Genomic DNA, 288,358 nt, shown 5'->3' with positions numbered 1-288,358 from the left:
TTAGAGACTAGGAGAGCAGAAAATGTCCTGTCTGGGGGGCTAGTACCTATGGGGGGAGAAAGGAGGATACAAGAGGGTGAATATGGTGCAAATACTGTGTACGCTTGTATGTAAGTGGAAAAATGAGACCTGTTGAAACTATTCCAGGAATGGGGGAGGGGGAATAAAAAGAGAATGATGCAGGGGATGAATTAACTATGATATATTTGATATATTGCAAGAACTTTTAGAAATGTCACAATGTACCCCCCAGCACAACAATAGATACTGGATCTGTTGGCACCTTGACCTTGAACATACCAGTCTCTAGAACTGTGAAAAATATTTGTTATTTAAGCCACTCAGTCTATGATATTCTGTCATGGCCACCTGAATTGACTAAGATAGTCAGTGTTCGTGCACCAGAACACTTAGAAAATATGCCCCAGACTCCACAATTGGAATCTCACTTCCCACTATTCTTTGCTAGTGTATGAAAATGTATTTGATTTTTCTATACGCTAACATTGTGTCTGTGTCCTTACATAATTCACTTACTATTTGTAGCATTTTTTGTAGATTCATTATAGTTTGTGCTATGATTTATGCAAATAAAGGTAGTTTTACCTCTTTCTTCTCAATCTGGATGTCTAAATTTCTTTTTCTGTACTACCTTAGCTAGAACCTCTAGTTCAATACTGAGCAAAAGTGACAAGGGCAGATATTTATCATATTCATGATCTCAGGAGATAAGTCTTCCACCATGTTTGATGTTAGTTGTAGGTATTTTTGTAGATATTCTTTATTAGCTGAAGGAAGTTCTGGTATATTCCTAGTCTCCTGAGAATTTTTGTAATATCTAAGTACAAAATTTTATCAAATTTATTGTCTATAGCTATCCTTGTTTTCTGTTATGTTGCAAAATTATAGTTATTTTTGAGTATTAATCTAACCTTGCATTCCTGGGACAAACCACATTAGTCTTGATGTGCTATGATTTTTAAACATATTTGGTTGAAGGTTCAGTCATCTGGTATTCCCTGGGGTATGGTAGATTTACCCAGTTGCACCTCAAAGTATGATATTGTTTGATTTTCTAGTTCCTCTGATGACCAGAAACTCTTGTTGGCAGCAGGCTTTTCTGAGTCTGTGCTATTTTGATTATATGGCCCATAGTATAGGCAATCTATTGACTTTAATGTAAATGGCACACATTATTGACAGTTGATCAGAGTCTCAAGTTGGATTTCACACCAAAAGAAACCAAGGATGCAACATATTTCTTGCTATGAACAATGATGCCCAGAGAAAAAGGGTAAGAGTCATGTCTGGTTGAAGATAATATAATTAGTCCATTATCTACCTTCTTTGCATACTGATATTTGTATATAATGTTTCAGGGCTAGAACATCTTATAAATTAAACAACAAAAGTTCTTTCCTTATATCTTCCTTTATTACCAATCCTTTATAATTCCATAGCTTCATGCCAATAGTCTGATATTTATTTTTCCATACTTTTGTTTATTCTTAAACAAACCTATCTAGCCATTTATATCCCTCTATCTATCCATTCATCCATTCACACATATTTTCAATCATCCTTTGAAACCAGAAAAGTGTTATAAATTATTTAGTTATTTTTTTTAATTTAAAAATATGTTTTGATCAGCTTTACAAAGGAACTCATAATTTGTTGTTTTACCTTTAGACTTTTTAATATATCTACAGTCTGCCAACAATTTGCTTGAATACCTCAAAATTTGTTTAGCCTCATGTTTTTACTTGTATCAATAGTTTGCTCCCATGTGGGCATGTTGGTGCATGTATGTAATCCCAGCACTCAAGAGGCATAGGAAGGAGGATTGCAAATTTGAGGCCAGCCTGCACTAGGTAGGTAAGACCCTGTCTCAAAAATCAAGGACATATCTGGCATTTGCAAGGTCTAGGGTTAATCCCCAACACTACAAAAAGAAAGCAAAAAAAGTTTGCTTCTTTTTATTGTTGAGTGATGTTTCTGTGTATGGATGTACAACAATTTATTTATCCACTAGCAATTGATTGACATTTGGATTCTCTGCATGTTTTAGCTAATATAAATAAAATTTCTATGGACATGTAGAGGTTCATTTTCTTTTTTGTGGACACGTATGTGTTTCTCTTAGGTAGTCACCTTGGAATATAATTTCTTGATGATATAGTAAGTGTATATCAACCTTATGATAAATTATTAAGTATTTTTCTAAAGTAGATTGATTTTTTTACATTAGCATGCATGAAAACTCCTGTTGCTCCGTATTTTCAACAGTACTTAGTACTGTCAACCTCCTTTAAATTTTACCACTTCAGTTGGTGTGCAATATTACATTATTGTGACTTTATTTGGAAATTCCCTGAACACTCACTTTATAAGCAGACATTGTGATATGTTTTTTGGAAGTTTATCTCGAAGAACTATTAGCACCCTTTGGGTTTTTTTTTTTCTCATATTTCTTCTCTTATTTTCTTTCTTCCCCCTGCCCTTTCTGCCCTTCTCTTTCCTCCTTCCTCCTTTTTTTCCCAGGGGCTTTTATTTGCTTCTTTGTCCCTATTGATGTGAATCATTTTGATTTTCTACTTGATGCTTCTCAAATGAAGCATTTTATGCAAACAAGGCATAAAATGATGTGGGCAAATGAAGCATTTCAAGGAAGGTGTTTTCCTTCTTCCATTAGCACCAATGGCTTGCCAGGTAAATTTCCTGCCACCTTTCCTGTGATTCACTGTCCCCATGAGATCCATTTTCTTTTCTAGCTTTTGATGGGAGTCTATTACATTACCCATCTTTCATATGTCCTAGGCATCAAATGCCTTCTCCAGTATCTTTATGACCATTAAAACAGAAGGTCTTTATTACTTAGTGTTAAATGATGATTTAGAATATTAAAAGCAAAAATCATCTCTAATACTTGTGTACTTCCACAGTTCTATTATCAATCTCTTTTGAAGCCTTTCTTTGATAAAAGAACCCGGCCTTATGGCACATTAATTATTAATTTAAAAACATTTTAAAATGCTTTTAAACAAAGTAATCATTCAGACTAATTGATCTACCATATTGCCATAAATACAAATCTATTTACTTGTTAAAATATTTTATCTCATAATTTAAAATATTTCTTTAATATATAGTTTGTGCCCATTAAATGCCAGTCTTTTGTCAATTCATTTCAACTATTTTGTTGCTACAGATAATGAAATCTTTTCTTTATTACATATATTTTATATATAGTAAAACTGTTGTTATTTTTGTGAACTAGTAATTATCTTGATGTTCTATGTAATGAACTATATAATCTCAAAATATTTTTAGTTTTCATTCATCCTTTCAAATATTTACACATCTCATTTTTTTCACCTGATCATATTGGATAGAACTCTGACAATATTATGGAGTGGCAGCTTTAATGAGAACTCCTGGAATCAGTTATCATCAGATATGATGCTGCTACTCCTGCCATCTATTTTTGCTTTAAAAGTTTATGGTAGAATGTTGAAATTTTATTTTTGGCTTTAATTAAAAGACTCACAATATTCATTCCTCCTTTGACCTACTAGGAATGTTGTATCTCTGTGTTTTACACTTATTGAACATTTTATGATTGAAAGGTAATTTTGGCATGGGCTATTCCATTAGTGTTCTAATTTTATATTCTCTAAATATTTTCTTCAGCATTTATAATAGTATATATTGCATTGATGTATCATTACCCTTTCTTCTATTATTACTATATTAGTGTTTTTCTTTGGTTTATTGAGTCAGGGTTTCTCAATGTAGTGGAGGCTGGCTGGGACCTTGCTATGTCCTCTGTGGTAACTTCAAATTCATGATCCCCCTGTCTATGCCTTTTGTAGATATTTTGGCTATAATAATTAAAGAATGTTTCTCCTATCGCTACCAAATTTTATTAGCACACAATTCAGTTGTGGAATTAGCCATTACTCAAAGGGTTAAAAATTTTAAATGTGAAATTTTCTGAATGAGAAATCATGGCGAGGGGTAGAGGAGTGGGCAAGCAGAAAATTTTAATAACATTCTCAGTTTCTTCTATAGTTGATTCTCTATTTATGTTTTGTATTCATTTGCTTGTCAAAAATACAAGTAAATGTACTCATATGTAAAATGAATCTTTGAGGATAGCCAATTTTTCTCAAACAGATTTCCAGTAAGAAATTTCTAGAAAAAGTAATTCAACGCTCTCTTTTTAGAAAGCAAATGCGTATCACACTTCTAGTGGAGAATTGCAAAGTAAAGTGAGTTTATACATAACAAGTTAATCTTCATGGTATTAACGTGAATATTTCAAAAGGGTTGATGCATTACTTTTCTAGAGCTTCTATAATAAATTATCACAAATTTAGGTGCTTAAAACAACAGCAATTTATTTTCTCACAGTTCTGGAGTCCAGACATCCAAAATCAACTAAAAAATGGCAAAAACTGTGCTCTCTTTCTCTAGGCTCTAGTAGACAGTCCTTTCCTTTCAGCTTTTTATAATGAGATTTGTGTTGTAATTAGAGCTCATCTAAACATGAAATCATTTCAAAATACCCAACTAAATTATATCTGCAAATACCTTTTTCCCTAACTAAAGTGGCAGTCACAGTTTCCAAGTGTTAGGACATGGGTGCAGGTTTTAGGGACTACTGTTAAACATACTGTAAGTGATAAAATTCAGTTCCCCTAAACTGTCATTTTCATGCTTGTCATTTATTATGATAAGAAAAACAATCAAGCTTTATAGTACTTACAGGCACTAGGTTAATGATCACATACTAAACACATGGTAATAAATTATTTGTTAAAAACAGAACATGAAGCTCTTGCTCTTATAAAGCAATGTAGACATGTACTCAATCTTACAATGCCAAGATAAAGGTATAGAAACAGAATTTAAGAAAAGTGCTTCCTCTATCTTATTCATGTACAGACTCACATTTTCTCTGCAGTTTTTTTTTGTTTTGTTTTGTTTTTTTTTGTGCTGGGGATCAAATCCAGGACCTCACATGTGCCAGGGAAGCACTCTACCACTGCTTGTTTTCTGTGTATTTGTGATTATCTCCCTATCTTTATTATGATTTCTCTTGTAAGGTATTTGTATTCTCATCTTTCTCTTCTCTTTCTCTCTTAGCCAATGATTTACTGAATTCATTATTTTTCACAAGCAACCAATTACTTAAATAACAAGGTTATTATTGTTAGTTTTTTCCTTTTTATTCTATCTTTTGCTTAATTAGTTTTACTTGGTTTATACAGAGTTTATTTGGTTTTGAGTTTTAATAGCTACATGTGACTAGTGGCTGCTATCTTGTGACTAAAACTTAGGTGAAAGCAACACTGTTGTGGTACTGTGAAGGACTAGAGATAGTGAGAGCATGATAGACTACAGTGTTAGAAGGCAGGAATGTAGCTGTTTTTCTTGAGGGGTGTTAGTGACTAGAAGGTGTTTTGAAGGACTGTCTCAGGTTTTGTGATGTTTTATTTCTTGATCTGTGTTCCATTACATGAATATATTCATTATAAAAATTATAGTATAAGTACTTTTCAAAACATATATTTTAAAAATATATATTATGACTAAGTGAATTTTAAGGTATTTCACAGTGGTTCTATATTAGCAATGCATTACATTGTTTTATACTTGGTATTTGGCAAAACACATACTTATTTCTGATATAAACAAAAGTATAACAAAATAATAGTGGTTGGTGAATCTTTTCTTCACATGTTCCTCATTCAAAAGTCAGCTTTTACTAATGGTAAATATGGAAGACATTCCCATTCAGCAAATAAATCAAATTTACCCACCTGTAATATTGAGTGCTAGTAAGCTTAATGCCTTAGGTATTGTAATTACATAAAATAAAATGTATAAAAATTAGTACTGTAATAAAAGAGGTTAAAAAAACTCTGTTATAAATCAGTACCTGAAAAAAATTCAAGAATATTAAAGGAAAACCACTGCAAATTATAATCTAGTTTAATAAACTGGCAACATATAGTACTAACATTCAAAAATTAGAAACTTCATATGGTGAAAATTAGAAGATATAAGGGAAGGAAAGATTCTATTTAAATGGAAAAACATAAAATAAATAGTTTAAGAGGATACAAGATGGCAACTAGGGTGCAAAAGCAAAAAGTGTGAGCTCTGGAAATCAAAAATCTTGCTGAGATGCTACAGCCACACTTGGCAGAAATAAAGCACAAAAATGCATCAAACCTTCAATACCTTGAACCCCCAGGCCATACAAAACTTCTCCACACCATGTTACACTGAGAAAACAGGAGGGCTCCCGTGTCACCAGACACCGACTCCAAACCTGCTTGGGAGACTTATGGCAGACCAACAGGTAAGCACCAAGTATCATGTGGTATTACCCCAGTCACCCCTGGGATAAACCAGCATAGCCCCCTGGACAGATTGACCCCGCCCTGCAAAAAAAAATAAATAACTGAATAAACATGGAACTGAAAACTAACACACAGCAGAGGGGGCGGGATGCTGTAAGTGCACCAGAGAAAGGGGGAGAGCAAGGATCTGATCTCTGCACAAACTTTTAGTAAAAAAGGCTGAAAAGGCAGAAGGGCTGACAGTGGGTGGGTGATAAGCCTCTGCATGAAATAGGGCAGGTAGTGGTCCACAAAGCTCATCTCCTGAGCCAGTGAGCAACATCTAAAGTCAAATGACACTGCAAAATTGAAAAACAATCAGCAAAACATCACAACATGCTGGCAGCAAGGGGGCCAGCTGATGGAACACTGACCTTGTCCCAGAGAAAGGGGGCCAGGCAAAGAAACAAGCCCCCAGTAAACTAACATAGTGAAAACCCAACTCCAAAGCAGGATAGATATGGGCTACAGAGCTGCTCTCCAGAACCTGAGGTCAGCATACAAACTTAAACTGCCACACCTCACTGAGGGAGGAGCTGACTAAGCAGCTGCCACTGAAAGAAGAAAAACTGGTAAAACTCCCCAACCACTTGGCAAGACTAAGACAGAGCTTCTGCTTAAATACCAATACCAGGACTGGATGCAGAAGGAGTAGCATCAAAACTCCTAAGACTGTAATTCTATTTTTCCTGAACTGGAAGTGTTTTTGTTAGTTTGTTTGTTTGTTTTGGTTCTTGTTTGCTTGTTTCTTCATCTCCCTCCATTGAATACTTTGGTTTTTGTTTTGTTTTGTTAGTTTTACTATTGTAAGTTAGTTAATACTAGTTAAATTACACCTAGACCACAGACAGAAATAGCATGCATACACACAGCTGAAAATCCAATACACACACAAAACAAAATTTAACCAAGGGGAAAAAAAACAGGTGACTGAAACCAACAATAGCCTATCAAGAACATAGTTGCACAGTACCAAGTGCAGTGATAGGAAGATGAAAAAGGGATGGAAAACATTTTCCCCCCAAAATAATTTAATACAGGATTCAGAGGGAAATGAAGAAAATGGATACCCAGTTCCAAACTCCAACAAAACAAAGATAAATGATGCCAAGTTAAACCCAACAATGCCCACAAGAACAACCTCAAAGAAGAAATCCAGCAAGTAATCACTGAGAATGTCATGGAGATGTTACTAGACATGGTCAACCAAAACATACAAGAGGCACTCAAGAAATTCCAAGACACCAAAAATAAAGACTATGGGAAGACACAGAAACAAATAAATGAACTCATAGGAGCCCTAAATAAACACCAAAGTGAAACAGAGAACACTATAAATAGAGAAATGAATGAATTAAAGACAAAAATATACAATATTAAAGAGGAAGTGACCCATGATATGGAAAACCTCAGAAAAAAGAATGAAACAGAAATACAAAACAAAATGGAAGGCCACTCCAGCAGACTAGAACAAGAAGAAGACAGAATCTCAGAACTTGAAGATAAAATGGAAATTACAGGAAAAACTGAAGAGTTATTAGTCAAACAACTAAGACCTTTGAAAGGAATATGCAAGAACTCACCAACTCCATCAAAACAACAAACCTGAGACTCATGGGCACTGAAGAAGGATAAGAGGTACAAGAAAAAGGGATTCATAATATATTCAACAAAATAATAACAGAAAATTTCCCAATCTAGAGAAAGCTATTCCCATTCAAGTACAGGAAGCCTCCAGGACACTGAACAGACTTGACCAAAATAGACCTACCCTATGACATATTATCATTAAAACAATAACCACAGAGAATAGAGAAAAATATTGAAGGCTGTAAGAGAGAAAAAACAAACAACATACAAAGGTGAAGCCATCAAAATCACAGCAGAGTTCTCAACAGAAACCTTAAAAGCAAGAAGAGCATGGAGTGAGGTATTCCAGGCACTGAATGAAAATAACTTCAACCCTGGGATACTCTACCCAGCAAAACTATCATTCAAAATAGATGGAGCAATAAAAGTCTTCCATGATAAGCAGAAACTAAAACAATATGTGACCACCAAGCCACCACTACAAAAGATTCTTCAAGGAATTCTGCACACAGTAAGTGAAACCCACCATAACCATGAAAGGGCAGGCAGTACCAAACAACAGGAAAAGAAAAAGCAAGAAAGTAGATAGTAACATCGATTTAGGTACACACAATTCAACACTTAAGCAACAAAAACAGCTAAATGACAGGAATCACCAAATACCTATCAATACTAACATGCTTAATGTTAACAGACTTAACTCCTGCATCAAAAGACACTATTTGGTAAACTAGATTAAAAAGGAAAATCCAAAAATCTGTTGTGTACAGGAGACCCATCTCATTGACAGAAACAAACGCTGGCTTAGGGTGAAAGGCTGGAAGATGATTTACCAAGCCAAAGGCCCCCGAAAACAGGCAGGAGTAGCAATACTTATATCAGACAAAGTAGACTTCAAACTTACATTGATCAAACAAGATAAAGTAGGACACTTTATACTAATAAAAGGTGAAATACCCCAAAAGAAAATAACAATTATCAACCCATATGTACCCAATGTCAGTGCACATAATTTCATCAAACATACAATGAAGGACCTGAAAGCATATATAGACTCCAACACAGTGGTAGCGGGAGACTTTAATAACCCCCTATCACCAATGGATAGGTCATCCAAACAAACAATCAGTAAAGAAATTCTAGAACTAAATCACACCATGATCAAATTGACCTAGCTGATGTCTACAGAATATTTCATCCGACATTCTTCTCAGCAGCTTATGGAAACTTTCTCTAAAATTGCTCATACCTTAGGGCACAAAGCAAGCCTCAGCAAATATAAGAGAGTAGAAATAATCTCATGCATTCTATCTGATCACAATGTATTAAAAGTAGAACTCAACAACAAAAACAACAGTAGAAAACATGCAAACAGTTGGAAGCTGAACAAAACATTGCTCAATGATCAGTGGGTCACTGATGAAGTAAAAGAGGAAATTAAAAGGTTCCTGGAAGTTAATGAAAATGAAAACACGACCTATCGGAACCTATGGGACACAGCAAAGGCAGTCCTGAGAGGAAAGTTTATAGTCATGAGTGCATAAGAGGATAGAAAGTTCTCAAATCAATGATCTAATGTTACATCTCAAACTCCTAAAAATACAAGAACAAGCAAATCCCACAACAAGCAGAAGAAGAGAAATAATAAAAACAAGGGCCAAAATTAATGAAATAGAAACCACCACCACAACAAAAAACACAGAAAGAATCAACGAAACAAAAAGCTGTTTCTTTGAAAAAATAAAGAAGAATGACAGACCCCTGGAAAACCTGACTAAAATGAGGAGAGAAAAAAACCCAAATCAGTAAAACCAGAAATGCAAAAGGGGAGATAACAACAAACACTATGGAAATCCAGGGAATCATCAGAGACAACTTTGAGAGCCTATATTACAAAAAATTTGAAAGCCATAAAGAAAAGGACAAATTTGTAGATACTTATGATCATTCAAAATTGAACCACGAGGATATTAATCACCTGAATAGATCTATAACACAACATGAAATTGAAGCAGCAATAGTCTCCCAAAAAAGAAAATCCAGGACCTGATGGATTCTCTGCTGAATTCTATCAGACCTTTAATGAAGAGTTAATACCAACATTCCTTAAACTTTTCCATGAAATAGAAAGGGAAGGAACACTGCCTAACTCATTTCATGAAGCCAGTATTACACTTATCAGAAAACCAGACAAAAATACCACCAAAAAGGAGAACAATTGGCTAATCTCCTTAATGAACACTGATGCAAAAATCCTCAATAAAATAATGGCAAACCGAATCCAACAACACATCAGAAAGATCATTCACTACGACCAAGTCGGCTTCATCCCAGGGATGCAGGGATGGTTCAACATATGCAAACCTATAAATGTAATACAGCACATTAATAGAAGCAAAGACAAAAACCACTTGATCATCTCAATAGAAGCAGAAAAATCCTTTGATAAGATCCAACACTACTTCATGGTAAAAGTTTAGGAAAACTAGGAATAGAAGAAATGCACCTCAACATTGTAAGGCTGTATATGACAAACCTGCAGCCAACACCATACTTAATGAAGAAAATCTGAAACCATTTCCACTAAAATCAGGAACAAGACAAGGGTGCACACTCTCCCCACTCCTATTCAACATAGTTCTGGAATTCCTAGCCAGAGCAATTAGGCAAGAAGAAGAAATAAAAGGAATACAAATAGGTAAAGAAACTGTCAAAATATCCCTATTTGCAGATCATATATCTGAAAGACCCAAAAAAATCTACCCCAAAACTCCTGGACACCATAAACAGCTATAGCAAGGTAGCAGGATACAAAATCAATTTACAAAAATCATTAGCTTTTCTATACACCAACGATTCCATTTACAATACCCTCAAAAAAAATCAAATACCTAGGTATAAACTTAACAAAGGATGTGAATGACCTCTACAAGGAGAACTAAAAGCCCCTGAAGAAAGAGATCAAGGAAAACTATAGAAGGTGGAAAGATCTCTCATGCTCATGGATTGGTAGAACCAATATAGTAAAAATGGCTATACTGTGAAAAGCAATCTACATGCTTAATGAGATTCCCATCAAAATCCCAATGACATTCATCACAGAGATTGAAAAATATACCCTAAAGTTTGTTTGGAATCACAAGAGACCTTGAATAGCCAAGGAAATACTGAGCAAAAAGAGAAATGCTGGAAGTATCACAATACCCGACTTCAAACTGTATTACAAAGCAATAGCAAAAAAAGAACATGGTACTGGCACAAGAACAGACATGAAGACCAGTGGAACAGAATAGAGGACCTGGATATGAATCTATACAGCTATGCCCCGCTTATTTTTGACAAAGACACCAAAAACATATGTTGGAGAAAAGACAGCTTCTTCAACAAATGTTGCTGGGAAAAGTGGTTATCTGGCTGTAAAAAAATGAAACTAGATCCATGTCTATCACCCTGTACTAGTATCAACTCAAAATGGATCATGACCTTAATTTCAGACCTGAAACTCTGAAGTTAGTACAGAAAAGAGAAGGGAATGCTCTGGAAATAGTAGGTATAGGCAAGGACTTCTTCAATAGAACCCCAGCAGCTCAGCAACTAACAGAAGGGATGGACAAATGCGACTACATAAATTAAAAAGTTTCTTCACAACAAAAGAAATGGTCTCTAAATTGAAGAGACCACCCACAGAGTGGGAGAAAATATTTACCAGCTACACATCAGACAAAGGACTCATAACCAGAATATATAGGGAACTCAAAAAACTAAACTCTCCTCAAATAGATGAACCAATAAAGAAGTGGGCAACTGAACTAAACAGTTTCTCAAAAGAAGAAATTCAAATGGCCACAAAACACATGAAAAAATGCTCACTATCTCTAGCCATAAAGGAAATGCAAATCAAAACCACGCTAAGATTCCACCTCACCCCTGTTAGAATAGCCATCATCAAAAACACCACCAACAAGAGGTGTTGGTGAGGACATGGGGAGAAAGGAACCCTTGTACACTGATGGTGGGAATGCAAGCTAGTGCAACCTCTCTGGAAAACCATATGGAGGCTTCTTAACAATCTAAACATAGATCTGCCATATGATCCAGAAATCCCAGTCCTTGGGATATACCCAAAGGAATGTGACTCAGGTTACTCCAGAGGCACCTTCACACCCATGTTTATTGCAGTGCTATTCACAATAGCCAAGTTGTGGAAACAGCCAAGATGCCCCACTACTGATGAATGGATTAAGAAAATGTGGTATTCATACACAATGGAATTTTACTCAGCCATGAGGAAGAATGAAATCTTATTATTCTCAAGTAAATGGATGGAACTGGAGAACATCATTCTGCACAAAGTTAGCCAGGTTCAGAAGACCAAAAATCGTATTTTCTCCCTCATATGCAGACTTTACATCTAGGGAAATGCAGCAATGTTTTTGGACTTGGGTCACACTCTTGGGTCATCATATACGGGAGGAATGGGGATAGGTAGGAAACCCAAAACTTGGAAGTGTTTGATGTGCCCACTGCAGAGGAGCTAAAAGAGTAACCTGAAAATGACAGACGTCAATTTGGGAAGGTGACCAGGAAGTACTGAAGAGGTCAGGTAGAGATGAATCAATTTGGGTTGTAATACACTTGTGCAATGAAGCAATGCTAGGAATCTCTCTGTATAGCTATCCTTATCTCAACTAGCAAAAATGCTTTGTCTTTCTTATTTTGTTTATGTCTTCTCTTCAACAAAATTGTAGAAAAGGACAGAACAGATTCTGCCTAGAAGTGAAGGATGTGGGGGGGAATGGGAAGGAGTAGGGGCAGGGGGAGAAATGACCCAAACAATGTATGCACATATAAATATATGAATAAAGAAAAAAAAGAAATTGTGTTTGCAGGAAACTATATGAAAGAACACTGGAAGTCAGATGACTCAGTAATTTGGGCGTGGATCCCGGTCTTTCTCTGGAAGACCTTATTTGAAACAAAAGAAAAACTTCGAGTGCCAAAAATCACCTAAAGAGCAGCAGTGCCTCTCCTGCTAAAAGTACTTGCCTAATAGCTAATAAAAGCAAAATAAATTTACTTTAATATAATGTGACAAAATTATAAATTTCCAATATATGTTCTTATGTTAATTTTAGTTTTCTTATCCTTAAGGAAGTGGTAGAAAGCTTTAGGTACAGCAAACAGAACTAACTTGCTGCTTTTGTATGTTGTGTAATCCTTATTTCTTCATGTTATTGTCTGTTGATTCACTTCTTTGCCTCACAGTCCTTACATTGGGCTACTTAATACTTAGACACTAATTTTTACGTCAGAATATAGTCTTATGACTATTTCAGTCTCTGAGTGAATGGTAATGTTCACTTAAAATTATTAAGAATATTTCTATAAAGATTTGCCATCTCTAATATTTTGGGGAAAGCCTACTGCTAATAGAATAACACATTGCTAAGTTGCGTCTCAACTGATGTGCCAGGACATAAAGTATGAGAATTCTACAGTAAGATACTTGAGGAAAGTTGTTTAAGAAACCTAGAGAGACAGTTTGTACCTCTTATAATCTATCACTCACTTTTAGAGGACAAAAAGACTGTAGAGTGAATAAAAGAAAAGATTTGGGAAAGTTGTTTTGGGGCTTTGGGTTCTCAGACTTAGAAAATGAAGACATAGGACGCCCAATTATATTTGAATTTCAGGGCATGGTACAAAAAAGAAATATATTGCTCTTTTTCTGTTCCTAGCACACACAGGGCCCCTGTAACTCTTGGTCTTTCTGCAATGATGGAAATGTCCCATTACTCATAATGAGCACATTTAGATAACACTTGAGTTTGTGAAAATGAGGTAAGGTAGGTTGGGGCCCCTACATGGTCACCAGAAAAGCAATTGGATCTTCTTGAAGGTAAGAAGGAAAGGTAGAGATCATGATCTAAAAAGTCTCTTGAACTGACAAGCTCCTTAGTGGGTGAACACATCAGGACACTTGGAGGGTGGCACACCAGGGTGTACAAAAGCTCTGTGAACTGTCCTCCCCACACCCAATCCATACCTATACCTCGCAATATGCATCTCTTTAACCTGCCAGTTGCTGAGTTGTATCTTTTATAAGGAACTGTGTAATTGTAAGTAAACTACTTTGTTTGAATTCTGTGAATCTTTCTACCAAATTATCAAACCTAAGAGTGGGACATGGGAATCCCCAATTTATAGTCTGTCAGAAGAACAGGAAAACCAGGATTTGTAGTTGGCATCTAAAGCAGCAGTTTATGATCCTGAGTCCTTGTGTTGTGTGCCCTTTGCTAACTTTGAGTAGAGTAAGAACTGAATGTGGAGCACCCAGCTGATGTCTAGCCAGTTGAACAATTGGTGTGAGAGAAAACACCCCACAGATAAATAATGAATAAACTTTCTTATAATTGTGTACCTAATACTTACATGAGACATACTAACACTTTAAAAATTGGCATAATTCGTTGTTTACCTGAATTCAAATGTAATTGAATATTCTGTAGTGTATTTGGCAGTTCTGCTCCTTCTCCTCCTGAAAGGAAGAGGGGTGCTACCTACTTTTTTCAGGCTTAAAAGAGCAGCTTCCTTAGGCCCAAACTAAGAGCTTGTTAGAATGGCTGGCACAAGGGACTGAACTGACATGCCTGAGAAATCTACAGGGCCAAAGAAGCCACAAGTTGGTTTGGGCAATGTTGAGGCCAGATATGAGTGCCCCAAAATGTTGTGCTCTGGTATGCCAATTATTTAAATCAAATGTGGATGAGAATCAGCAGATGTTGGGTGTGGCTTTTCATTGAGGCTCTTATGAATCTAAAAGCCCTATCAACTCAGGAGGAACACAGTTGCCTTCAGTGTTTTTTTGAGATTTCTCTAACCAAAGAAGATTAAAATGGCATCACAAGAGACGAGATTAAAAATTAAATATCATACCAAGACCACAGAAGAACTTTCTTCTATGGCCATATTCAGTTCTTCAAACCCATTCATCTCTCCTCAAAATCACTTCCTACTTCCTCTTTTCTTTGAGTTTCATATTTTGTCTGACTCTCACACACATGCATATTTCAAAATTTGTATGTCTCTAGTCCATTAAATTGTCTATTGTTAGTTTATTTAAACAGGCTCAATTATTGGCCATTAGAGGGAAAGTTTGAACTTTCCTACAGTAGAAAAGATACCACTGTTTTGAATTCAGATTCCATTCTCAGAATTTATCAAAGTAAAAGCTGGAGTCTAGAACCTGATAGAAGCCAAATTGGAACAAAACTAAGATCAGGGATGGTTTGATCTCTATTCAAGATCACTTGGGAAGTCAACGAGACTCCAATAAGTGATTCTTAAACAGAAGTGTCACCTGTAAGTATGGGTTAAGGAGAAGCAAGACCAGAGTAAGACAATATTGCTGACGGAGTTCCTGAAAGTCTTATTCAGAAAAGTAGCAAAGATGCCTCCAAGAAATCAAGATATTTTGAAGCACTTATCTTACTCAAAAAGTGTGAAGGTCAGATGTAATATATTAGTGAAAAAAGAAAGTATGTTTCTTTTTCTTTTCCTCCTTTGCTCCTGGTGCTTCAAATGTAAGAGTAAGACCTGAGGACTAAGATAACTGAAAAAGAAGTTTATACCCATTTTTTTCCTGTTTAATGGGGATACAGTGCAGGCTTATGGGGGAGTCTTACTTTTTAATGAAGACTGAGGTATTAGTACATGGAAATTATAATTTTATTATATAATTATATAGTACAAATGATATATGCTATTATATAACATATTAGTATGAATATATTATACAATTATTAGTACATTAGACTGATTTTTTAAATTGCTGTATTGCATCTGAAATATTTCAGTTATGAAAGAGTGATTAGCAAAGGTGCCAGACTTTCCAAAGTTTTCCAGTTGTGGGCATCAGTCTTTTATTTTTTTTTTTTTTCATTTTTCTTTTATTATTCATATGTGCATACAAGGCTTGGTTTATTTCTCCCCCCTGCCCCCACCCCCTCCCTTACCACCCACTCCACCCCCTCCCGCTCCCCCCCCTCAATACCCAGCAGAAACTATTTTGCCCTTATCTCTAATTTTGTTGTAGAGAGAGTATAAGCAATAATAGGAAGGAACAAGGGGTTTTGCTGGTTGAGATAAGGATAGCTATACAGGGCATTGACTCACATTGATTTCCTGTGCGTGGGTGTTACCTTCTAGGTTAATTCTTTTTAATCTAACCTTTTCTCTAGTTCCTGGTCTCCTTTTCCTATTGGCCTCAGTTGCTTTAAGGTATCTGCTTTAGTTTCTCTGCATTAAGGGCAACAAATGCTAGCTAGTTTTTTAGGTGTCTTACCTATCCTCACCCCTCCCTTGTGTGCTCTCGCTTTTATCATGTGCTCATAGTCCAATCCCCTTGTTGTGTTTGCCCTTGATCTAATGTCCACATATGAGGGAGAACATACGATTTTTGGTCTTTTGAGCCAGGCTAACCTCACTCAGAATGATGTTCTCCAATTCCATCCATTTACCAGCGAATGATAACATTTCGTTCTTCTTCATGGCTGCATAAAATTCCATTGTGTATAGATACCACATTTTCTTAATCCATTCGTCAGTGGTATAAAATGTCTAAGGATTGTGGGAGTCAACAGTAAAGTGTATTGACAACACAGTATGAATTGTGTTTGCTCAAAGTACTAGTGCTAATGTTAACTGCTCTCAGTCTCCAGATTTCTTGACTCTGCAGCTTTGTTCTCTCATTAGAATGCTTTCTGTTTTCCTTTCTGTGATGCTCCTAGACCATGTAATGGACTAGAATTTATTCAGCTTCTTTTTTGGTAGAAGGAATAGAATAATTTCCTGATTTGTGTGCCACCTCCAAACTGTTCTTTTCCCCCACCTATTTTTCAATGCTTAAAAGAAAATATATTTTTCTTCTTGTAATCAATAGAATTTTAGCTTAGCCCAATCTATTCCAAGTGTTATTTAAAAACTCTCTGGAAGAAATGTTAGTTCCTTAGAAGTACTGTTACTTCTTTTGCAAAGAAGTTTAACTATTAATTAAAATATAAAAGCTGCTTTAATATTGAAGTATTTTTACAGTCCTTTCATGTGTTAATAGACTTGGAGAATCAAATTTCCATAGGAAAGATTTGGAATGCAGCATTTTCTTACCACTTTGGACCACAGAAACCTTTGTTTTTGGAGCACTAACTCCAGAACATTCCAGAACTAATATTCCAAAGAAAATATTTTTTTGAAAATCCTGGTATAGTATTTCAAATCTGCTAATGAACTTACAGCTTCTTATTACTGTAAGTGATGGAAACTTCAAATAATGGCCAGTTTTCTCAAAGTGTGGTCTTTCTACCATCTTGTCAGAATTATCTCAGCACATTTGTTGAAAGTGCAAGTTACTGGGCTCTGGGCCTAGATCCAATAGAATTACTGCAAACTCAAATGGGAGGTGAGACTTGAAGTCAGAACCATTGTCCAGTGTTGGAGTCTTACATTCTCCAAAGTCCAGGAACTTTGGTGAGGAATTTTATCTCTGGCTACCCTTTAAATTTCAGTGCTGAAATTATTCTTAAAAGTTTACTATTTCTTTAGCAATCTCTATTTTCTGTTTTAAGCAGCAAGCTGAAGGAAGAATTAGAAAGCTATTTAGACTCTTTCCACTAGGAGAGGAAATACAACAATAATAAAAAAACTGATTAATTTTTCCCACTCAGTGGGTGCTAACTTTCCACTCTGCACTTAAAGAAACATTCCTTCCTCCTAAGTGATATTTCCAGGGGTGTTTGCTGGTTATGTGTTACTTGAAATTAAATATAGTGATTCCTTCCAGTCACTCCTTAAAAATTTACAATAATTATAACCCAATTCTTTAAGCTTTAATTGTAAAAAGCATTTCTAAAGAAATATTTATAAAAATCTTACTTGATCATGCTTTTTGAAGTTCTTTTTTTAAAATTTTTTATTCATTTATTAACAAGTGCATACATTGTTTGGGCCATTTCTCCCCCCTGCCCCCTTCCCTTCCCCCTACCCCCCCTCACTTCCAGGCAGAACCTGTTCTGCCCTTATCTCTAGTTTGGTTGAAGAGAAGACATAAGCAGTAATAAGAAAGACATAGTGTTTTTGCTAGTTGAGATAAGGATAGCTATACAGAGAGATTCCTAACATTGCTTCCATGCACAAATATGTTACAACCCAAGGTGATTCATCTCTACTTGACCTTTTCACTAGTTCCCCTTCCCATATTGACCTCTGTTGCTTTAAGATTTCTGTATTAGTTCCTCTGCAGTGGGGACATCAAACACTTTCCCGTTTTGGGTTTCCTGCCTATCCCCATACTTCCTGTATGTGCTGTCCTCTTAGCATGTGACCCAAGTCCAGAGACATTATTGTATTTGCCCTAGATCTAAAGTTCACATATGAGGGAGAACAACGTTGCTTAGAATGATGTTCTCCAGTTCCATCCATTTACCAGCAAATGATAACATTTTGTTCTTCTTCATGGCTGCATAATATTCCATTGTGTATAGATACCACATTTTCTTAATCCATTCGTCTGTAGTGGAGCATCTTGGCTGTTTCCATACTTGGCTATTTGAATAGTGCTGCAATAAACATGGGTGTTCAGGTGCCTCTGGAGTAACCTGTGTTACATTCCTTTGGGTATATCCCTAGGAGTGAGATTGCTGGATCATATGGCAGATCTATGTTTAGATTTTTAAGAAGCCTCCACATTTTTTTCCAGAATGGTTGAAATTCTAAATTGACTTTTTTAATCATCACTGGATTTAGAGAGAGAATGTGAATAGCTTTATTTCTTAATCTAAAGTAAATATTTTGGTTTCTATAACCTTTCCAAGTAAAATTAAGTAAGATGGAGTATTTTCTCTTTTAGTATTTTTTTTCTTGTGAAGCCTCTCAATTTTAACTTTCTGCTGAATATAGAAAATGAGATCTGTATTGCTAACTATACAATTAGAAAATGAGATATGTACTGTTAACTATGAAATGCTAATGTATAAGCAATAAGCATGTTTCTACTTGCATGTCTTCTGAACGAATCTCTGTTCTTATGTTTTATTCTTACTTTAGATATAGGCATTCAAGACAACAACTCTGCAGTTTCTAGAAAGGAGGTTTTTAGTATCTAAAAAGGATAGAAAGGTATCTGAGGAGGATAGTCGTATCTTATGTAGCTCTAAGCTTTGAAATAATGAGTTGATGAAAGAGAAGGAAAAATAAAAAGAAGTTAAGAAAGAAAGTGCCATCTTTCCAGAAGGAACCTGATCATGGTTTGTAATTCAGTGATTCTCAAGTTTGAATGTACATCAGCATCACCTGCCAAGGTTGTTAACACAGTGTGCAGGGCTCATCCTCAGGGTTGCTGATTCAGCAGGGCCAGGTGGGCCTGGGTACTGCCATTTTAATAAGTTCCCAGAAGATGCTAATGGGGCTGCTTCAGAAACAGCATGGTTTCTGAACCATGGGGCTCAGCAGCGAATGGGGCTGCTTCAGAAACAGCATGGTACACTTCCATATGCACAGATACTTTGTATCTCCTCTAATTTACCTGAAGGAAGAAAAGGACATCACTAATGATACAAGATAAAATTCAGGTAAGCCAGCAAGCAACATCATGGAAAATTTGGCAGTCACAAACATGGTTTCTTAGAAGTGTTGTCTGTGTGGCAGAGTAGCTGGTCCCAGCTGCTGGGAATGAGGTTTTCATCATAAACAGGATGCTACAACATCCTAGTTAAAAGATTAGTGAGAAAATTAGCAAAGGTTATTTAAAAGTTGCTCTACAATAGGACTTAAAATAAATTAGGAACATGTTCTCTAATATTAAATAACTATATTGTTAAAGAATGAGACAAATACATGTTTAAAACATATGGAATGTTGAATGAAAATACTTACCCAAAATTTAATCCAGATTTTATAGGGAAATCTCAGGATTAGATTTTTGGAGATGTATCCCAGAAATTTTACGAGTTACAAGTCTAAGCCCCAAATGACTAGGTAACAACAAACATCAACAAATTATCATTAGAAACTTTATTACAAAATAATGAATGTTTCTTCTAAAATCCTTCCAAAACATAATGTAAAATGATAAGCTCCTTCCATCCCCTTCAATCCAAATCCTGTGCTTTTTTCCAGATGTTAACTATTTTAGTAATTTTGTGTAAAAATGTACTTCTTCACCTCTCTAGTGTACATATAAAGGTTTTTTTTTAAAGAGATATGTACTGTCCTTATTACTCTTTCTTTCACTTAATAGTCTGTGTATAACTTTCTGCCTTATTCCTTTGTATCTATGTACATAATTAGTTGCTTGGAATGCACCAAATACATGAATATATTTTTCCAGTGTTCTACACCGTGAACAATCTGCAGTAAAAATATCTATGCATTTATCTTTGAGCACATATTCAGCAGTTTTAATGATAGGATTCCTGGTGAGCGGACAATGGGTATGTATGCGCCTGTTCTTCAAAAACCAGTGCCAAAGTGGCTGTGCAAGTCAACACATGTTGAGCTCAAATGCAGCTTTGAGAAAGTCTAACTGAAAACAATGGATTCTCTCTTGTGGAGTGCCAAGCCTATGAACATGACCAGAAAACAAATGAAGAGAGGTTTATTACTCGCAGCAAGTAAGGAGAGCACTTGAGTTAATTGCAAAGCATTGCTCTCCTTGAACAAAGAAAGCAAGTGGATTTTATTGGGGAATATATACATATCATATAGGAAAGCACATGTAGGGGTGGGTACATTCCTGAGCATGCTCCATTTAAAGTACATGTCCCTGAGCATGCTCTGTTTGAAGATCATAAAGTACATGCTACTAAAGGAAGATTGTAGACACCAAAGCTTTGCAGAAAATAATATAATGAACAAGTTTACTCTAGGTCACCTAAAAGAATGAGTCAGTGACTTTGGCTGGTGCTTTGTAAGATTCTCTAAAGAGTTATTAACTGAAACAAGGAAAAACAACATTGATTATATGTTTAGAGTCTTTTAAAGGGGCAGCAGCATTGTCCCCTATAAGTGTAAGTATGGAGTTTTCCCCTAAAAGTGCCAACCTCAGTTAGTGCTAGGAGCAGGATCTACTCAGTTGACTTCTTCAGCTTATGGTTAACTTAACATCCTTCTCTTTTCATCTTGTATGTAGCTCTAAGCTGTACATTCCATCCTATACTTGAATTATTAGTCTTTTAATTTTTAAAGAATTTATTTGATGTACTAATTAGTAGATTGGACACATCCTAAGAAAAGAATATCTGAGAAAAGAACCTCAAGAAATGTTACCCAATAAATTTGTACCCCTCAGTATCCTTTCATTTCCCCATACACATCCATGACCAATTATAATTATTGCCATCATTTTAGGTCTAGGCTCCACAAATTCGTCTTGAAATTTAAAAAATCATCTAGGACTTCCAAACTAAAAAAGAGTTAAATCCTGAATGTTAATGTATAATGAAAGAGCCCACAGGATAATTTAAATACATCATTAACTGGCTAATATGACAAGAAATTCCAATCAACCTTTATCAGTTGCATTTCTCTTCAATGCCCCTTCAACCCACTTTTCTTTAAACTACTTTGAGATGTAGAACTACTTTGCAAGTTCTCTTGAGGAATGTAAATGGCTTGAATTTTTCAGTCATCCCCTGACAGTTTTCATTCACTATTTAACAGGCAATTATCTGCCCATCCAGAGTTACAAATAACTCTAAAGGAGAATGGAGTGTCCTTTGAGTTCAGTGAAGAGGTTCAAATCCATATGCCAACCACAATTTTAGTTCTGTACTCTCTTTTCTCCTTCAAGACTCTTCAGCAACTTTCCTGATCTTCCAAATTCAACAAATCTATTAATAACATTTCCCAAGAATTGTTAAATCATAAATTTATTGTTTGAAATATGTACTAGAGATTTCAAATCTCTAAGTCACCACTCAATAAAATTATGTATTCTATTCCTATAACCATGGAATAAGTTTCTTACGCTCTGAAGTATAACATATGAAAAGAATAAATTAATTTTTTGAAATTTAATTAAATTAACTAAATATTTGTTATGCATTCTTACTTTTCTAGGTACTATTTAGAATCTAGCAGCTTACAAAGGTAAATAAGATGGGGGCTTTAAATGAACTGAATAAAGAGAGAAGATTAAAATGCTTATAGTAATGATGGAGATGGTACCATTGTTATGATGAAAGTCTAAAAGGTTTCTGCAATGTAGCCAGGAGAATAGAAGAAGGGCGTATTGGCAAGAACTGCAGAATAACTTTTTCATGAGCCATTTAGCTGTGGTTACCTACCACTAAATCTGCACATTTGGTTTCCCTTATTGAAAGTTTTTCTGATATTGAAATAAGAATGAAAGAAGAAAAACATATCAAGTAACTACTAAGTTAATCTATATTTTTATATATAATTATATAGACACATATTCTCTTGAATCTTTAAAACAATTCTATATAGTAAATATTATTTCTCTCAACATGTCCATTTTGTTTCATGCCCATTGCTTCATTTTTCCTTACTGATTAATTTAAGAAGTAGTATTGATTATAACTTTGATATTATGTACCTAGATTCTGTTCTATACCTGTAAGCATATGGTAGAGTACAGGCTGAAAACCTGGAGAAACACTAGTGGAGAACAGAGGAATAAAGGAGATTCAAGAGAAATTTTAAAAATCCATGTCAGAAATTATATGAAAGATTATTGACTCACTTTTAGTCTCTGTGTTTGTGTTCTGTGTATCACCTCACCTCCCACTTGTACACACCCTAAACAGGACCTATTTTACCTTCCTACCCTTCATTTTCTTAAGTGTATATTAATTGTTCAAAGAGAAAGAGAGAGTAACAGAGGGGGTTAATCTGATGGAAGCACAATATATGCATTGGTGAAATACCACAGTGGAAGCCCCCTTTCTTTGACATTTTATTCCAAAATCTGAATGTGGTTACTGGGTATAAGGATACTCCTACTCCTGAGCCCAGAGACTATAGGGTCATCCTTATGTGAACAAGAAAATAAAATTTGTTGAAATTTAATGTAATTTCTAAAAATTTTCTCCAAACCTACATTAAAATAATATAGATCCCTCACTTTAAAAATTTCCCATTAATTCTTTAATTCAGTTGGCGATATTCTGTTAACCAGGTTCCTCATGTTTCATCAACTTACTTTTGCTAACCAAGTGCTTTAATTTCTCAGCACCATTTTAACCTTTTTTTTCTCCATGGAAACTCAAATATACTTTTTCTTGATATTTGGGATATTCAGAATAAGTTTAATTGAATTTGTCATCACTCTTCACTGTGCCCAATGAAATAAATTGCCTTCAGTTCTCTTTTACTTTTAAAATTTGGGGTAATTTTCTTTTATTTTTCAAAATCTGTCTGAACTGTAATAATATTAATCATGGAAACAAACAGCTTTTAAAAAACATAATGCCAGCTTTTTACTATTTTTCAAAAAAAACCAATTTTACCAGCCTTATAAATGATCTTGAAGAAAATATTTTCTTAAGTCAAGAAATGCTTTCTGAAATTTGGCAATGGTCTCAATTTTATTTCAGTGTATTTTTCTTCAAGAAAAAGGAATTAAAAAGCCATATATATATTATGAAAGAGTTTTATATAAAAGTATTTCTGTCAATCTATCAAGCCATTCTTTTATCTGCGATAATGCAAAATGTTTGAAATTTTGTTTAACCAGTATTAAGAGGAAAGGAAATGAGTATGTCAAAAAGTTATCTATGCCTTCATGTTAATTTTAGCACTATTGAAAATAGCCAAGATATGGAATCAACCAGTGTCTATTGTTGAATGAATGGATAAAAAAATGAGCTATATGTATGAATATATATGAATATTATTTGGTCACAAAAAGAATGGAATCCTATCAGATGTGGCAACACAGATAGATTTGGAGAATGTTATGATAAGTGAAATAAATGCGGCATAGGGAGACAAATGTCATATGTCCTCTCTTTCATGTGGAATTTAAAAGTTTATCTCATAGAGGGTAGGAGCAGAATAGTAGTTACCAGAGACAGACATGGATGGTATGTAGATGGATAGAAAGAGAATGGTTAGTGAGTAAAGGAAGCAGTTGAATAGGAGGAATAACTTCTTATATTCTATAGCAGAGTAACTATAGTTACTGTGTCAACTACAGTTGACAACATTTAATTATATATTTCAAAATAGTTGTAGAGAGGATTTAGAATGCTCTCAACACAAAGAAATGATAAATGTTTGAGGTGATAGGCACCAATTACCCTCATATAATTACTACACCTTGTTTTCATATTTTGAAATATTATACAGTACTCATAAATACATGCAATCATGTGTCAACTTAAAAAAATTAAATCTCTAGTTAGCAGGTGCTCCTAGGACTTGTTGAGCACATACCATACCAATGAGCTACACCCTCAGCCCTCCCTATATTCTTTAAAATGATTAGCATTTCCTTTACCAAAAAGTGACTTTTTATTCAAAAAGAATTAAATGTATCTATCATATATCTACACACACCTCCATTGGTTTTGTCATAACAAATTACCTATTTAAACCTTTTGCCATTTCCTCTATTGAATGTTTTCTACTATTATCTCTATGTAGAAGATCCTTTTATGCTTACTATAAAAACTCATTTTCAATCATATGTGTTGTCAATATTCTTAGCAGTCTAATTTTTAATGCTATCTGTTGTTACACATACTAGCAATTAAAATTAAATTTATATCATTTATATCATTCTTTAGCATTAAATATTTATTAAAGTTAAACATTATAATGGATGATGTTTATTTCCTTTATGGCTTCTATAATTTCCATCTTGTTTAATTTAAAGTTATAAAAACATTCTCCTGCATGTTCTGATACTATTTTTCATATTCATATTACCAACTGTAACAAATATATTTCTGAGTAAGACAGAAGATTAACTAGCTCTGTTTTCATTCAGGTAAGTAACTGTAATGTGCCTCAGTATTTTTTTAAAATAAAATCCCATTAACATAAAATGGCAACTTTTATCATTTTACCTAACTTTAGGCTTCCTGATTTGTTCTCCTGACCTGTATACCTATCCCACTGTTGTGAGTGTGGCTTCATGGTAAATTTTATCAGATAGAAGGCAAACTCTTCTTCAATATTCTTTTTAATTGATGTTGTTCTAAAAGCATTATCATCTAAACTTTAAAAGACTTTTGTCTAGTTACTCAAATGAAAAAGCATGAAGTGTCACAGTGTTATTACATTAAGGCTATTTAATAAGATTTTATTTTTAATATCTAATAATCTTCTTCCTAGGCACTTTATCTTCTCATTAAGTGTACTTTTAGGTAATTAAAAACAGCAATTGATTTTTTCATATTCAGTTTCCAACTGAGTGCTGGTAATAGAGAAAAACTTGAGTTTTTATATTTATGATACATTAGTGAAATTATGTTTTAAAATTTTTTATGTCAGCTCACATTCATGCACGTTTAAAATATAAGGCCTATTTATTGTCCTTCAGACTGTTAAAAGTTTTAAATAATGTTAACATTCAGTTTTATCCAGTGTTTAAGAAAATAGGCACTAAACTATACAGTATTATGAATTACTGAAGAACTTTTGAGTTTTAGCTATTACCACTCTTCAGGCTTTAGTTATAAAAATTTTAATTAGAAAATGTTATTTCATTTTTTATACCAAATGTCAAGGCAGTTCAATAAAGCAAGAAAAAATAAGTGTCATACAAATTGGGGAAAAATTATAGGTGCCATCATTTATAGGTGGGATGTTTGTTTACACAAAATCCTAAGGAATTTACAAAACAATAATAAAACTAATAAATTTATTTAGCACATGATATATAGGATATATAAGATATAACCTAGCAAGTTAGAATTAAAAATTAAAATTCAAAGCTTTTTCATTTGCATCAGAATACATCAGCTCCTAAACAATGAATCTAATGAGTGTGTGCAAGACCGCTGTACAGAAATTCCATGTGGATGTCACCAAACCTAACATTCTACTAATGAAAACGAGTAAACTGAAATGAAAGTGGAAATGCAAAAGAACTAGAATACCCAGAAGAAACTTGAAAAAAGAACAACAAAGTTGAAAGTTCTTTACTTACTAGCTGACCTGAAGACTTACTATGAACCTTAGATAATCAATGAAGTATTGCACTGTGGTATTGTTTCAATAAATTATAGAACTTAGAAAGAAGTCTTGATTTCTGAGTACATATACACTGCCAATTGATTTTTTACAAAGGTGCCAAGAGAATTCAGTGACAGAGGGAATTCTTTTCAATAAATGGGTCTTGGACAACAAGGTACTTATATTTTAAAAATGAAGCTAAGGGTTGGGTGTATGGCTCAAGTGATAGAGCACCTGCTTAGCAATCACAAGGGTCTGAGTTCAAACTCTACCACTGCTCCCCCCAGATAAATAAATAAACAGAATGAAGACCAACCTTTATCTCATATGATATATAAAATTAACTTGTGTGGGGAGCTGACAAGGTATATCAAATAAGCTGTGGCTTTGAGTTTGGCATAGCCCCAAACCACAGAAGGGAGCAAGCATAGTTATGGCCAATAAATTGCACACTTAAGTTGGCAAATCCTCAGCTGCAGAAGTGGGCAAGATGCAGTGCAGTTGTTTTTTCCTAAGATGTTTACATTCAGAGAGAAGCTATTACAGGTTCCTCCTGTGAATTACAATGTCATGCCCTGCCCCAGAGAACTGCCTCTCCACCTCATATTGCCACTGTATATAATAAACTCACTGTAGGTGGAGGGGGTTGGTGTGTGTCCATCCGAGTGCCCAGCCCACCTTGCCCCAGTTTTATGCATGCTTGGTCTTCTGTTTGTTGTCTTTTCCAGCATCTCCCATCACCCCCAGTTAAGGTTTCTAGGACAAGCTTGTGTGGGACATGAGAAACTTGCAGTGAATCATAGAAGTAAATATAAAGATACTACTGTAAGTCTTGAAGGAGTAAACCCAGGAAGTTATCTTCATGATCTTGTCAAAGGTATTTTAAAAGAAAAACCAAAGTCCAAAAATTTGAACATTACCAAAATTATAAATTGTTTTGCAAGTCGTTTTAGGATAAATGAATAGTAAACCATAATCTGGGAAAAAGTAATTACAATCGTACCTAGTCTGGCAAATGACTTATATCTACAATACACACACACACCACATATATACACACAAATATACACACAGACAGTAATGCCTGAGAAGATTACATTAAAAGAGGCATGATAGAACTTTCTAGAGTGATACAAATAAGTGTTCTGTACCTTAATTTGGATAGTAGTTATATGGGTGTAAAAATTGTCAGACTGTAAAAACTACAACTTAAGGACTGTACATGGTAAATCTGTATATTTATTGTATATAAATTGCACTTCAAAACAAAGTAAGAGTACAAAAAGATATTTTTGCTCTGTGAATATATAAATGTGAAGTCAGTTTCTTCTGCTGCTGTTGTGGTGTCTAACAGAGCGCTTAGGCCTGTGAGATAGAAATCAGGGCTGTGTACCATCTTAGAGTTGTCTCCAACACTCAAAGCTTCCTGGTGAGTCATTTTATTTGACTGAACTTTATTCTTTTCTGATAGTTAGTCAACCCTATAGGTTAGCAAATCTTACAGGTTGGATTGAATTTAGACACTTTTAAAAATTGTTACGGCAGGAATTATCATCTTCATAATTATATGGTTATAAATATTTTGTTGAACAAACTTTAATGAATAGTTGAAGTTAATTTGGAAATGCCACTGGTTTTACAGTACTCTGCCCACAGGTCTCAAGAAACTTTTTACCCAACCCGTTGAATAAGGGATTTAAAAAGGAGAATCAGGAAGATTCCAAGCAAATCTGTTCCTGGGTAGGAGTGGTGTTGGGGAAGTGGACTTCAAAACAACTCTATCTACTTTTAGTGAACGTTTCAATGAGCAAGTAAATGGCTATATCCCATTTAATTCATTTGTATGCTTCTCGATTTTTCAGGCACAGCAAATACATTATGGAGGGGGGAAAAGTTTGTGGTCATTAGCCACAAAACTAGATTTACTTTCTTTTCTTAAAAGAGATGGAACATTCTATAAACCACAATTCAATAAATAGAATTTCAATGTGAAGTTGTTTGTCATTTCATTTCAGGAATCCTGTAGATTGTCATCTGGAGGAACATTCAGAGCAGTAAAAGTGGCTCCTCCTGATTTAGAAATATAGAGCCCATAAAATTTATGTCCTTTAACCAGTGTTTCATCATATTGGCATTCCACACAGAAGCAGGGTCCTGCTGAGTGCTGACTTAACGTAACTCTGGAGCTGGATTAGAACATACATTTAGATTCAGCACAGCACAGCAACTTATATGTAGTTTGCCCAAGTAAAACATCATGGACAATCAGTTCAGAAATGAACTGAGTAAATCTCTTCAATTGAGACTGAAACCCAGATCCCAAAGTATCCCTATTATGAATATCTTGTATGTAGCAAATTGGATCAGAGTTTCTAAGACAGCTGACTAATTCAAGATATTGTTTTAAGGATGAATTTTCAGTTTGTAAGGACTGACAAATATGCATAATCAATAAAACTTTTTAGAGCACTTTGATGTAAATATTCTTATAATTCCTTATCTCTTCAGATGCTGGTGGTAAACACAATGTCTTCTGTAGCATGCATCCAACAAAATCTGTCTGGACCTTATGTCTGGCACTTTCTTGGCAGTGGTAGGTATTGTAACTCACATTTAATAGGCTCTGGAACTATTAACACTACAAAATAAGAGTGATTTTCACTCTTATAGTTTTTGCAAAATCATTTTTTATAAGTGAGTACCTGACACAGGAAAATATGCATAGTGTTCTTTTTACTGTTGAATGAATAAGCAAATGAAGCAATTAATACATATTATAGAAATTAGTATCTAATTGGGAACTACATTTTATGATTTTCTAATAATTTTTATGCATTAATTTATCCCAATGAGAATTTTAATCTCCTATGGGACATTTACTTTTTCTGAACATATCTATAATATTTTTTTGAATAACACAATGGTATGCCCATACTAGGTGTTTAGGAAATGCTAGATGACCAATTACTCATTGTCTTCAGCATCAAAACATCTTTGAACACAGTTTTATGGCTTCCTTCAGTTAAGCTGCACCACTAAACATTTATTTTGTCCTGCACTTATACTGTGTCATTGCAAGTTTTAAATATTCCTTTATCTCTGATCCTTCTTATTCCTTTTTAGGTTATAGTTCTGTATTTGGGTACTTCTTTTTTTGTAGTGCTGGGATGTAACCCAGGGCATCATGCATGCTGAGCAAGTGCTCTACCACTGAGCTACACCACCAACTCAGTCCCACATTTTAATGTGTTTATTTGATTTATTCCTGAGCCTTATCTCTGGATTCTTCTCTCCCTCAGACTATTCTCTCCCTCACTCACTTTGCAGAACAAAGAGATAAATTTTATTTCAGTACTGAGAGCTTTTCATCACACACTAAAAGTGTGTCAGGTGCTGTGAAGAAGACACGGGCTTCCATACCCAAAGGTTTTTCAGTCTTGTGGGAGATAAACATAATCTCCATACAGGAATTTTAGTTTTCTCTATTTTCATTTTTTAGAGCACCTTTTACACTAAGCTACCTACTGAGCTCTACAAAGAAATTTAAGCAGCATATACAAGCTACTCTCAGAGCATGGGCTAACTACCTTAGCCTAGAGCAAGGATATTACTCTGTGGCAGGCAGGAAGGTGGGCACAATAGGTGAGTTCAGTGATTCTGCAAGAGTAAGTCTACTGGAGTCTGTTTTTTATAGCTACAGGAGATGCTCAGATTGACCTAACATGCAGAGTTGAGAAGTGAGTAAGGGTGTTAAGATTCATAGGTCACAGGAAAGAACTGAAAAGGTTGCAAAAATGAGAAGAATCAGAGCAGATATTAGAAGTGCAACTGTGGTGGCAGAATGATAACAGCAGCCAGGCAGAATCATGGACCAAAAGATCATGGAAATGGCCAGGTTGATGTGGCAATTGTCAGGAAAATTTAAAGTACAGAGATTATGGCTCTTGCTGCCTTTCCATGATGTGAGTGGAAACACAGGTGCAGAGAGGGTTGTGGATAAGGTGAACACAGACCATAACAAGATTGAAAACTATCTTTAAGAGAACTTCATAACTCCAAAGAGGGTCTTCCCATTGTATAACATTTGTACTTTTATGTATCCATTTATGCTTAGAAAGCATGTGGAATAAATTATGTACATTTTATTTTATGGTGGGTTTATACATTTTCAATAGATCCTTTTGTGTTGCTTCTTATTTTTTAATATTTTTATTTTAATTGACATAGTGATTGCACATATTTTTATGGCATACAGTATGATATTTCTATACATTTATACAACGTGTAATGATCAGATCAAGCTAATTGAGCTATTGTGTCAAACATTTATCAACTCTTTATGTAGTGAACATTCAAAATCTTGTATCATTTCTAAAGAATTATGTTCCTGCTCCCACACCCACAGCCTGATATGGTTGCAGAAAGAGAAACAGTAAAGACAGTAGAGCTCAGAGGCCACCAGCAAGTGTTAGAATCTGCCTTCCCAGATGCCGAATAGCTTGTTTTTACCATACTATAGTTCCTTAAATATAAAATGGGACCAATAATACTCTCTCATGGAGTTGTCATCAAAATAAAATGGGCTTATATATGTAAATCACAGAGAAGAGTGGTATACTGAAAGTGTTGAGTAGATGTTCACTATTTTTATTATATTTTTTGGAGAGGATGGACAGGGCTAACAAGTATAACCAGATTTTGGTACCCAGAGAAACAGACAAGACAGGCTATTTCCCTTCAAGAGAGTGGTGGTCATGAGACTTATTTCTTACAAGTGTGTGGGTATGTAACCTATAAGATAAGAGAGTGAGGCCAAACCAACTAGTTAGCTAGGTGAAAAGACTACCGCAAATTAGAGAGAAAATTCCAATATAGCAGATGCATTTAAAAGAAAGTTTCATTGTCGAAGTTAATTTTAACCAGCTACAGCAAAATTTTTAAGAAATCATATTTGAATCATATATTCAAATATATAGAGAGATTAATATAGGTATAGATTTAGCTCAGATGGGAATTTTAACCTGCATTATTTTTGTCACATAGAGACTTAAAGAATTTAATGACTCTTGCTTAATTTAAATATTTTTTTAGCTTAAATAGAAAAGACCAACAAAGGAAGTTCTATTCAAATTTCTTAGATTCTATAATGAAGCAATTTTGACAGGCTGGAGATGTAGCTTAATGGTAGAGCACTTGGCTAGTATGTGTTAAACTCTGATTTTGAGGTTTAGTATGTATTAAACTCTGATTTTGATGCCCAGCACTGAAAAAAACAAGAAACAAAAAAGAAAAAATAAAAAGCTTATATGATGGAACAAACGTGAAACCAAACTTATGGGAGGTATTATAGCAACCAAATTGATTTCTTGAGTTGAATTCAAAAGGGAAGAATGTTGAATGAAAGGAATATTAACCAAAACCAAGACATTTCTCAGCTATGGAAAGTTAAAGTAGTCCTTTTAATGGATGTGAATACAGCATAATTTATGCAACTCTGAGCACTGGCATAAAGGGAGGAAGAGTGAAGTAGATTTGGCACAAAACTACTTTTGACACATGTCATGTATTATTTACCAGACAATTCCACCACATGCATTAATATGACAGGCATAGTCCCTTGATGAACTGAAACCAACTGGTGAGTACATATAGGGAAATTTGGTTCGATGTTTCCAGGTGTATGTGGACAGCGGGTGCCAGTAGAAAGTTCAAGTAGCTGCCTCTCAAGGAGAGAAAGATGTCTGGATGGAGCTGAGAAAAGGAGGAGATGGAAGGGCAGAAGTTGAACTCAAGGTTCTCAAGAACATGAATCTGAAAATTGTTAGGGTATAGGATCGTTCTCACAAGCTCGGACAATGGCTATTTCTTAACAAAATTGAATCACTATCCTGACTTTTCTTATTCTGTCTTTACAATAAAGGTATGTCTTACCTGTCTATGTTTACCTAAGAAAAATTCAGGGATGGTAAAGTGAGAGAATGGAAATATTTTGAGGCTTTAGGAGAAAGAATTATATTAAGTCTAATGCTTTTTTTTGTATTCTAAGAAGGAGCCATTCTCCTTACACATCATGCTCTGGTGTACAAGCTTCATTTGGTCCCATCAACCTCATGGCTTTTCATGAGGACAAGTCAGTTCTTAGTTCACACTACGTGATACCTCTGAAAGTGGCCTCCCTGTCCCAGTCTAAAAAATTGATTTGCTTTTCTGTTTTTTTCCACAGCTTCATGTCTCTTCTGGGACAGTTTACTATACAAACACAATATGAAACAGCCTACAGTTTTTGCAGTGACAGAGCTAAAGCTTTTTCTGTTATCATTCGTGTAGCCCAGGGGAAATATCAGAATGGGGATTGATCCTGGCAAAGAGACAGTCCACAGAGATGCTGGATTTAATAAATTCCTCCTATAAAAAACTCATATTTAAGTTCCACCAGGTCTCAAAGCTCATTCCAGCAAGGCTATCTAATCTCTTGCCCTCTCAGTTACAAATTAAATTTCTCTGTGTCGCTATTTCTTTGAAGTCTATTTCAAATGAGATAGAAGATGATGGTCTTCTATCAGTCCATTGCCACATTATAGAAAGCCAAGTTCCTTAGGCTAATCACTATGATATGTGTGCCAGAGAAAATGATGGCTTGGTAATAAATATTGCTTAGACTTGGTGATGTCACTTTTTGAAGATCGTGGAAGTCCTATCATTCATAGCTATTCTTCCCAGACTGCTTAACAGAATTCATTTTACTCATGAGGTTCAGGAAAAGATATACAAGTATACATTATCTCTTTTTCAAATGATTACATTAGGTAGTTGGTTCTAATATCATTGCCTGATGGTTCTGAAAATAATCTGCTATAAATTACACACACACATATAGACAGTACACACATAAAAAAGATAACAATATGCATTAAATATATGAATATAGTGTTTTGGTATATATTAGACAATATACATTACATAAATACATACAAATATTTATATGTACATACATATTTAAGATTATTCTCATGATAGGCCAAGTACAAATACATACCTGTGATCCCAGCTACTAGTGAGGTGGAGATTGGGAATATTATGGTTTGAAGCTAGCCTGGGTGCAAAGTTAGTGAGACTCCATAGCAATAAAAAAGCTGAGCATGGTGGTGTGTGCCTGTTATCCCAGCTATACAGGAGGCATAAGTAGGAAGATTATGGAATAAGTCAGCCTGGACAAAAAAAAAAAGTCCAGCAATAACTAAAGCAAAAATGGCAGGGGGTGTGAGTTAAGTGGTAGACCACCTGCCTAGCAAGTATGAGACCCTGAGTTCAAACCTTAGTATCATAAAAAATATATTACTATCATGACAAATTATGCCTTGACAAACTCAGCATTTATTTTCATAACTTTGGAAAGGCTAGTTTGAACTAGATGAACTTAGTTCTTTAAATTCTATGACAAATTAACTTCATGCCAAAAGATTGTTATAAAACAATTATGTAAATTCTCAAACAGATAACTTTGGAGTATACCAAACATCACTGGTGGATAATGATTTTTAACAGAGGAGCAGAATCCAGTATTATTTGTGAAGCCAAACATGGGAGAGTGCAGATAATTGGTACTCAACAAAAAAAAGTATGTGGCCAAATTATTAAATGACTTAGTAGAGTTCTCAGTCATCATAACTTTAGCTTATATTAATAGCATAATCACTGAAGCACTTCAAACACCTACCCATACCAATATTGATCAATGCAAACAGTGATTTTCTTATCCACTGTGTTAATATTGTGCTACATAGGGCAGCAGCCCCAGTTGCCTCAAATAAATGACATTTGATTTATTAACAATACACCAAGGCTGTAGGCCTTGTACAAATTCATAATTCACACACATTCAGCATTTTAAACTCTACCCAGGGTTTCCTTTTAAAAGTCACATTGATTTTGTTTTAAAACTCTAAAGAATAAACAGAACCATGCTGAGAGGTTGTTTTTATTAATAATATTTCATTCTTTACCAGTGGCTAAGATAGTAATGATGACAAAGTTCCTGCTGAGTCTATGCTCACAGTATGAATAAAGGCCTTCCTAAGAATTTTGTTTTAAAAGTAATCCATTGAGTTGCAGGGTAAACCAAACACTACTTGAATTTCTTTATAATATGGAAATAAATAGATGTTCTCAAAAAGGATCAGCTGCTTAACCCCACTTGCTAACTTAGGACATCCATCCAACTGATCAGTCTGACACTTTCAGTGAGTATTTAATACAATATCTTGAATTAAATTTTATTATTAACTGTGAAGCAGCAGTATTGAGAGGCAGAGATGTCAAGAACACAGTGTCTTCTACTTCAATCCACTAGATTGTGCTTGTAAAAATGGGAATGTGAACAACATGCTACCAGTGTTATCAGTCAGTTTATTCTGTTCTCACTTTAGGAATATTCAAAAAAAAGAAAAAAAGTAAGCCTTTGATAGGATGAAGAAACTGGTGTCAGCATTGTCTAACTATGTCTTTGTTTAGACTGAATTTCTTCATCTATGAAATACAGATGACCTGTAAAGATTGGTTTTAGCTCAATTGTTCCTTCCCTCTGAGTTACCAATGAGGCAGCATAACAATGGACTAGCTCCTCAGAAGGAAATCCCAGGGAAGTGAAAAATGAGAACAAGGAAAGTAGTAGATTCACATTGTGGACTGTAAGGAAAGCTTGCCATGGGTAGTTTACCTAAAATCAGTTGCTCAGAAAAATATTCTCAACGTCTTTCTGGTTAGCCAATTGGAACCCCACATACCATAGAGACTAACTGGGGCAGTAGCTCTTCTTCGGACTGAGAGATTTATAAATATTCCAAACATCAGTAGTGATTGGCTACTGTTAGCCTTACTGGTAGTGGTATATGTGGGGAAGATGGTTGCATACTCCAGATTAGCACTTTGGACTATCCTTATTGTACCATCTACAAAGAGTAGTAATGGAGAAGCTTTTATTTTATTTACCATCTACGTGTCCAACGGTCTTGTATCCAGGCGTGTCTACTAGGATATTTTGATGATATTTTAATCAATCATGTCCTGAATCAAACTCCTTTTCTTCTTCTTCATACTTTCTTCTCTCTCTGCATTTGAGTCACAATCAAGGACACCACCATCCAGTCAGTTGCACAAGACTGAATCCAAAGAATCACCCTTGACAATTTCCATTTCTGCAGATACCACTATCCCACACTTGGACTCGTTATCCCAATATTGTCCTAGCATTTTGTCTTTTTGGAGTGAGCTTTTAAATATCAGGACTTCTCTGCTAAAAGTCTTGCACAGAGTTATTATTTTTAGGACAAGAAGGACATTCTGTAACCTGGTCCAGATGGTCTTGCATCTTTGGCCACAGCCAATCTCTTCAGATTCTTCTTGCATCCCTTTCACCCACTCCCAATTTCAGGGGTAAAACCTGGTTGCTTTCCTACTACAATTATTTACCTTTGTTTTTGCTTACTTACTTTTCACTAATTTCTTCATGTTGCAACTCTAATGCCATCTTCTTAGAGAAGCCTCTCTTGAGCCCCACAGTTGGACTTAATGTGTCTGCTCTGTTTTCTCCTGACTTCTGATAGATTTTCTTTGTAACACCTTACAGTTAATAGTGTGTGGCTAATCCGGTCAATGGCTCCTTCCTCAGGAAAATCTAAAGTCAAGTTCTGGGCTTTTGCTTGTTCATTGCCACAGCATCTAGCACAATGACTGCACTGATTCTCAGTAAATAATAAATACCTTTTGAGTGAATTTAAAGATTTTTAGGTAAATCAGTTGATGCATTTGATCTTTAGAGTAAAAATGTTTATTCTATAGATAATTCTGAATTTTAGAAAAAGGATCAGCTATTAAACATTGTTGTCTTTCAGGAAAGATGGATTTCCTTTTGACTTCAAAAAATGAGACTGTAATAAGAATAATCAAGTCAATAGCTCAATTTGGATATAGCCAAAGTGATTTCATAACCCTAATTTTTCTTTGAAAGGATAAAATATAAAATTATTAACTTTGCTCATAAGCATACCTCTGAAGTCCTTTACAAAGGAATAGAGATCTAGAAACCATGATGTGCTGGGTAGGGGCTAAAAGAACAGGGCAAGAGGATTAGTGAACAATATGCATTAGTCTTCAAACATTTATAATACTCTGAGTAATAGAAGAGGCAGTAGTTCTGTTTTGGCAAAATGCAAAACTAGGATGAATGGGTAGAAATTATACAAATATAGATTTTAAGTGAATCAACAAAGAACTTTTAAACTTCAGGTGATGTATGCCTGACAATGAAATGGGCTGTTTCCTGAGGTAGGAAATGTTGCCAAATCAGAGATGCTTTTGAAAGGATTTCTACAGCCGTCCTTAGGCTGCCTGTCTTAATATCCCTCTCTGCCATGGCTTTTTAGAAGGGAATACACATCAAGAGCTCTGTTTGATGACCAAAAGACTTTCCTGCTATAAATAAAAATTTAGTTGAAGATCTCTCTTTAATTAATTAAGTTTGGTTTCTGTATTATTTGAATCCCGAATTGGTAATCTTGAATGATTTTAAAAACTGAAGAATATATAAGTTACAAAAATTTAAATAAAATCCTTTTTCCAGTTTGGTTTAGCAAATATTTGTATATAGTGAAATGCATGACATTTTAGAAAACTAGCTAGTTTATGATTAATTGCTAATATTTCAGACAGGCACTGTACTTCCTTCCTATCTAGTTACTTTGCCAATATTTGATTATGCCAAGAGAACTTATAGACAGGTTAGTTTGCTGTTTTTAATGAGCTAGATATACTTCTTAATGGAATTGCTAAATTGTAGCTTGGAGTCTTATTATTGTAAGATTCTATCTCCTTTTCATTGGTTTTTCTTCATCACAGAGTAGAAGCTTGAATTGACTTCAGATAGAATAGTGAATAATAATTTTTAGTTTTGTAGGAATTATCTTACATCATTGACTTAGTTTAAGTTTTATCAGATATTCAGTCTGTGAGGAAAGAAAAGAATCTTTTATTTTCTATTTTTATTACCAAGTCCAAATTATCCAAATGTTTTAAATTATACTTATGGCCCTTATCAACAATGCCTTATTAACTTTTTGATTTATAGAACTTACTTTTAATCTCAATGTTAATAATAGCTATCACATTTTAAAATTTCTCTGTCATGTAAGAGTTTTCTAAGTTCTTAACTATGTGCTTAGTAGGAAATTCAGTCTTATTTGAGTTTTCTATATCCCATTCCACTTTAATGGGATGAAAAACATGTTCATACAGTCTACCATGAGACCAAAGGAGGAATTCTTCTGTAGCATACTTGGCTTTGCAAAGAATTCCTTAACTCAGGAGACTCACAATGTCATTGGGATAATTAAATATTTATGGTGTTTTCCAGTGCCCCTAAATCGGGAAACACCCTTTACCACTTGCTACCCAAAGCTGCCATTACCAAAGTGGATCCCCCATGACCTAATGTCTACATTGCTTGCAGCAGATCTGGGGATGCCCCCATGGAAGTTCCAGTCCTTTGATCACATATTCATTCAAGGAGGGCTTAGTTTTAGGGTCTTTGTGTTCACTGACAGCCTTTTATAAGCATCCTGAAGAACCAAGGGAATTTTGTAGTTGTAGATCAGGCCCTATTTTTCCATGTATGGCTGGGGGAAACTATTTTAAAATAATTTGCCTTGTCACAGTTTCTATGTGTATTTTAAAAATTCACCCTGAAACATTTTCATACAGAAGTCCCCTTATATTATCAGGGGAACACATCTCAATGCCTGAAAGTGAGGTTAGTGCAAGTCCTGTATATACAATGTTCCATTCTTACTGTAGATTTTGGCAACCTCAATATATGAGGTTTTCCTTTCTTTATTAAGCCAAGAGCTTTTATGTTTCCATTGAAATAAAAGCATTTCACAATTTCTTTGGCATGTTCAAAATGCCACATTATTACTGCTTTGCTCTTGGGTCATTATTCAGTAAAATAAGGGTATTGAATATAGTCCTGCAATACAGCAACAGCCCATCTGATACGTAAGGTTATTATTGAGTGATTAATAGGCTGGTCGTGTATACAGGGTGAATATACTAAAAAAAGGAATACTTCAGCTATTTGTTGTGGAGTGGGAATGGAGTGGGATGCTATAAAATTCCATCATGCTCATAACAATACACAACTTAAAACTTATGAATTGTTTATTTACGAAATTTTTCATTTAGTATTTTTGGGCCTCGAGTGACCTCAGGTAATGGTGAAAAGCAAAACTTCAGATCAGGAATGATTACTTATATGTTTATATCTCCTTTATTCATTCATGTATGCAAATTAGCTATTATGTCTTGCATAGCTCTGTGCTTTACCTTATGCTCTTACTAGATTCTTCTAAGTTTCTTAAAACTAAGGGCTGTATCTAATACATCAGTCTCTCTTCTCTCCCCCAGAGCCAGGGCACTGTTTCGTATTTTGTAGACTTAATAAGCACTAACTGAAATAATTATCTGGCCACTAGTACCCAAATCTCCTGTCTTTTAAGCCACAGTATTGAATGGAGAACTAGACTCAGTGAGACTTGGACCTATGTAAAATGCAAGGGATGACTCCCTCCTCTAGTGTGGTACCCCTATGAATGTGTGTTTATGTATTCATTAGAATACAAAAACATTATATTTTTTAAAAGTAAGTTTTATTTCTAGGCTTTCCATATACATTCTATCTTCTATGTAACTGACCTCAATTGAGATATCAAGTGCTAAATATATATATATATATGTTACATTAGAAGGACTTAGACCAAAGGTTATAGTGTCCAAGGTAAGTGTGCAGCTATTGTCTTAGATTGGTATAGAGGAGCTGAGAACTGGTTCTATTCCCTGTCTATCTCCAAATTCAAGTGTAAGAACTTGTCTCTCTAATAACCAATAAAAGGTCACTGGCTTTACTTGTTCTCTCCATGTGCTCAGTGCTTTCATAGGATGTTGTGCATGTGTTGTAGGACCAAAAAGCTGCGATACCTTTCCATCCCTGCATTAGGAACATGGCTGACATTCTTATAACAAAAGACCATTTAATAAAAGAAACACATAACAAGTTTATTCAATAAAATTTTATGCTACATGCACTTTGAAGTGATAGAGGAATACATTTTATATCTTGTAAAACATAATCTCTTATATTTGTGTAGATTGTTAAATAATTTATTTGATTCTTATGATTCCTAAATTAAGTAAGAATTCCTATTTCATAAAAGAGGAACCACAATTGATTGATTTGGTAATACAAGGTTTGGTGTGAAAAAGAACTAAACCAAACTCTAAATTTTCTAACCCATAAATTCAGTGTTTCTTCATGACAGCAGACTGTGAGATGGGCATCTTCACTACATATATTCATGTGCTATGAGTATAAGAGTTTACACAATTATATTTAGTTGAATTTAAGGTCTTCAAAAACTCATATTTAATAAGACAGGGTAATACATGGGAGTTACTTTAAGAAGTACTTCATTTTACTTTTCAAGTAAAATTTTGGCACATTCACTTGCCAGGACATGAAAATATATATAAGTATAAATTATAGATGTTAATAACTGATGTAAGAAAATCTCTATTTTAGTGCTTCAGAAAGCAGAGATTACCAACTCTGGTTATGTAGCATCAACTTTCTATAAGCTCTTTGACTAAATTTCAGACTTTTAATATATACTACATCCTTAAAAATGCCCTGCTCTAATAAATGGTATAGTTTCATTGATGAAACATGAGTGAATGGGTACTGCTAAATGAAGATTCTTTGTCTAATTTTTCTTGTTAAGAAATGTTTCTTTTATTTTTGTGACCTGTATATGTTTTAATTTATACATATTAACAGTTTTTAAGATCAGGCTTTGTTTGGCTTATAGCCCATAAACGGAAGCACAGTTTTATTTATGTAATTTACTGTTCTCCACTCTATATTGTTGTTGCACATGCTAAAGTTTTGGCTTTGGAAATAAAATATTATGTACTCAAGTAATTAACTACCTTCTGTAATTTTCCTTCAATGCAGAGAAAAATTGTGCAATTTTTATTGAGTAAGTTATATAGAAATAAAGAGAAATGATACTTTCTTTCAAGTGTGCATAAGGTATGATGTGATTAATAGCATCATAACCATAATGTAATTTGCTCTGAAGTATTGGACAGGATATGAACTCTTAAACGATGACCCAAGTGAACTGTATGTTAGAGGTTTATATCCTCATTTCTGCCTGTGATAAAGATTCAATTGTGAGGCTCATGTAGTTTGCTTTATGGTCACAGACGGTGGACAATTAAAGTGGAATCCATTTATTTTGCATGAATACTGATTTCTATCTAAATAAATGAATGACTACATTTCTGATAGATGAATCCATGTGTTCACTAAGTAAATTCAATCTCCGTGGATCAGGCAGTTAAAAAGCCTCTGTTGTATTAAAAAAAATCTTTTGTGTTAGGATTTGTTTTTATTTTAATCTTTCAGAGGTAGAGATGAAATTGAATTTGTGTTTTCTATTCTGTTCGATATATTACAGGGCCAAATATAGGACTATGTACTCTGGAGCTTATGTGATTTTCTTCCTGGTGCTTCTGAGCAAATAGCAAGTATGCTTTGCAGTATCATAGCTTCCCTACAACCCAACTAATGAACTGAGAGAATGTTTTCAGGATTAGCATGCCTTTTGAAGAAAAGTTTCTGAGTTTTAGTAATGTGGTACAGAGAGATTATGAAGTTAGTGAACTCTCTTATGTATCTAGCTGTTTGCTTTTATATGGTAGAAGGGTATTCAAGAAACTAAAGGTCGTGAACCTGGATTTAATGTATTGTACTGGAAAAAGCAGTGAGATATCAGCAATATGGAAACCTGAAACTATCCTTGGTTTTCTTACTAGGGTTAGAATATTAATTCTTAAGATCAATTCTTTATCTAAAATGTAATATTTTCCTCTGACATTTTCTAACTCAAAGAACAGTTTTGGGAATAAAATTAGCTTATAAATATTAATGTTTTAAAAAGATTATAAAATATACTTAAGACAGTATAAAAACTTGAAAAACTTGGATCATTGAGAAAACAATGACTGATTTCATGACTGAAATCATTAATCTACTTTCAACTATTTAATGGGTTTTTTTTTAATTGTTGTGCTGAGTGGGACACATTTTTAGCATTTATAAAATTTCTTACAGTGTATCAAATATATCATACTTGAATTCACCCCCCTCCACCACTCTACTTTATCTAATCATCCCCTATTCCTGAAATGGTTTCAACAGGTATCATTTTTGCATTTACATACATTTGTGCACAATTTTTGTACTGTGCTCAACCTCCTACCCACTTTCCCCACCACCTACCCTCTTCCTACTGGTACCAACTACCCCACACAGAACCTGTTCTGCCCTCCTATTCTCTGATTTTGTAGGACAAAAAAAGAAAAAAAATAACACTTTTGCTTGTTTGAGATAAAGGTAGTTACACAGTGAGTTTCCTTATGATATTTCCATGTATGTGAGTATTATAACCCTAATTGGTTTATTTCCTTTATTTTTCTTCATTCTCCCTTAGTTCCTTTTTTAATGGTGGTTTCAGCAGATTTAAGAATTCTATATTCAAATGGGCACTTGTGGTAGCTTACACTTGTAATCCTAGCTACTCAGGAGGCAGAGATCAGGAGGATCGTGGTTCAAAACCAGTTTGGACAAACAGTTTGTGAAACTCTATCTCAAAAATACCTAACACAAAAAGGGTTGGTGGAGTGGCTCAAGGTGTAGGCCCCAAGTTTAAGCCCTGGTACCACAAAAAAAATTCTATATTCATTCTTGTATAGAGAGTATATCAACCATATTCATCTTGTCAGTTTCCTTCTTTTACCCTACTCCTCTCATATGTGGTCTCCCTTTAGTGTAACCAATTTTTCATACTACTGCTGTATTTGTATTAGGTCTATATTCTACATATGAGAAACAACATGTGGCTTTTGGTCTTCTGACCCTGACTAACTTCACTTAAGATGATGTTCTCCAGTTCCATCCATTTCCCTGCAAATGACAAAATTTCATTCTTCTTTGTGACTGGGTAAAATTTTATTGTATATAAATACCACATTTTCTTAATTCATCAGTAGTGGGCCTTCTAGGCTGTTTGCATAGCTTAGCTATTGTGAACAGTGTTACAATAAACATGTGGATGCAGGTGCCTATGTTGTAACCTCACTCACATTCTTTTGGCATATCCCTAGGTCAACTACTTCATGTGAGTGTCTTGCTAGGGTGATTGAAACAGGTACTAGGTATAGCCACTCCCCTCCAAGAAAGTACACTATACTTGAAGAGATTGGACCCAAATACATGCAAAGTTTAAGAAAACAAAAGTTAAAAGTTTAAAACATGGAAAAATTACATGACATCATGAAACAGTACAAGAAAAATATCAGATAGACGAGGAAATAGACTGTTTCAGAAAAAGGATGAAGACATGGATACTATAGCAGTCTACCATGAATAAGGAAAAAGCAGGGGTGATGGAACTGGAATTTGAATTAAGGGCTTCAAATTTGCAAATAGGTACCCTACTGCTTGAGCCACACCTCCAGCACAGAAATGGATTTTTTTCCATGAAGAAAGATGGAACTGAAGTGAATAAAAAGGTAGAAACACTAACATGAGGGATAAGAAAACAAAATACAGGATTTATTTTGGTCATGATGAATCAAGCAGTTTGCCTAGAGAAAATATTTCAAGGATAAGAGAGTGAATTTATCCTTCATCAGGAGTAGCTTTCTCTGTGCCCCCCATTCTCCTTTTCCTTATGTCTTTCTGTAACGAGAGTCAGATATTTAAAATCCTGATGGATTCCCTCCATGCCCTCTGGATCAATGGTCCCATCAGTACCTGCCTCTCAGCCTTTGTCTAAGAGACTTGCTGACTGCTTGTTTACCTGCTTAGAAGAAACCTCCACTCCAAAGGAGTGCAGGATATGGATGAGAGTAAAACATACAGTTCACTAATATTCAAATGAAGTTTGTAGCAATTGAGAGTGGAAAGAGAACAGCAACCATAAGAATGTAGGAATCAGAGTCAACTATCTTCCCAGCTGTAATGATCTGAAATGCTGCAAATTCTCCAAATATCCCCATCTCCTGTTTATGTTACTTGGAGTAAATAAAGTTTGAAGTAGAAGGCACTTTAGGGAAAAAAATCTACTTCATTCATTTATTTATATATTCTTCCATTAATTTGTTCATTTTACATTTTTTAAATGCCTAATGATTTTCAAGCACTTTTTAGACTTGTTTTTTCAGACGTTTACACCAATGGGGTGGTAGGCACATGTAAGTATACTATATAAAACAAGGAACAAAAATGTTTTAAGCAAATGATGGTGCTATATTATTATGTGATGCCCAAGAAGATGGATGTAATATTTTTTGAGTTGAAACTAGGGAAGCATTTTTTAAGAAATAATTCCTGAGCTGAAGCTTAAAAAAAGTAAAAGTCAACAGTAAATATAAGGGGATGGAGTGAGGCTAGGGAACATTTTACAGGAAGAACACAACATGTATGAAGTTATGGCAATAGCATAAGTTTATGCATTTTTCAGAATAGAAAACCAAGGTCCAGATGTGATGACTTGTCGAGATTTTAGCCATGTTGGTGATATAACCAAGAGTGGGAACATGTATTCCTCACTCTAGCTGAGCACATACACCACACACGTCTTAGTGGTAAGAGGCTCTTTTCTATCATAGCACCTGAAAAAACCAAATATATAGTACTGAAATGGTTAAGTACCTAGTTTTCAGATAGAAAATGTCCCACATGGATAAAATACAGGACAAGAGTGTGGGAAAGATCAGAAGGAAAATATCTTTATTTTGTTTGAAAGAAAAGGATTATGATAAAGAAGTGTTAATATTGAATATTTTTCTTTAAAATTGTGGCCACTTGGGCAGTTTTTAAGGTTTTAAGTCCTTCTGGGTCATTATTCTCCATAAAATAATGACATGTATGATTTAATGACACTCCATATACACATATTATATATACACATATTTGGATAAATGCAAGAACTAATTCCTCATAGCATTTATCAGCATCTGATATATCTCTTAAGATTTACCTTTTAGCATAGAATGTAAAATGCTTGACTTCTTCAGGGAAGAGGAGTATCATGAAGGTTTTAAGTATGTGCACCTGACAATGGTATAGGTTTTAAGTAAATACTTCAAACAACTGGACCAATAAATTAAGAGTCTGATGCTTCTCAGATTATTAAAAGATTATTTGTTCCTGACATGGAAGGAAGAAAACTTGGATGGATAATTACTTCTACTGGGGAACAGAGCACAGTCTAACAGACCAGGAATATGCATTTCCCTCCTTCAGTTCAATAGTCAGAGAGCTTCCTTATTCTAACTTAGAACCTAAATATTGTGAGATACAGTTTTTCAAAGACTGGCAATTTGATTTCAAATACCAAAGCCAGTTGACTGAAAGTTCTTATCTTTAAAAAAAGGTACCATTTATTGTACAACTCTTATATAAGAGGAGTGGTTCTAATCGCTCTACATTTATTAAAGATAGTTTTCAAAATGAATTGAGTGGTAATATTTGGGTTCTAGTTCTCTTCAACTTCTGTGTACAGGGAAGGACTACAGCTTACAGTGAAGCATGGTCATGGTACTTTCTCTGGGCAACAAACTGTGAGCAGAAACAACTCAATAGAACTGAGGGGAAACTGATTTGCGAAGCTGGAGAATGGGATAGAATTGAATGTGCTTCCAGCATCACAGCTGGGGGAGTTTGGAATAACTCATCTTGACCTATGATGTTGTCTTAACCAAAGCACATCCTTCAGAGGAACTCACTGGCTGTGAGTTTGGAAAAGGGAATGGTGAAATTAGCCTTAGATGTTTTTTTGAAAAGAACACTTGGTCGTTCTAAAGTGGAATACTATTCCTTCTAGATAGATACTTGCTTTTTGAAATATATTTGCTTCAGTGTTTGGTTTAGCTTCAAGTCCCATTACCAAAAAACAATAATAAAAATAATTCTATGAAATTTCCAATTATTCAAGAGCCAGGCAACACAATGGCTCTTCTGCCTAGGCATTCATAAGTGATATAATGTAGAAGGAATTTTGCAGTTGGCTTTACGATGAGAAAAGTGGTTTGGTGTTTGTAACAAGTGCAGTTAACAGTGGTAGTGAGTGATGGCTGTGCTTAGGCAGACTGCTGATGCAGGAATACGAAACTGGAGAGATATCAAGACTCTGATTTAGGACTCTGAGATGGGGGGGCAGTGAGATTGATAGCCCAGAAAGGAATCTTTTGGTAGAGGGCCATGGCCCGCATCACAGCTTTTGGGATTGATAGCATACGGTGCTATCAATCTCAGCACTGTAAATGGGACTACTATTCTCTATGAAAAATGGGCTATATTAAATACTCTGACATTGACTAGATTGAGAACTGCAGAGTGACTAAGGAAGAATACATGTTTGCAGAGATAATGCTGTACTGTTTTGCTTTATAGTTTGTTGAAGGAGAAGAAAACCAATACCAGTCTACATGGATCTTAAAGAAGCAATCATGTTGATTATATTGTTATTTACAAATTGAAATTGAAATTGATGAGAACATAACATAGCAGTGATTGAGACTGAGTAGGCTTGGAAAGTATGCAATAGTAAAATTAAAATCAGTTATTGGTAATTCAATAAGATGGAAACAAATGGCTATACTGCTAAAGAATAAAAATTAAGTTCTAATTTGTGAAAGAAAATACCAAGAATAATGGGTATAAGTTAAAATCTAATGTGGTTACAAATTTTAAAACATGTCATTTATATATCCAGGGACTATTCTAGTGCCTACTATGATCTGTAATGGACCATATTTTGGTGCACAAAAACAAATATTCATCTACTGAAGTGAATAACTTCATTAAAAATGAAGTTTTTATAACTTTCTCATATTTTTCATTACCTTCAAATTTATATTTCTTGAATCATAAGATAGTAAATCTGAAAAGACTGTTTCATGTGATCAAATAATATAATTTTTAATGCATTAAACCATGTGTTTTGCAGAAAAATGGGTAGACTGGAAATCATGATGTTAAGTGAAATAATCAGACTCAGACAGACAAATCTCACATTTTCTGTCATGTATGGAATCTTTAGGGAAAAAAATGCCACCAAAGTAGAAGGACTATGAAGAAATAGGAAGGGGACCAGCAGAAGGGAGAAAGGGGGAACAAATATTTATTGAGATGGAGTCTGGCTATCTTTTTGCCCAGGCTCATCTGAAGTGTGACCCTCCTGATGTGTACCACCCAAACATTTGGGATTACAGGCACCACAGCACTTGGCTCTTATTTTAGAAGTGTATAAACGTGAGGCTGATTTGATAACCAAACACCCACTGAAAAAAATTGTAAGCTTTAGCACACAAGAGAGGTGTGAGGATAGGTAAGACACCTAAAAAATTAGTTAGCATTTGTTGCCCTTAACGCAGAGAAACTAAAGCAGATACCTTAAAAGCAACTGAGGCCAATAGGAAAAGGGGACCAGGAACTAGAGGAAAGGTTAGATCAAAAAGAATTAACCTAGAAGGTAACACACACGCACAGGAAATTAATGTGAGTCAACTCCCTGTATAGCTATCCTTATCTCAACCAGCAAAAACTCTTGTTCCTTCCTATTATGGCTTATACTCTCTCTACAACAAAATTAGAAATAAGGGCAAAATAGTTTCTGCTGGTTATTGAGGGGGGAGGGGGGAGAGGGAGGGGGCGGAGTGGGTGGTAAGGGAGGGGCAAGCCTTGTATGCATATATGAATAATAATAAAAAAATATATATAGCAGAGATGTGGATGTGGTTCCTCTTTTCCCTTAAACTTGTATTTTTAATTCACTTCTCTTACATAATTTTTTTCTAAATGAATGTTTTTATTATTGGGTCTATTATATTTCTCGGAAATTAAAAGAATTTAAAGTTATTACCACTTAAGAAAACTTCCTAAGTTTCTTGGGTTTAAGTATCTAATATTCTAGTTTTTTTGTTTTTTTTTTTTTTCTGTAGCTGCGGATTGAACTCAGGCCTTTGTGCATGCTAAGCAATTCTCTGCCACTGAACTACATCCAAGCCAATGTTTAAAATTCTGGGTTGAAAACCACTACAATTGTAACAGGTAAACAGATGATCAAAATATCAAGTACATTTATAAATTAATTAACATAAAAATGCAAACTTTTTATTAGAGCATCTCAATGAAATAGGTAGGATTATTGTTAGTTAATGTACACATCAATAAAATTTAATTATTGTTAGAGGTAAATAAAATCATATATCAATTTCATTCTTATTTTTATCTTAAAAAAGGTAAATGCTAATCAAACATTTATTAGTATTAATTAAATAAGTATAGAATAATTGAAGATTTTATTGATATCTATGAGTTATTTGGTCATTCCGAGTTACATACCAAAATTCATACATATAGAATCAATAATTTTTAATGATATATCAGATCTTCGGTTCTTCAATTTTGTTGAAAGCAAATAACCAAAAGCTATGTACTATCTGTTTTGAAAAGGAATTTGTTATCCATTCATTAGATGTATTAAATTCATCAAAATCTGGGAATTATATCAGTGAAGAAGTTCTATGAGCATTTAATAAGTGACTATTAATTACATTTGTTAGTTTTCAATATAGATATGATTTATTTATAGAACAAAATTAGGCATAATTGAGACAAATCAACCTCATAGATTTTTATTCATTTTAAAAATATTTTTGAGTTATATTTGTTTTTTTTCCATTATTGTTGTGCTAGGTGTGGGTACATTGTGGCATTTATAAAATTTCTTACAGTACATCAAATATATCATACTTGAATTCACCCTCTCCACCACTTTCCTTTATTCTCTCTTCCCCCGATTCCTGGAATAGTTTCAACGGGTATTACTTTTGCACTTACATACATACGTACACATTTTTTTGCACCGTATTCACTCTTCTACCCCCTTTTCCTGCCATTTTCCATTGGTTTTGAAGTCCTAAGTTTTGTGAAAAATTTTGATTTTCATTCTTAGGATCTTAAAATGTGCTAATGAATTATAAAAGGAGAATGCTTATGTATTATTAAAAAAATAAGTAATTTTATTTAATAGCTAATTGAAAGTGAATGTGTAATTCATATATTCTATGTAAACAATAAGGCAACATAGCTGGTATATTGAAGTAAAACAATATACCAACATCTGAGTAATCCCAATTAAATGAAGCTATGTTTTTAAAGCTTAAAATATGTCCCAAGCTGCAATTGGAAAACACTTGTTCTTTACTTATATAGAATATCCTCTATTTTAATGAATATAATTAATTTGCTTCTTATAAAGTACAAGCCAAAAGAAAAAGATATTAGGCTACCAGTAAGTGCACACTTATAAATGATGCATTAATGGTAATTATTGCATACATTGTTTAGCATGGAATTCACAATATGACCATATTTATTTAATACAAACCAAATAAATGCCTTATAGAGATAAACATATGAGGAGAAAAGTAGAATGAGTAAGAGAAAAAAGTTGATCTATTCCCATTTTAACACATAAGTATGAGTTTGTAATGTCCAATTATTGTTTGGAGAAAACTAAAATATTTCTCCTATAGGTCTGACTATCCAGGAAATTACCAGTCATTGGCTTTGTTCCTTTAACTCAAAGATGTTGACTTAGCATAGGTGAACAAAGTTGTCACCTTTTCTGTTTGAAATAATGGCAAATTTAGTATCAAAATGATACATGGTTAGAAATGTTCACCAACATGTTTCTCGTTGTTAAGAATACTGAAAATGGAAAGAGGACATTTTTCTAATTACATAGCAGACCAGTATTTTATGCTAATTGCTGATCTTGAACATTCCAAATCTATAGATGGGTGGATAGATGATAAATGATGATGATGAAGATAGATAAATAGATAGATAGATATCTAAATGATAGATAAGTAGATAGATATACAGACAAATGATAGGTGAGTCTTTTAGTCTAGCTTAGATAGAGCAAGTGTGGTTGCCCTTAGTATCTTTTCCTCAGAGATTTGTGTTTTGTTTTCAAGAGATCCTTCTTCAAGCTGATGCATTATTTGATAATAGTTAGGTGAAGGAAAAGGTGAGATTGTTAAAAGACAAGTTTTATCATACCCAACACCTAATATCCCTCAAGCTCCAGTGTTCAATCTGAATTCACAATATATCAATGTGGGCTAATGTTTCCACTGTCTTCTTTGCCTCTGAATGAAATATTTAAAACAAGGAAGAGAAGGAGATGAGAAACCTAGTTCTTTCTGATCTGTGGTTCTGTATAGAAGGTTTGGCCGACAATAGTATTTTGTACTGAAACTTGGGTGACTTCAGAGGTTTTTTACCATCAGGGCTATGACTAGGACTAAGATCTCTGCTTTTTGTTTCAAAATGAGAAAAGACAAATTGTGAATGGAGATGGAAAGAAAATTTGCATAATACCTTAACAGCAGACAGACCAACCTTAGGAACCAAAGCCTATGGAAGTTGAAGATCAGACATTGATTTCCTTGAACTATCTAAACCCAAATTATTCTTGGGGAGTTTTCATACCAAAATGCACTACTTTTCTAGATGTGGAGGTTGAGGATAGAAAAGCTAGATGATTCATGCAAATTTCTTAATTATTACTTGTACAGTAAAAAGTACATTCAAGAATAAAACATTTTAAGTAGGAGGTCTTAAGATTTACACATTACACATTTTTTCATATATGAGAGATTCAAATTAATGAGAAATCAAGATGAGACCCACAGATTAATTTTGGAAAAACACATGACTGGTGATTACCATGCCTAATTTTGTATTATAAAAGTAAGGCAATATTTGTGACTTTTTATGTAGTCTGAAATGAGTATGTATATATAACCAATTATTTTATAAGAAACCCCTAAAGTGTTGTCCACATTTTTTTTATTATTCAAGAATTTTATATTGACATTGTCTGAAATAAGGGCACTAGAAATAAGAAATTTGCAAAATTTCCCCAGGGAGATTTCTATAGCATAGACTATAGATTTATCTAAATAGTATAATAATTCTTATAAGGAAGTACATATAGACTTGGGTTCTCAAAATATAGAGCTATTGAATTAATTGAGTTGATAGTGCAAAGAGAATTTGAATTAATATACCTGAAAATTATTTGAAATGTTTTCTCTTGAAGTCAGTGAGCTCCACCCATGAAAAGCACATTAAATATTTAGGTATAACTTGTCTTAATGGCAGATCTGAAAACACATGAAGAGAAACAGTTATGCATACAATATTATGTGCTTCCCAAAACAAACAAGTTGTTATCAAGAAAATGGGTTTAAATTGAGGTTGTCACAAGAAAATTCAATTTCACCCATGTAAATCAGCGATAATGAACACTAGAATAAATACCTAAATAAAAGCAAATGTGAAAAGAAAGTTACTCCAGCAATAATCAATACAATTTGAGAATTGTTATGTTTTGGAAAGTCTGCAGTCTTTACTTGATTTGTAATGGAATTTAAGAATATTAAAAATCTTAAGCAGGAAACTGTATATTCCAGAAGAAGGGTGTCATTGTTTTTCATTCTATATTTTGACATTTGACAATCTATACTGACTGTAGTTTGCTCGAATAATAAAATTGCATTGAAGATATTTCAATAATCAAACTACAGGTATACATTTTGGAAAGATGAATGTAAAAGGATTAATTTTTCTTAATAGAAAACATTTAATTGCAGCTCAAATTACCATTATGTGCTTTGAGTATGTGTGTGCAAGTATGTGTGTGTGCAAGTGTGTGTGTATTGGGGAAGAGATGAAAAATGTGATGAATTAAAATTCAAACTGATATGTTGAACAGTAAGATTATAAAGTAAAAACTTTCAGTAACTGAGAGAGTAAAGTAACTTTTAGAATGTATCCAGAGAGCATTTTTGTTTTTAACACAGATCTAAGTAAGGATGGATAGTTTTAAATCCATCCAGCCCAATAACACCTCCAAGAAGATTATACTGACCTAAGGTTATTCATCATTTCATCACCTCCCAGAACTCCATAATTCTGATCATCTATATAGAAATATCTAGGTGAATACAGAATAGCCAAGATCTAAATTTATGCACACTCTCCACATTTAGGAAAGAGGAGAATATGGAGTTACTTGACTTTTAGAAAACTTTTGACTCTGTTCACCAGTTGCTTTTAAAAATTAAATAATTACCAGATTTGTTTAAAAACAAAGTCATCATGCGTCCCTAAGGACTGAGTTTCTACCTATGAAACGGTGAATAATAACAAAAGGTCTAGATATAAGAAGTTTAAACTGAAAAGTTCTCTAAAGATTGTTCTCAGAGAACATTTTCAGATATGATCTGGAAGATGGAGTGCACAGTGACATCTCCAAATTTTCTGATGATATCAGCTCTTCTCCATAGTGAAATGCCAGGGTGACATGAATCAATTGCAGGAACATCTTGAGAGACTGTGGGAGGAAGCCAAAAATTAGTAACTGAGCTTCAATTTCAGAAAAAAGTGTAAGGCACTGTGTTAGATTTGGGGAAAATAAACTGTTTTATTCATTGGATGAGTCACTCATTTTTTATGCAAATATTTGGTGAGTACCTACTTGTATGCAGCACCATGGGACCAGGCTCTGAGACAGTCACATGAACAGAGCATGGTTTTGGCCTACTGGATAATGGTGGGGACACAGCCACTTTATCTACAATGTCATAATGAGTGCTATTTTCAAGAACAATAGTGGGTTCTAAGGACACAGAAAATTGAGCCTGAAGGAATCAAGGAAGGGTTTTCCAAGTGCACGGTATTTAAGCTACATCTTTTTTTTTTTTTCTTTTACTTCTTCAGTAATATGTAAAAGGTGTACAATAGGGAAATATTGCGACATTTACATGTGTTTAAGCTACTTCTTAAAGCCAGGAAGGGGAAGTGGTAGTTTCCCATAAGGAGAGAAAGGCAGAAAAACAATGCTGGTTTAATCAACTCAGACTTATTTTTTTTAATCCTTTCCTTGTTTTCTAAATAAAATGTTACCAGGAAATCTAACTTACAAATCAGATTAAAGCAGACCTATTTTGCCTGGGTTTTCAGCCACAACCTTCACTTCTGCTGTCCTTCTGGACACTGCCACAGACCATGGGACACTTGGAACACACTGAAAAAAAACAGATGTGAACTCCCTCTAATTTTACAAATGAGGAAAAATGAAGCCATATAGTTTCATGCTAGTCCTAGGTCTCAAAACAGCTAAAAAATATTTTGCATTTTGATTTATAGCTTGGTAAGCAAAAGTTTAGAGAATTAATTAGAGAATGTTTGCCCTCACAAATTTAGCTGTATTTATCACAGTAACTCAAGGGGTAAACAAAACTGTGTGATATTATCAAACAGCATATTAGAAGTAAGTCTTCTCCACCCAGATCTCCTTTTAACCACGATGTTCCTGTAGTGGGATATTGCATGCATTTGGAGTTTCCACCACTTAACCAAAGTATAATGCAGCTGGAAAATATTGAAGAAAGAGCCTGTAAAACAGTCGAGGGGATCTGAATGGTCTTCTCAGGCCCAAGGTTAGTCCAGCTGGGACATGTAGAGTGAGGACTACTTAAAGCTGGAGGTCAGGTAGTGGCAACAAAGACTCCCAAGATGGAAAGTTCCCTTGTGGTGAGCAGGGGAGATAACTGAGTCAAGTGACAAAGCTGTAACTGTCTTCAAAAGGAAAACCATGGAACCCATTCAATAGTTCAGTAAAATCAGAGATAAACTGGAGGATCCATTTGTGGAAAATGGAAATCAAATGCCAACCATTGAATCCAACCTGAGAATGAAAAGGAAGATGTAAGAACACAAAATTAAATCAGGGATGGATTGAACATGCTAGTCAAGGTCTCTGGGGTGAAACCAGAAGAAATGCAATTATTCAAACACGGAAGTGCAAGCCACCACTGTGTCTCTGTGTGTTGGGGTACGGATCAACCTTTTGAAATGCTGATTTGAAGCCTCATGTTTTTGTTTTTGAAGTATCTTACTGCCCCTGAGCATGGTGGTACACATCTGAAATTCCAGATACTCAAGGGGTGGGGATGGAAGAAGGATCATGGGCCAAGGTGAAAGCAAGGTACTCTAACTGAAAACTAACTAAACTAAGGCAAGAAAGGGATGGGGCATGGTTCGTGTGGTCGATTGCCTGGCTGGCAAGCACGAGGACTAGAGTTCAAAACTCCAATACTATGAAAAAAAACTGACTTCTTCTGTTGTGTGAACTGAAGACTTCCTTGGTTCAACGTGAGGGTTTTTGTTGTTGTTGTTATTGTTTATTTGTTTGTTTTTATTGGTACTGGTGGTTGAACTCAGGGCTTTGCACTTGCCAATTAGGCACTCTATCATTTGAGCCATACCCCAGCTCAAGATACTAGTTGTAAAGTCAGAGAGAGAATTAAAAGTTCTCAACCTATTGGGTCTTAAGCAAGTTATGTAGCCATTCAGTGTCTTAGTGGGAATTATATTACACGTTTGCCATAATAGTAATGGGTATTAAGTATGAAATGTATGTAACACAGCATACTCCCTGAGAAGTAGTGAGTGATCAATAAATCATAGCTGTGAAAATGTCAGTGACAATGATGAACATGAAATTGGCAGACTTTACTATCTATATAAAATAGTAGCAATGACAAACAATAATAAAATAATAAAATGTGATGAAAGAAATAAAGTTATATTTATGAAATTCTAGAAAAACAGAAGCACAGAGTACCTTGTAAAGAGGAAAATTTTGGTAAAATAAACATAATACTCAATGAGTAAAAAACTGATAGTATTCAGCTAAATTTAAATTGTTTTTTATTCTAGGAAGTAATCAATATATTTACTGATATCAAATTATAATTAGACATGAGTTAAATGGTTGAAAAGTAGACCTTAAAAATGGAAAGGGAGAGAGGGATTTGGCCTGAATAGTGTATACATATGTAAGTAAATGTAAAAATGATAAAATAGAAAAATAATAAAAGACTATTAGAGGAGATGAATCAGTTGGGGTTATAATATATATGCATGGAAATATCCCAAGGAAACTCCCTGTGTAGCTATCATTATCTCAAACTATCAAAAATGTCAGGTTTTACTTTTTATCTTTTATCTTTTGTCTTCTACAAGATCAGAAGACAGGTTCTGCCAGTGGGTGGAAGGAGATGGCACCAGAGGGAGCAGGGAGGTGGCGGGGAAGGTGGTATGAAGATGAATATGGTACAAATAATGTGTACACATGTGTGAAAATGCAAAAATGATACCTGTTGAAACTGTTCCAGGAATCGGGGGAGGGGGGATGAAGGACAGCAGTGGAGGGGGTGAATTCAAGATATGATATATTTGATACATTGTAAAAACCTTTGTAAATACCACAGTGTACCCCACCCAGTACAACAATAAAGGAAAAAAACAGAAGTTTAGCAATCAATCAATCATTATAAAATAAAAATATCATACTGTCAAAAACAACACTGAGTTAAATCAATCAGGTCTCTTGCCCACAAGTCTTCTTGGTAGCTTTAAAATAGGAATCAAATCTCTCCAAGGTGATAACTATAATTTATATGATTTCCCAAATACCATTGTTTATGGAACACTTTTTTCTTCTTAAGAAATCTCACCAAGGTTAGTACATTATGACTAATGGGGCAATGGTCTGATGAATCTTATCTGAGAGATAAGTGGATTACCTCAAGAACCTAGGTCCATCCACACTTGGTGCTGTTATTCTTTCTACCAAATATTACTATTTCCTCTGCCTTTATGGATGTACCTCCATAGAGAGTAGTCATTTTCATCCACAAAACACTATTTACTACCTTTATTAGACATGGTCTGGCTAATGGTGGTAATTATTGGGTCCTAATAGCACAAAATCAATTTGTTAAGTTAAAAAAAAAAAGAGCTTTTCACCTGATTTTATTGTTTTCATGTGTACCAAGCTCATGTTTCTTTTCCAACGCCCTCAGAGGCTCTGACTCAAGTGCTATGTTAATTTTAAAATGTAAAGGAATGAAACATCTGTTATTATGACAAACCCTCAGGACTTTCATTTTTTAATGAGAAGGGTGAGAAATAGATTTAGAAGTAAGGTAAGATAAAGAAGATCCAGGTGACATTCATTTAACACAATCTCTAGATGCTGGGAAAAATATTTCTGATATAAGTCTAGCTCACAGAAATACCATGTCTCTCTCTCTCTCTCTCTGCCTATTATAAGGTAACCTGAGGCTCATGTGTGACTTGCCTTGATTCTCCAATGTTTCATTGCCTGAACCAATTGAGTCTTAACATCTGAAGTTAGATCTCTATACCAAGTGGAAGATGGATATGTTAAGATGGGGAATTAAGTTATTTTTTAAATTTAAGTTCTAGATCACTGTTGTAGTGTTCCCTCACAGAACAGGCTGGAACACAGTAAAACACAAACTACGGGTGTGAATGGGAGAAAGAGAAGACTTGAGTGTACACCATGTTAATCCAAGAAGTGATTTTATGTGTAGAAATTCATATGTAGGCAAGTAAGAATGCTGAAATTGGCAGTTACCCCAAACAGGCTCTAGGAATGGAGCAAAATTTCAAGAGAAAAGACAACTGGTGGGAAAACAGGAGAGAATGAGTAGTTTCAAGATGATGCCTATAGTTTGGAAAATGCCTATGAGACTCAAATCATTCAGGCATGGTGGTTTCTGATATGTATGAAAAAGCAACCAATGAAGACTGTTTCCCAGCTGAGAAAATGATCACTGTTTATGTTGTCAACACTAAAATACTCTATAGAAGTTTTCATGCAACCTGAGTAGATAATCCTGTGAGGAGAGCATAAGATGCAAACTAGTTTTGAAAGGAGTCTGTTTTGAATGAACATTTATTTATAAGTTATACTAAAAACACTTCATATCCTGAATCCAATCTTAATAACAAGCTTGCAGGGTAGCCTTTTTATCCTCATGTCATTGATGAGGAGACAATGGCTTATAGAGCTTAAAGTACTTGCCTAGGCTATTATCTATCAAGTAGTTGTAAAATGCACACATATCTCTGTCTGTCCCTCTAGTACCTGAATCCTTTCTGTGATACAAATGGAGAATCACTGCTCATCTTCTCTCTCCCTGTGATGATTTTAAACCCAATTAATTAACCTGGTTAATTAAACCACTTAACCTGGTTTCATAATCCTTTTCTGCAAATTATATGAAGTCACTCTATTTGATCAGTGAACAATTCTGAAGTAAAAATGGTTTTTCCACCTCTGTTCTACACCATTCTGCTTCCCTCTGTTATTTGAGCAACCAGGCATGGACAGAGTAGCTAGGAATATAGAACCAGAATCAAGAGTCCAATTAACCAAAGAGGCATCCAACTTAATAATAATAACGGCAAAATATTTGAATCCAGGGAATTTGAATAAAGCTGAAAGGGACTAGAAGTTCCCTCAGTTCTGGCAGAAAACACCCACAGATTAGGGAGTCAAAAAGTAATAGAAAAAAAATGAGCTGAGATTTTAAGATGAGACTGTTTTATCTCAGACTTTGTTTATACTAATTCTTGAGTGTGGGAGACATTAGGAATCAAATATTTTATTGCAGCCTTAGGACAAATGTCAAATAGCTGAGATCTCCAAGGCTGGGTTTGTAATGTGTTTAGTTCACCTGTAGGTATCTATAAGCACAGTGACCTGGCAACTCATTCATTGGAAACAACTAGTTTTCTTGGTTGTTTTCTAATTGAATTAAGTCAAGTAGTTGAAATAAACATCTCAAGTCAAATAATTTACACAGTCCATATTGTTATAATCTGTTTTTGCTCACAACACCCATGCTCACTAGTTCTCCAACTCTCTGGGCATCAACTGGCTATAAAGATTCAATTCCATCTGGAATTTCCTCCTGGAGTAATACAGGCCCTACAGAAGTCTGTTCCCTAGTTCAGATGTTGATCACAGATTTGGACCACAGGAACTTCTGACTAATGAGCTACAAGTTAGAGGCTATGAGGACTGCTTCTTTGGATTCTATAATTTGGTAGAATGGCTCACAGAACTTATGAAAACAGTTTGAGTACTATTACTAGTATATTTTAAAGGAGTAACTCAGGAATGGCAAGATGGAAGAGATAATATGTCAGTGATGTATAGGGCTTCCATGACCCCTCTGAGTCCACCACTCTCCTACTAACTCATTGTATTCTGTAGCCTAAAGCTTTCTAAATCTAGTTGTTTAGGTTTCATGAAGGTTGCAATTACATAGGCTGGATTAAATAATTAACCATTGGTGATTAAATCAGTCTCTTCCTCTTACTCCTTCTTGGAGATTGTGGGATATGGTTGAGAATTTCAACCATCTAACCACATGGCTGTCCCTCTGGCAAACAGCTCCCATCCCAAAGCTATCCTGGGGCCCATCAAGAGTCAGCTCACTAGCATAAACTCAGGTATGGTTGGGAGAAACTTATGGTAAACAACAAAAGATGATCCTTCTATTTCTATTACACAGAAAGTGATAAGTAAGAGTTTTAGGAGTTCTGTGTCAGGACCTACAAAGCATAAATATATACTTGCTATTATACCATAATTTCACAGTAGGAAAAGAAACCAGTAAATAACTATTTGGAAACAGAAGAAAAAGTTATTATTTTTAAAGAATCACTTTCCAATCAAATGTAACAGGATACGTCTATGTCAGTTTTTCTGGAGTTATTTTGAAAAATCTACAAAATATCACATATGTTGATCTAAATATCAGACCTTGCAACAAATTCTATTAAATAGACATGATCATTGTCCTGTGAGAGTATATATCTTGTTAAAGGCAAAAGACATGTAAGTAAATGGATATATTATATACATTTATATCTATGTATAGATTATATATATATTTATCATATATATTTTGTAATCGGCAGTGATAAAATTATATATCGATGGGAAGTATTACAGGAGGAAATCTATTTAATTCTCCCTTGGAGGTAGCTGAGATGGCTTAACACAGGGGCTGATGATAAGCATAGGACTCAGTGAGGCAAATAAGATAAGAGTTGTGGGAAGTGAGGATGACAAGGGCAGTTCAGTCAGAAGAAGCAGAACTTGCAAAGGTGCAGAGGAGATAAAAAACCACAATGAAAGTTCAGATAGTGAAAGGAAGGCTTACAAAAGGCGTTAGTCGCATGAAGGAGTCCCACCCAGTGGTGAGAACACGTTAGAGCTTTAGGCATGTGTGCATTGGGCAGATCACTGTGGAAGCTGAGTGAGAGAACATTTGAGCGTGGTGAGATGGGATCCAGTAATCGGGGCATGGACTAAGGTGGCGGCAGAGGGAGTAGAGAGGAAAACTCCTGAGACGCCGCGTATCAACAGAACTTAGCTGTTGTGTGGAAAGAGGGAGCAGGGAAGCAGCATGCGTGCAGAGATGCCCCAGAAAAATCAAGGGCATCAAGGAAGAGAATAATACAGGTCAGAAAGCTATAAATTGGAACACGGGTAATTAATATGTATGTAAGTGAAAACATATCAGTTACATACTTTAATTGGGGAAGAGAACAAACCTCTGTAAAGAAATTGTAATACGTGAAAATACACAAAGATAGAAAAATCACTATCTCATTCCTTAGAGATACCTAAGTACATCATTCTTACCATTTCAAATCATATTTAAAATTTTGTGTCCCACCTCTTCACCTAGTACTATATTTGTGAAAGCATTCCCGATATTAAAACTTCTTTAATATAGTATCTAATGAATATATCACACTTACCTGTATTCTGTGACAGGTAGTTCAGTATGACTGCACTGTAAATACAAGAAAGTGTTCCAAATGTCTGTACATATGATTTTTGAAATTTTCTGGTTATAACCCTGCATGGTGTTGCATACCTGTATGCCTGGCACTCTTGAGGTGGAAACAGGGAGCTTGCAAGTTCGTGGCCAGCCTGGGCTACACAGTGAGATCCTATCTCAAAAACAAAAAAAACAAATAAATAAAAATTTAAAAAAATTGTTTGCTTAAGTGTGAAATAGTTAATTTATATCCAATTTAATTGAGTAAGCATTATTCTGGTGTGTCTGGCTTGCTGGCTACAGATCTTGAGACTTGTCAGCCTCCATAAGCATGTAAGCTAGTTCCATCTAATATTAATTCTTCACACACACACACACAATGAGTTCTGTTCATTTGGAGAATGCTGTTTCAGATCTACTTCATGGATACCAAAAGGATACAAATTTATATGCTGTTTGGTGTTTCTGAATTCTACCCATTCCTAGTTCTAACACTACATTTTATGCATGCATTGCTTACCCATTGTAATACTTGTTAGCAATTATTTTTAAAAACATTTTCTCTAAATTTAATTGCTTATTTCCTTGCAGGCTGCATATGTAAGGAATTTACGTGTCTAGAATTAAATAATTGAAAATGTAATCTTGGACATTGTCCTTCTAGTGGGTTTAAAGGGATATATTATATCAAGCACATTTTCTCTAACCCCACATACATAATATGAGTCAAACCTTTTAGAAATTTTGACATAAATTATCATTTGTGAAATTTACTTTATTCATTGATAACATTCTACAAAAGACTACTGTCTTCACACCTGAGAAAAAGGATTTGATTAACTAATTTAAATTTAAGATGACATGGTGAAAGTATCACCAGTTTCTCTTCTTGATCTGCATAATCAAGTAAGCTCAATTACTTTTTCTGAAATTATGTCATTGTTGGGCCACCTAGTATCTTGAGAAACAAGGTTATTCTTCTTATATTGTTCTTAGATGATTTCCATATTTTTACATCACTAAGTTAAGCAAAAGAGAATCCATTTAAATCAACTTTTTTTCATATCATAATGGTCAAAAGGATGCTTCTCCGAAAGAGCATTTCACTGAATGAAATTCACTTTTATGTATTTTTTCTACTCTATCTGATAAAAGAAGATTTTATATGTATTCTCTCCATTAATCATCTTGGGTTGATTGGGATTTGTCTTCTTTTTAAAATGTTCTAGAAGAGTAGATTTTACAACCTTCTCTTGTTTGTAACTTTTATGTGAAGTACTCATACTTCCAAAACTCTCAAAATGTCTCTAAAAGTAGCAGAATGAACTTAGGCATTAAGACTGTTTTCTAAGTATAAGTTGTGTACATCTAGTATGTGAGCAGGTACATTACCAGTCTCCAGTTGAATAAAGAATATACTTAAGAATATGTTATAAGAGTATATTGAAGATATATAAGAATATTCTATAAATATTTACAAATGAAATTAATTTAGCTGATAAAGGAAGCTCCTCACTGTGATTACTGTCATCACGATCTGTAAGGCCTGAAGGCTATACTCTCTTGTCCGTAAATGCTGGGGAATCCATTGCCCTTTATAAGTAACTCTGCTCAATAGCATTGAGGAATCTTAATCCATTGGCTTGTACATCTTTCTATGCATTGTGACATTCTCACTTGTCACAATGTTCTTTCCTGTTTAACAGCTTTTGAGCATTGTTAATGTTTTTCTTTTGTAATACTTTCTTTGTACAGTTTCCCATCAGATCATAAAATTCAAGTATCTATTTTTAACCTTTAAAACTATCTGATGTTTTTTATTTTGGCTAACTTTGTTGGTGACCTGTTTTTTCTCTATATACAGATTCTTTTTTGAAACCCAACAGCCTGCAGTTTTGCTGCCTGAAGCCAAAGAATGAGGTGTGAGGTGCTGTATGTGTCATTCTCAGAGGGAGTAAGGGCCGTGGAGAAAAGCTAAAGTAGCTGGAGAACATCATCACATACAAGTACAGAAGGCTGCTCAACTGGGAGGACAGAGGAGAGCTAAGAATCACTCACAGTGGTTACAGATCACTTAGCAGACTCAGAAAGATAAATGATACAGGAAGAAATTAAGAAAGCAGATTAAAATAATTCTCCTATAAAGTTTGAAGAGAAGTGCTTAAAGACAGGTTTACTTTTAGTGTTCAGTAGCAGTTTATTGTTTTCTTTTTGCTGGGTTTTGATGTTTTGAGAGTGAGTCTACCTCATAATTTCCCACAACACCTCATTATAAAGAAATAATCTAGCCCAACATTAATTTAATTTCTCCTCTTTTCCAGTTTGTTTGTTTGTAAGATTTTTTTTCCTTCCCAAGAAAAGATCAATCTGCACATCTGCCCTAGAGCTTTCAACTTTCCTAGAACCATTCCTCAAAAGAAGAACAGAAAACTGAGAGAAAGTAAGCTCCATTTTAGGACATGTTCTCAAGTTCCTAGACTTTGGGTCAATTCAGCTTCCTAAATTCAATCATATGATGAGATTTTCATTAAAGTATTATCAAAATAACAAACCTGGCTTCTAATCCTGAGTCAAGGGCCGAAGCTAGAGGAGGGTATGAGTAACTTATTAATGGATTTACATTCTCCAATAAATCATGATCATTTAATAATAATGACAAAAAGCCCTACCCTAGCAAGCCAGGATCCCATATTTGTATAACCATGTGAAAATTGGAGATGATGGCCCTACCCATAGGTCTGATATATATCTGGTACGAGCAGTCATTAAGCTGTGTTCTCAGGAACCAAGCAAAGAGTATGATGAACACTGAAAGCATACACACATAGAAGGATTTTGCAAATAGCACTTTCCCCATTAAGATGTATCATACTGAATGCACAGAGGAGAATTCTGGCCCTAATTTAGTGCAGGTTTGTATTTGGCACATGTTACCTGTAGAGTGTTTGGATAAATTACTGATGTCAGTTGTATTTCTCTTGGAGACGAGGGAAATAGGTTATTGGCACAATAAAACATCCAGAGGCATTTAAAATGTCAGTCTAATCGCAAGAACCAGTAAGGCTTTTAATTACCTTCTGTGCAATTTTTTTAATTGCTCCAATGGCTGTAGTACTTGGTAAGTTCCTGACAGAGCAGCTGCAACAAACTTAATTTAAACTTTTTTTTTTCTGAAGCTGTCTGAAAACAGGAATCTGAGATGTAGGACAAATGTTGGAGGCTCCTGTGTTCCAAGCATTGTGTAAGAATTTTTGTTGTTTGGTCACTATAAGGATCCTACCTCTATGGTTCAACCACTTGCAGAATTTTTATCTGCTGATGAGATTCTTTGGAGCAGGTGTATTTTTGTCATTTCTCCCTCTTAAAATATTCTGAATCAGTCACCCTGCAATGCCAAACTATCATCAACTAGATTTCTTGTGTTCTTTTACTGCTTGCTTAAATCCAAACTTGAATAGGAGGATGAATAGTTGCTTTGTTGAGATGTGTCGGACCTTGACATGAGTGAGGCTTTCATCCCCCTTTACTCTACCTTCCACTTTGACCCAGCTGTTCTTTTGTTATTTGCAAACTGTGTCTATCTCTTAAGGCTCTAATTCTCTTCTCCAAGAATCGTTCTTTTATTGAGGGAACATGTAGTATGGTATGAGGAGGAGCACATAGGCTATACAACCCAAGACTTCTAGGATCAAATCTCAATTTGTCATATTCTACCTCAGCTTGCCTTTGCAAAGCAAGAATAATGTCTCCCCAACAAGAGCTGTTATGAGGGTTCAATAAAGTAATGCATGAAAAAATGTCAGGCAGAGGGTTTAGTAAGCTAGTTTTAGGAATTACCTGTTCACACTTCCTGCACTGTTTTCCTCATCAGGATCTGTGTAATCATATCTGCGCTGCTAACTATGTCCTGCATATGGGAAGTCATGCCTCAGTTAGACCAGAGGTCACAAAGGCTAGGTCTAAAGTTCTTAGCAATTTTATTTTCTAATAGATTGAACAATATTCAGGGACTTTAAGCCTATTAGAAGGTAGATTGCAAATTAGGGTTATTTGAGACTAAGTTTTTCTAAAGGGTTTTTGTGCCTTATGAAAATAAAAAGTAATTAGAGTCATAGAATGTTCAAGCTAGACTTTCCTAATTTTTTGTGATCTTATACTTGCCAAGTCCATAAAGTCAACTTTTTGAGTACTGGAGCCATAGTTGTATTGAATAGAGGAATACGAAAAATGTTTGAGTTCACTATCCCAGTGGAAGTCATCTTCGCCTCCTATTTCCTCTTCTGAGACTGAGTTCTGGGTTACAGGACCATCATGTGACTAGCACTTTAAGCAGCGATGTGGTTCCTTGCTTTTCCTGTGTGGTTTTCACAGGCTTGTAACAGGCATCTAGGTTACACAGAGAAGGGGGCATAGCTCTTTCAGGGTCTGAAAAGGATTATCTAAAAGGAATGCTTACATAAACAAGGCAGAAAGTGATCATGAATTAGATATTCCTAATAAAAGACTTTCAGTGTCTAGAACAGTAACTTGTATAACTTGTATTGCTTCACATTGGAGTTTCTCTTTTGCATTTTCATTTCCATGTGCTTGCTCCAAATCTACCTGTATCCCAGTCTGCTTAAAATGGAAGGGAACTCTACAAGTCCCTTGGACCCTGCTTCTGCACAGCTGCTCCTTCTACTGTCCTAGGGATAGCTGCATTTTTTTGGATTCATCAAGTATTTAACAAATCTCATTTTAATTATGTCTTATTAATAAATATATGAAAGACACAATGCACATAAAATCTCTTGATTCTTATAATAATTATTACAACAATCCAAGTGCTGAAAAGCACCCTGAATCAAACTTTAAAAGTGGCTAATTTGGGATTTTAATTCAGGTATGTATGATCCAAAAGCTCCAAATATTTTTACTATACATGATTTCCTTTTCTTCTCTTTAGGAAAAAAAAGTTTCAAGTGAAAACTTTAATTTTTAAAAGCCTAGGTAGGAGAAAGAGAGCTTCTTAAAAAGTGATTTTTAAGATAAGTGCTAATCTCAGAATTTCATGGAAAAATCTGAAAATCTCTCTTTAAAATACACTAGTTCCAAAAACTATACCACCACATCTGAGGAATAGGTATTAAAAAAAAGAACATTATTCATGGAAGAGTTGCCTGTCTCCTAAGAGCAAAAAAGGTTGAGAACTGCTGACCTTGGCATCTCCTTTTCCAACAATTCTTTTCTAATCTCCAGCATATGACTGTGTGTGTTTGTGTGTGTGTGTGTGTGTGCGTGTGTTTGTGTGTGTGTGTTTGTGTGTGCCTAATGCAATAAATGCAGTGCCTTGAAAATGATGAACCTTATTATGGTTATCTTGATTTATTATCTACATGCATGTCCTTCTCTCCCCATGACACACATACTCATCACACATGTAGAACCCATGCAAGAAAATATGCCCCTTACTATTTTAATGAGGCTCAAACAAGAAGGTACACCCAAACTGAGAAAATTTGCAGAGGGATTATTTACAAAAATGTGGTTAAGAAAGCAGTATAGTGCACTTCCATAGGCAAAGGAACAGTAACAGTCCCAAGTCATAAGGAACAAGGAAAGTGAGAGCTTACTGCAATCTAGAAAGAGGCAATATGAAAATTTACTCATCAACAGTTATGATTTTAACAGAAAGAATGCAGCTAACCTGTGATGTCTTGGAAGGTATGGGGGCATGTGCATACCCTTATCTCATTTCTTCCTGTCCCCTGATTTCTCCCCCTTATATCCCATTGACTAACCCAATAGGAATCCACTGCAGCAGGAGACAAGTGTCAGCTTCCAGGGGTACTGGGAAGGCAAAAGGTGAATCTTGGAGTGGAGGGACAGAATACATCTAGCTAGGTATATTTGAGAGTTGTCAGAAGGGTCTTATTAAAAAATAGGGAAACAATAAAAATCACCCCAATGCAAATTCTAAATTACCTCTGAATCCTTATACCATGCCTTCATTCATAATAATAAGTGTTAATAGGTAGGTATTATTATTCCTATTTACAGGCAAGAAAACTGTCTTGTCTAGGTTTTAGAAACTTGTCTAAGACCACACATAACAAGCAGTAGAGCTTGTATTTGAAGTTCAGCCTAAGTGACTTCAAAGGTAGAGTCTTTCTCGTCACTACATTTAGTGAAGATGAAATGAACAATCAATCTAAGAAATGGCTTGTGAAAAATCCAGGATTTGTGTGTAGAGCTAGTAATGAGAGAAGACAACAGAATCCAAGCCAGAATTGAGCTGTATCATTTAGTTTAAATCAAAAGTGTTTAACAGTTTCATCCTTCAATGTGTTAATGCAGCAGATGTTGTCAGTGGCCTATCCATATCCTTAAATTATAGCATTTCAAGGTTCTCTGAATGATTTCCAATGTCCAGTACCTACATCTGAAAGTGCAGAAGGCCAGGCTGTCCATGTGCATGGCAAACTCCAACTACCAGGGAATAAACAATCCTGAGAGGATCCCTCCTCAATGGCTGTTGGAAGTTAACACTTATGCAGGACAATTCTGAAGCTTGTTCTTTTGTACTTTACCTCATGGTATCAAGATCTAGTTTTCCATTATTGCTGATGGGCTTAGTAATATACCTCTTTTTTTGCTGCCTTCTTTTCCCTCTATCATTTTCCTACTTCCCTGGTGGTATCTCCTGCACTTCTTCTTGCACTTGAATTTTTTGAGGACCACCCAAACTAGAATAATTTTTTAATTAGATAATGCAAGTGACACCCTATTTTTTGTTTCATAGTTTAATGCATCTATTGTTAATTATATAATTGTTGTACTGGGGGTGCACTGTGACATTTACAAAAGTTCTTACAATATATCATAGTTGAATTCACCCTTTCCATCATTCTCCTTTATTCCCTCTTCCCCATTTCTGGAACAGTTTTAACAGGTCTCATTTTTTCATTTTCACACATGAGTACATAATATTTCTACTACATTTTAGCCTCTTTCCTTATATCCTCTCCCCTCCTACTGGTATCAATCCCAAGAAAGGATCTGTTGGACAATACTATTTTCTGTTTTTGGAAAAAAGGCATTTTTGTTTGTTTAAGATAGCTCTATAGAGAGTTTCTTTGTGAGGTTTCCATGTATATGTGTATTCTAACTCAAATTGGTTCATGCCCTCTATTTTTCATCTTTCTACCTTAGTCTTCTTCTTATGATGATTCAATCAGGTTTTAAAATCCTATACTCATTCTTGTATAGAAAGTACATCAACTATATTCACCATTTTACTTTTTAAACTTTTTTGGTGTTACTGGGTTTGAACTCAGGGCCTCGTGCTTGCTAGACAGGTACTCTTACCACTTGAACCACTCTGCCAGCCCATACTCACCTTCTTATTTATTTCTTTTATCCTCCTTCTCCAGTTAGTAACCCCCCTTAGCATGACCTGTTTTTCATATTGGTTATATTTGTATTGTGTCTATCTTCCACATATGAAAGAAAACATATGGCCTTTGTCTTTCTGAGTCTGGCTTACTTCACTTAATAAGATTTTCTCCAATTGCCTCCATTTACCTTGAAATAACATGGTTTCATTCTTCTTATGGCTGAATAAAACTCCATTATATATATATATATGTATATATAATATCACATTTATATATAATATCATATATATACATATATATATATGTATATACATATCACATTTTCTTAATCTATTCATTAGTTGTAGGGCATCTGAGTTGTTTCCATAGCTTGGTTATTGTGAATAGTGTGCAAGTGCCTTTATTGTATCTTGACTTACATTCCTTAAGGTATATTCCTAGGAGTAAAATTGTTGAATCATATGGCAGTTCTATTTTTTGATTTTTAAAGAGCCTCCATTCTGTTTTCCATAGTGGTTGTACTAGCACACATTCCCACCAGCAGTGTATGAAGGTTCATTTGTCCCTCATCCTCACCAACATTTGTTGTTTGTGTTCTTAATGCCATTCTAACAGGACTGAGGTGGAATCTTAGTGTGGTTTTGATTTTCATTTCCATTATGGCCATGGATGTTGAACATTTTTTTATGTGTAAAATTATCAACTCAAAGTGGATTAAAGACCTTAATATAAGACCTGAAACTTTGAAGCTACTGTAACAAAAAGCAGGGAATACACTGGAGTTAATAGGTATAGGCAAGGACCTCCTCAGTAGAGCTCAAATGACTCAGCAACTAAGATAAATGATTGACAAAGGAGACTACCTGAAACAAAAAAACTTCTGCACAACAAAAGAAATGGTCACCAGAATGAAAAGACAGCTCTCAGAATGGGAGAAAATCTTTGCCAGCTACACATCTGACAAGAGATTAATAACCAGAATATACAAGGAGCTCAAAAAACTAAAGTCCCAAAGAAATCAATGACCTAGTGAAGAAATGGGCAAATGAATTAAATGGAACATTTTCAAAGGTAGAACAATTTTTATGAAAAATTTCTTTGCCAGCTTTCCTAAAAAAAGAAGATCCACAGGAAAGGTTTCAAAACTCAAATCACTTCCTGTCTGGGTCAGAAAAGGGAGACCACTGTGGGTAGGAAGAACAATGTTGATAACTCCTGGCATGCTATAGCATCATGGCTTCCAAAACTGTCCTCTGTGGAACTGGAGTGCAATAGAGGGAGAAGGAATAGCACTAGCGTATGCACCATCTCAAGTGGTGAAGAAAAATGACTGCAATCACAATGAAAAGGACCTTGGATTTGCTTGGTGTCATTAATACAGTGAAAGCTGAGAGTAACTGGCTCAAGTCAGTCAACTACCAGTTCAGAAGCTTGATGTAAAGGCAGAATATATCTGTGGTTGCACTTAAAAGACCTTTTGTCATGCAGTTGTAGAGTAGAAACTCCTACTGTTTGTAAAATCATTAATAGCAAGAAATAAAATTTATATATTGTGGCAATATTATGTACTCATTATGAAAATGGAAAAATGAGACCTGTTGAAACTATTCCAGGAATAGGGGAGGGGGGATAAAGAAGAATGATAGAGAGGGTGAATTCAGCTATGATACATTTTAAGATCTTTTGTAAATACCACAGTGTATCCCCAGTCCAACAATAAAAGAAATAAATGGGAAAAATAAGAAAATAACATAATGAAAAATAAGAACAAAAAAGAAAGGAGAATAATGGAGGCAGCGAATTAAACTATAGTATACTGCAAGAACTTTTGTAAATGTCACAATGTACCCTCAGTATAAGAATAATAATAATAAAATTAAATTAATGATCACTAAGGGAAGGGAAACATGCAAAACACATTGGAAGACAATTATGATAACCATGCTTTCCCTAAAATATTTGATTGACTTTGACTTCAGCAAGACCTCTTCCTGTGTACAAATTATGTAATGAGGAAAAGATGAAATTGGCAAAGTTGTAAAGAACATGTACCTTGCCTGAAAGTTTCTAGAGCAAAGTTTCAGTTTCTTTACTTTTATAAGACATTGAACTATTCCGAGCAGCCAGCCCTGCTTTCTAGAGTAGAGCATAGGAACAAAGTATGCTCTTCTGCCACTTGAGAGAAATAATTACTCTGATAACTGAGATAGGCAATCAATTAAGTAAATAAGATACTGTAGACAAATAGCCATCTGCAAATGAAATGTAGGGTTGATGACAAAGATGATAAATAAATGTGAAATTTAACCTGTAATTATAATCTAAACAAATCTTCTAAATATAGGTCAGAAGTTCCAAGTACTTTGATGGAACTGGGGGCTCAGAAGATCTGATTTGTTCCTTGGGAAAAAATGCTGGAGTGAGAAGGGAACTTCAGACACTTCTTTCTGAGCCTAGAGTAATTCTTCTTGTAGGTGTTTCCTAGGTATGTTGGTGCTTTGTGTAGGATTGATCTTATGTTTCTGTCCATGGAAAATTCGTGATTATAAACTGAAGTGAGGAAAATGCCAGGGACGAAAGTATTGCTGCTCTGATGGAATTATTAGTAATACTCCTTTCCATTTCATAAACATCTGACATTGTTGATAATTTATATGATTACCTTGATTATTTACTATTCTTAGAACTGTTCACTAACTTAGAAAATGGATGTTCTACTCCTGATCTTTTGTGTAGTGGGAAGCAGGCAGGATGTAGAGACAAAGGATCTGAGTTTGAGAGATATCCAGGTCCTTGAGTTTCTCTGTTCTTATCCTACTAATTGTGTCAACTATCTTTCTTCACCTACAAGATTAACATGACAATGTTTTCTTCCTGGTGGTATTATGCATATACATAGAACCTTATCAGTACTATGCATTACTACTATTAACCCTTTGTGCCAAAATTCAGAACAAGTCACATGTGGCCCAAGGTTTATGGTAAGACCCAGTCTAATTTCATGATTATGGTGACCAGGAGAAAATGCCTCAGATTTCCAACAGAAGGAAGTGGTGATTAAACAAGGACCTTCGCTACTCTGTGAAACCCATGTCTAAGTTTGTACAGAGGCCAGGCTTCCTGTGGGATGCTCCCAGACAATAATTCAACACAGGATACACTAGAGCAGGCCTGTGCTAAGAAGATATGTGACTTTTCTGAAAGCTGTCCTTCACTTGAGGAATTTGATGGTCTTGCTAAACTTTCCTTAGAACTTCACTATATCATGCTTTCATCAGATCTTCCTTCTTTCCTCTCCCTCCTTCACACAGGGTCAAACTTGTATTATAGCTGACAGCTCTTCTAGCATCTCAGCTCCCTCCCTTTCTCTCACAGGTATTTGCCTTAATAAATTTCTTGCATATCTAATCATATTTGAGCATCTGTTTCTCAGTGGATCTAAACTTATACAGGATAAAATAGAGGAAAGTTGCAGGGGTACCATTCCTCAGATAGGTGGCACTGATATTGTTGTGGTATTAAAATAATCTTCCTTGTTTTTATTCACAATGTTCATTGAATACTGTTGTTTGGTAACCGTATCCCTGGTACTCAGCAAAGCTATTTTTATTTTAAATGTGAGGAAATGTTGTCCCAAAGGCCTTTTATTGCTTCTGTATTGAATTTTGTGACAGGTAGATGGATCAGTACTCCTGTCAGTGTCACCAGAAAGAGTCTTGCCTCCAGGAAATGATTTTCCTCTTCTTTTCATTCAATTTGACTTTTTCCCACTCTTTAACATCTAACTTAGGTGTTCTCTAAAAAGTTTTCTCTGACAATTTCAGAAACACTCTTTTTTCACCTCTGCCATCAGCCTCAGTACATTAAAGTGTTTAGAGATGGCTCTGTTAGATTGATTTGTCTTGGCTTTTTGAAAAAACATCTTGATGGAAAGATTATAGGACACAGATATTTTCAGAAATTTTATTTACAAATAAAAAAAAATTTTCAAGTTCTTAGCAAGCATTTGCTACTAGGCCAATTACAAATTACTCTTAGCTCTTCATTAACTATATCCAGCAGGACTATTTTTGGAGCCTTTTTTTTTTTTTTTTGGCTTTGAGTTTCTGGTATAATAGACCAAAGATGCTCCAATCTTTTAGAAATATTCAGTAGCACTTCAAATCCTCATGTTCACTGAGGAGTCTCATTGCTCTTTAGAAGTTTATGCATAAAAAGTTTTTTTTTTTTGAGAAACCTAAGGAGGAAATTTATGGAACTTTGTAAACTAGAAGTTGGGGAAAGGAACCAAATCTAGACTAAGGCCTAAGAACTTTGGTCTAAAAGAAAGACGATGATATGAGTTTCATGATTTTTCTCTGTGACCATCTGTTCAAACCTAGCCTGATTTTGTCTTTCCAAAGTACTAAGACTTAGAGTGTAAGGACCCTTTCTAATAAGTGCTTAATTAGCTATTGAATAGACCTAAGATGGATAAAGGACAGGCACTCCATAGATAGTTTGCATCGATGTTTCTGAGGGTCTGTATTCACTCAGACTGGCTGCCACAAAGCTGTGTAGTAGATATAGCTGTTTTTCAGTTAAGCCTCTCTGTTCGTAGGACTTAGCAGTGACCTGTCCACTGAAGCCACTCCATAAAGGGCATCAGCCCAGGTGAAGAGGACCATACCTGCCGATCTCCTTTGTCTTCTATTATACATCTCATATCTAGGTTCCAATTCTCCTAATGAGATGGCATGTGTTAATCACCTATAGCCACTTGTCATGTATCCCATTTTAATTTATATTTAACCAGGGACTTCCAAAGCCAGAGGCATTTTGGAATTAGGTGGTTCTTTCAAGGTCAAATCATCAGTTAGTGCCGGTATGTGGAAGCCACATTTTCTGACACATGGCATGTTGCTTTCTCTATTAGGGAACGTTATTTTTTATCTGCCATGTGTTTTGAATTATTCTAAATCTGCCCTGTATTTCCACTTAGCATATATTATTTCTTCTGTATGTATTCTCCAAGGTTTCATTGTTGTTTTATTTGCAGGACTCAAGTGGACTGACTAAAGCACAATGAGATAGGACTCTCTTTTCCTGAGGCCAATATGTCCCTCCCTTCTTTTTAGGTAGAGCACACTTGCATCTCTGCACTTAGATGCTGGCTCTTCTGCCCCTGACAGCTCCAGGATTTTTGGATCTTGACTCAAAGGCCATGGAGCTTAAAGTAGTTTGAGATGAGATGCATAATTCAGGTGCTTTTTCACCTAGGCACAGCCTGAGTATACCGGGGGCATTTAGGTTTGGTGGCAAGGAAATCCAGGAGTAAATTTTCAAGCAATGTAGCTTAATTTGTGATTAAGGTTATTGGTAATATCTAACCTTTAGTAAATGCCAGCTGCATAATGATGGTTGGCCTGCTTTCTACAGACACTGCACTGCAGTAAGTTCAGCCAGGCCATAAGAGTCTATTTAATAGAACTCTAATGGGAAATGACCAGGATCTGACTACAGAAGATTAAAAGTGACAATGCTAATTGACTGCAGAGGTATCTACATGAAGAGGGGCCAGAAACATCATTTAAGTCTAAATGAAATTGGACTGATTTGATATTTAAAAAAAGTATTACCTTTCTGCTGTGTTTGGCAGGGTGAATTAATTGTTTCATGTTTCTTGGGGAAGAGTCTTTGTGGAACAATGAGCTATAATTGTAGGGAAAAGATCTTTTTTCAATTCGATTGGAAAAAAGAATTGCAGTCAGAGGTTTCATCGACACTGCAAACCACAGTGCATCAATGCTTGTTGAACATACGGGTGTGGAAATTTAAAAAGGTCCCAGAACAATGAAGAATACACCATTCTTCATTCCCACTGAAGACAGATCACCAAACAAATCCAGATACTGCTGGAGAATGTGGGTTTAATTTTTAACTTAAAAGTCTTTTTTTTTTTAATTAGGAAGGGTACTATGATGCAGCATGAGATCATTGTCAATTTTTATCATATGACCATAGACTTCCAGCATCCAGAGCCATGAATGAAATAAATTTCTTTCTTTTATAACTCACCTAGTCTTTGGTATTCTATTAAAAAGCAGAAAACAAACTGACACAAAGAAAATTTTAAAGTCAATGTCACCTCTCCTTCTGGACTATTTAAGTACCACTCAAATTTCCTGTAGTTCTCATAGAGTTAACAGACGTGTATAGCTTTCTCATCCATCAAGTCTCCCATGCTTAAAACATGTCAGGGATTTTCACTCTCATCTCTCCCCTCTCCAAATACTTCCTACCTGTACTTCAGATATCAGTTTAAGTGAATTTACTTTTCAGGGACATTTCCAGGACATACAGGCCAGGTGAATGTGCACTGGTATCTCTGTGGTCAAGGCCTCAAAACTAGAACTAAAAGTGCTGGACGAGATTCTGGATTAGCCATTTGCTGTAATTTTCAGCAGTCCTCTCACAAGTTCTTAAGCTATTGAGTGGAAATGATAAGAATTGCAATTACTTTGTAGGGTTGTCATAAGACAAAAATATATTGGATTTTTATTGTTGCTATAGACTTATAAGCTCTGAATGCTTTCTTTCATTGCTCTGTTCATATTAGCACTTTTAGTGCTAGTTAGTATATATTAGCACATGTATTGGTGTGATTATTTAATAAATATCTGTCTCTACCTCTACAATATATTTCTCAGAATGTGAAAGGTCTTACTTTTGGGTCCACAGGGCCTAGGACATTGCTAGCTAATATCAGAAACTGATTAAATGTTTGACTGAATAAATGAACAAATAGAATTTCTGTTGGTGGCCACTAACAACTTCTTACACTGAGTAATAACAGTCATTTCTATCCTTAACTTTCCACTCAGTGCTTTTCATCTCCTGCACCTTTTCTAAGGTAACTAGCTGTTAGATTCTTCAAACCACTTCTTAGGAGTGACTCTGGACATGATCAAAACTAACACTCATTGACTTAGGTGTCCCAAATATATAAATACTATCTTATTCATTCACAGAATTCATTTTTCATATTATTCATTTTGTTGTATGCCTAAGAGTAGTAATTCCCAACACTGGCTGTCATGAGGTAAAGTGTTCTATGAAATTTGCTACTGATAATGGTAGAAAGACTAAAATTTCCAAAAGATAAGCTATTTTTATTAAGGAAACGTTTATAAGTAATGAAATGCATACTCTTAAGTATACAATTTTATGGAGATCATACAAATGCACACCTACCTGATCACCATGCCAATCAATAGAATAGTTCCACCTCCCCAGAAAGTCACTTCTTACCTCCATCCAGTCAATTTACAACTCCCATAGGCGGTCCGTTCTGATTTTTATCACATGTATTGGTTTGTCTGTTCTTGAATTTTGTTTTAAAAAGTACAGTGATCTTTTGTATGGCTTCTATTCTTCAACGTAATTTTGAGATTTATACATATGAGTTGTTCAGGATACTGTGCTTTATGCTTTAATGAATTTTTTTTGGTGATACTGTGATTTGAACTCAAGGCTTCTTGCTTGCTAGTGGGCATTCTAGTGCTTGAGCTATGCCTCCACAATGAACATTCCTATATGCTTGTTTATGGACATATGTTTTCATTTTTCGTAGGTAAATACTGAGGAGTGAAATTGCTGGGTAATATGGCAAGTGTATGCTTAACTTCATTAACGAAACTGCCAAACATTTTTCCAATGCAGTTGTACTACTTTAAAATCTCAATAATATTTGAAAATATCATCTATTCTCCATCCTTGCCAGTAATTAGTATGGTCAATAATTAATATTAGACTTTCTTATCAGTATAAAATAACTCATTGTGTATATTTTTTAAAAAAATTATGCTTTTTAGGTGACTGATAATAAGAATCATTTTATGTCCTTCTTAGCCATGCTTATATCTTCTTTCATGAGATGTCTTTTTATCTTTTACCAATTTTTGTTGGTTTAGTTAATTGATTTATATCCAGATACAAAGATCTTTGTCAGATATATGTAAAGTGAACATTTTATTTCAATTAATATCTGAACTTTCATTTTTGTAGTGGTGTCTTTTGATTTTAGAAGTTTTTAATTTAGATGAAAATAAATTAACTTTTATTGATATTATTTTATGATTAATGTACTTTGTATTACAAGTAATCTTTTTCTCCCCTATTATTCTTTAAGATTCTTTTTAGGAACCCTTATCCACCTTTGGTAGGAATACAAATTAGTGCAACCAGTATGAAAAGCAGCACAAGGTTCCTCAAAAAACTAACAATAGACATACTGTACTACCCAGAGAAACCAGTCCTGGGCATATACTAGAAGGAATGTAAGCCAGGATATGATAGAGCCACTTGCACACCCATGTTCATTGCAGCACTATTTACAACAGCCAAGCTTTGGAAACAGCCCAGGTACCTCACAACTGATGAATGGATTAAGAAAATATGGCATGTATGCACAATGGAGTATTATAAAGAATAAAGAAGAATGAAATGTTGTTTACAGGTAAATGGATAGATCTAGAAATCATCATGCTAAGTGAAGTAAGCCAGGTTCAGAAAGACAAAGGTTTCATGTTATTCCTCATATGAGGAAGCTAGACCTGTAAGATACATGAGAGAGAGAGAGAAAGGGAGAGAGAGAGAGAGAGAGAGAGAGAATGATGGTATTAGTAGGCCTGTACAGGGAAGTAGGAGAGAAAAAGAGAAAGATGCAGTGAGTAATATTGAAACACAATGCATCTATGTATGAATATAGTATAATGTACTGTACTATAATCTGTTGAATTATAGGGGAACAGGACAAGAGAAAAAGAGTAATGAAGGGGATTAATCTGATTAAATTATAATATATGTATGTGTGAAATACCAAGGCAAACAATCAACATATACCCGACTTAAAAAACTAAGGGTCAGGAAGGTAAAACAGGTCCTGTCCTGGGTTGGGTACCAGTGGGAGGTGGAAGGGTATATTGAAAGGGTAAAGGAGGGTGAATATTGTGAATGTACTTTGTATACCTGTATGAAAATAGAACAATGGAACCTGTTGAAATTGTTCTAAAAAAGAGGGGGGAGAAGGGATGAGGGAGAATGATGGAGAGTGTGAATCTAATTATGATATCTCATAAGCACATATGTAAATGTCACAGTTTATCTCCCCATACAAGCATTAAATGCTAACAAAAAGATATTTTTGTATGATTTTTTCTAAATTTCTGAAAGTTTCAAGTTTTATACTCTAACTTTGCTCTTTTTAAACATTGCTTTGATTATTATAGAACCTTTGCGTTTTCACGTAAATTTTATAATTTTCTGGTCAACTTACATGAAAATCTTCTGGGGGCTTCTGATTGAGTTACTGCATTAAATTCAGGGCTGATTTGAGAAAAACAAGATATTTTTACAATATTGAGTTTTCTAATTCATAACCATAGTATTTCTCTGTTTTAATAATCTTTAATTTCTCTAAGAAATAAGTTGAAATTGTTAGTTTAGAGATATTGTTTTTTATTAAATTTATATTAAATATTTAGTGGTTTTGATGCTAACAAATGGAATAGATTTGTATATTCCCCAATTGTTTGCTAATATTAAAATATGATTTTTATGTACATATATAAAATATTAAAAATAAATGATTTTTATGTATTAACTTTGCATACTACTATAATGCTAAATTCACATATTATACTAGTATATGTTCTGCAGATGCTCAAGTATCTTTGTGTACTGTCTTATCACTAGTGAATAAACACAGCTTGTCTCCCATCATCCATTTAATTATACCACTTACTTCTTATAATCTTGACTTATTGCACTGGCTAGGATTGCCAATAAAATGTAAAATACAAGTGGAGAGTGTGAACATCCTTGCCTTGTTCACAGTCTTAGCAGGAAAGCATTAAATATAAAAAATAAGTACTATCTTCACGATAGGCTTTTTTATAATTGTCTTTCATCAGACTGAGAAAATTATATTCCTAATTTAACAAGAGTTTTATAATGGTTGATTATTGCATTTTGTCAAATGGTTTTTATTACATTTATTTAGGTATTTTTTCTCTTCAGTGTTTTGTTAATCCTGTGAATTACATTTATTCACTTTTGAATGTTTAAATTTAATATTCCTAAGAAAAACATTACTTGTCCATAATGTATTGTGAATTGCTATATTTAACTTCTTGATCAATTTTATTAAGAATTTTGAATCTGCATTCATTTTTTAATTTTTTTTTTTTTTTAGGCAGCACTGGGGTTTGAACTCAGGGGCTTGCATTTGCTAGGCAGGCACTCTACCACTTGCGCCACTCTGCCAGCCCTGAATCTGCGTTCATGGTAACTATTGTTATGTATTTTCCTTTTAATCTTAGTGTTAAGTTTTAGCAACAGAGTTAGGCTGGTTTCACAAAATACACTGGGAAGTATTCTCTTATCTATATTCTGATATATTTTGTATGAGATTGATCCAGTGAAACTATTTGGGCTGAATTTTCCTTGTGAGAAGTTTATAATTTAAAATAGATTCCTATTTTATTAGATCTTTCTTAGTAAGTTGTGTGTGTTGAATTTATTTGGAAAATTTTGTTGATGATATCTCTGTGATAGCGCTAGACTCTGTTGTGATAGCTTCTTTTCCAATTTTCATGCTGGAAATTTTGGTAGTTAGTAAAAATGGTTGAAAATAATTTTTTGTTAACCATTCTTACTAATTATTTGGTAAGTTAGTAATCATAACATATGGTTACTCTCTTACCAAACTTCAAAAAGAAACTTTTCATTTATTTTTTATGTTTTTGTTTTTTATTTCATTGTTTTCTGCTTCTATATTTTTTCTTTTCATATATTTAGTTTTAATTTACAAAACTGTTATGAGCTTATTAAGGTTAAAAGTTAAATAATTGATTTTAAACTATTTTTGTCTTTTAACGTAGGCATGTAAAGCTGCACATTTTCCTTTAAACACTGTTTTTATCCACCCACGACATATTAAATATTTTTTCTTTTTATTTGGTAGTACTGGGGGTTGACCTTAGGGTCTCATGCTTGCTTGGCAGACGCTGAACTCTTCAGCCCTTTCTGATTGTATTCTGTTTGAAATAGGATCTCACATTTATGTCTGGAAGGCCTGAATTCAGATCTTCCTTTTTTCACTTCCTGTGTGGCTGAGATGACTAATGCATGCCACCACATCCAGCTTTTATTGGTTGAAATGGGTTTTCATGAACATTTTACCCAGGTTAGCCTCTAACTGCAATCCTCCTGATCTCTGCCTCCTGAGAAGTAGGACAGGGCTTGAGCTACCATGCCTTGCCATTTTCTTAACAGTCAGTTGAAATTCTTCATTTCTTTGACCAATGAATTAGAAGTTTATTGTTTAATTTCCAAATACCTGAGATTTTTCCATATTGTATTATTGACTTTTATTTTAATTCTGTTGTGGTCAGAGAATACATTTTTTATAATTTCAGCTCTTTAAAACGACAGGAGGGTGGAACAAGTTCTGCCTGGGGGAGGGTTGGCACCAGTTGTGGGCAGGAGGTGGAGGGAAAGGAGGAAGGAGGATGAATATGATGTAAGAAATGTGTATGTAAATGCAGAAATGATATCTGCTGAAACTATTCCAGGAATCAGGGGAAGGATGAAAGAGAGCAGTAGAGGGGGTGAATTATTCAAGTATGATATATTTGATACATTGTAAGAACCTTTGTAAATGCTACAGTGTACCCTCACTCAGCACAACAATAAACAATAAATAATTGCATTCAGATTTAAAAAAAAATAGGAAGATTTTTGAGTTCCAGAAATCCAACACAGTTCTAAACAGCATAATGCTTTGAATAACCAGAGACATACCTTTGAGAGTGTGGCCTACAGCTAACTAATCTGTTGTGGATGTATGAAGAGGAGATTGGGTGTTATTCCTCATACAGAGGCAGAGTGTGGCTGCGATGTTGTTCTTTCCTAGAACACATTCTAAGCTACCTGCAGGAATGTTAAAGACAGGCTAACCAGTTTTCACAGTTCAATATTTCCTCTCTCATAGGAGACCAATATACTAGGTACTCTCAAAGTCTGAGTCTTAAGACTAGTCTTATATGCAATTTGTTCTTACAGTCTTCATCAAGCAACAGTACAATCATCCCCTGCTCCTAACTTTTCTCAGTTTCACAGAACATCACTCTTGTCTATTCTTGGGTCCATTGGCTAATGGTTGATACTAGTGTCATTTTCTTATTTCATGGAAGAGTATGTTCATGGTTATTTGGGATAATTTGTTCATACAACCTATATTACCATAAGGTGGGTATTTCCCAGTCACCCATCCAAATGGAGAGAGAGCAGTGAACACAAAGTCCGGGTCCTTGTTCATTTGGAACTTATGGTCTAGAAGAATCAAGCTAATCCAGAAACTGTGTTACTATGAATTTGCATCAAATTAAAAAGCTGACTAGAAGTACTTAGGAGAGAAATTTCTTCACAGGGACTCTGCAGCAGGTTTGTAATATATTTTGTTACATCTTTCAAGTATGTTTCACTGGGGACTAATATTAGAGGTAAATATTTCATAGTATATGAGAAGGGTGGTTTTATTCTAATTGACCACTGTTCTAACACATTCAGGAGAACTTCATGTTTTGAAACACCCTGAAGCAAGTTGCATACAATTTACAAAGTACACACTTTTACGTACTGTGGGCCCATCAGCCACCTCCTCCAGCCACATTTAGCTTGAATTAAGTTATATGGAACACAGAAAAAAAAGAAAAGTTTCTCATACTTGTTTTATAGTTATCCTGTTAGTCAAAGTTCATCTCTGTATAAAAAACACTATTTACCTAATGTGTGCCCATTAACACCAAAGTGTCATTGTGTTATCCTAAGACAAATGACAATTTTTCCTAATATTTTTAGAAGTTAAATATTAGTGAAATGTGAAAATAATGTTTCTTAAAGACCCAAAATATGTAGTTGTTTTAATAGTAAATTTATATAATCACATTTTAACAAATTGTTTTGTGAAAACAATGTCATACATTTGCATTGAGAATTTATTTTTATGCTGTTTTACATACAGTATATTGCAAAACCAATGTCGAAAGGACTATTCAACTGTTGTGTTTCTGTTCCATTTCTAATACCCCCAATAAATATGTCAGTTTTTAGAAGTTCCTCTTTATCTTCCAACTGTTGATAATGTCTGTGTATTACTTTGACAATAACATTAGTTTTCTAAAGGAAAACATACTTGAGATTATTCAGTAAATGATCTTGCTTTTATAATAAAAAGACTAGAATTATGAAGTCATGTGGATGTTTTATTTTATTATAGAGCATAACTTTAAAATAGTTTTTAGTAAAGCTTGTCTGTGTTTTGATTGTTTTCTGAAGTTCTAACCTCAGAGCATATATATTTATGTATGCACGTGTATATTATATACATATATAGATGGTATTATTATATATGAAGATGTTATGATTATAGGACCATTTTTGTTTCTATCTAAGTGAACAATAAAGTTGCATTTCTGAAGAAAATATTACAGTTTTAGTAATAAGAATGTCAAAAGATTTTTTAACACGTAGGACAGATGTCAGTGTTACTCATGCTAGGATTGACATTCTTACTGTAACATTTTTAGAAATCCATCTCAAACTACATATTAGATGTTCAGTTTCAATAACAAAAATAATAGTTTCTCTTTTTTATTTACATAGTATAAAACTGAGGTTGGATTATAGAAATTAGTAATAAGCCAAATCTTACAGCATGTTACAGTGATTAATGGGTCATCTTAATTTTCACACCTTACCACATAGAACTTATTTTTTTTAATGTTTTAAAATATCTCTTGCCCAGCCTAAGAAAAGCAACTGAATAGTCGTACCTATAATGGTGATGATATAATAATAAAACAGGCTTACAAAAGCTGAACCCAAACCTGGAAACACTTGGTAATGGTGAGTCATCAGTAGAACTCACTCAAGGATGAAAGCATTCTGCAACCCCAAAGATCCCTGTGTGTTTTTATATTTCCCCTCCCTCCAACAACTAGACCAAAAGGTAACAAATTAAACTTCTTTTAAGCATAGATTTTGGTAAGATACCTTAATGGTTTTCCAGTTTTCCTGGATCCTTCTTTTTTAGTTCTGTGTGTTCATATACAGCCTTGACATGTTAGTTGTTGCAATTCACACAAGGAACATTCTTGAGAGGATTGTCCTATTACTCTTAGGAACCACTTTCCTAGAAGAATCTCAGAGTTTATATAGCACATGGGAAGGTCTATAGATAATGTATTATAGAAGCCAGGTGTATAAGTCTGATCTCTTGCCTGGAGGAAGAAATATATCCACTATAGTCTAATTTCAGCCTCCCTGTAATATCATGCTGAGGATAGGGTACACCTGAATTTGTACTTGATTAGTTTCTTCTTCTTCCCATTCTTAGTTCCTACATTCTCCCATTCCCTCACCTGATTTTCCTGGCATCACTATCCTAATGAATCATTTGTAAACAAATCTTTATTTAAACATCTGCTTCTGATGAACTTGGCTTAAGGTAATAGTGATATATTCAGATCTAGTCTTACATTGATTCCCATCCAGGGATCCTGAAAAGAACTTATTAACATCATGTAGGATGCTAATTGTAAAATTCACAACAAAATTATAATTATGGTAAGAGGTAAAAATCTTTAGTTCTGATTGTTTTCAGTGACAGAATGGTCTGAGAACCACTTTCAGAACTAAGAGGTAAGTAGAAGAGAAGACTAGGTAATGACAGGTTAATAAAAAAGAGAAAAAATTCAGGACCATGATTCCATACACACTTATTGGACACCAACAATATACTAGGCTTTATTCCAAGCATAAGAAATATGGTTTTTGCCCATGGAGCTTGTATTTTAATTGGAAGAGAAATGACAAAATGACCACACAAATTTTATATATATATATATACTTGAGGTAGATGGCTTAGTCAGTTTGAACTGCCATAAAAAATGTCACAGGCTGGGTATTATAAACAATAGAATTTTATTTCTCACACATCTGGAAGCCAGGAAGTCTAAAATTCAGCATCTAATGAGGGCCTGTTTGCTGGTTCATGGATGGCATCTTCTTGCTGTGGTGCTGCTTTCTTGCGTAGAAGAGGCTTGTTAGTTTTCTTGAGTCTGTCATCAGGGCACTAATTCTACACATGAGGTCTCCATCCTCATGAGCTAATCACCTCCTGAAAGTCCCTACTTCCTTACTGTCACTTGGAATTTTAAGATTTCTTCATGTGAATTTTAGGATGACCCAAACATTCAGAGGATAGCAATTACCCAAACAATTATCTACATTTCCATGAAGTCCCTCTTGAATAAAATGTTAATTCTTTCACAAGAAAAATTATGGCTTCTGCATACAAAATTTTTGCTTTTGAATTCTTGATAACTATCCAGCCAGGCCTGGACCACAATCCTCCTATTTTACATTTCCTACCATGGGATGACAGACATGCACCACCCCCCCTAGCTTTTATCCATTGAGGTGGGGTCTCACAGGCTTGTTTGTCCCAGGCTGGCTTTAAGCCACGATCCTTCTGATTTTGGCTTCCCCAGTAACTAGGGTTTTATGTGTGAGCAACTGGTGCCCAGCTCTAAATTATTTCTTGAAATTCCATAATTTTGAGTTACACATTGTTTTCAGTGTCTTTTCTTTCATGATATTTCATTAAATTCTGATGTTCTAATCATTACAACACATGAAATTTTGAAGTTCTTGCTTTGAAACAATTTATGGATTTCCTCTAAAAAGGGTTAACATAACATGAATTGTGTGTGTGTGTGTGTGTGTGCGTATGCGTGTGTGTTGTGTGTGTGTGTGTGTGTGTGTGTGTGTGTGTGTGTGTGTTTCAGGGTGGATAATAGGAAGTCTAGAAAAGAGCTTAGAAAAATAAAGGTGGAGAACCTAAAGCACCGTTCTCTCTTTCTTAATTTTCCTGAGTGTTGACTAACTTCCCTGCTATTCAGTTGTATGCCAGCCAATTAACTCCTGGAGTTAGCTGTATGTAAGCCAATTAACTAACTTACAGACAGTTCTGGTTTTAATCTTCTATTATGAAGAATATCCAATCAAATTAGGTCTGAAGCACATCAAAGTACACTTAAAAATGTTTTCCATAATTTTGGTGGAAAGATACCTTTCTCCATTAAAATCATATTTACTTTTTGCAAATTGTCAATATGGTATGTGCCCCATTTATAATTCAAGATGCTTAGATTATCCATCATTTCTACCAGATATAAAAATTGCTGCAGTTTTGTTTTAACTTTTCATCAACTTACTATTTTGACATGTAAAGAAGAGTCATTTTGTAAAATTCTCAACTTTTACAAAGGTAAGAAACAGTGAAATAATAGCAACATTTGTCTTCTGTCAGGAAATATTGACATGGTGTAAATATAGCAAAATTGGTTGTATACTGAAGTATTTGTCACAGATAAATCAGATTTTAGATTCTTAAAGCAATCTAAATTGTTCTTTTTGTATTAATGCTTCTAAAAAACATCAAGATATTTAAGCATGGAAGAGATTTTGTGAAGTTGGCATAAAATTTGGGTAAAAACCTTGAAATTCCCTGAACACTCACTCTCCATATTTGATGTTGACTTAAAGACATTTTCAAAGTATAATATAGCAGATTTCGTATTTCACTAATGTCTGGATTGTGGACTTCTTGGGCAAACAAAGTCCTTTGCAAATGGCAAAGAAATGTCTGTTTACTCTCTTTGCAAGATTCTACCCAGAGAATTGAGGAAAGAAAGGACGTACTGTGTGAATGAAAAAACATGAATTTATGTATCAAGTTCATGTAATGGAGAAGAGCTGAGAATGATTAAAGCATTCACAGCAGAATCTTTTAGCAGTGGACGTGAACGATGGTCTAGTAGTCAACATTTTCTGAACTTGGAAGTCTATCTCACTTCTTGTTTCTTATCTATGCCCATCAGTCACTTTCCAGAATCCAACACCTACTGCCATCTGTCTAATCAGACTGGTAAAACAATAGGGTGTGGAAATGCAGGCAAGGATGCCTTTTATATATGTTACGAGAGCTGTATTTGGATGCTATTAAGGAGGGAAAATGAGTCATAAGCAAAATGTGACTTAGTTTATTTGGTTTTAATATGTGAAATTGAGAATTAGCAATCCTTAAACTCACTTTCAAATAGATTTAAAAAAATTACAATTTACCTCATATTTATTAAACACCTACAATATTCAAGGAAAGCTCCAGGGAAAGCAACCAAACACAAATAACAAGTAGAAAGTAATCAGTCTGCCTTGCAGGCTCACTGGCCGAGGTAATCTTGTGGATGTGTGACCCTGGAATGGTTATTGTCCTAAGACAAGGCTGGTAAAGAAAGTAAGGATCAGTGGAAAAGACCCTGAGTAGCATATAAGCAACAGCCTTTGTGCTACAGGTAAGGAGAATTTGTCACAGGTTTCTAAAAAGAAAATGAGCTGATTAGGGTGATTCATCTTGATTCAAGGTTTATAAGAATATTTTCAAGAAGGGCAAAAAGGCTTGCAGTCTTCTTTGGTCATATTAACCAGGCATCCTCCCAGCATTACTGTTATACTGATCCCTGCTGCAAAAAAAGAAAAAGAAAGAAAGAAAAAGGCAGCAAAAGAGGACGAAGGAAAAGTGCAGAGGCATAAGAATACTAGAGAAGCAGGAAAAAAGAGTAAACATATTTTGAGTAAGAAAAGGAAGCAAACAAAAAACTAAGATTTTAGTACAGAATTAGGTAAAGAAAGTTAATCTGCTGCTCCTTTAGGCTGTGAGCACCTGAGGACTCACCCCCTATTTCCTAAAGTGGATGTTAAACTGGTGGGGTGAAGTCTAAATGCACCTAAAATCTTCATTCATTTTGTTTTATTTAACTTTCTGCTTTTAACTTGTCTATTTAAAATTTTTTCATTTGCTTACTTTATACATTTTAACATATTTTAAATTGAGTGCCTTTAGGAAGCAATGCCATTCTTCAAGTCACCACTCTCTATTTTCTTATATTCACATTTATGTACCTGCCTAGTTTCGGTAAGAATTTGAGCTTACGGTTGTGAATAGAAGTCCCATCATCAGAAACTTTATCACAGAAACTAAATATAAGGTATTTGCATTTACGGATACATTTAAACACAAGTTTAGAAATTTGGGGAGATAGATTGTATACTTCCATCCTCCAGTGTTTACAAAGAGAACAATGAAATCCTTGTAAGAAATGTCTCAGATGCTTTCAAAGTGCCTGTCACGCTTTATCAGAAGCCATTAAAAGAGCATCTGTCACAAATATTTAGCCTCCCTGATGTTTTGCACAGTCCTTTGTACCACATGGGGCAAAAATTGCTTGGTTTTCTCAAGTTTGGTCTTTTTTTTTTTCTTTTCTTGCTTCAGAGGATTTATTTTTCTCTTTTTTTTTTGAAAAAAAAAGATGGCAGGAGCCAATTAAGTAGTATCAAGTAGTATAGAACAGAATCTTATTCTAATTGTTGGTATGGTTGTTTATCTGCAAAAATAACTGTTATTGAAGAATATAGCTAACCATTGTCAACTATATTGATCTTCCACTTATCTTCATCTAGATCTATGCCAAAAATTTTACATTTATTTTCTTCTAAATTATGGGCACATAACACCCCTACCACTTTTACCATCAGTAATGTATATATTTGCTTGTTAGTTTGAGGTAGAAGAAAAAAGCAAGCCATAACAATGTTTCTTTATTTGACACTTGAGTAGGTTATTGAAACATCTAAGCTCTAAAAATGTTATTAAATTGTACACTTAAATGGGTGAATTTTAATGTATGAATATAAACTTTATTAAAAATACTTTTAAAAATATAAGATCTAAAATCATTAGATAAATGTGACAAGCAACATATGCTTTATAACTGCTTTCTATTCAAATCCTCCCAAAACAAAGATAATGACAAGAAAAAGGTAGAAATCCATAAGAGCAAAGTGGCTAGGAGTAGAGAAAACAATTTGTTAAAAAGAAGTGCCAGTAACATATAGACTGAGAGAAGAGAAATATGTAACTCCTACATGACTGCAGATGTAGACACAAACAAGTAGTCTGCACAAACAAATTGTCTCAGAAAATGACAACTGAAGGTCTTGGAAATTCATCATGGTCTCCAGAAAGGCTGGCTGGAGTACATGCTGAAAACTGGGTAATCAAGGGTCAGGCCAAGCCCTCTTTGAAGGCCCAGCTTGACTTTGGAGATTGGTTAAAAGTAGTTTTCCCAAAGCCTCGCTGTTGGCACAAACTTGTAATTCCAAAATTCAGGAGGCTGAGGCAGGAAGGTTCCAAGTTCAAGGCCAAACTGGACTACATAGCAAGATCCTCAAACAAAACAAACAAAACAAAACAAAGTTTCCCATTGGTACTAACAATTAGTACAGAGATAAGCCCAAAACAAGTTAAAAGGGAGTGCCCCAGTTGCTAGTGGCTCTGTACTTCCCTCACAAATGTTCATTAGAACTATGGTACAACCATTTGTGAATAAGAAATCCCCAGGTCCAAAGATCACAGAGCCATTAATACCTTTTATTAATACCTTTTATAGCAATATTAAAAATAAGAGGCCCCATTATTCATCAAATATATGCCTAGGACCCTATGAAAAAATATTTGTCATGTAACTGTTCCATTCTTTCTATAAATACCTACAGAGGACCTTGTCATGGCCCACCTCAGACAATTAGAACTTGAGAATGCTAGCCCCACACCAAATAGCCTAAGATCAACCTCCTCCACCTTCCCAGGAAAATAGAGGGTGACTCTGCATGAATTAAACTAACAAGGCTCTAGATTTTGGAACACTTGAGACAGTAAAGAACAGAAGGTACACTTAGACTTAAAACAGATATGCTGAGCAAAAAATGTGCACACAGAATGGAAAGATCTGAGACTCTTCATAGCAAACAGCCAGGCATATGCACCAAAGGCAGAGACTAAAAGATTCTTCTCTGCATTCAGATATCAACTCCCTATATTGAAGTCCACCCATCCATAAGCACACAGAGGGTATATTTAATGTGTATGCCTTCATTCTTCTAGGGTCACTGGATATTTAGGAAAGTCTCTAGAATCAAAAGTAGAACTCAAAGCTAATAAATGCTGAGGAGATTTAGAAGAAAGAGACAATGAAGAGAAAAGAGAATTGTACATTATATATATAGATAGATATAAATATATTATATCTATCTATATATATAGATGGATAGATCAAATAAAACCATACGAAAATGGCTTTTTTGTAGAATAAATGGCAATAGCATCATAAGGTCAATGATGATCTCAAATGCTAGTAAAGAAGTTCCAGAGGCTGGAGGTATAGCTCAGTGGTTGAGTATTTGACTAGCATACACAAGCCCTGGGTTTGATTCCTAGCACTACAAAAAAAGCATAGGTTTTATTTTTTGTGGGGGGGCGTATTATCAAAGAACCAATAGAAAATAGTTTTATGAAAATGAAACATACAACTCTTGATTAAATGGAGGTTCACAAAAATGAATCTAGCAAAGTACATCATTGCAAAATTTCAGAATATGAGGAATAAGGAAAAGATACAAAGAATATTCTAGATAGAAAAGAATCAGTCATATACTACACAAAATATAAAATTTAGTGTGATTATGGTCATTACATTTACAGAAAGCAATAGACAATGCTCTCTCTCTTACAATGCTGACTAATATCATTTTCAACCAGCAATTCTTTCCCAGGAAAGTAGACTAAAATGAAGAATTGTAGATATGTAGATAAAAAAATTTGTTCTCCTCCCCATCCACTTGTGGTATGTGCATGTCTCACCAAAGTACATGCAAAAGTAGAAAGCTGCCTGGACAGCTCCAAGAGAAGCGCTCTCAGTAATGAAATAGAAATGATTATCAGTGCATTTTACCCACTGCAAAATGATACTGAGAGGCTGGTGGATGGTGAGAAGTAATTATAGGTCTATATAAGAACAAACAAATGGAAAAAGTGAGGCAACTATTAAAAAGTTATATGAGAAAGTAAAATTAATCCTTCCTACTATTTATACTATGTAAGTTAGAAAGAGAAAACAATGAATAAGGATAATTGTGTAAGAGAGCTAAATCTTTAGCTACCAAGTAAGAATTCAAAAGGTAATACGTAATGAATGCTAATAATAGCCTAATTTTTAATAGCTAAATGTCCCTCAAAAATAATTGAAGAGTATTGAGATATCCTTACAATAGAATAATACTTGGCCATAAAAAAGAATGAACTATTGATTTCTGCTCCACATGGATGAATTTCAAAATGATTATGCTGAATGAAAAAACCATATTTAACAAAAGTACACACTGTGTATTTCCATTTATATAAATCTTTAGAAAGCTCAATTTAATCTGTACTGACAGAGGGTAGAACAATTGTTGCCTGGGCTGGGAATAAGGGAGGTAAGAACAGATAGATAGATCTCAGAGAGGCATGAGAAAACCTTTAGGGATAAAGAGGATGTCCATTACCTTGAGTTACAATGATTGTTTCATATGTGTGCAAATAATATACATTATATTTTAGTCAAAATTCATCAAATCATAAACTTTAAAATGTATCATTTATTATATCTTATAAAACTGCAAAATAAAAAGAATACAAGTTGAAAAACAAGAAATTTCAATTTAAAGAATAAATTTTAACAGCAAGATGTAAATAGCAGAAAACACATCTGAAGAGTGAAAAAATAGCAGCCTCTGGGGAGCAGAATTCAGGAGGAGGCCAGTACTCTATGAAAGCTTAAGAGTACAGTTTGCTTTTTCAAATTATATGCATGTATTACTTTCAGAAAACTTAATAAATTTTAGATCCATTCTAAAATTATGTGTACATACACACTTATGGATGCTGTTTTTTAATGAAATTACATATATAAGAACGTGTATATAAAAGGCTGACTTCTGAGTCCTTCTTTTGTGACCCAAAAAACAATTAGGAATGGATACAAGGGGCTAATTTTAGTCAACTGTAAATAGAAGTTTATGAGGAAAAAACCTTCATTTACTTTTTGAGATTATTATATCTGTTGATAATCCTTTGTCACTCACTTAATATGCAATGACTAAGAATGGCAGATTCTAAGGAAGAGTGCTTTGGGAAACTGATACTACCTTAAGAAATATTTTTCCAAGTCTCAAACCAGCTAGTGTAAGTTTTGAAAAGCTTTTGTACTTGAATTTTCCAAAAGGTAGTCTCTGTAGGTTTGGGGTTTTCCTTCAGTGAAAGATACTTGTCCTATCTTTTTAACAGGACAGTGGTTGGATCACAGGTGATGTCACCTCCATGAGTCTCCTGTCACCCTGTCAATCCCACTCCGAGCCACAAGTTTTCTTGGATTGTTATATTTATGAATTTAAACATTGTAAGAAAACATCAATAATAAAATTGTTTATAAATAATGAAAGTTGCAATCTATGATTAATTTTATTTTGGCTTGATAATTATGACACAATTTAGTGATAAATATTCAGAATAATATACTTTATAGTAATCTAAAATTACTTTTACAACTTGGTTGTAATCCTAACCATTACAGCATTGTCTGTGACTCTGATTTTGATAATAAAATCTACCAGTAACCTACTAGATGTTTCTCTCTATTGGATAAGACCTTTTCATGTAGGAACACTCATAAAGATGATTTATGATAACAACAAAAATCAGCCACAGGGACTCGATGACTTCACAGGAACAGAATGTGTTTTCAGAGTCACCAGAACAGGTTGGAAAACATGGCCTATCTTACAAGTACTTTCTAACCAGTTCATGGGTTATTTTGTTTCCCAACCAAACAAAACCTGTGCGGCACCTTATTTCATTACTCACAACCCTTTTCCAAAGCACACTGGACTTTTCTTAGGCTTGAATGGACCTATACCTGTTTAAGAAAAATTTGAGCTATACACCTGGAGAGAGCCATTATAAAAATGATTAAATCTACATGTGTATCCTCATCTGACTTAAAAATCCATCTGCATTTTTTCTGTCAGCATTTATCCAAAAAGAAACTTTTCACCTTCTCCTCCTTATCCCCCCATCTCATAAACAGACAAAGCCAAGCACAAAAGATGAAAATAAACATGCTTTGAAAGACTATTAAACTATATTACATATTTCTATTACACTTAATGTTGGTTCATTCTCAACAAAAATCTGTTGAATACACATAGAGGGAAGTAGTTTCTAGAACATAAATACAATTATTACTGATACTAAAATTAGTGATATAGGAGATGTGATATAGAAGAGAAAAAAAAAATCCTGATACCTAAATTCGCACCTGTCTTTTAGTTGGAGGTGGTTGGAAGGAGTACAAATTCCAGAAGATGAAATCAAATACTTGGAGATGAATGAAAAGATTATAACCTTTTCAGATGACTAGCTAGAACATCAATTATAATATGTCAGTCTACATTAGCACTGTAAGAAAGCAGAAATTCTAAGTACTTACTAGCAAAGCAGAAAATAAATAACCATGCACTGTGTTTTAACACTTGCAAACAAGAGCCAGAAGAACTAAAGAAAAACCATCACTCACTAATTTCAACTTACAGTCATTTTCTGATTAGATTTATAGGTAGCGAACAAGTCATCAGGAATACTGAATCAAAGCTACTGTATGCTTTTTATGTATGGTTGAATATAGAAAATATCCTCTGACTTCATTGATTTTGAACAATAGGGCTTATGGTATCTTTAAAGACTTTGTGACACTGCAATAAAAGTCAGTGAAGCCACAGGGAGGACAGTGACCACTGGTGTATTTACAGTCACGTAGTAAGAACACAATTCCCATTCAAAAATCTTACAAACAAGGAAAATCATAGGTAACCATTTCAGGAACACTATGTCTGAAAAACATTGATTATGCTGTGACATGAAAAATATGAACTTTGAGGTCAAAGGATTTGTTTTAAGGAGAATCACTGATAGGCTACTTGCCTAGAAACATGCGGTCTGGGGTGGACGTAGGGAAGGGCCACCTCAGCTAAAACCTGGGCATCAAAATATGACTGTCCTATACCTTCTCAGAGTTATTATGTAGAGCCGAAACAAGACCAAACTTAAAACTTTGTAAGGTGTTATGTAAACAATGCCTTTTCTTTCATGGGTAAAACTGAAAATAGCCTGCAATTATAGAATCATCTTGAAAACTGAAGTTAAAAAGGTATAATAAGATCCTATAAGTCAAACTTGCATTGGTTACTATAGAAATGTAAATTTTGTTTACTATCATTGAATGCTTTTTTAATAATAACGTTCTGAATAAAACCCAATGTAATTAGATTTCAAGAACGGTTGTCTACAGATTCAGTGCTTTAGGTTAAGCTATCTTAAGATTTCAAATTCAGTCTTCCATTTGTAAGTGATAAATTTTAATGGTAGTAAAACTAACTTTTTACTGAACAGAGAAAGACAAAGGTCAAATAAGAACTACATCCTAGACATGTGATTAGCCTTTTTTCTTTTTTAAGGCAAAATCAGTATTTCTACATGGTTTTTAAGAAGTACATCCATCATGTTGACAATTGTTAAGAAAACAAGAACAACTCTGGAGAGGATGTGGGATAAAAAGAACCTTCATACATTGCTGGTGGGAATGTAAACTAAAACAACACTTGGAAATCTGTATGGAAGTGCCTCAAAAAATTAAATATAAACACAGCTTATGACCCCTCCATACTACTCTTGTGCATATATCCAAAGGAGTATAAATCAATATATAAGAAAGATTGCCGCATACCCATATTTATTATAGCTCTCCTCACAATAACCAAACTGTGGATATAGCCAAGGTGTTAAAAAACTGAAGAATGGATAAAGAACATATATCCCCTACAATATTACTGAGCCATAAGGAAAAATGAAATTATGCCACATGCAGGAAAATGGTCGGAACTGCAGATCATGAAGTGTGAAGAGGATTGAAATATGCTACATACACACATGATGACAGCATAATGAAACCCACTGAGCACTGTTTGCTAAGTGGGGAGAACAAAGATGGGAAATGGAATGGTGAACTTGTTCAAGGCACACTGCATACATGTATGGAATTACCACAATGAAATCCCTCGGTATTATTAATGTATGCTAATTCAAAAAGAAAAGAAAAGAAAAAAAGAATTGCATCATAAACTGACAGATAAACCACAGTTCTTTCTATCTGTAGGTGTGTGCTTTAAAGTAATCACAACTACACATGCCAATTGGGACTTTAAAAATAATAAATCAATAGCAATTCAATGACTTCATTTGATGCTTACACAACCCAATAAGGCAAGTCTTACCTCAGTGATGACTGTACCTGGCTACGGCATAGATTCAAAAAGAGGCTAAACCCTTTGATGGGAAGGTCTGGAGGTCTGTGCTCACTGCAAGGGATGGCTTAGAGTATAATAATGCTCAAACTGCACTGTACATAAAACCCGACTGTGGATTGAAGAACCCACATGCCAATCTCTCATTCTATGCATAGACTAATAATAAACCATTTGAACACATTGTATCAGATGATTTCATTCTGCCTTACAGACCCACAGTGTTGTATCCTGCCTTATTTTGGGAATGGGTTAGGTTTAGAAACTGCATTTTCTACTGGACATGTATAATAAGGCTATACATATGGTAAATAAAAAAGTTGATTTTCATTGATAATGTTGGTTTCACTGACTAAGTTTGGGTTTCAGATTCTTCTGTGGGAAAATGACTTAATAACATGTGCCCTTACTAGCTCTTAAATGTGTATGTGAAGGTAGGAATATTCTACAAATATTAGATCGTCTTAATAAATTCACTATTACACAACCCAGATTCCTGACTCTAATCAGGCCTTTTCCTTTGAATGATGTTTCCAAGCACTAGGAAATGACTTAATATCATTTCTAAGCACTATAGGCCCTAACCAACACATATTTTTTACAGTAGTCATGCAAATGCCATATCATTCCCAGGCATAGCTCTGGGTATGTTTTATGTTCAATAGCACATCATGTCAGATATAAAAGAATTGTACCTCTCCCAGATCTTTACTGGGATGTCAGGGTGGGAAGGGCTCTTAAGTCGGGAAGAAACAAGTAAAACAGTGTAATCCTTCATCGCAGTTTTCTACAGAACCATTGATACCAGCACACCCACAGGATAACTCAGAGAATCATTGTTTTATGTGCTTAATATATGAGTGTAGAATGTAAAGGGCTTAAAAGCTGCTTTTGCTGGGGAGCACTAGACTCCTTAATGGGGCCCCAAAACTATCTAAAACCAAGAAACAGATTATTCTGTCACCTCTTTCCATAGAAACAGAAGGAATACGGACAGTGGAGAAAGCATAAAGGCCTGCTTGCATGCCTGGGTAGTTTACTTCTGTGTTAATTCAACTGACATTCTTTCCTTCTTGGTCTACATACTGGAAAGCCTAAAGTTAATGCCCTTCACCAATTCAGCCAGGTAATCTTCTGCGCCTTATCTCTCTGAGCACCAGAGAAAAAAACCTGTCAGCCAAGACATATAGCTTCAGAGATATGGCAACAAGGTACCTGAAGAACAAAGGCTAACACTTATTGTGGGACATGCATTTTTGTCATCTACTTGAACTGAGGCCCTGAATTCCCCTTTGAAAAGTGGACATTTTCTCTCAGAAGTGGAACAACAGAGCTTTGAGAGGTTGACTTTCCCTGTCCTCCTTTTTGTATGACAAATAATAAACCTTATTTACTTTCCTCAAAACCCTGCTCTCATTATTTGTAAATTGTGAGTTGGCATTGAGGCCAGGGGACTGGCGTTTCAGTAACATGAGTATATAAACAGTAAGAACTGGTTGTCTCCTAATGGTGCCCCACCATGACTGCCATTGGTTATTTAGATGATCTTCAAATTCATTTTGGTCTGTCATTCTAGGATTCTTTGTCAGGTCCTGAGAATATCATCAGCATATCTTGCAAACCCTTGGGACAGTTGGAATAGTACAACACATTAAAGAAAGAGATGGGTTTTCAAGTCATGACATTATGCTCTAAGGGCAAAACTGCATAAGGATAACAAAATCTTTCCTGGACATTCAGAGAGAAGGAAAGAGAGAGGGAGACAGAGAGCGACAGAGAGAGAGAGAGACCAGGACTTGTAACTACAAATATATTTTCATTGATGAAGAATACTATATTAGATTCTTATACTGATCAACAGTATTTTTAGACTCTAATCAAAGACTACATGATCTACTCTTTTCATTGGACAGTAATCCTTGACGTCTCTATGTTTTTCCTCTATGCATGTGGACTCATATTATTTTAATATTTTTATAGCAATAATGAAGTAGGGTTTCATAAACTAGCCAATTATTTTGCTATTACTCTAAGAGCTCATTGGGCTTTGCAATTAAGTTTTTAAAGATTTGAATGTGAATATAAACTTGTCTCTTTTTTCAGATAAATAGATAGATTGATCGACAGAGAGATAGATAGATAGTAAGAACAAGAAAGACTTTTTTAAAAAATTTAGGGGACTGAAGTCTATATAATCAAATGTATCTAAACTACTTAAGTTCCTAAAAGTTTTAGTAGTTATAAGCATAATTCTCTACCATTACATGTGAAATCATCAATTGAAGACTTATGTCAGTAATTAATCAAGTCAATGGTAAATACGTTTCCATTTGACCACTTGGGGTTTACATATATAGCATAGAGAACATTTTCAATAAAATAGGTGTAAAGGAATTGGGAAAACTCATGCATTATAGGAGGAGATATGTATTTCTTCTGTTACCTTTTGTTGATATTATTTTCATCAACAAAAGTCTTCATCTGGTTGCAAAAGATACAAAGAAAACTCTTTTTCATAGTAAAACAACCTTGATGCTGTTCTCCTGGCTTTGAACTATAATGTATGTCATCAGTAATGTAAGTTGTTATAATTTACTTCTGACATTAAGATGTTGCTTTAGGGCATATTGTTGCAAATGTATCCTATTCGCTCTCTTGCCTTCTAAATGCCCTTCATGTTTCAGTAAAACAATCCAATCAAAACTAAAGACCAAAAACACTGTAAAACAAATCAAGCATACAAACAGTTCCTAAGCATTCCTGTTACATTTTAGCCCTTTAGCCAGAGGCTTTTAAATTTCTTAAGCTGTATATAGTAGTTTAACTTAGCAAACTGGTCACAGAAAATGTCATCAAGGATATTGTTTTCAGTCAGGTTCTGAAAGACAGGTAAAAAAAACTGGAGGATTCTGGAATTATTTAGAACACAGGAAGCCATGCCAGGTAAAACTTTCTAAGATCTTGTCTAAGGTGAATTGACTATGTTCCTATCCCTATGTCAGCTTCAACAAAACCCTTGTGAATATGAATGACCTCACATTGGAACCAGCAACCAAATATCCCACTGTATTTTCTCCACTGAGATGTTCCCAAAAAGATAGAGAAGGATCACTTTTGAAGGGTTCATTTATTTGTAGCAGTTTGTCACAGAGTTAATTCAAAGCTGTTAAGAAGACATGGAATAAGGATTTTTATCAGTGATGTTAATAGTGCCAAACTAAATTTCTGTAGCAGAATATTAATTCACAGTAGAAGATCACTGCCAGATGTTCATTGCAAAAAGCACCAGGCTACCAATGGAATTCCTGTTACACTTTCAGGATCCAAGGAGGATTTTTATATTATTAAAAAGAATAATTTGATATTATTCTCCAATACCCTACTTTCTGCAAGTTGCCCATAGGTTGTTGAGAATAATGGTGAATGAGTTATATGTACCCACAAGGAGAGAGACATGAAGCAAATGTGATAAACTATAACCAATTGGGGAAGAAAGGGGAAGGAGATTAGGGACTTCTTTGTGCAGATTCTATTAGTTTAAAATTGCTTCAAAATAAATTGCAAAAAGAATAGTGAATGGGAAATGATTAAGAATAGAAAAAGAAGACAATAAATATTGACAATAACTTTTCCATGCATTGGGTGGCTAAGAAATTGGACTAGTAGAGATATTTGGTGTCAGAGAAGGATTTTTAAGTGATAGTTGATAGAACTTGGTTGTATGTTGATACAAGTGATTGAGGTGGCCACACAGAGAGTAATCTCAGAAGCAGAATCCTTGAAAATCATCAAAGGCATGATGCCCACATGACAAGTAGATGGATGATCTTTGAGAGAAGCAAGGGCTGTTGAAAACAGAAAGCAATAAAAAGATTCAGATTCTACTAGGTATTACTAAATGTGAAATACTTAAAAGCAGAAATGTCAGTAGTCTTGGTGATTAGGAATTCTTTTAAAAGATAATGCAAACATGAATTATAATTAAATTTTAAAATAGACTTATCTATCTGTGTTGAAGACTTTTATTATAAAGTATGTTAAAATATAAAAATTTACAGATAACTTCCAAACATCTGAAAGAATTTCTGATACTTGGAGAATTCTTGCCCTATACAAGTCATAATTAAGAAAAATAGTATGACTGGACCCTCTGTGCTTTCTGTCAATGAGATAAGTTATAGATTTTACCAGTAAAAGTGAGTTGCATCTCAGGACATAATGCAAAAACAATCTACAGAATGAAGCAAGCCTGTCCCAATTCTGAGGAAATTTGTGATTCAGCCTAGTGAAGTCACCCAAAGACTTGCTGATTTATGTTGCTGTCTCCCCTTTAGATTTTTCAGAAAGGCAAAAACCAATTCAATTTGAAGCAGAAAAACACTTTGGTTTGCTGGGAATGTGTGTGACTACTAGAAAAAAATCAGTTAGGGAATTATACTTAAATGTTTCTTGTCCCAAATACTTCAGGCTTTATTGACATTGGTCATTAAGTCATTATGTTTTTCAAAAACATCTTACAAAGTTAGCATTAAAAAAAAAAAACCTGACACCCTAAGAATTAGTATTTTCATTTAATCATCAAAGCATGGACTTTAACATAAATTCACAAAATTATCCTTCTAAAGAACTGATGAATTTGCCAATATTCCTCCTTTACTTTATTTACAAGGTATTTTATTCTTATGTTTTAGTTTCAGAACATATAATTCTTATCAGTTTAAAAAATATTCTGTTTCTAGACTCTTTGTGAGCAAAAAGAAATTGTTTTTCTTTACTTGAAGTATATATGCAATGTTATGTCCACTAGTCTTATGAATCACTCAGTGGCCATACCAGTGGGCCCTGGCTTAAATCCCATATCCACCACTTGGCTATAGTCTTGACCTTGGAAATGTACTTATTGTCTTTAGTCTTAATTTTCCCAAATGCAAAATGCAGGAGAGGTTGCAGACTGTGATGCATTTAATGGGTGTGTTCATTCTATAACACAACTTTCCCCTGGGGTTCCACTAAGTATTTTAGTCCTTCTCCTGGGATTTCACTATGTAATTAGCTTAAGTCACATGTATTAAGGCTATGGAGGCTTAATACTAAGACAGAAAAAAATACACTCTTTAGAAAAGCAGGGATTCTTTGAAATTATCCAGCCATCCAATATTTGTCTCTAGGGTTTTTCTAGTTAACATAATAATATTTAACTAGTATTATATTAAAATAAATAGTTGAGGGCTGATCTTAAGACATAATTCTAAGTGAGAAGTTCCTCCTTGTGGCACTCACACCATTGGGATGTTGTATAGATCAAATGAGAGTGGAAACCTATAGTAGCTAAAGAAGTTTCTGACACAGAGTGTTGTTAGTAAATATTATCATTATTTTTGACTGTTACCACTCATCACCAAATACCATGCTATTTTATGAAACTCAAGTAATATACACCACTTGGTGAACAGAACTTAGACACAGAAAAGGTAGACAATATTATACCTTCAATAATATTCTGAAAGGACACAAGGACTCAAAGTCAGGAAATGTTACTGGGCAACACCAGAACCCAGATCTTCTGATTTTCTTCCTAGCCTTCTCTAATATGCTATTTAGTATAGTTACTCTGTCTTTTTCCTATACTGCTTCCACACAGTCCTCAAGATACCTCTCATCACCTCATCTCAAGTGGATCAGAATATAAAATATCACTCATCTCATATTTCACTCATTTCCTTCTTCTTCCACCCTAGTTTGTCCTGTCACTAAGAGAGATGTTTGCAAGTGTTCTATCCTTATCATTGCTTTCTCCAAAGAAGTTAAAATTCTTCATTTTTGTTGCTCTTACCCGTTGTTAAACCAAGTTCCATTTTTGCTTTACTAAGATTTTCTAATTTAATGGGGAAATATCTTTACTTTTAGCCCACTAACTCGATTACTACTTCCATGTATTTCAAGAGAAATCATAGAAACTTTGTGTTTTGTGAAAGCCTGTGCTGCACCCAGGGTTAAAGAATTCTATGACTTTATCCAGTATGGACAGAGGCACTTGTTGGGATTAAGAATCACCATGTGGGTTTCCATTATTATGACATCTGCATTAGTCACCAGAAGATCTCCGGGACTCTCAACCCACAGAAATGACTGCTTCTTCAGAAAACCAGTCTACATACAATGATCATCAATGAGAAGCAGTATGATCTCCATTAGGAGCCATGCTAATGATGGACCGTTGAAGCAAAATGAGACCTGGATCGTTCGCCACTTACAATCACTTGCCCAGATTTTTAAAACTATAAGAAACAAAACCCAAGAACCATCAAAATGACCTGGGAAGTTACAGGAGTCTATCACAAAGAAATTAAAGTAGATTTGTAAAACTGCTGTTGAAACAATACTATCATAGTAGTGTTAAATTATTAGATGAATAGAATGAGAGGGTTAAAAATGTCATTATTTATTCTCCACCAGTCTTGTACTTCTGCTGCCTTTTTCCCAATTCCTTCCATGTGATGCTAAATAGCAATTTGAGATAGTACCTCTTCAGCTTTTCTTCAAGTACCTCGGTTATTCTGAACTTGGAAGCTATTTGAAAAATTCTGGTAGAATTTTCTGACTGGCTAAAGAAGTGATGCCTTTAATCTGTAGAAGGGACTAAAAGAAGGAAGAACACAGTATACATTGTGGCAAGAGTGTCCATTGAACCATGGATGATTTATGATTCCAAGAGAAAGGTGTCAAAATGGGTGGTTTTTCTCTCTAGCCTGTCTTGGGATCTTTGTTTGATGCAATATTGTGGAAACTAAAATTACAAGGTATCTTTGTGAAACAGGAAGAGGTCAGTTATATACTCAGTTATCTTTTCAGGCTACAAAGAAAATCTTTTCGTTTAGACTGTCTATAAATGACCAGCAATTATCAAGGCCAAATTAACTTGCAACTTACATGCACATGGAGACTGAGTAGTTTCTTTCTAGATTTTCCTGATTATAAAAGTCTGAAGAGACCACCAGCAGGATTTTCCCCATATTTTTGAAGGTCCTACTTTGCTGATTTCTAGTACTGTGCTTAGTTTGACTTATTTTAACCCCTTGGTTAACAACTTGCTAGTTCCTCAGCCATCCATATGTATTTATTTATCACATTTTGTGAATTATTGTGTTGAAATTATTTGCTAGGGAGTATGGAAAGTTTATGGATTATTATAGCTTGAATCTGAAATGTCACCAAAGGCTCATATGATTGTCAGCTGATGAGGGATTTTTAAAGAAATAATAGGACCATGAGATCTCTGACTTCTCCAATGAATTAATCCATTGATACAGTCATAATTGATGGCATTGATCAGAGGTGGTAGAGACTTAAAAATAGATCCTAGGTGGCATGGTTTTCAAAGGTATCTTGTCTCTGACCCTTTCCTGTGTGCTTCTCCTCTGCTTCCTGACTGCCATGAAGTGAGCAACTTTGTTCCACTGTATGGTCTTGCCTCCATTCTGTTCTGCCTTCCTACCGCCCACAGCGATATAGCAAGTTGACCATGGGCTGAAACTTCTGAAACTATAAGCCAAAATGTGTCTTTTCCTCCTTTTAAGTTGTTCTATAAGACATTTGTCACATTGGAAAAACTTCTGAGTAACACAGGGAATTAGCAGTGAACCTAATCCTGCATTTAACAAACTAACAGTATAGTGACAAAAGCAGACAAGTGTCATATGAAAGGTGGTGATCAGAGTGTTGGGAGAATTAGGGCACAAAAGAAAGTTCAACTCCACCTCAGGGATCAGGAAGCCTTCTCAGAAGAGATGTTGCATGAACCAAAATTTAAAATCTTAGTAGGTATTTTAAGTAACATTGACGAGCACAAGTATGTCTAAAGTGTCTACAAGATTGTTATTTCATATTTGTTCCTTTCCTATCCATCTTTACAGCCATGCTCATTAAATGAATTACCATATTTTTTTTATTTGTACTGGGAGATGGTAAGCAAAGCTTATCTACTCATGATTTATTAGGAGATTCCTTAAACTGAAATGTGAGTCAAAGAGGGAAAATGGGCTTCAGCTCAGATGCCAGAATTTTAATGCCTTGATTTTAGGTCATTGGCTTCAAGTCGGTAATTTTCTATTTCCATTTGTTACAGTAGTTATGGTTGAAATGAATAAACAGGCTTAAATGGGACACTCAAGGGATTTGGCAGTATGTAGCATCAACCTACAGTTATCTGTTCCTATCCCTTCCCTTCTAGAAAAGTCCTGGGCACCTACTCAAGTAGGTAGCATAACAAAGACAATATTTTCTGATGAGCTGAGCCCAATGTCTTAACTTATCCCCAGGCACATAGGACAATGCTAGTCCTGAGTTTAGCCTCCGAACAGGGATGAAGCAGGACTGTTCAAAGTGACGTGAAATCTGCTTGAGAATAATTAGAGATTCTACCAGGAATGCTGACGCCCTAGAACAAATGTGCTCTAACCTTTTCTGCAAGAGTAGGACAGAATTTGGAAATCACCACCATGATTTCTGTGCCACTGTGGCACCATGATTAGGTTATATTATATGAGAAAAGAGATTTTTGGGTATATAATTAAAGTCACTAACCAGTTGACTTGGAATTAATAAAAAGGAAGGTTATATAGGTAGGATTAATCTAATTGACTGAGCCATTTAAATTTGGGTCTTAATGTCAGTGGCAAGATAAAGCAGAGAGATTCAAGGTATGAAAGGCATCTGACATAACTGAGATTCTCCAGATGGAAGAGTGCAGCAGGTGATGAGAATGGCTCCTGGTGAACAGGGTGCAAAGGAAATGGGACTTTAATGTTTCAACCACAAGAAACTCTTTCCTTAGATGTGTTATTTTAAAGATTAACCAATCAAATACTAAAAATATGGTAAATGATTTGAGTTTTACCATAAGCATTAAGATTGCCCTTGCCATTGGACTACACTGCCTAGAGTCAATTCTTTATCTTCAGAGTGAGAGACATTTGATACTGTCTAAATTTGATAAATTGATTAATAAAGGTATAAGCATTTTGTCTGAAAAAATAACAAGAAAAACTAAGAACAGATTTTCAACACTGTACCATGATTATGTAAGATGTTACTAATGGCAAAGCTCAGTGAAGGCTATGAGAACTTGCTGTACTATTTCACACTTTTCTATAAATTTGTTCCCATTATTTTATTTTTGAATTAGCACACATTAATATACAAGAGGAATTTCATTGTGATAATTCTACACATGTGCACAGTGTACTTTGAACAAGTTTGTCTTCACCATTACATTCCCATTCTGCCTCTCCCTCCTTCCCTTTTCAAGCAGTATTTGGTGGAAATCATTATGTTGTCTTTATATATATATATATATAGGGATATCTATAGCTATAGCTATATCTATATCTATCTATCTATATCTATATCTGTATCTAATCTATATCTATCTATCTATCTATCTATGAGATAAAGAGCATATTTTTCATGTCCCAGTGTCCCCCAGTGTATTTTCCTTTTGGTAGTACATGGGTTTGAACTGGTTACTGTTTTCATTTAGAGAGTCTTTCCCAAATTAAAGTGAGTAAGAGGCAGGCATGTTCTCAGGAGCCTAGTCAGAGAAGCCAGGGACAAGAACAGTGCTCCAAGCCAGCATGCACTCTGGCAAGCAGAGAAAACATATAAGTGAATTCTTTTAACTCTGGAAAAAGAATTATAAGATCAGTCAAAAAACTAGTAGGAAAATGTCAAGTCAGGGATTCATACAACTCTCCTATATTAGTTTTCCATGTGATTTCAATAAACTAACACAAATCTAGTGGATTAAAAAAAGACAGATTTATCATTTTACAGTTCTGTCAGTACTCTTACACAGGTTTCAGTAAAAATCACGTGTGGACATCACCACATTCATTTTGCTTCTGGAGGCTCTAGGGAAGAATCACTTCCTCATTGTTGCACATCTAGAGGCTGCTAATGTTCCTTTGCTCATGACCCTTTCCATCTTCAGTGTCAACAACATCACTTGAATCCTTCTCATGTTGCCATCTCTGTGTTTCCCTTCCACTGTCACCATTCTCTCTCTTGCTGTCTTTCTCTCTCTCTCTTTCTCTCTCTCTCTCTTCCCCCACACTCCATGTGTGTGTAGTGTGTGTGTGTGTGTGTGTGTGTGTGTGTGCGCGCGCGCACGCGTATGTGTGTGTCTCTTTCCAGGAACAGCCTTTACTCTTATGTATTTATATGATTAGCTCAGGTCCTCTTGAATAATTCAGGACACTTTCCCCATCTGAAGGTCCATAACCTTTATCACATTGGTAACATCCCTTTTAACACATAAAGTAATATTCACAGATTCCAGAAATTTGGAGTAGACATCTTCAGAGGCAATTATGCAACCTGTTGTAGCTTTCAAGATCCATAGGTTTCCAGGCTCCCACCCTCTGGGCTTTTTCCAGAAACTTAAGCACAAATTTACTGGGTTCCTGTTTCTGGACTGATATAGATAATTTTAGGGCCTGGGAAGAGATCCCTGTTGGTATCCTCCTTCAAAGCCTGTAAATAAGTGTGTCAAGCTGGGTGGGTAAACTAACACAGAACAAGCATGGTGATTAAAATGATCATTTGAAAGGTTATTCCTCTTTTTATCATTTTAAATATATAATATTTAGAAAAATCAGCAGCTACCTTTATATACAGTGGCTTTTTATATCCAATTCCCAAAGCAACCTGGTAATTATGAAGATGAAAACTGCACAATGAAATTTAATTTCATGAGGATAATAACAGGGAAAAAATTTTATTTCTTTTCAAGGAGGACTGGAAATTACTCCCTCCCATCCTCCTTTGCAGCTCCTAGGCTCCGCTCCTATAATGGATTTTTATCTGCTTTATAAGTAATTTCCTTAATATTTCAATGGTCACAGATAGGCAGGATTGCACGTCTTTCCAGGAAACACATATTTCATCAGTGCTGTCATGGTCCAGAGTCCTAGGGCTGTAGACTGATGTTTCTACCCTTTCTTGCTATCAGACACATAGCACAGAAATAAATGTGTTTGTCTATCAGAAACTTTAATGAAATTGAAAACATAGTAACATTTTTCAATGTCAATGAGCTCATTTTCTTGTTTAGAGGTTAATGTTGGTTATTCCTGAGGATTCCATCTTCTAATTGTGAGTCATGACTCCTACCCCCTCCCCCTAGGTCCCAGTGCTCAATTCCTGAGAATGGCTTGAATTATATGGGATGGTTTTCAATTCCAGATAGGACTAGATATTTTTATTTGCCTAAACTGATGGCATGAGATAAAAGTGGAAGAATAAAGGAAGAACTCTAGCTTTATCACACAGTCTGTAATAAGATTTTGAATGCTTGCATTGTACAGACACTGTGTGGAGAGCTGAGCATCCTCTATTGCTGCTGATACTATAATCATTTTCATTTTACTGATGAGGACACAAGCTCAATGGAGCAAACACCTTACCTAAAGTTTGACACTTAGTTTGTTAGGCAGAGCTAGGGTTGCATCCACATCTGACTTCAGACCTCTGTCTGCTTCTGCCACCTCTCATACTACTGCCCATCTCTAGCCTACTCCCGGGCTGCACAAAAAAGGAGGAGGGAAAGGTGTCCTATCTTACATTTCCTTTCCATCTGTGTTTGTTTCTATATCAGAGTTAAATGTTAGAGCTTCACAGTTCGACAGTACTTTTACTAGGTTAAGACAAGTTTCTATTCCCAGAGTAGCAAGGATTTCCTTAAAAAAAAACCATTAAACACTGTCAGGCCCCTTTGCCACTCATTAGCTTTCCTTTCTTCCTTCCTCCTGGTATAAACATTTGTTTTATTAGTGTTTTCTTAATATCTTTTGAACACCTCTTCTCTTTGGCGAACATTCCCTACATTAAAGGTCCTGGCTGCTAGAGATGGATGTTGAATTTATTCCCTTCTTTCTTCCCAAATTGTCTGAGTGCAGTCAAGGAATCTATCTAGATCACCCATCGTGTTCACCCAGGAAAAAGTTTTTAAGTTAGAAAATAAGGTAGAAGTTTACTTTTCTCTTACGGGAAAGTGAAGTGCTACTATCTTGGGCTGGTACAATGGCTCTGCTCTAAGAAGTATACAAGGACACAGATTCCTTCTAACAAATTGTTTCTCAACCCTAGGGAGTGACTCACCTTCACTATCCAAAATTTGCCAAATAATACTTCTATCTCCCACTAGCCAAAACTTGTCAGATTGGCACATTTTGCTTCAAGAGAGGCTGGGAAATGTAGTTTTTATTCTGAGCAGCTGACCATGTGACCAAGTATTCTAATACAGATGGAAGAGGCGCTGTATGTTGGGTACAAGCAGCAGTCTTTCCTACAGAGAGGAGCAAGAGGATGGCATAAATAATCATTGCACCCATCTTATGGCAGTTGGTGCTTCAGTGGAGTTCTAATCATATGACTCTTCACAGACATTTCACATTAAATCCTGAACTTGAACGTACAAGCTAAGACATTTTGATGACCTTAGCTGCAGGTGCCACATATTGACAGCAGTGGTATTTTTACTATTAATTTCCATGTATTGTCGGTAGCTGTGTTTCTCTGAACCTCCTGATAATACTGTCAGCTACTTAAGTTTCCTAAATAAATTCCATTCCTATCAAAACTATCTGCAGTGGTTTTGCAGGTAAGAACCATTCTGTTACCAGTTTCCTTGGGAAACTTATTACAAACTTTTCTACTTTACTCAAATTCAGCTAGCCAATGGCCTTCTCTGCTACATTTTTAGTTAAAAGTTAATAAATGACAGTTCATTAAATCTTCCTTTCCATCATCTCAGGATTTATTAGCTTTGGCAGCTTGTCTCTCCCTTTTCTTTTGTTCCTGAGGATAGCATGTTGCTGATCTTTAGCAGAGACAAGTTGTCTAACCCTGAAGTCAAGTTGAAGCCTTCCATTTCCTCTGCAATGTTATTCTAGAAGTAACCCAACACACAGCCCTTATTTCTTAATTCTCATCCTCTCCCCTGGATCTTTCCTTTCAGCACCCAACTGACCTACATTCTTCTCCTAATCCTCCTTCTTTCAACACAGTTATTTCCTTAAGCTGCCATTCCATTTTTTTCTCAACTTTCTTGTCCATTTCTTCACTATTCGCTGACTTCTATAATTCTTCTATAGGTCTTTAAACTTACCAATTTGTAGAAACTACCTTCCCAAAAGTCAGTCACAAATTCCTACTAGCTAAGTCTGCTTTCTTACTCTGTTTCCTCAAATTGTTTGCCACATAGGCATTGCTGGTTTCTTTCTTATAAGTACAGCTTCTCCTGGATTGGTAAAAAGGCATTACCTCAGGTCTCTCATTTTCTATCTAACAGCTATTTGACCACCTCTTTTAGTTCTTTTTACATAACCTTTAAATCTTTGTCATCAACCTTGTGCCACATTTGTGCTTCCAATGACATCACTCTTCACTGATTTGCCTACAACCTTTGCCAAGTGTCCTCCTTTTCTTTAGCCCAGATATGTAGTCAGTCATCAAGTTCTAAACTTCCACCTGATGTATATTATCCAACCCTCCTTAAAATCCCTCAATGGCTTCTTTTTGTTCTCAAATTAATGTCCAAACTCCATAAAATGAACTATGGTCTGGCCCATTTACCTCTCTCATATTGTCTAAGGAAAAAAAATTACTCCCTGTACAACTTGTCATCTTTCCTCTTGCCCTTGAGAATCTGAAACATTCCATTCACTCTATCTGGAATGATGTATTTTCTACTCTTGAGTAATTTCTGTTCTTCCTTTAGGTTCTCAACTTAGTTGTTATCTTCTCTGAAAAATTTTCTTGACTTTCTCTCCGTATATTTTGGCCTGATAGTTCATATTATAACACTTAACACTATGTATTAGAATTGCCTATCATTCCGATGTATTTCCAACCAGCCAGGAACCTCTGAGGGAATTGGTTGTATTATCTTCATTTACCATTACATTCACAGAACCCAGTAAATATCTGTTAAATAATGAATCTATTGCCTCTTTCTAGCTCATAAATGTAGGAGTTACCCTACATGATTCAACCTATGACATCATAGGAGTTTTATCTCTTTGTTATATTTTTACATTTAGTGTGCAGAATGCTGTCAGCATCCCGAAATACACTTTTAACTGGTTTATCCCCCTTAAAATATTTACATTTTTTCTGTGTACACCATTCAGTCCCTGTCATACAACATTCCTTATAGTCCACCAAATGGCCATGACTTCTTGTCTCTGAGTTTTTGAGCATGTTGCAGTATTGCCTCTGCCTACTGTAATTAATTCCTACTCATACTTCATCTGTTATGAAACTTCCTTGAGTTGTTGAAAGACTAGTTGTAGTATGACTTCTAAATTATCCTGTAATTGGTGCTTATAAATATCAGAAGCAGATTGCACTGTACTGCAATTACCTTGTCAAGTTACCCTATGTCTCTTTCCTTTATATCTTTCTTCAGCATGCTGCAGTGTTGAATACATCACAGTTATTGGCACATTATAAATGTTTAATAAATATCATTTGACTGAATTTTTACTTTTTTAACTAATTGACTAAGTAAATTTTTATACATGAAGACTTTCATGTTTTTTACAAATTCAGAAGCTATGTCAGTTAGCTTTTGCCATATGTGCATAACAAGCCACACCTCAAAATGCAGTATCTTAAACATCAAGATCTCATTTCTCATTCATGAGTTTTTGGTCTGGCTGCAGCTTAGTTTGGCTTTTCTGGGCTTTAGGCACTGTGCCCTAAGATTCGGATTAGGATCAGATATGCTACAAATAATTTTCATATTCTTTTGAATCAGTTACCACCTGGCTATTTTCTTTTCATAACAAATGCCAGGTATCTCAAAGGCAGACCAAATATACCAATATATTAAAGGCCTCTACTTCTGTTATATTTACTTATGTTCCAAGCCCAGCATCAACAAAGGAAGGAAGTTTTCTCTGCCTCCAGAGAGCAATCACAAATATTCTACTAAGGAACATTGAGCTTTTAAAATATATATTGAGCTTTTTGCTCAAATATACAACAGTAAATAGATAAAATTAAATGTCCCTGATATAGTAGTATTAGTGTTCTTGGCATTGTTTCTGGTTCTCAATTTCCAGCTTACTCACAGGGGAGTTCTTGGCAACCTAATGAAGTGATATGAACAAATACTCTCTCAGAGACAAAACAAAGCTTTAAAAATATCAAACATGTTGCCTGGGTCTTCAAATAATTTTATTATGAGCTGATGTAATATTATGTATCTGGAAAATTATTTATAAGTACATATTTGATCTGCCTAATCATAATATAAAAAAAGGTTAAATTGTAAAAGGTAGAATTAGAAAATATCTTACGTGAGCATGAAGCCATAAACCTAAATCCATCTCTTTTCACAGTCTCATCTTTGCACATGATCACCATCTTTATGTAGCCGAATCTGTTTCTGCCCTTTTTCCATGATGAGAGGAGTGGAGATAGTGATGGTTTCTAGTGGTCTGAAAAATAAGAAATATTTTCATCACACCTGCCTTTCTAGGTAACTTTTGATACAAAATGCATCTGAGTAGTATGGGTGGAATCCATTTGACATAAGTCAATGATATTGGGATATCAATTCTGCCAGGGTTTCATTGGAATTTAAAAGAGCTGATTGTTTTTTAGTGATTAGAGTCAAACAAATTAAAACCACAATGAGATGTCAAGTACTATCAGGTATGGAGTAACTGAAGTTTGCACAAATTGCTGGTGTGAATTTGGTACACCACTTCATAAATTTAGTCCAATCACTTGCTAAAAGGAATTGCCAGGACTAGCTGAAAATAAACATGCACATACTCTATGAGCCAGCAATTAATAGTCCAGGTTATAGAGCCAATAAAAATAAGTCCTTATGAGTACCAGAAAGCATGTACATGAATGTTTATAGCAACATAATTCATACTATCCCTGAGCTTGATTACATAGCAATCAAGAGAAGAATAAATAAAAATGGATTGCCCCACTACAAAGAAAAAAGAACACAAACTAATGTAGCACACAATCATATTAATATATTTCACAAATAAATCTGGGATGAAAAGGAGAAACACAAAAAAAATTTATGCTACATGGTTTTGTGGGCATAATGTTTGAAAACAGACCAAACTCTTATAACAAGTAGTAGTTAAGAGGTGCATGAAGAGATCTTCTGAGGTGCTCATTTATCCATTTCTGTGTAACACAGATGCATTCATTTTGCTCAAGTTCACCAACAGTGTATTGTGATTTGTCCATTTTTTTCTGGATAATTATTTATGTAAGAATAAAGATTTATTTTGAAAAAGGAAGGAAACTCAAACAATCCAAACACATGTACTATACTAAGTAGTTTCATAGTTTATATACATTTTCATTTTCACAACTAATTAGTTACCAAACCAGATATTGTTATTTCCATGGAGTAGAAGATGATCTGAGGATCAGAAGTTTTCTGACAATGCCAAGATTAAAGAAAACCTCATCTCACTCTCATAAAATTTTTCCAATACAGGTATAACGGTCCTTTCACTCAGTTTTCCTTCTAACATCTACATTTGGGAAAGGGTTTGATAAACCTGTAAGACATGACTAAATTGTATATAGAAAGCCCATAGTTGAGATTTTCCAAGATGGTAAATAACCAAAGGACACTAGGACCCCGAGCTCCAAGATTTCAGAAAAATACTTCAGACTCATGGTAGTAAGGATCAGGTAACTCAGCTTTTTCACCAACTAAGATAACACCAATACACAGGGTGCACATCACATAAATTACAATGAATGACCTTTAAATTAGCTTTTTATATCACATAAAACCCACAGAAGCCCAGGCACTGTGGACGGGCAGCAGCAGTGGCTAGCCCACATGCTGGAAAGCTGTTTTTCCTTTTTATTTGGCACTTTTTTTTTGGCTTATTTTCTTCTTGCTTATAAAAACACAACACAGAGAACTGCATGATGAGTTCAAGGATGTCCTGGATCTGCCTTAACTCCTTATCTTCCTCTTCTCCTCTCCCTTACCCCTCACTGTCACTACCTTCTTCACACTGATCACTTACTGAATAGTTTATTATACCCCATATAATACATAGCTTACACATACCCCATCCTTCCTCACCCTCTGCAATTCCTGACAATAGCACCCTTTCCCACAATGACTAAACTACTCTTTTACACACACATTAAGGACTTATTACCCTGTAGCCACTGCAACTCCTATCTCTTCTCTCCCTCACCCCATCCACCCTAACTGTCCTTGCCCCATCTTCTAACACCATATTTTTAATTACCAAAGTATCCATCTCTAGCAAACAACTCTTATCTCCCAAATACCCACTGTTTATAGATAACATTGCCAAAGGGGTGTTTTAAATATTGTGCAAATAACTGGTTTAGCATTGAATCTGTGAATTTGTGATTGTTAATACCTCCAGGTCAGGGAACAGAAATGTACAATCTAGCTAACAATAAGCTGGTCAAAACATAGAAATTGAGTCAAGGAAAAGATAACAGGTGATTAAAACCCCCAACTAAGTATTCAACAACACATGAGCAAAGCACAAAATAGAAACATGAAGAGAAAAAGAGGCAGGATATGACTTCCCAAAAGACTAATAAGAACATAATAGAGAAATTGGTGGAAAATAAAGGGGAATAATTCCCAGTTGCTGATATCAGAAGAATGACAATAAGAATGTTCAATAAGCTTAAAGAAGAACTTAAAGAAGATATACAAAAACACCTCAATGAATTCCAAGAAAACATGGATAAAATACTCAAGAAGACACAGAAACAACTAAATGAACTCAAAAAGGATTTTGATAAACTCTGAAACAAAACTAAGGAGATTATTTTAAAAAAGAGATAAATAAGACAGCACAACATATGAAAGAGGAGTTTAACAAAGATATGGAAAGTCTCAGAAAAGCAAGCAAACAGAAATCTTGGAAATAAAAGTTTCCTTAAGTCAAATTAAAAAATACAGTTGAAAGCCACTCATGCAGACTGGAACAAGTGGAAGACAGAATTTCAGGGCTGGAAGACAGAATAGATATTTTTTTAAAAAACAAAGAGTGCTTAGACAAAAGACTCAAGAGCTGCAAAAGGAATATGTATGAACTCTGTGACTCTATCAAAAGACAAAATCTGAGAAGAGGTGCAAGCCAAAGGGATATGTAATAAATTCAACAAATAATAGCAAAATATTTCTCAAATCTTGAGAAAGAGATGCCCATCCAGGTACAAGAAGCCTCCAAGACACCAAACAGATAAGACCAAAGCAGAATCTCTCCACAGAATATAATAGGTAAAACAAATAGCACAGAGAGCAAGGAAACAATATTGAAGGCTATAAGAGAGAAAAATAAAGTAATATATAAAGGTAACTCATCAAAAAAACCCAGCAGATTTCTCAACAGACAACTTAAAAGCAAGAAGTATAAGAGTGAGATTTTTTAAGGACTGAAAGAAAACAATTTCAAATGATATCTGTTAAAACTCTTCCAGGAATGGGAGGAGGAAGGGATGAGGAGAATGTTGAAGGGGATGATTTCAAGTATGATATATAATACACATTGTAAGAACTTTTGTAAATGTCACAATGTAACCTCACCCAGCACAACAATTACAACAACAGAAATATCAAAGAGGTAAAAAAAAAATTAGAAGTAAATAATTTCAATCTAGGATGCTCTTCACAGCAAAGCTGTCATTCAACAATGAAGAAGGAATAAAAATCTTCCATGATGAAGAGAAATTAAAACAATACATGATCACTAAACCACCACTATAGAAGATTCTAAAAGTAATCCTACACACAGAAGATGAAAACAAATATAGTCATGAAAGGATGTTCATTATTAAACCTCAAGAGAAGAGCAGACAAGTAAATGGAGAGTAGCATAGAATTAACTACACATACACAAACCCTTATACAATAAAAAAAAGTAAAAGCCAGCAATCACCACATACCTCTCAATATTGACAGTGAGTGTTAATGGCCTCAACTCCCCCATCAAAAGATACAGATTGGCAAACTAGATTCAAAAAGAAGACCAGATAATCTATTGTTGACAAGAAACCTTCTTACAGACAGAAACAAACATTGGCTTAGGGTGAAAGGGTGGGAGAGGATTTATTAAGCTAATACCCCTGAAAACAGGCAGGAGTACCAATACTTATATTAAATAAAGTAGACATCAAACCTAAATTAGTCAGAAGAGAAAGAAAAAGTGACTTCATACTCATAAAAGGAGCAATACATCAAAAAGAAATAACAATTATTAACTTATATTTGCCTAATGTTGGTGCTCCCAACTTCATTAAACATACACTATTGGATTTAAAAAAATATATACCCCAACACAGTAGTGGTAGAAACATCAATGCTCCTCTATTTCCAATAGATAGGTCATCCAGACAAAAAATTGGAACTCTGAAATTGAATGATACCATAGATCAAATGGACCTGACAGACATCTACAGAGTATTACATCCTTCAACAGCACAATATACATTCTTCTCAGCAATGCCTGAAACTCTCTCCAAGATAGATCACATTTTAGGTCGCAAAACAAGTCTTCACAAATATAAGAATACTGAAATGAACCCCTGCACATCATCTGACCACAACACAATAAAACAAAAAATCAAAAACAAAAGAAACAGCAGAAAATATGCAAACAACTGGAGACTGAACAACACATTTTGCTCCATGATCAGTGGGTCCTGGAAGAAATGAGGGAGAAAATAAGAAAGTTCCTAGAATTTAATGAGAATGAAACCACAACTTATCAGAACCTACAGCACACAGAAAAGGCAGTCCTAAGAGGAAAGTTGATAACCATGAATGCATATATTAAAAATGGAGGAACATCTCAAATAAACTACCTCATGCTGCATGTCAAATGCCTAGAAATATAAGAACAAGCCAAATCCAAACTAGCAGAATGAGAAAAAGAATAAAAATAAGGACCCCAAACAACAAAATAGAGACCAAGGTGGGGGGAGAACATACAAAAAAATCAATGAAAAACAAAAAATTTGTTCTGTGAACTGATAAACAAGATTGACAAACCCCTGGCAAATCTGACTAAAATGAGAAGAAGAAATACTCAAATTAACAAAATTAGATACGAAAAAGGGAAGGTAACAACAAACACCTGGAAAATCCAGGAAATCATTAGGGACTGCTTTGAAAAACCTATATTTGAATACATAGAAAAATCTAGGAGAAATGAACAAATTTCTAGAAACATGTGATCATCCAAATTTGAACCAAAAGGATATTGATTACTTAAACAGATCTATAACAAGCAATGAAATTGAAGTAAAAATAGTCTCCCAGAAAATAAAATTCCAAGACTTGACAGAGTCACTGCTGAATTCTACCATAAATTTAAAGAATAACAGATTTCAAAACTCAAACTTTCCCACAAAGTAGAAAGGAAAGGAATACTGTCAAACGCATTCTATGAAGTCAATATTACACTCATCCGAAACCAGACAAGGACCCAAGGAAAAAAGAGGCTGATCTTTTTAATGAACATAGATGTCAAAACACTCAATAAAATATTGCCAAACTGAATTCAACAGCATATCAAAAAGATCATGTATCATGATCAAGTTGGTGTCATCCCAGGGATGTTGGAAGGGTCAACATATGCAAATCATTAAATGTAACACAACATATTAAGAGAAGCAAAGATTAAAAACCACATGGTCATCTCAAGAGGTGTGCAAAAAGTCTTTGACAAAATTCAACACCACTTTATGATAAAAGCTCTGATGAAACTAGGAATAGAAGGAATATACATCAGCATAATAAAGGCTGTATATTACATCCTATAGCCAACATCATATTAAATGAGGAAAGACTAAAAACCATTTCCTCTAAAGTCAGGAGGAGACTAGGGTGTCCACTCTCTCCACTCTTATTGAACATGGTCATGGTAGTCTTAGCCAGAACAGAAAGACAGAAAGAAGAAATAAAAGGAATGCAAATTGGGGAAAGGAAGTAGTCAAACTATCCCTATTTGCAGTTGACATTATCTTATACCTAAAGGACCTATAAAACTTCATCAAGAAACTCCTAGGCACCATGAACAGTTTCAGCAAAGTAGCAGGATACAAAATCATTTTACAAAAAATCAGTGGCCTTTCTATACACCAATAATAAACAGAGATAGAATATAGAAAAATAATTCCATTTACAATATCCTCGAGATAAAATACTTAGGAATAAACAAATGATGTGAAAGACCTTTACAAGAAAACCTATAAACCATTGAAGAAAGAAATAAAAGATGACTACAGAAGATGAATAGATCTCCCATGCTCATGGATTGGTTGAACCAATATTGTAAAATTGGCTATATTATCAAAACAATCTACATGTCCAATGAAATCCCCATCAAAATTCTAATGACATTCATCACAGAGATTGAAAATCAACCCTAAAGTTTATGTGGAAACACAAAAGATTGCAAATAGCCAAGGCAATAGTGAACAGAAAGAACAATGCTGGAGGTATCATAATACCTAACTTCAAAGTATACTACAGAATGATAGCAATAAAATCAGCATGGTACTGACACAAAAACAGATATGAAGACCAGTGGAAAGGATAGAAAACTCAGATATGAATTCACACAGTTATGCACACCTGATTTTCCACAAAGGTGCTAAAAACATATGATGGAGTAATGACAGTCTCCAACAAATTTTGCCAGGAAAACTGGACATCAGCATTCAGAATACTGAAACTAGACCCATGTCTTTCATCATATACAAGAATCAATAAAACGTGGACTGAGGACCGTAATATAAGACCTGAAACTTTGAAGCTAGTGCAGGAAATAGCAAGCAATATATTGGAATTAATAGGCATAGGCAATGACTTCCTATATAGAACTAAATGGCTCAGAAACTAAGAGAAAGGATTGACAAATGGGACTGCATGGAATTAAAAAGCTTCTGCACAACACAAGAAATGGTCACCAGATTGAAAAATCAGTCAATGGAATGGAGAAAATCTTTGCCAGCTACTTATCTGACAAGGGATTAATAACCAGAATATACAGGAAGCTCAAAAATTGACTCCCCAAAAATCAATGACCCAATGAAAGAAATGGGCAAATAACTGAACAGAGCTTTTTCAAAGGAAGAAATCCAAATAGCTAAAAAACACATGAAGAAGTGCTCAACATCCCTGGCCATAAAGGAAATGCAAATCAAAACCATGTTAAGATTCCACCTCACTCTTATTAGAATGGCTACCATCAAAACACAAACTACAGCAAATGTTGGCAAGGATGTAGGGAAGAAAGAACCCTCATAAACTGCTGGTGGGAATGTAAAGTAGTAAAACCACTCTGGAATACAGTATGGAGGCTCCTCAAAAACAAACAATTAGAACTGCCATATGATCCAGCACTTCCAGTCCTAGGGCTGTACCTGTTAATAAAAACAGGTCATGCTAAGGGAAGGTCACATACAAGAGGGGAAGGGTAAATAAAAGAAGTCAAGAAGGTGAATATGGTTGATGCACTCTCTATACAAGAATGAATATAGAACTTTCAAACCTGTTGAGGTCACTATAAAATGGTTCAAAGGTAGAAAGAAGAAAAATAGGGGAGATGAAACAAGTTGGGTTATATTACATATTTACATGGAAATGTCACCAGATATCCCTGTGTAATTATCTTAAATAAACAAAATGTCATTTTTTTTCATTTATAAAATCAGAGAACAGGAAGGTGGAGCAGGTCCTGCCTGATGGGAGGGGGGTTGGTGCCAGTGGGAGGGAGGAGGAAGTGAGGAAAGGGTGTGGGAGGGTGAATGCAGTGCAAATTCTTTGTAAGCATGTATTTAAATGGAAAAATGATATCTTTGAAACTATTCCAGGAATGGGGGAAGGAGTAATAAAGGAGAATAATGGCAGGGATGAATTCAAGTATGATATATTTGAAATGTTGTAACAATTTTTATAAATGTCACAGTGTATACCACCCCCAGCACAACAATATACACAAAAAGAAAGTTAAAAAAGAAAGCTCATAGTTGAAATTTACAAAAGAATGGGAACAGAAGTTTGATGAAGAAAGTTTTAAACTTACAAATGCCTGATAAAGAGGAAATCTTGGGGATGCTTGTGAAAGAAAATAATTCCTTCTCCCTTTAGTCAAGTAGTAAATGTTCACAAATGTGAAGGGCATTCTGCTATACCACTCCCAGACATGTACCTGAAGGAAAGCAAGGAAGCATGCTAGAGACACCTGCACAACCATGCTCACTGCAGCGCTATTCACAATAGCTAAGTTATGGAATCAGTCTGGGTGCTCATCAACAGATGAATGGATAAATAAAGAAAAATGTGGTATCTATACACACAATGGAGTAGTAGTCATTCATTAAGTAGGATGAAATTATGTCATTTTTGGGAAAATGGATGGAACTGCTTATTTAAGTATGGATGGCTTATTTAAGTGAAATAAGCCGGACTCATAAAGTCAAATATCTCATGCTTTCCCTGATATACAGAATCAAGATCTCTTACATAAAAAAGAACGTGAATGTAAAAGGGGGACTATTTGCAGAGGACCCAGATGGAGTGGGGACAGGGAAAAGAGAGGATGAGGGTGGATGAATGTGATTGAACTGTAGCGTATGCATGTATGAAAATGTCACAATGATTCCCATTAAAATAAAACAGAAATGTGGAGGTACTGTGGGGCTAGAAGCAGTATTGCATGGATAGGACAGTCATGGTCTAATCAATAGAGAATACTAGACATAAGTACAGTTTACAATATTCCAGTAGTCAAAGAAAAAACAGTTTAAATAGAGTAGTATATTTATGTAACCCATTACATCCATCCAATATATCTCATTTTAACACAAAATCAATCTAAAATTATTAGTGAAATATTTTTCATTCTTATTTTCACACTATCTTAAAATCTAGTGTGCATGTTATACTTAAAACACATTTCAGTGCAAATGACAAATTTTCAAACTTTTGATGTACATTTGGGCCTTTATTTACATTTTATAAATTTTCTATTTGAAAAACTAGATTCACATCCCAATTTCCAAACATTCTAAAATTTTTCCAGTAACTGAGTCAATTCTTAGTATTTAAAGTTAAATTTAAATGAACTATGATTAAATAAAAAAAAAATTAAGTTCCTCAGTCACACTGACCACATCTCAAGAGCTTAGTAACTGTATGGCTGTACTATATGTAACTCACAGATCCAGAAGAATGGAAGAAAACCCTCTCCCCCAGCAATTGCAATGAAGTTCGAAAGTGACCTACTGCACCAAAGAAGCCTGAAAGGAAAATCTCCCACACCTTACTAATAATCAGGCTGGTGAAAGATCTCATAAAATAAAAAGCTTGGTAGCATGATGGAATATAAGTTATTCATTTACTTACCAGTCAATTGTTATGGTTTCACTTCATTTAACTTTTTTACATCTTTTACAAAACTTGGTTAGGGTAAAAGAGGGACATAGGCACTATCTTTAAATCATTGTGATGTACAAAGCAGATCTACAGAGCCGTCAGTACAGACAGCTTGATGTGAAAGGCTTGATTCTCTTGCAATACAAACCAGGTGTTCAGCCCATGGGTGGAATCTCTTACGTTTGTCATTCCTCTGCCTCTCAGCATTTATTGGCCCAAGGCCTTCCAGCATGGAGTCAGACCCTAGAGATTTACTTAATAGTCAGGCAAAACCATCAAAAAGAACTAGAAATGTATCCAAATTTTAAATCTGTAAGAATTATTTAGTATCAAAAATTAGACTGCGTATGAAGAAAAACACACCAAATTCATTTATTCAAAAATCATTGACACTCAATTAAAAGAGGACATTTCAGGGCCAAATGCAAAAATCTACTTAAATAATTTTACTAGGCAGATGTGTAAACATCAGATAGACAGACAAGTATTAAGAGCCTAATTTGATGTAAATACTAAGTTGGCCATTTGGGTAATAAATAATACTCACGATGGAGTAAAAGGTTCTACAATAAGATTATGTTGCTTACGTGTTTTAATTATATGACATGTGTAATTAATATGTGGTAAAAATGTTAATTTTATGACTCAGATACCTGATCATTTTATAATCATGACTGAGAAGTTATTCCCCAAAATTAGTTGGCATAATACAAATATCTTCTGTCTGATCTCAAAAACATTTGAAATTAAATAAGAGATAGTCAAAGAATGAAACCAATGTCTCTCTTTCAGCTAACTAATCAAAGCACACTTGGAATTCTATATACTTGCAAGGTTTAGCAGAATTTGTCTTCCCCAAAAGCAAGTGAAACTTGTAATTTCAATATAAAATATGTAACTGAATTACAGATTTAGACTAAGAATTTTAAGTTGAAATCTTCCTTAATATGTAAGTAATGCTGGGATATTTTAGAAATATGTTTTACTATATCTATGTGTTTATTTGCTATGTAAAATCAAATATGTCAGAGAGCTGAAATACTTAAAAGAAACTTCAAATATTAAACTCATATATACAATTTCAAATGTTTTAAGTGAATCCAACTCTATTTATAATTGGAACCAAAAAATAATCAAAGGCATATTCAACAGTGATTAATAGTTTTTATATCTATGAAAAGAATAAGTTTAGTGAATTTAACTAAAGACAAGATAAGGTATATTCACAGAGGTATGCCTGTAGACAACAAATTAAACTTCAAAAGCTTGATTTGGAGACTTACAACTTTAAAATTTGGGGGTAATTTATAAAATAAGATACTTTCTCTTCAATATTATCTTCTACGTAGAAAACTTTCTTTGTACATTTCTAGATTAGAACATTTTCTAGATCTGCTTCATGTATAAGACTATTTGGCATAGATTAGTAGTTGTCTACATAGTAAATACTTTTATCTTTGCAATTGACACAGCCTATAGCAACTTTTCAACTTCTATTGTACCACAAAAGCATCCATAGAAAAGATATCTGAAAAATGGGCTTATTGTGTTACAATAAAACTTGAAGTACAAACAGAGGTGGTGGGCTGGATTTGTTGTGAATCTGCAGAACCCAAGCACAGATGAAAGACATTGGTGCGTGCTTTTGCTGAGAACAGATTTTGAATTCTAGCTCTGCCATCCACAATGTACCCTTCCATAGTCCTGCTTTAAATTAAGATAAGCATATTGAGTTTTCAGGACTAGAGAAATGAATGAATAATACAATACATAAAACTTCTGACATGGGTGCTTTCCTAATAGATTTCAATTTCAGGATTTCATTATAGAAGGGATTCGATTAAGTAAAATAGCAAATTTGGATAGGGTAACAAGTTCTGCTAATGGTATTAAATGTGAGAAGCCAGAGAATCAACTAGTGGAATACTTCAATAAGCTATAGAAAAGGTGAAATGGAGTTCCAGAATGCAGTGAAAGGAGAGGTTGAGCTGAGAGTTTACCGAAGTGATCAGGGTGAGTTTCATGAAGTGGCCACTGATGAATAGGGGTGTGGATCACTTATTTAGCAAGGGCAAGGCCCTGATTTCAGTCCCCAGCTCCAAAGAAAAGAAGGAAAAAGAAGGAAGGAAGGAAGGGAGGGAGGGAGGGCAGGGAAGACAGGGTTAAACAAAGTGGCAACTAAGCCCAATCTTAATGGAGTTGAACAAACTGGCCATGGAAAAAGAGAATTCCAGGTAGAAGAAATACCATTACACCAGACTTGAGGAAAAAAAAAAAACTTGAAATGCCCAGCGATCTGCAAGGAATCCACAATGTCTGAAGTAGAGCAAAAAAGATAGGAAATTAGAGGAGATTAGGTTAGAGAGATAACTAGAAACAAATTAATATAGAAATTTGCAGGTCATTGCAAGAATTAGCCTTCTACCCAGAAGAATGACAGTATCTCTTGACTAAGGTAGAAAGAAGAAAAATAGAGGAGATGAATCAATTTGGGTTATATTATATATACATACATGGAAATGTCACAAGAAAATTCCCCATGTAGCTATCTTAAATAAGCAAAAATACCATTTTTTTAAATTTACAAAATCAGAGAACAGGAAGGTGGAACAGGTCCTAAGGGAATTTGGGGGTTTGGTATCAGTGGGAGGGAGGAGGAGGTGAAGAAAGGGCATAGGAGGGTCAATACAGTGCAAATACTGTGTATACATTTATATAAATGGAAAAATGATACCTGTTGAAACTATTCCAGGAATGGTGGTGGGCGGGGGGATAAAGGAGAATAATGGAGAGGGTGAATTCAAGTATGATATTTTGTAAGAACATTTGTGATGCCATAATGTACCCCCACCAAACACAACAATAAAAAAATGAAAATATATCTCTTGTTAAAATGGGAAGTCTATAGTAGACAAAGATAGAAGTGGGAGAACCAGCAGGAAAGTTAAACTTGATGGTTTCTATGAGCAAGGTTACTGCAATGCAGGTAGTGGGAGGTGGTCTTGTTTTGGATGTGGTTTTTAAGTCAGAAGCCAGGGCTCTGTGGTAGAGCAAGTATCAGTTCCTTAGTTCAAACCCCAGTACTTACAAAACAAATTGATTCCTTCCACATGGACCTTTAAGGCAGAAGTTAGAGGACCACCGGTGATTTTGAGATGTATCATGGAAAGAAAGGAGCCACATAACATCACATGCTACCCCACCAATCTGTATTATATTAATGTTTTTATATGTCCATTAAAGTATAAATTTAGTTTAAATTAACAAAATGAAATAAAGTCATGATTTCAAAAAACAGATGAAGAGAGGAGTTAGGATAAGTCCAAGTTGAGGTGGACCAAATCATATCTAAGATCTTTTCTCAATGTATTATATAAGATGATTATAAATAATGTACCTATGTTCTTTGTGAGTCTTAAATCTTAAAGTAGGTTTCATTCTGGGTTTTAGAATTTACTGCAGCACAAAGCTTTTTAAAATTATTATTACATTTACTCATGTGTGTATACATTGTTTGGGTCACCTCCCCACCCCAACCACCTTCCAGGAAGAATCTGGTCTGCCCTCTTGTTCTCTGATTCTGTTGAAGAGAAAACAAGAGATAATAATAAAGACATAGCATTTTTGCTAGCTTGAGATAAAGATAGCTATACAGAGAGATTCCTAGCATTGCATCCATGCACTTGTGTATTGCAGCCCACATTGGTTCATCTCTACCAGACCTCTTCACTACTTCCTAATCCCTTTCCCATAGTGGTGCCTGCCAGTTTAAGATAAAGCTTTAAAAAATTTGTTTTAGAAAAGCAAATTACTCATTCAGAAGAAGTACTAAGATATTAAGCTTGCTTCTCTTGAACTACTATAGTATTCTAGCCAGAACTCATTAAACTATAAAAGCCTCTCCTTACTCTTTTAAGAAAACAAATGAGGAACTACTGATAAAATGGTTCTGTCTGATCTAATAAGCAAAAAAATTAGAGAGTCAGTGTCTCATCAAATTCTGGAAAATATCTGGGCATAGATGCTACATCCATCTCCTTAGATTCTCTATGTTATGGGTTGAATATGAAATATCCCCATAAGTTCATGTATTGAATAGTACCCCAACTAGGGTACTATTTTGAGAGGTGGTGGAAATTTTAGGAAGTAGGGTCTAGTTAAAGGAGTCACTGGGAGTGTACCTTTTAAGGTTATACCTGGCCCCCAGTCCCTTTCTTTCTCTCTGCTTCTTGTCCTTCATGAGGTGAGTAGCCCCTCTCTACATGCTCCTACTGCCATGGTGTTCAGCATTACCACAGGCTCCATGTAATGGCACTAGTTGATTACAGAATGAAACCTTTCAAATCCTGAGCCAAAATAAATACCTCCTCTCTTTAAGTTGTTCTCTCATGTATTTTGCTCACAGCTATGGAAAGCTAACTAACATACTCTAAAGCCAACTCTTCTTTCATTAGCTTTCCCTGTGGCTGAAATGTGTGTGTCCTGAAATGAAATCTAAGCTATGGTCTAGGAATAGCTTCTTTCCAGCTTCTGAATCATCATTCCACTCCTGGGCAAAAGGTATGAGCTACAGACATGTTCTGTTTCTCTACTTGTCCTCAAGTAGACTTCATTCAGTCTACTAGAAGTTAAGTGGACTTCTTTTGTTTTTTAACATTCTCAATATTAACCAGTGGGAAGGGGGAGGATATAAGGAAAGGGTGTGAGAGGGTGAGCATGGTGGAAATATTTTGTACACATGTAAGAAAATGGAAAAATGATGCCTGTTGAAATTATTCCGGAAATGAGAGAAAGGGCATAAAGGAGAATGATGGAGGGAGTGAATTCAACTATGATAATATTATAAAAACTTTTGTAGATGTCACAATGTACCCCCAGTACAACAATAAGGATAAAAAAATCTGAATTGAAAGTTATGGCTGCAATTAAATTGCTGTAACTTAAATTCTCCATACTTCATTTATTATTATTTATTGTTTAGTAAAGAGACTATCAAAAGGTCTTGGTATTTTGTATTTTAAGTCATTTATAGATGGGATCTGTTTACTTTGTACAGTGAATTGTGAATTATAGCTGCAAACTCCTTTCCCACCTCTGAATGCAAGCTACATTTGACTACAGAGCTCTGAAATAATGGTGGTATTCCTCTAAACATTTATTGAGCACCAGTAGTGCCTAGGGCTTTACTGTTCACTGTTTTCAACATTGGAAATACAAAGATCTCAAGTCTTCCTATAGAAGAATCCACAATGTACATAAGTAAAAGCATGAATGTTACAACCAAATGAAAGAACAAGATGAGTGAAAAGGGTTAGTGTACAATCAAAATGATGTAGTATGCTGTGGGTAAAAAAATATTCTCAGTATTAAATATTTTATATTTAGATAAAATATGTCAAAGACAAGGGCTGGTGACTCCTGCTTATAATCCTAGCTCATTGGGAAGATTTCAGTTTACGACCAGCTCAGGCAAACAATTTGTGAGATTTCATCTCCAAAATAACCAAAGTAAAATGTACTGGATGTGTGGCTCATGTGGTACAGTGCCTGCTTTGCAAGTGTGAAGCCCTGAGTTCAAATCCCACCCCACCAAAAAAAAAAGTTAAATTTCTGAGAATAACTGGGATTTACTATAAACTATTCAAGTAAATATACAGAAGTTCTATGTTGTTCTTTTTTATTCTTCCATGTAATAGACATCAACAGCAGGAGATACCATACTTTTTGGTACCATAGGTACTACCAGGGAGTGTTTTAAATATGCACTTTCTCAGGCTTCACAACAGAGCCACACTATCCCAGATGCTGGAAGTTATACTTGGGTATCATGTTTTTGTTTTGATTAATTTTGGGTTTTTTTATCCCCTGAAAAACCTTGACGCAATTGATATGGGTCAGATTTTCCACCGTAGTGCTTTGGGATCTTCCCACAATTATTGTGGATATGATGCTTAAAAAGTAATTCCAAAGCACTTGTTGCTAAGGAATTTTAAGAACTTGCAGGAAAATGTTTCAGAACAAGAATTTAAGCAGTTGAAGCCCAGATGTGATATTTGGCAAATTGTCACTGAGAGCCAGAGATCTGCCCTTTCAAAATAACGAGCTGAGTTCAAGGTACCTTTGCATGTGTCACTCTAAAATCATCACCTATAGCTTAATCTTCTTTACTTTTGATAACCAAATGATCAGCTGTGCTTCCTGTTTAGAGAACATAATGCTGTTTATTAGTTTATTTTCATTATCAGTAAATTGCTGATTCCTGCCAAAGTTCGCTGAAACTGCCAACTATACATTCTTCAAAATAATTCACATCAATAACATGAATGAAAGCCCTCTTGTCCTTTTTTGGCAACTGTAAACTGCTGACTCACGCACCTTTTCCTGTCGAGTATGTTTAACTTCATATTGCTGCTTAATAGTTTCATTCCAAAACAAAGACTAGAATTGGGAAGCTTCAGAGAAAACGTGCGGTAGGTAAAATGAAAGTTTCAGTATGTGTTACCATCCACAGGATTCTTAAATTACTTCTAAATATTGCACAAGGTATGACATGAGGCTGAAATGAATCTGTGACAGAATGTCATCCACACCCAGCTTTCTATCTTTTCTCCTAGAAAACAGAGAAAAACAAGCTGACTTTGTGGAATACTTTCCAGTTAAAGTACTGCCATTTCCACTTCAAACTTGCCACCTAAGTTTCTGGATAATTCATTAAAGAGAGCTGATCCACAATTATTTCAGTCCCAGTGTAGGCTCTTTATTAGTGGGCCATAATGTAATTAAACATTTTCCAGAATAAAATTCAATATGTTATAATTATAGACTGGTTTTGTCAGGCACCCCAAATTATCAAGTTAAAAAAGAGCAAGAGTTACTTTTTGGCAGTCTCAAAGTAAATCTCTCTGACCTCTCAAATCTGGGGAGAGATTATAAAGTCAATGAGCAAAGTTAAGGTAAAACCATATGCACTGTTTTTTTCTCCCTATAAATTTCCATATGCATATGATTTTCTAAAGTGATAAATAACTCTTATAAACTTCTGACAAAAATATAAATTTTCCTGAATTTGTTTGATGACACATTCTTGAAGATTTGGTAACTATTAAAAACCACACAAAAATACTGTGTAAAATGGAGTTAGGTTTTTGGCTCAAGTAATTATAAACAGCTTTTTTGCTTATGTAGTGTCTACTGGAGTACTCAATATGATCTGTGATGCTAGAATTCTTTACTGTGCGGGAGCATAGTGTATGCTGAGGCTTCTCCAACACCATTGGCCCTATCTACTGAATGCCTTAATGACTCCTCATCACTGTGACAACAAAAACATTCTCCCTATAAATTTCCAAATTATCCAAAGGGATAGTAGCATTCCTCTTAAGAACCAACTAATGAGATACAACCACAGTGGTCTTGGATGTACTTCCTATTGGCTTATGAACAACAAACCACCCAGAGCCTACAAAGCAGTTTGTTATAAGATAAACTGAATTTTATTTTGGAATAATTGTCTATCCTTTGGGAAGTGTGGTGAAAGAAGGAAGTGTGCATTTGGAATAAGAAAATCTAGACTCTAATCTTGGTCCTGACTGGAATTCAGCAGCTATGTGACTTTGAACAGTTCACTTCTGAATTCTGAGTCTTATTACCCTTATTACTAAAATGGAGATAAAAATAGTAATTTTCTGCCTACTTCACAGGACTACCAAGATAATGACAATCAATATGAGATCTTATTTCATCAGTTAGTTGGTTGTAGGGACCATGAAATAATTCTTGATGCTTAGAGATGTCATAAGGCTGTGGAAATGTGAATTGAGCAGTCTCAAGGGTTGCTTACAAGCCTACGACTTGCTGGTGTTCTACTTGTATGGATTGTCTAAATGTAAGTACACTATGTCCAGTAAGTGCTACTTGTATGGGTGCTTACACCTAAGAGTCTAGGTTTGATTATCCCTTCTGTCCGGAGCACATTTCCTGTGTTGTCTCTGAGACACACTTTCCAGGACATGCTCTTTTCTTTCCTATTCAATTTCCTTGCCTCTCTACTGACACCCCATTAAGTTATTACTTTCCTACCCACTTATTTCCTCTGCCTTATGATCCACTCTCCCTCACATCTGCCCTTCTCTCTGAAACTGTTTCTGTTGAATTTTAAGAATATACAGCACTAGCTCCTAACCTTGACTGCGCAATGAAATCACTTGTGCAACCATTCCATCATACTACCTTGTATGGCAATAGGTCCCTAAGCAGTGCTTCTAATTTTTAAAATCTCCAGTGACATTTAGAAAGGTTATGGTAGACCACTGGAAGTCAATAATTTGGCTTAGACAGTTGCAAAGTACAGGAGTCTTAGATTTCAAACAAAATTGGTATGTCTAAACAAGAGTAGGAAAACCATAAGGAAGTTGAGAATGTTTAGGAAGAGAAGCTGGAATTGGGTGCCCAAGTTCAAGATTGATGGGTGAGCTCAGATTAAAAGGAACTTATCTGAACCCATATGCAATTAATAAACCAAACACTTTTTCTTGGGTTATGCTTTTCTTGTAATCTTAGATTTTCCCGAGGATATTCCTTCTTCCAGTATGAAGAAAGAGCTCTGGTACTCGTTTGAATAGTGGCAGTGGGAAATCCATATATTCACTAGGCAGTAGCTACAACGTAGAAATCTAAGTTGAAATTAATCAAAATTCACCAATGCTCCCCTGAGAGGCATTCTGTTTCCTCAAGTGAGCTTTTGTGAAAGAGAAAGCTAGAGCTGGGATTTAGATCTAAACCTTGAGATTATGACCAGAACAAACCATATCATCCATAAGAGCTCAGGAAGCAGAACTGACACAGGTCTCCTCACAGGTCATGGCATCAGGAGAATCACAGTAAGGATAGTTCTCAAAATTAGATAAGCTTTTGGCTCATGGCTCAGTGTGGTAGAGGAGTCTATTTCATTTGAGTAGATTCTAACAGATATCTGGAAGAACTAGAAAAGACTTCACATCTTACAGCAAAAGAAACAGGAAGTCCTTGGCAGGAAAGCAACTAAGTAGATTAATATTATTAGAAACATTTTTTTCTTAAAAGAAGGCTATATTTGTAAGGAAAGCTACACTGAAGTTCAGTCACTAAGGCTGAGCAACAGCAACTGTGGTTAGAAGAACTTTCTGGCTTTCAACTTGCTTGCTCCAGGAATAGCAATCATCAGACTTTCTTAATGTTGTATGTATAGCTACAAACATTCTGTCCAAATTGGCACAAAAATCTGGTGGCCCCAACCCATAAATTTATGACATGAATTCTTCTGCATAACTGGAACTAGCCTTTTTGTCTTTGGCAAAGAAAAAAATCCCTTCAATGGACTTTTGGTGTGTTAGGCCCGAAGGTACCCATCCCAAGTACCCCACATAGAAACTTGCTGTGGTCCAAAGCTGGAGGCCATTTTGCAATATTCTGTGAAACTGTACTGCCTTCCTCTTCACAAAGGCTTAGGCAAAGGTATGTTCTGTTCTTGGACCTTGGCCACTTTACCTTCACTCACTCAGAGCTTGTAATCAGCTCCCTGACTGGAAAGACACGACTCCTAACTCAAGCTTTGGATTCATCCTCCAAGATCTTAGTGAAGTTTGAGCTTATACATGACCCTGAGCTGGCTCAAGAAGATCCACAAGATTTATTCTCTAATTCATGCTTTCTCTATGGTCACTGAGGACCTCATCTTGCACATTTCTTTCAGGTTCTGTATTTTGTTATGGGTAGGTAGCAGAAATTTGCATTTCTACTGACGACACAATAAGGTTTTGGTAAAAAGAACATTGAATAGAGATGCAGAAAACTCAGGTTTTAGCAGGCTCTGCCACTATCAATGTACATTTACTGAAGTACTAAACTTCTCTGAGCATCAATTTCTTCCTCAGTAAAGTGGGAAATTGGTATATGTCTCATTTCAACCTTGGGTTATAATGAAAACCAAATGAAATTCTAAATACAAACTGTAAGAAGAAATACAGAAAGTGTCCATTTACTCATTCATTCACTCTCAGAGTTAATGAGCCCCCATTATGGTACAGGGAGAGCTAGACACTGAGGTTATTCAGATATAAATACTTAAAATATGCACAGTCAGTTATCCAGATATAAATGAAATAACCATTCCAACAAAGGCAATAACTTTCGGGGGGGGGGTATGTGCTTCATTTGACAATGGAATTCAACCTCTTTATGGTGCCCCTAAACTGAATTATGGAGAATACAGAGAATTTAACAAAGTAAAAAGGATAGAGAAGAGAATTTTAGTGACTAGAAGCAGCAAGTCAGGAAGGAGCATGCCCCACATAATGGATCATCAGTATGCCAGTGAGGGTGCATCATGAGTGCAGAACCACAAAATAAAAGATGAGGCTTGGAAGTTAGCTATGCACTAGATCACACACTGTTTTGTCAGTCATGAAAGGAGTTTTTGCTTTAACCTAAAAGCAATGAAATTTGGGGGGAGAAGAGCAGGAAATGGAGGGAAGTGATATGACCAAGTTTGCACTTTTCCCTAAGACTTCAGTTTTATTTTAAAATAATCTCTGAGGCTGAGGAATGTAGTTCAATTGGTAGAGCACAGTGTGCTTCTCATACATGCACAAGGACCTTTGTTTGATCCCCAGCACAACAAAAATTAAAAAAAAAATAAGCAAATAATAAATATTCTCTAATGAGAACAGAGTGGGCCCATTACTGCTACTTCTGCGTGGTATTGATTTAGTAAGCTTGGGAAAATAAGCACCTCTACAGCCAGCCAGCTTGTGGGTGTTGAGTGGGATGCTTCTCAAAGAACTGTGGCCTTGAGGTCCAGGTGGAGCAAGGGTTCTTGGTAGTTTCATCTATGTACACAATAAGGCACAATTCATACCATAGCCCACTCCCACAAAAGACTTCAAAGTTTTCAGTAATGGCCTCGTTGATGTCTACCCCATACCACAGGCTCCCCTGGGCATGCCTAGCCCACAGCTTACTGAGGACATACAGCTGATGAGGGACAATCTCCAAGGTCTTGGCATGTGCCCCAATAAATAGCTGCTGTTTTCCTGGAATAGTCCTTGAGTAATCACACAGGTACTTGGCAAGCTCCTTTTCAATGGCCCCTCCACTAGCCACCAATAAATCATTCCTGATGGTGGACTACAGAGACCATCTTGTCTCCTGCATAAACTGTTCAGGCTACCATGGGGGATTAAGGTGAAAGTCCTGGTTTTGGAGCAGCCAATGAAGAAAGTGCACCTCATGTCTCCAATCTGGGTCTCTTCAAACTTTTGGCACTGGCCCAACACATCTGCTGAAAGACTATTCACATTTGTCTGAATAGAAATTCCAAAGGCCATCTTTGTCCTCTTCAGGCACTTGGTTGGCACAGAACATATTCCCTTCAGCCAAGTATTGGGTAGCCATATCCCTGTCGAGGAGCTTGGAAAAGATGACTTTGGTTCCAGAATGATGTATCTTATCAAACTTGCCATACAGAATTTTCTACTTGGCATCAACAATTATCTGATAATCCTCAAGTGTTTCTCTGATTTCAGCATTACCTTTTTCAGCTTTCATTCTGAGCTCAACATTTAAAAGGGCAATCACGGGCCAGGAGGGGTGGTGAACATCTGCAATCCCAGCTACATGGGAGATGGAGATGGGAGGATTGTGGCTTTGAGGTCAACCTCAGCAAAAGTTAGCAACACCCTATTTAAAAATGAGCCAAAGGGATGGGGGAATGAGTCAAGTGGTAGAGCGCTTGCCTACCCCGCACAAGGCCCTGATTTCAACCTCCAGTACTGCAAATAAAATAAAATAAAATAAAATGAGCTAGTTATGGTGGCACACACCCATGGTCCCAGGTACCTGGGAGGCAGAGATAAGAGAATTAAGGTCTAAGGCCAACCCCAGGCAAAACACACAAGATACTCTCTGAAAAATAACAAAAGCGAAAAGCCTGGGATATGGCTCAAGTGGTAGACTGCCCACCTAACAAGAGTGAGTACCTAAATTCAAAACTCCAGTGCCACCAAAAAATAAAAAGTGAAATAAATAATGAATGAATGAATAAATAAATAAATAGCAATCATGGGGTTATTTAATTTTCTGGGTTGCATTTCAAACGTGGTATAAGAGGAAGTATTTTTTTTAATTAAACACCAGTCACCAACAGAGACTCCTTTAGAGTTCTACCCTGAGTCTTCTAGATTCCAGTCATTTTAAACTTCAGTCACTGAGCAGCAACAATGCATTAGCCACTGTCTTAGCACAGAAGGTTTTCTGCTGGGAGATCATCTTGGAACTCAGAGCAGATGTGGCACACTTCCCCAGCAGCTTCCTCTTCTCCCCTCTATCTTGCTGCCTCTTAGCCATGGCACGCTCTTCAATCTTTTTATTCTGCAGAAAGCTTGGATGATGATCTGGGGGTTCAAACCATGTTTGGTTTCACCAGCTTCAAAAACTGAAGCCAGGGGCTGGGGATGTAGCTCAATGGTTGAGTGTTCGATTAGCATGCAAGATGACCAGGGTTCAATCCCCAGTACCACAAAAAGAAAGAAAAGAAACTGAAGCCAGCAGTGGTGTCATCACAGTCTGTGCATCTTGGGATTTTGGCAATGTTCACTGAAGTGTCTGCTGCAGGATGGACGGATGACAACAAGAAGTTTCAGAAGTGTGGCCCATCATTAGAACTCATTTCCTTACCTTGATCACTCACTGTAATTCTGTCCATGCCACGGGGACTCAGGGTGGCTCTCACAGTCTTGGGAATAGCGTGGCACTTGCTGATGTTGCTCACAAGCTGAAGGAGGCCTTAAAAGTTATCAGTTCCCTCTTCCGACTATTTTGTGCATTGTTTTGGAAGCTTATTCTGTGGCCCACTACTCTTCATTCCTTTTCTGGGTCCAGCCTGCACAGCTAAACTCACAGTGTCTCACACCAGTGAAGTCCCCAGAAGCCTTGCCAAGCCCAGATTTTTCACATTGAGACTGTTCCTTTGATAAATATTTGACAGTATATCTTTTATTACTGTTATTATTATTACTTGACTTTATCTTTCATGGGCTCCATCTCAAATCTTCTGTTTATTATGGTAAAATGGTTAATCTCCTTGGAAGCAGGCATACTTGAGCTTAAATTCTAATTCTAGCACTCACCAATTGTATAATCTTGCAGAAGGTACTTATTCCCCAATTCTCCATTTTCTAATCTTTTCTAATCATATTGAGATGAGTAAATGGGTATACAAATGAATGAATTCCATGAATAAATTAGATAGTATTAATACAGTCTTTGGTGCCTAAGTCAACAAATTTTGGATTTGATTATTACCCTGTTTAATACCTTATGCCTTTACAATCACAGTTTTGGGATAGTGTTCATTTTAATTTTATTTCTTTTTAAATATGAAGATGGGTTGTTAATTTACTATCTTTGTAGAAAATGCTATTTTATTTATTTCCTTTATTTATTTTATCTTTTCCATTTGAAAATATGGGTTTATGTTAAGCTACTAACATTTACTTCTTGGTACTTCTAAAAATAATGTCCATATACTGGGTACCTTTATTTAGTTCTAATTTTCCTGATGTCAGGAATTAGCATCATTACCCTGTTAGGATTTTTCCAAATTGAATAGTATAAAATCACTTCAAATTCCAAGAAAAGGGATAAGCATGAGTTAATTTAGGTCATACTGAGGACACTATCAGCTGTAGCCCGTCAATTCAGAGTACCTTATACTAGGTGGCACTTGCCTTTTTCAATTGGATGGCATATCCAATCATAAAGCAGACCTTGCTGGTTTTACTCTGTTGAGAAATTGATCAGCCTACCCAATAAGCTGTTGAATATGCATTGATATTCAATAGTCGAGCTCCAGAAAGTAAATGAAAATGGCTACTTCTGAGTTAGACACAATGGGACATACTAGGTGAGGTTAGACTTACAAAGGGTAAAACATCAAAATTAATCTTGGAGGAAAATTAAGATTCTCCTCACAGTCTCAAAGCTTTCTTCTCTAATCACTGTGCAGACACTATCAGTGAGCAGAGAATCTTTGTATTATTTCCAAGTTTCTCCCATTGTCAGTCACTGTAACAAAGTACTGGCCAGTCTGACACAATGATGAATCTCTCCAGACATTGAGTTTTCACATGGCTGTGGAGGGTTCTCAGTAGATTTCATTGTCTGGAAATGCCACAGACTGTTTCTGGGTGCTTTGCTCATGAACAAAGCCAGGATTTGGTAAATTTAAACACATGCATTTTAGAGAAAAGAGATATATAACAAATATTTACTGGCTCTGTTTCTACTTGTCTTTGTGTTGTAACTTATTCAAATGTCTGTTAATCATATTTACACTTTCCAAACCCCTTCTTGTTTATACTTTGCTGAAATGAGTAAGATTTGAGAGAACATTGAGAAGTTGAAATAAAACAAAAATTTTACTTATATTTTATGCTTTAAAAGAACCATGGCTCTCTTTATTCCTTATCCTTGAAATTTTAACATGCAACATAATTCATTGCTCATAATTTTTAACTGACTACATTTCATAAACCTAATGGGTAATGGATTGATTCTATCGTCCAGTGCAAATGTACTGGTAATGTCTACCTTAGTTTCCTGTTAGAGGGTTTGTCAATACCCTAGTGCTTCAAATCCATTTTCTCCGTAAAAATGTTGCAGTTTTCTGATTATTATTCACAAAGGCAGCTTCTTGAGTTATTTCTGCTCCAGCACAATATTCATGATAGCAATTTGATACCTTAGCAGTTTCAAGGTTATCAAGTGATTGAAAATCCTACTGCTTACTTCAAGGTGTAACATATACAACTGTGCTGTCATCCATTATAGCAGTATAATAGTTTTTCGTAATGCCTTTCATGAACTGCTGATTTAGAAGTGTAAGCCTAACTTCTGAAGGCGCTTATCAGTCTCAGGCTGGGGAAGTGTTGCTTCACTGGAAAACATCAGCCCAGGACTCTTTGTGCTACTTTAAAAAAACTAAACCAACTTTCTTTCCTCTCTTAAATAGTGTTAGAGCCTTGCCCCGTGAAGTCTTTAAGATACATTTGCAAAAAATAACAAGCAAATAACAACCCTCCCAAGGTTATCTAGTTCTTTACAGCTAATGTTAATCAACAGTGAATTTTAGAAGAAAGTATTAGATTTTATATATTGTGGAGATTGAGTTAGAAAAAAGGATTACTCTGAGAGATGAGAAAGGTGATTTTGTAAAGTAAAAATACACAAAAGCTAAGTAAATTTCTAATTATGTTTTGAGGAAAAGCAAATCATAATTCACACATTGCTCTATCCACACACTGAATTTTGGTTTAGAGCTCTCTGGTTGGAGCAGAGGGTTGCTTGAGTGAGTGTAGAAGGTGGCATCTGTTTAAGTAACAGATGTCTATGTCACCGAGGTGCTATGTTCTCACTTTTTAATATATGGGGAAATTGCTGCTGAAAGACTTTTATTGTCTTTATGCAAATGCAAATATCATGTTCTTCTCCTTAAAGTGTTCCTTTTCCTAATGTGGATCCACAGCAACCATAAAAGACCTCAACCTCATCACTTTTTAAAAAATAGATTTTGGAATCTGATAAAATTTTGTATGCACTGCCAATTATGCATGAAATGAGGTTTAGAAATGCATGCCTACTTGCTCTTATTTAATGAGGCCCCACTGAGTGGGAACAAATAGAGCAAAGAGCTGGTGCTGACCCCTCACCAAGATAAATCACCTTCTGTGACACAAAAAGAGAAAAGATTTGAGCCACATCCTTCCCCTACCCCAAGTTAGCTCCAAGTGTGGAGGGGAGGGGTAGCCTTAGGAACTGATTTTAATATTAATTTGGATGTCAGTTTATAGAAATCTCTTGCACCTTTTATTTTTCAGAAGAGACAAGGGAGAGTGGAGTCATTGAAAAATGCCCTCAAAGTTGACATAGAAAATTAATTATTGCAAATATTGCAGGCAATATTTGATGGGAAATATGCATGAAGAATTTCTGCATTTTTGTTGTATACCAAAGTATGATATCTATCTTGGAGAAAAACAATTGCATAATTGTTTGAGTTGCAAGCTGAACGACACATTTCTTTCATGGAATACCATTTATACTTGAAAATACAAAAGAGAGAGACAAACTATGAAGAGCAGGCATTCTAATCAGAGTTAGGTATTTTGGAGATGTCATGAAAATGAACATGAGTCTCACTTCTAGGAAAATGAGTATAGAAAATTTGAAGTTTGGAAAACTTGTATCCATCACCATGAGCTTTGCAGCCTCCAAATATTTTAAATTTTTTTCTAATGAAATTGGTAGTATTATTAATAAATAATATTTTGATACTATAAAATGAAATCTGTCAACTTTGAAAGATCTGCATAATTCTGTAAACCAGTTGTTTCCAAGTCACAATGTATGATGTTACAGAATTGTGTGTGGTAGAAAACATCTACTCAAGTGTGTGATGGGCTAAAGTAATTGTAATGCTACAGTGTATGAAAAGTTCACTGATATTGTTTCAGATTCCACACATAACTAACCTTTAAGAAACAAATACTCATTGAGTTTTAGTGTCCTATCAAAAAAGAATCTCTACTATTATCTGAAAAAGCTATTAATATTACCCTTATCTTTCCAACTACCTGTTTGTCTAAGGCCATATTTTCTAATGTATTTCTGTAATACAATACACAAGAATAGATTCAATGCAGAAACAGATAGAAATTTAGCTATCTTCTCACACAGTTTGATTTTGAAATTCATAGAGCCTCAGAGATTATGTATTGAATTGATTGATTTAATAAGACAAACCTGGAAGACCTTTTCTTGAAATTATTTTTTTGCAGACAATTATAGAAATTAATTTCAGGAGCTTATGGGGAGTCTCATATTTTCCAAGAAGAAACATTGATTTGATACTCATGGAAGTTACATACTTGTGATAAATCAAATATTCCTGAGCATCAGCAGTCAGGCTAGTGCCGGTGAGGTTGAGTGAACGTTAATGCCTTACGAAGTTCATTAAGCCCCTCATGCATACTTCAAAACATCAGCACATCCTCTTCAGGGTCCCAGACTTCCTTTAATGCATGAGTATTCCTGAAATGATCCAAGTAGTTTTCATTTATATTTGTGAATCAATTCAGCTGCTAGGAGTCTATGTCTTGTTCTGTGTAGCTCAAGCCACAGCTAACATGGGTAATGCTTTCCCTCAGGCTATCAAAATCAGGTAGATTTCATACCATTGTTATCAAGTTGCAGGAGTCACCACTGCTGGAAAAATTTTAGAAGATGTCCTTTTCCTAGGAAATGGTAAGGTAGTGAGCATTCCAGTGGAATCATGAGCTGTGCAATAGGAAGAGACCTACTATGTAATCAAGACCATGAGAGGAAAGAGATGGCAAGTAAAGCTGAATGTTGATAGGGAGCAGTTTAGCACTTGGCAGAGCGTAAAACATGTTAGGGCATGGGTAAGGAGAGTTCCGGTGAGGCATCTGGAAATTGTGTTGCATATCTCAAATAGTAGAACTGAACCTGAAGGCATGCTGCATGCCTAGGTATAGATAGAGAAGGAGCAAACCTGTACCATCACCTTCATCATTGTCTTCAACTTAATTTCATTCCCTCTGCTTAACATAGTGGTCCCTTGAATCTTCCCTGAATATTACACAGACAGAGAAAATAGGGTAGAAAGCAAAGTTGATGTGATCGTAAGAGAAAGAGATGAATCCACTGGGAGGCAATCATGAGTAGGGTGGTGAGGCTGTTATTGAACCTACAGTAGGAGGAGAAGGCTCAGGCTCAGATTGCAGGTGTTTGTTTATTTAAATCAAGCCTAAATCCTACTTTCTGTGAGTATTGGAATATTCCATGGGTAGCAAATAGATTTCTTCTACCATGCTAATACCACTTAATAGATATTGGGTCTCTCATACTGTGCTCCAACAGATTTGGAGTCTAAATTTGGACTATGAGGGGGAAAAAGTTGTAATTCATTAACATTATCTGCAATAGACATTACAAGGGGGATTGCAATGTGTGTGGCATAACTCCCACCCCTGCCCCTATGCCTCCAGGTAGCTTGCCAAATACATCACTACTTCCTCTCTTCCATAGTCTCAGGTTCTGAGGTCACCTTGGTGCTTATGGCTGCATTCTGCAAGAGATTAGCATGTGTATAAAAATCCCTGCACAAGGCTACTTCTGTCTTATCCTGCCCTTCCATTTCTAAAAGACACAGGGGATTCAAGTCTCCATGTTCATTTTCTCATGGCTATTCATTGATTCTGTTCCCAGAATCATTTTCTTATGACTCTGCCAGAGACACCTTCCATCAGTCTCTCTATTCTCCCAAATGAGTGGAAGAGATGAAAAAGAAACTATTCACGAGAGAGAGAAGACCGGGAGGGACCATCCCCCTGGGCCACTGAGATCCTTACAATAGTTCAAGTGAAATGACTGCCAAATAATTTCCTTATTTGTTCCCTTCCCTTGATCAGTTTTTCAAGAAATTCACATTGAAATTTTCTTGTTCCCTCTATTTATATTGCATTTTAATGTAATTGGTTGCTTTCCTCCATTTGTTTCAGGGTGGTGACACAGCTCTGGGGGATTGGGGATGATGAAGTGAACGAGGAGGGAGAGAGACAGCAAGTACACACATGAAAAACCCCATCAACAATACTTTTTCTTATTTATAGTGACAACTCCAAGCAAAATATAAAAATATATTTAGGGAGATGACAGCTTTGTTGCTTCTTGATCACAACCCAGCACTTAGGAGTTGTCTTTTGTGAGCAGATTAAAAAAAAAGGCTGAGTCTTGGTAAAGCAGGATGAGGAAATAGAAAGAAAGAAATTAGGTGAAGGGCAAAATGTCCTAGACAAAACCAGTACAAGGACCAATACACTAAACTGAGGGAAGACTCAGATTATTGTATCTGGGTACCCTGGACTGGAGGTGAATGAAAAACTATTTCTAATCAGAAATTAAAATTCTGAAAAGGCAAGAACTCTCTAGACTTCACTTCTAATACCACAAATTTATATTTAACAAAGCTCTTAGTCTTTAATTTACCCACCTCAAAATAAGAAGAAAAAAAGATGCATGAAAATACTTACAGTATTGCTTATTTTTGTGTTAACAAACAATTAGGGTGTACATTTGAACAATTCAGCATAAATGTGCTCTGTACCAAATCCCCACAATACAATCATGAATTGCATACAAACCCTTCTCTCAAAAAAGTGATTGCAAAGGAACCAAAGTTACAGTGAAAGTTAGTTAGAAAATTGTCATTACTTCTCCATTGAAATAGTGGTAAATACAGTTGGTTTATAGCTCTCAATTTAGTTGTCCCTGTAACATTATTTTGCTATGGTCCAAATGTCTCCCACACCCAATTCACATATTGAAATTCTAACCCCTAAGGTCACAGTATTGGGCTTTTGGAGAGGTAATTCACTCATAAAGGCAGAGTTCTCATGAATGAAATTAGTGTTTTTACTCAAAGAGAGCTGCCTTGCCACTTTCACCATGAGAGGGAGAATATAGTTCAAATGTGCAATTTTTTTCTCTTTTTTCTTTTAATTTTTTATTGTTGTGCTGGATGGTGGTACAATGTGGCATTTACAAAAGTTCTTACATTATATCAATATATCACACTTGAATTCAACCCCTCCACAGTTCTCCCTTATCCTTCCCTCCCCCTATTCCTGGAACAGTTTAAACAAGTATTATTTTTTCATTTACATAGATGTGTACACAGAATTTCCACTATATTCACCTTCCCATGCCCTTTCCTCACCGTCTGCCCCATCCCACTGATACCAATTCCTCCCAAGCAGGACATGTTCTGCCTTCCTGGTCTCCAATTTTGTAAATGAAAAAAAATGACATTTTTCTTTGTTTAAGATAGCTATACAGGGAGTTTCCTTGTGACATTTAGATACATATACCTCTATTTTTCTTCTTTCTACCTTAGTTTACTTCTTATGATGGTTTCAAAAAGTTTAAAAATTCTGTGTTCATTCTATATTCATTCTTGTATAAAGAGTACATCAATCATATTCACATTTTTAATTTCATTCTTTTACCCTCCTCATCTCACATCTGACCTCACTACCTCCACTTAGTGTGACCTGTTTTTCATAATATTGCTGTATTGATATTAGGTCTCTATTCCACGTTTGAGAGAAAATATGCGACTTTTGGCCTTCTGAACCCGGCTGACTTCACTTAAGGTGATGTTCTCCAGTTTCATTCATTTCCCCAATAATGACAAAATCTCATTCATCTTTATAGCTGAATAAAATTCCATTGTATATAAGTACCACATTTTCTTAATCCATTCTTCAGTAGTAGGACATCTTGGCTGTTTCCATAGCGTAGCTATGGAAAATAGCTAGTTTATAGCTAGCAATAAACATGGGTGTGCAAGTTCCTTTATTATAACCTGACCTACATTCTCTCAAGTATATCCTGACCTACATTCTCTCAAGTATATCCCTAGGATTGGAAGCACTGGATCATATAGCAGTTCTATTTTTCTGTTTTTGAGGAGCCTCAGTACTGTTTTCCAGATTTGTTGTACTAATTTACTTTCCCACCATCAGTGCATGAGGGTTTTTCTTCCCTACATCCTCACCAACATTTGTTGTTGTTTGTATTCTTGATGGTAGCCATTGTAACAAGAGTGAGGTGGAATCTTAACATGGTTTTGATTTGCATTTCCTTATGGACAGGGATGTTGAGCATTTCTTCATGTCTTTTTTAGCCACTTGGATTTCTTCCTTTGAGAAAGCTCTTTTCAGTTATTTGCCCATTTCTTCACTGGGTCATTGATTTTTGGGAAGTTAGTTTTTTGAGCTTCCTGTGTATTCTGGTTATTAATCCCTTGTCAGATGTGTAGCTGGCAAAGATTTTCTCCCATTCTGTTGGCTGCCTTTTCAATCTGGTGACAATTTCTTGTGTTGTATAGAAACTTTTTAATTCCATGTATCCCCATTTGTCAATCCTTTCTCTTAGTTGCTGAGCCATTTAGTTCGATTTAGGAAGTCATCATCTACACCTATTAATTCCAATGTATTCCCTGGTCTTTCTTGCTGTAGCTTCAGAATTTCAGGTCTTATATTAATGTCCTTAAATCACTTTGATTTGGTACTTGTACAGGGTGAAAGACATGGGTTTAGTTTCAGTTTTCTGCAGTTTCTTAGCAAGGTTTGTTGAAGAGACTGTCTTTTCTCCATTGTATGTTTTTGGCACCTTTGTCAAAAATCAGGTGGGCATAGCTGCGTGGATTGATGTCTGAGTTTTCTATTCTGTTCTGCTGGTCTTCATATCTGTTTTTGTGCCAGTACCATGATGTTTTTAGTGCTATGGCGCTGTAGTATAGTTTGAAGTCAGGTATTATGATACCTCTGTGTTGTTCTTTTTCTCAGTATTGCATTGGTTATTCAAATGAGGTCTTTTGTGCTTCCAAATGAACATTATGATTGATTTTTCAATTGATTTTTCAATTTTTCAATTGATTCTACCAATCCATGAGCATGGAAGATATTTTCATCTTCTGTAGTCATCTTCTATTTGTTTCTTCAATGGTTTATAGTTTTCCTAGTAAAGGTCTTTCATATCCTTGGTTAAGTTTATTCCTAGGTACTTTATTGTTCGAGGATATTGTAAATGGAATTTTTTTTCTAAATTCTTTCTCATTCTGTTCATTGTTGGTATATAGAAAGGCTACTGATTTTTGTAAGTTGACTTTGTATCCTGCTACTTTGCTGAAGCTGTTTATGATGTCCAAGAGTTTTTTGGTGGAATTTTTCTGTGTGTGTATCTTTTAGGTATAAGATCATATCATCTGCAAATAGGGATATTTGACTACTTCCTTTCCAATTTGTATTCCTTTTATTTCTTCTTTCTGTTTCATTGCCCTAGCTAGGAATTCTTGTACTATATTGAATAAGAGTGGAGAGAGTGCTTTCAGCCTAATAATTTTCCTATTTAGTATGATGTTGGCTGAGGCTTGTCATTAATTTTGGCCTTAATTTCATTGAGATACATTCTTTCTATTCCTACTTTCGTCAGAGCTTTTATCATGAAAGGATGTTGTATTTTGTCAAAATATTTTTTCTGCATTTATTGAGATGATCATGTGGTCTTCACCTTTGCTTTTCTTAATATGCTGTATTACATTTAATCATTTGCCTATTTGAACCATCCCTGCATCCCTGGGATGAACCCAACTTGATCATGGTGTATGATCTTTTTGATATGCTGTTGAATTCTGTTTGGCAATATTTTATTAAGGCTTTTGGCATCTATGTTCATTAAAGAGATTGGTCTGTAATTCTCATTTTTTGCTGTGTCCTTATATGGCTTTGGGATGAGAATAATATTGGCTTCATAGAATGAGTTTGGCAGTGTTCCTTCCCTTTCTATTAAATGGAAACATTTGAGGAATGTTGGTATTGGTTCTTCATTAAAGGTCTTATAGAATTCAGCAGTGAATCTGTCAGGTCCTGGACTTTTCCTTTATGGCAGACTATTTTTGCTTCAACTTCAAGGTTTTTTATAAATATCTTTAAGTGATAAATACTGTCTTCGTTAAATTTTGGATGGTCATATGTGTCTAGAAATTTTTCCATTTCTTCTAGATTTTCCAATTTCTTTGAATATAGGTTTTCAAAGTAGTCCCTTATCATTCCCTGGATTTCCTTGATGTTTGTTGTTATATCCCCTTTTTCATTCTTAATTTTATTAATTTGTATCTTTTCATTCCTCATTTTAGTTAGATTTGTCAGGGTTTTATCAATCTTACTATCTTTTTAAAGAGTCAGCTTTTTGTTTCATTGATTCTTTGTTTTTTTTTTTTTTGTCTCTATTTTGATGATTTCAGCCCTTATATTTATTATTTCTTTTCTTTTGCTAACATTAAGTTTAGCTTGTTCTTGTTTTTATAGGAGTTTGAGATGTAGTTTCAGGTCATTTATTTGTGATCTTTTTCTGTTTTTAACATATACCTTCATGGCTATAAACTTTCCCCTTAGAACTGCCTTTGCTATGTGGCATAGGTTCTGACAGATTATGCTTACATTCCCATTAAATTACAGAAACTTTTTGATTTCCTCCCTTATTTCTTCAATGTCCCACTGATCATGGAATAATGTGTTGTTTAGTTTTCAGTGTTTGTGTATTTTCTTCTATTTCTTTTGTTGAATTCTAGTTGTGTTGTGGTCAGACAGTACATAAGTGGTTATTTCAATTTTTGTTAAAACTTGCTTTGTAATCTAAAATATGTTCTATTTTGGAGAAAGTTCCATACTCTGCTGAGAAGAATGTATATAGTGCTATTGAAGAATGGAATAGTCACTCTGTATAAGTCTATCAGGTCCATTTGATATATGGTATCACTCAAGTCTATAGTTTCTTTGTAGATTTTTTTTTTTTGGATGACATACCTGTTGGTGATAGAGGAGTATTGAGGTCTCCTTCCACCACTTTGTCAGGGTCTACCTGTGTTTTTAAGTCCAGTAGTGTATGTTTAAAGAAGTTTGGGGCACCAACATTGGGCACATATAAGTTAACAATTGTTATTTCCTCTTATGTATTGCTACTTTTGTTAGTATGAAGTGACCTTCTTTGTTTCTTCTGACTAATGTAGGTTTGAAGACTACTTTATCTGATGTAAATATCATTACTCCTGCCTGTTTTCAGGTGCATTAGCTTGGTAAATCTTCTTCCACCCTTTTACCCTAAGGCAATGTTTGTTTCTGTTTGTAAGGTGGGTTTCTTGAAACAATAGATTGTAGGTCTTCCTTTTTAATCCAGTTTGCCAATCAATGTCTTTAGATGTGGGTGATGAGGCCATTAACATTCAGTATTAATATTTAGAGGTATGTGGTTATTCCTGCCATTTAGTTCTTCCCCATTTCTAAGAATTAGGAAGTGAGTCCTTACTGGACACTGAAAATTTTGGTGCTTCGATCTTGTAGTTCCTAGCTTCCAGAACTCTGAGAAATAAACTTCTGTTTTTATGAGCCACCTTGTTTATGATATTTTTGTTATGGTAGCCCTGACTAAGACATATTCCTATAGGGCTATTTCAATTTTTATTTCACTACCATGTGTTTCTGTTACTTTTTATTGTGGAAAAAAAGGGTTTTTTTAAATTCATTTATGCATATGTGCATACATTGGGCCATTTCTCCCCCCTACCTCCCACTCCCTCCCTCTCTCCCCACCCACCCTCCCTTCCAGGCAGAATCTGTTCTGCCCTTATCTCTAATTTTGTTGAAGAGAAAGCATAATAATAAGAAAGACAAAGCATTTTTGCTAGTTGAGATAAGGATAGCTATACAGAGAGATTCCTTTTTGAGGTCCAATGTAGGACAAGAGACATGCATTTATGAATGAACCATGGAAATATGCATTCTCTGGTGTAGTCACTTAAAAAAAAAAAAGAAGAGCTAAGGAGAGGTAAAGGACCAGCCTCTGCCTATAGAAAGGAAAGTTTCTCCCTCTACATGTTTGACAATGCCAGTTTTGCCTTTGATTGAAATTGCTTTGAACTGATTTTTGGTTCCTTCCTCAATATCTATGCCAATCTGGCTCATTTCATCTGGCTGGTTTTGAGAACACATGTAATTTTACATAAATGCTCTTCCTCAAGAAGTACCATGCCCCCATCTGTTCACTCTTGTCTCTACTCCTTGTCTCTCCATGTTTTTTTTTTTATCTCTTTTACCATGACTGACTCTTAATCTGAACACCCACTCTCTCCACAATTTTGTTTTTACCCATCTTAGCTGATTTTTGTTGTGGTTGAGCAATTTGCTTTGGTGGTCTTCTGCCTACTAGTGATCATTCTCTCACCACCCTGCATCTGTTACCATCCCTAGTAACAGAAGTGAATGGAAAATACTTCAATGAAAAGTATCAAGGGGAAAAAAGACAAATTTGTAATAGCTGTTTAACTCTCATTAACTATATTTGCTTAAGAAAGACAACCCACCCTTACTGACCCAGCCAGTTGATTTGATATGGCATATTTTAGTTCATATTGGGATCACTCAATACCCACACACCTTATAAAAAATAGTGTTTATCTGATTCCAGTGATTCTCAAACTTTGCTCTTTTAAAATAATCTCACAAGAAACTTGAATTCTACGGTGCATGACATAGCAAACAAATCTGAATCTCTAGGGGTGGACCCAGGTGATTGCAAGATGGAACCAAGTTTGAGAAACAGTGTTTGGGCTTAAAGAGCAGTAAAAATGGAAGTAGAGTATGGAGAGGGAATTAGATACTCTCAGAAGGATTAGATTCAGAATCTCCACACTTCATAGGCTTTGTCATTTTGGATTAATCATTAAATCTCTTGCAGTCTCATTTTTCATTAATTATAAAGTAAAGTTAATTATAACTTCCCAGACCAGCCCTCAGGATTCTAAAGAGGATTGGGGAAATCATGGATCTGATCTTGGGAAACACAAAGTGAAGGTTATCAAATGCAATGCAAATGTGAAGTGTTATTAATAGAATGTCATATGGTAGCAAGGCAGATTTTCAGAATCTCTAATCTCTAATTTCACTAAATATCACTTGCAAACTACCTGAAGTCAGTGACAGGCACACTCACTCCAACTCCTTCCTAGAAGTACTCTCTTCTCTTAGGCTTTATGACTTAATTTCTGGGATCTTTATAATACTCACTGACTGTTCAAGGTCAAAGCCATAGTAACCATCTTGCTCTGCTTCAACATATGCAGTATGTTGAAAGGAAGAATGTAACTTGGGCAGCCAAGGGTTAACCTTTGATCCAGGATTTAGTGGGTTAATCAAGTTCAGCAAAGATTTCAAGGACTGAACATCAGATTTCATTTTTAGATTACTCTGTTATTTTCAGTAAAGTTCTTACTTTTCACGCCTCTTTATGACATGCTGTCTTTGTCTTGGATTCTTCTGAAAATGTCTCAGTAGCTTGGCTAAATCCTGTATGTTTTAAAGGCTATTCATTTTTACTTAGATACTAATTACTGTATTTCTGACTTTAACAGGAGTTTTAATCCCTGTTTCTTAGTTATTTTGGTTGGCATGTTGGTATTAGACCCACAACACAATCTCTGAACTACCAATAGAACAAGGAATAAATTATAAGAACTGGCCCAACCCCCTTCCTCTGAAATACCTGTTATTACTGCTCTTCTATTTGCCTATTATCAACTTTTTGCTCCTTTACCTACATAAATATTTAGTGATCTGATATTAGATGACAGTTAAGGGTATGCATTTTTTTTTACAGTTGATCTTTCAATATATCATACTTCAGTCAAAGGAATGAATGTCTAAAGGTTAACAAAGCAAGCACAGTGGGAACTAAATGAAGTCCCATGAGTGTTTACAAATATTTTCTCCATGTGGAAATGGCTCCTCACTTGAATCCTCTATTTCCTACATATTTTTCCTTTTTCATTTCTAGCTTTTCTACCAATACATGAAACCTGAGAACACATGTGAGCAATACTCACACCCTTAGGAATAGTATGGTAGCATCTAGGCTGCTAAACAAAAACTGAAATCAAATGTGCAAGAGATAGCCTTAATGAAATCCTTAAAATACTTCAGAAAAAACTAAGAATCTTTACTGTGAATTCAGAAACAAATCTTAAAATAAACAGAGACACAGATTCTTGACTCAATAACATAAGAATGAATATGTTAAATTATAAAATTCAACCCAGTTAATTTGTAGATTTGCTATAACTTCAACAATTTAAGCTAACTTTTATAATGTAAAAAATCTAAATTTCATCTGAGTGAGTAAACATGTAAAGACAGCAAATATTATTAAAAGTGAGGATCTCACTTTGAAAATAAACAGTAGCAATTTCTTAACAATTTTTGAAAAGATAGTCCACAAATAGCTCATAGCAGAACAAAGAGCATCTTGCTGACAGATAGTTGCCTCTGGAACATTCAGCATATGGGGTCTGATAGGAAGAATGAACATGTAATGATTGGTTAGACAATGGGGTAGAGCACAGTCTCAGTCCTCCTTCATGTACCAAAACAATTCCAGGTGGATTAAAAGTTAACCAATGAAATCCTATCAATAATTATTTGACCTAAAAACAAAGAAGGTTTTCTAATCAAAAAAGCAATAAAATAATCAAAGTCAGAAAATCTGTTAATGAATTTGACTACTAAAAAGGGAAAGTTCTCTATCAAATATAACATTTAAAGATGAATGACATACCAGGAGAATATTTGAAATATTGAAACCATTCATGACTAATGAATGCTAACACCTATCAATCCCTAATATGCTCAAATCAATTATTGTTTTAAATACTTAAACCCAATAGAAAAACAGTCAAAATGGTACTGCAAACAATTCTTAGAAAAATAAATTAAAAGTCTAATAAACATAAAATGCTCACTTCCATCAATAATTGAAGAAATATTCATTAAATAATAACAAAAATCATTTCCCACACTTAAGGAGGACAAAGGAAAAAAGTTTTTATTCAGTATTTGGAAGATAGCAAATGTGAAAATCGATACAACCTACAGTGGACAACAATATGCCCTTATATTCAGGGTGCCATAAAAATCCTTGATGCATTTGTTTATGTCTGGAGACCCATCCTGAAACTATTTATTATAGTATATCACAGGGTATATAATTTTAATATAGATGAAACAACTAAATTTTCAACAATAGAAGAATTTAAAAAGTATTCATCCATACAATTAAAGCATTATTTATATACACAAATCATGTTGCAAAGAATAATCATATGTAAAGTGTTCATAAAGTATCAAATAGGAATAAAATTTTGACTCTTGGCATTGATAAAGAGTGGGATATTAAGGTATAATGATCATCTTCCCACTACATGATTATTCTTAACCATATCTGCCACCCATTTGATCCTTAGGTAGGAAGGGTTGATTAGGTAGGAAGGGTTAGGATTACTTGCTTTCTTTGTTAATAAAGAAATACATTAAAAGCTGATAAAAGGATAAAAGCATTATCCTTAGCTTCTGTACTTTATTTCCCCTAATTTTAGCACTATATGGAAAGAACTATTAAAGTAAATTTAGGGTGTGCCAATTTTTAGGATCTGCTTCTAATTTCCTCATACCATTCAATATAAGGTAGTATGCTTTGGGAATGACTAGTATGTTCTGGGTTTTTCTCTGGGCACAGGGGTACACTGGTGAACAAGATTAGACAATTTGCTTTTTTGGAATATGGCTATAAGGAAGGGAAGAGATAGACCAAAAACAAATACACAAACTATATAATCATAAACCTTGGTAAGTGCTATGAAGAAAATAAACAGTGTCTTGGTAGAAAATCAGGGTTTGTGGAAAGACAGGAACTGAGGGTTTTTTTAATATTCAGGGAAGACTTCTAAGCATAGGTAACACTTGAGCATAGACCCAAATGATGTGAAGAAGGAAGAGCTAAGGAAAGAGGGTTCCTGGCAAAGGAAAGTGAATATAAAAGGGCCCTGAAGCAGGAACCACATGATTGTGCCTGAAGCATGGTAAACAAGGGGAAGAACAATGTGAGGGGAAATTGAGAATGCTGGGTCAGATCACCCAGGGCTGTGTATGGACAAAATGGGTGATACTATGGAATCAGAGTACATCTTACTATATTCTATGGGAAGGCACTCAGAAAAAGAGGAACTTAAACTGACCAATTGTTAAGTTAAGTAGGATTTACATGGACAGAGAAATGGGGAACAGCATAGCATTAACTAGAGCAACAAAACCATGACATAAAGCACATTTATATGATGACTGATACTAATGTACTTTTGTTTCTTTAACTATTCATTGCATAGGGAGTGGTACTAAGCTAACTTTTTCCAATATCACTTTCACATAATCTAACATTTTAGGGAAGCTGAGGGATAATCAATGTGAAACTCATTTTTAGAATCCCAGATTTTCCTTTATTATCCTCCTCTATGTTCAATGCTTTGAGAATTCAGGAACAGTTCTAGAAAACTGAAACCTTATCTAAATAAAAAATATCAAAAATTGTTCACTTTGTGCAAGTTATTAAAATTAACAATGAAAAGTTTACCAATGAAAGGTAAATGCACAATACTATACAATCTTATCAGTCATATGAGGCTAATGATAAGGGCAACTGGGGGGATCCAAGATTGTGACTAGGGAGCAGAAGCAGACAGCATGAGGTCTGTAAATCAAAAACATTGCTGAAATGCTGGAGCCACACTTGGCAGAAATAAAGCACCAAAAAACATCAAAACTTTGGCAGCCTGAACCCCTAGCCCATGGAAAGCTTCTCCATGCCATATTACACAGATAAAACAGGGGAGCTTCCGTACCACCAGTTGCTGGCTCCAAACCTGTTTGGGAGAAATTCAGCAGATCAACAGGTGAGGACCAGGCATCATGCAGTATTCCCCCAGTCACCCTGGAATAAATCAGCATAGCCCCCTGGGCTGAAGGACCCCTTGCCCTGCAGAAAAAAAAAAAAAACACAAAAAAAACTGAACAATAAAAAAGGAACTGAAAACTAACACACAGCAGGGGGGGGTGTGCTCTAAGTGCATCAGAGAAGTGGGGAGAGACAAGGAGCTGATCTCCATGCAAACTTTCAGTAAATAAAGGCTGGAAAGAGACAGGCTGATAGCGGGCCAGTGATAAGCCGCTGCTTGAAATAAGGCAGATAGTGGTCCACAAAGCTCACCTCTTGAGCCACATTCAAAGTCAAATTACACTGCAAAATTGAAAAATAATCATCGAACCATCACAACACACTGACATCAGAGAGCCGGCTAAGGGATCACTGACTTTGTACCAGAGAAAGGGGATGGGCAAAGAAACAAGCCTCCAGTAAACCAACACAACAAAAACCAACTCCAAAGCAGGATGGCTGGTGGGCTACAGAGCTGATCTCCAGAACCTGAGGACAACATACAAACTCAAACTGCCACACCACACTGAGGGAGGAGCTGAATGAGTAACTGCCACTGAAAGACAGAAGACTGCCCAACCACCTGGTGAGACTAAGACAGACCTGTGCTTAAATACCAACACCAGCACTGGATGATGAAGGAGTAACATGACAACTATTAAGACAGAAATTCTATTGTTCTTGAACCTGGAGGGTTTTTTGGGTTTATTTGTTTGTTTGTTTATTTTGTTTCTTGTTTGTTTGTGTTTGTTTGTCCATCTCTCCCCATTGATTTCTTTGGTTTTTCTTTTTTTTTTTATTTTTAATTTTTTTTATTTGTTTGTTTTGTTTTGGTAATTTTACTATCATGAGTTAGTCAATACTAAATTACAGCCAGACAATGGATAGAAATAGCATACATACACTAAGCTAAAAATCCAATATGCCCACAAAACAAAATTAAACCAAGAGAAAAAAAAACAGGTGACGGAAACCACCAATAGCCTATCAAGAACATAGTTACACAGTACCAAGTGGAGCAATGAGAAGACAAAAAAGGGATGGAAACCATTCTCCCCCCCAAAAATAATTTAATACAGGATTCAGAGGAAAATGAATTAATCACTGAGAATTTCATGGAGCTGTTATTAGACATGGTCAACCAAAATGTACAAGAGGCACTCAAGAAATTTCAAGACACCAAAAATAAAGATGATGAGAAGACACAGAAACAAATAAATGAACTCATAGGAGTCCTAAATAAGCACCAAAGTGAAACATAGGGCATCATAAATAGAGAAAAAAATTGAATTAAAGATGAAAATTGACAATATTAAAGAGGAAGTGACCCATGATATGGAAAACCTCAGAAAAAAGAATGAAACAGAAATACAAAACACAATGGAAAGCCACTTCAGCAGACTAGAATGAGTGGAAGACAGAATCTCAGAACTTGAAGATAAAATGGAAATTAAAGGAAAAATTGAAGAACTATTCACCAAACAACTCAAGACCTGTGAAAGGAATATGCAAGAATTCACTAACTCTATCAAAAGACCAAACCTCAGAATCATGGGCATTAAAGAAGGAGAAGAAGTGCAAGAGAAGGGATTCATAACATATTCAACAAAATAATAACAGAAAATTTCCAAATCTAGAGAAAGCTATGCCTATTCAGGTACAGGAAGCCTCCAGGACACCAAACAGACTTGACCAAAATAGAACTACCCCACAACATATTATCATTAAAACAACAAGCACAGAGAATAGAGAAAGAATATTGAAGGCTGTAAGAAAGAAAAAGCCCATAACATGCAAAGGTAAACCCATCAAAATCAAAGCAGATTTCTCAATGGAAACCTTAAAAGCAAGAAGAGCATGGAGTGAAGTATTCAAGGCAATGAATGAAAACAATTTTAGCACTAGGATATTCTACCCAGCAAAACTATCATTCAAAATAGATGGAGCAATAAAAGTCTTCCACGATAAGCAGAAATTAAAACAATATATGACCACCAAGTCACCACTACAAAAGATTCTTCAAGGAATTCTGTACACAGAAAATGAAAGCAAACAAAACCATGAGAGGACAGGCAGTACCAAACCACAGGAGAAGAAAAGACAAGGAATCAGAGAGGAACATTGATTCAGCTGCACACAACCAAACCCTTAAACAACAACAAAAAAAACCTAAATAACAGGAATCACCACATACCTATCAATACTAACATTGAATTAATTGACATAACTCCCCCATCAAAAGACACCATTTGGCAAGCTGGATTAAAAAGGAAGATTCAACAATCTGAGGAGACTCATCTCATTGACAGAAACAAGCACTGGCTAAGGGTGAAAGGCTGGAAGAAGATTTACCAAGCCAACAGCCCCCAAAAACAGCCAGGGGTAGCAATACTTGTCTTGAACAAAGTAGACTTCAAACTTACATTGATCAAACAAGGTAAAGAAGGACACTCCATACTAAAAGGGGAAATACACCAAAAGGAAATAGCAATTATCAACCTATATGCATACAATGTCAGTGCACCCAATTTCATCAAACATACAATGAAGGACCTAAAAGCACATATAGACTCCAACACAATGGTAGCAGGAGACGTTAATAACCACTATCACTAATACCAATAGATAGGTCATCCAAACAAAAAATCAATAAGGAAATTCTAGAATTAAATAACTCCATAGATCAAATAGACCTAGCTGATATCTACGGAATATTTCATTCAACTTCTGCACAATATGCATTCTTCTCAGCAGCCCATGAAAGCTTCTCCAAAATTGATCATATCTTAGGGGACAAAGCAAGCCTGAGCAAATATAAGAATATAGAAATAATCCCTTGCATTCTATCTAATCACAATTCATTAAAACTAGAACTCAACAACAAAAACAGCAGAAAACACACAAATAATTGAATGCTGAACAACACATTGCTCAATGATCAATGGGTCATTGATGAAATAAAAAAAGTAATTAAAAGGTTCCTGGAAGTTAATGAAAATGAAACACAACCTACTGGAACCTATGGGACACAGCAAAGACCCAGTGCTGAGAGGAAAATTTATAGCCATAAGTGCATATATTAAAAGGACAAAAATATCTCAAATCAATGACCTCATGCTTCATCTCAAACTCCTAGAAAAACAAGAGCAAGCAAATTCCAAAACAAGTAGAAGGAGAGAAATAATAAAAATAAGGGCTGAAATTAATGAAATAGAAAAAAAAAACAAAGAATCAATGAAACAAAACGTTGGTTCTTTGAAAAAATAAACAAGATTGACAGGCCCCTGGCAAACCTGACTAAAATAAGGAGAGAAAAAACCCAAACCAATAAAATCAAAAATGCAAAAGGGGAGGTAACAACAAACACCATGGAAATCCAGGGAATCATCAGAGGCTACTTTGAGAAACTATATTCTAATAAATTTGAAAATCTTGAAGAAAGGACAAATTTCTAGATACTTATGACATTCAAAATTGAACCAAGATGATATTAATCACCTGAATAAATCTGTAACACAAATGAAATTGAAGCAGCAATAAAGAGTCTCCCAAAAAAGAAATATTTGGGACCTGATGGAGTCTCTGCTGAATTCTATCAGACCTTTAAAGAAGAACTAGTATCAACTTTCTTTAAGCTTTTCAATGAAATAGAAAGGGAAGGAACACTGCTTAACTCATTTTTTGAAGCCAGTATTACACTTATCCTAAAACCAGACAAAGACACCTCCAAAAAGGAGAACTATAGGCCAATCTCCTTAATGAACATTGATGCAAAAATCCTCAATATAATAATGGCAAACCAAGTCCAACAACACATCAGAAAGATCATTCACCATGACCAAGTTGGCTTCATCCCAGGGATGCAGAGGTGGTTCAACATACTCAAATCTACAAATGTAATATGGGGATATTGGCGGGAAGTTTGAATTTTGCGCTGGCTCAGCTGGTAGGCGTTCCTGCTTAGGCGACGCAGGTTGTGCGGGTCCAGAGGATTCCACCTACCTTTACTTTTACTGAGGCTTCACAGGAGAAGGTTTGCCAGGTAGAATTTGAAGATGAATATTACATAGGAGTTGTAAAGATAGGAGTTGTAAATATCTTTCTCGTCATACTGATTTAAAGAGGAATGCTGCCAATGTTTCACCAAGAATTCACTGGCAGCACATCTGCACTATAAGAAGGATTAAAGGAACTTCATCAGGGAGGAGGAAAATGACACCAGATGGCAATTCAGATCTGCACAGGAAGAAAGCAGGCTATCCAGAGTAAAGTATAGAAGACTTTCCCTCCATGCTTTAATTTTCTTTAATGATGATTGATTAAAGGAAAAGCAATATATTATAGAATATATGAAAAAATAGGATAAAGAATGGAAAATGAAAGTGATAGAAATATACAATTGTAGCATTCCTAAGCTGTATGTGAGATGTTTTAATGTTATTTGAAGATACACAATAAGTTTATGGTGTACATTGTAAACTATAGACCAAGCAGAAAAAAGGCAGAGGAGCATACGTAAATAAGCCAGAATGAATATAAAATGGATGATTAAAAATACTGAATCCAAAAATGGCAAAGAGAATATATAACAGGTGGATAAGACAAAAAACAGATGAAAAGATGGAATATTTAAATGCGATGACACAGCAAAGATATGAATGATCTAAACACAATAGTTAAAAAGCAAATGTTTTCATATTGAAAAACAAGTGAGACAGCTACAGCCTCTCTTCAAGAACCCGTTTCATGTATAAAGTCACAGATAGTTTAAATGTAAAAGGCTAGAAAAGATGTCCCATGCAAAGGTAACGTGGAATGGCTTTATTATTATCACACAGAGTAAATGGCAGAGGAAAAAACAGATTAATGAGATAAAGAGGGACACTTGATAACACTGAAAAGATCAGTTTTTCAAGTGACTGCAACAAATTAAATGCAAATGGACCCATTTGCAGGGCTTCACAGCACACAAACTAAAAACTAGTAGAAATGAAAGGAAAAATAGACAAATTCACAATTGAAGTTGTGAATTGTTAAGTAGAAATTGGTAATTCTCTAAATACTTGACAATGCCATTTAACCAACTTAGAGAATGGTCCACCCAATGGTGGGGTGGAAAATTCTTTTAAAGGTCACAGAGATCATTCATGATGATTGTTAATCTAGAGTCAAATTCTGGATCATAAAACAAGTCTCAATACATTTGGAAAGAAAGAAACCATATAGACTGGGATGAACTGAACAAACTAAAGTATACTCACAGCTGGGTACATCAGGAAACCCCTTTGAACATTGACTTTGGAATTCAAAATTAAAGATAGGATTGTAAAATAGATACAGTGTGGAGTAGATACTTGTGGGATAGGGGAGAGTGAACGAAGGAGGTGAAGGTAGGGAATATGGTTGATGGACTTCATATACATCCATGAAATAGAACGATGAAACCTCTTGCAAGTGATTTGAGTAGGGAGAGAGGGTGGGGGAGATGGTGAGAGTGGTCTAAGCAATGTACAATGTAAGGCTATTGGGAATTAGCACAATGATTCCCCCCTGTACAATGATATATCCTAATGAAGTGAAAACAAGAAGAACATATGAAAGGTAGAATAATGAAAAGGAAAGTCTCTCTTCAGCATTTCAAGGAAGTACCAATGGAACCAGTCTGATGGCAGCAGAGCAATTGTGTTGTGGTGCAAGGGGAATTAAAACTGGCATGATAGGTGTGAATAAACTGACTTGTCTGCAATGAAATCTATGTGCAGATTCAGTAATAAAAAATGGTAACTTCTTCCCCCCCAATAGTATTTTTCTTAGGCTCTATCTGTGGGGGTTCCTAGGTGAGCTTTAGGACATCTGAGATGTCTCTGTCCATTTTATGAAAGACAATACCTACTCCTGGCCAAGGTCTGGCCAGTACCATATAAGTCCCCCCTGTGGGTGGGGTAAACTGCACATTAACCAACACCCCTCTCCCCCAGCTCCACAATGATCTGCTCTGGTGTCAGTGTTCTAGGCAGAACTTTGAGTGTTTGTTGTCTTTCGAGGCTCAGCCTGGCCTTGGCAACCGCCAAAGCAGCCTTGAAGCTATGGATGTGCCCAAAGCTGTCCCTCCAATGCACTTGGGGCTGGTCCTGCAGGAATTTGGCAGGGTTATGACAACAGACCCTGCAGAACTGAGACAAAAGCCCCATGATTTCCCATGGGAACTAGTGATATGTGTAACTATTATTGGACTTTTCTCTATCCCATTGTTTTTGTGGAGAAGTTTTCAATCGGTTAGAAGCCAGCTTTATGCCCGAAGAGAAAAACAGCTTGCTGTAAAGCTTTCTACACTGATTGAAGAAAAAATGTGAGCTACTTGAAAAACTTAACCTTGTTGAGAAACAGCAAGAAGCAGCCTGCAGAAAGCTGGACATCTCCAAGTGTAAACTGCAGGAAGTACTCCTGCTGGAAACAGAGCTGATAGAAGAGAAATGTAAGCATTATACACAAGTTGAATTGAATGTGGAAATGTCAAAAACCATACAGTCCCTAGAAGATGAACTAAAATCTCTCAAACCCAAAGTAGCTACAGTCAAAACAACCTTAAGAACACTTCGAGTCAGTGAAGTGAATCTTAAGGACTCAACAGCACAGGCTTTGAGTGAAAATTTCCAGCTTCAGGAAAGCTGCAAACAGCTGCTCCAAGAAGCTGAAGTGTGGAAGGAACAAGTGAGTCACCTTAATAAACACAAAGTAACACTTGAAGGGCCTGCAACATCTGAAGCACGAATTCTAAAAGACAAAGACGATCACCTCAGGTGGCTGACTGAAGGCATTTGAAAGCTGAAAGTCTGGGCCTTTGTTCTGGGAGAACACGTAACACATGATGGTGACTTGGACACAGCAATGAACCTTGGCCCAGAAAATCCTGCTCACTTAGATACTCAGACCAAAGGAGCTCTGCAGCACCTGATGAACGCTGTGAAGTTAAACGCTTCTTTAAAATCCTTGGAACGAGAAAGAGACCAAGTTTACACTCAGCTGCGTGAAGTCGAGAGAGCAAGCAAAGACCTGACAGAACGTATTAAAAATGTCCAGAGAGAACAAGTCATTTTACAGTCTGAACATGCACAGTTTGAAATTGAGAATGAGAAGCTTCGGCAGAAATCTAAAATAATTCCTGAACTGTTTGAAGAGGGAATGAAATTCTACAGGAAATTAATGGTAGAGGATCACCGACAGCGAGACACAGAGGAGAAACTTCCCAAAGTAAAAGAAAACATCAGCCACAAAACTGCAGAGCTGCAGACCTATAAAAAGGTAGCCAGAGAGCTCGAAGAAAAATTGGAGAGAACCAAACTGAATCACCAAAGGGAGATTATTTCCTATGAGAAGAAAGCTCACTTTAATTGGCTGGAGGCCCAGGATGCTGAAGAACAGCTGCAGTATCTTAGGCAAGTCAACGCCAACAACAGACAAAAGTTAATGGAAATGGAGTTGGAATTGAAACTTTTAGAAGAAGATCCAAATGCATTTGGGATTTCAAATGCAGCTTGTGGCAGGGAGCATTTTCCAAGTGGTCCCTCACCATTGGTTCAACCTTCATCTGAAAGGAGAGCGTTCCTCTCTCCTATTGTGTTGGAAGGTCCTCTCAGACCTCCACCTGTGCTTCAGCAGGGAGGAGGAAAGGACTCAAGAAGCCCTGATACAACAAAATTAGAGATAAGGGCAAAATAGTTTCTGCTGGGTATTGAGGGGGGGAGCGGGAGGGGGTGGAGTGGGTGGTAAGGGAGGGGGTGGGGGCAGGGGGGAGAAATGAACCAAGCCTTGTATGCACATATGAATAATAAAAGAAAAATGAAAAAAAAAAAAAAAAAAAAAAAAAAGAAGCCCTGATAATCCACTGGAGCATCACACTAGCAAGGAAAGAGGGGACTCGAGCTGTGATGGGTTGACTGGACATCACGGAGCACCTCCTGAGAAAGGGTCCCTGTGTCCTCCATGCAAACAGGAGGAAAGGGTGATGGTCCCTCCATCAGGACAACCACTTACTGACCCAGCTCCTCCTCCACACAATTCAAATGTGCCTATAGAAAGCAAGGCAGTGGGCCCTGGTTTTGTTCCTCCAGTCTGAGATCCCTTGTACCCAATAAGAAATGTCTGTTGACTGAGTGGTTTCCCCAGTCATCTTCCCCCCAAGAGCTGGATGTCCCCCCACTGTATCCACATGATCAAAGTGGAAGTGAGTATTCTGCAGGTTGATTCCACCTTCAAATGATCCTGCTACTGAACTTCTAAAACCAGGAGAAGAAGCCTGGCAACATTAGGATCTTCTTCCAAAGTACTTCAGACTGCTCTCTTGTTTTCAATTTAAATTCCTGCTATTACCTACTTGTTATTCTTTACCTTAAATTGAAGATTAATAGAATTATAATTCTCAGAATAGTATTGTGTAGATGATTTAGCTATGAATCCTGTTATATTATTGCCATTATATTTTATTTAGATGGTATATTTTATTTTCATTTAAATCTAGATAGTATAAATATTTTAATTTGATTATTTAATCCTCTATTACATAAACATTAATTGCAGTCTTATGTATGTAACTTGCAGTGGGGATATTTTAAACTCCAGCAGCTTTGCCTTCATGCCAAGAATTATATTTACTATAATTGTAGACCAGAGAAAAAGGAAGATCTCTTTTGAAAATATTTTTGACGTCTGTCTCAGTTTCAGTTTAAATTACTACTGTTTTTAGTCATTACATTTTACCTCAAAAAAAAAAAAAACACTTCACCTAAAACTGAAGGTTAATAGAATTATAATTGTCAAGATGGTATTTTAAAAATTTATGATTTAAATACAAATCTTTTTGCATATGATGGAGGAAATAAGTATGAATAAAGCCATGATACCGTATACACTTTCTAAAATATGTAAGAATCTTTTCATTTCAATTCTACTTTATTTTCATTTAATTTGGACAGTATACTATTTTAACTTGCTTATTTAATCCACTGTTGCAGAAAAAAATAATTGGAGTTTTATGGATGCAATCTTGTAGTGGGGATAGTTTAAACTCCAAAGTCTGTGTCTTTATGCCAAAAAATGTGTTTGCTGTATTGTAGACCAATGTGAAAGTGATATCTTTTTTTAAGGTATTTTGACTCTCTTTCATTTTCAGTTTAAATTAACTACTGTTATTTAGTCATTATACTTTATGTGAAATTGAAGCTTAATTGAATTATAACACACAAGATACTATTTTATACATATATATAATTTAAATATAAATTTATTTATGTGATACATTTTATCATTTATTCTAGATTGTATAACTATTCTAATTTGATTATTTAATCCACTATGAAAAAAATTGGAGTTTTATGTATGTAATCTTATAGTGGGGTATTTTAAATCCAAAGGCTCTGTCTTTATTCCAGGAAATGCATTTATTCTAATTGTAGACAAATGTGAAAATAAAATCTTCTTTCAAAGTAAAATAAATAAAAAATGTAATACAGAATATTAACAGAAGCAAAGCCAAAAACCACTTGATCATCTCAATAGATACAGAAAAAGCCTTTGATAAAATCCAACACCACTTCATGAAAAAAGCTCTAAGAAACTAGGAATAGAAAGAATGTACCTCACCATTGTAAAGGCAATACATGACAAACCTATAGCCAACATCATATTTACTTGATAAAAACTGAAACCATTTCCCCTAAAATCAGGAACAAAACAAGTGTGCCCACTATCCCCACTCCTATTCAACATAGTCCTGGAAGTCGTAGCCAGAGCAATTAGGCAAGGAAAAGAAATAAAAGGAATACAAATAGGTAAAGAAATTGTCAAAATATCCCTATTTGCAGATGACCTGATACTACATCTTAAAGACCCAAAAAATTCTACCCCAAAACTCTTAGACACAATAAACACCTATAGCAAGGTGGCAGAATACAAAATCAATTTACAAAAATCATTAGCTTTTATATACACAAATAACAAACAAATTGAGAATGACTATATGGAAATAATTCCATTTATAACAGCCTCAAAAAAATATCAAATAACTAGGAGTAAACTTAAAAAAGGATGTGAAGGACCTCTACAAAGAACTACAAACTCCTGAAGAAAGAGATCAAGGAAGACTACAGAAGGTGAAGAGATCTCTTGTGCTCATGGATTGGTAGAATCAACATAGTAAAAAAGGCTATACTTCCAAAAGCAATCTACATGTTCAATGCAATTCCCATGAAAATCCCAATGACATTCATCACAGAGACTGATAATCTACCCTAAAGTTCATTTGGAAATACAAGAGACACAATAGCCAAGGCAATACTCAGCAAAAAGAGCAATACTGGAGGTATCACAATACCTGACTTCAAACTATATTACAAAGCAATAGCAATAAAAACAGCATGGTACTGGCACAAAAACAGACATGAAGATCCGTGGAACAGAATAGAGGACCTAAATATGAATCCTCACAGCTATGCCCACCTTATTTTTGACAATGGCACCAAAAACATACGATGGAGACAAGACAGCCTCTTCAACAAATGTTGCTGGGAAAAGTGGTTATCTGCCTGCAAAAAACTGAAACTAGATCCATATCTATCACTCTGTATTAGTATCAACTCAAAATGGATCAAGGACCTTAATATCAGACCTGAAACACTGAAGTTATAAAGGAAAGACCAAGGAATACTCTAGAACCAATAGGTATACACAAGGACTTCCTCAATAGAACTCAGCAGCTCAGCATCTAAGAGAAAGAATAGACAAATGGGACTACATAAAGTTAAAAAGCTTCTTCACAACAAAAGAAATGGTCTCTAAACTGAAGAGACCACCCACAGAGTGGGAGAAAATATTTGCCAGCTATACATCAGATAAAGGACTGATAACCAGAATATATAGGGAACTCAAAAAACTAAACTCTCCCAAAATCAATGAACCAATAAGGAAATGGACAGCTGAACTAAACAGACCATTCTCAAAAGAAGAAATTTAAATGGCCAAAAAATATTTTAAAATGCTTACCATCTCTAGCCATAAAGGAAATGCAAATCAAAACCACACTAAGATTCCACCTCACCCCTGTTAGAAAAGCCATCATCAAAAACACCACCACCAACAGTTGTTGGTGAGGATGTATGGAAAAAAGGAACCCTCGTACACTGCTGGTGAGAATGCAGGCTAGTGCAACCATTCTGGAAAACAATATAGAGGCTTCTTAAAAATCTAAACATAGATCTGCAATATGATCCACCAATCCCACTTCTAGGGATATACCCAAAGGAATGCAACTCAAGTTACTCCAGAGACACCTGCACACCCATGTTTATTGCAGCGCTGTTCACAATAGCCAAGCTATAGAAACAGCAAAGATGCCCACAACTGATGAACGGATTAAAAAATGTATTTATACAAAATGGAATTTTACTCAGCCATGAAGAAGAATGAAATCTTATCATTCACAAGTAAATGGATGAAACTGGAGAACATGATTCTGAATGATGTTAGCCAGGCTCAGACAACCAAAAATTGTGTGTTCTCCTTCATATGCAGAGTTTAGATCTAGGGAAAATCCAGCAATGTTGTTGGACTTGGGTCACACACTAAGGGGAAAGCACATATGGGAGGAATGGCGATAGGTAGGAAACCCAGCACTTGGAATTGTATGATATCCCTACTGCAGAGGAGCTAATACTATAACCTTAAAATGACAGGAGTCAATATGGGAAGGTGACCTGGAAGAAAAGAAAAGGTCAGGTAGAGTTGAATCAATTACGGTTGTAACACACTTGTGTTACATGGAAGTAAAGCTAGGAATCTCTCTGTATAGGTATCCTTATTTCAACTAGCAAAAATGCTATGTCTTTCTTATTACTGCTTATGTCTACTCTTCAACAAAATTGGAGAAAAGGGCAGAACAGGTTCTGCCTGGAAGTGAGGGGGTGGGTGGAGGGAGTGGGCAGGTCAGGAGGGAGAAATGGTTCAAACAATGTATGTACATATGAATACATGAATTAAAAAATAAAAATAAAAAAGGGCAACTGGAGTGATCATAACTTAAGAAATGTAAGATATTTACCATGAAAAGGTAAATACAAGTCTGAAACTTTAGCAATGCAACATAAATGAAGAAATAACTCACTTTAGATTTCAGTGCTTGGTCAATTAAATTTTATTGCAACTAAACTCATCTCTTATGAGCAGATTGCCACATAAGTGGATATTTATGATATTGTATAACTAGTCATAGTTCAGTGTTAAGAAAACATCTGAAAATGCTTTCTATTTATTTTGAGATAGGTAAGGTTGAAAACCTACAGAAAAAAGAAGCTGGGCCCTTTGTTGTGCCTTCTTTTGTGGTTTGCTTTCTCTTCACTGTTTATTTATATACCAAAACTTGACTACCAAAAGGAAAAAATAACTTTATAAAATTTAAGATTGTTCTTTCCTTTCATCCTACTTCTCATGACCCACCCTTGACCCTTCTGGCTCTTTCCACCCCTTCTTCCTCTTAGCCTTCTGAACTGCTTATCTTGGAGAAATCTGACAATGGCCAGCTCATTCATTTGGTTGCTATGCTTCTTTCCTAGGCTTCTATTGGAAGGTGACCTCCCACACCCCTAAACTACCACTGCCACTGATTCGGGGCCTCTCACCATTGTTAGGCTTCTGATGCTAAGCACGCCTAAACCTTCCTCCTCCTAAGTGTCCTGTCTGCCCCAATACCTTCACTAGTTCCCTCAAACCCCCTTCCCTGCGTTCTGCCCCACAGTCAGTAAACACCTCTCAATGCATTTATTTCTTTGTTACAAAAAATAGACACCTTCCTGGGGTTTCTTTAATTTCTTTGCAAATTGCCCATCCTCACTCTGGTCTTAATACTTGTCAAATTATCCCCACAGCTTCTCATCCTTGCCACAGCCCAAGCCCCAGTGTGCCTCAGTCCTGGACCCCTGTCTCTTACTCTGTAACTAAGCCTGAGCAGACACATTTCCCTGGAATCACCCTTTACTCTTTTATTTTATCCTTAAATCCACTCAAAGGAGTTTTTTCATTTTACCTCCTTAAGTCTATTGTATCTTGTCCTCTCTTCATTGACACTGTCACAGTATAGGCCCACATCCATAGTTCCCTGTTAATACCCGATACCATTCATTTACTTGGTAAATATTCATCAAATGCATTTTATATGGCAGAAACCATTCTAGGTACATGTGACACAGAAGGGAAACAACTATAGAAAGAGCTCTACTCTCAAGGAGACTACATTCTGGTTGTCAGGGAATGAAAACAATTTAAATAATCAAGTACATTATTATATTGAAAAATAAAAGCTGGAAAGAGCTATAGAATAAAACAACATGGGGAGTCAAGAAGGTAGGTGGGAGTAAGGGGTTGTCATTTAAAATGGGAAACCTAAAATAAGAGTTTAGAAAGGTAACATATGGGTTTTGGTTTTTTTTAAAGCAAAGAGTGATATATTTCAAAAGAACTGATTTAGTGTTGATAGAGTTTTCAGGGGTTAGTAATGGAAGTGGATGCTTGTGAAGAGGTAGTGACAGTTCTAATGGAGGGGCTACAGTGAAGGTGGCCAGAGACTGTAAGATTATAGCTATCTTATGAAAATACTGTAGGATTTGCTTATGGGTTGCATGGAGGAGTTGAAAAGCATAGGTAAGCCAAGGTGGTTTGTAAGTCAGCTTTCCTTTGCTATAAAAAAAACCTGAGATTAAACCAATTTATAAATGGAAAGGCTTATTTTGGCTCACAGTTTTGGAGATTTCAGTACCCTGTTCATTTGGCCTGTTGCTTTTGGGCCTGGGAGAGGAGCAACATTACCATGGGAACGCATGGCAGAGGCAGCGGCCCATCTCATGACAGCACAAGGGAAAGAGAAAGTGAGAGAAGAGGTCAAGTACAAATATTCCCTTCAAAAGCATACCCTTAATGACTCAACTTTCTTTCACTAGGTTTACCTCCCCATAGCATCCCAGGCTGGGTCTTTTGGGACATATATCCAAATAATAACATTGGTTCTCAAGACTTTTGACGTGAGAAACTATCCCAGAGATGGAAAAGGCTTGAACCAAGTTTTACTCCTGGAGTAAAACCAGGAATTCAGTTTTAGACATGTTAAGTTTGATGTGTCTACTAGACATCTGAGTAGAGATGTGAATAAGGCAGTCATGATAGAGGCTGGACTATGGAGGAAATGCCAGAATACAGATGATGTGGCCATACAGAGAAAAGAGAAGAAGACAAAGGTGGTAGTAGACCAGGACTCTAACATAGTTGAGTAGCAGCTCAACAAACAAACAGAAAAAGTGACCAAAGAAATGGAGAGATAAACAAGAAAATGTGTGCCAGAGAAAAGGAGGGAGCTCAAAAAAAGATATCTAAGAAAAGGATTTATGCCACTTTATACTGCTGATAGGTCACTTAAGATAAGGACTGAGATGGAGAACTTCCCATTGGATTTAGAAAAATAACAATTTCTATAGAGTGATAAGGTTTAAGGCTTGGAGGAAGTAGATTTATAAGAAGAAATTAGGGGGTGACAATTTCAGACAGTGAGTACAGACAAGTCTTCAGACACAAAGAGGAGCAGATTTACTATAAAGAACAATAGCTCGTGGAGAAAGTGGGTCAAATGATATATTTTTTAAAGTAGATTGAGCAACAGCATATTCATGGACTGATGGAAATTATCCACCACAGGAAAAGGAAAATGTCTCTGGAGAGTGTGGAGATATTTAGTGAGAGTCGGTGAGAGGGAGTGACATTAATGCTCACATTCAGGGGCTGGTTTTAGGTAGAAGCCCAACAAATTCACCTAGGAAGTCTCCAGAAGTACAGTATTTTGTAGACTCGGCACCAACATCAACTTCTCAAAGGAGACTCTGCTGATCTTCCTCCTTACCACTTCCTCCTACAAGACTATCTTAGACGCTCTGTATCATCCTTTGGTGACTTCTGACTCAGAATTCTACATAACCACAGGATATTTGTCTCGCCTCTGTTCACCAAATAGTACAGGTAAAATCCAGCACTTATCTGTATCCTCAGTTCCTGCTGTGAATGGCATATAGCAGATTCTTTGAAAAATGTGGAATGAAGAAAGGAAAAATTAGAGCCAGTTATGACTATCTATTGTCTACCCAGACAAATTTCAGTAAACATTAATGCATAATAGCAGCAAACTTCAAGGCAGACAGGCATTCTTAACTGTTTGCATGACTTAATTATTTGACCCTTTTTCTACACCTAGAGGTACTATATATATGTTTAAATGCATATATATGTTTATATGCATATATATATGTATTATTTTTACAAGCAAAACAGCTGTGATTTGGAAAGATTTCATTTACAGTCATGCCATCACACTCTTTGAAAAGTATTTCAGACGGTATTTTGGTGGCTCTGAGCTATGCTCACCCTTTATGTACCGTTAGTGAGAGGGAAGAGGCACATGTCCTGGAGGCCATTACGTCCTGGAGGCTGAATTTCCAGTCCTTCATTTATCTCTCTGAGTGTCCATTTCCTCACTTGTGAAAAACTTACCTGGAATGATATTGTAAAGGTAGCATGAAATAAATAATAACTGCTATTTCGTGATTATAGTTGTGACCCAGGACTCTCATTATTTAGGCAACTTCCATAAATAAGGAAAGGCCTAAACCTGAACAACAAAAACTGTTCCACTGGAAAAAATACCTCTTCCTGCTCTCTGAGGTGAGTCTATTTCTCATCCTTTAAGTCTTACATTAAATATCCTCATCTTCTCTAGTTAAGAATGACTGCTAAATTTATTGCTATATATTACATATAGTGTCTACTGGAACTAATCTAAATTTAGTTTTTACCACACCTGCCTTACACCCTACTCCACCTTCTCTCTTATCAACCATCTCTTCAGTGCCTTTATGTTGTTGATCACAATTTGAAATTCTACAGTGCAAGTCTTTGTACTTGTCTTGTTCAGTTACATGTCTAGTAATTAGTTCAGAGTCCAGAATGGGCAACCAACAATTATCAAATAAATGGATAAACTATACCATGTTTTAATTAAATTTGTCAACTAATTTTCCAGGATTTTTCAGGAGCTATTTAACTTTATCAAGTTGTCTGGAAATGGTGTGGAGAGAATGTCATCAAATGGGATCAGCTCTAGGAATTAAGGGTCATGGTTTCTGAGATGTTTCTTCTGCCAGTTCCTGATGGCTTTACCACTGAAGCATATTAATAATTGCTGAATGATAAGGACAATTTGTAAGTATGGGATGCTTTCAGAATTCTTAGCAATACATGGAGAAAAATGGTAGTTTCTCAAATGAAGCCTGTGCCAATGAAGGAAATATAACGATTATAAAATCTCTTGGCCATGCCTTAAGATGAGAATTCCAACCCAGCTCCTGCATTTTGCCAGGAACGGAGCATGCCAGAAAATAATGAAACACTGGTCATGCCCTGCAGTCACTGGCTGAAGAAGTCAAGACTGACATCCTTGAAATCTAGTGAGAACACAAGAGTCGATATAAATTACAGACTAAACTGGGCTTCACAGAAGACTACTAAAGTTACAGTAACTTAACTACAGAATGCCCGAGGAGGGGAAAGATGAGTGAAGGCTAAAAGCTTCCTACAGGATGTGGAGCTTGAAGAAAGAGTAGAAGCAGACCGAATAGGTGAGGCATGGCTTAGAGGGGCCCAAGTAACACCCCTGCTGGCCATAGATTTGAACTGGCATAGGGAAGTAAGACAGTGAGGTGAACTTGGCCCTGGAAGTGAGCAGTGAATGCAGTGTATTAATTGCAGGTGGGCCTTCATCAGGCTGAGCAGCAAATTTGTGCCTTCCTTGCTGCTCCTCCATTGCCTCCTGCCCGGTCCAGAACAGAGCAAAACTAAACCAGTGCCATCAAAATAATTACAACAACACAACACAAAACAAAAATCTCTACACTAGATTGGCAGCAAGTGGAGATTCAAGATTCCTGCCAAAGGAACCGTAAGGACAGTATTTATGAAAATGCATCTGGCTGAACAGTTGTTATTTCCCATAAAGGATGAGAGATTGAAAACAAGTGACAGGATTCAGAGCATGCCTGTGTACATAAGAGTACGTGTCTGTAAGAATGTGTGTGTATACTGCGTGATGGCCATACATGGTATGTGTACATGACTATGAGTATGTATGCATGAGTGTATACGGTGTAGGTCCATGATGTGTTTTTGAGTAGTATGCTACAGTGTATATGTGTGTTTGTATGTGTATATATACACACAATGTTTAGTATGTGTATGGCTGTATATGTGGATGTTCATGTGTTTGTGAGCAGAGTTTGTGTGTATGTAAGGTGCACATTTTCCTCCCTCCCCTGGCACCTGGTTGGGCATCATCAGTTCTTGGCTCATGTACAAGCAGAAGGGGATTTGAAGCACAAACCTCTACTTCCTATTCCACTTCCAGAAGCCCTTGGGGTTCTTCTTGTGCCTTGCTGCCCAACTTCAGGGACCCTGTCTCTGACTGCTTCTCTTCCCAGTCAAAGTAAGGGGGACTATACTCTCCTGGGAAGGCAGGAAGGCCAGGAAGTGACTTTGATGGATCACTTTGCACGGGAGACCCTGGGCTCCCAGATTAGAGAGGCTGCAATTCCAGTGCCTGTGCCTCCATCCAAAGGTTGTTCTGACGAGATAATTTTTCTCATTAACCTTGACAACTATTTGCTGATACATGGATCTGTTTGCACTAGCATAGAACTTTTAAAAAGTCCTTTTCAGTGTTTTATACCTTCCAGAAAGAACTCAGAGCCTGGTGGTGCCCACAGCTTCACATGTAAGTAGCAAGGATGCCAGCTTCTTCAAGACTCCCCAGCAGACCTGGGGGGTCTCAGTATTTATCTTTAGTACCTTGAATTGTGTGTGTGTGTGTGTGTGTGTGTGTGTGTTTTGAGGCAAGATCTGGCTCTGTAGCCCAGACTGGCCTTGAATTCGTGATCTTTCTGCCTCTGCCTCCCAAATACTGAAATTACAGGTATGGACCACCATGCCTAGCAGTATCTTGGATATTCTTATCCATAAAACTCTCAACAAATAAAGATCAAACATTGGAGTAAGTGCAGCAGTTTAGAGACTTAAGAAACTGGAAGTGGGGCTCATCTGCTCCCATTTGGTACATCATAGCTTTAACCTACAGTAAAACCAGGTCTTTACAACCGTCCTCTTTTCCAGACACTCTAGCCTCCTCCAGAGCTGGTTCTCTGATGCAAAGTAGTATGGCAAATTTATGGCGATTATTTGGGAATGTCTTTTCCAGCATATATTCTGGGCCTCCAGTTCAAATGAATTTCTTTATCATTTGCATACCTTTCTTACAATACTTACCACAATGAATTGCACCTATTATTCATATTTTCTTCCTGTAAGCTGTGAGCACTCTGAGGATACAATCTGTCTTCTTCATCTTTGTTTCCTCAATATTAGTACAGTATCTGGCATATAGTAAGAATTCGATAAATATTTGTTGACTTTTGATGTGAATTAGATAGCATATGATATTACAAAGCACCTTGAATGCCTACCTGGAGTCCAGTTATTAAAAAGGAAGTGACTAGTACCATCCCACAGTTACCTTATGGTGGAAACGGGACAGGGAAAGTTTTTCTATTGAGGCTTTTAGAGTATAATCATAAATAATGCAAAAATAGAACCCAAGAATTTAACATAACAAATTAAATACATTAATGAAAGCCTAATACAAAATAATTATTTTGCCTGTGAAGTAACATTTATTCTTAAAATAATTCACAGTGTACCATAAGCTGTGTGATGCAGTTATGGGACACAAATGAAATGATGATGCTCAATTTTGTTACTTAGCTCCATTGCTTCTGGGCCTGTGCAGAGAGGGGGAAATCATCAAGGCAGGGAGCATGTGGTGCAGAAAAATGACTCATCTCATGGTGGACAGAAGCCAGAGAGACAGAAAGGAGGGGCCGGGCCATGGATGATAAATACCCTTCAAAGACATACGCCAGTGACACTTTCTCCCATCAGGCCCTGACTCTTTCTTATTAGCATCTAATAGTTGTATAGGGGATACAATGTGATATTTATGTATGTGCTTACAATATATTTTAGTTAGATTTATTCCTACTTTCATTCTTCTTCTTCCCTACTCCTCCCTTCTTAGAACAGTTTCAACAGGTTTCATTCTTCTATTTTCATATATGAAAGCATAATATATCCATGGCACATTCATTATGAACTTACTAATGGATTAGCCCATTGATGAAGTTAGTGCTTTCTTGATCCAACCATCTCTCAAAGCACCACCAGCTGGAAACCAAACCTGAAGCTTTTCTTTTTTGTTTTCCTTTTAAAAAAAAATTTATGCTGGGTGGGGGTACATTTGGCATTTACAGAAGTTATTAATTGTAATAGCTTCTGTATATATCAAATATATCATACTTGAACTCACCCCCTACATCATTCTCCATACTACCCCTCCATGCCTGGGATAGTTTCAACAGATATAATTTTCCCATTTATATACATGTATACACAGTATTTACACCATATTCACCCTCCTTCACCATTTCCCCACCTCCTCCCCCTTCCCACTGGTACCACCCTCCTACCAGGCAGGATCTGTTCTGCTTTTCTAGTGTGCAATTTTGTATAAGAAAAGAAAAAGAAAAAATGTCATTTTTTAAAGATAGCTACACAGGGAGTTTCATTGTGGCACTTCCATATTTATATGTATTATAGCCCGATTTGGTTCATGTCTATTTTTCTTCTTTCTACTTTAGTCTGTTTGTTATGATAGTTTCAACTGGTTTAAAATTTCTATATTCATTCTTGCATAAAGAGTACCTCCCCATATTCACCTTCTTAACTTCCTTCTTTTACCCCAACCCCCATATGTGACCTCCCTTAGCATGACCGGCTTTTTATAGACTTGCTGTATTTGTAGTAGGTCTAATTCCACATGTGAGAGAAAACATGCAACTTCTGGCCTAAAAGCAGAAGCTTTTATTGATTTGTAGTCACCATCAGATCCTCACCCACACACAACAACAGCACACTCCTTCTCTCATTTCTCCCTTTAACTAGGCAGAAGTCATTCAATAGCCTTGCTTATAAGACTGTATTTTAGAAAAAAAAAAAAACTGAATGTTTCTTGAAAAATAAGATTAGCCTCACAAATCTTTCACAAGGCTAACAAAGACATTGTGTCAGGCCACAGTAGTAAGGGAAATGGAATTTAAAGAACTTCTCTGATGTTACCTTTACAGAACATAGGGAGATGTCACCTGACAGCAGCTCTGGAGCTGAATCCAGTGTTGATGTTTAAAAAAGAAGAAGAAGACTCAGACTTGAGGTAAAGAAGTGATAGCATCCGTTCTAATGGGGGAAGTCCTCAAACTTAGTGTAACTTAGAAAAGGTTGGGGGGCGCAGCCCCCAGTTTCTACTTCTGTGGGTCTGGGGATAGTCATCAGACTTCACACTTCTTACAAGTTTTCTCTTGCTGCTGATGCTGTGGTACCGAGAGCCATTGGTCTGGCTATCTACTCTTAGAAAAATGCCAGATTGCCTCAGAATTATTGGAGTACGAGAGGAACCAATGAGTGCTTTTGGAATTGCAGAGAACTTAAAGATGTAAAGGATCTTGTATGCCATTTAATCCAAGCCTTCATTTTTAAACATGAAGCAACAGAGACTTAGTGATGTTATCTTTAAAAATGAGTGACTTATACATATATAAGGTACAAAATCAAATGAAACCATACAAGTGATGGTTTCAGCTACTAAAGATGTCTTAAAACTTAGCAATAGAGACAAGGCAATTAAGAAGTGAACAACTGATCACTATCTAAAGATTCTGAATGTTGAATTCAATAAGAGAATTATAATCAAGTTGTGCTCCATGAAAAGGTGTCTTCCAATGATGTGTCAGGCATTGCACCAGGTCCTGGAGATATGTTTTTAAAAATGAATGGTTGCAAGGAAATAGAGTTACTAAAAATCCAACCCCTTGCAATTATAGAAATACTTGTAATGTCAATGAAAATTGTTAAAGTACTGCTTTATATTTTAAGGAATATGGTTGATGCGTTTTCTACACATGCATGAATATGGTACATTGAAACCTGTCAAAGTCATTTTAAGAAGAGTGAGTAGAAGAAGAGGGAGAAATAATGGAAGGGTGAAGCAAGTAAGGTACATTACACATTTATATGTAAATTTCACAACAAAATCCCTATATGACTCTTATATTCTAATAAAGATGTTTTTTAAAAAGGAAGCCTGGTAATTCACTATCAGCCAGAGCTACTGGTTCTATTTTCCACTTTTATCAAAGGGTTCAACCTTTCTCAGCCTCAGTTTCTTGTCTAGCAAATGAGGTGAAAGTTTAATCAAGTGAAATAATGAGAGTGAAGAGGCCTCACACAGGACTTGTCATTTGGAAGATATGCAGTAAAATTTATGGTACAAGTTTGGAATGTTTAGGCTAACTCCAAATATACTATTATTTCTTTTATGCTTTACTTCCTTTAATGCTATAAGATAAATGTTATTACTGTCTCCACTTTGCTGGATCAAAAAGATTCAGAATGTTAGAAACACAAGTTTAAGGTACAGATTACCAATTCCAACCCAACACGATCTTTAAATCCAAATTACTTAAAAAATTTTTTTTCTCCTAATGGTACCTTAGCCTCTGGAGGAAAAGGGCTGTTTGTTACCTAATCTAAAGGATTAGTTTGCCTATGCCACTTTTTCTGGTAATGTGATAGTGTGTTGTCACTTTACCATTATTTCTATAGGCTAAGAGTTACAAACTTGGATTTGTGGCAAATTGCTACATTCCTCACTATTGCTTTTTATCTTACACTTTATTTGCTTCATTCATTTATATTATCTACATCTTCCCTTCACATCAGAATTTATGACCCTTAGATCTTCTTTTTCTATTTCTTCTTAGAAAAGAGACCTGATATATCCACATAGATATACACACATAAGTTTCCAGAAGCTTATTCAAATAGCAAGACAAAGCAAAGTCAAACAATGGAAATAACCATATGTCCATCCTGAAATTATTGTAGTAACATGTAGTATATCCATCAATGGAATCCACTTAGCATTAAGAAGTAATGCAAGAATATGAATGAATCTTAAAAGCATGGAAGATGATTGAAAGAAGCTAGAATCAAAAGAAACATGTATGCATGCCCCAAATTATATGACTTCTAGAACTTTGGTTTTGTAGTCCAACTACAAGAGACAGCAAGCCATTTAATAGTTGCCTGGGATCAGGATATGGGGGCTTAGCTCCTAGGGACATGGACCTCTTAGAGGGTGATGAAAATGTTCCATATCTTGATTATGGTAATAGTAGTTATACAAGTACATACATTTGTTAAAATGCATGGAACCATACATTTAAAATGGGTGGATGCATTTAATTACATTTAAATTACACATCAATAAAATTGATTTTTTAATTTGCTCCTGAGAACCAAAGATACAATGCATGTGCAGGCAACGTATGGCATCTGCAGCTTGGAGACCTGAGGCTTCTTCTAATGCTGTCACAAATTAGAGCTAAAATTCTTTGAGCCTAGGTAGAGTTATTTTCTACTTGTTTGACAAGATTCTGAAACAAATGGGGAGGAGACAAAATTTCAAAAGGGGTTTTTCATGTGTTGGATCCCATGCTTCTTGAACTGTAAGAGATAAAGTTGGGCATGACACAACATGTCTGAAGTCCCAGCTCTTTGGGAGGCTGAGGCAGGAGGATCACCTGATCCCAGGAGCTCAAGGATAGCCTGGAAAGCAATGAGACACTGTCTCAAAAAGAAAATTGGGGAGATAGAAATCAAATAGAAATAACAAAATGACAAATAAAAACAGTTCCCTCCCAAAGCATTATCCTTACTTATGAATTGATATTATTTTGTTCTGTTTTGGTTTTTAGTTGAAGTACACCATGTATAAAGTGTATATATCACTAGTGTATAAAGTGATGAATTTTCATGAACACCTATGTTACCTACTCTCAGACCAAAGAATAGAGCAACATCAGCATTCAAGATACCCCTTTTCTGTACTTTCCAGTCCTCTAATCAAGTCAGACAAAATATGGCCCAGCCACAACAAAAACAAAATCTGAAAATGGAAATTGTTCCACATGGAACTTTAATTTGTGGAACTTGACATTTTATCAAGATGTAAATAGTGGAGGAAATTTGAAGGATGACTAACAAAAATATGGTCAGTATGTGTTGGTACCTGCAATTCACCAAACATGCTTTATTTTACTGATAATTCACACAATCAGTAGTACCTGAAATAGAATGGGAGTTAAGTAAATATATGCTAGAAGGAAGGTGGAAGAGAGGGAAGGGTCAAAGTTTTAACCTCTTCAACTGAAAGTTGAAAAAGAAAAAGTGTTTGACTGAAAAGTCTACTAAGTAAAGGACATTAACATTTTGTCACTTACTACATATCCCTCAATCATCTTCTCCCAAGTAACTTATTGAGCTGTGAGCTGAAACATATATTGTGTTTAGAATAATTTCAAAAGCCCATAATTATGAAAGGCATAAATTGAGATGGCTACTTAGAACAGACTTTTATCTCTATTCCTCTCTCTGCAAACTGTGCAAGGAAGAAAGACAGACTATTCAGTGGTTGTCCTGCCCTCATCTAAGCACTGGGCTTCAGGAACAGAAATGGGTCATGATTATTGAGTAGGCATGGCTGTTCAGCTGAAGGATGATCAATGGACATCAGCTCAGAAGCACAGCTTGATTGACAGAAGATAATCCTCATTCAAACTACTGGGAAACTTGAATTGGACTCCTGTTGTTAGAAAGTAAGAAAAGAGTACATCTTCCTCAATGAGAAAAGTTATCTCTGATAGTTGACAATACAGAAGTTTGCATTTCCTAATGAATTTTTTCAGTTTAAATTCATATCAATGGTTTTGTTGGTATTACTCAACAATGATTTCTCAGAAAGAAGCTAGAAATTGCCTTCTTTCCTCCAGAAGAGAGTAACTGAACATTATAAAAGGTTTCTGCCAAAAGCATGGAGCCACAGATAAATAATCTCATCCTTCACCAATGATAAATAAACTATTAAACAGTGAGGAAAAAAGAAACAGTTGGGATGCCTGAAATGCACAATGTTGTGGGAAACTCATTTGTAAGACCAGGAGTCTTCCCCATTGTTTAGCCACAATACTGAATCTTCTCTATTTATATTTTTGTTTGGGGATTTTTCTCTTCCCTAGGCTGAAGTACTTTGTGCAGGACTGAAAAGCTGCCAGGGCTAGTCCATCTGGCTGGCCAAATGGATTGTGCTCACTGGAGCAAGGCCAATTGTATACCAGTAGAAAGTTTAATTTCTGGGCAATCTAAACTCCCAGCTCCTTTCTCAGCTTCCTGGAGCCCATGTTTCTATTTTGCAGAAGCTCCCCTGACTGGTCTGAGTGCTATCACCTTGTCTTGTCTGCTATAATCTTGATTTTAGTCTCTAGAGATTACCCAGTTCAAGTGAATCTTCTCTTCTGTATCAAGTCCAAAGCAGTGAAATGAGTTTGATGAAAAGGTTTATGGCAAATGAAAAAATCACTATGTTACATTTGATTACATTTGTCTGACCTTGAACAATCTTAGGAGCCAGTGTAACCATTTCAGTTAAGTAATTTAGTTTAAATTGTTTAATTAAGAAATAAAGTTTCATGGAATTCCCTAGATTAATTTGCACTTATACTTAAGAGCATCAACATTTATAATCAATTTAAGGAGGAAATAGGCCTGGAGTATTTTATAGTTTGCAGTGAAACCTAATTGGATTCATTTGGGCTGAAATAGGAAATACAGAAAGATCTGATATATTTTTAATTTCCCACATCTTAAGGACAATAATGGACATTTAGTTTTTGGGAGGCACTGAGGTTTTAGACTTGAAAGTGCAGAAACTGTGAATTTGAAGATAAACTGGCTGAGTCCCCTTGTGGTCTTACTTTTTGGGGAAGTCATTCAGCAGGGCTAAACTGCAGCAGGAACCACAGGCAGCACTGGGGTAGAAATTACCAGGTGGCCTGGGATAAGCAAGGCCTACTGTTCTTAGTTTCTGTATGTGCTCTCTATCCTAATTCTTCCCAACTCTCTTTCTCCCAAACAAGATTTTAAGTGAGACTGTCAGCATTAGATCTGTGCATTGAAGAAGACTGAGGAATAAGAGAGGAATTTGAGGAAGAACAGATACTGGGAGACAGATGAAATATTTTTAAGCTCACTTGTCTAGCCCAGTGGTTAGTCTGTTTTCTGCTGCTGTAACAGACTGAATAGTTTGTGAAGAAAAAAAGCTTACCATGGCCATGTGGCAATAGATCCGGAAGTCCAAGAGCATGGTGCTGACATCTGGTAAGATCTTCTTCCTGCATCATAGCACAGCAAAGGGGAGCTCATGGTGAGATGCAATAAGGATGCCTGCTTGGGTTTCTCTTTCTTCTTCCTATAAACCCATTAGTCCCATTATGTGGATGCCAAGTTCATGACTTTGTCTGATCCTAATCACCTCCCAAAGGCCCCACCTTTAAATATTATTAATGTATTAATTCAGAGATTAATATAAAAGGCATGATCTTTTGAGGTATACATTCAAACCATCATGCCTAGTCAGAGATCCAGAGATACTGAATTAAGAGAGCAGTAGTAAAATAGAGAAGAAATATTCTAAAGATAATATCAAAAGTCCTTGGTGAGCTATTTGGAAGAAGATGAGGTAAAAGAGATGGGTATGGGAAAAAGAAAGCATGGTGACTAACAGGCTTCTGTCTTGGGCTACAGCTAGTCACCTCACATATTCATACACCCAAGTTTGTATTTGTGTCCTATCCTTTAATCTCTAATAAATCCAATTTTGGTAGATAAATGTAAATTTATCATTCTAGTAAAAGAATGAACAGCAATCACATTCAGAGTTCTAGGGAAGAGACAGATTGAAGAGAGATATTAAGCTTAACCACATTTGAGATGGCTCTGTTATAATTGTTTTTATTCACTCACCTTCTTCAAACTTTTCTTTACTCTCCTCTTTTGAAGTTCCCCTGACCATCTAATTTAATCCTTCAAACTGCCTCCTAATCTACCCCTGAAATTCCTTTCCTTCTTCTTAATTATACCACTTAATGCCTTCTGCCATATAGTAGTAAGTGCAGTTAATTTATTCAGTATGTGTTGACCATGGCTTGCTATCTGAGAGTAGGGAAGCTCCTTGGGGCCAAGAATCTTGGTCTTTTCTGCTCACTAATGTATCACTAGCACTACAACAGTACTCACTATTTTATAAGTGATCAGTGGAAGTTTTCTGGATGAATAAATTAGTGAATGAATTTAACAAACAAGCATTACTTAACTACATGTCTAGGATGTCCAATAAAAAGCAAGTCATGTGATTCTGAGATTCAAGAGAGGATCTGCACTACAATTATAAAACTGTATCAATACCAAGTAAATTGTGTTTGAAGCTCTGGCTGATTAATTCCCCTTATGGAAATCATTTTAAGTGATATAAGAGCATGGCTCAGGACTGAGCCTAGAAATTAACAACATTTAGGGGAAGATGAGAAAAGAGATATTTGGATGGAAACTGATTAGGAGTGCCAATGAAACAAGAAGATCCAGGAAAGGTTTTTGTTTTGGATACTTAAAGGGATTAAAAATAATTTTTTGTAGAGAAGGAACTATCAAAAATAAATAAAGCATAATATTCAAGTAAAGCCTAAATGAAAGTTACCAAATTTGTTTGCAATATGGTTGTTATGAACTGAACCATATCTTCCTCCTCTCCAAATTTGTACATTAGAACCCTTATCCTGAATATGACTTTATTTGGAAATAGGGCCTTTAAAAAAGGGGTCAAGATTAAATAAGACCATAAGGGTAGGGCCCCAGCCAATAAGACTGATTCTTATAAAAAGGAAAAAGAGATGCTACTATTGATGGATCCTCATTCATAAAGAAGAGTGCATGCTGGGACCTCCCAGGTGAGGCCACAGGAGAAACCAAATCTGCTAAATTCTTTTTCATGTTGTATTTTCAGATTTCTTTTTCTTTTTAAAAAAATTTTTGAGACAGGATCTTACTATATATCCAAACTGACCTCTAACTCTTGATCCTCTTGCCTCAGCCTCCCAAGTACAGGTATACATCACCACACCCAGCTAGTTTTTTAGATTTTGAAGTTTTTTAAAATATTACCCAACAATATACAAATAACTCTTAAGAATTGTTTCTTTGATAATACACAATACAGTGAAACTTAATACACTTTTAAAAGTATCAAAAAGATAACAAAACTGAAACATGTTAGATAGAATTTCATTTTAAATGCTACTCACTTTTTGATCTTGGACTTCCAGCCTCCAGAACTGTGAGAAATAGTTTTAGTTGGCTGAGCCATCCAATCCATGATAACATGTTGTGGAAGCTTTACCAAACTAATACAGTTGTCATCATTAGAATGTTGTGGATGGAATCACATTTTTCATAAGTAGTGAAAGATGACAGTAGGTAGGGAGTCAAATGGGAGGTGAGTGCAATCCTGTTTTGCAGGAATGTAGGTATGTGGGAAGAGAGAAATGACCCAGGAACCAGAGGCTGTGTGGAATGCCCAGGAGAACACTATTAAAATGTACTTACCATAAATTTCCAGGAGGCAAACTGATCATCTTCACACTGTAATATGCATAATTATGCATACTGATTAGGACATATTTATTTGTTTTGTAACTGAAGAAATTCTTGGGAATTTTAAATCTGAAACAGGCAGGAGAATCTCATAAGTGTTATTAGTAGTGAAGCTGGCTCTCTTCAGTGTGATCACAAGGTCACTAAAGCAGCCTGGGCCTCCCAAACTAAATTACAGCCTACTGATGCCAGACCCCAAGCTATAGAAAGTGTAGAATTATTTGAAAACATACCTCAGAATTTTTAAATTCATTTTGTGCATTTTTCTTTCAGTTTATAAATTTAAAGTGAGAGCTGAGTTTTTCTTTCTAGAGGATATTTTGTAGTCCTATGGACAGATCTTCTCTCAATTAGAATGCTATTCTTTTCAAAGTGGGTTTGGATTCATTGTATCCTGACTCTTCTCTTATTCCTAAGGGATTTTTTTTTCTGAAATTACTCCTGTCTTCCCAGCATCTCCAATGTTCTATTGTAATAAAGATGCACTGTTAATCATATTAAAAAATGATAGCACACCTTTACACACAATACTTTGTCTTCACTTATATTTCTTTTTCTTTTCCCTTTTTTTCTTTTGTTTTTGGTGAGATTGGTGTTTGAACTCTTCTTGCTTACAAAGCAAGTGCTATACCACTTGAGCCACATCCTCTAGTCCATTTTACTCTGGTTATTTTGGAGATGGGAGTCTCAAACTATTTTCTCAGGCTGGCCTTGAAGCTTGAGCCTCCTGATCTCAGCCTCTCAAGTAGGTAGGATTACAGGAGTAGATCACCGGTGCCCAGCTTCAGTTGAAACTTATATAGAAAAACTCTTCAAAGATCTTGACTATTATTTCCCTTCCACTGTCATCTATTCTTCTTACCCTCTTCAATCAGGTTGGGTTTAGATTGCTGTTTACTTTCATCTTGGCAAGCCAAATGAGTTCATTATTTCTCTTCATCATTTGATAGCTAATCATTTGTTCTTTCCTTATAAAACACTTCTTCACTTACCTTTTGGAACCAGCCTTCTGTCTTTGTTTTTTCTCATGTCACTGCTTCCTCTGCTTCATTTCTGCCTTTCTCCGAATACTGACCTCTAAAGTTTGAAGTATTCAACAATTCAGTGTTTGCCCTTTTACCTTCTCTATAAAACTTACTTCTTATATGGTCTCATGTAATTTCATGGCTATACATCACCATCTCTAATGACTCCTCAAGATTTCCCTAGGGGTTTAGTTCTGGTAAACCTAGATATTGAAAATTAACATATAAAAAAAAGCAAAAGAAGAGCAAACCTTTTGATTATCACTGCCATATCTAATCCAACACTTATCACTAATATTCTACCAAAACTGAACAGTAACCTTCAAAACTTCGTTCTTTTTCTTGATCCACTACTAAATTGTATTTGCTCTATCTTAAAATGAGAGACCAATTCCAGCCTTTGCTAACTACCTCATTTATGGATAACTGAAATAGCCTCTTAACTGGTATCCCTGCTTCTACTTTTTCCTCCACAATATAGTCTAGGATGAATAGTCAAGATATTTTACAAATAGCCATCATATTGCATGCTGATCACTGAGCACACTGCCCCATCCCACTGGTTACGGGGGAGACTTGCACTTACATGTTTTATGGTGGGTAGATGAGTCATGTGTCTGGATTGTGAGCAGACAAGACACTTGCATTAGTTGGTTGCAGCATTTAGTTGCTGATTGGAGACTCTCCATAACAGACATTCTCACTGTCATGTAACTTGAAATAACAATGATCAACACATAAAACAGGTCCCCAGCCACCCTATTGTAGATAATCATGAGAAAAATTTGTGTTGTTTCAAGCCATTGAGTTTTTGCTGTTGTTGTTACAACACCATAACTTATCTATCTTTTGTTTTGTTTTTAACTAATCTACATTGGTTCATGTTCTTTGCTGCTTGAAATGTATCACGTGTTGATGGATTTCCAGTATTTTGAATAAACTGCAATTCTCGGTTTCCTTTCTGTGGACAATAGGCCCATGTGTCTTAACTCCTGCCTCCTTCTGGTTCTTATTCATGAGAGTTCTTGTGATTATTGTTTCTCTTATTTATCAAGCCCATTTCTTCTTTTTAAACTTTCCGTTTTCTATTTCTGGAACAGATTAATTCCAAATCTTCACATGGAAGACTCCATGACTTCATTGGGTTTTCTGTTCAATGTGACCTACTAATTGAGACTTATGTTCTCTTTTTAAAAACCTGTCCTCTATCTCCCATCCATATCCATTGGTATTTTTAATTTTTTAACATTGTAAAAAATAGATTAGGTCATGCTAAAGTAACAACAGCCACAAAATTCTTAAAAGGTTATTATAATCCTTGTTCATTTCTTATTTTCACTACAAGTCTTATGAGGTCACCAATTTGTTAGTCACTTTCCACAATATGACAAATACCTGAAATTAAAAACCTAAAAGAAGGAAAGTTATTTTGGCTAATGGCTTCAGTCCATGGTGGCTTGGTTCTGTTGCTTTGAATCTGTGGTGGCACCGTACATTATGGTGGGAGAATGTGGCAGTGAAAACAGTGAGAAAGGAAAGGTCAGGATCACAATATCCCCTTCAAGGGCACCCCCATGATCTAATTTCTTTGCACTAGGCCCCACATCTAAAGATTCCATCACTTCCCAATAGCATCATAGGTTAGAAACCAAGTCTTTAGCACATGGGCCTTTGAGAGACATTTAAGGTCCAAACCTTAAATGTGCACAGCAAATAGCTGCTTATCACACTAAGCAGAGACTTATATTAATAGAGGTTTCATTTTACCACAAGCTCTCAAGGTGCCCTGTGGCATAGTGATGGGATCAGTGCTGTGTCTGATTCAACTAAATAATATGCTAGTCAAGAAGCTTATACTACCACCAGTCCCATGGCCTGTGCTAACCACAGAAAGATGTAGTTCTGGAAAGGAAAAAACCCCAGAAAACTAGGCAAGCTACATTAGTGATGGTCACAATTGCCATATTAGTTTTCCACTGCCATCTAACAAACTGAAACATAAAGTAAACTACATCTGTCCTTATCCTGTGCTTTCATAGAAACCATCAAGTAGTCTTTTCTCACAAAGGCCTCCCTTATGCTTTCCTCAGCAAAGTGCCACACTAGGACCATCCAGACATACATCATGCCATCTGAATTAAAGTTACTAAATTGCTTAGATATCATGCCTTAAACTTAGACCAGGGGTCACCATAAACACCATCAAATGATCTGTCTTCTACATATAATGTGAAAATATTTAATGTGAGAATATTTTCTTTGAGATTATATATGTGCCTTTTTCAATGTGAGAAATTTATCTCCAAATCCAATATGAGGAAAGCTTTGTTTCCTTCAGGAACAAAATGTAATAAAATATTTTAACATAGTCCTGCAAATTGGCTGGTCTTGGTTTGGAAAACTCTTGGTTTTGTGCTCAATTCCAGAAACTGTGTTGCTTTCTATTGTTGCAATATTTATTTTTATCATCTTAATTCAAATCCCTCCCTGTCAAACTCTGATTTTCAAATTATACTATATTTAGCACTTCTATAAACTACTGAAAATTCTTGTTGGAGAAATAAAACAGAGATACTTACTGCTTGGAGGTGTCCTTCCTTCCTAGGACTTCATTTTGAAAATGATATTCATGACAGTCCATAGTCAGAGCCAGAGGAAGGCAGAAACTCTCACTCTTACAATGATAGCTCCACACAATAACAAGATTTCTTGTTCTTACCATTCAAATTCAAAGGTGGGAAGATGGGACTAAAAATTGTGGCTTCCAAGCTTTAGAAACTTTCTGAATTACTAGCCTGAGCTTAGCTTTGTGCAGAGAAGAAAGTGGTATAACCAAGAGTCAATAGTCAGTATAGTTTGACCATGAAAAAGAGAAAGACTGTGTCTTGGGATTGGCAGAGCAAATGAAAGAAGTAGCATCAAAGGCAATGAACTCACTAGTATCAGATAGACTATAGTTCAAATCCCACCTCAGCTATCTGATAGTTTTAATTTACATACTTATGCTAAGTCTCAGATGTCTTATCCATAAATTGGTAAAGAAAGTATTTGCCTCATGTAGTTTTTGTAAGGATAAATTAAAAAAAAAATCCCAATAAAATTCTTAGCACAATATCTAGTTCTCAGTAAAATTCAATAAATTATGGCTGTGATTATTATTACTATTAATGTTGAAGAAGAACAATGGGGGAAAATTCCCAGCAAAGAAGTCAATAGCCTGAAAATGGAACCATTAGTGAGTTGTCTTTAATGTATTTTCTGTATGAGATGTGTAAGGCCTTAGGCCTCAAGGAAAACTGTGACATAGCAATGGTACTCCTTCAAGAATTCTGTCAATTTTTTTTGTTTTTATTCTCCTTTTTTCAGGATCCATAATTATGGCTATCAGTTTGCTCTAAGTATGTTGATTCATTTATTTATTCATTCAAAAAATATTTATTCTGAACCTTTTTGCACCAGATACTCAGTTATTGTAGCAACAGTGTAATGGTTAATACAGGGACAGCCCCTGACTTTATGGAGAACACATTCAAAAGAAAGACCATAAGTAAAAGCTACTACAAATGGTAATTAGATTTGAGTCTTCTATCACAAAAAGCCGTGACCTGATGATCTATTTCACACAAAGGTCTTGATGAATTTTTCTAGGATTATTTATGTCTAATGAAACTTTCCTAAAAAGGGAAAAGCTTAATTCACATAAATGAACCTTGAATGACAGAAGTTGAGTTCATATGGTACCAACAGTAAGAAAGATACTTAAATAACTATCTCCTCTAAGAATCCCTCGGATTCTACCATACTGTGAACTCTTACTCTGCCTGAAAGTAAGGCCTCGATATTCTTTGCACATGATGACTATTAAACAATAAGGGATGTTCCCAGTCTCCTCCCCCGCCCCAATGAGACTTTCCCCTTCCTTTTTCACATATAAGCTCAATGTAGCCTGAGTCTGTTTTATATATTTTTAAAGACAAAAAGTCCTTCCTGATGGTATAAGCAAAGAAGGATCCAAAACTAAGAGAATAAGAGACTTTTCCATCCTGAGTGGAGACATTTAAGCTTGGAAATGTAGAAAACGTATTTAAATTAGAAGGTGGAATGCAATGATTCATGTTGAGTGGAGCTGAGTTTAACAACATTCTTAAATTCTGCTGCACATTAGAATCACCTGGAGACTTCTTGAAAAATCCCAATGTCCACGCTCCACTCTACACCAATTAAATAAGCATGCTTAGACTCTGACTGTTGGTTTTTTGTTGATGTTGTTTGTTTCATTTAGATCTCTTCAGGAGATTCTATTACACAGCCAGAGCTGAGACTACTGGAGCAGGGGAGGACAGTCAAGGAATTGGAGATGAACCCCAAAGGCTGGGCCAACTTCTGATACAAGGGAACAGTAAAAAAGGCAGCCTGGAAAAAAGACTAGTGTGAGAACAAATAGTCCCACTTGTGAATAGCCCCAAATAGGGTTGTGAAAGGAAGGCCTGACCTAAGCCAGTGCCTCCTGTTGAGGAGGCAGATGGTAGGTCTGCATTGGATTACTGGAATTCTTCCATCCACAAAAACCCTTACTTGAAGTTCTCATATAGATAATAAAGGCTTCTTTGGATAGTTTTTTTTGGGGGGGAGGAAGGAGGCAGTGAGTATTTTGGTTCAAAATATTTTAAAGCAAAGTAATACATTGATACTTCATTTTGGACAAAGTTTTGGTCAAGAAGATTTTTCCAGTGGGTAAAGGAGAGAGAGCACTGGAAGAATTGAATGGAATACTAACCCTGCTCTCACAATTCAGTGCCCCAAGACTTCAGAAAGGTAACACAAAAGGAGGTAAAATTACAGGGGTTGGAGGGGCAGCTAGGAGTCTTCCTTCATGTACTACCTCAGGAATTTTGATGGCCAAAATGGTGATGGCCAAAGAACTCTTGAAAAAGTGATGCTACTGAAAAATTGCTTCTTTCTTTTTCTTTAATTTAATATATCTAGTCCATAACAAGTATTCTTTTTATTATTCCATCTATATTATTTTATTTCAGAGAACATAAAATATTCTTAAGGACTTTCACAGTTTTGCTTACAATGTTAAATGTACCACCCTAGTTTACCAATAAGATGGTAAGTTTTCCCATCCTGAATTCTACCTAAATGGAGCAATTAGAAAGAGACACATATAAAGTGGAGAAGTCATTCCATTACTAGTATTTAAGGCTACTACCCATACTAATTCCTTCCCATTCCTGAGTTTGGACACTGCTCTGTAAGTATGGAAACATAGCCCAATTAGGGCCTCAGTCTTTTACCTAAAAGTGGATTTGTTAGACTGCTATAAGATTGCAGGAAAAAAGTAGGAGAAAGTTGAATATACCAAAATTTGACCTATAATGAATATTATTTGTACTTAAAAGGAATAAGGAATATTGTAATAAGCTGCTTTGGGTTGGGATAGTGAACCCATGGGGAGTACTCACCAGAGTGGTCACTGGACTACCTTCTTCAGAAGGTGGAAGCTAAACCCAAGCACTTGTTTTATTAAGTGTCCAAACTAGACTGATGTCCTCAGTACTCTTTTTCTTCTTTCTTCCACTCTGATCTCTTCATTTCTTCTCTAAATTAACATAGAGCTAATATATTTAAAATACAGATTAAAAATGTATTAGCATCTCCATCTCTACCTCAAACCTCCTTTCCTGAAGAGTATGGAGTGGTTCTGAATGCTCCTTTAGCCTCTCTCTGCTTCTGTGTTTTGCATTTTGTGTTGGACAGATTATAAGGAGGACCCTGCCCCCAGGCTTCCTGACTCCTGGAGGCTTATGTACAATTCCTTCTTTTTGAGTGTGAGTGGGACTTTTTGTTTTTAACCAAGAGAATATAATAAAATTAATGAATGTGACTCAATGATTACATTAAGAAGCAAATTATTTCCCATCCAAGCCTTTGGGTGAGAAGTCAACCCAGGTGATTTTTTTCTTTTTGGTGGTACTAGGATTTGAATTTAGGGCTTCACACTTGCTGGGCAGGTACTCTACCATGTGAGTCATGCCTGTAACCTTTTCTTTTCCCTCTGGTTATTGTTGAGATAGGGTCTTCGCTTTTTGCCCAGGCCTTCTACTCTGGACTTTCTGCTATAACTAGGATGACAGGTTTGTACCACCACACTTAGCTTTTTTCTGTTGGGATGGGGAGGTCTGAGAAACTTTTTGCCCAGGGGGGGCCTCAATTTGTGATCCTCCCAATCTCAAATTCCCAAGCATCTAGGAATACATGCGTGTCCCTTCACCCAGTTCCCAGGTAATACATTGATTGTAACCTTGTCAGGCACTAAGCAATAGATGCTAGCAAAAAGGCACCCAAACTCTTGACCACTAAACATGCGAGAAAATAAACATATATGTTGCTTTTAATCTCTAAATGAATTTGTTACATAGGAAACTATTACACCGTCCAGAGGTATATCTCAAAATGATAATAAAGATGAGTCAAACAGGGACCAGGTGAAAGTGATAATGTTCTCTCTTATCTGTCATGTTTGACCTGTGGTTAGAGTCTCTGGCTTTCAAAAACTCACTTAACTTATGGGGAATTTGGACTCACAGGAGCACTTCAAACTGGAAAACAAGTAGGAATCAGGCAAATTAAGGCAACTTAACAATACTTTTTAAGATTAAAATTATTTTTACTTCATTAAAGAAAAAAAGAGTCAACGGAATTCATCAAGTGTTCACCAGCATGAGAGACTAGTTTCACCCTGTAGATTTTGGTTTATTATTACAGTTACTATAATCAACAGAGAAAATGAAAGTTCCAATGTCTGAGCCATAGTAGTTTATGTCTTTTGAAGGTAATTGTAGGAAAAATTGGTCACCTGAAAAAAACAAGTGAAAAATGTCTGCTAGTCAACTCAAACCAGTATTCATCTCAATTCTATTACCTACCTTCAAATAAAGAATTAAGAGATTCCTAGTATATACACCATCTTAAAAATGATGATACTTTGAGTCAAAAAGATCTTCATAAACAATTACTCATAGTTCCTAAAACTTGTTTTTGTTTTGCAAAATTAGAGAAGATTGTTGAAGTCCTGTCTTTTTTCTGGTGAGATAAAATTGCCTAATACAAATCAAACATGGGTAAGTAAAAGCAAACTCTTAGAGAACTCTCCCCATGCAAAAAGACATGAATTTTTTTTCATCCAGTATTCTCTAAGTAGCATTTCGGGGGTATTGACTTTTCCCCAACTACTACTTTTTACAACAATCCAGAGTTGCACACAATTTATAGACAAGGAAGATTGGAGGCATAGCTTATGTCTGTATGTTGTTTTTAAGAGTATTCAAATTAAATGGTTTTTAAAAACATAAGGTTGAGATATTAATTCTCCATTTGAAATTTAGAGGATGAAAAAGGAGAGAGAGGAGAAAGAATGTGAAACCAAGATAAGAGTGAAGATTTTGTATTTTCTTCTGTAAGGTCTTAACCATCATTCAACCCCGATTTTTTTAGCTCCTGTACATATGAAGAGACAGAACTGTTATCCATCTACTACCCACCCAGGAATACCAAGGAGATAAAGATTCATTGGCTTGCCTAGAAAATCCTGACTCTTTACATCAGTTCCCTTCTCTACTAATTTTTGAGCACTAGAATTGATTATTTGTGAAAGAAATTAAGAATCGAAACAAGCTGCATGTGTTGTCCAATACTAGTAAGAGCTGGCACATAAAAGAAGGGACCTACCTTGTAGTCTTACTCTTTGTCTGCTACTTTATTCACATCATCCTCAATCTTTTAACAAGCCTTAAGCGTAAGTGGAAAGGGAAGTTCATAGAGTTTAAGATCTCTGCTTATAGCTGTATAATTAATAAATGACACATCAGGGATATAAAGCCAGACTTACATGATTCCAAAACTCATCCTCTTTCCAATAACTAGGCCACTTTCTTAGAATCCAATTCTCTTTATTCTCAACTACAGATCCTTTCTTGACAATCACTCTGAGCCCAGAGTTCAAGGTCACAGATAAAGTTTATAGCATGAAGATTTATGTAGCAATTGCTCCTCTTCTACAAGTAGCTAAAACTTTGGTTTGTGGAAGTACAGGACAGCTGCTGTCTTGTAGGAGAGTCTTTCTCTCTGTCTCTCTGTCTATCTCTCTCTCTCTCTCTCTCTATCTATCTGTCTGTGTGTGTGTGTGTGTGTGTGTGTGCACATTCACAATAAACACAATGGTCCTGCTATAAGAGGTACAACAAAAATTGAGTGGTTTCTCTTATATTTATTTACAGAGTTATATTGTTTTTTATTTGTCATCATTTACTTAAAGTACAGCTTCTCATCATCTTCAAACTTATATTAACATTTATTAAAAATGCCTGTTGGAGTCCACAAGACCTCCCTCATGAGTCATTTCATTTCTGGCTAGATCATGCTTCCTAACAGCATCAGTTTGGTGACAAAGATCCTGAATCTTCTTGCTGTTTTCTCTCGGGAAAGTCAGTGGAAATTTACAGCACTGAAGAACCCTAGCAAAGGTACTAAACTTTGGGTGGAGCTGGAGGTACAGTGTGGCACAATGTGTATTTATACAACAAATAGAAGGTTTTGCTTTGGATTTCAAGAACAGAAGGTGCAGACAGACTCAATGTTCTCTCAGTCGTGCTTTAATGAGCCCCGGCTCTTGGCTGAATAGATGCTCAGTAACAGGATGTCTGGGCAGAGAAGAATACAAGAGAAAGATGCTTGAGCAGGTGTCTCCAAAGGCAGGGAAACATGACTCATGACACTCGCATAAAGTTGACACCATTGCCATCACCTTTGGAAAGCAATTTGTGGGCAGAGATCTATGGGCTGTTTATAAAAGTGCAGTGAACAGCAGCTTCAGCCTCAGGAGGCTCTACAGGGATAGACAAAGAGGAGGATTAACCAAACTAAAGCTTTTGTTTAAAGAGAGATTACAAAGCATTTAGTTTGGATTAAGTCAGCCTGAAGCTTAACTTCTAAAACTCATCCTATTTTTTCTGCTCTATGATGAATTCTGTTCTTAAACCTAGTGCTCAAATGTAAAGATGAAGATGTTGCTTCATTTAGAATGACCACAGATTTGGACTGTCAGTCTCTGACCCTTCTGTTAGTGAAAATTCAGGAAACATGAAGATTCAGGGAGAATCTAATCAATGACCGGGAATTAGTTTTTCTAGTAACAAGGGCAGATGTGCTTTCTAAGTACTCGATTGTAAAAAGGAAATCATATAACAGTGGATGCAACAAAGTTAACACCTACACAGCTTTTCATAAAGTTATAGTTTCTGTATTGAAAATTGTCAAAAGAAGACTGCTCACATAGGGAAAGTAATATGTATATAGTTTAAAATGCTCAATCTATCCCCCTTTTGAGTCTGTATTGGATTGACTGCTTGGCTGATCCAGTAACTGAAAAAAAGGAAAAGAAAACCTACACATTTAGCAGGTGATTTAAAAAAATGTATTGACAAAAACCTGGCCAATTTGTCAACAATTTGTAGGCTTGGCCTTTCCTCAGCCAGGGATCTCTCGTGATCTTCTCTATGTCAGGGATATTTTTTGCTTCATTGAATCTTTCTCTTTCCTTGGGAATAGAAATCTAAAGAAAAATGACAGAATTCCAAAGAAACTCTATACGGGGTTAGATTCATGACTGATCCACTCATTCATTAATACAATAGTAATGGACAGCTCATGTACTAGATACTGGGTTGTGGTAGAGCAATGGAAGAATTGTGAAAAACAAGATGAAATGCCTGCATTACAGGACTGGGTTTAAAGTGGGAGGTCCTAGGTTCGACACCAGCACCCTCCTTCCTAAGTAGTCATACACTTAAGTCACAGCAGGGGAGGCAGAATAAATTGTTAGACAAAGACATACATACATACACACTGTCATATCATGCTGTGTGCTGTGTTACTAGAAAATTAAAAGAGAAGTGGTATAGGAAGTGGAAAGCCATTGGAAAGAAATGGCTATTGAGGAGGCTTTTCTGAGGTGGTGAAATTTGAGCAGAGATCTGAAGATATGAAGCTTCAAGTTGTAGGAAATTCTAAAATAAGTTTTCAAAGGAAGGGACTAAAAAGTGGAAAGGTTATGAAACAAAAACTAGTCGGAAAAATTATAAACCTCTAAAGGAACCAGTGTGGCAGAGTGGAGAAGATGAGGAGGACTGAAGCAGGAGTTACAGCTGGAGGGCTGCAGAGGTCATGAGAGTCCACAATAAGGAGCAAGCTGTTGTTCTAAATGTAATGAAGAACTGTGGGAGAGTAATGCAGAGTAAGTGACAATATCTTAAAGGAGGTCTCGGATAACTGAAGAGAAAAAGAAAAATGGACACGTGGAAGAGGAGAACCAAAAAGACATTTCTAAGGTTATTTCTAAGGTCTGTGAAGAAGATGGTGTCTCAAAGGATATGGGAAGAAGTGAATGGAAGTAATGGGACCTTGGTGTACTTTTAGAGTGAACCCACCAGGACTTTCTGGTGGATTGGGTATTGCAGAATGTGGAGTGAGAAAAAGGACTTGGGATAATGGAATGAATTACCTCAATACTTGGATACCTAGAATTATTCAGTGCACTACCTAGTAGATGCACAGACCCTAGTTGAGTTCTAGCAAGTGGAAGAATGTTGGTGCCTGAGATGAGGAAGGTAAGAGAAGACCAGATGTGGGTTTTTTGGGAGAGTGAGATGGGGGAGTGAGGTCGGAAAAAAAAGAGTTTGGATTTGAAGATAATTTAAATACAGGTGAACTACTATTACTACTACCTAGTAAGTTAAGGATGAGTCCACAGTCAGGGAGTGCTCTGGATGGGAATACAAACTGAGACAAACATCACCAGCATGTAGATTATGAAACTGATGACACAGCAGACAAAGAAGAGGGAAAAACCAAGAATAAGGGAAAGACAAGATTCAGGGAAAAGTAAAGAAAAAGAAACCATCAAATAGAACCAAAGAGGAGCCATCTGTGAGTTACATAAATTTCACAGAGAATACAGTGAAGAGAGTACCTAAAAGCTTGCTGATTGATTGAGTCATATAAAGACACTGAACTGACTGATGGTTTAGTGAGATAAAAATGTTGGTAACATTGATAAGAGTGATTCATGTGGAAAAAAGAAGCCCTGATTATAGCCTTAAAAAGGAAATGAAAGGTTCCAGGGAAGTAGAGACTGAATGTAGATAATACATTCATTGAATTTTTGCTAAAGGCAGCGGAAGAAATTGAAGGTGGCTGGGTCAGGAGATTACTTTCATTCATAACATACTTAGATCATTTATTAGTCAGAATAGGCTTTGATATGCTGAAATAACAAATCAGACCCAAACTACATGGATCCACAGCAAAGGTTTACTTTTCATTCATGCTCCATATTCAAGAGGGGTTGGTTGAGACTTTGCTCCCCATAGTTTCTTCAGGAGTTCAATCTGACTGAGGACCCTACATCTGCAGTATCTCAAATGTACAACCTCCTTAATTACCGAAGCATAAGAACAAGCTTAGAAAAGTATGAGTGGGATTCTTAAACTCAGCTTGGAAGAGAGGCACATCAGAGACAATCATATGACCTACTTAGTTGCACAGAGCATAGGAAGTACAGGTAGCATAGGAAGACCTTAGTGAGCATTACTACTTCTATTAGATTTCACATAAGAACCATATTCCTGAGCAGACCAGAAGGATGGAAATCCACATACCCTTGACAAAACTGGTTTTACCAGCCCTGAGTAGAAATGTTTTATCCACTATATGAGGAAGGAAGTTTGATATGTGAGTGCTGAGTGAGGTGGACTGGAGATTTGATCATGAAAATATGGGGGCACTCTTTTCTGACTACTTACATTCTTTGGTAAATAAAAGTCAAGTTTGTAAATTAAGAATGAAGAAGGAGTTACCTGTGTGTTTGAAGAAAGACTGCATAAGTAATGCTCTCTAACAGTGGAAAAATGAGGGATGGCAGAGGCAGTGTAGTATACTAGCTCCTCCACCCAGATTATGGGGCCAGACTGTCTGGAGTCCAATCTTGGCTGTGTCATTTATGTCTATTACCTAGCATAACTTACTTAGCAGCTAAGTGCCTCAGTTTCCTTATCTATAAAACTGGGATGTAATAGTAATAATGGTGTTTACATGATGGAGCTGTTCAGGAATTTAGAACAGAGACTGGCATGTTGAAATGCTAGCTGCTGTCATAAGAATAGCCTAAATGTGGGATAACCTCAAGATTACAGTCCTAAAAAATGAAATGATGCAAGTTAATACAGCTGTATGTTTTTTCTTGTAGCCATGTTCAACTGCTCATTTGCTAGGAAGTAGGTGTAGAGTAGGCAGAAAGTTAGATTTAGCCAGGGTAGGCTATGTGTTTGAGAGAGGGCATTTTGTCAATGCTATATTGCCAGGTTGTCTTGCTTTTTTTGGGTAAGATGCCTACTTTCACATTTCTGTATGTCTCATATGAAATTCTAAATATTCTTTTATTCGCTAGGAGTTGTGTCAGACTTGGGAAAATCAAACTTTGTGTGAGTGCTTCAAAATATTCAGAGAGTTCTAATTCCATTTCTGATTAAATTAGCAACCTTTTTTGAGAAAGGAACCATTTATGATCCCATAAAAATGACACATGTGGTAGCAACCAACCTACAAGTCTCTCCATGAGGAACTATCACCTAGAGCCAGAGAAGTCAAGTAAATTATATTTGAAGCTTCTCTCATGGATGTGAAGGCAATTATTTCTATACCAAATAAATTATATTATTGTGATAAAGCTCACTTTATTTTTCCCACATGTGACTGATTTTTTCCTCTATTTTAGAATTCTTGAGTATTTGAAACTTGATCTTTAGTGGGAAACAGTATACCAGTATCCACTTCAATTATTCTGCCAGTTTACACACTGCTTTTCTAGTTTCTAGTGTTCAGAAGCAAAGGTCTTCAAGTAGAAGAGAGGAATAATTCCCATGAGACTGAATGGAGAAGCCAAATCTGCTTCCTTGCCCCACACAGGAATCTGTTAGGTGGTCACAGTCTGTTATTAGATATTAGCTATAGGTTGATCCTTCTCCATATTTTCTTTGCAGATTGATGAAGATTTCTAACAAAATATTTTTTCCTTCTGTTGTTCAGTTTTTTTGAGCTCTTTGTATACTCTGCTATTAATTCCTTATCTATTAAAAGATGATGAGATTTCCTTCCATTCTGTGGGTTGTCTCTTGATTCTGATAACTGTTTCCTTTGATGTGCAAGAACTTTTTAATTTGATGCAGTCCCATCTGCCAACTTTTGCTCTTATTTCCTGGGCAATTGAAGAACTATTTAGAAAATAATTATCTATACCTGTATCTTTCAGAGATTTCCCTATATTTTTTCCTGTAGTAGTTTCCATACTTCAGGTCCTATGTTAATATATTTGATCCATTTAGAGTCGATTTTCATACAAGGTGAGAGATGGGGGTCTAGTTTCAGTCCTCTGTATGTAGGTAGCCAGTTTTCCCAGCACTATTTGATGAGGAGGCTGTCTTTTCTCCAGTTTATTCTTGGTGTGTTTGTCAAAGATCGATAGTTATAATTGTGTGGTTTTATTTCTGGGTCTTCTATTCTGTTCCAACAATTCAATTAAAAAATGTGCAAATGAATTGGACAGTTCTCAGAAGAAGTACAAATGGATAATAAATATGTGAAGCAATGTTCAACATCCTTAAGGAATTCAAAACTACACTGAATTCATTTTACCCCCGTCAGAATGATTATCATCAAGAAAACAAACAACAAAAAATGCTGGGGAGTATGTGGGGGGAAAGGAACCTTCATACTCTCTTGGTGGGAATGTAAGTTAGGGCAACCATTGTGGAAATCAGTATGAAAGTTCATTTTAAAAAAGTGGTAATATGGGCTGGTGGAATGGCTGAAGTGGTAGAGCACCAAAAAAAAAAAAAAAAAAGAGTAATTATAAACCTACTTTATGACCTCACTGTACCACTCTTGTGCATATATCCCAAGAAGTGTAAATCAACATACAAGACAGATACCTGCCCACCCATGTTTATCACAGTACTAGTCATAATAATGAAGCTGTGGAATCAGCATAGGTTCCCCCAAACCAATGAATGGATAGAGAAAATGTGGCACATATACATCATGGAGTGTTGCTTGGCCTAAAGAAGAATAAAGTTTTGTTGCCTGCAGGAAAATGGATGAAACTGGAGGTCACCAAGCTGAGTGAGATAAGCCAAACTCAAAAGGCCAAATATCACATGTTCTCTCTCATTTGTGGAACCTAAAACTAAACCAATGATGGTGATGGTGATGGTGACGATGACGACGATGGTGACGATGATGACGATGATAGCAGAACATGGATGTACATGGGGACTTTCCAGGGGAATCAGCAAGAAAGGTAAAAAGGAAAGGATACTGAGAAGTGAAAAGGATGGAAGTCTGCTGCATATGTACATATGCTGACAGCATAATGAAACCCACCAAACACTTGAGAAGGGAGGTGAAGAGAGATGGGGAATGGAAATGTAATGGAGGGAATGTATTTGGCCAAGGTAAGTAGCTAGAGTACGACTCTCATAAGGGGCATGATAAGAGAAAAGTCCAATAACATATACTGGTGACTGAAATTGAATATATCATGAAAAGGAATTAGAACTTGCTCTTAGGATTTATGCAGAATCATCTCATGTGAATTGCAGAGAGAAGAATCTGGGAAACCATTCACGAGTATTGCAATTATCCAGCTGAAAAATAATGAGGATCAGAACTAGGACATTAAAAATAGGAATTAAGAGTAGGTAGATTCTTTTTGGGGGGAGGGAGGATACTAGGGTTTGAACTCAGGGCCTTGAGCTTGCTAGGCAGGCACTCTACCACTTGAACCATGCCCCTAACCCTTTTTGCTTTGGTTATTTTTTGAAATAGAGTCTCGTTTTTATGCTTGGGCTCCTAGACTGCAATCCTTCAGTTTACACTTTCTGCTTGCTGGGATGACAGGTGCACACCTCCATGTCCAACTTTTTACTGGTTGTGATGGGAATCTCTTGAACTTGTTGTCTTGTCTGGCCTCAAATCACAATTCTCCTGATCTGATGTCTGCTTCCCGGGTAGGTAGGGTTACAGGTATGAGTCACCACACTCAGCAAAAATTCTAAAGATTAATATTTTGGTGGAAGTTGAATGTCACCCAATATTAGAAAAGCATTACATAAATAAAGTCCAAATGAGTCTTTGGTATGTTTGTTTTTGTTTAAACTATCAATTATTGATATTTTAGAAGTTAGAGAAAGACTAACTTCTCAGAACAGCTAAACAACTGATCTACTTAAAATGCTCAAGAATAACATTTTATCAATGAAAAAAGCAAGCTGTATTTTTTATTGTTAAATTTTTACCTGCTTTTTTCTCAACTGACCAGTTTTTTGTTTCCTATTTTAGATGGAAAACAAGCAATTTAATTCCACAGTTACCACACCCTTAGCTACTACATGGTATGAAGATTTATGAGATATTCTGAAGGGTCAGAGTGCTATTGGGGTCCAAAGGAGTGATGTTAAGAGGTTGAGTATGGTTAGCAATGTTCTGTGCAAGCCACATACAATGTAGTGCAGTTTTCAATGATGAAGATAATGTTGTGGTGATGATGATATGATGATGGAGGAGGGGACTAAGATCCCTTTAGCATTCATGAGTATATCCATGAGTGCTGACATGCTTATGAGTGCATAGTGAGGCAGATATTCATTTATGTGCAAACTTGGCCTTGTGCATTAATGACTCAAACCAACTGATTCTGTAATAATAATAACAACAACTATTGGCCAAAGAATCCATTTCCGCTATTTGTTTTGCTTCTTCGAGAGATTAAAGGTAGTTTTATAAAACCTTCCTTGAATTCACAGAATAAAGCAAACACACAGGAGGAAATGTATTGTGAAGGATTAAGAAAGCTCATGTTTCAAGTTCAGGGTAGGAGAAGCTTAGCAAAAGAAATGAAAGAACAGTTTCTTTGTTTCTGTCCCTAAAAATACACTTACCAACTGAATCACAAGAAGAGGAGAGAAGGTAAGCCATTATATGATGTAGGGAGGTAGGAAAAAATAAGCACCAAGCAAGGTTTAAGCTTGGGTTTTAGAGTATTAAATAAACAGAAGCCAGAAACATCATAAATTAAATTTCTCAAAAGGGAAAAAATTTTGGCAGGAAATCAAAATCCTGTATTTAGAAATGAACATTATTCTTTTAACTGAAACAACAAAAACTAAATTGTCCAGCCTAGAAATCAATTTTGGAAAGAATATAATAGATACATTCATTCATTCATTCATTCTCAGACACATATTGAATGTCATTTGTAGACCAGACCCCATGGTAGGTACTGGCGGAAAAAAATGTTGAGACATTTTTCTCCCAAGGAATTTTCAGTCATGTGGGATGTTTCAAAAGAAAACAGAAACAGTCACTAAACATGGTAACAGGAATTGTGAAGCACTGTAGAACTGCTAAGAAAGTGTTGGTAATGGAACTTTTGTCAACATGAAGCAATCAGAAAGGGTTCCCAGAGGAGAAAAAAATCTTGAGCAGTAATATGCAGGAATTGGAATAGGAATTGGCTAAGAGGAAAAAATAGGGATAAGCTTTTAGGACAAAGTGAAAAGAATGTGAAGCATGTTTCTCATGCACCAGTTATAATTTTTGCAAATAACACTCACCAATGAATGCTATAGGTAGTGGGTAAAGATGGAGGACAAACAAAACTTACATAGTCTCCAAGTCTCTTCTCCAAGGTATATATTAACTATAAAGGCAAAGATAGTAATTTTACAGGAGAAAAACCCAGGAAAATCCAATTACTAATGGATAGAGGTCAACATTACCAGTAATATCAACATTATAAACCCCATGAGGTGATGCACTGAGAAGGACATGGTTCTTCTGTGGTATTCTTGCCAGAAATGCATATAACTTCAGTCAAATTATAAGAAAATATGGGACAAACCAAACTGAGGGACCTTCAACAACAGAACTGACAAATACTCTGCAAAATGTCAAGGTCATAAAATGTAAGGGAAGACTGAGAAACTGTTGCAGGCTATAGGAGAGAGAAATAATAACCAAATGCAAGGTGGGATCCTGGATATCATGTGGAACAGGAAGAGCTGGTGAAATCTGAGTAAGGCCTTTGATTTAGCAAATAATATTTCCCCAATATGAGTTTCTTTTACTTGATAAAAGAACTATTGTTACATAAGATGTGAGGGAAAGAGGAGGAATATATGGAAGTCTCTGAATTTTTTTTCAACTTTTCTATAAGAATAAACTGGTTTACAATTACAAAGTTGAAAAAAGACATGGAGGTTTAAGATAACAGAGTGTACATATTGGTGAATGAGCATATTCATAGAATCTTAGTGTTGGATATTTGTGGGAGATGATATAGGCCTAGTCCTTCTTAAGGAATTTGGGGTTAACCCTGAAGTGTTAATAGACTTTTGAGGAAATTAAATAGCAAAGCATCATAATCAGATTTGTGCTTGTGAACATCCTTTTTCTGACATTCTGGATCAGTAAATAGGTACATGGAGTCATGGACACAGTTAAAGTGACTATAGGCTCAGGGAAAAGATGTCAAAGCCTTGTACCAGGAGGTTGCAAAGGGGAAGGAATAGAATGACAGGGTCCCACAATGGTCTTTTTGATAGATTAATCATTATTCCCTTGAAATACAATTAAAATGAAATAGAAAGTTTCCTAGGCTAACATATATGAATGCTTCCTAAGCTATTTTCCACATCCATCATCCTTATACTCATGTGTATGTCTACATATTGCTCATTCTATCCTGAATATGACTTTACTCATCCTGTCTCTTATGCATTCCTCCCTCCTGACTTCCAGTCTGAAATTTGCTATAATTATCTGGAGATCAACTGCACCTTATACAGAATAGGTCAAATTTCTTTCAGTAGCTGAAACCTGTAAGTGGGCTTTTACCTTCCCCAGAACACTCTCCTTATACCCAACAAGGAACAGAGACAAGGAACCTCCACTATTCTGGGCTAAAGTTGGCAGCCCACCTAGCTGATCTAGACCACTAGGATGCAGGATCCCACAACCTCTTGCCAAAAGTAGCATCTCTCCTTTACAGATGAAAGAAAAAGAAAGGGATGAGTGAGAAAGAGGGAGAGAGAAAGAAAAGAAGTGAAATTATTTTAAAGTAAGTTTCTTAAATCCAAAAAAAGAAAAGACAAAAAAAAAGAGAGAAGAAACAACAAACAAAAGAGAAAGAAAGAAAGAGAAGTTTTCCAAGCCATTTCACTTCCTTGGATCTTGTTGCAATTATAATGTGCTTACTACTTTCTCCAAACTTCAACTACATGTGCTTCCACTTGAGCTGTTTAGTTCTCCTCTGATGCAATTACTCTACAGTTTCTATTTAAGAAGACACAGGATGGGAAAGTCCCAGAAGAAATAATGTTTACAAATGCATCCTTTACAACCTCTGTTCCATCCTTCATGCTCTACTAGTTTCTTCCCTATAAATGGAGCCCAGGTGATCATCAGGTGGTTTTCTAATAAAGAAGATTTGATTTGACGAGCAGAGGAAGTAAGAAATTGCCTTTCCCAATGATCTGTTTGCGTTGCTCTTCTAGGGATTTATACCTTTTTAACTATGCAGATTTCACTGTTCTTCCTTGGTCTTCTTTTAATGAAGTAATGATTCCTGATAGGAAGATTATATTTGGCTGCCACTGTTAGTGTGCTCAATGTAGTTAGACCTCTGTCTTTTCTAGGTAAAGCCTGAATATGCTAGATATTAAGTGAAACTGTGACCTAGGGTCAGTGTAAATATACATATATGAAGGGGAGATCCTGATCTTTCAAAGATGCCAGATCTCCAGGTCATAGCAGTACCTGGTTTATTGCCATTTCTCCTGCCCATTGTTTTTCATTACACATACAATAGCCTAAAATATTGTAGAGCTCCCACTACCTTGAACATTCAAGTCAGGAAGGGGGAATCTTAGTTATGGCTGGAAAAAGATTCCCCAAAAATATCTTGAAAGAAGGAAGTGAGCCAGCACCCACAAACAGAACCGGTTTTTATTTTCTTAAACTACGATATACCTAAAAGCTCCATGCCTAAACTGAGATGGGGAACAAAAAAGTGAGGAGCCAGAATTTGTAACCAGAGGATAGAGAGCATGCTGGCAGTAAAAAGTGAACTGAAAAGTGAAGCATATACAACACAATCACCTATGTGTCTACCTTAACTCTAGCTACCTAGGATATAGGCTTGCCCCCATCAACTGATGTAGAAGACCACAATAAATGTAGCTAAGTCTAAGAAATTCAGAATATTAACATCTTTATCCTATTGTGTGTCCCTGAGAAGTCCAAACAAAATCATCCCAGAAAGAGTGAGTATGTGTCTGCTTAGGGGAGTTGCTTTCTAATATTATGGGAGATTCCCAACTCCTTCCCAGACTCCAATTTAATTTTTGAACAACAATGAAAAAACTTCATAAAATTCAAGACAGAAAAGCTTTCAGCTAAGTCATTTTATTTTCTACTCAAAATAACACTAATAATCAGTACCAACATCGATTTCCCAGCTTGATATTAGTGGATTCTTTGGTCATTAATATCTCAAATGTTGGAGTATAGCATCAAGATGTGTCTTCTTTTAGGAACAGGAAACAAAAAGAGATTACTCCATAGTCAAACTGTGGTTCATGCTTTTTCTGGTGGGGGGAGGGCAGTGCTAGGTGTTGAACTCAAGTCCTTACTTGCTAAGGAAGTTCTCTGCCACTTGAGCTACTCCACAACCTCTTTATGCGGTGGTTATTTTTGAGATCGGGTCTTGCCTTAGGCTCAGGCCAGCCTGGACAACAATCCTCCTATTTGTTCTTCCTTCAACAGCTGGAATGACAAGCATATGTCACTGTACCCAGCCATTGGTTGAGATGGAGGCTCACTAATTTTTTGCCTGATCTCTGCCTTCTGAGTAGCTAGGATTATAGGCATGAGCCAGCACACCCAGCATTTCTCCCTTCTTGAGGAGACCTATCCTTTGTTATAGTGAAGACCATGAACAGAAATAATAACCTGTTTATCATTCCCTTTCTCACCTGAGTGTAAAATGTGAACTCTCTTTTCTGTTACCCAGGTATCACAAAGTAACAAGCAAACAAAGTTCTTACGACACAGAGACATGAAACTCAATGAACCTGCTATGTCTACCTGCTTGTTCCCTTGATACAGTTCACTGGAATGCACCATGCTGTTCTAGTCTCAGCATCAGATTGGCAAGATAAGGAGAAAAACTTGGGATGCTCAGTCCTTTCTTTGTTCTGTGTTTGGGCTCTTTCTGTCTTTGGAGCATATGTGTTCTTGTCTGCTTTTCACTATGAACTAATCTTGGTGCTTGAAGCTACTTTGGAAGGCCTACAGTTTTCTAATATGATGGGAAATTGGGGTACACTATTATGAAGCAACTGTTGATTTTTACTTCAAACACAATATCAGCTCTACAATTGAAAAAGTTGTCATTTTGAACTTTCTGTTTGTTATAGACCTAGAGATACTGGTTTACAAGTTGTATTGCTCTATAATTTAGTCTATTTCTGTTTCCACATGTGTAAAATGAGGTAATACCAGGATTGTTATAGATTAAATGAGTCAATGGAAAGGGCTTAGAAAAATGTTATTTCAGTGTTTGTTGTTATTACTTTATCTTATTTATTGATTTGTGCAGTATTTAAGGAAAAGTGATGAGATACACTTTTTATTAGCAACCCCCCATGAAGTCCTACATCCAGCTCTAGGTATGTAGACACAGCAATATCACTAGTGTTGGAGACAAATAAGTGAGTTGATAATTGTGACATTATCAATTACAATTACATACATATATAGGTATATCAATTTTGATGCTATAATGAAGAGACCTGCCACACACTAAGGGAACATGGAGATGAAATCAACTGACAAATCAAATGTTACTACTGATGTACTCAAGACCAACCCAAGACAAATTGTGAATTTGAACATAATATTTTTCCTCCCCAGAGCTAAGCCTACATTTCAGATCTCTCCACCATTTTTTTTTCTGTCACACAATGATCTATGCCTCTTCCCCACTCCCTGGCTGCCCTCCTGGAATCACTCCATCTGATATTCAGCTCCAGATTCAGTATCAGGTTGGCACAACAGCTGCCTGAGGCACCCATCCATGAGAATTGCTAAACCATCAGCTGAGGATTGAAAACATCCCTGGATATGAAACAAGGTAGAGAAAATTGAGTTTATCAAAAAAGAAAGGACATTGGGTACCACATGAGGTTTATAGTTCCACACAATGGAACTCAGAGAGATTAAACAGAAAAGAATCTTATTAAAAAGATATTTAACAGATCAAAGAATCATTGGAAGCAAGTTGAAAGCTAAGCATTCAGTACAACTCCCCAAAACCACGCTGCCAAACTGGTCTCATAAAAAAAAAAAAAAACTGTACCCTCAAAGATACAATTCTAATTGCCACCACCTGTGTCCAAGAACTCGCTGCTTCTGAAGTCAATGTTACTGACTGCACTGATGCTCTTGGACACCAGAAAAGCAATTTTGCATCCTCCACAGCCACCACAGGCTGGACCTTTCTGCTTTAATGTTGCAAGAACAATTAGAAAATGGATTATGTACTGGTTTTGCTTTCTCACATTGCTTATTTTCTATCTGTTTTTCAAAAGTAAATTCTTTTGGTGGGATCTAGGTCACATTCCTAAGTTCCAAAACTGACTCTGTCAGCAGTGTGGGAAAAGACTTAGGCATCCAGAAAATATTACGAAGGCCTAGTACATTGATAAGAGTTTTGGAAGAGATGTGAAACCCTCCAAAGACTTGACTGAATAATGACTGATGATGTGAAATAACTTATGAGGGCTTTACTTTTATTTTCAGTTTAATGCAGAGGTTTTGCTATGGTCTGCATATTAGACAGCCCCCCGCCCCCTAAAAATTTGCTGGGTTGAAACTTAATCATCAAGGTGATAATATTAGAAGGAGAGGCTTTGGGGAGGTGAGTAGATCAAGTTATGGGTTTAATACCCTTAGAAAAGAGGCCCTGAGTGCTCCTGCGCATACACCACGTGAGGACACAGCAAGAAGGTACAATCTATGAACCATGGGCCTTAATATTCACTGAGTCTATCCACAACTTGGTCTTGGACTTCTAAGCCTTCAAAACTGTAAGCAATAAATTTCTGTTGCTTAAAATCGAGCCAGTTTGCAGTATTTTGATACACCAGCCTGATTAAGACAAGATTTGTCATTTATATGTAAGTTTGGAGCCAGAACTCAGAATAATCCATGAAAGGATTCTACTATGGGCTTCTTTTATTCATCATTGCTCACACAGTAGTTTATTTCTCCCTTAAGTGTTTAAAATACATTAAAACCAAATTATTTTGAAGAGTCATTGAATTACTAGCCTATGTGGATGCCAAATGTTTTGATACTTAATGGTGTACTTAAACATCTCTCCCCATCCCTGTTAGAGTATAAAGACTCTCTTACTCAAATAAGGATATCAGACATTCTCTAATAGCTAATACCTCTTAAAACCCAGACTAAAGTATCTTTCCATCTTCTACACATTCTTTCACTCATTAGGTTCACTAATGACACTGGACACAACAGCCCTCTACATACATGTGATTTGTTTCTAAGTGTTAGGAATTCAGGCTTCAATGACAAGCATGTCTTCAAATCTTGACCCTGAAATGTCAAATATAAGATACTTTGGTCAAGATTTCTACCCAAAAATGAAAAACAGCCATACTTTCAAATAAACACTCAGTAAATTCTTTACTTTTCTCACTGTTGATGTCCTTCCCATCAAAATGTAATCCAAATGCCCCCAGAGAGTCACCTGCATCACCATTCCACTCTGCTTTGTTCTCCTATTATAAAACTCATCATAATTTCAGGGATTGGCTTATAGTAGAGTCATATATTTGCTGTTCCCACTGCTGTCACCTCTTTCTAGAAGTCAAAGTTGGCTTCATTTTTGTTTTCACACATAGGTAATTTGCTTCAAGAAAGCAGTATTTTATCTAATAACTGTTGGCTTCAGCTAAACATTGATACTTATTTTGTCTCATTCCCCTAACCTTTCTTAACTAGGCAGAGAGATTATATAATTTTAATAGAACATAAAGATAATCTAACCCTTTATTTAACTTTCATTTTTATATGGAGTTTCTGGAGCCTCATTGCAAACTTCTTAAGGAGTAGAGGTTCCCTATACACAGTACACATAACTGCTCTTGAGAAAAGCACTCAAGTAAAACCCTATGATCCAGAAGACATATAGAATAACTGTGTTTCACAGGGAAAAAAGAAGACTTCCTTGGTCCTTTATAGAAGAGTAACAATAAACCTGCAGCTGACTCTAAGAACCAAGTATGGTCCTCTTGGGTTGAATGTAGCATCAAAAGTAGAGTCTCTTCCAATCTCTTCTTCCCTTGAAGGATCATTGATGGCTCTGGTCTGATGATAACCTTCAGTTCTGGATGTTATCAAGAAGTTTCTTTTATGACACTTTTTGATAATAAAAAACTATCAGCCACAGAAGAAAATCAACCTTTCTTCTTCTTTGGACGTCCTCTGAGGGGCTCATTGGATTTTATTTTAATTTGAAGAATTTATAACCTGAACCTCAAGATTTATAATTATGTTTTTATTGTTATGGCAGTTAACAATGCTACCAAAGAACCATCCCACCTACCCTATGATCAGATGTTCAAGGAAAGAACATGGAGAAGACCCTGAAGCTGATAGAAAAATACAGAACAAATAAGACACATGCAGGGTGATTTAACCTGTTCATAGGTAACAGAGTTAACAGTAACCCTACTTCAAAGTTCTAGATGCTACTTATTCTTCCATTGCCTTAAAGGATCTTTTTGAAAGAAGACTACAGAATGCTTGATCTAGAAGGAACTTGAAATTTTTCCAGTCCTTTCTTTTGACAGAGAAATGACCTGAGGCCCAGAAAATGAGACCTTCTGAAGGTCACATAAAGTAAACAAACCTGGGAGTGGAATCTAATCTTTTTTTGTACCACTTGACATTTATCAAATGCTACCTAAGGTAATTATTTGCTTTCCCCCTCAAGTATCAGGCATACTTTTTTTAAGCTATCCCCTTTCCAAAACTATGACTTTGCAAATTTTCATAGCCATATTGGAAAACAACACAATTCCAGTCTTAATTATTATGCAAAAGAGAAAAAGTGGGTTGCAAGTATTTTACTTTGTAAGTAATCCAAGCTATAAGGCTAATTAATCTTTTCCTTGTTACCTTTCTCCCCAATCCTAGTCTATTGATATGCTTATAAAAAACTTGTTCTGATCAGTCCATTAATTTGAATTAACAACACTTTTCTTTATATCTCTTTAACACTGAGCACCTACAAGTTCTGCTTCGGCTTTGTTCCTAATTACTATATTATTAGCTTGCTTTTCATCTGTTCTTCATCGTTTAGTCTATGTGGACATTTTTCCTCTGCCCTACTCATTATGAGTTGGACAGTGCTGAAGCAAGCCTGCTCAGACTCAGTAGATAACCTTGTCCAATATCAATTTTCTCATTCACCAAAGTAGGACTTCTCACCCCCTGAGCATTCCCTTTAAATCCTAATCCAGTATTTAGTAAAGTTCCCAAATTAACAACCAGGGGTCCATATGGCTTAAATAAAAGAGCCCAGCGAGTTCCCATTAATCCAATTTTAATGACACAACCTAGACACGGGCTGCTTCCTGATTAGTTACATCTAGTTTTGAGCATGTGTTTGGCAGCTTCACTTAGAGTAAACTTATTAAATAACCCACACTATAGTTTTCTCTGGATACCTCTGAGTATTGAGTCCATTTTGCATATGGCAATAGAGTGAAACTACTGATAGCCCAGCTCTATTATTAATAGGAAATTCACATTGGATGGCCTGTGGAGCAGAAAATAAAAAGAAATAGACTCTTTGACTTGTTCCCTTGAGATCTGAAAAGTCCTAATTAATTTTCTTCAATGATCTCCATTTCCAACCTTCATTGATTATTGTAGAACAATGAAAGCAAGGTCTCAACAGGGCCTCAAATTTGTTTAGCTATTGCTGTCATGAAACTCTTAAAAACTTAATCTTTGAGTATATGGTTTGTAAATGAAGTCAGATGAAACACTAGAGCATGTGCTTGGACAAGGAACATATATAGAAGAAAAGTAAAAGCTTTGTACCTAAAATAGTACATTTTGTTATTTGAGAATAAGAGTCTCAGATTTCTATTGCTGTCCTGACAGGGAGTCACATCTCAAATTCACCCCTTCACCTGGCCCTATGCTTACATATTGCCCTATAACCTTCTGTCCTGACTTGTATCCTACTCAGAGGATACTTGTCCTCAGTGATTAAGGTTCTTTTTCTCCCTCTTTCACGAACAGTTATTTTAAGCTGTTGACTAAACTCTCACCCTGCCCCAAACATTGTACCCAGCACTTAATCCACATTTTTCCTGGAATCACAATGCCAGTGCTCTGGGGTCACTGTTCTTATTATTCCATTAACAGGTGAGGAAATTGAAATTTAGGTGAAGTCCTTAAGTGACTTGTCCTGAGCTACATGGTAAGTGTTGGAGTAAGAATTAGAGCTTTAACAGGTTAAAGTCAGAGTCAACGCCCTGGAAAAATGAGCAGCAGGGCAAAATATTTTTAAAAAATACTGGCACCAAGAACATGATCTGAATGTGACATTCTTATTAATCTGCTCCATGATTCATCATTGACCTTTTAACCTTTTGTTGATTTGCTTTGACTTTTACAGAAGTATCTTCGCTATAGTGCTATATTTAAAGTTCACTATCTACTAAAATCCATCCTAATGAGGCATCATTAGGTGATAACAGTTGTGATAATAGTGAGTACCTACCTTGTCTCACTGATTCTATTAAAAAGGAGTAATGTTTATGTAACCTATTATTCTTCTTAAGGTATTTGGGTCAAAATTATGTTCCCATTTTCTTTCATTTTTTTCTATTTCCTGATTCTCTCAACTTGGTTTAGAAAAAATATGTTTAGTATAGATGGAAATTTCAAAATCTGTAGACTTTAATTTCTAAAACCTGATTACATAAAAGGTATACTTAGACTCTATACCTATACTACAAATATTTCCAAAATCCCTCTATTCAATTCATCACACCCTATAATTACCTGTAAGAGCAATTGGAAGGCCTTGCTGCAAGACACTATCTCCCTGACTACCACACTGGTCATTCCAAGCCCAAATCTTAGATGATATTTTAATCTGGAAAGAGGGAGAACAGTTTACTTTTCATGTCATTCATCAGTTCCCACTGTTCCTAAATTACAATCAGAAAGATGCACATTCAATAGTGTTTCCCCAAAATTTGTCTGTTGAAGCCTTAACCCATAGTGTCTTAAATGTGAGTGTATTTGGAGATTGGGTATTTAAAAAGACAATTAAGTTAAAAGTAGGATATGAGAGTGCACCCTAAACCAATAAGACTGTTGTCCTCATGAGGAGATGAAGCAAAAACAGACACACCAGGTATGTGCAGGCACAGAAGGATGACCAGGTGAAGAGGCAGCACAAGGGCAGCCCAATGTACGCCAAGAGGAGAGGCTTCAGAGGAAACCTACACTGTTGGCAGTTTGATCTTGGACTTGAAGATTACAGAACCATGAGGAAGGAAACAAAAACAAACAAACAAAAAACCAAACTTCTGCTGTTTAAGCCACCCAGTCTGGTTTTTTTTTTTGTTCAAGCAGAACTAGCTAACACAGAATTCTTCTCATCAGCATTCAAACACATGCTTAAATCACCATCTACTTTTTTCCCTGTCCTCAGCCATTCATTGCCCAGTATTTCTAATTCCCTTCACAGTCAACTTTCTAAATGACTTAGTTAGTCATCCTGTAGTTTTCTCCTTCACTCAGACTTAGCACCAGTTTTGTTAGTAAATTCATCAGCTCTAGCGTCAAACTATTTCCAGAATTAGACTTTTTCTTCTGTTGTCAGCTATCACCACTTGGTGCAGGCCAAGTCAGTCATTCCTTACCTGTACAACTGCAATCCCTTTCTTGTATAATAAGGTCACCTGACCTTAACTATTACCCCTTTTAAGTACTTTTTTTAAGCTAAAAATGCTTCATTTTTTCTCAAAAATGATGTGTATGAAGCTACCTCATTTCCATTGTATGTGCTGTTTATTTTGCTTCAAATTCACTTGCTATAGATGGTTCATACCCTCTCTCACTTCTTGTAAGTCTGTGTTCCAACACCATCTTATGAGAAAGGACTAGTTTGGCTAGCTTTTCTTAGCTCCTTATACAAAACAACAACTCAGCCTCCCCCAACTGAGTAATCACTCTATCTCTCCTAATGCTATCTTATTACTTACACTTAATGTATTGCATATTCATTTGTGTATTTACTGATTCTATCCACTCTTAACAGAAAGACCTTAAGGCAGTTTCTTAAATTTGCTGCTGAGCCCAACATCTAGCACAGCATGTGTCATGTACTGGTTTTCAATAACTATCTCCTGAAAACTATGTTTCTACCTTACGATTTCCTGCTTATTTCATATGCATTCCAAACTGGTTGGTCCCCTTGGTTTCTAAATTTCCTCTTATCAGGGTCTTCAATGACTTCTCTTTAACTAAATCCTAATCTAATCTTTTTTTCTTTCTTTCTTTCTTTTTCTTTTGTGGTACTGGAGTTTGAACTCAGTGCCTACACCTTGAGCCACTCCATTGGCTCTTTTTGTGAAGGGTTTTATCCCAGATAGGGTCTCACAAACTATTTGCCTGGGCTGGCTTCAAACCATGGTCTTCCTGATCTCTGCCTCCTGAGTAGCTAGGATTATAGGTGTGAGCCACTGGCACCTGGTTTAAATCTTCATTTAATTTTACCTTTCAGCTATTATTTGAAAAAAAAATATGTTGCTACTTCTTTCTTAAATCACTCTTTCTTCCTGGTTTCTATGAGTTCCATCTGTGCCACTGGTCTCTCTTCAGGCCCACTACTTCCTCCTCCTTTATGCAGCCCATAGGTTGGGGGACATTTCAAGCACTCCTTACCCAAGCATTCCTCATTTCTTATGCTTCCCTTTCTCTCTAGAAGATTTCATCTCCTTCCATGTCTTTAAATATCATCTATCACTAAAGGGACCAAACTTACTCTCTCACCCAGCACTATCTTGTGAACTTGAGGCCTATGTCTCCTTATTGTTCTCAGTGTGGTTTGTGGAAACTGAATATATATATGTACCTGTCCTTGAGTGCTACTTCCCTCAGGAAATAGTCTCATTGCTTAACAGAGAACAGGGAGATTCCTCCCTCTCCATTTCTTCCTACATCATGTCATCATGTTCTACCCATTCTACTATCAGACTACATCTGTGCCTGCTGTTGTCTCTTCATCTCCATTGTTATATGTTTTCCTCCCTGGGCCATTGTAACAGGCATCTGAATGATCTTTCTGTTTATACTCTTGTCTCCTTTAGTCTGTTCTCTAGGTAGTCTCCAGTATGATCACATGTGCGTGTTATTTCCTTGCTTAACACATTCCAAGTGAGTTTCATAGCAATTAGGTTAAAGTCCATCAGGATCTGGCCTCTCGCTATTTCTTTTGTATAATATTTCATATTTCTCCTTCCTACTCATCATCTCCTACATATATATGTCTGCACCCATGAATAACTTTTCTGAGCAACTATTATGTGCATTATAGTAGTTATTTAAACCATTTCACAATATCATTTTCACATCTTTCATGCAAATAAACACAATATCCTTAAATTTTAAATGAGAGAATTGAATTTCAAGGAAATTAATCCTGGCACTGAAATCAGATTTATTTAATGAATGAAAGTACCCAAGATCATGTAGCCAAATGTTGCAGATCTTCACCACGTAGGGTGATTGGAGTGATGCACACACCAGTGTTTGAATAACATAAAATATCAAAATATAAATGTTTAAAATCATATTTTGGTATTTTGCATTACTTTGTATACATAGGCATTGCTGCAGACTGTGAAACAAATAAATAAGTGTCTGAGTCCCCACAATTAAAGAGCTTATTTTCTTATTGTGAAGGCAAAACTTTCATACACTGGAACAATACAATATGCCACTTCACTTAAGCATCCCTGGGAGAGTAACTGGGAAAAGTCCTTTTCTGCACCCTTTTGAGGAAGGACTTGAGTAAAGAAAGGGAGCCCCACTCAATCTGCCTGATCAATTAAGTCCACCAACAGATGATAGATTATAGCCATTTTCTCATGTATGAATAGGAATATGACAAAAAGCCCTGCTCTGAACTTATCCCAGAGCACATAACCAACACAAGTGTTTCAAATCTGACCTTATAAAGTAGCATCTAACAAAAGAGATGTTCACTGACACTGTATCAACCCCATCTTCACAACTCCCCAGCCCATTAATCTACAAAGATAGAGACCTTTTAGTCAAATTTATTTGTTGTCTTCTCAACATGTGATATCATATATTTATTTGCTTACTGTCTGCTTGAATTTTCTTTCTATTATTATTCACTCTTCTTCCACAACAAGGATATAAACTTCAAGAGATCAGGGATTTTGTTTCATTTGCTGTTTCATTTGTTATTTGTATGTACCAGGGGCTAGCACTGGGCAGGAGCTGCAGAAAGAAGGTGCTAAATGCATGAATAATAAAACACTAAGTTGAGTAGAGTCACGCCTTGACTGAAAGACTCTAAGATTAGGACGATCCTTATAATAATTCTGTACAATATTATCCTTTTTTGACTGAAAAATGCCTCCTAACTCTCTGCTATTTATTTCTAGGATAAGCTTCCCTGACCTTTATCAAGTATTACAATTGGGGAAACTGAAGCCTCATACTTCAGTGTCCCAGCAGTGTCCCAGGTAATATGGCCAGAGGCATAGGCCATGAAACCTCCAGTGCTCTCCAAGAGAGTCCATGGTCAGCTGTCTGGCACATCAATGGGCCTCACTTCCAACCTAGAGGATCACCAAGTCATTTGCAGATGTGCTGTTTATGAGGACTGATCCAGAACACAGGAGGCCCAACACTGGCTCCATTTAGCTGTGCTGATGTGCCCAAAAGCTAATACAAGTTTTACTAAATTTCAGAGAAAATGTCAGGCTTCCTTCACATTATCAGACATACATCTTACATGGCCTCTTTATTGGGTTTTTATATCTTGAGGGGGGTCTTAATAGGATGAAAGGGAGGCTTGCTAGGTGCAAATGAGTGCTGTTCAACTATTTAAAGGCACATTTAATTAAACTGGATTCATTGCCTGCATGGGGCAAGTTAAAAGAAAACTAAATAGATGGAGTATGATTACCTATTATTAAGAAAAGAGACAGCTCTGGAGACCAAATTCTTTTAACACAACATTAAGCTGAACTCATTTCATATGCACAGTTTAGCACCGGCCTATAAGGAGAACGTGTTTTGAGAAAATCAGCAGAATGGTTATGAGCTCTAAACAGCTTTTAATAAAATGCAATGTTTCAGGGAAGGAGCAGCTTCTAAGCTTCACTTAAATATGCTAATTAAAGAAAATGAAGCTTCCCACTGATTCCAGGTTCTCTTTGTTTTCCCTCTATTTTTTATGTTCATCTCACCAGGCTACTTCCTACCTTATTTTATGAACTCCCAGAAACACTCCAGATTCCTTATTAAAAAGATGCCAGTACTTATTGTGAGCGGGGCAGGGGGTGGGGGGGAAATAAATATGAATCTGTCAGACTGGGGCTACAGAGTGAGGTCCTGTCTTAAATAAATAACATTTCTAATAAGTTCTAAATGATGTTGGTGCTATTAGTCTGGTGGTCACACTTTGAAAGTCAAAGAGCTAGAGGGTTATGGTAAAGAAGAAATAAATTGGATTACTGGATAGATGCCCTTGAGTTTAGACCTACCAGTGTCACTAATTCATGATAAAAATTTTTTTTTTAATTCTCTCCCTTTCTGGACTTCAGATTCTGCAACTGTGAAATTAGTGAAGATGAGAGACATACTTTTTCAGATGCCTGTGATTAAAAAAACAAACTAACTAACTCTGATTATCCTAAAAGCAAAATGGAATTGATGGGCTCATGAATTAGGAAAGGCATTTGACTTATGTGTAGCTGAACCCAGTTTTCAAACAGTCATGAGGACTCTATCTTTCTGTATTTCAGTTTCAGTCTTAAGTAGGCTCATCCCTTGTGATTCCAACACCAGCAGTGCCAGGCATGTTTTCTACCAGCTTAGCAACCTTAGAAGATACTGGATTTCCTTAAACCTTACAAATTTAGTAGGACTACTCTTTGACTCCTTGTGTGTAAAATGGAAATATGTATGGAATCTGACAGTTTCCAGAATGCATGTTTACCTCTCTTTCCCTGGGGGGAGCTTGATCTCAACCACAGAACTATAGAACTGTATCTATTACACCTGGACATACTGAGTCCTTAAACACTTGCTGTTATACTCCCCAGGAAAACTTCCAGGCACAGGATAATGTTCAACACAAAAGGGAGCATCTGCTGTGGACTGGAGACTGTGAGATCTTATAGCCCTCCTAGGAACACTGGAAACTGCTTTTGGGTCTTTGCAAAGGTGATTCATTATCCCTAAAATGTCCCACAACCCCCAACTCAGACCATTTCCAAAATTTCTTAGTTATTATCTTATAAGTTCAACTTTTCCCTCTTTTATAAATTGATTTCTGTCTGTCTTCTTTAACATTCTTTTACCTGTGATGCCATTGATTCTGGTGCATGACTTTTATAACATTTATCATTATTTTAATACTAACAATAATGTTTTATGATAATAAGCAATACATTTTTAATATTGTCAGTTTAGGGATATATATATATTTATATCCCCAAAGAGAGAGAAACTGTCTGTGTATCTCAAGAGTCAATAAAGAAGCACCTGTTACTTCATAAGAGCTCAAAAATAACTTTCCAGAAAGGGGGGTGAACAATAAATTCCTTGCTGGACCTACTTTCCTAAGGTCAACCATGGAGCTCTCCATCTTGATAGATTAATTACATATTGCATGAATTCAGTGCATGAGTTACAGATATCATAGATATCTGAGGCTCAGAAATGTGAACTTGTTCAAAATGCAATAGCTAGTGAATGCTGAAGCAAAGACCTAGTACCAGGTTTGTATGATTCCAAACTCCTGACTCATCATTGTATCTATCCATCTCTGTTATTCATTCACTTAACCCAAGCTTAAGGAGAGCCTCCTTTACTTCAGCAGCATATCTGGGCATGTGGACATTCTAATGGGCTGTCCTCAAGGATTTCTGACTTACAAAGTCCCCAAAACTTTAACAAATAAATAAGTAAATATAATGCAGTAATGATAAGGGTCTTTTATTTTGGATCTATGTGATACTATTCTTCTAAAGAATAAACCACTGAGTACATAAGCACTGAGATCATAAAACGATTGTCCTTTGTTATTTTTCCTTTTAGAAACAGAGTTTATGACTTGACAATATCCTCAATCCTGGACGAAGATCAAATTAAACAGATTATCTTGGTACTGTTCATTGTCCCAGGCCTGCTTGCCTATCTCCTGTCTAATTGCTAGCTTTCCTATGCAGAAATAATTCTAAGCTGCATGCTCTGCACTTTCTCCTCCTTTTTAGTATCATCAGATTTGATATAGACATACTCTTCAGCAGAGATGCTAGAAGTTTAGGAACCCAGTAGGAGTTATTTTTATATTTATGAAAATAGTTACTCATATGCTATGACAATAACAAATATCCACAATCTCAGCCATCTGTTCACTTTGTTTGAAAAGAAAACCAGGAGTGACAAAGCTACTTAGATGTGACTTTGGGTCATTTGTATGTTGGGGGGTAGTTATTATGACTTGCTTTTATTTTCTTTAAAGTTATCATTCCAAATATTTTTGGGGGCATAATTGCTCATGCCAAGAATCACCTTCTTTTGACCATAATAAACAGGGAAACTCTTAGAATCCTCCCTAAAATGTGCCAGAAGTTTAGATGAGACTTGCCAAACTTAGTCTAACAGATTATACTCATAGTTCAACAAGCTTATTTTTTGTCTGAATTTTTGGAAATTATGAGATCTGACAGTCTCATAAGTCATTTCCAAATTTCTAAAAAATTTTCTGAAGATGTTAAGTGAAGGACTCTATTTGCAACATTTTTCTAGAAAGAGAATCAAGGTTCCAAAAGAAATGCTTTACAACAGAAAGATGAAGATTATAGTGTCTTCAATGACAATAATTCTCTAGCAGCCAATGTTTGTTTTAAACTATCTCTAGCTACAATGCCACTTGACAATAAATTTGAAATGACCTAAAATAAACATGACTCATGGAAGAAGATGAATAGTATATTAGAAAGACTTGATGTTTTTAGGACAGACAGACTTGGTCATAAACCCCCACATTTTTTATTCACTTGTAGTTGTGTTCAGGAAAAAAACCTTAACCTTTGTGAAGGAGCCCTAGTTTTATCTCCTGTAAAATTGGGCCTATTTTGCATCATTCTCCATGTTTGAATGATAAAGAAATCTAGTTCTGGGAAGGTGGTGCTGAGAAGATGTTAGTAGTTGTTCGGTAACCCCTATCATAGAATCTGAGTTCCATCTTTCACTGTTTTGCATAATAGTTATGGCATAGTTTAAATGTTCTTATTTGTGTGTTTCTTTTGACTGATGTGACAAATTACCACAAATTTGGTGACTTACAGAAATAAAAGTTATCACACTTGCAGAAACTAAAAGTTTGAAATCAAGATGTTAGCAGGACTGTCCTCTCTCTGAAGGCTCTGGGGGAGAGCCCTTCTTTGATTCTTTATATTTCTGGTGGCTCTGTACATTCCTTGGCTTGAGGCTGCAAGAGTCAGAGCTCTGTCTTTGTCTTCACACAGACTTCTCTTTGTCTTCTCCTGTTTTGCCTGTGACAAGCATGATTACCACTGGACCTAAGGTGCACTAAGGTACATATTGCCTTAATAAACTTAAGTATATCCTTAAATACCAATTTCCCAAATCAGGTCACATTCACTTCTTATGAAGACTAAAACATGGACATATCATTGGAGTCCACCATTCAACCCACAACACTACAATATTGTAGCGGTACAATTAACTCATTTTTACAAGGAAAATAGTTTCTTAATTACATAGAAAGGTAGAGCAAAGACTTTAGATAAGTTAAGACCAGAGTACATTTATACAGGTGATGAATGTCACCTGATGATAATAATGAGAAGTTGGAAAGAAAGAAGAGAATGAACTTGCATCAGGTTGGGCAAGTTTGTGTAGGATTGGATGAAGAGAATTTAACTGGACTTGGGCAGTGTATAGAATGTTCTCCTCTCTTAATACAACTGTGATTGCTTTAACATCTAAAGTCTGGTCAGCTCTGAACTAGTTCCTTGTGTATCTGTAAGAAATCCAGTCTTCCCAGAATATCTTTGGCTCAAATATTTCTTTAAATCCTTGAGCAGGAGATAGGGTATAGCAGCCGATTTGTTAACAGAGTGAGTTAGTCTTGTACATTTTAAAGAACTGCTAGTTGAGCAGGACTTCAGACTTCAGATGATTTTAATAGATATTCCCAAGCTGCTAACAGTTGAACTTCATAATTGTTGGCCTCTATGATAGTTCCTTGGGATAAGTCATTATCACTTCTAATGTATGTGAATGTTGCATATTTAGGAGTGCTACATTTGATCACTGCACCTTAGGTCTAGAAATTCTCATTATTGCCCCTTTGTATTAAAAATGTAAACATGTTTGCTGTATTTGAGTGGAGCAGAAAGATGCTACATCATCTATGTCATTCGTAGCCTGGGTCCTCAGCAAGATAACCCAAGCTCCCAATGGTTGCTTCTCATTGGTCACTTACCAGAACAAATGCTAGTGATAAGTCACTGGAATCAACTGACTCACTTTTTCCAAATTCACTAACAGACCCCAACAATTTAAGTCTTGGTGCTGATCCTCATGCTGTCTAGCCTCCTCATTTGAGAACACAATCTCTTTTCTGCAATTTGATATTTAAATGCAACGTTTATTCATCTGGGCATCAACCTCTGGTGATCAAGACTCCATTCTCTGTTGTCCCAAACTTCCACAATCTTTATGCAAAATGGGGCCAAAATAGACATAGAAAAGCTAAAGTGTCAGCACTTAGCTTGAAGCTGCAGTCATAGCACAGCCAAGGTGCTCTGTTATTTTAGGATTTTATACCTGACTTTTAGAACTGTAGCTGTTTATCTTTTCAGTTACAAACATCTCCATTTTTTTAAATTTTCTTTAAAAATGTATGTCAAAAGTGTGCTTAGAAACAAGGAGAAGTGCTAATTTTATATTACATGGACAAAGAGAAATGTGGGGATCAATGGGTGAGATCTACCAAGGAGGTGCACTGCCGCGGATAGAATCAGGACCTAAGTTTGCAGCATAACTTCTCAACTGAAGACTTGAGACATCTAAAGATAATAAACAGGGCCTTCATGATCCAGGGAAAGACTGTAAGCTTTAGAATCAGAGAGATCTAGATTAGCACACTAATGTATGATTTACTGGCCCTATATCAAGCAAGCTGCTTGATTTTTTTATTTTTTTTTTAAGCTTATGCCACTTTTAAGTTGAAAAAAAAATACTACTTATGTGAAAGAACTGGAGGAAAGATTAAATGAAAATTGAGAGTGTGGAGCTTCATCAGCATAAAAACCCATGTCCTTGTATGGATGCACAAACTTAAGTAATTTACAGATTATCTGTGGTATCTCTAACTCAGAAATATTTGTCTTGGACCTTTGGCTTGTTTCATCTTGGGATTCTCCGGCCTTCCATGAACTTAACTCTCTTATAAGTTACTTGATGGGTGCTTGAGATTTAAATGACAGGACTGTTATTTTCAGAAATTTCCCCTTAAATAAATAACATAAAATCCATATTTCTATCTTTCATTTGCCTTTAAAAATAAACCAATATAGATAGAAATTTCTGACATCTTTAAATGCTAGCTTGAGATCACTCAACTCATTTGTATGGATGACCTCTACTTGAACTCATTTCTCTGGAAATAAAAGTTTAGTGCACTACTAATTCAACTTAGAAAGTAATTGGAATACTTCAGCAAATGAGGAAAATTCTCATTTTATAGGGACTGGGGACTTAATTCAAATGAAAAAAGCTTCATTGATGACATGAGTTAATTATGCAGTTAACATGAAATAACCTTACCTAGAATTACAAAGACTCTGAAAGCATCCGTTCACAGGTATCAATGATTAAAAGACTCTTTAACAGAAAATCACATTTCTTCAATTTTCTCTGTTGTATATTAAGGAGACAGTCAGTGGTCACCAGGGAGTCTAATACTTTGCATAATTTCATTTAGTAGAACCCTATTATAACCTTGAAATCTAGACATAAAAATAGGATTTCTTAGATTCCAATATTGTCTCTTTACATGCTTTCTTAGTACTCATACTCTTTCTTTAGCTGAATTCTTTCCTTCTGCCTCTAAATGTTAGAGATCTCTAGGCTCCCTCCTAAGCACTCTTATCTAGTATCAAACCTTCTTGGAGATTCCCTCATTCCTTCCATTCCTCTGGATGTTAATAGCACTCATGTACTACTATTGCCCAAATACTATCTTGGAGGTTCAGCCACATATCAGCTTGCCTACTTAAAATCATCACTTGGATGCCTCACAGTCATATCAAAAATAGCATGTTCAAAATAGAATGATCTCTGAGGTTGGGCTCCCTAGTAACAGAACTTAAGACAAGGATTCTCAAATTATTTCTTATGTTGACATTTATTTAGTGATATTCAAGTGATTTATTTGGTGAATGATCTTAAGAGAAGGGGAGTAAGGAAAAGAGAGAGCTGAAGAAAAGATCTAAGTCGGAGTAAGTCTCAGCATGGTTCCACAGGAAGATCTGGAAAGTGAATTGTGCACCAAGATGGCCCCACCTTGAGATAAAGAGGCTAGCCCTTTGTTACCATATATCAGTCAAATGCCTTTCCCAAGCATGGGGGGAGGTTAGATGACATAACTTCCTGGTCACTGCAGTTACTGCCTACTGGGGAAAATTCTCCATTGAAAACCACTCCTGTGAGCAATTCGTAGGGATATTCCTGCAGCTGGGGAATGGATGTCTGCCAACAGAGAGAGTCAGAAGGGGCACCCATAATATATAACATCCCCTACAGATGCTTAATTGACCCTATAATACCTTCAAATTATACCTGAAATATAACTATCTTCCTCCATCTACACACCCAATAACTTAGGCAAAGCTACTTCATGCCTTATCTAGAATAGCAAAATGCTTTTCACAGGTACCTCTATGTCCACCTTTACTCATTAGCAATACATTGTCTTCATGAAGCCCAACTTTAAAAAAAAAAACAAAACACAATCATCTTCAAATCCTTTAATGATTTCTTATTGTCTTTATAATTGATTTAAAACTCAAGGCCAAGATCTCAAAGGCACTGCAGAATCAGGCCTTTCTGCTCCCAAAACCAACCTGTCAGAAACCTCTCTCCCTCTGGGATACTAGGCCTTTGAGGCTGCTTTTGGTCCTTTCCTAGGTCAGTAAAAGCTATAACTTCACTCCTGCTATTTCCTTTGGTGAGATGCTCTGGCCAGACCTCTGTTTATTTGGCTCTTTCTTATCACTCAGGTCTCAGGTTCAAGGATACTTGCCCGAGAGAGCCTCTCTCCTGACCTATTTAGCTCATTCACAGCTCTAATACATCTAGTACATTTTCCCTATAAGCCTGAGTACTGAATGAGCCCAATTTGATGTATGAAAGCAAAAAAGAAAAGTATCAACTTTCTATTAACCTTGATCTCTTAAATCATTATCCTCCACATTGGATAATCCTGTAGCTTGTTTAGTTCCTCTCAGGTATTAAAATTCCAATCCAGTGAAACATCTTACATGTTTCAGTTATTAAAAGCTTTTTAGCTCCCCCAGCTTGGACCGTCCCTTCGGGCTGGAAAGACTACATTGGACAAAAAGGGCATGATCTTTACAACTCCTTTTAGCTTGAATTCCCCCTCTTGGACTTACCCAACTATGCAGGCTTCTGGTGTCTTCTTCAGTTTGGAGAAATGGCAGAGCTGCATGATTATAAATTGGCATCGAGGCTTATATGTGGTATGAGCCTAACTGCTGACCCTTTCTCAAGATGGGGACAGCCATGTGAAGTTTTCTGACATTGTTACAATGCCTTAGATGTTAATATGCTATTGAACTCTCTGCATCTTGTGATAACCTCTTCCAAGAACAGGAGTCTGTTCCAGAGTCTACATCTAAAATATGGAAAATAGTTATCTTTCGCACCAACAACCCAGGGCTGCAAGACCTTCCGGTGAAAGCTGTTACTAAAAGTGATGCTAAAAGTTGGTGGGAGGCTCTTAGCCATGAGTAAGATATCAGACCTTAGGTCTCCCAGACTTCTACTTTCTGAGGATTCAATTTCTGAGAATGAAACAACCTGCTCTCAGTCACTTTGGGTGCTCACTGTCAACACTCCATCCACCATTGTTTTATTCCCTGTCCTGTCTTGATTTGTTCTTTTTATAGCCAGGAGAGAAGTGTTGGCAACAGATGACAGGACTGATGCTGTATAGTCTTTTTGTACTGCCAGAATAGAAAATCTAACACTTAGATTCAGAATATGTGGGTACTTTATGCCTACTGTTCTCAGCTTTCAGGCTTTAGTTAAAACTCCAAGATTCAGAAATAGGAAAAAGTGCCTTGTAATGCTCTGCTATTTTTTTCCCTTTGGTCTTGACTCTCACTAGGATATACACTCTGAGAACTCAAATCTTGACTATCTGGTTTTCTGAAGAATCTCTAGTGCCAAGCCCAATTCCTGACATATAATCTGTGCTCAGTAAATAGTTGTTGAATACATTAATGGTAATATATATGTATACACTTTGCTTTTTCTTCATTTTTGTATTTATAAAATTTACAAAATCCTTCTTGCCTCACTCTTGGGACAAACGAGGCAAGGAGGAAAATATGCAGCATGCAAAAAAAAAAAAAAAGAATAGAGAATTTTGTTTAGCTAATTACCTTTATTTAGAATCTGAAGGGTCTCAGAATCTAGTCAGTATCAGAGATTTACAGTCCCCCATTAACTCTCCTTGGGACTTTTGTTCAAAATGTAGTAAATTAGTCAGTGCCTATATTCTATTCCAGTAAATGGTAAATTCTTCTCAAGTCATCTATTTCCACCCTCCACTTCTCAGAAGAGAAGTGACATTATGTTTGATACAATGGGGGCTCATAGCTGTGTAAGGCACCTGAAGAGGCCTTTCTCACACCAGGGAGGTCAGCCTCACCAATGCTGTTTGGCTTAGTTACTCCTGCTTCCCTCCTGGGAGATCAGGAAGCCACTATCAGGTTTCTCCTACTTGTCTTTATATTTAAGAGAAAAAAATCCCAAAGTTAGCTGGAAAAAGTTCTATATTCTTGGGCGATCAATGCTTCATAGCATCGTAATTATTGCTATCATGATTGCTATGTGTTGGCAAGCCCCTCTGCTAGAGTCTTATGTAGTGAAAGTAGTAAACGGTTTTTCATCACCACTTTTCTTTGTCAACACAAATCATTTCTCCAGCTAGATAAGTAAGTTAGTATGTGTTTTCATCATTGAGCACAGGATGTTGCAAAAAACAAACAGACAAAAGTTCAAAAGGAAGAGGTGTTTGTTAGGAAGAATAGAGTCTTTGAGGGTCAATGCAGAAGAAAATACTCGGAATGGACCCTTGGGAAAAGGTAAAGAGGAAAAAGTATGAGGAAAGTTTAACAAGTTAAAACTCAAAACAAAAAGCAAGACTTTTAATAAGACAAGGACAAAGTCGAGTTCTGATTTTTCCCCCTAATTCCCCCAAAACTAGTGGAGAGGGGAAAAAAAGAGAGGTATGGAGACCATCATGTCCCCATCAAAGACAGAGAGTATAGACCTTCCTTGAGACCAGTAAGATCTGGAAAAAGTTTAGGAAATTGTTGCTTTGCCATAAAAAGTGGACCATAGAAGCTGTTAATGTGATGTCATGTGAATCCTAGTAAGTTGCCGAGAAGTCAAGGAGGGCCTGCAGTTTCAGTTTTAAGTACAGAAGTAGTTTCCTCCTTCATGAAAAATAAGCAGCATTGATACTGCATCTTTAAAGACTATAGTTGGGGTTGAGTTCTCACTAGTGAGACAAGTTCCTGAATTATATTACTTTTCACCTTCTATTTCTTATAGGTATACCTATATACCTAACTGAGTGACCATTAATGTACATTTCTGTGACTGTCATCCCAACATAACAAAAACAAGGCTCAAATATTATGGTAACAAATGTTTTTAATTTATGTCTGGTATCTTATTTTGCATTCACAATGAGCTTTGCATCTTATATCCTTCTAGCATGCTGGTAGAGTATTTCTCTGGTGCTTGATTGTCCAGACCTGAATCCTAATTATACCAACACCTCCAAAGGTTGCCCACATTGCAAATTTGTGCAGATTTGAAACTGATGCATTTTTCTCAAAATGCTTTACTTCCTTTTATCAGAAAGTGTCACAGTACACTGAATTTTTATTATTAATTATATATGATTTTGCAGAAAATGGCCCTGTTCAATATACAAGTCTACCATGACTATAATGAGAAGGATAGATGGGATACTTTTTACAATGTATAACGTGAAAAACTACCTTTTTTCCACTCTGTTTTATCTGTGTGAACTAGTGCAATTATTTAATCTCTCTTTCTGTAAAATGAAGCCAATAATATGATTCTGTCAATTAAATAATACATATAAAATACTAAGATAAGAACCAGGAAAAATATGAAACAGTAAATACAAGTTATAATCACTTTTACTAATGAATAAATGGACTTTGATTAAGCAGTTCTCCAAGGATATTCAGTTGGGATATGAATTGGCTATGGTCTCTGTCACCCAAAATGTATCTTCTTTCCCCTATTTCTTGTCAACTCTTTTGTCAGGGATATGGTCTGTGGTCAAACATCTAAAGCTTTAGCCCATAAACATTGAAATTTAAGTGAACATAAAGTAGCTGTGAACTACTCCTATATTAACTGTCATGCCATAGAAATTCATGCTGTGTTTTCAGGTAAATGAAAAAAATGTGAACAGTTCCATTTTGTAAATCATAAGGTTCTACTCAGTTTATAGTTCCTTTCTGTCACCTAACTTCTTGTGGAAAAAAAAAAAAAGAGCATCCCATACTCTCTTCCTTATTTGGGATCTATACCATAAGGAATTATATGTGCTATTTTAGCACTATAACCCTTTTGAGAATTGTGAGAATCTAGGGATTCTGAATAACACAGCCCCAGTAATGGGAAAGAAGTTTGAAAACAACTGTGAACTTTGAGCAGGGATGGGAAAGCTAGTGCTTGTACCCAAGCCCCAGATCAGATCTCTCGGCTGAGGAATGCCTCAGAGGCAGAGAAATGGCTCTGTGGGAGCTAAAATAGCCTCAAAGCATGCAAGCTCTCATCTCAATTTCTCTTCACTATCCTTAATTGCACCAGTCCTGCCCCCCAATAAACCACCTCACTCCCAAATCTTGTGAGTAAGCTTGCCTGTATTTCATATCTTGAGGGTTCCTATTGACATCTTTAGATTTTCTGTGGCAATTAATTTCTAAATACTAAAAATAACAAAGATATCATTTTGTGTGCCTGTTTATGGAGCTATCTGTCTTCATCTATTTCTCTACTTTCCCTCATTTCTGATCTATATCACAAAGAATGGGGAGACAGTGAAGGGAAAATGTTGGCTGACACCTGTAGGTTATATTTTCCAGGGTTCTATGTTATGCTCTTAGGTACATGGTTCTGGTTGTGTCTAACCAAGTAATTTGTGGATGGAAGATTGGAGGTCAGTGGGGAGAAGGGAGAAGTTCCTACAGAAGCCTATGGTGAGATTTCCTATAACAGCTGTTTCTCTTCTGTGCTTCCAGAAAACTGCATTGACTTACTACATCTTAATGTTTTCTCAGACATGGGTGGCAGGAACTCCCTATGTTGCTTGTGTCTCAGTTACCTTCCTCTCTACTGGTTGGCTACTCATGATATTCCTTCTACCCTATATAATTTTAGAATCAATACTCTGTGTTTGTTTTAAATTCTTGAGCTGGTTTCTTTTCCCTTGTTGGATCCTAACTTATAGGCTAATTTTAGAAAAGGTGACAATGGAGAGTAGAGATGAGCATAAACTCATGAATAGATATTCAGAAGAAAAAGTAGGCTATAAAGTATGAGTATTTTGCGGAAAATAATTCAATTGAAAATATAATGTTATTGGCTCTTAAAATGCTACATTCCAGGAAAAAAGAAGGTTAGTATTGACTAACTTAAAACTGGGGAAAAATCATACTCAAGGCTTTACCACACTCAAACAACAAGCTTTCTTTCATGGAAGAGAATTTCTCTATGCTTAGCAGGGAGAGAAAGGGTTCCTGACACTGATAGCACACAAGAAGTCTTAGAATAGGTGATAAGAATGGAAACTTCAAAATAGTTGCATTAAAGGGGTATTCCTACCACATATTTCACAAAGTGACTACATTTGTCCAGTAAAACATTTAAAAAATGGGTTTTGTTTGGTCATTCTATAACTGTGAGTGATTACCAACTATGTGCTGTGCTATTTTAGGCACTGGGGACAGTATTTTAGATACTTAGTACAGTGAGAAGAGTTTTAAAAATCCTGTTTTCTTGAAGTATATGATATGGGAGTGGAGGGATAGAGGTGACAGTATATAAAATAAATAAGATGTATATTAAAATGGTGATATACACTATAGAGAAAAATAATGCCAAGAAGTAAATAGTAAGTGGTATGAATTAAAGGTTCACATTTTAAACAGAAAGGTCAAGGAAGGCCTCATTTAGAGTGGCATCTCCATAAAGTTCAGAAAGAGATGAAGGAGAAAGTCATGGGTCTTTTGGGTAAAGAGCTTTGAGGCAGAGAGATGGAATAAGCAACACAATCAGGTGGGTGTGAAAGAGAGGACTCAAAAAAAAAAAAACAGAGGTTTCCAGGTAGAGCTTCTAGAAGAAGGGAATTATTATGAATTGAAATAGGTCAAAGATAAGATGGAGGAAATTTGCTCAGGTTGTGGTTGGGAAGATAGGAACTTAATATTTAAATGTATTAAAATGGTAAGCCTTTTAGATATTTAGCAGATACCACTTACACAGTTGCTTTTATGAATCTAGAATTCAGAGAGAGAAATATCCTGAAGTTGCCAGTAAATCAGGAGTACATCAATAGAATTTAGTCTCAAGAGAATGAGAGTAAGCATAAATAGAAAAATAAAAGTTAAAGAATGAGTCTTTTCCACTTCAACATGAAGAGGTCAGGGAGATGGGGAAAGTTAAGAAAAAGCCTCAAAAGTAGTGGCAAATGAGATGTAAGCCAACAAAAAAAATGGTCTCCAAATTGAAGAGGTCATCCACAGAATGAGAGAAAATCTTTGCCAGCTATACGTATGACAAGGGGTTGATAACCAGGATGTACAGGGAGATCAAAAAACTAAATTCCCCCAAAATCAATGACCCAATGAAGAAATGGGCAAATGAACTGAACAGAGCTTTTTCAAAGAAGGAAGTCCGAATAGCCAAAAGCACATGAAAAAATGCTCAACATCCCTGGCCATAAAGGAAATGCAAATCAAAGCCACATTAAGATTCCACCTTACTCCTGTTAGAATAACTACCATCAAAAACATAAAAGACAATAAATGTTGTAGAGGATGAGGGAACAAAGGAACACTGCTGGTGGAAATGTAAACTGTATGACCACTATGGAAAACAGTATGTAAGCTCCTTAAAAGTCTAAAAGTAGACCTGCCATACAATCCAGCAATACCACTCCTAGGAATATACCCAAAGGATTATGAATCAGCTTACAACTAAAGCTCCTATACACCCATTTTTATTCCTGCAGAATTCACAATAGCTAAGCTATGGAACAGCCTAGATGCCCTGCTACTGACCAATGGATTGAGAAAATAAGGTATTTATATACAATTGACTTTTATTCAGCCACAAAGAAGAAAGAAAATTTGTCATTCACAGTAAATGTAAAGAACTGGAGAACATCATCTTAAGTGAAATTAGCCAAGCTCAGAAGGCCAAAAGCCACATGTTCCCTCTCATTTGTAGAATATAGACCTAATGCAAATGTAGCAATATTATGAAACACTGGTCACACTAAGGGGAGATCACACATGAAAGGGGTATGGAAACTTAGAACTTGAATAGGGTTGATATACCCATGATTTGAGAATGAATATAGAAATCTTAAACTGACTAAAACTACCATGAGAAAGGGACTAAGGTAAAATGAAGAAAATTAGTGGAGAAGACCAAGTGGGGTTATAATACATACATATATGAAAATTTCACAAGGAAACTCCCTGTGTAGGACCTTTATCTCAAGCTAAAAGTGTCATATTTTTCATTTTATCCTCTCTCTGTTTTCTCCTACAAAATTGGAGAACAGGAGGGCAGAACAAGCCCTATCCAGGGGGTGACTGGCACCAGTGGGAGGGAGAAAGTTTTGTAGAAAAGGGGTAAGAGGGTGAATACAGTACAATAAAATGTGTACACATGTGAGTAAATGCAAAAATGATACCTGTTGAAACTATTCTAGGAATTTGGCAGGGGGGATGAGAAGGGGGGATAAAGGAGAATGGTTGAGAAAGTGAATTCATGTATGATATATTTGATACATGGTAGCAACCTGTGAAACCTATCACAACAATAAAGGAAAAAAAATGAGCTCTGAGCAAAACATAAAACCTGTGGGTGGGGGCATCCTGAAAATCAAGTGAAGAGTGGGTTTCAAGAGAGACTGTGACAAATACTGCTAACAGATGGGAAACGGTGAGGACTGAGGGTTTATCATTGGCCTGAAGTCTCTGATGATGCTGACAAAAGCAGTATCAATGAAGAGGTGTGGATAAAACAGAAAGTGCTCAAGGGAGAATGAAAGCAGAAAAATGAATGACAGTGAGTTCAGAAAACACTTTCCAGGAATGTTTCTGCACAGGAATAGACAGAAATAAATAGTGGCTAGAGAGGGAAGTAGAGTTAAGGAGAAATTTTACAGTAAGAGAATAAAGAGCAAATTTCTGTGTTGGTGAGAAAGAGCTAATAGAAAAGAGAAAAATCACAGTTTGGGGAAAGGAGGATTAGTGGTTGCTCTTATGTCTCTAATAAGACTGGAGGTATTGGCTTTTAGTCCATACAGTACATGATTAAGGTGCTTGTGTAAGTTGGGAGGATGGAGTATGCATCCACAGTGCCAGCAGGAAAGAGAGTATATAGGCATCAATGCAGGTAGGCCAGTAGATGAGATAGGAGTTTGTGGAAATTCTTTTCTGATTGTTTTTGTTTCCTGAGTAAGGAGCTGACAAGGAGGAACCATGCCATCAAATAAAAAAGAGGATGGGAGGAATTGGAAATGTAGCTCAGTGGTGGAGTACTTGCCTAGTATATGTTGTACCAAGTATAGCAAAAAAGTAAAAATGGATAAAAATAAAATAAATGAAATACAAAAAGGAGGATGGGTGAAGAGGTATTGGAGTTTAAACAAAGAACTGAAAGGATGAAATACTACACAAATAGAGCAAGAAAGAAATGGTCACGGAAATATAATTTTCAGGTAGCATTAGAGACTGCTTGTGATCAGCATCAGCAGTCATGCTTTTCTTCAGTTGTGTTCAGTTGTACAATTGCAGCCTTAGGGTAGGCAGAATTGTTTTCAACCAGGGCCATGGTTTTGCCTATGATGAAGCTATAAGGTGGTAAAGTCATGGAAATATGTAAGTGGGATTGCAATTACTGGTCACTAGAATTTAGTCGGGATTAGAAGGAGCCAATATGGATCATAAAAAGTAAACCATTGATAACAGGTAAAATCAAGATTCTGATGGGCTCATTAGGAAGCTGGAGAGATGGTTCTGGAAGGAGTAGGCTGGAAAGATGGCAGAAGATGGTCAGAGAGGGGAGGGTGACTCTGGAAATGCAAATATGAAGGGGACATAGTTCAGGTAATGACAAGCTCAGTGGTGTAATCAAGGGGGTAAATGGTTGAGAAACATAGATGAAGCATAGGTAGGAAGAAAAGTCAATGACTTAGAAGCCAGACTATCATAAAGTCCATATTAGGCTAGAAGGATATTGAAATCACCAAGAAGTGGGCATTCTATAGAGAGTGACAGTGAGTCAAGGTTAAAAATTTTCATAAACTAAGAGAAAGTATTCTAAGCATGAGTTGATAACTTCAATGAGAACAACTGGTATGTGTCCTGATGGTCTGAGATTCAAAGCTGTGTGCTCTTACGAAGAAAGAAAAGAAAATAGGAACGTATATGAAGGAGATAGGCAATACCAGTTTCCTGTAATCTCAGTACTCAGGAGGTGGAGGTTGGAGGATCTGCAGTCCCAGTTACATAGTGACACCCTATCTCAAAACAAAACAAAAACAACACAAAAGAGGATACACCATCTGTCCTACAAGCTCAGTGTAAGAGAATACAGAAGACTAATAAATATCAGCGAAAAGGTCTTATGAAAGTGGTAGCCTGAACAAAGAGCCAGGTCTAGGACATAAGGGAATGAACATAAAGGTGTTTTTAATTACAGTGAACCAGCTGTTCTAGAAGTAACAGTTGAAGCATTTTAGGATTGAGGATAGTAAGATATAATCAGAAAGAGACTTTATGGAGTTTAGAGCATAGAGAATGAGGTATAGCCTGGCACCCAGGACTTCTTGTAAGGCTTTCTTTCATTGAAACTTTGAATTTCTTTAGCTACTGACTTGTTACAGAGTCTAATCACGGAGGAAATGTTTTCTCCTAACGGGCAAGATACATGGTGCAAATACTCATGAACTGAGTCGTGTTTAAGAAATAATCTTCACTGGTCTATGATTCATGGTGACTAAAGAGTTAATGTATAAAAATTGAATGGGAGGCTCAGGATGGTGAGATCTCTACATACTTATAGAAATTTGCATGAAAATGGAAAGGAGTTATGAGAATATAAAATGTCAGGTCTGAAACTGACTCTGTCTTTGTTAAGGAGAATGTTCCTTCCATTGGCACCTCAAAGATAAGATGTCATGCCCTGATCTTAAAGATTTTAAGGAAGAGGGGAGAAGAAACTGACTTACATAGATTTTGAATCCTTACATGAGTGATGCATATTTTTAAAGCTATACAAGCAAAACCTTATTAATTTTTTCCAAATCTGACATTTTATCACTTTCAAGCTCATTCCCACCTAAAGGTAGAAACTAAAATTAGATAAATTCAGACAAATAAGAAATTGTTCAGTCATTTCAAGTGAAACCTCAAATTCAGAAATGTGTTCTCTCCCTATCCTCTCTAGTGTCAGTAGTGTAAGTCTGGAGTAGGGGGAGGCTCACCTTCATTGCTGAGGGAGAGCCAGTGCTCAGGTGTTATCTGTGTAGTAATACTGCTGTGAAAACGGAGCATTGTGATCTCTATTAGAAGTGCACTGGCACCTATTGTACTCTTCTCAGCTTCCCATCTCCCTACGGAAGTATCCCTTTATGGCTGTGATTCCTCATCATAAACATAAGGCCTAAACATAAGGCCTGTTGAAGATCAGTGACCATCTCTCTGCTCTATCGAACACACTTTTGGGTGGCAGTGGGTACAGTGGATGGGCTTTTTGGAATACTTAGTCATCTACTCTCCAGCCTATAGGAGTATACCTCAGAGTGCGGTGTTCCCTGTTGTTCTTTCTTGGGCAGAAAGTAGCTCAGTGGAGAGCACTTGCCTAGCATGCACAAGGCCCTGGGTTTAATCTCCAGCATAACCAAAAGAAGAAAATGTATTCATATTATACCTCTGTTGTTCTGTTTTACAGATGGATTTTTTATGCCACCTCACGTATTTGGCATATAGTTGGACATATGTATCTCTTCCCAACCTCAAACCAGAAACAAGAGTACTCTCTTATGACTAACATTCGGTTTTTCCAATTATCTTCAGAGTTTAAACCATCTCTAACTCATGAATACATGGAAACTTGGCCAAGACATCAAGAGCAAAACATTATTTACTGAAGTCATATACTTTATTTCTGGAATAAGGCTTTTTAAGACTTTGTTCTTTGGTTCCCTGCAAGGAAAAACTTTGATGATATCATTGGATAAAACACATGATAAATTTTAACTTTCTCCTGAATTATGTTTATTTTAGTGAAGTTACGTTAATAAATAAAATTATATGCACAGCAATTGGTAAATACTTTCAAAATGAAAGGTGTTATATGAGTGGAAATATTCTACATTTGTGAAAATGAGAAAGAAAGAATGAGCAGATGGCTTAACATGCTTTCATTGGCTTTCAGGTTGGTTCCAAATGGCAAGCTATTGCCTGGGCAAATATTTGTAATCAAAATGATCTAACAGTGTTTGTTGAAAATATCTCCATACTCTGTGTACACTGCAAGTCATGTTTGTCGCAAAGACATAAAACCTAAGAGGAAAAAATATATGACTTATAAGAGCCCTAGAATGGAGTTTGGAAAAAAATAAAACCAAGTGGAAGAACAGATATCCATCACCAAATGGCAAAGATGCTAACAGAGGAAGAAAAGCTTCTAAGCACATTGTGGCAAGCAATACTTCTATGTAGTTGTGGACAAGTTACATATGGTTGATGATTCTAGAAAATAGAGCCATTATCAAAGTAAAAGTAGAACTTGAGTTATTAATTATGTGGTAAATAAGTCAAAGGCAACATAATATAATTTACATAGAACCAACATTCATGAGAAGATAACGTTTTACTTTTTTTTCTTTTAATTAAAACATAAACTCACTAAACTTTGGAATATCTTTTGAGAATAAAACTAAAACACAATGCTGCATGTCTGAAGACTACCAGTTAAATTACCTGGTGAGGTGATTGCCTTTAGACCCAGATACTTAGGAGACTGAGTTAGGAGGATTTCTTGAGCCCAGGAGTTCAAGGACAGCGCAGGGAACATAGTGAGACTCTGTCTCAAGACAAAAACAAAACAAAAGCTACTTATGCTTAAAGAGAAAAAAGAAAAAAATCTGAAGTATAATTGGTAATATGAACTAAGCTTTGCTGGGTAGGAGCCAACTGGCTTAATTCAATGCTCTTGTTTGTTACTTGAGAGTAACTAAAAGACAAGAGGTGAGGGCTGGGGAGCCTAGCACAGTCTGTGCTGCCAGATCAGCCTGAGTTTGAACTCCCACTGGGCCACTTAATAGGCTTTTGATATTAGACAAGTCTTAACCTGTCTTAGGTTCTATACCCTGCCTAAGCATTAGCTTCTTCTATAAAATGGAAATCCTAAAATCTATTCCACTATTTGTAGACTACAATGAAATACATAAAATTCATATGATATCACTTAGCATAGGATCTGAACACAAATCTACTATTTTTCACCTAGTTCTTCCCAGAAAAATCTAGTATTTTTCACCTAATTCTTTCCAGAAAATTTGCTATGCAGAGGATTAAACTAATATTGTCTGCACTGTTCATTTTATCTTTGAACACATTTGTAATAAATTCAATAAAAGGGGACATTTTCTCTGTTTTCTCTCTCTGAATGATTTGGTAAAACTGAAAGTCCATTGTTTTATTGGAAGGAATCTAAAAGGACCCAAATTCCTTGTTTTCTTAAAGTGAAATAGATTATTCCTTCTGCCATGCTTTGGTTGCTCCCACTCTCTCATTCTCATGCTGTATGCAATGGGTACATCTAACTATGGTTTATGTTTTTCATGGTTAGAAATCAGCAAGTATCATTTATGCTACCCCACCCCAAGCTAATGGTCCTTACTGTAGGAGAATTTATTATTCTCTTCATGTTGTGATGTATTCCAGGATAAGGTATTGTATGGGGTTTGGAGTCTCCAAAACAAGATAGAATTCTTCAAGACCTTGCTCAAGTGTGTCCTATTTAGGAAATCAGTTTTTTTCACTCCTCTAGTAAGAATTTATTATTTTAAATTCCATCAAGTAATTTCTACAGCTCAATTTTGCATTTATATATCTCTAGATCTTGTATCATTTGTTTTCTTACATGTTAGTTTTCCTTTTACTCAGTAACTTCTCTGAGTAGTAAAACCAGTCTTCGTTACTCACAGTTTCCCTACTGTATAAATATCTGGTCCTGCCTATAAACTGTGTTCAAAGAAGGTTAGCCCATATCACCCTCTACAGAACCCCAAGACTTGAGAGTTTGGGCAAACAGTTAGTGTATATGTAAGAATACCTCCTTAATTGAAATTGGGGATTTTTTTTTCAGGTAGCTGTAGTTATCTACAACCCCATTTTTGAAAGAAATAAGAGAAATGGAAGATTATGGAATCTGTCCTGTAATGCAGAAAGTGCTTTCTGGTTCTGCTGGCTTCTAGCTCCTTGGCTGAGAAATGTCACAGACTGCTAAAGCTTGCCTTTAAGCCAAGGGCCCATCTATTTACACAGTTGTGACTATTTCTGTTTCAAATTTACATCTGCTTCTCAAATGCTCCTCTTCCCTCACAGTAATATTTTCTCACTGCTCTGTGTAAATTCTTCCATTTTTCACATCGTTGATCTGATGGGGATGGAAGGGGAGGCTCTTGCATGAAAGAAAAAAATCTCTTGGCATATGTAGCTGTCTTGAATTCCTGACATTTATGTCTAGTTCCTCTTCTAAAGATTAAATAATATCCTTTTAAGGCACAAAAATGGGGCTGTTATAAACTCCAGTTTTAAATAGCCATTGGTATTCTGGGCTGGATTTGAACATATTTTTCTTGATTATGTTTCACAGATCCTCCTATATTATTGTGTTCAAGTCAGCAGACCTCTGTTCTGATTGGAAAATATAAAACATACTTAAAAGTTGTTTCAAAAAAAAAAAAGTCCTGAGCTAAGTTCTTAGATGCAAAGTTGCAACTCACTACAGATACTGATAGTTGAGTTACAATTCACTGGAAATCAGGGATTTAAAATGGAAGCAATGACAAAACTTCAAGCCAGGGCAGCACAAATGGCACCTTGATAATTTATAGTCTACAGGCAGCTCTTGGGTTTATTATCACAATGACAAATGCACTGTCATTGTTAATAGGATATTTCCCAGCAAGGACTTCTTGTTATGCAAGCCAAGTTCGGTATGTCATGCAGCATGATAGCAATAAAGTCTACAAGAATGTGTAATGAACTTCAATTACTAATAGATTATGGCTAATGGGAAATATGTGCCATAAAGATACAGGTTTTTATATGCGCCTTCTGGTATTCTATGAGGTAATGATTTATGCTACAATTTATGTTAACATTTTCTACTATGAAAAGGCTCAATTTGGTAGAAAGCCACTTCATTTATAAAACATATTTAAGATACTTTTGCACACAATAAAAATGAATGTATAAAATTAGATATTAATCTATTTAATTCTAGCATTTTTATTTTTATTAAAAATGGAGACTTTTTCTATTCTTTGAGGTACTGTTGGTTAAAAATCTCTACTATAAAACAAAGCATAAGATACATTGTCTTTGAGTTCAATGTAACATTTTGTATGTTAATTTCTTTGTCTAACTTCATTCTTTAATTAAGGTCCCCATTAAAATTTGATTTATAGAGGTGTCTTTTTTTTTTTTGGCAGTAAGGAGTTTGAACTCAGGGTCTCACGCTTGCCAGGCAGGCACTCTACCACTTGAACCATTCTGCCAGCCTTATAGTGGTGTCTTGGTTATACAAGTGTTATTTGAAATTAAGAAAATCTGTAAGTATTAATGTTAAATTATGACAAATTTGTAATCCACATCACACTACTTCCTCTCACTATGGAGATCAGTAATGGTGGTATGAGTGTGGTAGTGCACAGATAAAGGATGTGTGTGTGTGTGTGTGTTTGTGTGTGTGTGTGTATGGCACATGTCTGAAATGTAGACATAAACACATGAAACCCATATATAGGCAGCAACCTATATAGATATCTACGCATTAACTAAAACTGGAAAAAATTTTAACCATACCTTAGCCAAGAAAAATCAATAAATTTAAGTTAAAAAATAAATTCACTAAACCTATTGAGTTATCATGAATTAAAATTATGAAAATAGAGAAAAATGTGTGTGTGTGTGTGTGTGTGTGTGTGTGTGTGTGTATGAAATAGTTCCAAGAGGCTTTATAAAAGGCTTGTTCTTTAAACTCAAAAACTACATTTTCTGTGCTCTTCCTTTTTTTCAGGTCCCCAAACTCATGTTTTTTCCTATACCATAGGTACTGTATGGTATCTTGCAAATGGCAGGTACAGATACAATGAACATCTATACACTCAGCACTGTCATTACTTGAATAGTTATGGAATAAGGTTTTTTCTGAATGATATTGTCTTTAAAAATCTGAGAAACCTTAGCATCTAAGAGTTAAATACCTAGCCTTCAGAGGGAGACAATTCCAGAAGAGGCCCATCCTGAAAAACCTCGTAGCTTACATTGTGTATAAATCTATCCAAACCTATCAAACCCTAGAGTCTTCATCTGAAAAATGATAATATGTCTGACTTTATAGTGACAAATAAATGAAATACCGTATCAAGAATTCTGTGCTCACATTTGTTAGGTAGTTACTCAACCGTTTGAGCCACTTCTCCAGCCTATTTTCCTTTAGTTATTTTTCAGGTAAGCTCTTGTATTTTTTGCCCTTGCTTGCCTGGATCAAAATCCTACTACTTAAACTTCCCTGTATAGCTGAGATGACAGGAATGTGCCACCACATTTAGCATTTTTGTTGAGATGTGTTCTCACTAACTTTTTGCCTGGGCTGGCCTCAATTTCTATCCTCCTGAGTAGGAATGGATGACAGGCATAAGCCACCTGACCTGGCCCAAAGTTTTTTTTATCTTAGCATTTCACAACATTCTTTTGGGCCTCTTTCATAGATTAGAAAAAAAAATTCTGTATGGTAAAGATTTGGGTCAGATATGCCTACCTGTAGTAGTTAGGGAATGAATTCAGTTGCTTTTCTTCCAAAATACTTAACATTGCACATTCTGAGTAGAATGCCATTTCTTTGTCATGTAATAGTCAGGGGGCAGGCAAGAGTAAGTAATGCACTTACTCTTTCCAGCAGAAATAGGGACCTTCACTTGTGTCTCACAAATTGTGCTTCTTCTCACCAAACTATTAGCTAGAATGAAGTTGTAGGACTTTATCTATCTCCAAAGAATTATGAGAAATGCAGTTTTTATCTGGGCAGCCATGTACCTACTTAAAAAAAAAAAAAAAAAACTAAGCATTCCCTTACCATAGAATAGGGGAAGAATGAATAGAAGCAATGTCAGATGTGCCTCACATCTCTAGTCAGCTGGAGCAATAAAGGTCTTATCATTCTTATCATTTGTCATGAAAATCTCGTTTCCAGACCTGGTGGCACATTCCTATAATCTCAGCAGGAGATCAAGGGCGAGAAGGCAGGCGGATGGAGAGTTCAATGCTTTCCAGGGCTGCATAATGAGACCTTTTCTCACAAAAAAAAAAAAAAAAGAAAGAAAGAAAGAAAAAGAAAAAAAATCTCTTATAATAGATACTTAATAACTAAGGATATATTTCACAAGGTTAAAATAATGGTTCAATTCAGTGGAATTGTTCTCTTTTGCCCAAGAGGCCAGGCCACAGTCATAGAGGACCTGCGTTTTAGAGATAATAAATTGCTGTGCCAAAGCAGATGCCATCTTTCTACCAGAGCCCCTGGCTGAGATCAGTCCCTAGGAAAAGAATGAAAATTTGGTATCTAGAAGATAATTCCTAGCTGTAGCTTAAAGAGAAGAAGGGACAGAGAAACAAGAGAGTCAAGATTAAAGGTAACAAGATGCATTGTTAATGTACAAGGTCATTGGGGTTCATTTGTGTGGGTTGGAACTCTGGCTCCAGCACATATAAAAAACATGGGGACATTATATAAGCAAACCTCAGTTTCCTTCTCTATGACATTGGAATAATAATAGTAACTAACTCATTCAAAAGTGTGTACAGAGATTAGATTACATAATGCATATAAATACTTAACACTGTGCTGACATTCAATAAGTCTTCAATAAATATTAAATATTATTAATGTAGATTTCCTTAAAATTCTCTCTGGTCTCTTTTATATAGAAAAGAATCGTCCTCTGTGATTAACTCTTTTTCAAGCTGGAAATCTATAAATTAAAGGGGCCAAAGAAAACAGAGGGCAGAAGCCAAGTGGAGGAGCCTGTTTTTGTTCCTCCATTCCTAGGACACACAGATGGAAAACCCATGAAATGCAAGCTTGCCCAAACAAATCTATCCCATGGGGCTTCTCTTGGAGCAGTCAGTCCCAGCTATTTTCCTTGTTCTACTTTCTGGATAACTTTTAAATTACAAGAAAGAAGTCCAAACTCTTCTCCCAATCAGTCCTGGAAGAATAACAAAGCAAATAAAAATAATAATAAACAACCACAAGTACTGTAAAGCACCTCCCATTATGAGCTATTGTGAGGTAGATAAAGCCTTGTGGAAAACGTGAGAGCAGAAGCAGTATCTTGATAAATAAGCTAAGGCTGCAATATGCTTGTGCCGATAATAAGTAGCACAGAACAACTGCCTCTTCTACAAAACCTGGGATTTATGTCCAGTCTGCCTGCACTGAAAACCAGAGAATTAACTTATGAAACCCATACATCAACACGTGAAGAAAAGGGAATCACAGTATAGAAATGAAATTAGCATGAAATTAGTTAGCTATAGGACATAAATAGACATACTGACATTTTCTTGCGTCTTCTGTATCAAATGTCTTTGGAGTACTCACCAAGCTTGGACTGCAGTTGATGGCCCCTGTGATTTATTTTAATATTTTCTACCTTAGGCAGGTTGTTTGCAAAGTCCTTCAAGTATCATTAAGACAGATCAAGAAATACAGGTCATTCTTCAAGAGAAGAATGTGGTCGTGGGAAGATACTGCTGATACAGAATACCCACAATGTGTCATTGCAGCCCCCAGAACAACGTGTAGCTGTATTTATTAATCCATTGCCACAGAGATTACAGCAATCTGACACAGAGCTTTAATGAATTTTTGGCACATTTGGAAACTGTGATGGTTGTGGCCCAGGGAGCCTCTTAAATCAACCCCCCTTGTACTGCAGTTGCTTTTTCATGGTGTATATCACATTGAGAAATGGATTACATGACCCATAGCTTTAACTACCCTGCATTAGTTGATCTCATACTATGGGTGTGCTTTTCACAGGGAATGAATCATAGGGGAGCTGGAATATGGGTGACATATAATTTTAACAGGAAATTGGTGATGTCTGGAACCTGTTAGGAAGAAAGGCAGAGAAATACAGGCAAAAGTCAAGGCAACTTGCCAGGGGAGCCTAGGTATTTGTGACTAGCTTAACATACACTTAATAGTGAAGTTGGCTCTTTCGAAAAAGGGCTGTTTCAGATTCAAGGTGATTTTGTTTTCACAGTACTCTTTGATTCTCTAATTTCTGCATCATCCCTTCTATAATAAGATCTTCAGTTTACAGGTAGACATTTAGGGACAAAGGTACTGTAGTTCTATGTACTCCTACTCTATATCCTAGATTAAACATCATAAATTTAATTTCCCCAATATGTAAATGCACAGTGTGGTGTCTGAAATCATATAGTCTTACTTACTTCCTATTAACTTTTATCTCAGTTTCCTTACCTTAACAACTAGTATTTTTCTTATTCATTAAGTAATAATCAAATAAAAACATATAAGCTCATCTCCTATTCAGAAGTAATGGCATTTTATGTTCCTGACATCTCTCATTCCCTCAAGTCTGGTAAATTCCTCTCTTCTAAACTGTGGCATTCTTTGATGCGGCCATAGTGGATACTGTGGCCTGAGTCTATCCCATGACCTCTCAGTTCAACTACTATAGGAATCCATCAAGTTTTCACCAAGGCATGTCAGATTAATTCCTACATGGGGCCTTTGTTATTTACATTTGCTTCTTCAAATGCTTTTCGCAAAGCTGTTTGCAGGGCTTGATCCTTTACTGTGTCATTTAAATCTGTCATGTCTTACCCTTTTAAAGTGTCCTTCACTGATAATTCCACTTACTATTACAAACTCCAGTACTCTATTCCCTTTATTTTATTTTCTGAATATTGCTGTTATAGTTTGAATATGAATTGATTCTCACAGTCTCATGCTTTGAATACTTGGTTCCCAGTTGTTGGCCTTATTTTGGGAGACTGTGGAAATTTGGGGAAGTAGGGCCTAGCTGGAGAGAACAGGTCACTGGGAGCATGCCTTTGAAGGTTATGCTGGTCATAAGTGCTGCCATTTTCTCTGTTTCTGGGCTGCCATGTGGAGCCACACCACATGCTCATGTCATCACACTTTGCCCAAACACATAGGGACAGTGACCACTTACTGAGCCCTCTGAAACCATGAGCCAAAATAAATCCTTCCTGTTTTAAGTTGTTTACTCAGGTATTCTGTCACACCAACACAAAAGTAACTAATACAGAAAATTGGAAATCAGAGAAATGGGGTTGTTGCTATGACTAAACTTGACCATATGGTTCTTAATGCTTTGGAACTGGCTTATAGGAGAAATTTGGTAAAGTGTGGAGATGTGGGCCTGAATACTACAAGCAGATCTCTAGAACTCAGAGGTCCCGTGTGCTGACAGATTGTGGATAGTAAAGACTGGGCTAATGAGGTTTCAGGTACTAATGAGGACTAGTGTTAGGAATTAGACTAGAGACTTTTTGTACTACATTACAGCAAGGAACTTGCCTATGTTTTGCCTGTGTCCTGAAACTCTGAATGAGGCTAAATTCAAAAGTAATGGACTAATGGAGGAAATTTCAAATCTGCACAGAATTCAAATTGTGATGTGGTTACTGCTTACTGCTTTTAGCCAGATTTGCATTGAGAATCATAAGCAAAAGCTGAGGAGAAAGACTAAAAAACATTCGATCTGGGCAGAAAAGGAACAGGAGAAGAAAGTTGTAGACAAGAGGGTTGTGATTGTTAGAGATTAGCACTATCAAAATGAAGCCAATCACTTTGCACTGGGACAATAAGGAAGATGCCTTGAGGCCATCTCAAGAACTGGCCAGACTCCAAAATTCACAGACTCTGGGATGTTAAAGTTTTAACTCATTTGAAGACTTCCCCTTAAGAAGAGAGTGTTGCTAGAGTGCCCTGCTCACACAGGGCCACCTAAGAAAGTGTTTTTCCAGGTTCAGTCACTCAGAGACCATTGCATCTGTGGTCCAAGGATGCCCGCCCAATACCTCTGAAGCTCTTGGCAGACCTTAGCAGCATCCACAATGATTCTGGTTTTGCACCCATGCAGAATGCAAGAGATAGAGTTATAGAGGTTTCCACTGAGATTGCAAAGGAAGTCCTGGAAAGCCAGGCAATGTGTGGCAGGTTCAGAGTCCCTGTAGGAAACTCCCTGAGAAAATGAAGCTTGAAGCTATGAGGGTGAAGCCTAAGATGCAGTGGAGACTAAAGGATATTGGAGATGCCAGAAACATGGAACGAAAGCTGCAGAAAACAAGTGGAACCAGCCCAAGAGAAAGAATTTGGGTTAAAAATTGCAGTCATAGGGATAGAGTTCCCTAAGCCTGTTGGAGTTCACACCATATCACCATATGCCCCAGAAGCCACAGATGGAACTACAGGATTTAATGTTTTACCATGCTGGATTTCAGTCTTGTTTTGGATTCATTACTCCTTTCTATGTCCCCATTCTTCACTTTTTGAATGGGAGTGTTTACTCTGAGTCATTGTATCCTGGGGATTTGTAACTTATTTTGTGATTTCACCAGGGCTCACAGCTAAGAGTTGCCTTGAATCTCTGAAGGCACTTTGGATTTAGACTAATGAGCAATGTTGGAAATATTGAGACTGGTTACTTTTGGAGAGGCACTAAATTTATTTTTCATTATGAGTTGGCCAGAAGCCTTTGGGGGTCAGAGGAAAATGTTATGGTTTGATTGTGAGTGTGAAACGCCCCCCATAGACTCATGTTTTGAAAGCTTTTTCCCCAGCTGGTAGCACTATTTTGAGAGACTGTGGAAGCTTCAGGAAGTGGGACTTAGTTGGAGGAAGTAGGTCACTGAAGGCATGATTTTGAAGGTTATACCAGGTCCCCAGTTCCCTCCCTTTTCTCTGCTTCCGGTTTGTGGTGAGGTGAAAACCTCCTCCATGTCACAACCCCACCAAGTTATGCATAGCATAAGAATTATCTGGGCCAAGGTAATTCTTCCTTTAATTTTTTTATGTCAGGTAGGTGTTTTTTCACAACAATCAGAAAAGTAAATAATAAAATTTCCTATTAGTATTTAACATAAATTTATTTTATTATCCATTTCACTCACTAGAAATCAGGCCAATGCGGTCAGGAATTTTATTTATTTTCTTTGATAGCAATACCTACCTTGCTTAGAATGAATCACATCTAAGAGGCACTTAATAGATATTGAAGAATGTATATTTCATAAATGAGTAAATCATTTGATAAATGAGCCCAGTTGGACAGGATTTATAATTCCAAATTCCTTAGAGGAGAGCTCAATGGGTCCATTTCATGTTTTGAAAAATAGAATACTCTAATCAATTTCTGGCTTACCTGTTAGTTGGTTGTCCATGTATCAGCTATCCACCCCTTGGTCTAATCCACAAGATTGAGATGAGGCACATAGCACAGAACACAGACAGTTATTCCATAAGGGGTCAAGGGAGGCAGTTCCCTTAAGGTAGACCTCAAATATCCCTTCCTTAATAATGCCATGGGTTCCTTAAAGTGTCATCATAGTTTTGTTAGAATAAAGAGGCCACTGGTTAAGTATCTCAAGGTTGCAAACTAAGCTGGCTCCTCCAGAACCTACCTCTCTGTTCACAGTGATATTTTTATTCAAAATTATTATTTTATTTTGTAGGCATTTTATATTAAATTTCTATCAGCAACTAATAATTATAGTTAATGGTTTTGAGTATTCCTTCTGAGTCTGGCTCTTTATGAATATATTTACATAGCTTAACTTCTGGAATCCTCAGAACCATCTACCTCCTGAGGAATGATGTCTACATCATGACTGTCTTCATTCTGCATGTGAAGAAATGTGAGAATAGAGGGAATATCAGTTGCTTGAAGTCACATAGTGAGTAATTAACACAATGAGGATTTGAACTCAGGAATTTGGTGCTACAAAACCATCCAACCAAGCTATTTTTATATACTCATTCCACCATGGAAGTCCCATTTTTCTTAGAAATAATTTTCTGATGACTTAACCATACATATATCTGCCTTTCAAATGACAAAATATGATGTGTAAATTAGTGCATATAAATTATACAAAGTAAGAAGTTTCACTATGGCATTTCCATACATGCATATAATGTACTTTGATTATATTCAACCTCTCTATTATTTTCTTACTCCCCCATTTTTTTCTTTCCTCTCCCTTCTGTCTAGTAGTCCCCTTTTTGTTTTCATGAGCTTGTTTTTTGCTTTTTGTTTTCTTAGCTTCCACAAATGCATGAAAATGTGATAATTTTTGTGTGTATGTTGTAGTGGCTTATTTCTCTTAATATGATCATATCCAGTTCAATTTATTTTTCCAGCAAATAACATAATTTCATTTTTTTATGAACAAAAATTTACATTGTTTATCCACCATATTTTCTTTATCCATTCATTTATTGGTGGGCAACTAAGCTAATTCCATCATTTGGCTATAATGAGTACTGTTGCAATGAACATGAGTATACAGAGACTTCTATAGTAAGCTAACTTTGATTCTTTTGGGTATATGTCCAGAAGTGGTATGGCTGATCTTATTAAATAAACATTAGAAATACATTAAATATGCTTTTGGATCGCTGCAGTTTTACAGAGTTAAGATCTAATATTTTCTATGACCTTTGGGCTACATTATATGGATGTGCACTAGACACTACTTAGCTTGTTTTCACTTAGAATGAGTAGCACAGCTGTCAATTAAGAAAGTTGACAATTTTTACAATAAGCAAATATCAAAGTCCTAAAATACTGTGTTCCACATTATCCTTTCTCGTTGGAGTTTTGCAATACTCATAAACAAATGCAAAAAACGTGGGAGAAGGTTGAAGAATAGTTCATATAGGAGAGTGCTTGCCTTAGTTAACACATGCAAGGCTCTAGTTTCAATCCCAAGTGAAGGAAAAACAAAAAGTCAGAGAGAGCCCTAAATGAATTTCAGTTTATACTAATGTTAGGGGCAATACATAATTTTGTTGGGTTTCTTCCTTTTCTATCTCCCTCCCCCTCTTCTTTTTCTTCTTCATCTTTTTTTCCTCTCTTTTCTGTTGTTGCTTGTTTTTGGAAGATTTTTTGTGTGTGTAGTGCTGGGCATTTAAACCAGTACCTTGCCCATTCCATTTAAATGCTTTACCACTGATCTACACCCCAAGCCCTTTGTTTGGTTTATTGAGATATTTTTATAATAATAAAATAAATACATAAGATACATGCTAAAGAAGGGAAAAATAAATCCACCATCTTCTCCTTAGCATCTACCACATGCAAGGCATCATGTTAAATACTGAGGGGGTGTAGCAATGTATAAAACATTTCAAATTTCTGCAGTGTACTTTTTTCTGAACCATAAGAACAAACTTGTAAAGTCAATATATGCCTGCCCCCAAATCCTCTATAATATCAACAGTGCAGGAAGAAGCCAATAGTTTCATCCCTTAAACCAAAATGGCTTTCTACCACCATGTGGTAGGTAGTCTTTGGAACGGTTCTCTTAAAGAAGACTTACGTGTTCCCATTACATTAAATGGGAGCAGAAAATAATTTATTTCTCCTTGTATTTTATAGGAGATGTCATAGGAAAAAGACCACATTTATAAATACCAATCTGCGGTCTATTATTTTTTCTATTTTTATTTTTTTGTGTGACTCAACTTTTATTAAGACAAGACTTTATTGATTTAAATAACAATTTCCCAGATCTTTTATTTTATAACTCCTGGCTTCACTCTACCAAAAAATACTGATCCATAGAGTTAATATGGATTTTGATAGTTTATTAAAACAATCAGATGTGAATATGCCAAAAGTTTTTATAATCAATGAAAGAAATGCAGTATATATAACATATGTATATATGTGTGCTTTTTAAGTAGTGTATCACTCAGTGGCTGATTTTTGTAATAGAACATAGCAGTAAGACCGACATGGACTCATACTTCTATTATTTCTAATGTGAAAAAATGATCTTTTTGCCACTGAGAATATGTGAAATTCTTGTGTGAGATTGTCACAGTACCTAACAGACATAAAAATAATGTACATTTTAAAATACACATTAAGTGTATTACTACCTCTTAATAATGTCTTTAAATGTCATGTTGGTTCTATTTTTGTTCCTTCCTGTACATGTGCTTTTTAACAAAACGCCATAATTTGCTCTACAGTCTTGATTTCTATCCTTCTGGTGAAGTTGTTCAAGGTCATCATGGCCCCACATCCATCAATCATGTGTGCCTCAAAGATTTCCTTTGTCAGTAGTACACATCATAATGATTAATGGCTCAACGTTCATATTCAGGATTGCAACTGGATAACTGTCATTTTATTTGTTGGAATTTATAATTCACAAAAACACCAATGAAGTTGTCCAAGGAAAAAGATCAATGGAAGTCAGTTTTACTTATTATGAATGACAAAGCTTCATAATTTGTTAGTTTACATGGACTTTATGTCAGCATACTCCCTGGGAGTGAGGGGGGTGGGCTAAGGAGGAGCATCCATATCCACTCTTTAAAATGACTATCCTACAGCATGGAGTGGTAGTGCTATAATGGAAAAGACTGGTTATTGTCCTGGGATGGTCTTCTGCACTGGAAGAATCAGGGTCCATGAGCTGTTCAGTAAGAACATACTTTTATTGTGTTTCTGGTAGGAAGCAGTATTTGCTTACTATAAAATTATTTACCCATTATTAAGTTACCAATTGTTACTAATTGTTATTTACTTATCTAAAGAGACATATTACTTGTATAAGAATGATAGGGGTTTATTATTAAAAATAGGAAACATCAAATAAGTTTTTTAAAATCCCCCAAAATCCTACTGTGCAAATATGACTCTTGATTTCAGAAGATATAACAGCATATAAAATATTAAAATAATTTCAAGGTTTTCTTGAAATCTAAATGTCAAAAGTTGCTTTTCAAGATATTTGAGTTTATTTTTTAAAAAAATGAAATTACAAAATTATTATAAAAGGTTAGTACTTTTAAGCTTTCATTTTAGAAGACTCTTTAAAGAGTGTCATAAAAACAGAAATTTTTTTAAAAGGAAAAATAACTACATTGGACTGGATAAAATAGCAAAATTTCTGTATAGCAGAAAGACAAATAAGCCAGGTGTGGTGGCTTACACCTGTAATCCCAGCCATTCAGGAGGTGATGGTCAGAATCACAGTTTAAAGCAAGTCTGGACAAAAAGTTAGCAAGATCGCATCTCAATCAATTAAGCTGGATATGGTGCAAAAACAGAAGACCAGATCTCCAAAATAACTAAAGCTAAATGTGGGGAGAGGGGTAGAGAGTGGCTCAAGTGGTAGAGTGCCTGCCTAGTAAGTATGAGGTCCTGAGTTCAAACTCCAGTACCAACAGGGAGGAGGGGAGACAAACACAATATTGTTAAGTTAGAGATAAACTGCATGAGATAACAAAATGTGAAGAAATGACAATATATAATAGAGTTAATTTTATAATATTCTAAAAATGCTTACATCTTAATAATAAAAATAAGATAAAAGTAGCAATAGAGAATGTGCAAAGAAAAATACTTCTTTATAAGAAGAGAAAAATTTGTCTTAGTGGTCAAAGTATCAATAAGTATCAAGTTCACTGGAATTTAAAGAACCCATAGTAGGTATTTTGTTAGTATTCTTGAGAAGTCTAATATGATGAGCAATGGCAGTAATTTTCTTGTGAAGATCAAACTCAAACCTCATTTTCCAGCTTAGCTGGGTTTAGCCTGCATGTGATAACTCAAGGACTGAATAAGACCGTAAGTACCCCAAATATTTCTGCATGGAAGTCCAAGAATGTCTTTAAATTTCCTAAATTTCATTTATCAGAGAGAATGATCTATCTATATTATGAGATGCTTTTGTAATTTTAATATGGAAATAAATGAATGACCAACAATTGCTCAAAATATAACTTGAATATAATCTTGTGATTGATAATTATGCCTCAACTACCACGAAACTCAGACTGTTATTAAAAAGTACCTTCCCCTCTTTCTTAACACTAAATTCAGGCTCTTGTAGATCCTTGATGATTTCTGCTTTGAGGTCTGGTGGTGCCGTTGTGCTAAAGTTGCAGGTTTCTGTCAAAAAATCCCAAAGTAGGTCTCCGTTTTCATTACCATCAATAAAACAGTCAGTTATGTCCATGGTGGACAAAAGGTCATAACACTCATACTTAATCCCTAGGTTGTCCAGCATCTGGGTGAGATCAGACGATGTGACATACTGACAGAGGTCATCCCGGGGTAGGCAGGATCCATACTTTTTCCACAGCTTGTCCCAGCCACTTGTTCCTGTGCAACAGAACAAAGTTCATGCTTTCCTTTATTCTTTTCTTTTATGACTTTCTGTCAGCCAGTATACTAGATGTTTGGAATAGAGAAGTGAAAGAAATAATATGTTCAGACTTTGTGGAGCTCAATTCGAGGAGCATGGCAAAAGTAGGGGGGAGAGATTAAATAAATAAGTGCATATATTTCAGTTGATGGTTAGTAAATTTAAAATTAATCAGAGTAAGGGATAAGGAGGACCAAAAAGTTTGAAGCACTGCTGTTTTATCTAGGGTGGTCACAAAGAGTTTCTTTGTTAGAGCAAAGATCTAACAGCAAACCATGTAGACATGAGAGGGAAGATTACTCCAGGTGGAGAGAACAGTGACTATAAAGGACCTGAAGCAGATACATGACTAGTGTGGTTAAGAGCTAACCAGGAAGCCAGTGCAATTGGAGTTGAGTAAGCAAGAAATAGAAAGAGATGAGAATGGATGAATGGTGGGAGGAGCAGATGAGGTACCAGATCACACTTAACCAGACAGGAAATAGTGCTGCCCAACAGAACATGTAGACATGGTCTATGTCTACACAGTACAATATGGTAGCCACTCATTTTTGTGGCTGTGGAGCACTTAAAATGTGACTAGGGTAACTGAGGAACTTAATTTTAGGTTTTATTTCATTTTAATCAATTTTAACTTCAATTTCAATAGCCAAATCCACATTTGATTTGGCATTGGACAGCACAACATTAGGGTGACTTAATTTACATTTTAATAAAACCACTCTGGCCATAAAGAACAAGAATAGAAGTAGAGAGAAAAAGTGAGAATACTGAAATAAACTGGGGGTATCTGAAGGTAACTGAAACCAGTGAACAAAGAGATAAAAAGTGATAGGAATTTTTAATTTTTTATATATATTTTTCTCCTAGATTCAATGGGATTTGCCAACAATTTGGATATAGAGCGTGAACCAAGGCAAAGAGACAGTGAACATCCAGTGGTTGTCCCCTGAGCACCTGAAAAGATAAAATTACCAGTACTGGAAATGGAAAGTCTGAGGGAGGGGCACTTTGCAATGTATCAACAGCTTCTGGTTTGAGAAATGTAAACTTGAGATATCTGTTGGACTTTCAGGGGGTAATATGAGGAAAGAAATTGTTTGTGGTAGTCTGGAGTTCAGAGGAGAGTAAGAACTGAAATGGAAAGAAAGCACAATAAATAAATGGTGATTTATTCAGGCCGTATGGGTAGCCTCTCTTGTCTATACATCACTTCCAAAATGCTGCCTGTACTTCCAAAAACTAAGTTGACTTCTACAAATTCTATCCCCAACTTTAGAATACAATTTAGCCATACCTGTTGTGTTTAATTAGAAATTCAACCCAGCATAGATGCTAAGAGATGTATCATTTGGATTAAGCTAAAGTTCCCAGATTTAGCTCTGTCCAAGTGATTATCCAAAATGGTAACTGGTATATAAACAACAGCCTAGAAAATTGATGTTTTGCTAATGTCTCAGAAGAGAGAGAGATAACTGCAGGAAATGCCCTAGAAAGAGGTGAAATTGGAATGAAGCAGAAAAAATTAAATTTCAGTCAAATAAAAAAGAGCCTTGTGAAAATGTATTTAAAAATCTTTAATCCCAAAGATAGTGGGTTATATTCCCAAAAGAAAGTCTCTGTTATCATCATCATTATTATTGGCCTGGCAGAGAAAAAAGAAACAAACACTAATTGCAGAAAATTTGTTGGTGTCAGTGCCGTGACTCAGTGCCATTTCTGAGCTGAGCAATTATACACTCTCTGACTGGTGCATTACCATAATGGTTCTCGGTGGGCACAACATATGGTGTAACCTTGCTTTCAACATGACATAAACCAGAATCGTTTTTTTTTTCTCCTACCATATTAAAACAAAAAACACAATGATTTGTCTACTTCCTTGGTTAGGCAAGGAGAGGATGGTTAGAAGACTTAATGAATTCCTTCTATATCATCTCCCCTAACTGGATAAGTCATCTTTTATTAAACAACTCTCTCAACTGATGCCTGGATAAAACATTTGCAGAAACACACGCCATTCATATCATTTTAGTGTGGGATGCTCCTCACTTAAAACAAAATTCAAATCTTTTGTTCTTATTTCTCCTCTTCTTCATTCTCAGGTCAAAAATCTCTTTTATCCCCATAGTCAGGAACTTCTGCTAGTTATTACTAAATAAATATTAACTAAGCTGGTTCTGCAATTTCTGCTCAGGAACACGGAGGAAAGGTTCTTTTCCCTCATGCAGGATGTATTCTAAAGGCTGGCCAGAAAATGTCATCATTTAATTCTGATTTCAATTTCTCTTTCTTTTCTGATTAGTTTTACTTGTTTATCCTATATTGTCTTTGTCTGACTCTTTCCATATGCACTGTACTTGTGGGCATGGGTTTGAGGGTGTGTGTGTGTGTGTATGTGTGCAAAAGTTTCTCTGTTCTTTGATTTCTTATCTATCTGTAGTTAATCTTAGATGAAATGTATTTCTTTTTTTGGATGGATTTTCAGAATTAATTGTAGCTCATATCATAGGTAGAAGTAAACAACTATTAAGCTCAATTCAAACACATTTTCATAGATCTGAGAATAGATTAACAGACAAACACCCTGCTCTCTAAGAACTCTCTGAACTCCCTATGTGTTTCTGACAGGAAACTTAGCCTGTAAGCATGACCCCCAGGAATCCTCACACATGAAGGAGGGATGAGGAGGACAACAAACTACTCAATTTCCTTGGGATGAAAACTTCAGTCACTGACTATGTTTTTAAAGGTTAAGTGTGAGCCAATGTGATTTAGGAAATTTGGGACATCTCATTTAAAAACTAAGTTGATAACAATGACCAATATATTTGATGGTTCCATTTCACTTTTCAGGTAGAATATCTTCTTTAACTGAAAATAAACTATATTGAAAAGGTGATTTATTTTTATATTTAATTTATATTTAATTAATTTACTTAATAATTCTAGTAAATATAAGCAAAAGGCTGAGACATTTTAGTCTTAGGAATGAGAGATATTTTATTCAAAATAAAATATTACAATTTACTCTCTCCTTTTCCTCAATGGTTATTTTTTTTTAAAGAAGAAATGGATTGTTATTTCTTTTACAGTTGTTAAAATCTCTTCTAAGAAGTAGTGACTGTGGTACAGGAAATAGGTCATACAAATTCTAGTTTAACAGTCTGACCACTGTTATTTGTTACTTTTTTTTTTTTTTTTTTTGGTGGTACTGGGGTTTGAACTCAGGGCTTCACACTTGTAAAGTAGATGCTCATTTACTTAAGCCACACCTCTAGTTCACTTGTTGTATTCTTATGTTGAGGAACAATATCTAATAACAGTGTTTTCTTCTGTAGGACAGAAGCATCCTAGTCTATGATCAGTATGAAAATTGTGAACCTATTGAGAGAGTGAATAAAATATTTTTCTCATCTGAAATACATGATTGAATACTTTTTGACTCAAAATACTTCAAAAGGTTACCTGATTGTTGACTCTTTACTCCCTTTCTTTTGATTTTTTTCCCCATAAATGTTTATTTATATAGAATATGCAGACCACATACATGAACAATGGAATATAATATAGTTATGATTATCCAGAAATAGACTTAAAATTAGCTAAGTCTTGGAGACTAAGTTCACACAGATAGAAAGTGCCTTAGTATTCTTGTCCCAGGTGTCATCATACCTTTCACTGGGTTTATTTTGGTTTTCTCATTTCTTGATGTTAATCATACTGAAATATATTAACTCTTCATTATCCAGCCAGAAGAATACTGTGTAAATAAGGGCACTTAGTCAATTGTCAGGTGCAGGTAGGAAATTCATACCATTTTCTAAACTTTAGGCTGGGTTTTTCTTATTGATAGGCACATACTCATAGAATGATGCCTTATTTTATTCAGATACTTAACTTCTGAAAAGTTCTGAAGAGTAGAAATGCTATTGTTATGATATATATTCTAAAATGAAGAAATGAAGCTATATGACTTCTGGATGAACTTCTGCCTGCAATTTATTTTTTCTGGTTGATTGATGCACATCATCAAGAACACACTCTCCACAGTGTTATTTTGCATTCCTAAATGCTGTACAGCCTGCTATAGTCAAGTGTCCTAATTTAGACAGAGGATGGTAGAAAGAGTGCAGTCTACATAATCCCTTCCAAATGAGAAGTCAAAACCTTTCCCACATAAATGAGTATGTTGAGCTAACTAGAGATGAAAATAGTGTATCAAAATGTTCATGTGGGGAACAGCTTATGTACAGGAGCTCCCTATTGCCAAACTGTCACATAAATTCAAGCCCAGGATTACAGACCACAATTATATTTACCAATTTTAAAGTTATTCCTTGCAGATGAGAAAAAATTAAATTTGAAATATGGTTCTTGAATATGGCGTATACTGTATGCTAAAGATAGAGACTGTTGTATATTTAGAATCAATCCATCTAGCACTGGATGGATAGTGCATAACTAAAGAAGCAGCACTATAATGAATTACCTCTACAATGTCAATGTTTCATTTTTTAACTATGTTTACTTATGTTCTCTGTGTAACTTACAATTCTGGAAGCCACACCGATGATCAAATACCTTCTTTGGAAAGAAGAACAATAACGTAAAACAATGCAACTGGATCATTTTTGATAGGTATTTGAGAAAAGCAATAATGAACAATATAACAATATAGCTAATAAATCTATACATGTAAATCAATCAAGTGTGATGGCATCCCAAATATTTCAGGCTTTATTTACTAGTAACTATCACAGAGGGGGAAAAAGACATTCATGTGACATAAAGAAGGTAAATATAAACACTTACTATCTTTAGTCTTCCAGCACTTGAATTTCCTTTCATATAAAAAGGACACAGATTTTTTTCTCAAGAGAAGGAAGCAAGTCGATGTTTAATATCAGTGCATCCTCTAAACTGAGAGCTGTTGTGTAATAATTAACTGAATATAATCAGAAACCAAGGCAAGAATTTTATAACAAAGGCAAAATATACTAGCTTTCTTCAAAACACACAAACCCATGCATACATGCACAATTGCTATTTTAAAATTCAAGCTGAATGGAAGTAAAGCTTACCTGACACAAGAATGATGAGAATCTTAGCACTGGTAGCTAACAGACTATGAAAGAATTTCAAAGTAGCTGGGATGTCCTTTACATAATACAGCATCTACATAAGAAGGAAAAGAGAATTAAGACACTTCTCTGTGTTGGAGTCCTAGTTGCTTGGACTAGATACCCACTGGAAGGTTTGATTTTCAAATTGAGTAGATTTTTAGTCAACAAAAATTTTAAAAACTTAAACATTAAAGACGTTAAATGAAGTGAGAGAACAACAATGTAAGAAAATATTTGGGGAAAGGGGAAAGTATGCATTGGCTCTACCACATCTAAATCGCTTTTAATTTACTTTCTGGCTTCCATAACAGAGGCATTTATAGTTGGAGACACTTAAACTCCATTTCTATTGTGATATTGGTCCTGCACCTATTCTATATTTTCTGAATTTCTACTACTTCTGAAACAAAATGGAGCTGGCATCATTAAAAACACATCCCACTTCATGGAATGGTGCTTTAGAATTAAGGCTTCTGTACAAGCTTCTCTTCATGCTCACATTTGCTTTGTTTTTAATCACAGAAAATATGGCAGGCTCTTATGCTGAAAGACACTTTAGGATATGGAATTAGATGAAGCATGAAGTTACACACTTGGCCACAGGGTGTTAAAGGGTGGATCATGAGCTTATTTATTTATTCATTCATTCATTTGCTTGTTTATTTATTTATTTTGGTGGTACTGGGAATTGAACTCAGGCCCTTGAGTTTGCTAGGCAAGTGCTCTACTACTTGAGTCACATACTCCCATCTTTTGTTTTCAGTTTGTTTTTCAGAAAGGTTTCACACTAATTTTGCCCAAGCTGCCTTGAGCCATGATCCTCCTACTTTCACCTCTAGAGTAGCTGCCTAGCAGGTCACCTATTTTAATAATTCTGTACCAATTCTTAGTGAAGTGCACGCTTTTCCACCAGACACATAGAACTAAGTATTATGCATTAAGAATGAGAAATTTTCCTTAATGATGTGCATCCTTTAGCTACCAGGGTATCTACTCCCATGAACACCTCTTACTTATCAGTGTACTTTGTATATGTATAAAAATTGAACAACCTGTTGGAATTGTTCTAAAAAGATGGGGATAGAGGATGAGGGAGAATAATCCAGGGTGTGAATCTAATTAAGATACATTGTATGCAAGCACATATGCAAATATCACAATGAAACCCCCTTTTGCAACAAATATATACTAATAAAAAGTAAAAATAAATAAATAAAAAGTAATGAACTTTGGAAAAAATTCACTGAATAAAGAGAAAACAATTTAGTTATGACTTTTTCACATGGATAAATGAAATAAAGTGAACCTGCACATGACCCATGCTACCTCAGGGACCACACTTAGCATCAGGTCACTTGATGTTGTCTACCACAGCAACTGTAGATAAATACTCACACACAGCTGATCCAAAAGATGGCTAATAATCTTTGATATGACCTGGATGAGAGGAGGTGACAGCCATAGCAGATCCCCTGAATTTTTGTCTAATACACATTGAGATATCCAGGTTGACAGTGAATACTAAGTTGAAAATATGAAAGTGTTAGGTCTGCAAGTAGCAAAGAAGAGACATAACTCAGAAAAATGCAGAACAGACAAGGATGGAGAGAGAAACAGAATAGTAAGCAGAGTTTCTGAAAGAAAGAACAGATGTTGAAGTTTTAAGAGAAGTAGGAGAAAGAAGCAGATCACTAAAGCTATAATATTTTATAACAAGGAGAAGTATGGGATTCAGGCTGTAAGTGAAGGAAATGGCTTTTGGTAAGAGGAAGCTTTCATAACAAGATGGAAGAAGGAGATGACAGGTACAAGTTCATCTCCATTTGCAAGTGTAGAGGGCAAAAGACGAATTTTCATTTGATGATTTCTGTCTTCTCTGTGCTGCATGAAGTGAGATCATCAGTTAGGAATGAATGGTGAGGGAAAGTTGGTAGAAATTACTAGAGAAAGGAGCAAGGAAATTGTTCTGTGAACAGACAGGAAAGTTTCTAATACAGAAGCATCCTAGGCTGTTTTGAACACAAAAGATTTTGTCAACTAAGGGAGCAGAGATGCAGAATTGCCTAAATATGCCAACTTCCAACTGATTTAAGTTTCTCGTAAGTTTATTCCTTCAGAGGGACCATGGTTGTAGAACATAAGAAGGAAGAATTGTTTTATTGTTAATCAGTGATATGTGTAAACTGTGCACATCACTTGATAGTAGCTAACTTCTAAAGCCTATGCATTCCTCACACCATCCAGAAATCTCAGCGATCCCTGGAAATCCAGCACCATGCCATCTCTTTAATAGTTATCACAGTTGCTGGCCCATAGAAATAAAGCCCAACTGAAAGACTGGTTGGTATCAGGAAAACTTTATTGATCTGAGAAGTCAAAACCTGCGCCTTCCATCATATACACATTATCAAGGCCATCTATTGAAAGCAAATGCAAGAGGAGTCAGAAAAAATATGGGCCATTGAAACTGGCAGACCAGTAGAGCTACTGGAAAACTAGCAAGATATCTTGACACTCTACTTTTCTCAAATATATGCATGAACTTTCCATTGTAGAAAATGAATTAAACCAACACTAAAAAGTGTTGACTGTGGATAAAGAAAACTAGTGTTTTGAATGTTAAAAAGAATCTTAGTATTATCAACACCTTTATTTGGATAGATAATGCTCACTTATAACATTAGAAATCAGAAGAGTTTCATTTAAAAATTACAATATTATGTGTTTTCACAAATATTTCTTTAAAAAACTCCTTTGAAATTATGTTTTAATAAATATTTCTTACCTGAATCATATGAATGAAGTCCCACTTTTGAAGCTCTTTTTTCTCCATCATTCTATTTTGATATTCAGATGCTGTCTCCTTATGCCAAGCAAACTTTATGTTCTTGAGGTTTGATTTCTTGGCTACAAGCTCTAAAATACAGAGAAGAGGTGGCACACCATCAATTTTAATTGCAAATGTGGAACCCATTTCCATTTACAATTTTAATGCAATCAATGTTATATACATAACAGATATAAGCCACATTTTTCTTTTTTATGTAGCTCTGAGAAACTAGAGGATTCATTCTGATTTTTTTCCAGTGTTAAATGAAATTATAAGTGAAAGGCAAGAGTCAATAGAATAACTATGAGAACCTGGTCAGACACAGGTAATATTAATTTGGTATTAATGAGAACCAATTGGTAAATTTTATTAAAAAAAAGTTGATGTGAAACAGGTGATATGATTATGTAATCTGGGAGTAGGCAAACTCAGGCCCACAGGTTCTCTGATGCATCATCTGTTTTTGTATAGAATTCAAACTAAAAACATACTGTTCTACTTCCTGACTTTTTGTCTCTGTCACTCATGTGAAATGCCATTATGTTACTAAATGGTTGGAAAAACTCAAAAAAAGGATATTTCACAATTTGTGAAAATTATACAAAATGAAATGTTGATATTTATAAATAAAGTTTTATTAGAACACACTCATGCTCAGTTTATGTATCATTTACGGCTGCCTTTGGACCACAATAGTATAGTCTATTATCCATAACAGAGAATACGTGGCCTTCTAAGTCTAAAAGTTTGCCAACTCCTGCTGCAAACCATTAAACAAGCTCTTTAAGGGCAGAGACTCTGGTTAAATATTTCTGAATGAATGAATGACTCTCTCAAAGAATAAACATTAATTATGACAGGGAAATGAATGGAGAGTCAATAAAGGAGTCTCTGCACTGTTCACTATGTGAGGTGTTTAGTCATGCTTGCCAAGAATTAATTAGGTTCTTCTCCCAATAAGCTTACAAAGAGCATAATGCAGTTCAGTGTATTATTAACTACTCAAGGCAGTAATATGAGGTGATAAGCCATTAGAGATAGGATTTGGTATGTAACACGATGGGTTCCAGGTACCTTTGTACTTGCTGATTTGTTCAGCACTTGGTTCAACAACTTCATTTTTGATACAAACTCCTGGGTATCGAGCCTGGACTTTGGAAAGAATTTGAATATCGATTTCACCTAGAAGATACATACATGGAACAGGTTACTTCATTCCAGAAAGAGGTGATAAAGAACATGTGAGCTGATTTATTATCTGCCCTACCATTACAAACACTAGCATAAAGAATGACACTCAACTGTTGCACTGCCACAATGACTAGGAGGCAGAAAAGCTAGGTTCTATATAGCAATAACAGTATGATTTGAGGAGAGGTATGAATACTATTCATTCATTCATTCATTCATATAATCTTTGATATCCATCACTACACTTCATTAAGTCAAAAGTGTCATTCACTGTAGTAGACAAACAATCCTTATTTTTATTTCACTGAGCAAGAAAAATACTTTCAAATAAAATCTTAAGAGTACATCAATTAAAATATGAAGAAAATACACCTTAGAACAGATAACCTAGTCTTGGCTGAAAGAATACATATACACCCATATACATATATATTATTTTTTCAAAGATGCAAACATATGTTAAACACAAATACAGGATACAAAGTATGTCAGATATCTGCCTTCAAACATACCAAGTGGAAGGGACCAATGTGGAAACAACCCTGGATCTAGGGGAGGATGAGGGGAGAATGAGGGAGGAGGCCAGAACCATGAAGAGCTCAGGTAGGGACATCACTCTTGAGGTCTGCCTCTCTAGTTGAGAAGAAGTAGCCCAGAGACTTCAGGAAAATGACGGATTGCAGATAGAGGGGACAAGATGACAAAGGCACAAAGTCAGGAGGTAGAAGAGCATATGGAACTTCTAGTAGTTCAGAGTCCTTAGAATATTGGGCAAAGCAGGCCCTCCAAAGAAGAGGAGATCCCAGAGGTAAATGGAGAAGAGATTGTGGATAGAAAAGATACCTATTCATTAATTCATTCATCAAATACTGACTGACTGTTTCCCATGTGCCAGGAACTGAACAAGGCTGTAGCAAAGAATGATTAAGAGCAAATCCTTGCCCTGATGAAAATTCAGCCTCTAAGTGATAACATAGGTGATGGTGGTAAGTTATATGGACTTGAGGTCCAAACCTTTCTTCTTCATGTACTTGGTGTATATGACCTTGGTCAATTTTCTTTACCCTCCAAGCTTCATTTTCCTCACCAGAAAAATAAAAAGAGCAATACCTAACTTATTGGTTGTGAGGATTAAATGAAGTAATGCATGTAAAAACATGCTGCAAAATAGAGTTGTCACTGAATAAATGTTAGTTGTTAATTATTTTTATTGTTATCATCGAGGCTTTTTAAAGATATTATTCTCATTCTTGCTGATGCCTACAAATTAAGTTTCTCACTTTTATTCGACTAGGTTATGATGCTGACCTTCATTAAAATGGAAATACCTCTTGGCAAGATTAGCATATGAAAATTATGTTAGTCTTTAATGTTTTGGCATAAATAACATTAATAGAACCTTTTCAAGGTTAGTTATGGTAGGCAGCAAAAGCATAGGTCATAAGACAGGAATCTGGAAGGAAGGAGATGAAAATGATAAGGAATAGAAGATGCTAGGCTAGGAAAAGAGGTCAGTCAATGTCATAATGAAAGCTCCAAGTAGTGCTAATGGGATTTGAAGTCTGCATATGGTGTGTGTGGATGGAAAGGAAGGTGAGTGGTAAGGAAGCTGAAATGGGGAAGAGAAGAAGCTTATTTTTCTCCAAAGCTGGCCCTACCCATAGGAAAACTTTTATTCCCTAACCATCATAGCTGTCATTTATTGGACACTTACTGTTTACCAAACACAGGGCTAGATATTTTACCTGGAACATCTCACTTCTTCCTGACAGCAAGCTCATGATATTATTCCCCTGATATTTTGATACTTAGGATATGCTTAAAGTTTAAGACACATCTGTCTAAATCTAAAGTGTTTATTCTTCTAACTACTTCATACTAAGCAATAAGAAAATTCCTAATAATAAAAGGACATGGAAAGTATTTTATTCTTCTCTACCGCAACTATTTTTGAAGGAAAAAAATAACCAAGGTAAAAGGCTGATAAGAGAAGCTATGGCTTAATGAGAAAGACAGACCCCAGATTTCCCCAAAGGACTATAAGATTAAAGCTCTGTTCTTTCCTCTATCAATCTAGCTACTATCTTTAATTAAAAAAAAAAACTATGAAGATCTCAAATTCAATATTTTGAAAGCCCCTTCTAGGGCTTGATGAGCAATTCTCCTAAGATGGGCCAGACATTTCAGAGCTGCTCAAATGACAGGTTATATCCAGTAAGCCCCAGGTATGTTCAGAACCAAGCAGTACCCGCTCCTGGGACACAGATAGACACAATGCTAGAAATGAAACTGCAATATGGAAATCATTAGTTTGCACAACAACCTCTATAGAGTGAGACCCCATGCGCAATGGATCTCTAGCAAAAACGAATGAACAACAAGAGGAGTCAAGGAAGTTACTTCCTCAGGAGTGGTTACATGGAATCTCTCTCTGACTTTACAAGTAGGGTAACCACACCTCCTATTTGCCAAGGACAGTTCCATATTAGACCTCTTGTCCTAATGTCCCATCTTGTTTGGGGTTTTTGTCTCAAAGTTTTCATTTTTAACAAAGTAATATTATTATTTTATTTTTGAAAATAATTTTTAAAAAGTAGAATTACCATATATATGATTATATGTGTATATTATAATTATTTATAATTATATAAACATATATATGGTATATAGGATACATATATGTACACATGCACACACACACAGACATCATCCTGCTATACCACTGTTGGGCTCATATACAAAGGAATATAAATCAACATACAATTGAGAAGTCTGTACATTGATGTTTATAGCAGCATGATTCACTTTAGGAAAGTTATGGAATCAGCCTAGGCACCCATCAGCTGTGGAATGTATAAAGAAAATGTGGTACATATATATAATGGAGTGTTATTCAGCCATAAAGAAAAATGAAATTATGCTGTTTGCAGGAAAATGTATGGAATTGGAAATTACCATGTTGAGTGAGATGAGCCAAGCTCAGAAGGACAAATATCATATTTTTGTTCATATGCAGAATATGATCAAAGTATATTATATATACACATGTGTATATATGTATATAAATATATATATATATATATATATATATAGAGAGAGAGAGAGAGAGAGAGAGAGCATAATGAAACCCACTAAAACTGTTTAAAATGAGGAAGGAGCAAGGGGAATTATGAAAGAGTAACAGAGAGGAGTAACAGAGAAGTGCATGTGATTATGGTACATTATAAGCTTATATGGACATATTACAATGAAGCCCTTTGTACAATTAATGCATGCCAACACAAAAAGAAACCACACACACAAAAAAAACCCTCTAAAAAATGAAAATAGGAGGAGGATTCAAGATGGCAGATAGGGTGGGGAATCAGAATTCCTGAGCTCTGTGACTCCAGAAACCACCTTGAGATGTGGGAGCTACACCTTGGTAATTCTGATTGTTTCTAGCAAAATAATAACCACCATCACATTAGGTGCACATAAAATTCAAGAACTAACCCTTAAAACTGCTTTTAATTGCACCTAACAGCTGGGAAAATTCCAGCATGGCACTGCCAATAGAGTATTTCTGCTCTGGGTCGGGGGAGAAAATCCCCCTGGCTGTTTCTCCCTTTTCTTTTTTAATTTTTTTTCTTTCTTTTCCAATAAGCATAAGACAGAACACCAATCAGGATTGAACTCTGCGACAACCCGTGGAAAGCCTACCTATGCCTCGCCACAATGAACCCAGTTCCAGTAAGTGTCAGCCTTGAGAAAAGCAGCACGCCATCTCTACCTGCTGGCAGGTTTCAAAGCTGCCTGTGTAAACCTGCAGACCCAACAGTGAGCAACATGCACCACAACTCTCTTACCCCCCTCCCAATATAATCCAGTGCAGCCCCTGGACAGACTGAACCACCTCAACAAAACTGAAAAGCATAAACAGCGTATTGTAATGTACCTCAACAGCTGGGGTGGGGTGGAGCACTGAATCTGCTTCAGAGAATGGGGATGGGGCAAGGAGCCAAACTTTGAGTCAACTAGGGCAGGACAAGCAACAAAGGCTGAGAGCAGGGGTAGGTTAACAAGCCAACCTCCCAAAGTGGAGCCATGGTGGATCCCTGAGCTAGTTTCGTGGGAGGGTGGTACTCAAAACTGAACTGACCCCCCTTTTTGGGGGAGGAGCTGACCAGAGTTCTGGCAGTAGGTCAACACAGCTACTGCCTTGTGAAAACAGCAACACAGCTGACCACCTTGCATGAACTGGCAGTAAGTTACCTCAGGTCCCAATTGCAATCTGCCCAGTGGACAGAAGGAACCACATACTGCTCACAAGCCAGTCACCTGGTGAGACCACTTCAGAGCTCTGCTTATAACAGATGGCCCATAAAATCAAGGAAAGTAGGAAAAAAAAGGGAAAACCCTCTAGCCATCTCCCCCCAAGCTGTCCAACGAGAGGAGCAGCACTCTTCTCCACAAAGTCCAGAATACCAAGCACCAATACCAGGATTGGATGCCAAAGGAATAAGTCCAGAACTTTTACCAAGCAGACTTAACTTTTTGTTGTTGTTGTACCTGGTCTTTTTTTTTTTTTTTGTATTATTACCTTTTCTGTCATTATTTTCTTATCCCTATTCTTACCCTCGTCACTTTCCCTTCTTTTCTTGTACTACAATCTGTTGTTCTCCCTCCTAACTACTCTTTCTGCCCCTTCTCATCCACTCTTTCCCTGTCTTCGCTTCCACCTCCTATCTTTACCCCACCTGTGACCACACTACCCCTGCCTCCTACACACTTACCACCTGCTGACTAGCCTACTGTACACAGCCCCAAACCCATGCAATCCTTGACACAAGCACCCTCCACTACAATATTGAAAATACACCCAAACATACACAAGGGACACAAAATGCAGCAGCACCCATACCTATTCCTCCATCCATCCCACCCCCCCATCCACCCCCTTTTAGCACCACCTTTACCAATTACCCGAGTTTCTATGTCTAGCCAAACAACCATTAGCTCCCCCAACTCCACTGTTTATTGATATTATCACCAAGGGTTTTCTGTACAAGATGTAAACAACTGGTCTAGCATTGAACCTGTGAATTTGTTATTGCTAATTTATACCTCCAAGCCAGGGACAAAATAGCACATCAACCTAGCTAATAAACAAGTCAGTCACAACACAAAAATTAAATCAAGGGAAAGAACAGAGCCAATTAAAACCACCAACTAGCCAATCAAGAACATAGTTGACAGCACCAAGTAAAGCAATGGGGAGAAGAAGAAAGGAAGGAAACTACACTCCTAAAAAAAAAAAAAAAAAAAAAAACTCAATAAATGATTTAGTGGGAAATGAAGAAAATGGACACCCAGTTCCTGACCCCAACAAAACAATGATAAAGGTCACTAATAAGCCCAGTCAGTGACACCCACAAAAAAAAAAAAATCCCTAAAGAGGAAATCATGGAAGAGATCACTGAGAAACTCATGGAGAAACTACAAGACATGGTTAACCAGAAAATACAAGATGCACTCAAGAAATTTCAAGACACCACAAATAAAAATAAACTTGAGAAGACACAGAAACAACTAAATGAACTCAGAGAGGACTTCAACAAACACCAAAGTAAAACAAGAGAATATAAAAAAAAGAGATATATGAATTAAAGAAGACAACACAAGATACATAAAAAAAAGTTGAACAAAGACATATGGAAAACCTCAGAAGAAAGAATCAAACAGAAATCCTGGAAATAAAAAGTCCCTTCAGTCAAACAAAAACACAGTGGAAGACCACTTCAACAGACAGAATCTCAGAGCTCAAAGATAAAATACATGCTAAAGAAAAAACAGAAGTCCTCTTAGTCAAACAACTCAAGAGCTATGAAAGGAATATGCAAGAACTCAGTGATTCATCATGGGCACTGAAGAAAGAGAAGAGGTACAAGCCAAAGGGATATGTAACATATTCAATGAAATAATATCAGAAAACTTCCCAAATCTCGAGAAAGATTCTCCCATAAAGGTACAGGAAGCCTCTAAGACACCAAACAGACTTGACAAAAATAACAACTCTCCACGGCATATTAACATTAAAACAACTAGCACAGAGAACAGAGAAAGAATATTGAAGGCTGTAAAAAAGAAAAAAGCAAATAACTTATAAAGGTAAACCCATTAAAAATGAAAATAGTTTTTAAAATAACTATTTCATAAATTGACCAATATAATAAGTGAACTTAGACAATTGTGAATAATACACAAACATCATTATAGCTTTTGAAATACCTGGTAGCATACTAGGGATCAAACCCAGCACCTTGAGGATGCTAGGCAACCACTGAGCTGTATCCTTAGCCCTTTAAAGGCCTTCTCTCTTAGTACTATTGAACTGAGGATTAAGTTTCAACTTTAACTTTGAAGAATGCAAACATCAAATGGAATGTTAACTGTAGACTTTGGGTGGTTAGGATGTGTCAATGAAGGCTGATGAACTTCAATAAATGTACAACTTTCTTACAGGATGTTGATAATTGGGAAGATTATGCAAGCACGGGGAGGAATATACAGGTAATCTCTGTACCTTCCTCTCAATTTTGTTGAGAATTTGAAATTGTTCTAAAAATAGTCTTTAAAACAAACAGAAAAGATTTATATGAACTTCTTTCTCAGCAGAAGAAAGTCAAGAGATAGTTCAAATCTCCCAAGATATTACAGTCATGCTACAACAAGCATTTAGCATTTAGTTAATTTTCTTGAATCTTTCACCTATGCTGCTTATTATCTATCTACTCACACAGCTTTATTCCTCCTTTATCCTCCTCCCCTGGTCATCAGGTAGTTTTCCTACTAAATGATTCTTTGCTTTTTCTTATCTACAGTATGCTTTCTCCTCTGCCTGGAATATTGTCCCTCACCTCTTCACTTCACTGGCTAAGTCCTACACATCTTAAACTCTACTGCACATGACTAATTATCCTGGTGATCTTTCCCACAGTGACTGGAAGCAGCCTCAGAATACTCCAGACAGTACCTACCCATCGCTTGACTGGAGCTGGAAACACTGAAAGAACTTACTTGTCTTTCCTGACCTAAATTATTGCTTTCCTTCACTTACTTGGTTCACTAACAAAGGTGTAATTCCAATACGTTTGTTAAAAAGAATCAAGGCCTCCAAAATGCTATATTGAATAACTGAGCTGGTGCGATCATCAATCACTGAAAAGTATGTAAGGGTTATCAGACCCTACAGTACCATGATCAAGCAGTAAAAGGGATCCAAAAAAAAAGAGAGGTAGGAAGGAGACCATTTGTTCTTTCTCAGCTGAATCCCTCAGAGCAGGGGCTGCAACATTACGAATGTGTTCTGGTATCAGGCATTAAATGCATTTAGAAAGCATAAAAGCCGAACAAATGTGTCAAAACAATGGCAGAAAGTAAACTGGACTTGAATCACCAAAGAATTCAGAACTAAATTACATTAAGTGTTTCCTCCTTTAAAAAATGTCTCCAAATTTCCTGTGGCCAATGGAGAAATAATGATAAAACAGCTCTATTTAAATATATCATTCTTCTTTTCTCTTCTTCCCCTTTTGTGAATAATAGCAAGGCAAATTAATGATTTTGGAGTCTGGGCATATTATGGTGATGTAACAACTGATTTTCTCAGTTGATCAGTGTGTGGAATTTGAGCAGTTAGGCAAATCCAAATACATGTCAGCATAAATCAGTGGGTTATGGAGTACTTCATTTCAATCCACAGTGCTTAGCAAGATATGCATTGAATTGCAATCAGTCATTATCTCAGGGTGGTGAAATTACAGGTGATTTTTAATTCATTTTTTCTTATCTATAATATAAAAATGCTTCTATAAAAGTGTAGTCAAATTAATTATTTTAAAAGTTTTATCTCCCAATTAAAAACCCCTTCTGGATGGTTAATTTTATGTGTCAATTCTCCCGGGCTATGAGGTGCCTACATACTTGATTAAACAATATTCTGGATGTTTCTACATGAAATAAATATTTTAGATTTCAATTAGGTAAATAAATTATTAAAAATAATTTAGATTAGGCAAAACAAATGGCCTTCCCCATTGATGGTGGGCTTCATCCAATGTGAAGACTGGGAACACTGGTCTTTTCTGCCCTGAAACTCAGATTGAAATGACAGTCTTCAAGTTTGGAGACTACCATGCTCGGGATTGGAACTTGTCATCAGCTCCCCTGCATCTCCAACCTGCAGATTGCAGTTCAGGGGGTTTTTCAGCCTATTTAACCATGTGAACAATTTTCCATTCTGTATCTATACTCCACTTATTCTGTTTCTCGGAGAACTCTATTTATATTTTATCACCATTTGACCAAAATATGAACAACAAACTGTACAATTAAATGGACAAAGGTCTGAAGTGATTATGGTTATTATCTTATGTGCAAATGTCTATCCTAAGGCAGGCAAAACTGAATATGGAATAACTCACTACACATTAGCAACAACTTGAAATTTGGCTTAATATCATTATATACTGCTCCACAATAATAACCTTTTAATATTAGCACCATCTTTACTAAGTTTTTAATTAAACATCTTTAAATAAGGAATCATTTATAATGTATTAATTGGTGTCTCACATATTGGATATTTATTTTACAGAAATGTTAAAATTTCATTTTAAAAGGTATTGGTTGAATTATAATAACTAGCAGTACACAAGAGACATGGCCGTCCCTTAGATCATAATTGACCTTTATCTAGTGACTTAAAGAACTGGTCTTCTGAGTTGGAGTCTTTCTGTTCTAGATAACTGTTCCATAAAGGAGGCTGGTAATTACTCATACTTAAAAACTATGAGTAATTAATGGGAGGGTTAATCTGATTTCTGATTAAAGCATGATATATATGTCTGAAATGCCAAGGCAAAACCCCCATGGACTATACACTGAAAAAAAATAAACAGCAGGAAGGTAAAACAGATCTTTTCCAAGGGTGGGTACAAGTGGGAGGGCACAAGTAAAGAATGAATGAGGGTGAATAATGTGGATATATTTTGTATTTATATATGAAAACAGAAGAATGAACTCTGTTCTAGAAGTGGGGAATAGGAGGAGAACAATGAAGGGGATAAATCTAACTAAAATATACTGTAAGCACATATGTAAATATCACAAATATCCCCCTATAAAACTATTATGCGCTAATAAAAATTAAAAATTTTTAAAATCAGTAATTAGGTAAATAGATAGTGAATATCTAAGTGTACAGCCAAAGTGACAGCTACTGATAAAATAGCTAACAGGATGACTAGAAACAAAATAGAAAGAATATAGTCAACAGCAAGTTACAATTTGGAAACGTAAGTTTGCTAGGTGTTCTGCTATGACCGAAAAAGAAATATTTAAATGGCAGGTTATGAAGAAGATAGACCAGAAGGAAATCTCCAGCAAAATTCCTGCCAAGCCCATTCTTAGAAGACACATTACGTGATGTCCTATCCTTAGGATGTCTCTAAGTGCTTCCTTTCTCATCCTCGATGGACAAATGCATCTGTTGACTGTGATGCTAAGACAAGTCAAGGATGGAATTAGTGTTTTTGTAAATTTCTAATCCACAATTTTTTGGATCCTGTGGCACTGTGTCTACCATTCATCCAGTGTGTCTGTGAGCATTTTAGGCAGACAATGAGAGTGTAAGAGTCACACTTTTTATCTCTTCTATAAACTATTCTGTTTTTTTTATTATAAAATGATAACCTTTGTTTGCAACTACTAGAAACAGAGAATAGAACTCCATGACATGATTTCTGGGATATCAACTCTTTTTATTAATCTCATAATGACTGTAATTAACTCATTATAATAGCCATAGCAATATAGCCCAAGTCTTTTTATTTTTTCCTTATAGTGCTATCAGACATCCACATAACTTTAAAAGCATATTCAAACCTCTATTGACCTCATTTATCCATCTATGAAATAGAATATATAACTCATTTGTTCCTTTAAGCAATAGAGTAATATTTTTTAAAATTCATTGTTGAAGATTTCTTTAGTTTTACTTCTCTATATCAGCCAAGCACCCAAGCACCGGTGGCCTATGACTGCAATCCTAGCTACTTGGGAGGTTGAGATCAGGAGTATTGTGGTTAGAGGCCAATTTGGGCAAATAGTTTGTGAGACTCCATCTCCAAAATAGCCAGAGAAAAATGGACTGAAGGTGTGGCTCAAGTAGTAGAGTATCTGAGTTCAAACCCAGTCCACCAAAAAAAGAAAGAAGGAAGGAAGAAATAAAGGAAGGAAGGAAGGAAGGAAGGAGAAAGAAAGGAAATCCTTATGTTGAATTTAAGTTACTTATCATTCAGATTTTTTGATACCAAAATAAAGTACCATAAATTATTTAATGAAAGCCAGGAGACTAGTTTGGGATTTTTACATGCTATATGTAATGCCTTTCTTTCAACCAGGCATCTACTGAGTTTGTATTATATACCAGGAAATGCCCAAGGCATTGAGTTTATAAGGATTTTTTAGAATTAACAGCCATATATACAACTGCATAAACATTAATCAGAGAGTTGAAAATTTAGATGGCAATACAATATTACTTTATGCTTATTGGACTTATAAAACATTAGCTAGAGACTGCTAAAGTGCTGCTAGGAATACTCATATTGAGGAAACTTCATGCTGGTGAGGATATAGGCTGTTATAATCATTATGGAGACTAGTTGCGTAATATTTATTGAAATTAAATATACGCATAACCAGTGAACCAGGAGTTCTGAATTTAGAATTTAATACAAATAAATAATCCAAAGAAATTCTCACACATGCCTAGGAATAGTTATTGTGTTATGATGTTCACAACACTGTTACTTGTGATAGAATGGCATTGGAGGCAAGCCAGAAAAAAGTGGACAGAATAACACTCAGTATTCTTCAACAGAATCCATAGATTAGATGCACACCTGGGAAAAGAGGTAAATCTTCCAAGGACAGTACTCAGTGACAAAAACAGAGAGTAATATATTGAAGAAAACAGACTATGACATCCAAACTTATGCCTCTTTGACATAAAAATTATTTTTGAGCTAAAGGCAATTAAGAAGCAGCAAAGGGAAGAAAAACTTCCTTATCCTCCTGTTTTTTTGTAGGTAACATACGAACTCATCTTTAATGGGGATGGTTCTAAGACTCTTATCATCCCAGGCACAGCAACAGAAGCATCTGCAAATAAACCTGACTCTTAGCTTCTGCCCATATATTTACCCTCCCATTTATTTAGGGTTCCTGCCCTTAGAAGCCCAAACTCTTACTTTACTTTGTCCTGTGACTTCTCCGTAAATCTATTGTTCTTTGCTAAAGGTGCTCTATAAACTAGAGTTCTAAGTTTCTTCTTTGAGTTATTTCTCATGTAGGTTTCTCTCACATGATGCACACTGCACACATTAATAAATGAGTGTTTTTCTCTTGTTAATCCATCTTTCCTTACAGGGATTCACCCAAGCTAAGAACTCATGAGGATTGAGGGAAAACAATATTTTTCATCTTGTATGATATATACAAAATACACAATTGAATTCTGAAAATACACAAATCGGTAATGGGAGACATAACACATTAAGTGCAATAAATTATTATGATACCAAATGGAATTCTGTAAGACAAACAATGAAGGTATAAAGGCCAAGTTATTGGCTGTAGTGAAGAAAGGAGATGGAGAGAGCCCAGAGGGGAGGCAGGGAACACTTTGCTGAGGAAATAACCCTTGGGCTAGTCTGTGCGTTTACCGTTAACTCTCTTCTAGGTTTTGGCCAACTTACCTGGAACTTTACTTATGAGTAACTGTTAGATTCTGCTTGATGTTTACAGTTGAGTTTTTCTGATATAAGGGGAAAATCGTTGACTTCAGGGAAAATTAGACCTGGGCTTGGTTCCCAGTTCCACCTGATGAAAAGCATCTTAAATCCTCTGAGCTTCTAAACATCTGAAAATTACCTTCTTTAATTTTAAAGGAAGTCCCAGAGTAGCTAGGAGAATTAAATGTGGTAACCAACAGGAAACACCTTGAAAATAACAAGCCGGTAATGGAGCTTAGCTTCTCTATGGTTCCTCTTCTAAAATATATAGTACATAAGTAGCCTATGTTACTACAGCAAATAAAGGGAGTGAAAGCAATATTATTATTATAAATATTGATTGGTGAATTTTGGAAAGCTATCTGACCATAATTTAGTTCAAAAGTTAAAAAATTTTAGTGTAAGCAAGTTATTTTCTAATAGACTACACTGTGGATACTGTTTTCTTCTTTTCATCCCTGTTATTTTCTTTCTTTTTTTTTTTTTTGGTGGTACTGGGATTTGAACTCAGGGCCTACACCTTGAGCCCTCCACCAGTCCTTTTTTGTGTTGGGTGTTTTCAAGACATGGTCTCGCAAACTATTTGCCAGGGTTGGCTTCAAACAGCGATCCTTCTGATCTCTGCCTCCTGAGTAGCTAGGACTACAGGTGTGAGCCTGGCACCATCCTTGTTATTTTCTACCAAACACAATATGTTGAATTTTTATTTTAGAAGTTAAATAAAAACTAAATTTAAAAAATATTTGTCCCTGAAAATACCTATCCTTTGTACCATCGTGCCCCTCAAATCTACCACAACTATAAAATAGATTCTCTTATTTCCTTTCTGGGCTATTTTGAGTGGTTTTAAAGTCATATGTTTGTAGTTGTAATATCTTGCTTGCATACAAGCCAGATTTTAAATGCTTCATGTCTATATTTAAAGATCAGTACTTTGCTGAGGTCTCTGACAGTGGAACCTACATTAAGTTCAAAAACAAGGAAAGGAGAGATGTCTTATTTCCAAATTTTTTTCTAGTCCCTGAACTACAAGGATTCCTTTAATGTCACAGGAGGAATGTTGCCTTTTTGTTTAAAATCCAAGGTCATTTAATTTAAAATGGGAAAAAAATGTGAAAAGGAACAATTAGGATGGCTATAGAGAGAAAAGTCTGCGCCTAAATTCAGCATTCACTAGAATTATCTTACGCATATTTGTTAGTCTTTCTGTCCTTTAAATTGTGTAAGTATAAATTAGGGGTACTTAGGTCTATATAACCAGGTCACTTTAAGTGTCAGAAACATTGTATAGAAACAATTTACCACAGTTTGCTAAATATAACAAGTATTCAATAAATTGAAGCTATTATACATTAATTCAACAAAAATTTTTGAACTGCTATTAAATACCAGTTTCTATATCACTGGAGATACAGCAATGAATAAAACAAAAATACCCAATCAATATGGATGCCAATAAGGTCCACAGAGAAAACCAAATCAAAAAGAATAAGAGGAAGCAGTGGTGTGAGGGCTTTGCATTTTCAATTCAGTGGTCAAGTAAGCTTCTTGGAAAACATGACATTTACAAGAAGCCTGCAGAATAGGAATGAGGGGAATGAAGACTCACCTTTCTAAACGGGCAGCTTCATAATAAAATGACAACTTAAAAAAGCATGCAGCACACATCTGTGATGTCTGGCTTGTCCTACTGACTGATCCTACATAAAATGAAACACAAATCCCCACTTGAGAAACCTGGGGCTTCCTCAATGAGAAAATCTGCAGGTCAAGAAAATCGAGTATTAAAGACTGGTGATACCTCCTGCCATTTGATCTCACTCAGTGTACCCTTCCCTCATTTCCTATTCTCCAAATATATGTGGAAAACTTTATTCCATTACATGTTGCAATAAGATTATTATCATCTCTATTCCCTCTACTAAAATATCAAGGAAAAAAAAATGTTTCTAGGAAGAAAAAATTGCTCGGATAACTGCGTGCTTGCTGATGAAAAATAATTTCAGTTATGGGTTTGCAACTAGAGCAAGGACGATCTGATTGTGAGCTACAGTGTGAAAGATAGAAGATTCTTGATAAGATCCTCTTTTCTTTCCTTCCCTCTCTAGCTCTCTCTCTTCTTTCACCCCAAGGTCTCTCAGTATTGAAGCAGTTCTGTCAGTATCAAAGGATGAGAGGAGAATATTAAAATGGCTGCAGGATCTCAGGAAGGAGATTACAAATATAAATTCTGAATTAAAAGGGCATTGCCGTTTGTTTTCATGTCTTCTGACCCTTGGTCCAGGAAATCTACTGCCTGAACTGAACTGTTTTGTAACTACTAAATGACTAAGAAAAGCCATGTTACCAAAATTTTCTATGACATGTAAACTTTAAAAAAAAAATGTCCCAAAGGGTGTGAGCACAAAAGTATAGAGATATTTGACAGACAACTCAGAAAAGGCTAAAATGTGCCATAATTTTTAAACAAGTAGATACTGGAATTCTGCTTCAGCAAATACATAAAAAAAGAGGTGAATAACAAAATCTACACAGACAATATTATAATACTTATGTTCAGATAGATTTTTTTTTTTTGACAGAGGGTCTTGCTATGTAGATGAGGCTAACCCTGAATCCACAATCCTCCTTCCCCTAAGTGCTAGGTTTTGGGATGGCTTTTTTTTTTTTTTTTTTTTTTTTGAGAAAACAAAAGCAAAGATGTTTTAGGATGTCATTAAAAGGGGAAAAAATGGAAGGCAGCTAGGCAAAGGAGTGTAGCCCCACATGGCTTATTCTTAATGAAGTCTTTCTTCCTATCTTCTTTATGGCCAAAGACAGGATTTATAAAATGAAACTGCTTGTACTAACAATAGTAGACCCAGATAATCACATTGTTATGATTTCACCAATACCAGTTGTCTCTCTCCTCTCTCAAATAACCTTCATCATCTCTTACCTGAGTTTCACTCCAGTAGCCTAACACCATTAGTAGTGGTTAAAATGCAAATCTTGCTGAAGAAAATTATTAGCCATTTATACTCTAGTGTGAGGAAAGAGTCTAAGAACCTGTCATCCTTGTGGAGTAAGAAAAGAAAAGAAACAACAGAAAACATCAAGTACCTCAAGAAACAAAAGATAAGTATCAAACTTTCAATCAACATCATCACACCCTTATGATAGCTAATATGTACTTGGAGCCAGGCAAAGAAGAAATGATGGGCTCTAAAGTAAAGCTCTGCTAATCTACAGTGTAGCTGGGATTGCTTTTAAAAGTATTTATTGAAGTACAGAACTGGTATAGGTCAATCAAAATGATGAAAATTGCTATGAAAACCTGTGTTGGGCAGTGCTTTGGACTTCTGCCATTTAGCTGAAAGAGATGAAAGAGAAGCCAGGGAATCCAGTCCTTACCATTATTGCTCATGTGTAAAATTATGGTTTTAATTAGGTTTATTTTTCCCGTCCTTGGCTATAAAATACTTTAGAAATCCCAAGTCATAGAGAAAAGTATAGAGCAAAAAACAAAATAAACATCTCATTGCTAGATGAAGCTAAGGGTAATATTTAGTTTTATTACTTTTTATTTCTTCTTAAGCCTTTTTTTTCCTTCTTTAGCCAATCCAGATGAAGGCATTATGTTTATGAATGGTTCTGCTTTTCTTACTGGAGAGTTAAAGCATGAATATAACAAAATGTATCTGAATATGTTACTTGCAATGGCTTTACTATATTGTCCTAAATGGATTTGTGGAATAATTGATTTAATTATTAACCTTTTACATAAAAGATTATAAAGTATGTATATGAAATATATTCATATATATATTTATGTACATGTTTACCTATGGAAATATCTATAAGTATTTATAATGAAATATATTTTATATGCAGTTTGTATTTTATATAAACTAATTATAAAATCATAGGTTGCATAACAATGTTTCAGTCAACAACAGACTGCATACAGAATGGCAACCCATAAGATAACACTGCCTAGAGATGTCATACTTTTTTTACTGTATGTATACTCCATGATGTTCATACAACAATAGAATCACCTAATGATGAATTTCTTAGAATGTATTCCCATCATTGAATGATGCATGGCTGTACTATATGTGTGTGTATATAATACTTACACCAATAAATAATGCATATTACATAGAAAACCAATTCCATGGTCCTAGGATTGTTGTTCAGTGGTAGAGCATGGGCTTAGCATTCATACAGTCTAGGATTCATTTCCTAGCACCACAAAGAAAAAAAAACAATTAACTGACTATGTACCTCATTACATATAGCTTTATGTTTTGCCATTATGAGGAGCTCAACAATGAATGATGATTTTTTTTTGTGGTCATTGATAGGACCTGGGTTTGAACTCAGGACTTTCCATTTAGCAAACAGGTACTCTACTGCTTGAGCCACACCTGCAGTCCATTTTGCTCTGGTTATTTTGGAGATGGGGTCTTGTGAACTATTTGCTCCTGCTGGCGTCACACCACGATCCTCCTGATCTTAGCCTCTCAAGTAGTTAGGATTGCAGACTTGAGCCACCAGTGACTGGTTTGAACCATGAATTTTTGTGCAAAATCTTACCTTTATAAGGTTAATTCCAAGAACTATAACTAATGTTTATAATGATATTCTTGATCTACGGTGATCTTAGAAACAAAACAAGCTTAAGGACGGGATGTAACCTCAGCAAGGATACAGGCTGAAGAACTACAGCACAGGCTTAGAGACCCTCTTGTGTGTGTCCAGCTAGTCCATTGCTGGAGACAAGGATAAAGGGAGCAGGAGTGGGAAAAAAGGTTGTGCAGTAAAGGGCACTGAGAAGCATCAGAGTCTATGGAAGGATAGTAGGAGAGTAGCTATTTGCCAATTATTTTAAGATTCTAACAAACAGCATGACCAGACCAGTGTGAATTAGATGAAAATCAGAACTATTCATAATACCAAATGCCTACTTACTTTCAGGATAATTTGACCTCTTTTCATATGCTTACCTTTTATAAATGAAAGACTCTACATCACAATTACAATTGGCTTTTCAAATCTTAAACTGTTCTCAGTGAAATTTGAACTTTTTCTTCAAATACTTTTTCTGCATTTGGATTAAATATACCATTAGTAACTATCCAAATAATTTTATCATCATTTCTCTTACTTTGTGACTTTTAACAAAGTTGCAAGAGACCCTGGACATTGACCCAAATCTCTGTAACTCAAAACCCTGTGGCACATATTACCAAGTTCACCATCATAAGTTGAAGGCAACAATACACCTCACACACCGGAGTTGTGTGTATGTATTAAATTGCAATGTTTTATTTAATAATGAATGTCAAGCAAATAACTATTTACTAAGAGACTTTATCCTAAACTGTCACAAAAACCAGCAAAATACAAACATGTCCTTCAGGAAAATTACAATAACCACATTCCATGGACTTTAAAGTACATTTTAAATAATCAAAACTGTTGAGTAAAAGAAACACTCAAATGCTAACAATAAAATGGGGATCTACCATACATCTTTCTGTCTGTATTACCTATATCAGGTCATTGCTACATTTTTATTAATATGAAGGCCTTTCTTTTGAGGGGGTTTTTGTTTTGTTTTTTCTTGCTTTTCCAAATATAAAGCCATTTAATCTGCAAATAATGATAGTTTTGTCTCCACTCTGCATGTTTTTCTATTTCAGGTTTTATCAATTAGCCAAAACAATCTTATTTGCTCTGCTTTTGCTGACTCAAATGTTGTAAGGGCTCCATTCTCTTAAATCTGTACTGTGTCTGTGTTTAAACAATACTTTCATGTTCACCAGAAGTCCTAAGTACAACACAATGAGGTAAACTTTTCTGGTAAAATTACATATGAAGAAATGGTTGGTTTTGAGTTAAATGCTTATGAATATGGTATATCCAAGGCCCCAAGCTATCGTATCTGAAGTAAGCAGCCCTAAATCTTATAGATTACACATATCACTACAGTCTATGTCTTTCCAATAATGAATAACTGCTGTCATGCTGTATATGAGTAAAACTCGTTCTTACTCATTTTAAATTACAAGCAGTTAGAACCTGGACTAAAAATTGTCTACCTGCATAGATACTGCATGTAAAGTTCACTTCCTCAGTACAACCAAACATGGCAACAGACATATGACTTTAGAAAAGCCTACTTCTTTCTTAAAAATGTTGTTCAAAAAACCACAGATTTTCAGGACTGCAATCAATTTTCAAGGCCCAGACACCCAAGTTATCAGTGCCCGAGGCCCAGACACCTAAGTTATCAGTGCCTGAGTCTTTCCCATAGCATATTGAAAAGATATTTTCCAGACTATGCTGACACTCATGAAGTGACAGGTGACTGCTTACCTCCCAAGAGATGTAGTTCTACTTCTAGACAGGTTTGGTCATTAGCACCTTCTTATACTGAACCAAGAAATCACTTTCTGGAGCATTCAACTACTATCTTTTTGGAAGCAAATATTTTGCAGTTTATTCAGCAAGGAGTATCTGAAAATGGCAATGTTATTTCTTCTGGGCAGAAAAACTAAATTCCTCCTATTTCCCCAATCATCCATTATTTGTTGATCCAGACTATTACCCTACTCTGTATCACTGGAAAACATTAACCTTTGCTTCCTGCCACCTCCTAGTTTCTAAACCTGACAAACTGGCTCTTCTAGTTCCTACTGTAATTATACCCCTGTCCATGTAGCTTAAAACACTAAACTTCTGTGTCACCTTAACATGTTATTTATGAAAGGAGATAAGATTAAGAATCTGATTAGATTTTCAAACAATTGGTCATTACTAAGGATCTAATCTCTCCTTTGTCAGGTTAATAATCAATTTTTACAGCTGTTTGTCATAGTTGGTTATACTGAACTAAAGAGACCTGGATTTTGTTCTGCCTTAATGGTGCTCAGGTTCCTTCCTTATAAAGTGAAGATGTCAATGATCTCAAATCCTCTTCTATTTCTTAACCCCTATAGGGGTTGCAAAATAAGAAAACCAGCAAACCTAACTGCTCTCAAAAGATATTAGTGAAATTATTACCTAAAAGATATCATGAGAGGGTTCATACCACTTGTATTTCATATGTGAGTAGCTTGAATAGATTAAAAATTATTAATAAACATATATACAGTGATAATATATATAGTATGGCAATTGAATTGGTATACAACAGGTTAATGAATACAGAAATAGAAAGCTGGATAAAATGAGGTTATTTGAAGTTTTATCCTGTCTAACCCTTATAAAACCTTTTGACATTTAAACATAAGAATTGAACCACAGGACAGACAAAATGATTCTCCTGTAAGCACAGCATCAGAGCAAGGAAAACACATTGCCCATTATTGCCTTGTGGTACATTTTTCCAGGCATAAATATATGCACTATAAATTAATAGTATTCTCATTTGCGCAAAAAGAATATGGGTTTCTTTTTTTTCCCATACACCTCGCACAAAGACAAGACTCATTAAATGCTGAATAAGAATGAAGTTCCATTAGGTCATTTAATTTTAGGAAACATCAATATTGAAGATGAACTGAAAAGCAGATTTTCTGAGATTTAAAATAAAATGCATCTACCCTTAAAACTTAGAACAGTTGTTGAGCCTGATATGATAGGAATACGTGGAGACCTTGGAAAAACAATCCTGGCTGCTCATTGTGTATCGTTGAAGCACATAAACCTATGCATATGTACATAAAATCTTCCCAGTTTGGGTTCTGCAAAAGTTGCTTGGTCTGTATTTCTATTCATGATTTGCTTTCCTCCTGATTTCCTCTTTCTTTGGGGTGGAGAGGCTCGTGTAGTATTTATTTCATGTAGTATTTAACCCTAGGATATATAATATGTGGACAACAGTGCTACTTATCAGTTGTATTTTATTGATGTGGAAGATTACTTAAAGACAACTCCAAGTCATTTGCCATCAATTTCTTTTCTTTTGAACTATTTCATACCCTAATAACTGCTTGGCTTCTAAACTGAAATGTTAAACACTGTTTCTAAAAACCTTTATATTTTTTTCATAAAGTATGGAAATAAAGTCTCTCTACAGAAACACCAGCCTCTAAAGAGGAAAAGTGCTTATGTGTGCTCATGTTTCTGAAAAGAAAATCAAATACAACCCAAAGAACATGAGCACTATGTGGCATAAAAGCAACTGTTTCACTTAGGGAGCCTTTATTTTGCTTGCTTTGGGTATGCTTCTCAATTTTGACTGGTGAGGTAGTCACACCATTATGAATGCAGAGAGAATACTTGAACAAGATATGCAGAAAATCTTCTGCAACTGTCTGGACAATGTGAAATGTTGTGGGCCAGTGTCAAGGGTTCTTGCCTTCATAGACCAGAGAACTGGCTCGTGAGGCAGCTGATTGACTCATGAGACAAGGCCAGTACACGAAGTAGGATTTATTAGAGAGAATGGAAGGCTACAGCTAGAACAGTGCAGCAGAGCCCAGAAACCGGTGGCTCCCTGCTCAGGTGAAGGCTGGGGCTTTTTATGGACGCTTTAACTCTGGATTAGGGTATAGGTTAGGTGGATTTGTGCACGGGCTCTCTTTGATTAGCTGGTTTGTTTGCCCCTTACTGGGGGGTGGGAGAACAACCTGAGTGCATTTTGTTTATCAGCCCCATGACAGATTTATGAGACCCTGTATCTCCTCCTCAGGGTGCAAGAATGCAGATTTATAACTCCTTCTCAGGGTGCAGGGCTCATAGTGCTCTCCATGGGGGATACTCACTCATCTGTCCTTTAGGTTCCCAGACCCAACACAACCAAGAACAGAACATTTTGTCAATGAAACCAGAACAGCCAGTAAGTTAAGCCTGCAGTGGGACCCTAGGAAATGTATTATGGGACCTGAGCACAAAGTACAGGAGAAGTACAAGAGCTTCATTTGCCAGGGATTAGAGTTCAGTGACTGATCTGGAATAGCAATCAAGGCACAGGGTAACGTAAAACTCTTCACTTTGGATGGCAAACATGTGGGGAGACCAATTCTCTGAAGTAATGATAGGCAGTTCCTCAATATATGGTGCTGACAGCTAGGCAACAAGAGAATATTAGATAAGCGTCTCCTAGCTACTCTTTCATGACAAGGACACTTAGACCTAGAGATTTTAAATGCATTGCTTTTGATTTCATGTAACTTATGCGGATGGTGAAAACTAAGAATTTATAACTTGAATTTCTCTTGGAATTATTCCTATAGTTTAGGTCAATTTCCTATGAAGAGTAACCCTATAGGGTGCTCATATTCTCCCCCAGCAAAACCTGTTATTAATATAATGCTTGGCCTCCATCAGATGAGCTCCAAGTGTTGCTCTCTTTATTTTGATAAGTTCTCTATATTAGCTCCTACGTGCACCTTGATGTAAAGAATCAATGTGCAGGCCAAATGCTCCTTTCTTCAGACAGCTCATAAGCATCTGGATAAATTTGCATTAGAAATTCCCATTAACTTTATATTAAAAGGTCAATTAACTGGGCCATGATAGAGATTGTTTTTTAATTACTTTTCCTTGTAAGGTTCTCGTCTTACCCAAGCATGAGTGACACTATCAAATCATAGTCTTGTTGCCTGTTGGTTGCCTAAAACATATGCAAAGTACATTAGAAATGACTGTCTTGGTAAAGTGAATTAATAGGAATTGTCTTTGGGTAATTCATCACTATTATAATCCTTCAGGCTTAGAGTATCAGTAAGTAATAACAGAATACTTTAGCTTAAATACTCTCTAATTCTTTATTCATCTTTGTTGGTTTCTCTTTTTGGTAAAAGTGATAATAAAGTAAAGTGATTTTAGGGATTAGTTCTTATTACATCTTCACAGTGTATTTTATGAAAAATGAACAAATAATAACATCATAACTAGCTATTCAATTTCACTAGAGGACTCTTGGTTTTCCATGTTAATATGGACCTCAGTTCAAGCCATTTGTGTGGCAGGGAACACTTGTACTTAACAGATTCAAGGAGTTATCACCCGGCACTAAGAGACAATTGGCAGTGACCATAATTAAGCCAGCACTCAGATGAAAGAACAATGTATAAATAAAAGCATAAATAGATAAATTTAACATATTTTGTATATTACTATATTAACTCACACTTCCAGATGGCAAGTAACTTAACAATAAAGCAACCACCAAGTCTTAAGATGAAGCTTCTTCTTTTATTTTTGTAGAAAGGACCAGCCTCTGCATTATGGGACAATAGTAATATACTGAGCACTTTGTAAACAATCCCTACACTGTTTTCACTCCTCTGCTGTGGGATAAGACTTATGTTCCCATTTCACTGATGAGCAAACTGAAGCTCATTTCTCAGTCAATGTTACACAGTTCATCAACTAGAAGTGCAATTAGAAGTGAGGTGCACATCAATCTGACTTTCCAGAGTTGACATTTTCCCCAAAAACAAAAGCACTATCTCTAAATAAGAGTAATGAAACCATGAAAGGCTTCTACAAAGAAGGTTGGGGAGTATTTTGAATGCTTAGAATGCAGTTTTAGAACTCAATCAGAAGGAGGGAATGATTTAAGCCAATGTAACTGAAATCATGTCCACTGTTCTCAGGAGACAAGCTATGGAATCAGTCTAGTGTCCATCGACAGATGAATGGACATGAAAATGTGGCAATATAGACACAATGGAGTATTATTCATCCATAAAGAAGAATGAAAGTATGTTATTTGCAAGAAAATGAATGGAACTGGAAATCATCATGGTAAGCAAGATAAACCAAACTCAAAAAGCCAAATATTGAAGTCATGTGGATTCTAGATCTAAAATGATGATGATAGTAACAACATAATAATAATACGGCATGAAAATAGAATGGGAACTGTCTAGAAAAGGGATTCAGTGAAAGGGAGTGAATAGAAGAGGTTAAAGGAATATAATAGAGGGGCTAAACTTATCCAAATATACTGTATGCATCTATGGAATTATGACAATGAAACCTTGTACTATTAATGTATGCTATTAAAAAAATGAAAAAGTGGTATCTATACACTGCAGAGTATTATTTAACCCATAAAAAAGGACAAAATTAATTATGTTTTCAGGAAAACAGATACACCAGACTCAGAAAGACAAATACCACATGTTTTGTGACATATGCACAAGCTAGATCTGAAGAAAAAAATGGACTTGAACGAAAATGTGGAACTACTCAGGAGGAACCAATTGGAGGTAAGAGAGGGCAAAGGGGAGAGAATATGACTGAAGTATATTGCATGTATGTATGAAAGGGTCAAAATGACACTGATTTAAAAATTACAAGGAAGATAAAAGATAAAAAAGAGGGGATGGGGGAAGAAGGATAAGAGAATAATAGAGGGTATAAATATGATCAAAGTGTATTATACACAAGTATGAAAATATCACCATGGAACTCCCCACATTATACATTTAATATATGCTAATAAAAATGTGGAAGAGAAAAATTATAAATTAACCACATCATTAATCATGTTTTACCCCACAGTGAAACTTTCTCAATGAAGGGAACTATGTATCAACTTTATATTCTAGTGAATGTTCCTAATCAGCCAGTAACTAGTCCATGGACCATACTTGAAATGGCATAAGCTTAAGAAACTTGTAAAATTTTCATTTTATGTAGATATTTAAATCATTTTGGATAAAGGAGCTTCTAATTTAGTTTTTTCCATTTATAAAAAGAGTAAGAAAATAACATCTCTTATCCACACTACAGATAGCAATAAAAGCTAATATCCTAAACCATATAAATCTATGGAGGCATTAATTTTATTGCTATTGTTAATAAACTGATCTTTTTCCAAAACCAAAAGAAAGTAGCTATCAAAAGAATGAACAAGCCAAATGCCAGTGGTTCACGTCTATAATCCTATCTACTTGGAAAGTTGAGCTCAGAAGGATCATAGCTCAAGGGCAGGCTAGGCAAATAGTTCATGCAGCCTCCACATCTCCAAAATAATCAGAACAAAATGGACAGGAGGTACAGCTCAAGCAGGAGAGTACCTCCTTTACAAATGTGAAGCATTTGTTCAAGCCCCAGTTACACACACACACACACAAATAAGAATGAACCACACTGGCTACCAAAAAATATGACATTTGCAGTGAAGTACAAATTTTTAAGTGTATTATTCATACCTGCACCTCCGCCTATGCTCAGAATCTTAATTTCTGATTTTGTGTCTCCAATCCTGAAAAAAAATTATATAGTTTTAGAAAAATCTGTTAGTTACTTTATAAAACCTCATTATCAAGTCTATTTTAAGAAAATAAGACAAAAACTACAATGAACAGAAACTAGGCCAACATGAAAATTCCTAATCAGTTCAGTGGCTATATTGCTTTCTTTAGAGTAACTTTAAAAATACAGGTTCTCCTCATTAACAATCTTGAACTGGGAGATTTACAAACAACACTATGAACACTTCAGAGATAGGAAATGACACTTACTAGGAGATTTCTTGGAGAACAAAGACAGAAAATCTAGACTTTTAAGTCTGTTGATATGATAAACTATTCATTATAGCAGGGGGAAAAAGATAACAGATGAATGGTAATTATAAATTTATTATGAGCTTATTCTTATGGATCAAGGTTCAAAATTGAGTAAGATACTACTTACTCACAAGTTGAAATTTCAGATAGCAAAACTCCAGTATTAGAAATAGAGTGGAATGGATGGACCAGGAGGTAAGTTGGTAGGATTTACTTGCAGATGGACATGAAGGAGTCAGGAGAAAGCATGAGTATACAGCAATTGCCTTGTTTCAAACTTGGATAAATGATTGGGCAAAGGGTGGTTCCAAAATGGAGGTCAGACAATGGAGTTTGACAGCAAGTTTACATTATCAGTATTTTTTTTTTTTAAGTCTGAACTCAGCAGATATTTGTACATGTAAGCTTTAAGCTGGGTGAAAGAGGGAACAGGGCCAATGGTATATTCTGGACAAGTATCCTAAGTTAATCATCAAAACTATAATCATCAAAACTAGGAGAGTACACTCCATCATCCAGCGATGTTTCCATTTTAGAAGATTTGTGGAATGATAATGCAACACCATCTTTTAAAAGTCACTAACTCATGAGGACAGAGAAGGAAAGTGATAGAGCTTGGAGAGGTGCTAGGATAGTGAGAGACAGAGATAGCTATCAAGAGTGCCAAAGGCAGCATAGCTCGTGATGAACAAATAAAAGATAAAAAGTTTCCTATGAGTTTGGCAAATATTTGAATGTCTTTGATAATGCAGGTTAGAAAGAAGGTTGAGGACAGAAGTCAGATGACAAGTCATTTAAAAGATGCCTCAACAAAGAGGGAGCAGATTTAGTGTTGAAACAGAATGAAAGAGTGAGAATGGAAGAGGTGGCAGGTAGCAAGGAAACAGGAACTGAAAGAGTGATGACTATTTATTTGGGTTGTGGCATGATAATCAAGCCTGTATTTTTGCTAAAGTGAATGATGCTGGGTTGAAGCCCAGTTCTGAAGGAAGATAGAAAGACTAGAATCAAAGACACCAACCAGTGAATGAATTGCCTCGTACTGTTCTCATTATCTTCCAACTTATAATCATGAGGCTTACTATACTCATCTCTATCTATCCATATACCATTTATTCATCCTTAAAAATGTTTCTATCTGAGGATGCCATTGGGAGGCTACGGAGCAGAGCATCCAGGCTGAAATCCCAGCTTATTGATATTACCTACAGTCAAGTTATTTGACTTCTCTCTGAAATAAGATAATAACACCACCCACATTACAGAATTGTTAATAATTTTATCTAAGTCATGGAGAAGTTGTATTAAATAATTTAATTCATCTAAACCTCTTAGAAATGTATTTGCACAGAGAAAGCACTCAACATTTGAGAGCAATTCGCCTGACTACAGCTATAAGTGATTTATGTGAATGAACTCTTTGAATACTCACACCTCCTGATTAGGTACTCTTATTACCCCACTTGATGTATTATAATGATAACAAATTACTATTGAACACTTACTATCTTTCAGGTAAGGAACTGAATGCTTTAAATGTAACAACAACAAAAACAAACTTTACTACTTAGAGGTATATTCTAAAACCACCCTATAGCCTTAACCCACCCTTCACCCTCAGATAGTAAACTGAAGAGCTACTCTTTGGACAAACTTTTTGTACTAATACCCTAGGATCTCCCAGCAACAAGCTTAATCCACATTCATTACCACCAGTAGATGAAGTGAAAGATAAAGTTGCAGAATACTGGAAATATACATAAAAAATAGAGAAGTAATCTAAGAAACCTGATGTTTGATCAGTATAATTTCTAAAGCCAGAAAATAGAGCACAATGATTTAATAACATCAAAGTTTCCCAGAATTGAAGTATCTGAATCTCAACTGAAATGGCTGATGGAATCCTTACAAAAAATGAATGAGAAAGACCTACCCACTATCTTAAAATTTCAGAATACTAGACATAAAGAGAGATTCTATAAACTTCAGAGTAAGCAAAGACAAACAAAAACAACCAAACAGCCATATGTCAAAAATGAGTTTGAGGCATGGATACAGGGAAAAAAGGGACCCTCATACACTGTTGGTGGGAATGTAAAGTAGTGCGACCTCTAAGGAAATCATTATGGAGGGTCATCAAAAAATAAAAAATAAATCTATCTTACGACCTTGGGCATATATCTCAAGAAGTATAAATTAACATATCACACAGATACTTAAATACCCATGTTCATCACAGCACTATTCATAATAGACAAGATGTGGAATTAGCCTAGGTGCCCAACAACCAATAAAAATGTGGTATATATACACAATGCAGTATTATTCAGCCATAAAGTAGAATGAAAATTATTTCACTGCAGGAAAACAAACAGAACTGCAAATCACCATGTTGAGCAAGATAAGCCAAGCTCAAAAAGACAAATGTTATATGTTTTCACTCATATGTAGAATCTAGACCTAAAATCATAACAATAGTAATAAAAATAATGGGATGTGAATATAATGGGGGCCTGTCAGGAGAATCATCAGGAGGAGAAGGAAGGAAGAAGGTATACTGGGGGATGCAGAACGTTGAAATATGTGACATACGTGTGTGTGTGTGTGTGTGTGTGTGTGTGTGTGTGTGTGTGTATGTGTACACACATACATATAAACTCACCAAATACTGTTTGAAATGGGGGGAAGAAGGGAGGAAGCTAAGGGAATATAATAGAAGGATGAACTTGTTCAAAGTAAACTGTATGCAGCTACAAAATTATCATAATGGAACTCCCTTGTACTATTAATATATGCTAATAAGAAAACACAATGGACTGAAGAAAACAAGAAAGTAAGGCATGAGACTCGCCATCAGGGAAGTAAATAATGGAAAGAAAAGAGAATTTCTAGAAAGTGAAATAAAATCCCTCATCAACTGCAGTTGAGTAGCAAATATTCCCACACTGGACAAAAAAGAATGGAGGGCTCCAAAAAAGATGTTTCCATAAGAAAAAATATACAGATTGCTTGATATGTTTGAATATATTGAGAAGAAATTATTCCTTTTTCTTGGACATCAACATAGTGATAGGCACATAGAAAACTAAGAAAAGAAACAAAAATCAGGACAATCAACTAGAGTTCCTAGTAAACTCTCAGAAACACACAAAACTGAAGGAAATTTAATTAGAGTATAGCTGTTGCTCAATTGTGAATAATACGTACTTAGCAAAAATAACATACACCATCCAATTATTTAACTAAAATTTTTGGCATCAATAATTGACATAATAGATGGGGAAGATACACGTTTATTTAACTATTTTAATATAGCCAAATTGAGAAATAGAAGAATAACATGCTATTTAGAATTATGGAAGAAAATGCAATAAGAAACAATTTAAAGATTTTGAAGGGTGAAAAATAATGGCTCTGTAAACAATAATCAGAGATGGAGTGTGTGGGCAAGGGACCACTATTTGTTGCTGTTTTTGCTGTTACAAACTTTTTAGAACCATTTGACTTTTTATAGTGTGAAAATGTCTTGCTTTAATCAAAATGGTACATGAAGTACGCTGAATCCATACCCCACTAACACCCAGGCTTGGGTACAATTAGCACAGTGACCACCCACTCAGAAAACCCTGCCCTTACATTACTATACAATGTGGTAACTTACGAGCAACTTCAAGCAAAAAATTCAGAGGTCCTTCAGCCAAGTATAATTTCAAATATGATTTTCAAGAAAAAAAATACTTTCTGAATGGATGACATTTTAATTTGGACATTAATTTGGATATAATTAATATATTACCACTATAATGTAAATTTAGTTATCATGTGGAAAATTCATCAGTCTTTCACAAATTTTACATGAAAAATTTCAGTTAGATTGGGTACACTTTGAAGGTGGGATGGGGTAATCCATCATTCATTATATTAGACCCATCCAAGATACCTCTGCAGATCAAGCTGTGTGACTGAAGAAAACCAAGGATCTGAGCTGGGCTGACTACAGAATGAATGCCTACTCTTAGGATTGGAAAAGAACAGAGAAATTAACTCACCACCTTTTATTTTAGAAATGAGCAAAAGACCCAAAGAAGTAAAGTGTACTTAGCTCCTAGGTAATAAGTTGTGTGTTTTTGCTATCTGCTTTGATTTTTTGCATCATTATCCTAATACACATTAATTATAATACATTATGTAATACTCTGATTTTTAGAAACTAACATTTAAAAAGTGAACCATATAAACAAGAGAAAGAATACCAAGGATGGGATGATGCTGTATACACCCAATAATGTCTGCTCTAGTCAGACAGATACTGCTGTGGCAAAGAATTCCAGGCCTACAATGGAGAAATTCACCAAAAGATAAAATACCAGGTTTCTTCGCTTTTTGCAAATTGGATCCACAGTCAGTCATTTCTTCCCAGTTTTCCATCATTATTTCCTGAAGCAGAGGGAGTTACAGCAATTCATCCCTAGATAGGTGATTTGATTATCTTTAGCATGTGGGATCTGTTACTCTCATAACGCTTATCAGCTCTGGCACAAATTGAACACATTAATCACAGAAAAAGAAAAAAAGTCTTCCAGAAGGATAGATACTACGAAGTTTCAATGATAATGGGAAAACGCTTTTTTTTTTTTAAATGCCAACATTGCTAATATTAACTGGAAAGGAAAAGACAATTTTGGGGAAGTGATAACTCTAATTCCAGATAAAGGAAAATGAATTTAAATGGATATTATGAGAACAGAGAGGCACCCACTCAATCATCAGGGGCAAATAGTATTCGGCAATTATTTACATTTTCTTCTAATAAAAAGAATAGTCGATTCCACGTGGGACTGTTTTGAAATGTAAAATTTGAAGACGGGCTGAAAAAAATCTGAGTTTAAAGATTTCTATCTTATCTGTTCCCAAATGCACGATGGAATGGTGCCTTCAAACGGTTAACACTTATCTCTGTGCGGCTGGAAATACAGCACAAATCAGAGCCGCTGAGCGCTAAAGCAAATGTGCGGCGAAGGCTGCGGGGCCCGGCAGGAGGGGCGGCGGGCGCGGAGGGGCGGCCCGCAGCTGCCGGCGCTGAGTCGCCCTCATCCCCGCACCCAGCCTGCCGCGCGGGGCTCAGCCTTTCATCACTGCGCACGCAGAGCCCAGGCTCGTCCCCGTGACAACAAACGCGCCTTTTTGTTACCTTGCTATTATGCCTGGCAGCTTCTGGTCCATGAATTCCTGCATGCACTGGTGTTCCGTGGAATGGCTGAGAAATCTCCTAAAGGATTCTACATATCTGCTGTGGTCAGAGAACAAGCTCCTCATGGAAGATGCCATATTGGGTTTTCTAAGGAAGATAGGGAGGGAAGCGACGTTTAACTTCCTCTCCTTCTCTTCCCAGTTCCCCCTTTCTCTCCCCACCCCCACCAGTTTCTGTCCAAAAAAAAAAAAAAAAAGAGCTAAGACTGCTTTGAATTTAACGTGTACCCAAAGTTGGTGTGCAGAGTTCAACTAAGTCAATATTTGTACAGGACTTTGTGCTGATACTTTTAATTCCTACGCAGTTGTTTATAGTACAAATAGAAGTCGCAAGGCAACCCAGTTGGGAAAGCCACGAAAGCAGACTGCATTCAAATAACTTCCTGTTTTGTCAGTGGCTAACACGAGTAAGTTCCAAGTTGGGAAAGTGGCTTTTTGCAGGCGACAAAACACAGAGCTAAACAGGACAGCTACAAGGCTACCCACCATTTTCAGAACCTTACAGCTGCTGAAATCTTTGACAAAAGATTGTCGCCTGCTTCTGTGCAAGAAACAGAAGTGGTTCAGCCTTGGCATTCCTGAGCGCTTGACCTTTACACCTGCAGCAGTTCTTCAAATGCTGATTAATTCCTTGGCACTCAGGAAGTTTCCTAAGATAAGGAAGAGCAAGAAGACTAGAAGGCAACAGGAAGCCTTCCATATTTCCTGCAAAAGGATTAATATTTGTGCTAATAATATTTTCTAACTCTCTTGCTACTTTGAAAACTTTCATCCTTGTGTTATGGTCCTTTAATATATTTTCCTCCATTCCCAGGTCGGTCCTTTTGTGATTGTTAACTCATAAAGATATGAATCCAGTCACAGCTCCTCTACCTGTTAGGTCGCCCAATTAGGCTTTCAGTTTTTTTAATGACTAAAAATATGTTTTAACAATTCCACTAGTGGCATGTTCTCTACTGTTAAACATTCAAAAACCTTTTCACTATTGGGTAGGTCTAAGTTACTAATAGCATCAATAAGTCCATTTATTCACTACTTACTGTGTGCCAGGAATTGTAATTCTTTTCAAATTTAATATAGGGTTTATTATTTGCAGTACCTCCATGAGCTTCCATACAATACCAATAAGGAAACTGAGTTTTTGAGAGGTTGAGTGCAAGGATGCTTAACGAGATGTAATAGGGCTACCATGTGATTCCAGGCTGTAAATATAAACCCTAAGACTAGTGGGTCCCACAAAACAAAACAAAAAAAAAACCTTAATATCCAGCCAAAAGCTATCTCCCTAAAGCTTCTAAATAGTACTTCTAGTCTGGGTTGCCCAAACTAAGCAGAAAGTGACTCTTAGGACAACCTCACTCCCCAAGATGTCTCTTATACAGCTCCTAATTATTTCTTTTATTATATCTTTATATAATTCATCATTCTGGTCTCCTCCTTTGGAAAGATTTAATTTGGCTGGGTTCCTTTAAAAAATAAAAATAGGGTGTTTGGAGAGAAAAACATGTCAAATGCTGCCTAACCAGTGGAAGCTTTGTTTCTCAATGTTCTGCCCAACCCAAGTTCTTTAAGATTTTTAGCAGATGCTCTGCATAAAATGGGCTGCATGGCCAAATAATTTAGAATAGGCTATATTCAGTATCTTCCTCTGGGTCTTCATAGTACACATTAGTACATTAAAAGTTCATGTAATCTTTGTCACATTCCCTCTTCATATATTGATATTCTATATTCCATAGCATTTCTCTGATTAGTCTTGCAGTCCCTACAAAAACAAAAACTTAAAAAGAGGCAAGTTTGATGCTTTCATCATGACTTGCATTTGATTAATGTTGGTTTCAGCAACCACAACTTCTCTTTAATGTTTTACATAGAATTTGTTTCATAATCCATAAACTACCTGGAATTTTCCTGGGGTTTAAAACTTTTAGTTGGCTGTTTGGAAATACCACATCTGGAAATTTATCCTTTCCCTCCTTATAGAAAATTGAGCCAACAACCTAGCACATTTGTCATGTGCCATAATTTCTCAAAGGTTACTGGTAACAACATCATTATTGCTTTTACAATTTTTTTCAGCACATTGGTATATAATTTTTCCAGACCTTAAAATTGAGAATTTTCAAAATTCCTATTTATTTTCTCATCTACTTGGCTGTACTTCTTGGTAGAAAAATTTTTGCACATGTCTTTTGATAGGTATATGAACTCATTTCTGCTATCATGTGTGAAATTATTATGTCACAGGGTAAGTAAATGTCTAGCTTTAGAAAGAATTGTTAAAGTTTTGCAATCCTTCACAAATACCAACAAGATTTAAGAGTGTTAGTTGCTCTATATCCTTGCAAATTATTTGTATTGTCAGTCACTTTTGCTTTACCTTTTTATAGGGAATAGAGCAGTGCCTATAGTTTTAGTCAATAAAAACTAATTAATTGAAATTTTGTACCTTTAGCTACTGGTACAATGGAGCTGACTTAGAATTTCAGGAGTTTTGTGTATGATTGAAATCATATTAGTAGTTTGAAATCATCCATGGTAGGATTATTTGCACCATGGAAATTGGCATATTCTGTGGATCAAGATTCTTTTTATCATCCTGGAGAGCAGATTATTAAATAATTATCAGTATCTCACTTAGCTCTGTGAGTATTGCAAACTTGCTGTGGTAAATTTGAACACTTTTAAACTATCTGAGTTTTGATAATGCAATAGAGGTCTGCTTTGTCAAGCTTCTAGCACAAACTTCCTGAAGAGTGAGACTAATTACCATGTATGCCGCAGTAGGAAAGGAATCATCTTTGATAGTATCTCTTAATCGGCTGTACCTTTACAATGATCTAGAGACAAATCTAGGCATGGCTTCTAGGTTTGCCAGTTACTATTAGGTGCTCAAACTGCTTTCCTGAAAAGCACTTTCTTGGGCACACAAATTTACTAAAAACAGGAGAAACTTCACATCCTTGCCTCCATTTAGTATCTGCCCTTGCTCTAAACCATTCTTTGTAGTCACTTTGCAATCACCTTGGATTCCAGAAAAGACAAAACTGGTAAGATCTTTACAACAAGGTACTGAAAACTTCCCGTAAGGAACAGTGCAATGTGCAGGACAGACCACCCTCTAAAGGATGACAATTACCTATAATGATAAGGCTGCACCCTAGATCAGAAGTAATCATCTCATGGGAACCAGATTGCTTCCCTCAAGTGATGACAGCAGTAACGTCTTCTCTAGAACCCCTCTGGAAACAACTGGACTGAGATAATGGTCAAGCAGAACACACCTGTGACTGGGGCTGTTTAAGTATGCCTACCTTTGTCGCCTGCCCCAAGTTCTTTTGTCTGCTTAGACCTATAGTTCATGTCTGTACCCTGAAGAATGCTAAAGATAAGCTGAGTGCTTACTCTGCCTCTTCCCATGGCATGTTCCCAGCTGTGTAATTAATCTTTCTGTCTTCATCATGACTCTTTATTTGGCATTTAAGGGTGGGTGGATGGACCTGGCATATGGAATCTCAGGAGTTTGGGCCTTGGGTCCAAAATTCTGGTTTCATGACTAGGATGGCATTGAGCATGTTACTATGTTCCTTGAGCCTTATTTTGTTACCTGTGAAATAGGTATAATAATACCTTCCTCATAATAATGTTAGGATTAAATGAAATAAAGTATAACAAACATTCAGCATAGTATCTGTCACATAGTAATCTCTGGCATGAGCACATAATAAACCTTCAGTTCCTTTATAGAATGAGACAATAATGATATTAATCAGGACTAAATTCAAATGGCAGAATCTATGTCAGGTAGTCAGAGGAAATTTTTAATACTGAGAATTCATTATTATAAGTGCTAATGTTAGGGTCCGAGAATCCTATTCCTCCGAGAGACAGAGAGTCACGCGTGAATGCAATCAACAAAGCAGAGTTTATTGAGCTGGCAAGCCAGGGTCAAGCTCCCACACAGACACACAGGTCCGATTGGGCAGCCAAGACCCCGAGCCTCTTTAGGGAAGATCTTATATAGGCCCCTACCGGCCGTTACAGCAAAAGCCCGCACAGTACATAGCCAATGAGTTTGTAACACCACATACATTTCCAGCCTATCCATTTAAGAGTACATTACTTCTTAGCCTATAGATTCAAGGGTCAGTATTCGCGCACACGGTGATATTTAGCAAGTAGGCAGGGCACATCTTGCGCGTACTTCTAGTCGTCTTTTGCAATCTGCTCACATTCCTCACATTCCTCACATTCCACCTGCCCCCATCCTGTTTTTCTTATCCTGCACGGGGCATCCTGTGCTGGCTTTACTGGTTTCTGCTATGGGGATCTGCTGGGGCAAAGGGCACATCCTTTCATTCCCCCCCCTTTTTTTGGGGGGGGGCTATATTGAGGAATCATTCTCAAGGGGATAAAGAGCCTGGTATTGTTGGCGGAGGACCAGAAGTTGGACAGTGTTAATTCGGTTTTTGATGAAAGTCACAAGTCGGTTTAGAATACAAGGTCCTATGGTGACCAGTAACAGGAGGATTACTATCGGCCCTGCTAGTGCAGACAGGAGGGTAGCTAACCAAGGGGACTGGCTGAACCAAGATTCGAACCAGCCTTCCCTGGCCTCTCTTTCCCTTTTTCGTTACTCTAGGCCTTCCCGAAGTTTGGACATAGAGTCTCGAACAACCCCGGTGTGGTCGGCGTAAAAGCAACATTCCTCCCCTAGAGCCGCACAGAGGCCACCATTCTTAAAGAACAGTAGGTCCAGTCCCCTCCGGTTCTAGAGGACTACCTCGAATAGGGAAGTTAGGGATTTTTCAAGGTGGCTAATGGATTTTTCAATACAGTCTAGGTCCCCATCGATGGCCGCCCTGAGTGAGGTGAGGCTGGAGTGCTGAGTGGCCAGAGAGACTATGCTGGTACCTGCCCCTGCCAGGCCTATTCCAAATAGGGTAGCGATGGTTAGGGTGGTAATGGGCTCCCTTTTTGCCCGGGGGCGGTCGGACCAGTAAAGAATGGGATATTCAGCTGAATGGTAGAGGATTCTAGGCACCACTATCACCATCAGGCAGAATTCCCGGGAGGCATTAAAGACCGATCCAGCCAAGTAGGGGGTCAGCCCGTTCAGCGAGCATGCCCACTAGGCACCTCTGGCCAGGGTTATCCAATGGGAGGCATTCCAGTTTGGGTGCTCAATTATAGTAGCACACAATTTTTTATTTCCTTTTGGGACCTGCCCTACACAAGTCCCTTGGCCACTGACCTGAGCCATGGTCAGGCCGGCGGGTCGGGCCTCCCAACCCATTGGAGTAGTGGTGTTAACTACAAAAGAGGAATTGATTCCAATAGCCTCGTAGAAAGGGGGCAAAGGGCTGTAGCAAAGCCAGCAAGCCTCAGTTAGATTAGGGGCTGTCCTATTCAAGGTCTCAAATGTAGCAAACAGCAAGGTCTCCAGGAGGCTAGGTGGTACAGTGAAGGGAACGGTGGTTGTGGGTTCTGGGGGTGTCACTTTGGGACTCTGAGAGTCATTGGGAGTGGTGTTATGGGGCATCCGGGGAGTTGTGCGTGGAACCAATTTTGCCTCAGACAACTCTGGCTTTAACACAGGATTAGGCCTTAACACGAGATTAGGTCCTATTGTTAGAGTAGAGACTGGTTGTCGCACACTCCGCAAGGTAAAAAGGGCTCCTGGATGATTTGTTTTGTAGAGTCTGACTCCCCAGGATTTACCCAATTCCCAATTTGTCACCTTTTTTCCTAAATCAGTGAAATTTATCATAATGGGATTACAATTGGGGGGAGTTGGGCATCCCTTATTTATAGGTCTAGGTTGGTGGTATGTAATACCAGATTGAGAGACTCTACTTAACTGAATAAGGTCCCCCTGTTTGGGGGGTGGCCACCATATGTCCCCTGAGCTCTCACAACCCCATGACTTACAATAATAGTCTGCGATTCCTCCACATTTTTTTCTGTGGTTGGGTTGGGGAGCGGGGCAGACATAGAAGTAACTTTGGCACAAATCCCATTGTCCCCTGCCAGTGAATAAGGCCCTTAAGTCAAAGTATAATTCTGGGAACCAGGTGCTGGGAGGGGTCACCTTGGAGGTCTGGTTAAGAATGTCTCCTGTGGATACATCCACAATCATCCAGGTCAGGTTAAAAGGTTGATGTGGATTTGTATGCCCCAAGCAAGTGGTGGACAGGGTTAGAAAAAGGAATAAGGTTACCGAGGTCCAGTTTGCTGAAGTTTGAGTTTGAAGGAATTGTCCTTGTGGTGGGACACCTTTCTTGTTGGCAGGAAGTCTTCCTTCACAGCTACCGGGTCCGCTGGTCTGATGTGGGTGTAGTGGACCCAGGTGATGATCCCATTCTAGGAGGGCTGCGGAGCATCTGGGGTGTTTTCATTTTCTGGAGCATCCCGTATCAGCCGGCGCTTGAGTGGATTTGTGGGATGCTGTCGTGCAGTCCAATTTCCCTGCTCCTCCTGAGGACATGCCCGTCTCACATGGGAGTGGTGTACCCATGGTGCAATTCCATCGACCTTGAGGGTGGTGGGGGTAGTAAGCAGTACAACATAAGGTCCTTTCCATCTAGGCTCTAGGGTTTTGGACTTATGCCTTTTAACCCATACCATGTCACCCGGTACTATGCCATGTTCCGGAGTTGGGACCCTCTCAGTAGTATGGTACACTTGAATTAAGGGCCATATTTGTTGTTGCACCTTAGCTAGAGCCTGTAGCATAGTCAGGTAATTTGGGGCCAGATCACCTAGTCCCGGGCTTAAGGTCCTTTGAATGATGGGGGGTGGAGCCCCATACAGGATCTCAAAGGGGGTTAGCCCATGGACATAAGGGGAGTTCCGGACTCGGAAGATGGCCAAGGGAAGGAGTGTCACCCAATCACTGCCAGTCTCCAGGGCCAATTTGGCTAAAGTCTCCTTTAGTGTCTTATTCATCCTTTTTACTTGCCCTGAGCTCTGGGGGTTATATTCACAATGTAGTTTCCAATTGGCCCCCATAGCCTGGGCTAGTCCCTGCAGGACTTTACTAACAAAAGCTGGACCATTATCTGACCCAATTGCCTCAGGCACCCCGTACCTGGGTATGATTTCCTCTAGTAAGGCTTTTGCCACTACCTGACTCGTCTCCCTCTTTGTAGGAAATACCTCCACCCAGCCCGAAAAGGTACCTATGAACACTAGCAAATATTTGTACCCAAACTTCCCTGGTTTTACCTCAGTAAAATCCACTTCCCAGCTTCTTCCCGGGGCCCTCCCCCATTCCCGAATACCTGTGTGGTGCCCCTCTCTTCGTCCTGGTTTCATAGCCGTACAGCTAGCACAATCCTCCACAATTTGACGGACGGCCGCGGTCTGGTTCGGAAATCGGAGTTGTGCAGATGTCAGCAAGTCTAGCAACTTTCTCTGCCCCAAGTGGGTGGACTTATGTAAGTTAGCTAACAGGAATCGGCCGAGTTTCTCGGGCAGGATTAGCTTGCCTTCCAAGTCACTTCTCCATTCATCCTCCCTTTTTCTAGTGAGGGAGTGGGCTCTCATCCAAGTGAAATCCTCTGAGGAGTACTCTGGTCGGGGAGGTAGCGAAAGGAGCTCGGGGACAGGCACATCTATAGCCGCGACCATGGAGGGACTCACCATTGCTGCTCTCCTAGCTTCTTGATCTGCCCTGTTGTTACCAACAGCTTCCGGAGTCTTGGCAGACTGATGGCCTGGGACATACATCACTGCCACTGCCTTCGGTTTTTCCACTGCTATTAATAGACTCTGGACTTCGGCCAGGTTTTTTAAGCCTTTCCCTTCTGCTGTGCGAAATCCCCTTTTGCGATAGATGGCTCCGTGGACATGGATGGTACCGAAAGCATAGCGGCTATCGGTGTAGATATTGACTCGTTTTCCTTCTGCCCTTTCCAGGGCCTCGGCCAAGGCAATTAATTCTGCCTTTTGGGCTGAGGTTCCGGGTGGGAGGGCGCTGCTCCATACCGTGTTTCCTTCTTGGTCAACCACTGCTGCCCCTGCCCTTCGGACTCCATTTTGGACAAAACTGCTTCCATCAGTGTACCAGTTTAATTTACAGCCAGACAGTGGGGTGTCCTTTAGGTCAACCTGTACCTGGGTAACTTCGGAGAGGAACTCCTTACAGTCATGGACAGGTGTCTGTAGTTCCGGGTTGGGCAACAGGGTGGCAGGGTTCAGAGTTACGGGATCTGTGAAGGTGATCTGAGGGGAATCCAGCAAGAGCCCCTGGTAGTGGGTGAGCCTGGCATTCGTCATCCATTTCTCAGGGGGTTGTTTAAGGACTCCCTCCACTGGGTGAGGGGCCATGACCCAGAGGGCCTGTCCAAAGGTTAATTTGTCTGCTTCTCTCACTAACATGGCAACGGCCGCTATGATGCGGAGGCAGGGGGGCCATCCTGATGCTACTGCGTCTAATTTCTTGGAAAGATATGCCACGGGTCTCTTCCAGGGACCTAACTGTTGGGTCAGGACTCCTTTGGCTACCCCCTTTTTTTCATCCACAAACAGAGTGAACAATTTTGTGGGGTCTGGTAGGGTCAAGGCAGGGGCCTGGAGAAGGGCGGCCTTTAGCTGGTCAAAGGCCCGCTGTTGTTCCTCTCCCCACCTCCAATCCGGAGCCTCTTTGGTGGCCTCATATAGGGGTCTGGCTATCTCCGCAAATCCCGGAACCCAGAGTCTACAGAACCCTGTGGAGCCCAGGAACTCTCTCACTCCCCTAGTGGATGTGGGGGGTGGAATAGTCAAAATAGTCTGTTTCATGGCATCAGTCAGCCATCTTGCCCCATCTGCGATCCGATAACCCAGATATGTCACTGACCTTTCACAGACGTGGGTCTTCTTGGCACTCGCCTGATATCCCAGCTCACCTAACTCCGTTAACATGTGTTCAGTAGCCTCGCTGCACTCCTCTCGGGTTTCTGCCACTAACAGTAAGTCATCAACATACTGTAGTAGAGTGACTCGCGGGTTACTCTGGTGAAAGGGCTCCAGGTCCTGGCTCAGGGCCTCGTTAAACAGGGTGGGAGAATTTTTAAATCCTTGTGGCAGTCTGGTCCAAGTGAGCTGTCCGGTCCAGCCCCCATCCTCTTGCCATTCGAATGCAAATAGCGGCTGGCTGATTTCTGACAATGGAATGCTGAAGAAAGCATGTTTCAAATCAAGGGTTGTATACCATACTTGTGAGGGCGGTAGGTGACTGAGCAAGGTATAGGGATTCGGTACAGTGGGATGAATGTCCTCCGCCTGCTCATTTACCTTTCGCAGGTCTTGCACAGGCCTATAGTCCCCGCTTCCCGGCTTTTGGACGGGGAGCAGAAGAGTATTCCAGGTGGACCGACAAGGCCGCAGTACTCCTTCCTTTATTAGTCTGAGGATATGAGGGGCTATGCCTCTTCAAGCCTCTTTGGGCTTCTTCCCTGAATGGGAAGAGCGGAAGCCTTCAATTGTATAACTACGGGAGGGAGGTGTTTGGTAAGGCCAATTCCCACAGCCTCTGCCCAGGCTGTGGGAAACCTTTTTAGCCATTGGGCTATGTCCCCTCCTGGCTCCTGTCAGCTCTCAAACAGTCGATATTCATCAGCCAATGATAGGGACAGGACGTGTATCAGGCTCCCCTCCTGATCAGTCACAATTATTTCATCTGGTTCAAAATAGATACGAGCCCCTACTTTGGTGAGCAGGTCTCATCCGAGCAAGGGAGCAGGGCTCTCAGGGATGACCAGGAAGGAGTGTGTGACCTGGTGTTTTCCTAAGTCTACCTTTCTTTTGGTAGTCCATGAGCATAACTGTGTACCTGTGGCCCCCTGAATGACACTTGTTCGTTCCTTGTTCAAAGGTCTACATGCCTTGTTTAAGACTGAATACTGGGCACCGGTATCCACCATGAACCCCATCGGCTTCCCCTCTGCACATACAGTTACCCAAGACTCGGGGAGGGGGTCCGAGCCCCGTCTCCCTCAGTCCTCTTCTCCAGCTAGAAGGACTCTGGCCTGCTCCACTGCTCATTCCCTTTCCCTGTTACCTCCCAGTCTCCTGCCAAACCCTCTTCTTCCCTTGAACTTAGGGCACTCTCTCTTCCAATGCCCAGTCTCCTTACAGTAAAAACAGTGTTCCTTATCCGGGGTCCTGGCGTGGCCCCCTTCCCTGGGTTGGTCCCAGACACCACTAGGAAAATACGGGCCATTTCTCTTTGTTGCTTTTGGTTCTCCTTAGCCTGGAACTCCCTGTCCTCCTTTCTCAATTTCTCCTGGGCCTCCCTCTCTTCCTTTCTCCGCCTTTCCTCCCTTTCTTCTGGAGTTTCCCTTGCGGTAAAGACCTTCTCTGCTATCTGTAACATTTCCCTAATGGTTATCTCCCCTAAGTTTTCCTGTTTATTGAGTTTTCTCCTAATGTCTGGAGCTGCCTGATTAATGAATGAGAATACCACAGCAGACCAGTGGATCTCTGCCTCGGGGTCAATAGGGGTGTACTGACGGTATGCCTCATAGAGGCGCTCTAAGAAACCAGCTGGGCTTTCATTTTCCCCTTGGACAACTGCCTTTACCTTTGCAAACTTGGTGGGCCTCCTAGCGGCCGCTTGGAGACCTGCCATAAGAGTCTGGCGGTAGATTCAGAGACGCTCCCTACCTTCTGCGGTCCCGAAATCCCAATCAGGGCGGCATAGGGGGAAGGCCTCGTCTATGGCTGGTTGGAGGGTTGTGGGTCTCCTGTTGTCCCCCAAGACATTCTTTCTAGCTTCGTGGAGGATGCGCTCCCGCTCCTCCGTCGTAAAAAGAGTATTGAGCAGCTGGTGACAGTCGACCCATGTGGGGCGGTGTGTATGCATGACGGACTCCAGGAGATCTATGAGACACGTAGGGTCTTCTGAAAAGGGTGGGTTCTGCGTTCTCTAGTTATATAGATCACTGGAGGAGAAAGGCCAGTACTGAAACTGTTGCCCCCCTCCCAGTCCTCCTTGGCCTACCGTCCAGACTGGAAATGTGGGGACAGTTTCCTCCCCATGTG

At 36.2% G+C, this 288,358-nt stretch overlaps 1 protein-coding gene, 1 long non-coding RNA gene and 2 pseudogenes across 6 annotated transcripts; 1 reads left to right on the top strand and 3 right to left on the bottom strand.

Moving 5' to 3' along the window:
* Positions 1-59,210: 59,210 nt before the first annotated feature.
* Positions 59,211-181,746, bottom strand: LOC141422554 (uncharacterized). 4 transcript variants are annotated; one of them, XR_012447183.1, is made up of 7 exons: positions 180,172-181,746; positions 175,290-175,320; positions 174,671-174,755; positions 173,631-173,747; positions 171,298-171,364; positions 107,275-107,415; positions 102,157-104,255 (listed from the first exon to the last, which is right to left on the bottom strand). It is a non-coding gene; the product is annotated as an uncharacterized lncRNA (long non-coding RNA). The 4 variants fall into 4 exon arrangements; XR_012447182.1 differs by lacking the exon at positions 180,172-181,746 and having other exon boundaries at positions 175,290-178,325; XR_012447184.1 differs by lacking the exons at positions 102,157-104,255; positions 180,172-181,746 and adding an exon at positions 59,211-59,307 and having other exon boundaries at positions 174,671-178,325.
* Positions 127,176-129,035, bottom strand: LOC109677428 (T-complex protein 1 subunit eta pseudogene; annotated as a pseudogene).
* On the top strand, positions 154,753-154,819 carry LOC141422916 (small nucleolar RNA Z39; annotated as a pseudogene).
* A 51,567-nt stretch (positions 181,747-233,313) lies between the features above and the next one.
* Hnmt (histamine N-methyltransferase) lies at positions 233,314-277,837 on the bottom strand. 2 transcript variants are annotated; one of them, XM_074070652.1, is made up of 7 exons: positions 277,817-277,837; positions 277,272-277,418; positions 271,724-271,776; positions 247,603-247,710; positions 246,484-246,614; positions 243,657-243,750; positions 233,314-238,529 (listed from the first exon to the last, which is right to left on the bottom strand). In XM_074070652.1, the coding sequence occupies exons 2-7, from the start codon at positions 277,406-277,408 to the stop codon at positions 238,174-238,176; spliced, it is 879 nt and encodes a 292-aa protein (XP_073926753.1). In that variant the 5' UTR covers positions 277,409-277,418; positions 277,817-277,837; the 3' UTR covers positions 233,314-238,173. The 2 variants fall into 2 exon arrangements, with proteins under 2 accessions (XP_073926753.1, XP_073926752.1); XM_074070651.1 differs by lacking the exon at positions 277,817-277,837 and adding an exon at positions 277,559-277,669.
* Between the last annotated feature and the right edge of the window lie 10,521 nt (positions 277,838-288,358).

Source organism: Castor canadensis, chromosome 4, assembly GCF_047511655.1.
Source record: "Castor canadensis chromosome 4, mCasCan1.hap1v2, whole genome shotgun sequence".
Lineage (NCBI taxonomy): Eukaryota > Metazoa > Chordata > Mammalia > Rodentia > Castoridae > Castor > Castor canadensis.
Note: the sequence above shows the minus strand (reverse complement) of the source record. Positions and strands in the feature narration are given on the sequence as shown.

Excerpts from the sequence above, each read along its gene's own strand:
- Hnmt (XM_074070652.1), bottom strand. The coding sequence starts at position 277,408 with ATGGCATCTTCCATGAGGAGCTTGTTCTCTGACCACAGCAGATATGTA. Across the intron at positions 246,615-247,602 it reads ACAAATCAGCAAGTACAAAG|AGCTTGTAGCCAAGAAATCA; the intron begins GTACCTGGAACC and ends TCTGTATTTTAG. Across the intron at positions 243,751-246,483 it reads ACTTCATTCATATGATTCAG|ATGCTGTATTATGTAAAGGA; the intron begins GTAAGAAATATT and ends CTTCTTATGTAG.